Raw genomic sequence first — 288,358 nt, 5'->3', positions numbered from 1 at the left:
CTAGCCACTGTGGCTCTGTGACAGCCCCTGGTGTAATTAGCACAGCACTAATTACTACAGACACCAAACAGCCAGAGCTGTGTGTAAAATCCCAAGGGTGTCAGGTGGAGCTCTGAGGAAGCAGGGCCCGGGTGCGCTCGCAGGTTTGCCAGGCCCTGGGGACATGTCAGTGTTTCCACACTCAAACCTGTGCCCTGGTCCCAGTTCTGGCCCCACACTCTCGTTGGGTGTTACCTGGTCCACGTGGCCCAGGTGATTTTCTCTATGACTGCAGGGTCTGTGATTTGCTTTCCCAGTGGCACCTCATGAACTTGACGCTTGTAGGCTCCTGTGGATACCTGAGAGTGGAAAAGGAAAAGCCTGGAAACTCTGCTATAAATAACATATTTTTCTTTAAGATTTCCAGCAGTCTCACCAGGTTTTATGACGAATTAAACATCTAGGGATAACATTTCTCTTTTTTCCTCATTAGCTGGAATTCAACATGTGCCATATGAAGGAATAACAATGTCACAGGATGATGATGGAAGGAGGGGTTCAGAGCTGACAGATTTTCTTTCACTTCTATACTTTACTTTATCTCAACCCAATTTTACTAAATTGGAAACATTTCTAAAGGAAACCCCCCAAATTAACCCAGCTCTCACACACATCCCAGGCTCAGGGAGGAAGAGAACTGCTTTTGCATGGTTATAATCCACAATTTCCTTTTCAGTGTTGTACCTGTTCCATTAACCTGGGATAATGCTTTGCTCTTAGCACAGCTCATGCCTCCATCTCCTTATGGTGACACAATAAATCCGAGCACTCCAGGGGCTATCCCAGACATACCTGGATATACCTGCTGTCTGCAGAGAAGTCCATCTGTATGACAAAACTGGCAATGTCCTTGCAGTAGCCAATTCGGTTTAGGGTTGTGCCTTGAGTGAGATCATAAAAATCCACAGTATGTTCTTGTGAGCCCACTGCCAAAAACCTGTTATCTGGGCTGATTCTAGACAATGAAACATGGAGAGGGGATGTCACTGCCTGTTTTGGTGCAAGATTTGATGTTGTTTCTCATGCTAACAGTAACTTTGTTTACTGGAAAACATGAAAAGTCTTCTATTGACAGCAAGACAGAACTCAAATGAAACCTTGTTGCTTAACAGCAGAGGAAGACTAAAGATATCTCTGACAGTGGGCAGGGTTAGACGGGATATTGTGAAGGAATATTGTGAGGGTGGGGAGGCCCTGACACAGGGTGCCCAGAGAAGCTGTGGCTGCCCCTGGATCCCTGGAAGTGTCCAAGGCCAGGTTGAATGGTGCTTGGTGCAACCTGGGATAGTGGGAGGTGTCCCTGCCATGGCAGGGGGTGGCACTGATGAGCTTTAAGGCCCCTTCCAACCTAGACCATTCCATGGCTCTCTTCTATATTGTTTGTAGTTAAGTGATGTTAATATTGCACTCACATAAAGCCACAGCACAGTGTGCAGAGTGACACTAATCCTCTGGGAGTCAGCGACAGAAACTGCAATTTGGAAAATTAATTCCCATAATCACAGCTGTGCAGTGTGGATGTAACTGAATTCATGCACCACCACAATGCCCCTTTCCAGCTCACACAGGTTTCAACAAACATGGACTAAGAAAACCTCTGCAAATGCACCTGGGACTCGATGGCCATTTCCTTGAGCCAGAGCCATGTATTTTGAGCGCTTCCTACCTGATGTCCTGAATTGCAGACTTCCTGTCCCGCTTCTTGCCCCACACCTTGAGGCTGTTGACCAGCAGGACGACGAACTCTCCGTTCCTCATGCCGATGGCCACCATCTCGCCGTCGGGGCTGTATGCGGCGCAGCGCGCGGGGTGCCCCAGGCTCACCTTGTTCACCAGCTTCTGCGGGGACACACGCAACAGGCTCACACCTCCCCAGCACACGGAAAGCTTCCAAACACAAAGTATAAAACTCACTTAATTCAAAACAAATCATCTCTGTTTCCCTCTAAACATAAACCTGAAATGTCACACCGAGACTCGCATCCCACCAGGCATCTGTCACTAAGCAGACTTCAAAATCGAGATGTGATTCAGATGGGGGCTTCATGTTTGCATTATTTTGTAGGGTGACATCCAGTTTCACACCAGACGAAGGTCTGTTTAGCAGAAAGAGCTGAAAAACCAATTTCCTACTTTGTTTCAAAGGTGACTTTGACAGCTGCAACAACTGCTGACTGGCACAGAGCTTTCCCATTTCATTGGATATGTGAAAACATCCTAGAAAGCTCTTACATTTTCACCTAGCTGGTTGTATTTATAATGTATTAATTTTCCTCATTAAAAATTATCCTTGTCACCTCAGGTAGCAACCTTGTGAAAAGGTTTATGGCTGGCTAAAATGAGCAGAAACCTTTCTGGTAGGTTTTTTTTTTTTTTTTTTTAATGTTTTATTTGTTATTTTTTAAAATGGTTGTTGTTAGTCAATCTGACTTGGAAAAACCCCTGAGGCAACATGCTGAGCTCCAAAGGAAGGCTCTGAAGAGGAGGGATCCATGCCTGCCAGGAAGGTGGAATGATGGGCAGGGGCTCTGTGTGTGACAGCACAATTTGTGTCACCCAGACTGGCAACATGGAATTAAAATGCTTCCTTGATCCCCCAGCCTGCAGATTTAGATTAAAATAAGCAATGCCCAACAAGAGGCACTCCAAGGGTAGGTGTGCTGGTGAATCCCTGCATTCCTCTGGGAGTGCTGGCTGTGGGACAGCCCAGCACCTCTCCCACAGCAAGGATTCACCTTTGCACTCACAGCAAGGCAAGAACTGGGGCAAAACAGGACCAAACCCTGCTCAGGACAGAGGCAAAATCCTGCTCTCATTCCAGGGCTGCTCAAAGGCACAGGTGGAAAATGGATGCTTGGATAAAATGTTCACTTTTAATCACACACCTTTACGTTCACAGTACTCACTTTGTCCGACAGGTCCCAGATCCTGGCTGTTCCGTCGTTGCTTGCAGAGATAAATATGTCTTTGGAGGGGTGAGTTGCCAAGCCCCAGATTTCCCCTTCCATGTGACAGTCAATTAACAAGTTTGAGGCAGCATTTTTTTCTCCTACTTCAAGGATTTCTCCATCTTTTGTTCCCACTAAGATTTTCCCCTGTTTGTAGCCAAAGAAAAAGAGTGGAGACAGATGGTCAGTGTAACAATAACTGCCATGGTTTAAACTTCCAGGGCTTCCTTAGCAAATACTTGGAAAAAGCATAAACAGATGAAGTTTGGAATTGGTTAATGGCTACTTGGATTGGAAATACAAAACAACATTCTTCAGTGGTGCTGTTATCAAGGAATGTGTCAGATTCCCAGGCAAAGTGAAACAGAGACCATCCCTGGAGCAGTCGGCTGGACGGGTCCATCCTGTGCAGCATCACGTGCTCCTTTCTCATTTCCAGTTCAAACACTTGCTCAGGAGTGACTGTAGCAAGTCAAATTACTCCATTATTTCTCCTGTGTTCCACTTTACCAAAGCTCAAGGTCTCTCAGTAACTCCCAGCGGGGGTTTTGTGACTTTGAAAGAACCAGCGGAAGCTGTGCTCCGCTGTGCCTGGGGAAGCAGCTGAGCTGTGCCCTCTGCCCCCGTGGCCCCGGCTGCCCCGGCGGAACGGCCGCTGCTCACCTTGCCCCGGCACACGGAGCGCACGCACTCGATGAGCTGCCCGGTCTCCAGCTGGAAGGCTCGGCACCGCTTCATCTCCTGGTCCCACAGCTTCACTGCTCCCCCCTCCTTCGTGCTGCAAAGGAGGCCTGGTGTCACATGGGTGGCTCCTTTGCACATGGAAATCCCACCAATCCCACCAGTACTTTTCTGCTTCAAGCACAAAACATACATTGATCCACCCTCCACTCTATATAAGGACACTTCTCTATGATGCAATGAGAAGTAAATAATAAAAAACTAAATGCTTTCACACTTCATGTTTTAAACAGCACCATAATTTGTACAAACCAAACTGTTCTCTTGTCACTTATCTCAAATCTCTGTTTCTTGGCAAACATGTTACTTGTGGTAACCCCAAGACATGCAGCATCTCCACTGGGAGAGGCTGTCTGTAGTTTGACAGAACTAACAAACGAAGAAAACTCCACTTATGGCAGGAGCTCAGGCAACAAGGACCTTATCCAGGTGTTTGGACCAATCCCTAAGAGGTTCAGAGTGTCCTTTGGCATGGAACATGCGTGTGTGGAACCCTCAAGTGTCCTCCTTTAGTCCTTCACTTACTGAGCCATCTGGGCAGGTTGTGCAAAATTGAGAGTGGAACTGCTACAGCACAGAGACCGTTTATCTCTGGGGTGCTGGATAAATAATGAAAACAAAAACCACACAAGAGAGACAGAAGTTGGGCACTTTAGGAAGATTCTGTGTCTTACGGCCTCTCCTTCCCTCCGGTGACAATGAGCCCGTCCCGCAGAGTCGTGTACATGGTGAACACTGGTCCTGTGTGAGCTTTGGCCACCAGCCTGACCAGGAAATGATCCTTCCACACGTAGACATCTCCATTTATGGCACCAGTGAAGGTGAGGTTATTCTGCAACAGACAGCAGCAACCTCTGCTACAACAGACACCTCGGCGTTTTTGTTCAGCTTCAAGTAAAATTCTTTAAATTAAATTTACAAGCCCTTAACAACCACACTGGACTGTCACCATTGGTGGCACCACTGGCATGTGTCACACCACATACTACTAGCAGAAAAAATGATACACAAAGTAACAGATCGTGGTTTAAGTTAAACAGCTAAATAACCAGCAAATAAAAAAAAAAATAAAAGCCAGGGCAGTAGGTGTGCACAAAACTTAACAGAAGACATTCAGCCACTTGTGCTCAGGAAATTTAGGGAAGGATCTCAAGGTGCACCGGTTTTAAATCCACATTTCAGTAACAAGTGCTGGGTTGGATTTCAGCAAAGAAAACTGACCCTTGCAGGTTTAATACAAAGGTAACCTAAAATCCCACAGCAGGTAATTTGAACTCACTGCTCCAAAGGCAACAGAAAGCATGGTCTGCATTTTGGCATCTTCCATGGAACCAATGACTCCTTTCTTGTAGAGCAAAGCACTGCCAGCCAAGGTCCAGAACTTCATGTGTTTGACCCCCACGGACACGAACTGAGTGTCGGAGTCTGGGCGGAACTCCACAACGAAGATCCTCTCCAGGTGTCCACCCCTGCTGGCAACTTTAGCCCCTGGTTTAATTAGGAAATCATAAAAATAAAGCTGAATTTACCTGAGAAATTAAAATCTGATATGATTTTATCAAATAAGTCGAGCTGGTATTGGATTAGAGATTTGGATCCCAGATGCTGAAAGCTGCAAATCCCAACACTATTTAGTGTATCAAACATCTTAATGCAACCCCCAAGGTCCCTGGTTATTCCATTGTATCCCACAGATTTAGGAAATGCAGATTTAAGGCCTTCATTACACAATTTGTCTCCTGGGTCAGTGAGAACACAAGAGAAATGTTGGATATCATCTGGTGAAAAATGCACAGGGACACACTAATAGGCTGAGGCACTTTTTCTCTCCCCTCTACCATTTCCAAAGATAATTATTTTCTGGAAATTACTTCCCAAAGGCCTATCTCCATCATAGTATTTCAAGTGTTTTAGGAAAGAAAAGCAGTAATTCTCCTTAATTTCATGTAATTTTACGTTAAGCATCATTCTTTCCTTAATTTCCACTTACCATAAATGTTTAAAACTTACCTTCTTGCCCATGTTTTCTAGCCCTTTGCCATTTTTACCTGATTAGCTGGGATACTCAGAGTGAGGACACAGAAGTCCAAAGACTTGAAAGGCAAAGCAAATCATTGTGCACAGCTCTGCTGGGCTGAAGGAACACGATTTCCCCCTGGGTTTTACCTTCTTGCCACCTCCACACGGTGATGGTGTGTTCTGGGTCGACTCCCACTGACACCAGCAGTTTGCCAGTGGCACTGAAGTTGACGTAATTGACCCCTTTGGTGTGGAAGCAGCGCAGCATGGAAAGGGTTTGCTTGCTCATGGCATCCCATATATGAATTGTGGGGGTTGTACCTGTGGGCAGAGAGAGGCATTAAAAGTGAATTAATTCTGGAAAGCTTCAGTGCAAACCAGGCATTTTGCAAGAACATTTAACCTCAACAGACATTAGTTGGGGGGTTGGATTTGTTTGAGGATTAGCACTACTGGAAAACAAAGAGAAATCAAAATAGCTTGCAAAACACGGGGGGGGGGAAATCATTGTAGTCCGTGAAGTCAGACAACTTCTAAAAGAACAACATAACATTCATGAAGAGCCTCATGCAAAAGAAATTGCCTGCAGATGTTTCACTTGTATCCATGGTTCACACAGATACAACGAGGCAACATGGAACTCGTACAGGACTGCTAAATTCACAAACAAATCAGCCTTACCTGGGAATTCTGTCATGTCACCTGCATTGTGAGAGCAATGGCAAATGAGGAAGCACCAAGGGAAAACAATAGGTGAAATAAGTCATGTGTCTCGTGCTGAAGTGCCAGCATCAGCACCAGAAGGAAAACAAAATTAAAAACTTGGAAATGGATATGGATTAAATCAACAAAACAAATAAGCAGGAATATTGTTGAAGTTTTTTGGGTATATTGGCTTTTATACACAAATATTGCAACAATATTTAGTACTTCTAAGTTTTAAAAATGGTATCTAAAAGAAATGCTAAAGGCATGCAGGTTTTAAAAATTATTAGATTCAAAAGTGGAGTGAATCTGTAGGTACACAAAGTATCAACCAAACTCAGAAGCACTGATCTCCTGGGGCCCAGGAAAAGGGCTTTGAGCATTTTCATGTCACAGAAATCAGCACTTTGCACAGCTCTGGCACCACGTGTGGGTTTGGGTGCTCCCTTCACATTCCAGCTGAAGTGACCGTGCTCAGTACAGGCAGCAGAGGGTTTGTGTTTGTCACTGTGTTCATCACTACCGTTCCCTGCCCCCTGTTAAGTGACTCCTGTCCTCCAGTTATGGATTCCATTCTCCTTCCGGAATGGTCTGAGGAGACGTTCTGACCCCGTTCTCCTCCATAAAGTTAATTATTCCAGCATTAAGCTGAAAGGCAGCAGATCCTTCTCAAGGCTTGGGACAACTCATCCTGCATCCCCCATGCAACGTTTACTCCTGCAGAAGGTCCCAGGGAATCTAGCAGGACTCTCCATGTAAATAATAAACATACAAAATATATATGGATTCCCAACTGTCCCTTGATACATGTCCTAACTTCTGCTGAGATCTCACTGTTTCTGGCCTTTTCTGTACAGCTCCTGTATTCCTGCAGAGAAAATGATGCTCAGTGTATTCTCACTGCTAAACAGTGCCTTGGATACAGGAAGGAAAGAAGGAATTCTATAAATCAGACGATTGAGATGATTAGGCAGTTTATCAAATCTTGCCTTGTGAAATACGATTACACAACAATGAACTCTGAAATCCATTCACTCACAATCAGAGATGGAATTGAAATCCTAAGTAAACCCTGGAGCTTGATTACTTATTCAAAATCAAACAAAAAGTAAAAGTCCTCCGCAGAAAAGCCCCAAATAAGTCAGGGTCCTGATAACTGTGAGTAAAGCTTTGCTGTGGGGGTCACGTACCGATCTGGCTGGTGGCCACCACGTTCTTGTACTTGGGGTGCTGGTTCACTGTCAGGCACAGGATGTCGTCAGTGTGCTCCAGGTAGAAACTCTGGCTGCCTAATGACATCCAAACAGGACTTGAGTCACCACAGGACCAAGGAAGGAGCCCACACAGAAGCACAGACTACTGGGCAGCTTGTTACTACTCTCCAGGGGGTGTGGGGGGCACCAATGCTGCCCATGGCTGCTCTGCTCTCATTCCCAGGCACTCTTCCCAAAATGCACCATGGACACAAGCATCAACACACAGAGGTGGATACAATACTTGGGAAATTTTCTGTATGTCCAGGGAATCAGCCCCAGAACAGCCTGTAGCCACCATAACTGCAAGAAACACCAAAACTGCCAATGCAAAGCCCAGCCTTCCCAGTGAAATCCCAGTGAATTGAGGCAGTGAGTGGGAAGCCAAGTGGAGGCAAAGCCCTCCCAAGGGAACAAGCCCGGAAAGGACAGATGGGGCCATGCTTGTTTCCCAGCCCACAGGTCAGAGGCTGCACTAGGACTGGAGTCCCCAAAGGCCACCAGATCTGACAGCTTTTCCCCCTGGGCCCCACCTCAGCAGCAGAGCTGCTGAGTGCATAGCTGGGACCATATGGGAAAAAATCAAGTCAAAATTCCTTTAACTCCTCTCTTTTCCTGAGAGACGTGAAGGACACAGACATGCTGGTGCCACAACTTAGGGCCAGATACATTTTTGGTGGTTTTTCTCCTTTGCATTACCCAAAAGGCAGGGAATATTTCTGTCCCTTCCAAAGAGCAACTTGCTCAGGCTGCATTGCACCAGAACGCGCCCTTCCCTGGAGCATGGCTTTGCTAAAACAACTCAAAATGAAATTATGGATGTTACAGCTTCTCACATTTTTGGGGGTACTGGTCACTTCACCAGCCAGGCTCTCTCCTGCTGGGAGAGAAAGCCATTCCCATACCTTCAGCCACAGGATGAGAACCTGCCAGTGACACACTAGCCACCTATAGTGGGTTTGTGCTATTGTATCAAGATGCAAAATGTGGGAAAGTCACAGGAATATTAAAAAGTTCAGACTTTCAATTAAAAATATTTTCCTTGTAAAGCATTTTCTTATCTCCAAGTAGTGTTTCAGGTGGAATTACCAGTAGAGAGGTTTTGGACAATGCCTGCTGCAGCTGTGTGGAAAATAATGTCAGCACCATCGTTCAGGTAATGGAGGTTGTTGCGACAGTCAAATCCTCTGTATCCAAACACATGGTCTAAAGCCAGCTCCTGCTCCAGGAATACAAACAGATTAAGAGTGAAATGAAAGAAGAAACAAGGAGATTTCCGAGTCTGGACCACTTAAGAACGATTCTAAATTACACAACTACAAATATCTTGTAGGGGCAATAGAATAATAAAACAATAATTAGTTATCCCCATTCTGCTCATTTATTGAGGTATTACTTTATCATAGGCTATCAACAGCCTTTAATTGGTCAACTAAAGCACTGCACTATTTTTTTTTTTTTTTTTAAATAATTATGGGGGCTATAAATGCGCTCTGGTTCTGTAAATTTTCATTCCAAACAGATACAACTCACAGAACAGGCTTGGTTTTATTACTCTTCCCATCACAGTTTAGTATTTCTATAGGGTATCAGATATTTTAAAGGACATACTTGCAGAGTTTTCAAAAATCATTCTCATAAACTACCAAATTTTCACAGACCAAATTCTGATCTTAAAGTCCTTAAAGGAAGCCAGGGCAGGCCGTAAGTAACTCTGTAATTAAGACATTAATCAGAGGTGTAACTGCAGCTTACAACGAGCAGTTGCCAAGGAAATTTCCTCCAGGAACCCAGGATGGTTAATGGATTGTTGTTACTGCCTTGGAGCCCTGAAGCCAGATTTAATGACTGTCCCAAACACAATCACAGCTCGCTGGGAACAATCCCAATTAGCCACAGACCAAGTATTGCAAACTGCCCACAGGTCACAGAATATTCCTTGTTCTGCATATTAGGTAGGAATTCAAACAAGTTGTCTGGGGAGAAAGGGAAGTTCCAAAGTCAATGAGCAAATTCCATAATTCAAAATCCCACACAGGACTTTTCCTGGGCCAAAGTGCTGGCCCTGGCTGTACCTCCCTTGGGACTGAGCAGTGAGCACAGGAATGAACACACTCTGTGATTGTACCTGCCCTTCACTAAGCCACAAAATGGATTTCACCCAGCCATGTTACTTTTAAAGAAATTAAAAAGGTATTAATCCTGACCTCAACCAGTTTCTTTTTTTTGTTGACATTGTTCTTTCGCAGTTTCTCAGGCTGAGGAGCAGCTCTGCTCACTGGTGGCCTGAAAAGAACATTTTAAAAAAAGAGACAATCAATATGTTTGAAAGTAAAATACAAGCTTCAAAACCACAGCATGTGTGAGCAGCAAATGGACAGTAGCCCCTTGTATGAGCTTTTCCCAGAGTTGTAAAATAAACTGATTAAAATCCTGCACTTTTTGATAGAAAGAGCAGTAACATTGATGTAGACTTTGCAGATGAGTGGCAGAACAAACAACCTTACACCATTCAAAAGACCCCAAAACATAATGATTTAAATCCATGGAAAAATCCTTGACATGAAATAATGGTAAACTGGTGCTTTTAGAAATGATCTACAGTAATTTCTGCAGCTGGCAGTTGACCTCTGCCCAGCCCTGCTTCTTCTGACAAGGCCCATCCCAAAACCTTGACATGGCTTCAATAAAATCTTCTCAAAATCATATTAAAAATAAAATGGTTGCATTTAAATGCACAAGTCATTCATCCAAGGGAATTTAGGAGACTAAGGCCAGCAAAGCTTTTTTATATAATTACAGTTGCTAAAAGTAGCTAAAGAGACAAATGCAGAACACAGGCTGAGATGAAATCTGATGTGTGCAAACGGTCTGTAAGGCCAGATAACCTCTGCTGCTGCTATTGATCTTGCTGGGAAAAGAGGGACAGAGCTAAGGGGAGCACTTGGAAAGCATTCCCAGGGCGTATGATTCCAGAAAAATGTGACCTTGCTATTACATTCCATACGCTGTGAAAGTTGTTCCTGTCCTGAGACTGTAACTACCAGTAATTCCCATTTTGCAAAAAATTAATTGGAGAAGAATGAAATCCCTTTTGTGTATAGGGAGCTGCTTTTTCTGGAGCTGGATTTTTCATGGAAGGTATTAAAGGCACAGTGGGGACTGAGCACTGTGGGAATGAGCAGCAGGAAAACCTGAGCTCTGAGACAGAGCACAGCTGGAGATAACCAATCCAACCCACTTCTCAGGCACACCAAGGACCAACAAGCACATCAGCTGGTGACCCGTGACACGAAGAGAGTGAAAGAGTTACCTTGATCCCCTTGTAAGCAGCAAATAAAGCCAAGCAAGAAACTTAATAGAGTTTAGGTGTCACTTCTGAGCACAAGACTCATGCACAAGCACTTTCAGAGCGCAGCAGTCATTCCTTGGGCACAACACGTGCTATCCAAGCATGCCAGCAAGAACTAAAACAGAAACCAAAGAGCGCACCAGTCCACAGACCCGGAAACATCGCACCTGGCATCCCTGGGCAGACTCGGAGCTAAAGATCCTATGGGATGGAGGGGAAAGGGAAGCTACATCCGAGCTTCCTGTACACTTTGCACCGGAGCAGAACGGGACTCCACAGCTCGTTTACTTTCAGGAGCCACACAGAGAGGGAACTGGTAGGAAGCTGACAGTCTCCTAAGCACTGCTGAGATTGCACACAATGGATGATTGTTCTCTATCCCAGTTCAGATGCAATTTAGCCCACGATTGCTGTGGGGAGGCCAAGTCACTCCCAGGACAGCCTGTCCTGCCTTGTCCACAGGAACAAGTACCTTTATTTCCTCAGAAAGTGGTCACTCGAGTCCCCTGGGGTGACCCTGGGTGGAGCAGGACTGAGCAGCGGTGCTGTTACCGGCAGGGAAGGGACAGGGGAAGTTATTACAAAACAAAATAAATTATTTCATTTCAGCCCAGATTTATGAGGGCCTCTGAATTGGCACTTAGGAAAAGAATTGTTTTCTTGTATGCTTTTTTCTGTTTTAGTATCATTTCAAACTGGATCATTTCCACATTTCTTTACCTAGGAATATCAAAGTTTATGACAAGAGCAAGCCAAAATACTTCACGAAAGCAAGAGAGCACTACCACTGTGACATGCTTGATAGTCACTAGATTGTAAGCATGAGGCTTAATTTGGAGACACACACACACAGATACTTTTATAGATATTTACTCACAGCACACACAAGCACAGGTGTTGTGTGCATTGATATATACATAGCCATGTATATATACACACGTGTGCATTCACTGCCTCATCACTATCTCAATAAAACAAACAAAGCAGCACATTTTTCACATTTTAAAAGTCATTTCACTTTTAACAAGCCTGTGACTACACCTAATTTGTTTTGATACAGAAGGTGACACTGCCAAGACAAGAAATTTGCACTGCAGCAAACGACATCCCTTTGCCCTGTTGGACCTGTGCAACCTGCATGGCACATTCCCAGCAATCCAGGCCTTTGCTGGGCTCCCCATCAGTACTTACTTGACAATTCCCTGCCTCCAAAGGACAGCAAGTTAAAACATAACACAAGCATTAACGGTTTCTTTGCAGCAGTTTAAAACAAACGCGCTTAGATTACGTTACGGGATGGAGCAGTTCCGGGAAAGATAAGACACAGTCAGACATTAGAGGGTCTCACGTTCTTTGGGTACTGTGAATACAGCAGAGAAGATTTCTGTTACTCATGGCAACCTCGAGGATGTTCTCACACGAGTACACACAGGTGTCAGACAGGGATAGAACTCCAGACCCACAGCGACAAAACCTCAGCACCACCTTCATGCAGAAACGTGAAAAGGTGTGAGTGAACATTCCCTCCAGCCATGGAGGGAGAGGAGCCCAGTCAGGGGTGGGGTGGACAGGCAGCACCAGGATGGAGAACAACAGGTGGACACTACAAGAGCTGGGCTGAGGGAATGGGGTTTTGGAAGTGTGAGGCACCTTGAAGGAGAAAAGAGATGGGATCTCTTTTCCAAACTATGGGGGGGGGAGGGGGGGAGAAGAAGCTACATTTGTTTAGATGGAAAATAAAGGAGAGAAAAAGCAGATCAAAAACTGTTATGATAAATTCTCTGAGGGAGGGGATATAACCAACTCCTGTTTCCAGGGCACAGGCCATCACTGCTGTCTGGTTGAAGGTGCTGCCTGCAGCAGGAATAAACTGGGGAGAACACAAGCATTCTGCTCTAAGGCCAGTGGGAACAGCAAGGGAACTCCAGAAGCAGCAGCACGTGAAAGGGGCCAACAAGGTCTGGAGCAGGGACAGATGGACAGGAGTGTCCTGCCACCCAGAAGGTGACAGGCTGAGCCAGCAGGAATGGGTAGGGAAAAGCTTAGAGCACAAAAGGGAGACTGATATGGATTTACATGGCTGCAAACTGGAGAGGGAACACACTTGGATCTACACAAACATGAGCAGGACTGCTCCTGAGAAGAGAAAGCAAGGTTCAAGGAGAGGTAGGGTAGTAGGGTTGGGTAATATAACAAAAATCCAAGATTTAAAAAAATATACTTTTCATTTCAGAAAATATGCAAAAGCAGCTTTAAAAAGTGCCCTTTTTAAAAAGTCCTGCCCAGTGACAGGAGAGGACTCCCAAGTGCCCCCAAACTGCTGCGAAATTCCCTGAGCTTTTTTTAATCCCTTCCTAGAGAAGGGATTAAAAGATTTTGTAAATTCTAAAGCCTTGGATTTTCCCATTCCAACATACATAGGAGTTTTACATACAAGTTTTCCTGCTGTTACTTTTTCTTAACACTTTGTAGCTATCATAAGACAACAAAAAGAATAGGATTCAACATGAAAATATCTCACTCTCAAATACAGCAGATCAGAGCAAAGCTCAAACAGAACCAGAGAGAAACATCAGTGACAAACTGAATTATTTTTTTAAAGCACTGAAAAAGCCTTACATGGTTACAATACTTATAACTTCACGTGTATGCTGATGCACTCTTTAAAAAAAGAAAAAAAAAAAATCAAAAACTACTGCAGGACTTTGATAGGGCCAGCCATTGTCACAGCCTGTCAGGGCAGCTGGTCACTGCATTCCCAGGTCATTCCAGCCCAGTGTCCAGTGAAAGGAGCACTACAGCAATTAGTAACGAGGGCAATCACTTTGGAATGAAACCTGAGGGCGTTTGCTCTGGACACCCTGGGAAGTTGTTCCCTAAACAACTCCTGTACCACAGACCGGCCCTCCTGCACGAGGACCTGCTTTCCCTCACACTCTGGACTCTCTGGACATGCTGTCCCTCACACACTGGAGGAACAGTCTTTTCTAGTTGTTTTGTTATTCCCTGCATAAGCTCCAGTACGTTTTGCAGCTGTATTGTGTAAATAAAAACATTGAACCAATCGTATATGGCAGATGCCCCCTCTGCATGACAAAGCACAAGAAACATGGCTTTTTCCATCAGCCCTGGACTACCTCTCAAACAACAGCCCTCAGAAAAGCTGAATATTTCACATCACCCTCAGTGCAGAGAGCACTCAGGTTCGGAGACAGAAATGTTGGAAACACATGGCAACGTTGGCATCCCTCAGTTCCACCCCCCCGAGTGTCACACAAACAGAGAAGACCTTTGGGCCAGCTCTGTGCTGACCTGTGGGAGCAGTGAGATTGACTCTGAGTTCAGCTGCTTGGCAGGGACTGACAAATACCAGTCACAATGTGTACAAGCCTTGGGGACAACTGGGATGAAAGCAGCAGGCTGTCAAATGCATTCAGGGTGCATTAACTTGACATAATGCTGCTGAGAAAGTAAAAGTGAATATTCCAAAGGATGCACCTCATGCTCAAAGAGTGGCTTTCTGCCGGAATAAGCCCAAAGTTATTTTCTCCACTCCAAGGATGTGTTTTTCCAGATACATTTTGAATAGTCCCCACCTACACATAAATACAACACAGATTCACACTCAAAACTTTTGCACTGCACCCACAGACGTGTGTGTGTAAAGGTACAGGAACCAAGGCTGTAACCATATGTCTAATCATTCACTTTATGGTGCAAAGGCTTGTGGGGGCTATTTTGAAAACTTAAATAAGTCAGTTCATATTGTTTTAGAGAAATCAATAATCTAAAGAGTAACATTTGAACAGAAAAATCCAAGATATTTAACTTCTCATCTTTATCAGGACACATGATTATACATGAGGCAAACACCATGATGGAGACCAGGCTCTGAGGTGGGTAATTCATGGACAGCGAGACAAGCCAGGATGCTGAGAAAACAGAAAACCAGACAAACATGCTAATGCTGCTTTTCGTTTTTCTACACATTCCACCTGCTTTGAAGGAGTTCCCATCACCAGGGCTCATGTGGAGTCATGCAAATTGAGCTAAAGGAGAGCTGCAGACGCAGGGGGTGTGTTAGGGGTTAGTAGGAGGCCAAATGCAAACACATCTTTGCCTTTAGGATTAGTAACGTCAGTACAATCATCAGCAAGCTCATGTTACTTCTCATCATATCAACTCTTGGTTAAAACGGTCCCAATTCAAAACCAGGCCCTTTTCTGAAATAGCACAATTCCTCTGTGACACAGCAGAGCTTACAATTGTCCTGGATTGTCTGGGACAGTCCCACCAGTGGCCAGGGGGTCCCGAGGAGTGGGAGCGCCGCGCTGGGAGCTCCCACCCCGCGAGACTGGTCCTGCAGCCCCTCTCGAGGGCACCCCGCTCCTGCACCACGGGCACGGCAAGGGGTGCCAGCCAAAGAGGCAGAGAGGGAGAGAAGGGGGGAGCAGAGGAGGGAAGACATAGAAAGGGAGAAGAAAAACAACAAGGTCGGGGAGAGGAGAGAGAAACAACAATCGATTAATGATCTTAACCAAACGCACCAATACAACTGCAAGACATTTTAGAACTGTCCCTCAGCCTCAAGTCTCCTGCCACTTTGCCATCCTAAAGCTGTAGCTGCTGACGGAGACAGGAAATGTTGGATTCCCCCAAAAATACCAGGCCATGATTTGATTCAAATCCTGCAAGTAAAATCTATCATGTAACTTCTACACTCCTCCAAGATACTTGCAGAATCATGATTATTTTAATTACGTTCAAGTTAGGAAAAATAAATTTCATCAAGGGCTCTCCTTTTCTAAGGGAAAACCTTTTTATTACTCCTGAGTTTGTATAAATCATTGTACAGTTCAGCTCCCAACCCTACACTTGCAATCTTCTCAGGAGTCCCATCACAGTTCCCAAGACCAAACTCCTCCTGAATCAAACAATGATTTGTTCTTTCTAGAGAAATAAGTTACCCGGAGTTTTTCAGATTCACCACTTTCTATTAGAGAAACACAGAGTCCTGCAAGCTTATTCCAGCAAACAGAAAGATTAAACAGATGGACCTGTCTCAGAGGTGCCACATGGCACCTTTGAAGCGTGTTTGATTATGTAAGATGGAAAATAACTTCAGCAACAGTTTACCCTCTAAGCATTACTATTAAAAGAAAAAACCCCAGTGAGCTCCAAGCCTTTGCCCCCAAGGAGCAGCTCAGAGCAGCAGCCCCAGCTATTCCTACTTCTTGCTTAAACCCAAAGCTTGCTTTTTTCTCTTTTTTTTTTTCCTTTCCTTAATTTAAACTTGCTTAATTCCAAGTTTCTTCTCACTACACCTTCACAGTTTTTCCTTTCTCAGACTCATGATGAAAATACAGCAAGGGGGACACTTCCAAGATCCTCATTGCATGTTGCAGTGAAGGGAGCCAGCAGTTTTCCAGGCCTTGGGATTAACTCACAGTTTCTGTCCTAAGGGGCCTGCCAGCTTGTCCCATAGTTTTCAGCATGTGCACAGTAAGTTACAGTAAGTTACCAACACCAGAGTATTCCGTGCACAAAAGCCATTAAGTGCACAGTCACTGGGTCTTCAGACAGACATATGGCAATCACAAAGGGAAAAATTTGGAATACTTCCTCCAGAAAATCTTCCTCCTCAAAAGCCTAAAAAGTTTCCCCACATGCCTGCCTGAAAGAGAATGCGACACATGCTCTGGGTTCCCCTCTTCAAACCTGGAGGGACCGGGAGAGCTACTTCAGCTGTGCCTTGGCAGAAAATTTAAAGCTTTGGGAGCTGCCTCCAAGATTCCTTGTTGCCACTTCGCTCAGCCCTGTGCACAGAGATTTCAAGACTCCACAGCCTCAAGACCTGCTGACTTGGGCCTAGATTTCCCTGAACATTTAGGATTTCTCTGAACACCAACAGTTGAGTACTTGCAGACTTTCCATTTCACCTGGCTTGATCGACTGTCACTTCGGACCCTTGGAGGTGCAAAGAAAAGCCAGCCCAAGGATTCCAGAACTCTGTCATGGGCAGACAAACCCTTTCCCAGCTGCTGTTCTTTTGTGTTCTCAGAAGAGATGGAATCTGGCACAGGTATGAAGCTTCCCTCACACTTAATATGTCTTGTGAGAGAAAACAGCTTTAGCCTGAGGCACTCACAACTGGCAGTGCCAAGATTCTGCAGGAATTGTGCACACATTGTACCATTGACCAAGAATCACAGTCTTGCAGTAGCCAACACATCAATCCCATCTTACTGCACCCAAAACACAGCGCCTTTCACAGCTTAAGGCCCTATCCAAGCACAACATCCTCAGAAAGCACAGTTTTGCTGGCACTTCACCATAAAGTTGCTGCTTCTGATTATCTCCCTATAAAGTCTCACTATTTATATTTATCCCCTGAAGAAAGGGAAGTCAATTTATCTTTGCCTAATGATTGACATATGAAAATTATGGGGTTTGTTGTCAGATTTATCAAAACAGCAAATTCCAAATACCAAAGGTGTGATTGTACTGAAGCAGCTGTAATTTAAAAAGAATATAAAAATGTGCACAAAAGCTGTGACCCTCAAGCAGAAAAGACGGCAAGGACAGCAATAAGGGTTTATTTTTAACCTAGTTTAGAATGAAGCACAAAACTGTTGATGACAGAGAGACAGCAAGAACAAAGATAGGGAAAATTTTAAGACCTTGCTTTTTACTCTCCTCAGTCCAGAACTTGGGGATATAAAATGGGATAGGTTATTCCCTTGGAATGCTATTTTAATGTGCAGCCATTATGAAGGGACTATTCTGGAAGTCAGGGGCAACCTCACTGCAGAGGAGGTGCCTCCCCATTTCACCAGCCACCAGCAGAGTGGGAGGTGTGGAAACACTGGAGCAACTTCCAGCTTCTACAGGGCTTTGTGGTGCTGGACAAACACGGCCTGCTCTCCCTGAGAGGGGCTGAGGACGAGGACAGGCTCCAGAGCCTGTGGCACCACACAGCACAGGCATGGATGCAGAGAAGGGAGGTTTCCCAGAGACCTGAAGGGTGATTTTCACTCCTGGACTGGAAATGGTGCTGAAAAGCTGCACAAGACACTGATGCTCTTGCTCAAATTGTTGGTAATTCATGAGCACAAGGCATTTTAAAGACCAGCTTAATCTGTCAATTAAACTCATTCGACAGTTGCTTTTGCATCATCAAAGCAGAATAAAACAGCTGGAGGGTACAAGGGTTTCTGGTGTGAAGCATCTGGGCATTGTGTGCCACTGGCACTTATTATTCCTATAACAATTTAGCAATTCACCCAAAATAAAATAATAATTTTCCTTTTTTTAAACTCAACTTGCAAACATTTATGTTTACCAGATGATACATGATGCCTTTTTATAGAAAAATGGAGGAACAAATTCTTTATTTGAGGAAAAGAGATTTCTTAAAAGAAAGGGAAAAGCAAAGGTTATGGTCCAACATTTTATTGTAAAAAACACCAATCCTCCTCCTGCATGGTATCGTTAAGACACTGTGATTAAAAAAATGGGTGCAACATTTTTCTTATAGTTCATATCCCACATTTCACACCCAATTCTCCTATTTTGCACATTTACTGAGCAAAATGATTAATTACTTTCTGTCCAAGAGGTTCAGCACTGCATTCCTTGAGAGCTTTAAAGACAGAAACTTATTTTTCCAAGGCTTGCATAAGATCAGGAAGTATTATTAACTGCATTTTGTTTCTTGCAATAACAGAACAACTTAGCTGAAATCCTTTCTGTGGGCTAACCCCCAGCAGCCCTTTGTGCCAGTGCCCAGTGTGGGGGCAAGAGGAAGGAAAGTCCTGACAGAAGAATGATCACTTCTAAGAAAATGCTCCAGCAAAAGAGAATGGATTCACAGCTGAGTCACCAGCTGGATTCACAGGTAAGGATTTACTGCTCCAGATTTTGAGGGGGAATATACTTCACCAGTTACAGATGCTCCTGTTCTGTCCCATCAGATTTTACCACCCCCTCCTTTAGGTCTGTGTTTCACTGGACTCATCCTCTGTTCTTAGCTCTTACCTCTTTTCTTTGCTGCCCTTTCCAACACTGTTCCCCTTCCAGCTAATTTTTTTTAGAGTATTTCAGCCTAAGGCCAGCATGTGCCCTGGGAAATTCCAGATTTAACGGTGACAACCCAACACAGTTACATGTGACTGAAAACCTTCCAATAAAAGGACCACCCAAAGCCTTAACCACAAAATATTTACAAGCTTACCACTATCACAAGTGCTCTGCTGCAGACATACACTAGTTAGGAGAGAATATAAATGCTCATGTGAACTGCAGAAAAGAACGCAACACTCCCAGATGCATTATATACATGTGTTTTTCTCCATGGTATTATCATTTTGTACTCTGTGAACACCATTTTAAATGTCTGGTGAATTTCAAAATCCCTGTCTTACTTCTAAGGACTAATTTTTGTTGCACGAAAAGAGATGCAAAAGGGCACAACATACACTTGAAAGCAAAAGCCTTTGTGGGACATACCTCTCTTCCGCTGACACTTCCTTCTGCTGCTGGTGGGGTTTTGTGCCTTCCATTTCTCGAATGCTCACTGCATAGATCTTAGTGGTGTAGTCAATTGCTTTTTCTCTTGCAACATCACTATCATAACCTTAGAAAAATAAAACATAGAATAAAACAAACTATCCTTGTTTCATAGCAGGAAAGTAGAGAACAAGAAGATCTGCACCAATAAAAGGAAGGAAACAAATCCTACCAAGCTCTCCTTACACTGAAATTTAGTACAGCAAAGCTTCAAGTTAAATGCCTGTATGAATCTCTGATTCAGGCAAGGAAGACTGAAACAAATCCTCTTTACCTCCATCTTCTTCTGCATCAGTGTCTGACTCTTCACTGTCCACCAGCTTGCTCTCCTGGATGCCCAGGAACTCCCTGGTCCAGATCATGAGCGCGGTGTCGGCACCGCCAACGGTGAGCAGCACGGAGTCATTGTGCAGCCACTGCACGTTGGTCACCTGGGCACTGTGCCCCACGTACTTCTTGAACTTGGCATGTTGGCCCTGCAGCACAGAGAATCCCCCAGCTGGCAGCCTGACACCCCAGGAACAGCGTCTTCCTTACTTTTCTTTCCAGTTACTGAAATAAATACACTTCTTACCTTCACTGGGTAGGAAAAGAGCTTCACAAACCCAAAATCGTCTCCCGTGGCCAGGAGGGTTCTGTCCTTTGTGAGACTGGCTGCATTGACAACGGTGACATCGCTGTGCATGGGCCAGATTCCCTCACAGGTGGGACCAAGCACACATGTCCAGGTGTCCCATTCAATCTTCTCTATCTGCAAGCAAAATTCCCCCAAAAGAAGGCTTCGTACTTCAAACATATCAAATACACACTAGTGTCATATGCATAGTTTCCTATGTTTGATATTAATTTTTATTTTAATTTTTTTAGTTCTTAAGAAACTGTGCTCGTTCCAGCTTGTTAACACAAACTGTGTATCTTCATCCAAAGGCTTAACACTTTGAACAGTCCTGTGTTCCCAAGGCAGAGCACGATTTGAATACAAATCTCCCTAAAGATTTTCTGAGGTGCTAAACATCGGCAGTTTTGTAGCAGAAGTACAGGCCACAAATAATCAAGTTGATGAAAAGCCAGGTCCTGCTGTTTGAAGGTGGTTTATAGCCTGTATGTGACTGGTTACACAGAAAACAGGTGACTTTGGGAAAGGGGATTATGGCAAATGGCTGCTAATAAAGAAACAATAATAAATTTAGAGATACAAGCAGAAAGCTGCACATTCTGCCATTTACAAATGCTAGGAAAAACACTGTAGAATGAGTAAATAATTCTAATTCTAACCACTGCAAATATAGCATTATAAAAGGAAAAAAATACACCATTTGAAGACAATTCTTAAAGATAACTTTCATAATAAAAATAGTCCAGTAAACATAATTCATACCTCAGCAATTCTTATAATATGCCTTTTCCCCCTCGGTGCTTCAAAAAATAGTTGTTCTTTGGCACCAGAATTGACTTGCAATAACTTTCCTGGACACAAAAGGGGAGTTCATTATGAATCTTATTAATTATTATGACTACTAAAGACTTTCTTTTGATTGAGTGAAAAGATTTCTGGGGGTAAATTAAGAAATTATTCTCCAGAAAGTTACTCATAGCAAAAGAACACAGATGCTTAGAATCACTTGTAAGGGTCCTATCCTCTGGTTCAATGAATAAGTAATATTTTAAATACCATCCAATATCCTTAAGAAGTTGCTGTCTCGCAGCATATCAGTTTCTGCTGACGGAATATTTTGCTTGTGTTTCATCATCACACTAATGGAAGTCAAAAATAAATCCATGTTCTACTGATTTTCCTAACAATTTTACAAGGCAGCTTTGCCAAAAGTGGAACATTTGCCAGCTCCTATCCCTTCTGCACTGCCCCTCTGGCAGAGTCGGCTCCACTCCAAGCTGTCCTGGGATGGGAAGTTTGCTGTGCCCATGGAGGTGCTGTGGTGTTGCTGCCAGTGGGTCACACCATATTTTGGGACTGGCACACAGCAGGGACAGGGCTCAGGCACACAGGTGGCCCCACACAGAATCACATCCACTCTGGGAAGGCTCACTGGCATGAGCTCATTACGGATCCTGCTGGACTTAATTAGCTGTGACAATCAGGCTCTAGCTTCTTGCAGGGGTTGCCATGCAGAGCTCAGCAAGGAAAGGAAATTGGATACCAACAAATGCAATTGCACTGGATCCATACAGTGCTCCATGGGGAAAAAGCATTTGCATCAGTGGCTGATCTCAATAACTGGAGAGGAACAGTTTCCTGATATTCCATTTTACGGGTATTTCCAGTCTGTATCTCTGGCCAACACTTTACCTCTGGAGTCCCAGTCGATGTGGGTGATGTAGCTGGAGGCACCTTTGCAAATGCCGACTCTTTTGCTGGTAAGGACATTGTAAATATCTACAAAGTTATCGTGGGAAGCCACAGCCAGGTACTTTCCTGATTCTGTAAGGAGGAGACACTGAGGTTATTAAAGGGCACAGCTTCTAACTAATATTGGTGTGATTTTCACCACTGTAGTGAATTCACCAGTCAGGGGTGGGCCTGCTGTAGCGCAGCACACAGCTACATGGAATTGTAAAGTATTCGAGGCAGTAGAACACACACAAAGCCAGCCTTCCTGCACAACATTCAACCTTGTCTAGACAAGAGAAACGAACTCCAAGATAAACACTCCCACCTTAACATCTGGTTGTACCTCGTGAAAACTTTATATCTGAGATCATCTCCTTCCTGTGATGAAAAGAGACCATGTCCTCCACAGTGTCAGCATTCACCACCAGAAAACTGCCGTCGTTCAACCCGACTGCCAGGGCTTTCCCGTCGGGAGAAAAGGCACAGCAGCGCCCGCCTATGGAGGAACAGGGGAATGAGTCTCTCAAGGTTTAAAAACTGCGGCTGAGAAAACCAACGATGAACTGCAACTGAAAGGTTTTTATATCAAGTCTATCGTTTTAAAATAGACTTGCTATTTATTAAAACCTGTATGTTACAGAGGGCCATGATCAGTGCTTTGTAACATGGGAATGTTCCCTCTGTACAGGGTGCTCTGGAGTTGACAATGCTGATCTGATCCCTCTTGAAACAGGTTTATGAGAAAATATCACCTTCCAGCTACATTTTAAACACTCCAGTGACAGAAATAAAACAAATCCTAAAACATGTACAGAAAGGAAATCCAGATGGAAGATTCAAAGACTCACTAAGGGCAGTGTAATTCTGCCTCAGCATTATTCCCAACCATACTCTTCCCTACAGCTATCCTCATCCCTCCCCAAATTCACCTCTCCAAAACATTTAACTCTGTTTTACCCCAGCCAGTTAAGGGCTCCTGTGCTCCTGATCTGTCACTGAAAATGAACAATGTAAAATTTCCTGAAGGATATCCATAAGCTAATAAAATAGGAGTAATTTTGAGAAGGCAACATTTCAACATAGCTCATCTAATTTTATACAGAGGAGAGGGCAGGAAAAGTGTTCATTTTAGAGAAGTTGGTTTAACAGGTAAAGCTCATATTGGCACCGAAGGCTGATAGTGCTCAACATGCAGGAAATTGTACACTTGTTTTTATAACGAAAATCTTTTAGGTCAGCAACAAACATACCGGCCTTAAGTATTCCTAGGAAGGAAAGTGATTCTGAGGTCAATTCATTCCCCTTGAACCTGGGGGAAGTTCATTTTATTATTACTCATTACAATAGATTACAGTCCTTTTTCTTCCTTCCCTTTGCACTGACTTGACACATACCAAAGATAATTTATTTCCTGTGCTCCCAATTTCTTAATGACTGTGTCCTTTGCCTCCCCAATTAATGCCCGTGATGTGCACTGAAAGCAAAGAGGGAGCTGTTAGAGGAACAGAGGGATCCACAGCTGCCCCAGGGCCTGGCCAGAGCAGAATTACCTTTTTTGAGCTTCCTCACTGCCAGCATGCGGTGCTGCGACGAGAGCTCCCAGATCCGCAGTGTTTTGTCGTCGCTCACGGTGGCGCACACAGGCAGGAGAGGATGAGCTGCCAAGCCCCACACTTCTCCTTCCATATGGCCCTGCAGGAGAGCATTCCACACAAGAGAAAATAATGCATTTGGGGCTGTGTAACGTGTTCTAACCTTGCCCTGCCTCATTTCACAAGTCCCAGGCAATAAACCCTTCACCATCTCCTCCCTCCAAAGCTTTCCACATTCAAAAGACCTGAACATCGTCTGTCTCCCCTGACAGCTGTCTAAAATACTCTTCCATAGTCCCCTCCACTGCTACTGGCTGTAATTCCTGTTCTTCCAATATTCTCTTTTCCAAGCTTGAGATGAATAGGGAACAGTTACACCCCAAACAGGACCTTATCCAGACATCCTAATATTGGCTAATCCTCAAAGTTTATGTCCTTTTTTAGATCCTTGTTTGCACAACGTACACTACTTCGTTTTATTCTTGCCTCAGATTCTCAGTTTTCCAACTTGTTAATCACTCTTCCTGCTTTTTTCCAGCTTTCCTTCAGCTTGCATACAGTTTGCTGGCACTGCATATCAAGGTTAAATAATTTCTTACTACTCTCAATCTGCATTAGTGAATGAGTTCAGTATTTTATAAAACACAACCTCACACATCTTGGTTAGTAAGGCAGTCATGCAGGCAAGACAAATTTGAAGGATTACTTCACGTGACCAAAATTTACTGAAAAAAGAATACCAGAGAACCAGCATTTTAAAAAAAACCAGGAAATAGTTTGCTATGGAAGATCCACACAGTACCTGAACAAGCAGAGTCATAGGCCCACTTTTATCAATTTCAAGTATTTCTCCATTTTTAGTTCCTACCAGGATGTGCCCATGTCCCAGGCTGATGGCTCGGATGGAGGGGTTGTCTTCTAAAAGTAAACCTGAAGAACACAAGATACTAAATTTTTTTTTTTTTTTTACATTTTATATCATTTGCAGTTTATATATAATTCAAATCTGTTTAAAATCATGAACATGAGATACAATTGCCTGATCAAACTTCCAGATAATTCATGGATTCCTTACTGTTGAGGGAGGGGAGATTGTCTGTACTAGTGGCAACATAAAGACGGCTATTTTATTGCTTTAACAATGACAGGGTCTAAGGGGCTCAGGAGTTCCAGCACCTTGGACTAATTCTGTAATTACAAGTGAATATCCCTTCCCAGACTTCCACACTCAGGTCTGGGGAATTTAACAGGTCTTTCCAAATCACAGGGCCCTTGCTCTCACCACAGGGAATGTGGCCAGCCAAGGAAACTGGATTGACTTTGGAACCACCAAACTCAAGGCTGGGGACATTTCTCCTTAAAATCATTTCACCAATGAAAACAAAGCTCAACATCATGAAATAGAGAAGGGAATAGCAGAACAAACAATAAATGACAAGGAGTACAAGAAATACATCTTACATGGATCAAACCAGAAAATCCCAGCACAGAGTAAGTGGTGTGTTGCTGTTCCCTTTGCGTTCTGGTAAGATTTGACACCCAGCACTACCCTTTTACTACCATTGTACTGCCCTCCATGCACACAGTCCTTATTAAAACACACTGAAAAACAATACCTTTAGAACTAGCAGAGAGTGCTGCTCTTTTAATAGCATATGTCTTCAGACATCTCTCAAACATATCATCCCAAAGGGCCACGATTCCATCTTTTCCACCCGTTACAAAGCCCTGCACAATCACAGCAGGAAAACACACACAGATGTCAGCACTCATAGGGGGAGATTCAAAAGGACATGTCCAAAGGCACAGTAAAGTCTCCCCTGCACTTTATTCATGTGTCAAACTAAAAACACTGGAGCCTTTACCTATGAGGGAAAAATTCAAGTGGACAAGATTTAGAGCTGCTTCTCTAAGGTTATAAAGATTTACAACCATATGGAGCACACACTGTAGTAAACAGGAATGCTGGACCAGGACACTTGCCTGCATGTAGAAATGAGCTTTGGAAAAACGTGTTTTGCCCTTAGAAGAGGCAATAACAGCTTCTCAAGTTATTCCAAATTCAATTGACTTAACAGATGCTTCAACCCGAGTTCTAATAATGCATCAGGGACCAATTCTCTCATTAATTCCCTGGGTAGATTATCTGGGCCAAGTGAATGCAAAAGAGCATAAATAACTAACCAACAAAAATCTAAGTGAAGAGGATGTTCAGTGCCAAGATCAAATAGAAAAATTGATGGGAAAGCTGGGAACAATCAATTAGGGCCAGAAAGGATTGAGCCACAGGGATCTTAATTGACCTTGATATATAAAAATGTTAATAGCTAACATTCTTCTCATCCTTTACTTCTACAGTTGAAAGCATAACCTCAAAAGGGATATTCCATTATCAACATTATCTTCAAACTGCCAAGGGCAAAACTTTGTCCTCAGCTCATTAACATGATGCAAATAATGTATTTTGCCATAATTTCTTTTATAGATGTATTGATGCAACCGAGGGAGAATTCTTTTGATATCTGGAATAGTTAACTCGAAACCCAAAACCTTTGGATATCTAAAGTCTTGACTAAGAGACAGTGATAATACTATTAAAAGATCATGTTTCATATTTTGGAAACTGCTAATGCCCAATAATTTTTGGGATCGGGTTGAAGAGGCAATGAATGTTACCTGTTACTCTTCTGCAATTTACACAAACATGAAAATGACACTCCTGAGCAGAGTGAGAAGTAAGTCTCCATTTTTAGAGGGCAGAAAGCTGTTGGTCAGGTACCAGCACATGGAACAGCGTGTTTACAAATCCAGGTCTATCAAATAACAGAACTCATTCCTATTGTCTTAGTGATTTTAATCACAAACCCCTCTAAAATCCATAAATGTAACAAAAATCAACATGAAGGAAGGTGGTAAATACCTTGTCCAGTGCATGCATGGCAAACACAGGTCCATCATGGGCCTTCACTGTCCTCAGCAGCAGGGTCTCCTTCCAGATGTAGATGTCCCCAGTGGCAGCCCCAGAGAACACCAGCTCTTCCATGCGCCCGTACGAGACGCTCATCATCGTCTCCAGCTTCCCTGCACTCCCAAACGTGCCCCGTTTGGAGGTGAAGCCTCCACCTGCAACACCAGCACAAGGCTTTTTCTATGTGGGATTGTAGCCACAGTGCTGTAAAGGACAAATGTTTGACCCCGAGATCTCCTGTGGCTGCCTACGGTGCAGCAGATAATGGAAATCCAGAATTCACTGCACTATCAAAGGAAGTGAACCCAGCAAGGACAGCTCTGAAGCAGCTCAGATTTTCAGACTGTCTTTCCAAGCAAGTGATAAATTCAGTGAGGAATTGTGCAGAAAGAACTATTGCAATGGCTGGCAGAATGTTTTTTGCCCACAACAGCTTCTGCCATGCTGCTTCTCTGTAGTGGTGACCACAACTGGAGGATTGGTTTAGTTGTCCCTGGCACCCTGAGCACTGGGCAGCAGTTTGGCAGAATAAATGGCAGGGTTTGCTCCTCCTCTGCTTGTCAGAGAACCAAATCACCACAGCCTTGCTTTGGTTCAGAAAGCAGAAGCAGCCATAAGGCCCAAGAACCAATGCTTAGAGACAAAAATACACAATTACAAAATATCACCTGCAGTGGTGGCCTTGTGTCACGGCACTGTGGGCTTCACAGCCGACACCACACTGAGTTTTCACTCTGCTGAGCAAATCTGAATTCAAAATACACCACTTTCATTGCAAAGAGGCTATTCTTGGAATAAGATGCTGCTTAATGCACATTCCCATCATGGAATTTGGCAAACAGCAATGCAAGTCTATTTAATCACTGCAAAAATAACTTAAAGATTAAAATAAAAAGCAGAAAAATTTTTTTTTAATCTGAGAGCACCTGAACCACTCAAACACTTCAAGTATGGTACGAAGTGTAGGAAGCTCTTAAAAATTACCTAATTTTGAATAGTCTTGAGTACTTGTGTCATGTGTACACAACTAAAAAGTCATGAAGAGCGAGAAATCCAGTCCTGAATAAAAAATATCCTCAAACAGAACCTGATTTTCTGGGAACCAAGGGTGCTTACTCAGGAGAACTCCTTAATAGTATGACTAGAGTTTAAACACAGTTAGCTGGAAATTCTTTCCGAGGAGGAAGGAATATTGTGACATTTGCTGATTCAGAGGTGGGTTTTCACTCCTTCAATATTTTGGTTACTGGAAAATTGCTTAACAAATAAAACAAATTCTTAAACTGAGAACATGATGTTCCTCTTTTAAAAATATTCACAAATTCTCAAGTAAATTAAAGATAAAATATTCAATACAGTACCTGTTTGCTGCCAAAATTTGATATGCTTCATCCCAACTGTGACTAGTCTGTCCACATGATGTGGATTACACTTCACTACAAATATTTTATCTTTATGGCCCCTGCAATAAAGGTAGAAATTTTAAAAGCTTGGCAAGAGATGACTTAACATTTCAAACTAATTGAATCATTGATATAAATCATTTCCCTGTCTAACAAAAATTAGAGAGCCATATTTCTAATCTGCAAGGGTTTAGTCCTGGGAGTTTGCCCCATGGAGCTGGCAGAAGAAATCTGAGCATACACCATGTGGGGAGCACAGAAATGTGGGAATAAAAGTTCTCTCCCACTGAATTTCAGTTCATTTAAGTCATAACAAAGGAGCAGACAATAAAGGTCAAGGCAATTAAGAGAAGACATAAAGGTCAATGTAAGTATTTAAATGGATGAGACCTCAATAAATATTAAAAGATACTCTGACAGGAAAAATGAGGAAGTATTTAATCTATGTGCTTCAAGATGGAAAATAAAATCACAAATTCTAAAATTATAGTGTAGGAAGCAGTATGCTCAGCAGCACACGCACCTCCAGGTTTAGTTCTTGGGTAATTAAAGTTATCCTTGTTGATGTATTTATGGGAATTTACAAGCTTGGGTTTTATCATAGCAAAAAATATTCCCAGGTGTAAAGCATTAATTACATCCATGTCAGTGTTTTATAAAGCCCCCAGAGCAGGAACCATGAGCTTTTCAATATGCATCTGCAGGTTTTGTGCTAGGATTAAGTCACTTTTTCCTGACAGGCTCAGCAGACCTGGAAAATCACGTGGTTCTGGAACCCTTCTCAGGCTCAGGATTTCCTTTTGGTGGATCAGCCTGGATGCAAACCAGTCCTGACCACTTTTGACATCTGCAGCACATCATCCTGCAGTGCAGAGGTGTTTGATTCCAATTTACTCAACAAGGATTTTAATGAGACCAGACAGGAGGCTGGAGAGCCAGGACAGGGAACCAAGCTGTATAATTTAGCTCTGAAATAATTAAAGCAAGTAAATAAGTGTGTTCTGATGTTGCAACAAAAACCTGAGAAGTCATGCTGAGATAAAGCAGCCTAGAAAAATTAAGCAAAAAAACCCATTCACAAAAACGACATCTCACTGCAGAATAAACATAGTGGGTGTCTGTATATGGTGAATGGACACCTCATTTTCCAGGTTTATATGGGTCCATGTGATTGCAAGGAAATGTCCTTTTATTCTCGTGTGAAAGGCCACATGAGGGCTTTTGTCTCTCTCTCTCTGTCCTCCTGTGCTCACCAGAACAGGGGACTTGCCTTTAGGTGCTGCTAAAATCTAAACAACAGATTAAACTGCAGCATTTTAGAAGATTAATTTTTTCTGCTCTCTGTGAGGACCCTGCATATTTTCAAGATAACAGATTAGCAATAATAGATCCACTACGTACATGCAGCATTACATGGTGAAAAGAATCCGAATGCTCCATGTTTTACCTATCCTGTGAGCACCAGCTGCCAGGTAGTGACACAGCTCATTGTTATCTTGTTTTTAAAAGCTTAAAGGTCAGCATGGGAATATATAAAGTATTTCTTTGCTTGCAAGTCAAGCACAATCTGTCTGGGGACAGCAGAACCAGGACTGCAAAGCCCAGGAAAATGTCACGTGTTACAACACACACGGGGCTGTTGCTACGCAAAGCCTCCAGCACAGATTTTAAACAGGATTTAAAACCTCGCTGCCTAATAAACTGCATGTTTGAGATGGAACTGTGTAGCTAACAGATTGTGGTACACACACACAGAGTAAAACACTGATTTCTTCAGTAATGGTACACTGCCACCAGAAATTCTCATTTCTTCTGCAACATGTCACCATGGAGCCATTAAAGTAAATTAACCTTTCACCGGCACTTTTTTCTACTGGGCAATGCTACATTACATGGTTGCAGAATATGGACTTCTCTCCTTGCCCTTCTGGTACATGCATCCACACTCACAGGAGTTCTGCTCAATCCCAGTGACCAGGAGCACATTTGCTTTGTCCGAGGCTGAGACAGAAACCAGGTTCTCAAATAGTTTGATTCTCCTACACTGAACAACTATTATTACAATCAATACTTGAGTATAAAGTAGCAAACATGTAACTTTAATCCAATTCTCTTCCCAGCACTGGTCCCTTCATGCAAAGGACTCTTCACTGTCAGGTTATTGGCTGAGCTGTCAGTTGGCAACTGAAAAAGCAAATAGCTCAGAAAAAGCAGGCTCAGAAGAAAGGCAGGATCAGCAGTGCTTGAAATATATATATATATAGATAGATAGATAGATAGATAGATAGGTAGGTTGGTTAGAGGGAACTCTTTTCTTTTTAGAAAGTGATGGAACCCAGCACGCCATTGAATGCATAAAGGAAGTGACACCTCTGATGACTTCTGCCCTGAGCCAGGACATGAAATTGGAAGAAAAAACTTCACTTGAAAAGTCCAAAACAAGCTACAGTGCCCACGGGGCTCTCCCAACAGAAAGGCTGAGGAACTCCTGACAGAAATAGTTCACAGGATTTCCAAACACTGGGCTCTGCATCCCCAGGTTTTTAATCTGGGAATATTGCTCTGAAACACCATCCTGTTTTCAAGAGGGGAGTTCTGCTTTACTTCCTTGTTCATAGGAAAAATGTGGATGATGCTATTCAGGAAAATGTAATCAGAGGGGACATTTTAAACTGTGGGTATTCTTACCTGGTTGTTGCCAGCTTTTCTCCCTTTTTCCAGTCCCAGAACACAATGGCATGATTATCATCCAGCCCAACAGATGCCAAACATTTCCCATCAGCTGTACAGAAGCAATACTGAGCATTAAAGGTGCTAAAGCTTTAGCTGAAAATGTAACAGGCAATGAACACAACAATTACATTGCAAACTGAGTTTCTAATGATGTATTATAAATGAAACAAAAAAACCGCCCCCAAACTAATAGTTTGAGAGATTGGAGTTCAGATCTTTCCCAAAGGCAGACACAAAACATTCCTATGTGTAAGTACAAGGAAAATAGGGACAATCAAACAAGGCAACGAAAGTCAACTTCATAAAGCCCAAGCACTCTAAATTCACATTGCATTTTATTTGAAATATTTCTGATCAGATGATGCTTCTTTTCTTTTGCTTGAAATGGTACAGAGAATTATTGGTGTATGAAACATTCATAGGCAGGGTGATGAAACTATAAATATGATATGAAATTTTAAGGCCAAAAATAACTGCTGGCTATCTTCTCTTTCACTGCAGGAAAGACACAGCAGTACTGATAATGAGAGGAAGGAAAGCCAGAACAGAATATCATCCATAATTCAACAGTGCCCAGGCACTACTGCCACGTGCATGAAATAATGATAAACACAACCATCTCTAACAAACCTACTGAGACAAACTTCTGTCCTGAAATTCTAAAAAGTTTATAAAACTAAGCCATAATTATTGCAGCTTCTGATAAGACAATTGACCCTTATACGGTGCAGGAGGAGCTGATCACCTGCTTGTTTTTTTTTAAGTGAAGGAAAGTTAAAGCTGGAAGAGCAGAGCTGGGCAGAGACTGAACAGGAGCACTAGTGATGTGGGAATGTGCTTCTTGTAGAAGTGAATGGTGTGAAGGACTCGGGGCTTGGGCATATTTGACTTGAAGAAGAAAAAGAGAGTAACTGCTATAAATTATTCCGTCAGAACTACTCCAGAGCTCATAGAGCTAAGTTCTCACAGACTTCAATGACTGAGTTCTGTTAGAAGCAAGTCAAGAAGGAGAAGGGGAATTTCAGAACGAGGAAGAGAATTCATGGCTGAACAAAACAGGACCAGATGGAAGAAGCAGCACTAGGCAGGAAGGAATGAAGTTAAAATACAGGACAGGAAACCAAAACTGAGTTTATTTTAAAAACCCCAAACAACACCACAATTTAAGCTTTATTCACTTGAAAGAGGAGGGTTTATGCACTAATATGGACTATACCCTCCAAACAATATCCCAAGGTGTCACAGATGTTAAATTAGCCACCAGAGGGCACAACCAAACATTGCAGGAATAAAATGGAATCACAGTGTCATGAGAAGGGTCGTAGCAGAGGGATCCAGCTTTCATAAATGCGCAGCAACAGATGTTTTAGAGAGGGAGTAAGGGCAGAGAGAAATGGGGGAATAGAATCAGCTGCTGCATCAACTACAGCCAGAAAAATCTGGGAGTTTTGGGTTTCTTTCTTTAAGCTCCAAATAGTGCGACCTGAACCTAATTCTGAAATCTCTGTTTTTAAGACAACGCAAACCCCCTACATAGGGCAGCCTCTGACCCTGCACAGACGTGCACATTTGCTCAGCTCTCTCTCCCTGCTGTGCCAAGAATCCCAACCAAAGCCAGTTAGGAATGCAGTGTGTGCATTATTCTTGGGATCAGGTCCTAAAGCAACACTGTAATGTTGAGGGGTTGCTACTTTTTAAAAGACATTCAATATTCTTTTACAGATTTATGCCCACAGAATATTTGGCCAGCTTATTCTTTACAGGTACATGGGTTCCAACACCCAGAATATTCCTACTTGGACAGGAATTTACTTGGTGTTAAGAATGCAAACCACAAACTATTTTCAAATATAGGAACATTTGTTCAACTAAGGATTAACAAGAAGTTTTTTGACATCTATGAACACAATGTCAGTTAAATCATCCTTATCCATTTTCCCTCCTTCTGGCACTTTATCTTGAAGAGAGTGAGCTTACACACCACAGTGGGTCAGCAATTTCATATTTGAATTCCAGCTCTTGGATGAACACCTGGGCTCCTGTCCTGATAATGGAACACTACTGAGTTCCACAGATTTATCTAGTCTTTCATATAGTCTTGTCTTATAAATGTGATCTACATCCTAATGAATTCTTACCACATTTCTGGAGAGCATAATATGAAATAAGTTACATTTAATTGAAAAAAAAAAAAATCAGATCAAATAGAGGATAGTTCAGATAATCTTTTTTTTTTTTTTAACAGAAGAAGGGAGAATGAATTTTCAAGCCCTTTTATAAAGATGTAGAAGTATTTAAGTCCCCACCACATGGATGATATTCTTCAGTGTTGCACACAGGAATTATCCCTTAAAAACTGAGACAGCTTAGGGCAGCCACCTTGGAAAGACAAGTGGGAAACACAGCAGACAACTGTTTGTCATATTTACTTCTTCTGTAAACTCACTGAAAAATGTGGCAATTGTTAGCAAATGTGAAGCACTGGATGAGCCCAGAGGTGACATTTCCAATTCATTTATATGCTTTGAGTCACCATCCTGCCTGCTTTAAAATTCTCACACCACCATGTAGACAGTGACCAGAATTCCAGCTGCACACTTGGTATTATCTATCAGACACCACCAAAATCAATCATTGACTGAGTGACCAAAGGCCCATGACTGACTTTACTACACACACTATTTTTATCCCAACAGTCAGCAGCCTTCCACGTAAAACTGGTACTAGCTGTAATCTTACACCTTTTTGAATTAAAATTTCATCACAAGGACTGCCTTTTAATTAATCATTTAGATAAACATAGGCTGTGGCTGACCTGAAAAATCCAGTGCACACACTCCTCTCTGGTGCTGGCCTTTGAGCAATGACAAACATTTCAGGGTCTGGGTGTCCCAAACATGGATAGCAGCATCTCTTCCAACCTGAATCAGAAGGTTAATTGGGATCTCTGCCCACAGAAGTTCGAAGCACACCAATAACAGTAATTAGCAGCATCATGTCTTTAGAACACTACAGAGGTAACTACTTTGTCATGTTTTTATCTTTTTCAAGATTTATTTTCTTTTTATCTTTTTCAAGATTTATTTTCTCTTTCAGAGAAATATCAGTGGATAGTCTCTAAAACGATCACTGTTCAGCAGAATATTCATGGTATCATTTATCCTGATGTCTGAATGTGTATGTACACACCGAAGACATCATACTCAGTACCAAATATCAGAAAGAGCCCAACAGCTTTTATCTGAGCAAGGCTGTTGAAAGCTCCTACAGTACAAAAATACTGCAACTGCGTAATGGAAGCCCATAACTTTCTAGAAAGTAGATAAAATACAGCTCCTGCATTTCACAGCAGGGGTTCAAAGCGAATGTAAGATTTTTGAAGGCCACAGCACAAGACTGGCAGTGTTTATGCTATATAGGAACGGTTTCATCATCACCTCCAACAGTTTTGGCAGGAAAATAGGAAACAACACTCAGCTTGCCTGGATTTAGGAGGAAACGCTACATTTAAGTGTAAATTAAATTTACATTACTTAAATTACATTTAAGAGTAAAGGAAAAAATTGAAGAGAACGGCGTTTTCCCTAATTTTATACGTAAATATGATTGCTATCCCTTTGAACTCCCCACCTGCCCAGTAGCCACATAGTCCTTGACAGGGTGGATGCTGAGGCTGAGGATGTCGTCGTCGTGGCCGAGGTAGAGCCGCTGTGAGTGCTGCTGCCGGTTGTAGACGACGGCCACGGCGGCGATGTGATAAACCACCTCTCCTGCCTGCGTGTAGAACAGGTTGTTCCTGCAGTCATAGCCCCTGTACCTGCAGCAAACACCAGACACCTCGTGGCTGCCCCAGAACTGCTCAGGAAATCTGTGTTACACATCATTTGGGCATTAGAGGAAAGGAGTCCTTTGGTGACAGCTTGAGCTCAGAAGTATCAGAGACTGCTCCCACCAAGAGCAGGAATTCAGGAATCATCTCAAGGGTTACTTTGCACTCAATTCCTAAATCAGCACTGATTTCACAAAAAGGCTGAATCATTTACATAAAACTGTGTCCAGGTAGGCTTCACAGGGAATTGGATTGGAGCATAAATCTACCAGGCATTTTAACAAATCACAACTGTCACAAGCAATTAACAGAGAATCTTTGCTCCAGGAAACATCAGGGGTAGTGAGCAACAAGTACAAAATGTAATTTCATAAAATTCAACACTGGTGTATTATTTATCAGTGCTATAAGCTTCCCTTGTTCCTTAACAAAGAGAATCATGGAATGATCTGGGCTGGAAGGGACCTTATGGAGCATCCAGTTCCACCCCCTGCAACAGGCAGAGACATCTTCCACTGGACCTGGTTGCTCAGAGCTCCACCCAGCCTGAAATACAACTGAAAATAGAAAAGCTACATCTGATGTTCTAAGAATTACCACAGTAATAACAACAAATCAGTTGTGGGTAAGCACCAAAAACTCCTTTGCCTATGCTCTGATATGAATTGTTAGAACAGCCCAGCAACATTAATCAGTCAGAAAAAGCAAATCTTATCTGATATTACTCTACCCATGTATAAACTGCAACTTCAAGCTGTCCTCGGGCGCTCGCTCTCTCTTAAGGAAGGGCACAGAATGGTTTTTCTCTTTACTTTGCTGTTTCAGCTGAGGTAGGTCTTCTTTGTAAACCTACAGAAGAAGTGTTAAAGTTAACTGCATGTCTCTGGTTTTCTAAATACTCGTATATGTGAGTGAAAGTGACTTTAAGCATGAAATTTAATATATGCTAATGTGATGTTCAGTGGTTCCAATGCAGAGTCAGGCACTGTTGTTCCCAGCCTTTAGATGATAATAAATGTTTTCTGGACAATGAATTCCCTGACCTGAGTGGCCCAGAACAGCAATCTGGAATAGCAGCAGCAGGGTCTGTTTTTTCTAGAAGATTCCAGTGTCGCTTAGTGAAAAGGAATGTAAATGTTGACTGGAAGTTTCTAGGTGTTGTGCTTCAGTGTTCATGCTCAAAGCTGAGCATGAAGAGCTGATTCTGCCTAGGGATTATGGTGACATACACAGGAATCAAAACCACTTCAGTAATCTGCCAACATGCCCAGCATCCCAAAGTACAATTACAGCTCTATAAATACACAAAATACTTTCCATTTAAACATTTTAGGCATGTTAAAACTGTGGAGCCACTAAAGGTGTTTGAAGCATCCTCAGAGCTGTGGCCCCAAACAAAATCCGTTACTATGCTGAAATGTAGCTTTAGCATTTGTTTTCTGTGCCTACATCTCTTGGACAAATGGACAATGAAATTGCCACTCCCACAGAAGTCTACCTGACTTCCAAGATGCAACACTGGATTTTTGGAAGAAAGGAAAAGAAAGAAACAAACGCAGTGAAACAGAATACTGGGGCATCATGGTCCAATGCATCTCAAAATGTAGAATCTTCTCTGCTGCTTCAGACATAACATTAAAAAGGAAAAAAAAAAAAAAAAAGAACCCCAATCCTCAAAATAAGGTTAATGGTTTTATTTCCCTGTGCCTTTGTCAATTATTTCCTTTAACAAAATGCCAAGTGCAGCTCTTGCTTGGGGCCGTCTCACACTTCCTATATGAGATGCTATTTAAAGTTGCTTCTGGTTTTCCATGCATTAACCTGCCTGGAATACTGCTGTTTAACTGCCTACAACGATATTGTCACTTGTAATTTTTAAACCCAGACGTCCTTTTTGACACACAGGCAGCGTGGAGGAGGATGATGATGACTGATTTGAATACAGATGGAAAATCAGGAGGAGGAGGAGGGGAGGAGGAGCATGGGACCAGCATTCTGGTGAAACTCGGAGTAAAAGAGAGGGGAGGGAGAGAATTTGACAAAATCTCTGTTTCATTTGCCAATCACGACTGATCTCTGTAATAAACAGGTGAAAGAAGCTGTTGGCAGAAGGACCTATGCAATTCATTGCTGTCTGGAAAGTGAGGTGAAAAGATAAAGGATGCCTTTGGCTAAAGCCTGGAATGTTAGAGGTGAACTTCCCACATTCCAGAAAGCAGCCCCATGTCAGCCATTAAATCTCTTAAATAAACATGAACCAACTTATTCTGTGATTTTCCCCCTTAGTACAAGACCCCAGTCCTGCTCTAAGGAATTTCTGACCTTTCCCCATTGCAGCTACAGGTCATTGGAAAGGGGCCAGGCAATACTCAATTTATAATGACAACACCCCTGGAATCAGGTTCAAGTGACTTGTAAATAGAATCAAGATCACAGAGTGGTATGGGTTGGAAGGGACCTTAAAGATCACCTAGTTCCAACTCCCCAAAAAACCACTTTTAAATTATTTTCTCCGAACTCTTTCAAATTCTCATCTCCAGCTCAAGGGTTTATGTATATTGGTTGCATAATCAGCTGAATACCACCAAAGTAACTGAGAGCAGTCTATGAGTCAGCAGTAAACTTCTTCTCTTTGCTGAATAGTGATGGGAACTTGCCAGGTAATTGGCAGTGTGTGTTATTTCACACTCACCTGGCGGTCATAGTTGATTTGAGCTTCCTGCTCAATGTCAGAATCTAACTCTGGCACATCGGATAAATCTGAATCCGATTCCTCGCTGTAGGAATCAACACCACCCTCTGCTTTAAAAAAAAAAATCAATATATTGGAACACATGAAATTGCAAGAAAATAGTTAGTGACGTTTTCATATCATTTGGACTATGGGCAAAGCACTATTCAAGAAGTTTCAAAGCTCAAGCAGCTTGTAAAAGTCACGGGGGCTGACTGAATGTGTCAGACTTCATTTCTGTCTCTCCTGTTTCCCTGCCCGGGGCAGGAGGGTGGCAGAGAGAAGCAAAATCACTGAACAGTTACTGGTACAGTCCCAGCATCAGAGAATTCTGCTTTCTTAACAGGCTCTGGAGTGCAGACACACAGAAATGGCAAATGAAAGCTTCCACTGATCACTTTTTGTGCTTAAAATATTTGCTGTAGATATTTTACCAAATTGTGTGTGTACAGAGTGAAGTTTTGCCCTTTTGCTGCAGGGAATCTAGATTTTAGCAACCACCATGACACAGTGCATATGGCTGTGTTAGGATATTGTAAGGATCACAAATAGAACAAGAAGAATATCCGAAGCACAGCTATTGCATAAATATGAGATATTTGTTGTGAGATATGTGAGATTGCATTGAAAAATAAAACTAAACAATTAAACGCGTGTAGTGTGACTTCTGAATGCAAGTTAGATGGCTAAGGTTGAAAATTTAACTATCCAGTCCCTCGAAATTTCTTCTTCCAGACACTTAGAAGAACGCTGCTCATGTATTCCCAAACACAAATATTGCAGGCTGCAGCAGCTTTTAATGTGCCCCAAACCAAGGCTTGTCTTCGAGAACTCCAATGTCCCCAAAATGTTGAACATATGCAATTCCAAAGAACTATAATTTTTTTTCCTGTTAATTCAATGAAAGCTCTTCCAGCAGTGCTGCATTCTCTGTTGATTTAATTTAATAAATACTAGAGCAGAGACGATGTTTACCTTGCAGAGAGGCTTCCAGGATGCCATTGGTTATCCCTTCTGGAACAAATCTCCACTGAAAAACAGAGTGATCAGCACCTCCTGTGCTCAAAACCCACTGGAAATCATGGGACCAGCGCACATTGGTGACATGGGCTGAGTGGCCAACATATTTCCTGAATTTAGCTCCTGAAAACAAGAAGAGAACTGCTGGTATGTAAGGGGGCAAAAAAAAACCAAAACCTTGTAACTAATGTAACTAATGAAGTTAGGCTCCTAACAGAAACACACACTTGTGAAATCTGAAAACCAAAAAATACTCAAATGCCTCATTTGATATTCTAATACAAAAGTAATTCTAATATAAGGATAAGTGGCATAAAAAAATATGGACAGTATCTTCAGTTGTCAGAAGATACTTCTCTTGGCAGGGAGTACCAGACACACACAAGGTTTAATTTTCACCTTTCTGGCCATGAGTGCCAGTGTGAACTCGACCCATGCATTACATATTTCCTAAGAACACCAATTTTGAAAATACACTGAGATGTGATATCAAATTAAACACTGAAGCTCATAGAAGGGCAAAAGGTTGTTTGATTTGGATTGCTGGCTTTATGCTAGGTAGAGTTCAAATCCTGAGGAAGCAGCCACACATGCTCTACACTTCTGAAAACAACTACACAGAGAGGGTTAAAGTCTGGTCTCTATATCCATTAATACTCACAGGAATTGTGCACACTAATTTGAATTATACACCAAAATGAAAAGCCACCATTAGAAAACACACTGACACAGTGTTGAGATAAATATTGCATTTTTCAGCCATACAAAATTCCATCTTACCTTTCTTTAGGCATGGAAACCTGAATAATTTCACCAGCCCGAAGTCATCGCCAGTCACCAGCACGGAGCTGTTGTAATTCCCATCCACAGAGTTGACATCTGTAATGTTTGTGTATTTTGGCCAAATTCCACTCACTTCAGATCCTATCACACAAGTCCACGAGGCCCAGTGAATTCCTTTGATCTCATCTTTGCTCGTTAGATGCTTCCCAGCTGAAAATGTGCAGGTGAATAACCAATTTCATAATTTGCTTTTAAGAAACTGTTTCTTTTCATCATATTTATCTGTATTCTAGTTGTGATTAATTTTTAACCTCAATTAAGAAGAGTCACAATCTTCTTTAAATTACTATAATCTCTCATTTGTGGTGTTTGAGGACATCACACATCTGAGGAGTTCTAATGCAGCTGCATTCGAAATAATTAGAATACTAATGAGAATTAGCATGCTAATTAGAATTAAACATACAAAAGTGGAAAAGCTTCGTAATTCCAAATCACTTCTACCAAAGAAATGCCTTCAGTAGAAAGTACTGCAAATAGCATGAGTTCCTAGAACACTTTCAAGTACTGGGTTAATAATACAAATTTCTAAATCATGCTCATGTGCTACTAGGAGTTTTTTGTCCACATTGTCTTATGTCCCTGAAATGTGAGTACTTGGTCAGTCAGCCATTCTGTGGTACTTTTTACTTACAGGGCTGTTTTAGAGTTGATTGAAGGCTGCCAAACTAGCTCAAAAGAACTCAAAATTTTCTTTCTAAAGCTCTCTTCTGCAACAGTTTCCTCTAAATATTTTAAAGCATTCTCAAGTAAAAGTGAGAGTAAGTCAATTAGTTATCAGTGCTGTTTCTACTAACAAGCTTTAACACTGAGAACCTCAGCAATTTGAGCTGACCCAAACAGTTCTCCTATTTTTAGTTACATTTTAAAAAACATTCTGATCACTAACAGGAATCATTTACATTTGAAGGAAGCACAACAGGGTCAAAGGGGCTTTGGTGGTTACCTGAGAGTGAGTCAACCTGGAAAAGCTGCTATGAAAAAAATGTATGATTTACACAGCAGAGACAGCTTTTCCTTAAAGCTGAGGCTATTCAGTGAGTACTGATTTGAAAACAAGCAGTGGGTATTTCTCTAAGTTCCAGCCAGAAAACTCCACTTGCAGCTGTAATATTTATATCTTATTTGTGGTGTTTTCTTCAAACCAAAACCAACATTTAATCGCTCATAACACGAGCCCCTTGTAAACTCACAGGGCATCTTGTAGAAGAGCCTCTCTCCAGCACCATCGTTGGTCTGCAGGAACTTGCTGTCCACAGACCAGTCAATGTGAGTGATGAAACTGGAGGATTTGTTGCATTCCCCGATTTTTTTGTATCGCTGGGCGACGGCGTAGATGTCCACAGGCCCGTCGTTGGAGCCCACGGCCAGGTAGGAGCCATCCGGGGAAAACTTCATCTCATGGATCACCTCCTTGCGGTCCTTGATGTGAACCACCTCAGTCATGTCCCTGCAGGAGCCAGAGGTGAGAATGGCAACTGGGAACCCAGGAACTTGAATCCACAGATAAGACGACAAATGCGCTGAATAATGTGTACAATAAAAATCAGATTTCACTTTAAAACCCCTTTTTTTTTGTGGATAACTTCCCATTGCTTCCTTCTTTTTTTGTGGATAACTTCCTATTGCTTTCATTGGTTCTAAGCATCTTCTAAAGCAACAAATAGAAACCACACTGTCTGTCCACAATGCTCTTCATACTCTCCACTTGCTCTAATGAAGTACTGCTAGTATCATCCAACCCAAATTTATTTAGGTACATTTTGTAGGTGTATCTTTTAAATCCTGACACACAGTACTTTTAAAAGCAAAGTCCTGAAAGGAGAAGCATTCCTAACCCAAGACAGAGATTTCTAGGAGGCATCAGACAAATTAGCAGGACAAGATTACTGGGAGACAAAGAAGATTAACTTCTTTAGAAAAATAGTAATCATTGGGAAGACTTTTAAATTAATATGAACAGCTCACTTAAGTTTTGTTAAAGTCATTGAAGCAGAGCATTACAGGGGTTTTCCCAGGCTTTTCCCTCCTATCAGCTAGGAGTTCCAAGTATTTTAAGTATATGCTTGGCAAACATATGGAGTAATGGCCAAGAGGGGGGTAAACTCTTCCAGGTATCAATTAAAACATGTTTTGTGTTTTGAAATCACCCTGGGGATCTGCCTATTTCACTCATTGGCAAATTTCACGTTTTACCTGCTTTTGTGCGCCCTCCATAACAGCATTCCAGACAGAAAATGCCTAAGAGGCAGCTGTGCAAAAAAAAGCTTTCCTCTAACAGAAAAAGGAGAATTCAGGTATACCCTGAAAGTACTTAAAAATGTGTTTTGATCACCAATTATTTTGCCTGGTATGTGTATGACAGGAAATGAATCATGCAGTCAAGGAGATCCCTCTCAAAACTATGCTCTCTCTGTTATGCACATTTCTTCTCGCTAAATACCTGTATAATTTCAGACTACAGGAAAAGAGCCAAACTTGAAAACCTTAAGTTTTATCAATATTATTACTAAGAGCTAACATTTTGAAATTAAATAAAGCATAGATTTTCTCCTTGTTGCCGAACTACCACCTCTTAGAAGTGATATGGATGCATCTGCAATTATTATTTCTTTTTTCTGATAAAATACCATCTTACCTTACTCTGAGGACAATGAAGGAGCCATCCTTCATCCCAAGTGCCAGCTGGGATCCATCAGGACTGAAGGACACGCTCCGCACGGCCTCTTCCATATTACAGCGAGCGATCAAGGCATGGTCAGCAAGGCTCCACAGCCTGCCCCAAAGGGAAGGGAGAGCAGGAGGGGGCTCTTCCTGACTGCCCAGGATTTGGGTGTCAAGAGGAACCCCAAAGGTCTAACTCAGTAAAATCAATTGCACACACCCCTTGCATTAATATTGTGTAAAGGACTGAGTCTCTTTTAACCTGAACACGTAATGTGGGAGAAGAAAACAGAGTGAAGCTCAATTACACCATCACTTGGTGCCATTTCCAGACTTATCTGATAGAATTCCCCAAAATGAATAAGAAAAAGTGCAGCTTCTGCAGACAGGAAGGGTCAAGGCAGCTCTGAGTTAAATTTTCACTGAAAGCAACACTCAGGGAATATGAACATTCCAACCACAGGGAAGATCTTCTTGTCCTAACTCTGAACGAGCTAGGAGACAAAACTGCATATTGATTCCCTCATTTACAGCAGTGCAGTTAAAAAGAATCAACCAGTAAATTATGTCCTAAGATAAAGGCAAATAATGGCCCTATATTTTTCTGAAGGAATGGAGGGAGCTTCCCAGATCACTATAGGCTGGTTAGTCAGATCTCAGTAGCCTGCAAAACCCAGAAATTTAAAGAACAGTTAAAAGAATGGGGAAAATGCATAAAACACCTCTCTCATCATAGAGAATTTAAGCCAACAATACACAGCTATTTTTATTTTGAGGACAGTCATAAATGCAATATATTGGTAAAATCTTCGGTAAAATATGAGAATTACGAATCAGCAGGTGAGATTATGTGCCAAACTGGACAAAAGAACAATTTGTGCAGGAACTGTAACGTGACACTGGACCAAGTTGTAGAGCAAAGCTGGACAGGAAGGAACGCTCAGGCCGGATGGGAGCTACTACTGAGAGTTGTAGCACAAACTTTGGAACAGTAACAATTCCCGTTTCCACTGAAGACACGGGCACCAAGAGTGTGGGTGCTACTGAGCTCTGCTCTGCACAGGAAGCTTGGAGGCACTGGGAGCACAGGAGGCTCCAAAGGAGAAAAAGTTACGTTGTTGGCACTAGAACAAACAGCATAAACACAACTTGGATGGAGCTTGAAAAGAAGGTGGAAAACAAACAGATTTGGTTTCGATGACAAACCAGAAGCAGGATCAAGAATCTTGCAGCCTCACGAGACAGAAGCTGTGAGATCAATACAAAAAGGAATGAACCAGGAAGGCTTTGAAAAGATTTTGGAGGAAACACCAGGATACAATTGTTGCTCCAAAATATTACTTCCACATAAATCAGTTTGTCCCATACTCTAGAAGCCTAATTGCAATACATGACAGTCTGTTTAGTAAATGTAATAAATAATTCCCTGTGCCCTCAGAGAATGATAATTTCTCCCGGTTCCTGTGGTAAGAGACAGGGAGCAGGCAGTTTTCCTAGCTGAGATGCTTTGCTTTGGAAATGTAAAATGTAAGAAACCTATATTTGGGTAGAGCCTTCTCTCAGCTGGGCTAGGGAAAAATACAGTAACTCCTCTTCTCATTTAGACATCGCAGACACAAGAATATCATCTGACTCACTAAATACTTTTATTTCTAAACCAATTTAGATTTATATTATATACTCACTCTTTGCAAAATAGTGTGATAATCAAATAGTAAGAAAAATTACCCGTGAAGGGCAATACAGAAACATCCCTGTTGATGCAATTTCAGTGTTACAGAAAAATTGTAGGAAAATCCTTTTGCGTACTTTTTTATCTTAAAGGAAGTATTTATACATTTCACTGGAATTCCTCACATGAAGCCATAATCTATTAAAAAATCCACTAGGATTCAAATCCCCCACTCTTCTAGTGCCCAAACAGCTCAAAGATGTGCGATGTAGGGCAGTAAAATCCCTGCACACTTGAGAGATGGCATGTCCAAAGGCATCAGGGATATCATAACTGCTCCAACAGTGATAAGAATGATAAGAGCAGAACTAATCAAGGCTTGATGAGCACACAGATCCTGCCGTGCTTCCTGGAGGGGCACGAACTGCATCAGGCTCTGAGTCAGCAGCACCCTCCCCAGCTCCAGGAGCTGAATTACTCTGCTCACCGAGAGATAAGCCCAAGACAAGAAATCCCATCTTAGTGGGGTTTATTGGCTTGAGGGCAGTGCAATGCTAATCCCAGCTTTGCAGCCCTTCCTCCAGAGCTAACCTGCATCCTGACAGGACACTTGTGCCTGTCTGTAACACTGGACAGGCAAACCCCAGCAGAAGAGACCATTCATGCACTGCATAAACTGAAATAAAAAATCCTCCTGCAGGAAGCAGGGAGAAAACAGGACTGTAGAGAACAACTGGCAGTTCTGTTGGTTTCACACGCAGATTTTAATTGGGGTTAGAAACAGATGAGGGATAGTATGGATAGGAAACCAGCACAAGTGAAAAGATTGAAAGGGAAAAAAGAAATTCCAGCTGAGCAGCAAGCCTCAAGGCAGAGGTGAATCATAATGTGCAATCTGAAGGAGCATTAATCAGAAGATGGGTGTACGGTAGGAGATGGATTTTTCCCATTGAAATAGGGCCAAAGGGTAAAATCCACATCTATGTTTCCAAAATAGATTGTCTAGTAGTCCCTAAAAACTGTAAATCTCTTTGGTAACTGCCTGGGGTTGATTTATAAATATGCAATCAAATCATCTGTAGAAGACAAAAAGCAGTGAAATGGGTTTGGAAAAAAACTGATGGAGGAGTTAGAAATCAGGATAGCAGAGTGAGGAGAAACCACCGAGCAGGCCATCAGGGGACAACCAACCCGGGCCTGTGCTGTGCTGCAAGGGTGGAACCACCACTGAAGGTAGGACATGGGAGACTGCCAAAACAAAGCCAGGTCTCCCCAAAACGTCTCCAGTAGCTTTGGCACTCAGGAAAATCTCCATCTCTTTAATCACAGGTAAATAATAAGTTCCACTGGGCAGAGTTCGTGCTTAGGTGAGAACACACAGCAGCTCTGTGGTTGTGGACTCAGGGAGAGTGTGAGCTGGACCTCCAAACTCTACAGTCAAGTCTCACAAAGCACAATAAAATGCCTTTTTTCCCCCAGAGGCTTATCAATTTGCCAAATTTTCATAGGGACAAGAAAAAGGAACACCCTTCACTTTGTGACAATGTCCACAAATATGTGGACAAAATTTAAAATCTCTGCTACAAAGCCTCAAGGCACAAGTGCTACAACTAAACATAGAATCACAGAATATCCTGAGTTGGAAGGGACCCATCAGGTTCGAGTCCAGCTCGTGGCCCTGCACAGACACCCCGACAATCCCACCCTGTGCATCCCTGGGAGCGTTGTCCAGGCTCTCTGCTGGAGCTCTGGCAGCCTTGGGGCTGTGACCATTCCCTGGGAAGCCTGTTCAGTGCCTGACCACCCTCTGGGGGAAGAACCTTTCCCTGATACCCATCCCAAACCTCCCCTGACTCAGCTGCAGCCGTTCCCTTGGGTCTTGTCACCGGTCACAGAGAGAAGTGATCAGTGTCTGCCCCTCTGCTGCCCCTGGTGACACAGGTGCATTTCATTAATCCCATTTTCTGGCATTTTAACTGAATTGGTTTTAGATCAGATTTCCTAAACACTCAAGGCTGAGGCAGACACCTTCTGAGTAAAACACTGGATGAAGGTATTTAGGCTTGTTGCTTGTTTTACCAAAAGAGAAGTACAAGGTGGCCACTCTCTATTTAGGTCACTTTTACACAACAGGAATAAATCAGTACTTCAAGCAGAACACATAAATCCAGCACATTTTGAACATAAATTCTGATTACTTTTACACGATGTGTGGCACCCAAATATGAAAACTGAAGAGAAAAAGCAAAGCTGCTAAGAAAAACACAGGGGAAAAATGTTGTCTTAACAGAGTCTTAACGTAAAGCCAGCAAGTCAATCCATTACAAATTAATGGGCACGTGAAGTGATAAAATCACCAAACCAGATGCAGCCTTACCGCACGGATCGATCGTCGCTGCCCGTGACTGCCAAAGGCTTCTTGGGATGCACGGCCAGGGCCCAGAGCTCCCCCTCACAGTGGCCCTGCATGATCAGCATGGGCTTGTCCCTCTCCCTCACAAGCACCTCGAAGATCTCGCTGTCCTGTGTCCCCGCCAGCAGTCTGTCGGCTTTCCAGCACACGCTGCGGATGGACAGGCCTGGGGGGCACACCGGGAGCTGCCCTTAGCGCCAGCCGTGCCAGGGGATGGCACAGCCAGCACTGCTGAGAATTCCAGAGGTCATTCCCAGCTGGCATGTTTGGCACCGGGGTCACACAGAACATCCCAGCTGATTCGAAGCTCAAAGCAGTTCTGTCAGATTTTGCCCATTTGACACACAAAGAGAAAGCCCAATCCTGAGAAAACATGCTTCCTGCACACCTTGGGAATTTAAAAACCAGCTCCATTTCACAGGATTTAAAGATCTACATTTTTTATCAGCCAAGGGGTTGCTGTGACCAAAGCTGGTTCATTCCATTTTTCAGTACTTTACTTTCTTGCACATTCAAATAAAATTTTAATGGTGAATTTTAATGGTTTGTGCCCACGTTATCACCCTTACCCACTTCAATCAAAATGGATTATTGAAACAAAAAATAAAAAAAGAAAAGGCATCCCTCCTCCCAAAAGCCAAACCAACAGACTTTTGCTTTGCGTAACTTTTAGAGAGCTTGATCTTATTCCACAAATCTGAGCCTAGCTTTGGAGCTGGAGTTTTACTGATCATGAGCTTAAAAACACTCTCTCAGCAGTCTGAGCAATTTGGTAGCACTCTCTGGTCAGCTGCTTGCAGGATTTGTATTTTCTCTTCCAGTTCATGCAAAAAAAGTTTGGATATTGGGTCTAGATGCTGTGAGATGTGAATGAATAAAAAAATCCATTTGTCATGTAGTCAAGGTCATCCACACCATCATTTTCTTTTTTTTTTGGAATCAAATACATAATGCAATGAACTACTGGTCACATAAATAAAATATTCTCATCACCTGAGAAGGTTAAATTAATCTTCATTTATTTTCTTGTCCAGTTCCAGCAGCTTTTAATTTTTATAATGCTATGTTATGACTTAGCTAAATTCATACTGAAGTTCTGACTGCCATCTTCTTCTTGATAGACACCTATGACCACACAAGGAATGGAATTCCAATTGGAATTCAGTGGAAGATGGGCATTGTTACATTTTGGATTACAAAGCACATCTTTGGACGTGGGAAAGGCAATGTTCTCTGTGAACATACTGCACACAAAGAAAGATTTCTCAGGGTTTGTTTGACAGCCAGTGACTTTGCATGCTTTGGAAAAAGAACTGGAAAGCAGGGACAGAAGGTCCCAGGTAAGCATTAAGGCTCCACCACTGCTCGAGGCTACAGATGTGCTTATATTAATCAGTGCCACTGACAACTGAAAACGAAACCCCACTTCCAGAGGTTGGGATTAGCCTCCAAGGCAGTTTTCACTTGCCCAGATCTTTGCTTTTTGGTTATTTGCTGCTACTGTTTTCTAGAAATTCATGTTAATGAATTCATTATGATTCAAGCTGCAAAACCTACGTAACGCCAGGAGTGCAGAGCACAGGGACTGCTGCTTGGATGTCTTGGACAACTTTTTGAGGGCTAAATTCCATGAGGGAACACTACACCCTTGATAACGCATGCATTGTGATCTGTGAGATTGTAAGTGCTTCAAATTATAAAATAAAGTGATGACTGAGCTCACAGGAAGCAGGATTAGATTCAACAAATGTAATTATCACCAATTTAATAACATTCTCTCTAACAAATCTGCCAAGTGCTACCATTCCAAATGCATGAGTGGAGTGTTCAGATGGTCAGCACCTGGGAGTATCGGGTTCCAGAAATCTCAATTAGTTAAATGAATTGCAAGTAATTAATTAATTAAGGTCTGGCTAACTTCATTCTCCCATCTTAAGGTGTTTAATTAGTTCTCACTTATCTTCTTGCATGTGCATGGTGGGGAGCAGTGATTGGATCCCTGTGTTTATACCATGAATCAAGGAACACTCCACAGGTTACAGAATTGTCAGAGAGGGAAGGGAACACAGATCCAAAAATAAGTACAGTCATTAAGTAAAAAAATCAGCAGTATACAGAGACATTTATACTTCACATTAAATACTGTCACAATCCATTATCCAGATGTGTGAAAAACCATTAAAGGAACAGCTCATTACCTTTGTATCCTTGTTCAGTCTCCCTGAGATCAATTTTAGTAATTGGTTTGAACTCGGTGTCCCACAACCGAATGCAGCCATCTCTCCCTCCAGTGGCAAAGCCTTCCTCACAAGCATACATACTAAAAATTCCAGCCTGTCAACCAACAGCATCCCAAGTTTTAAAGGTCTTCACAACAAATTTAAACACACAAAGCAAACGTTTTCAAACAGACTCTTGTTAAAGGCCAGAAACTGCTGGGCACAAAAGTGTTGCCCATCCAGAAAGCAAACCAGCAAACACAGCTTTTATTTCAAGTGCTCCACTTGAGTGGTTTATGTAAAAACCTTTGTGCAAATAGCAGTGATACAGCCTATCTGCAGAACTTCAAATTTGGGTTTGTTAATATTATGACAAGGACAATTGAATAACTAATGGAGCACTTAAAATAAAGAGTTACCCGGGATAAACAAAACCAAGCAAACAAGCAATACAAATATTCTTACAGGAGCAGAGGTGACTGAGACATTCTTTCATGAATTCAGCTCAGACATCGTTTGGAATCTGACAGGAACTGAAAGAGTGTCAATTCATTCTCTTTGTTGAAAACAAGGTTTTATTACAGTTTGAGTTTCTCCTTTGTTTTGAAAATGCCTCATGATTAGTGACTGTGCTGAACCACCTTGGAATAGCTCAAGGAATGCCTGCTGAGTCAGTATTTTATCAGGAAAACCTTGGTTAAGAGATAGGTTGAACTGCATGGAGATAAATACAATGGAGAGAAGACCTCCATTTCCAAAGTGGCCTTGTGCAATGTCTTAATAGATTAATATTTCTAATTATTAATTACACAGAGATTAGAAATTGGGCAAGAGATTGCATATCAGCCATGGCAAACTCCATAATTTATCACATTGTATACAGAGTGACTGTATTTAATTATTCTAATGAATCTAAATAAATTTCTGCTAATATACTGCAGGGCGTTATTGCTTGCCAAAGGCATTCCTGTGTTATTGCAGCTGCAGTTTCACAGTAGTTCCTCAGGTAAGATGTGTCACTGACTCCACTCTCTTTGCTTTCATAAATTAGGGGCTACTTCTACAAATAACCAGAACTCTGCTAAACACTTAGATCTCCTTTGAATCCTAATGAACTGTCACCATAACCAGTCTGGGGAGGTCAGAAAAAACATGCTATTTTTGCAGTGCTCTTCCTAGAACAAAACTATAGTGACAAGTGTTAGAAGTCGTATCACTCTGCTTAAGAAAATTGTCTTGCTTCCTTTTTTTTCCAAAAACCCCGCACTGGGATGCCATTACGCATAGTCATATTCCAAATAGGAGCAGTTCTCAAATACATCTGAAGTAAGACAAGGAAGTCCTACTGTGTCTTTATTGTAGCAACAACAGAGGCAAATTAATTACATTGGAGTGGTTAGTAATCTAACACAACCCTGTACATCCCCCTTTCACTCTGTAATTATGAGAGCTCCAGACTGGGGGTGGTGGTTTGTGGGTGTGTGTTACGAAAGCAATTGGAGTAAACTGTCTTGGAGTATGGCTGGAATGCAAACTCACAGATTCAACAGGTTTGCTCCACACTGAAGCTCTTCTGAAGAGTCAGACTCCAGTGTTGGGAATTTTAGTAATTCTATAATAATAGTAAAATTCTATTTAAGCCCAGATAATCTGCTTCCCAATTATTTTTAAGTAAACCGATAATAACCGAAGCTACTCAATCTGTGAAACTTTAGATTTAGAGACTTCATCTGACATTTGGTTTATTTGGTTAGATGGAGGCTATAAATATCAACAGTTCTGGCACTATCAGCTCAGCATCTGTTGGCAACACATACAACATTGCATCTAAGTTCTTAATTGCTGAATAGCCTCAGACATCCTTCTAACCCGAAATGGAAGGAAATCTTTGTAGCTAAGCCTTCAGGAAGTTTTTCAATTCAATGAACAGTTCCTTATCAAACAGACATGAAAGCACCACTTACACTGTGTGCTCCTTGAATTGTGCGGACCAAGTTGAGCCCTTTCCAAACATAGATGTCTCCATTTAAAGCCCCGGAGTAGGTGATGTCTTCTTTAGCGCAGGCTAAACACAGGATTGTTTGGAGATCTCCTGTTTTACCAAATATTCCTCTCTTTGCTGTCAGGGCATTTCCACACAATGTCCAAAACTGTGAAATGTAAATGGCAGATCAAGAGAAGTTTCTGCAGAATTTCTGGTTTTTCACATTAATGTGCAGATCTCAGACACACATCCTGACAGAGCAGTGCCTGGGCAGGCACTGAAGTGATTCCTTTGGTGCTATCAGAACACCCACCACTCCAAAGCCTGCCCATTTACCAAGGAAATATCCAGGCAAATGTAGTACATCTAAACCCAAACCAAATGATCAAACTGCTTAAGAGGGTGAGGTTCAATGCTGCCTCACTATAGCCACACTGCCTCTTCTCATTCTCTCACTGTCCTTCATCAGGTTTTGCTGGGAAATGCTGTCCAGACAAGTGCATGTTTTTAAACCCAAGAAAATCCCATTTTTCTTTTCTGCAAAACACAGCTACAGCACTGAAGCGATAAAATGCTTTATCTTACACCACCTGTGTGCTGGAGCAGACATTTCTGCCCTTCCCCAGTGCACTGAAAGAGTTCTGTCCCTCAAATATAGTCACAGTTACAGAGAAACCATCTGTTCCACGGGGACTGCAAACACTCGTACATGAGACAGCTCCCTGACTCCCAGAGTAACAGGTTCCCAAGGGTGGAATGGGGACTTGCTCAGCTGCCACACAGAAGTCATTAACATTCTGCAAAGAGGAATCTAAGACTGACTGGGGAGGAGGAAAAAAGTGAAGAAAACAGTTTGTCTCAGAAGGTTGTCTTTGGAGGAGAGCTAGAAATATCAGATGTTTGTTTCTGAATAAGAGAGCTTTTTTTGATTTAAATAAACAAGCAGAGAGGACAGTTTGTGTACTCAGTTGTCCCTCAAGGACCAGACCTTCTGGGGAAGGCAGAATAAAGAGACTATCAATGAGAGATAGCAAGAGAATTACTGAAATCTCCAGTCCTGTCAGCACCAGGACATTCTAGACACGTGCAGATACAGAACAGCAAATCCCTGGGGTGCGGCACAGCACAGTCTGTCAGTGGAGCCATCCCTGCTCTTCCATCCAGTGGACACTGGACAGACACAGGCAGAGACTGGACAGGAATAATGATGTGTCTGACATAGATTTATCACATCCATCTATTCCCATTTCTATTCATTTGCCTACAGCCAGATTTTTAGGTATTTTTCTAAAATTCTTTATTCCAGAAAATCCTTGGATCAAAGTTTTTTATTTCAGCTCCTTCTCTATTGTTAATTCAATTAAATTTTCCCTTTGCCTCTTAACATCAGCCAATTTAGAAGGCAGAGGGAATACTGCCCCCAGGGCTCTCATTCTGTGAGTAAAACAAACTCTCCTCCCTTCTGGTCAGCTGACGAAGGGTGGGAGAGCAGGCAGCAGTGTTAGAAGGGTGGAGGGAGGATCCTGAGCTCAGTGTGAGATTCCTTTGCTCCTGGGCTTTACCTCAGCTTCTAATCCCTGCTCAGCCAAATGAGCCAGCAGAACTGGATTGCTAAAGGCATAAACAGCACAATTCCTAAGCATTAGTCCCAATTCTCACAGTGATACTATTCCTTCAGAGCTGTTATTATCACATTCCCGCCGCTTTGTACTGAACAGCAAGTTCAGGCCTCTGCTGGAGCACCACTGGAGGGAAACAAGGAGTCACTTCCCCTCCATGCTGCATTTTTCCTATTTTTTGGCATTCCTTTATCTCTGTGTATCTACAGTGCCTGGTATTCTCTGTGTTCAGGGTGATTATGGCCATTTTAAACAGAAGACAGGTGCCAAAGACAGGTTTTGGAAAACAGCTTGTGGAACACAACAGATGGTATCAGTGCTGCCAAAACCACCCACAGTTGAAAGCAGTGGTGGTTTAAGGGCACGAGCTTCTCAGGAACCAGAACTAGAGATATTAACTGGTTTCCTAAACTTCTAGTTAAAGCTCTTCCCACCCCAGTCATGTGAAATAATTGCCATCTGTTAGGAATGTTTTTGAGGAGACTGGAGAAAAATAGAAACCTGAAGGGGATATTGGCAAACAAGGATTTGTTTCTAAGCTTTCCACAGGCATGAGAATGTTTTACCCTAAACATCTGATACATATTAGGTTTACATTTAAAACACTGCCATAAAGGGTGACTTAGAGGGAGCAAATAGTGGGGCACCAGAGTTTTCTCTCTGCAGGCCCTGCACACTTCTCAGTGGTGTTCCATGAGAAGCCCAAGAGCAGGTCATTCTGTTCACACTTTGTATCCTTGTTCCTCCTACAGCTGCTCAGTGACCCTTTGTGATGCTGGAAGAGGGAAACCACTAAAGGCTGAGACCATTAGGGTGGAATGGAGAGGGCAGAAGACCCAAAATTGTAAGTATATAATGAATGAAAATTACACCAAAGGATCTTCCCGACTTTCTTGTTCAGGGAATCTGCAGCTCAGGCACTGCTGAATGTCTCAACTGGCTTCAAACAAAACATTTTGCAAAATGTTCACAGCGTAAAGAAAGAAAAATATAAACTGTCCTATATTTCAAGTCCTCATCAGGTAAGAACCCAGATTTTTTTGTGCAAGTACTTTTTCCAAGTAAATAATGAAAGCTCTTTACCTTTATGTGTTTTACTCCACAGCTGACAATCCTGTTTGGCTGATATTGATCCCAGGAAATATCAAATATCTGTTAAGAAATACATTAAGCTGATATTTTAACCTATACAGTAATGGCATCTAGGTTCAGCTTGCTTTTACCAGTGCTTAGCCATAATTTCTGTTGAAACGTATTACTACAAGTGAAAGAGCACTCTTCAGGTAAATTTGGAACTCTCTGTAATCAAAGGTCAAGGCAAATATGGAGGGTTCCTCACAGAGTTCTGTCAACACACTTCATCCCTGACTCCACACTGCCAATCCATTCCAGCTCCAAGATGTTAATGAATAAACAATACTTACATAGGCATTCTTTCCACTCCCTCTTCTGTGCAAAAGCTCCTTTCTCTGGGTGGGAAAGTCAACTGGGACTAAGACTTTAGTACTTCTTGCCTGTCCTGGAGAATTCTGCTAATTCAGAACCTGATCTTGTACCTACTGAGGCCAGCAGCAAAACTTCCACACATGCAAAACTGGGAAGTGAATCAGTTCCGGAAGAGAAAATCTGAACAAGGACTAAGATGCTTTTTGTGTTGGGAACATGGCAATGTACTTTAATGTATGCATCCATGTGCTTTTAAATATGTCAGGCAGGTATTTTGCTTATGCTAAACCCGGTACAACATTCCCTAATCCTGAATAACATTCTAAATTCAAACCTGGTCAGTTCTCATCTTTATTTAAGTTATGATCCTTTACCTGAAGCTAACAGATATAAAAGAAATATTTATCCCAATTAAGTTTCTTCTACAGGCAACTGTCTTAAGGAAAAGTGAAAGGGATATAAGTAAATTTTCCCTCAGAATAAATTGTCTTTTTGACATACTCAGAGACAAGATGATCTTTAGCCATTGAGCTCCCATTTCACATCTCATATGAAGAGCTACAGATCACCCTACTCAGTGTGTAGGTACAACATATTTTCTCTCTAGGCTTACTAATAGTGCCTTGTGCTGGGTCTGGCACAATGAGAAGGAATAAATATCTTGTCCAGTATTTTACAAGCCAGGTAGAATGACCAAAATTACCTTTGCATTAACCTAACACAATCAAAAACTTATTTTTAAAACACCCATGCAGCTCCCAGACAAAATCCAGGAATGCTTCCATACAATTACCCTGTCAGAATGGCCTGTAGCTGTCGCCAGGAGCTTTCCCCTCTTCCAGTCCCAAATACACACTGTGTTTTTGGCATCCAGTCCCACGGAAGCCAAACGCTGAGGAAAAACAACAACAATCCAGTTAACAGGAAATCAACCCCAAATCACTTTGCTGTAGATCCCAGGATTATGTGCACAAATGGATTTTCCCACACATGACCTGGGTTTGAACCACATTCCAAAGGCAAAGACATTCACACTCAACATTTACTCACTGGAGAAAGCACTGAAATGTCTCATCTCTAAAAGGTCAGGTTATTGATTTCAGGCTACCAATGTTCCAAGCGAAATTCTTACCCTGAAATATCTGAGGTGCTTGGTTCAGGTGCGCACCTCTCTGGCACTTTGATTTATTAATCTGATAATAAAAGTGAAAGGGAAATAAAAGCTTTCACTATTTCCAACTCCTGCTTTGTTCATTATGCTCATTTTGTTGAGCTTTAGAACCAGAACTGGATGTACTTTTAATAATTACCTTTTATATAGCTTGGTGTATCAAATCACCAGTTAAAATAACTAATTCATTAACAACCAAGCTAAATTCAAGTTTTCTTGGTCATCAATTAAAAGAACTTAACTTTAACACTTTTCAATCTCAATAATGCAAGAAATAAAAAGAACAGAATAAAATGGAGGGGGAAATCTGGAAGGGAAAAAGCAGAGTGCATCCATCTCTGACATACCCAGAAGATCAGCAATTACTATGGAAGTTGTAGGTCTTTTCCCTTCCAGTGACTGTCCTCATTTTGTCCAACTTAACGTGAATTCCATTAAAAATGGGCTCAAACTTTCAGTAAGCAAATTGTTTAAAATCTGGAGCTGTCTGTGATAACACAAAAGGACTGAGCCACCAAAGAAAACAAGTGTCATTACCAGAAACTCCTCTGACATGCTGTATTAGAAAAAACATTGAATGCAATAAAACTCTTAACAACCATATAACAGAGAGAGAAAATAACTGTTCAGGCAGAACAGAAGGCTCCAGTTTTCATCCTGTAGCAATAATTCAGAGAGCAGGTACTCAAGGCCTTTTCATCCCATTCCTGAGTGTAAATCCACAGTGCACATTTTCCCTTTTGGGAGAGCCCCTCAACAGCCTCCGCATCAAGTGCAGTAGGTTCACACACCCTCTGCTGTCTTAACAGTTACAGTTTCCTGATTTAGAGGAATGAAAAGATGTTTTGGGACTTGGGTTTAATGGGAGCTGACAACAGGCATTATGCCAATGTAATACCTGCCTAGTGAATAATGCAGAACTTAACCACCGTCCCACCAGAAAACGCACTAAGCAATGTGGTGCTAATGAAAACAACAAAACAAAAACCATCCAAAATACCCTACTCGAGACCCCTCACCACCAGAAAAAACTATTTACAGACTTATACCACAAATTCCTCTGAGTCCAGTCTCCTTCCACTGGAATCAAAATACAGAGAGAGGAAATGAGCTGCTCCTAGAGGAACAGAATGTTTCCATGAGGCAGTCTGGATATGTTCTCAAATATTGTTGGGAGGAACAAGGTTCCCTTGGAGGGTTCACCTTGGGGGGGGGAGGGTAGAACTCTGTCAATGGGCTCTGACTCATAACAGAGTTGTGAAGGGAGAGTTAAAGAAGTTTGTACAGTGGAACAAAGAAATAAAATGATAGTTTTTGCAGGATTTAATAATATTTCCCCTTAAGAAACATAACCCTGTTATAGCTAGAACTCACAATGTGGATGGAGTTCTGTGCTTTAACATTACTCAAAATGTCCATAGAACTTAGAGTGCTGGAGCTGGTCAGTGTCACACCACTCCCAGCTGCAGGGCCACTGAGAAACTCCACTGGCCCAATGGCACTGAGGACACAGAAGAATCACACATCTGAGCCCTGCATCGATCAGCAGGCCAACAGTGGGAAATAGGAAATCAGACCTTCGGTACTGGTAATGGGACCTATTTTATATGTGGAGACAATGCCTATAAGTGGCTTCCTAAAGGTTCCTATTTCCAAGCACTATTAATGTCTCCCCGCAGGGCACTTTGGCAACAACCACAAAGAGGAGTTAGGGCCAAGAGAACATTTTCCATCTAAGGAGTGCAGGACAATCTCCAATTATACTCCTTTGATTTTGAAAGCAATTTAATTCAATGCTACAGTTGTTGCAACACTTTGTGCTGGAACATGAAGTATTGAGACTTGTCTGAAAGAGACAGTCTCAAGAGAAGGGGGGACTTGACAGACAACATGGAGGATAGAAATGCTCCATTCCCTTGAAACTGCAAAATAGAGTGTAACAACTAACTAGCCAACTAGATAAAAGCATATAAAAGACCCACAGGATAATAAAGGTAGCTGGAACCAGTGGATAAACAGAAAATGAGGAACCTGAGCGGGTTTTGTGGCAGTTGTGAAACAAGAAACACCAGTGCACACCCTAAGAGATGTTCAAGGCAAGGTCCTTACAATATTGGGGGCTCTCAGTGAGTACAAGCACCAGAGACCCCTTTAGACAAAGCTCTAGGACCACAAACGGAGCTCCAGTAAGGGGCAGAGGCATGGAAATTAGTTCTGGGGAAAATGGTGTTTATGTATTAGCTGGGAAATACATTGTAATATGTCTGATCAGGATGGAATAAATGACCTGTTGTAAAGTTCCATGACAGAGAGTCATGATTAGAGAAAAAAATCACTCCTCCAACTGTGTCCAGTGCTGGAATACAGAATGGCTGCTTTTTAAAACTTCAAATTGTGTTAGAAAGTTTATTCCCTTGCTGACTTTGGTATCAGCAGTGAAAACACTATGGGAAACTAAGAAGTATTTTGTATTTTCTTTTAACACAGGCCTGCTGAGGAAGGTCTCCTGCCGGCAGAAAAGTGATAAATGCTGAATTTCCTTTTTGGTAGAAACACACTTTTAGTTCTCCTTCTGGAAGGGAATTTGAATTCTATTCAGAGAATTCACAGAACTACCAGAAGAAAACAGCTGCCAAGTAGTTTAGGCACATCATTAAACAATTATTTAAAAATCTATACGGATTTGGAAGATCTGGCTAAAGAAGCCTAATGTTGCATTTCTAAATTTTTCATTAGGTGTGTATCAACTATGGCAGTGCCCTTCCCACTCCAGTAAAAAATATTTTTAAAAGCACATAAAAAGGGTTAATCTGAAATAACTCAGAGTAGAAATTGAACTGTGTAGTACTGATAAAATACTTCAGTATGAGGCACCTGATTTGTAGGTAATTCTGTGAAGGGGAGATGTTAATACTTTTAAGGACAAACTTCAGTTAACTCCTGATTGAAGACATTTTAATTGCAGGCAAAATGACAACTCCTCATTAAACATTTGAACAAAGTGCAGTTTCCCTCCTGCTAAATGGCAGCTCCTGCTCAGACAGAAAAAGCCCAGACTAAACGATGTATTTTTAAATAGCAACACTTTGCAAGAAATTCAGCTCCCATCAGGACTGCATTAAACACAGGTAAAACAAAATAGGAAGTTCACTCTGACCCTACTTGTCTCCAAAAGCTGTACTGAAGGTCTATAAAACAAAGGTAGCATTCAAGCACTCCCATGTGTATTGATCATCTCCATTTATTAGAAACAATAATGAAGCCTGTGCACACCGATCTGCGTTCTCCACCCCTTGGAACACGATGCCAGGGAAGCACTGCAGGAACGACTGTGCTGTCTCCGTGCAGGGTCAGCTCAAGTCTGGCCAGGAGGAATATTTCCCCACTAATTCATCCAAAAGGAACAGATATCCCAGAGTTTCTAGTTCAATAAGGGTAAATTAACTTGGCTCAGAGAGAGGTAGGGTGGCCCTGTGTTTGAGACCTGCACATGGCGCGGCAGTCGCACAGGAACGCACAAGGAGCCAAGCTGAATCCGTGGAGATCCCCTCTGGGAATGCAGCAGACTCACCCGGGCTTTGCTTCTGCGTACTTTTATTTAGGAAATGGACAGCTGGCGGAGTTAGCAGTGAAAAGAGTACAGCTCTTATTGCATCTACACCATACCTGACTGTTGCATTTATTTGTTTTTTGAGGCTGAAATGCAAATCTTCCCTGGCTTTTAACAGTCTTTGCATATAAAAGAAGGAAAGCTTTGCACTGGGAGGTGCAAGCAGTGTCTGCACAACCTGTTTTGCCCTGTCACAGACACCAGCTCCCTTGGGAATGCTGCATAACAAACCAGAACTGCCAGCAGCTCTGAGTTCCAAATACTCACAGACTTCCTACCGTGCCCTTTAATTCTGGCTCAGTGCAGCAGCTTCTCCTGCAAAGCCAGGAAGAGCAGCAAAAGCCAAGATGCATTATCCATATTCATGTTCTCCAGCACTGGTTGTTCTCCAGATAGAAGAGTGTTCAATGCAGTTTTTTATTTCCAGAATAAACTGCAACTTCCCAAGCACTTCCAGAAAGGGAATTGTCACTGTTCTGCAAGGTCAACCCGGGAGTGAGTTTGGGTTTTAATTACAGCAAGCACCCAGCAGGATCTTCAGGAAGGCCTCCACCTCAAACACCCTCTGGGCTCCTGACTCTTCATTCACATGAGGTGCTTAAATAGCTTTAAGAAAAAGTTTAACCACCAGTCTCACGAAGTTAAAAATGAGGGGAAAAATGAAAAGCATTTATTTCTGAATGAACAGTATCTTAAAAAAAATATTACACCATTAGAAATTTTGTTCTGTTGATCTGAGGGTTTTCTTGTCTGAGGTTTTTGGTATCAGCTAATCTAAGCATTCCTAAAAATACTTTAGCAAGTATTACATCAAGAAACTCACCAGGACAAAATTGTCATCAATAATGACAAAATTGCACAGCCAGATATTTATTTATAAAGCTCTGTGAAGTATTTCTCAGGTATATGTGAATTTTAGGTCTGTTTGCCTCCTACTTCACTCAAAACTGAAAGCTTTTAATACTGCCAGGGAGAAAAAAATCCTTGTGTTTAGCTGGGAACAGCCCACCATTTAGTTATACTTTAAATTTTGTCTCAAGGTATCATCTAGACTAATCCCATTGTACAATGCAACACTGTGTGTCCTAATGCCATTATTCAATTAAATTGCCTGTGCACCCCAGCCAAGGAGACTCTCCCAGCAGTGAAATTAGTGCAGCTCTTCTGCCAGAAAAGCTGCAGGGTTGTGAGGGCTTTGCCAGGAACTGATTTCTTGGGACAGCAGGTAACAAGTATATGGTGAAGCCACTGCAGTTAAGCCACAGAGGGGCGTTTCTGCTCTGGATACCTGTCCAACACCTGATGCCTCCACTCCACTCAGAGGCCAAGCTGTGATTTCATCCCAAAAGCACCCCCTGTGCACGAGCTGCATTTGCAGTCCTCCTACCGCAATTACAATACAAACCTAGGCCTTGAACTGCAATCACAATTAAATCGGAACAGCAGTTCCAGCACTGCAGCTACTGAAACACAAAACACGGAACGTGCATCTTTCTGAGAACCAGAAATCCAGCTCAGTTCAGAACCCAGAGAAGGAGCTGTACTGACCTGGCCGTCCGAGTCGAAGGCCAGGCAGGCGACTCCGTGCGTGTGCGCATCCTTCAGGACAGACACGGTCTGCACACGGTAGGAATCCCAGATGCAAATGTAGGGGTCCTTCCCAACCTGCCCTGTGGCTACCAGCGTTTTATCCGGGTGAACTGCAAGGCTGCAAACAATACACTTCAAGTTATAACACACCTTGGGAATGATCACAGCACTTTTCTTCAAAACTCAGTCTCTTCCAGTATTTACTTAGAACGTTTTGCATTGAGTGACATGGTGAGTGCAGAGTACAATTTATCATGTAATAATATTTTAACTAGAAAAAGGAAAAGCATAACCAGAGAATTTTTAAATACTTTTTGTTGATAAGCTGATTGAAAACACAAACTTAGATATTAGTCTTTCACAGGTTTATAATGGATGATTTCCTACTATTTATTCCTCTTTTTCACATCAGCTCAAATATTCTGAAATATGGACCAGAGGCTCAATAATGAATATTGTTCACTATGAGAAATACACACAAGAAATCCTTTCATCTTTATATGTTTAAACATAGCAATCTCAAGGTGACACAGAAATAAATTGTTTCACCAGCATCAAACCATATTTCTGTTCACAACCCTTCAAATATGAAAATAATAATAAACCCCCCTCTGCAAAGTCATATGAATACAAAGGCAGATTTACACAGTTGCCCAGGAAACAAATTTGAATAATGGCTGAGCATGGGAGCTACACATAGAAAAACATCCTATTAATAAACTGGCACTCAACAGGTCACTGAGGGGAGCTGAGTACTTCTGCTATCCCAGGAGCAGATAAAACTAATTATTAAGAAAAATTAATCAAAAAGCTTAAGAAAGTTTTGTAAACATACGCATTTAAAGGAAAAAGAACAATATTAGCACAATTTACCTGTTTTATCTCCCCTGCCCATTCCTCCTTTCCTCCCCAGGCTTGGGTTGTACATTATATAGAGTACCAGTTTACCTCAGTTCTAAACCTATACAGGCAATAAAAGGTGACACCACAAACTTAAGGTGTGATAGCTGTAATTAAGTTAGGATACTTTTCTTCAAGAACCAGAAGGAAAAGATTAATTGGGCTGATCTCTTCTCACTGCTAGAGGAGAACTTAATCACACGTGCCACCATTTAGCTCAGAGCAGTTCTCACACACCAGAGCCTCCTCTTGGGTTCAGAGCAGGAACATATTTCCTAAACATCAGCACATCTGTACTGAATGTCTCTGGCATTTGTTTTATCCTTTCTGATGCATGAAGTCAGCCAGTGGGGGAACTAAAATTAGGGAATAATATCAATTTTTGGCACCTAAATTAGCAATCTGATTTCCCACCCCTGCTGAGGACATCATCTCCCGCCACCAGCCTTTCCGATGCACACCCCCTGCCCACGTTCAGTCTGGCTCTTAGATAATCAAGGGCTTATTTCTGGCAGATAGAACAGTGGGTTAGAGGAAGGAAATGAAGCCAAATTTCAAGAACAACTCTTGGTGACTGTTTGATACCTGTATATGACTTACACGTTCGATGTGTGTTCAGCTATAAAAACTGTAAGTGTACCTATACAATATCTCTGTTGCAGAGATCCCATGCTGTCTTCAGGGTGTAAGATTTCCATGCCCTTCTCTGCCTCCTTAAATGGGTGTCAACTTCATTGCCTGTGTTTTGAACTGTTAAGGTGCATTTATTCAACTTTTCTAAGCAAACATCCCACAACTAGACCATTCGTAATGAAACCGCATCACTATTTGCACCACTGGAAAACACTGAAATACTGTTATATTTTTATGAAAATATGATTAGAAGAGACAAGGCATTCAAATGACAGCAATTTATGGTATAGAAAACAAATTATTACAGGGTCAATTCCTATTCCTTCTACAGGGAGGATGAGATTTAAGGGGAGGGGGGGCGGGGGGGAATGTGAGCAGAAGAAATTTCCCAAGAAAATGTCTCTGTTTTCCAGGTTTGAGGGAAAAGGACACAAACTCCTTCGTGCTAAGGAGCTGGGATGGAAACAAGGGATCAAAGCAGCAGCAGTTGCTGCTGGTGCTGCCCACTGTCCCTGGCAGACACTTCCCCACACAAGAACTTCTTTCTGTGGGAACAGCAACAGGAGCAGGTGCACACAGAGGGAAAGAGGCAGAGATCAACTCTTTGGGAGTGCCCATTCCTTTCCTTCCAGGGAAGGCAAAGAAAGCAATGGGATTCCTGGCTGAATGTGCCTGTGTAAATTCCAAAAGCACTCTAATGTGTCTGCAAAAAAGCTCTTTAAGTGCATCCACAGGCACTTCTTTTACGCAAATGATCCATTCAGGATGAGCCAAGAAAGCTCAGGTAATATTTTAACATTATACCTCATTAATAAAAACATCTGCTAGGAAGATGATCTTTCAGGGAACATTTCCTTTTCCTTCCCTTCCAAGATCAACAAGCCTGAATCTAAGCATCCAAGGCTGGAACCGTGTTAATTTAGGATAATTAAAGATGCCGCACTCGTGTTCCAGCAGGGTCTGATGAAATGCTCTATAAAAGTCATTAGTGGATCCATCTGGTCTGGGGGCCTTGCCAGATGGGAAACTCATACTACTTCCGCAATTTCTGTTGCAATAATATCCCGCTCCAAGATTATTTTTTTTTAAAATAATACATTAGAATTCCAGTGGACTAAAAGTATTTGCTTCTTGTCTACACTGTATTTGTCTATATTGGCTTTCTCTAACAGGTTCCATACACTTGTAAGCAGAGTACAAATCTGAAGTTCCAAGACAGAATTAAGTAGAAAAGTTTAGAGGTGGCTCAAGCCTCAAAAGCAGTTACAGAAAAGGTGGAGATGCTCATTTCACATGGATGCACAGGGAGAGGACAAAGGAAAGAGACACCAGCTGTTTTGAGGGAAACATTGTCTGGGTACAAGGAAAACATATCTTCACTAGAAATAGGATAGTTGCCTAGAAAAGTGGTAGAATTCTCTCACTGGAAATGGTTCAGGACTTAATTGGCTTGACAGGACCCCAAACAACCAAATCTAAGGCCATGCTCTCAAGAGAAAGTTGGATTGGATGATGTCTGAAGGCCCCTTCCAAACTAGACTTTTCTATGGCTCCAAATACTGAAATACATCAAGAAAGCCTAAAGTAATCAAAGTAAAAATGCATTTTGGCTCACAGCAGTTAACTTGCATTAGATAATTGCTCCCTGATGCTGCAAAAAGTAAGCACTCCTGTTATCTTTAATACAGGCACAGGGAATTGATGGAGACCTTGAAATGGGTGTATCAGATGAGAGATAGAGGTTTAAATCTCACTACTCTGGGTCTTTTAAATCTATCACTGCACTATCCTATTTATCAGAGAGGCAAAACACTTTTTCACTGCAGCAGCCAAAAACTGAACATTTGCTTTTGTAGTTTTGGTGCATAATTTTTTAAGTTATGTTTTTTATTTCAAATGTCATATTCATTTGAATCTTTTAATAACCATCCTATCAATGATTCTTTGTTCATACAAACCAAAGCTGGTTTCCAGAGCATCCCACCTGACAAAAAAGAAAGTGCTTTTTGAAAAGGAAACAAACACCTGCAGTTCTGAACAAAATCACTAGACTGGTTGAAATCACCTGCTCTTGACAATATAATTCATCCTCCATGCTGGGATGTTTTGCACTTTAAAGCAGCATGTAAATTTGATGTTAATCTAAACTAACTCGAGATAGTTAGACACTGATCAATTAATCTCTATTTCAAATCCATCCAGTTTTAAATTTGGAATAACCTTTCCTGTTTAGACAAACCTTCACAGAATTCTGCAGTTTTCTGTAACAGCACTAGATCATGTTAATGGAGACTTTGGGAGAGGCAGATAGTGTCTGCACTCTATCAACTCTCCTCAGGAAGTCTCTTTTCACAATGAAAGAATTGATGGTTCTTGTTAAAAACCACCTACAAACCCCACAGTTTAGCAGAACAGAGAACACAGCAGGTCTTTCCTCAGAATTTAGGTGAAACTTGTGAAGTACTCAGGGCACTGACTCTGCTATGTTTGAACAATGGACATATTAGACAACAACAATTTTTCTGAGGCTTTTTTTCTCTGCAGCAAAAATATCTCTGAAGAAACATCGTTTCCAAGAAGCTCCAAGCCTGTCCCAAAATAGCCACTATGTGCCAGCAGGTATTTTCTCCTTTGTTGCCTCCTCTTGCTCCTGGCAGGACACTTCCAGGCCAGCCGCACATAGGAAAACCAGGGATTTTACTGTTTACATAGTGCTAAGGAACAGAGCTGTCCTCACATGGCAGCGAAGAACACACTCACTCAGCAATTCCCCATTTCACAGAGCAAAATGAGTTTCTTTCCTCAGTTGTGGGGTCAAAAGGGAACTCGCTGTACAGACAGAGCTATTTCAGCAGCAAAATAAAGCAAGATGCAGCCTGATCCCTGTTTCTGAATACAACACAAAACATCACCAAGCCCCATTGAAAGGAATAATGGAACAAAGACCAGCAGTTAAATGGAAGCAAATGCAGGGGCCTTCAGGAGCAAGGGAACACCAGAAAAGGAAGAGGAGCCAGAAAAAAGGGAAGAGTAACAAGGTAACAACAAAACAACCCGCACAAACCCCACGAGATCTGTAAAAATTGAGAGAGCATTGAGACGAAAACTGCAGCAATCGGACAGGCTAATGCTACATCTTATCTCCCCCCCCAAATAACTTCTGCAACACCAACACCACAACCATCTTTTGAGGAAAATCCAGCTCTTAACAACACAGGAGATTGTTGCACGTGCACAATCACAGCTCCCAACCTTTGGCTCCTCCAGCACAAGCCCGAGACCCGCAGAGCAGCACAGAGCTGGCAGGCAGATCACATGCCACGATAACCAATTTTAATCGGCATGTACCATTGGGCAGGTGATGGAGGCTTTGGGAGGGCACTGCAAGCATGTGGAACCAGTGGGAGAACAGAGAGAACAGATCTGTCAGCCCTGAGACACAGAGACTCTCTGTGTGCACATATAATACAGTTAATGCACACACTCATACAAGTGAATTTACACATCTGAACATAAAGGTCTAATGATACTTTTAAATATACTAAATATTGCCACATGCTTCTTGCAAGCAACTCAAGTACAGAGCATATTTATCCTGACAAAATAAAAACAAATGCTGATGGAAATACTGCAATGGCAATGTTTTAATTTACTGGCTTGATTTCTATATGGCAATATCTTGTTTATATATAACAGAGAACAGGATATGTGTACAGAGTGATAGGCTTTTATTAAGATCACTTAGGCATGTTTTAGTTCCAAGCTCTTACTAGCTGTTCCACTGCTGGTTTTCCCCTCCATGCTCCCTGTGTAGGAAGAAGAGCCACACAGCCACAGGTTCTAGCATTTACTCATCACTCTGCACCAGCTTCCTATTTCCAAGAAGCCAGGCTGACTCTGCACTGCAATTCCGGAATTCAGTGACCTGTCCCAGACAGATCCCATCTGCTCCTCCAAGGAAGCAAACACCCCCAGATCCAAATGAAGTCAGAGCAAACTGTGACTGGAATCACTGCATTGGGCTGGGCCGCAAACCGAGCCCAAATGGAATCATTTATGAAGTGGATGTGCAGCTCAGACCTAATAAAGGTCCTGGAAACACACACATTAACAGCTTGCTGTTCCGCTCGAGCACACTTAAAGTGCCCTGGGAATCCAAGGGGCATCTTGACAAGGGTTTGATTTCTGACTATTTTGCAGAACTCACCTAGGTAGAACGTGACAGAAGCAAAGTTATAAGCATTCCTGCCACTCTCTATCCTGGGAAAATTCCTACTGACCTGCTCCTTGTGCCAGTGTTTGTTATTCAAGCCCACAGAGTTATTCCACCACATTTCAATAAGGTTTGTTCAGCTGCCCAGGGCGTATTAGAACTCTTGACAGATCAGGTCCAAAACGCCTGAGCATGGCAGAACACGGAATTTCTCATGGCACCATGGAACTACAGAGGGATCAGAGTCAAGTCAGATTTAAAAAATAAATAGCTATTAAACAAGTGATTAAAATTTCCCCAATAACAGAAGGTGAAAGAAGCAAGAGAAAAAAAGCTCTTAAAATGCAATGCTTTGAGCAAAAGCATTCTGCACTTTAAGATCAGCTCAGATTTACATTCATATGCATCTGCACACACAGAAATATTGGGCAGATTCCCAAATAAAAAGGGAACAGCACAGTCCTGAAGTACTGGGGCTCCTCTTCACACACAGCTGCAATTCTCTAATTATTTATTTCCTCATACACGTTATTTCATGGATAACTCAGGGATATTTTGCAACTCTGAGCTTCTCCCAGTGAAAAGTAATCCTAGGAGATTTTATCCAAAGCCCACTTTATGACACTGAAAACTAAGCAACAACAACCGCTGATGTCCTCATGAATTGTGGGTTTTGAGCAACAAGTGATCAGGAGAAAATGTGCAGCCACACTACCCCAAAGAGACCCCACTGTGTAACTCTGAAATTCAACCACCATATTCCAGTTTTCCCATGCATGCTCAGAGTTTCTATTTGAGTCTAATGATATTTGAATTCATGATGATGAACCAAACACTCGTTTTGATGGCCAAAGCAGTTGTTAATAAATACCGAAGACAGACACACATGACACCTTCCTTGATAAAAGCATTGTGATTTGATGCAATCAGTAAAATGGACCTGAAACTATCAGTTGTAAAGAAAAACCTGCTAGAATTGGAGACCAGAAAGAGAGGGTCAGGAAAGAGCAAGAACTGTACTCAGTTCAGCATTGTATTTGCCCCTGCCCTATTCTATGCTTATGATACTTTTATGGACAATGTAACACATTCTGTAATAAAATACACAATGAACCAGCAAAAAGATACTGGTTTTTGATGCTGAGATAAAAACAGCAACTTAAATGCTATCAGCGATTTCTCAATACATGGAAAGCTAATGAAACACTGCTGTAAATCTAGTACTGCTCACCAGGAACCAGCAAAACTTTAATGGTCATCTGGTATAAGGAATTTGAAGGCCAGTCTGAACACTGTGATCAAAAATATAAAATTCATACATCAGATGAAGTCTGGAAGTGAAGAAATCACTGTCACATGTTGGAGCCTCCTTCATTTCCTGTGTTCACCTTATTCCAGCCTGACTGCGGAAACACCCGAACCAAATGCAACCCAAACCAGACACACAAACCACGCCCAGCTGCCGGGAATCAAACCCTTTATTTTTCCCATGTCACCACACTCCAGGGCTGAAGCAACTGAAAACAGCCTGGATGTAGCTGTGCCTTTCCCCCAAAGGCTGAGATGTGATGATCATTCAGGCAAAGCCTAAGCAGACAGGCCTACAACTGGTGGTCACAGTGAACAGCAAATCTGAGCACTAATTAATTGCCCACAGGCACTAATTAATTAACTGCCCGAAGCACAGTGATGGGTGCAGATGGCCCCCCGTGCTTGGCAGCACAGCAGGAGGGATTCCCAGGGGGATTCTCCTGTTCTCTCCAGAGGCTGACTCAGGCACAACTGCTTTGGCATTTCCTGGATCTACTCTGCTTTTTGTATAGCCAACAGTCAGCACTGAATATGGGTATAACTATGCAGATCACAGTCTGAATCAAAACATTTGCAGGAACAGCTGAAAAAAGAGGAGAGGGAAAATAGGAAGAAAATTTTGGAAACAGGACAGACAAAAGATAGAGCTGACAAAAAGAGGAATCATGGGGGAGCTGCAAAATGAATACAATATAGAAGATGTGATAAAAATAACCAAAAAACCCGGAGAACAGCCAAGGAGAAATGGGAAATACTGCAGAGAACAAGGGAAAAAACCCAGCCACTGTCACAACTTTCCCGGATCACTCCTACTTTCATTTTTAGTTTAAGAGATTTCATCTTATCTCATCATATCCCCAGGTATATTCACATCTGTGACAAATTGTGTGGTCTGACAAAACTCTCAGGCTGTTGTTAAAAATTCACACTGGGATAATAATACTGTTTGCATAGGTTTGCCCTCATCTGATTATCAGGAATAAGGATTTTAAGCCTTTTTACTTCAAGTGCAACAAAGACACAGCTGCCTCCTATTTGGGCCTTCTTCTCATGGCTATCCTGCCCTACAACATTTAAAGTTTAGGCACTTTAGTGCCTAAGAAGAGAAGAGGAAGGATTTAATTCCATAATATATCAAACCAACACACCGCATTTCATGGGTCAGAAGCAGATGATTCTTTGTACACTGAATGTCTACAGGAATGATAAATGTGGCAATATTAGATGTGGCTGGTAAAAAACGTTCATTTTTACACCCCTCAGGGTAGGGGGAGTTTTCAGTGCTACGAAGAATGCTTTTTTCGCTCATTATCTCACAGGAATGTGAAGCCAAGACCAACAATTGTTCTCAAGGAAAATATCTTTCTTTCTATTTTAGAGGTTGAAAATCAGCAGAAACAGCAAAGAAATAGAAAGTTCTTATACAATCATATGGAAATCCTGCTCCCTGTTTGGCCATGCTGAAGTGAGTAACAACAAACATCAACTGGGGCAGAAACCACTGCAGAGCAAATAGGAACCATATGTAACATCAGAATGGGTCTGTTCTCTGAACCTCCAGTCACAATGGATCAGCAGCAAAGTCATGAGTTATCAGTTCTACGAGCACTCTTGCCAGGCTGCTGAAATTCTGCTTCATCAGTTAATTGTACAGAACACAAATACAAACACCACTCCTAAAAATTCAAACACTGTTTATAACAAATACTAAATATAAATCCATTTTCCTTTTTTCTAACAATTCAGACAAGAAAGATTTCTATACAGTTAGCCACAAAACAATCTTATTTTTTTGAGAAGTGCACTTACTAAAGTTAAGTGTGACTGTTTTTGTCTTGCTTTACATTGTCTGACACAGCCTGAAGATTCTAAGTATCAAGTGTCTCTTTTGTGTGGGACAGATTAAACAAAACCTCTGTTAAACTTCTCAGATAACAGAATTTACCTGGTTTCCCAGAGCCTGTTTTAGCTGCAAAAGACCTTACCCAGCTATAGCCTGGTATTAAACAAAAAGCAGCTAAGTACCATTGCTTTTAGAGCCAACACACAGAACAACTAAAGATTAAAACCAACACCTTGATTTCACCGTACCCTGCTGTCCTGCTGATGACAGAATTATGCAGCACCACAGTAAAACCAACAAATGATTCACCAACAGCATACCAATACTCTGCACATAGAGTCCAGAAAGATAAGCATGAAAACACCAAAATAAGACACTCAGAAATTAATGCTGATTAGAATTTTCCACCGCTTCCCTTTTAGCCTTCTCTCCTTTCTACCACAGGCTTTGTGGGTTTGGTTTTTTTTGGCTGTTTGGTTGTTTTAAAAGGCATAAATAAATAAAAGAGGCACTCACCAAAACTCCAGAGCAGCTTCTAAGAGGGCAGTTTTACCGGAACCCTTTATATAACCTCCTACTCCCGCCCCCCCTCCCAGCTGACCCATGTTTGTTACAAACGAGGGCCTGGCAACTCAGGTGCAGGGACTTTCATTGCTCATTGCTTGATTAGTTCTGTTACTTCCAAATTCTGCAGATGAAATTCAGGTGAAATGCTCACCTGAGAGCAATCTGTGCTTAACAGGTGGCAGACAATAGAAAGTCCTCAGAGGACAGAGCTGCTTTTTATCAGAACAAAAGCTAAGACTCAAGTTCACATCAATTTGATACCACAAAATTCACTCTCTAGCCAAGGTCTTTTTCTCAGTGGAATCTCTGATGTCTAAGGCAGGGATGTTACACTAAACATCTCATGGATCTGAGGTGTTTGCTTGGCTGAGTGGAGGTTTCTAAATGTCTAGAGAAAGGAAGCTCATTTTGAAGCTTTTTACTGAAATAAAATCCTTATTAGGTACAAGTAAGCAAAGGACACAATTTTAATGGGAGTCTGGCTTATGGACTGCCTGCAGATATTTGAAATGTGTCCAAAACTCAGCTGTTCACACTGAAGGATGGTGTGTATTTTGCTCCACTTGTGAAAATACACCTCAATATGCTCAATTCACATGTCTCAATTCACAAGACACATCTCCCTTCACTCAGCACTTACAAATATTGTTGAGTTTATCTTTACAGAAATTACTAAAATAGTAGGAAACTGCTACTGTTTGTGTAAAGCCCAAAAGATCTGTGAATTAAACAAGTTGCACCTGTATCTACTGAAAGGCAGAAATTCACTTTGGTCATTTTTAGAAGTTAACTGTATATAGAAACTATAATAAAGAAAAAGGTTTGTTTTAACTTTTTTGTGTGTTTCTTGGTTTATTGGTCATTTTAATGTGTAAAACAATAATTCTATTATGTTTAATAGTCAAATCAACTTTGTATAGTCACTTAAAAATGTTTTAGTTGTTCCACTTTTAATTTCTTTTTAATCCATAGTATTTTCCTGTGACGTTATGGAATATTTCCTCTAATTAATGTACTGCCATGTTATGTAAGTATTTTATCTGCTTTTATTAAAAAAAAAAAAAAATTAAACTAAGGAGAAAAGAAAGGAATGGCTTCATTAGTTACTTAGAAAATCAAGTTCACCCCAGTCTGGAGGGCCATACAAAAGCAGGCTTCCTGAGGAGTTAGAAAGCCCATTTTATTATTCCATCAATCCACTGTCTAAGGAAGTAAAAGAAAGAAGCAGCTTCAAATGTAAACATTAATAATAATTACAAAAGCCAAAGTAAAATATTCCTTTGCCTTCTGGAATCTCACAAGGGCTGTGCAAGCTCTAAAAACCTATTTTTTCAGACTCACGTGGGTATGAGCAGTGCTTTCAGATGAGAAGCTGTAATTCATCAGAACTAGAAAACTGATTTACTTCTTAGACTTCTACAATAGCAAATCTTACTCTAGAGAGTCCAAAAACCAGGAGTTAATACCAACGTGCCGAGAGCATCAGACATCCCGTCTCTGCTACAACTACTGAAGTAAAATAAATCAAAATGCTGTTTTCCCAAGAGTCGCCTCCACAATCGTAATGTTTTAAGTGCATATTAAAATGTAGGATTTGAACACAATAAATTCACCTAATTCAAGTTACTCTCTCCCCAGGGTCTGTGGGACATACGTCAGGGGTATTGTTATCAGAATTCTGTCCTGCAAACCAGCTTCTGAGCTGATTTGGGGATTCAGATCTTTTGTTGTGCTCCCAGTATAGGCAAACAGATCAAATGGGAGGCAGACTTAATTTAGGTAACGGTGCACTGGAGGAATTCCCAGATTTGCCATAGAAGGAAGAATAAAACTGAGGAGACTTCCATGCCAGTGTACCTAAGTTTGTTGGCTAAAAATATCTATATTACAGACTGCAGTACTGATACACTTGCAGCTCAGCTGAAAATACAGCTGTCAGTATTTTCTGATCAGGTTTGTATTTCTGAAAGCAAAAGATTAATAGAGATGACTGATGTGTGACACATTATCCACATTCTGCTCTCTCTTGCAAAAATACCAGACGAGTTGAGAAACAACCAGAATTTTAATGCATGTTAATTTGAGCAATGTATTTTGCATACATTTGCTTTTATTTTTGTATTCTGCAGGCAGCTGGAATAAGTAAAAAAAAATCTGTAATCATATCAGGATTAGAAAAAAAAATTGAAAGCAAAATCTTTATTCCATATTTATTATTTAAATATTAAAATAGTAAAATTATATACTTTGGCTTTCATGATCTTACAACGAAGCCATAAACAGATCTAGAAATGTTTGCATTTTTACTTTGGAAATGAGCTTCATAACTTGACTGGAACCCACCTGAAAAAAATTTGTTTTGTTTAACATGGTATTAGATAATAATAATTTTTTTTATTTAACTAGAAAACGACTGAACTGATTGCACTTCAGTTTAATAACATTCAGGTTATCTAATTTGGCTGAAAATAGGGCTTACTAGATGGGGTTTTTAACTTTTTTCAAATTATCCGAACCAGGTCCAACAGTATATCACCCCTTATCAGTGTCTTAAAACCTCCAGGTGCAGTTCAAAAAACCCCCCCATAAACCCTGAGGATTGCAATCCATTTTTACAATTATTATTTTACAATTATATCTATTATTACAATTACTCATTTTAAAACCACCTTCACACTGAGATGTAGGTTTAGGAAGAGGAGCCTTTGTAGGGTTTCATTTAATATCTTTACAGGTAATACACACATTTGAGTCACAGTTCCTCCCTGGCAGATGGAAATAGCTTGTTCCATAGAAAGTTGGTCTCAGTTTTTAGGTGAGTGTTTTGGGAACAATCCAGACCCTTCTTCAGAACAAATACCTCTACTGATGAATTTAATTGCCCTCAACCACTCAGGGGAGGAGCCACAATATAAATATGGATTTTTACGAAGAAGGGTGAGAGTGGAACAAGCAAACAAACAAAAAAAGGATGCAAGAGCAGAATGAAGAGGAAATAAGACATCAAGGAAACTTCCCACATTAGTCCAAGAATGTCTTGGAGTTAGAGAGACTGAGGCAGCCTTTAGGGGGGTGACTGTGGGGTCATGATGCAGAGCAGATTCCAGCAGCTGAGTGGGAGTTTAATTGATAACTCTGAAGTCATCTCCCCGAAGGCTGGTGAGAAGCACTCATCTTTATTCACTCTGTCAGCTGCGCCTTCTTGTTACAAGAAAGTAAGAAATAGAAATAAAATAAATTTGAGAAAAAAGGAAAAAATAATCAATCAAAGCATACTCTAACATATAAACGAGGATTCTAATTAAGAAAAATAAAGATTATGTTCAAAATATATGATATGCTGCCAGATTTGTCTATGAACCAAATTCCTCAGGGTTTTTTGCTGGTTTCTGAAATAGCTGATCAAAGACACGTGCTAACGTTTTCAACAGAAGACAGGTGAAATGTGTTGGCATGCTGTATGAACAACCAAGTCTGGGAAGCCCCACATCCATAAGCAATCCAAGAATGAAACAGGAGACCAACCTACTCTAGTTGTCGTTCCATTGGAATTTTCCCATTTGGGGTGGTGGATGCCAGGGGTACCAGTAAAGCAGTTCTACCTCACTGACTCAAGGGAGCCAGGAGAAAAACTGAAATCCAACATGTTACAAACAGTATGCTAACATTCCTACAGGAATAACCAGTGCAGGACATAACTGGAAATGACATCTGAAACGCCACAGTCTGTCTTCAGAAGAGAGAAATGAAGAGCTAAAAATCCCCAGGACCTCCTGAGCAGAATGCAATGTCTTATGCCTTAAATTCATGCTGACATACAGCAAAGCTCTTCTGTTTTAACATATTTGGGCATGTTGTCCTAAAGCCTCAGCCCAAGCCCCAAAGAACAAACCATGGTTGTGGCAATTGCTTTGTTTTGGCGACTCTCACCTTTTCTTTTTTTTTTTTTTTTTTTTTTTTAATTTCTATCACATACTAGGGGAAAAAACCCTCCTGTCACAATGCAAGAGATTTGTTTTTACTGGAAACATTTCCTAGGAGCCTAAATTCTGCCACCACTCAGAAAAAGCTTAGATTTGCCAATATTGAACATCTCTACATAGTCCCAACTGCTTAGCAATTCCAGGTTTAAGTGCAGTGCATTCATAAATGGAATGAAGGGACATCATCACTCCCCACTGCTTCCTCCAGCACAGAAAAGAGAGAAGTGAAAGGGGTAATCGAGTGATGACATTTAGTCAACAACTTATCTGAAAGTCAAAAATATCAAATTCTTATATTTATGCATTATATAATACTGCAGAATTATATAATAATATTGTGTATGTATATATATACACTATATATATTTATACTTCTGTGTATATATATGTTTAAAAACCCAGAACACAATCCTGACAATGGCTAAGGTGGATCACAGAAACTCCAGCTCTGTTGATAGCAGCCTGTGACAGCTGCAGCAGATGTTCAGTTTTGAGGGGCTCAGGCTGATAAAATTGTTATATCTGATAGGGAGGAAGAAAGCAGAAGAAAATGTGTGCAGTGCACTGAACTGTCATCATGTATAAAATAACTTCTACCAAACTAAATGACAAGGTAAAAGAACATTTACCCCTAGGCAGTGGGGAGTCCCATGGATTGAAAATGAAAAATAACAGATACCACGGGGGAAATGGGAATTGCAGTACACGTTCAGAATATTCCATCAAACAAGTATTTAATACAGCAAGAAACAGGGCATTCTGAAGACCTGACTTATTTAATGGCAGTGTATCCATACTTCATTTAGCCTGGCTTCTGTTGAAACACAGAATACATGGTTATTCTTAATTTAAATTATCTTATGACCCTTCACCAGGTCTAACAGTTAACCAAAATACCATTGTGAAGTTATACTGATATAGACACAAGTGCCAAAATACTCCTTGCTCAGACAAATGCATGCTGCTTTCTCAGCTCCCTTACAGGAAAATTATGTTTTATCTCACATAAGGCCAGCTGTCAGAGAACAAGACTCTCTGTTCAGATTTACAATATTCTTAAAATACGCATTTACAAAAATAAATAGCTCTCACCCATCTCCCATGCAGATCTAAGATTTCCTCACATGCCTAGTCACACTCGTGTATCCACCAGGCTCTGGAAAGCTAAAGATCAATATCCCGGTTCCCATCAAAACACACAACCAAGCCCTGGAAATTCAAGTATTTTCTAGAAATTTTAGGCATGGAAGATTAATTTACTTCCAAGCTTTTAAAATGATCCATCTGTGTAACAGAGCAATTCATATGTTCACACATAAGGCAGTGCCCACAGAGCCATCACCATGGCTGAAAAGCAAATTACGTCTGTGGCAACTCCACAGAAAGGGAAGAGAAATAGCAAAAAAGTGAGGACAGAGTCTGGGAATTTAGCAAGTTCTCTGAACCAGATAACTTCCCTTCTGTGCTGGCTACAAAACGGATAGTTGGGGAAAAACATGAAGGGAAATGGTTCAGAACTTCTATTTCGTGTTATTTTAGGCAACAAACTTGGTAGAGGTTTGAGGAAAGCTGCCCTTGCACACGGAATAAGCTCAGGTCCTGACTTTAGGGTCTCACGGAGCACCACAGCCAGACAATGGAAAGAAACCACACAAATACCTGACACACTGTTCAAAGCCACAAGCCACATCCAAATCCAACTCAACAGTAACTTAAGTCATGTTTATGGGACTGCTTTACAGTCACTTCAAAATGAACTCTCATCAAGATAACATAAATACAGCAAGTTTCAAACAGAAAGTTATGCCATGTTGTTATATTAATATTTTCCATAAGTAAAACATTCCGTATTACATTTCTGAGGAAGCAGAGTGTCACTGGAAGTGTTCACCAATCTTCCTGCTCTACTGAAAGACTGATCAGACATTTTGAAAAGATATTTGCAAACCACTTCAGCTTATCTCTCCTTCCATAGAACCAGCTGCACTAGGCACCCTCAGAATATAGGACCCTCCCTATTATTCAAAACATGTCTTCTAATGCAATATACAGTAATTAATTATCCAATTAGTAATTCATTTTATCTGGGTTTTAATGGATGTGCAGCCAGTCACAAACAGGAAAGAGCAGGTGTGAAGTTAGGACACCACCAAAATCCATGACATGCTGTATTTAAGGGAGATTACCATGATCCAAAGAACGCCTTTCAAACTTCTGTTTTGTGAGACTAATACCAGGAGTTATATAAACAAACATGGAATTATGATTTTCTGTGTTTTTATGTAAGCACTGTGACTCACTTTCTTGCCTATCACTATTTTTTCTCTTTTTCTCTTGATTTCTTAGCCAACTCTTCAGAGCAGAGATTGGGAACCTGGAGTTGTGCTTTCAGTGAAACCTCGGAGAACCGGACTCGTGGGAGCCCTTTTTGCTGTATTTTAGTCTCAGTGCTGCAGTGGAGGCTGAAGAGTTTTGTGCCATTATGTAACTGCCTGGCAGCATGTAGCTTCAGGCGGTTATAATCTGGTTTACTGCTTGTCATTTGCTAATACTTCGGGTTTTTCTCTAGCTTATGGTATCAGGGATGTTACAGGGGGGGTTGCCTTCCCCTTCCCAGTAGGAGAGAAAGCAGGCTTCAGCCACAGCTGCCAGGTTCATGTGGAGAATAAACCACATCTCCCTACTCGTCCCATCCCCTGTGCTTCCTTCTGCCTCAGCACACAGAGCGGTGCACTCTGCCCTGCCACACAGGGGGTGGGCTCTGCTGATGGCTCCTACGGCACAGGAGGCTGAAGCTGAGCAGAATCTTGGAGCACAAGCCCAGGGTAAGATGCGGGTGGTGCTGTTCCAATAAAATCTGCTAATCAAGTGCATTCAGCAGGGTTGGGCAGACTTCCAGATTTAACCATACCATGGCAGACAGCCAGGAGCGGGAAATAGCAACACACTTGGTTGTGTGCAGGGACAGACAAACAGGTCTCTGCATCACTGATTGAAGATCCTCATTTCTTTCAGAGCTTCAAAAATTACAGGCTATTAAAGAAGGCTTCACATGTCCTTGAAAACAGTTCAGATATCTACTTGCTCTTCTATTCTCTTATAGTTTTCTTGAGCAAAATATCCTTTTTCCTTCATTCTTTTCATCCATGCCAGGTAAGATAAAAAGATATAGCACACCGAATTCTTCAGTATACCTAAGGTAAGAATTACAATGGACAAGCTCTCTCTGGGAAGGGAGCAGCCAAGAGCCAGTGTGAGGTCTCATTAGGCGTCTGCACCCTGCTCATATTGCAAACAAAACTAAAATGGTATTTTTCGTGCTGTATTTTATTTCTCTCTCCATGAAATCAGTCTCCTTACAAGGAGAGAAAAAAAAAATTAAATCTGAAAATCTGATAGAAGCCCAGAATAAACTAAATATGAAAATAAAAAGAACAGAAAATGCAGAGCCCTCAAAACTCTAAGTTCTTGGCTATGTTCTGTAAGGGAGAAATTACTTTATATCTATTTTCTAAAATATAAAATCACTATGTGTTCTTCCAGGGAGGTCCTGAATTTATGAAAAGTGATTTTTAAAAGGACATAAGGATAATTTAAAAGGATAAAAGAAGAATTTTTAATAATCTGAACGGTTCTTGCCAGAGAGGAGATAAGATGGAAGAGAGATGAGCCTAAAATGGATGTGCAGATTCCTTTCAAAAGGTGCTCTTGCTCCACTTAATGGAAGAGAAATAATGGGAATTAGCTCTCTTAATGTATTCTTTGTCAAAATTTTCTGTCACAATACGAAATGTCAAATTTTCATTTGAAATTAATTTGAAATATTTATTTGGAGATGTGATACAATTATATCACAAATTCTATACTGCAAAGAGTGACATATCCAAAAGAAAGCCCCCAAAATTTTGACTGCATTCTGAATGGTATGACCTGTAATATAGAAACCAACTGATTAAAGGATGCAGTGTGGGAAATAAAAAGAGGAGGAAAATACCACACACAAAAGAAAAGAAAAGGAAAATATCATTTCTTTAACACCATTATTTAACAACATTAAACAATCAAAAATATCACCAAGTTTCAAAGAGGAGGAGATTTTCTTGTGTGAGCCCATGTCCAATAATCTCCATCTTCTGAAAGTATCCAAGCTTTTGGACAAGCAACTTTTCTACCACAATAAATGTCACATCTGGTTCTTGCAGGTGCATCCAGCAGGTTCCCTGGAATAAGTTCTGGTAAAATCTACTGTGAAGACATCCTAGTGCAGCAATGGGAGTGCCTGTGAAAGGTGATAGATTTCTCTTTTGTGCATCTTTTGCAAATGCCTAATGAATTATTACTTACTGACCCAAGTAATGAAACCTGCCAGACCCACGTCAACCCAGTGCACAGCTAAGAAGGTAAAGCAATATTCCTGTCTGGGATTTGAGTGGGCTCCTTGCTCTAAGGATCTTTTGTAAAATGCTCTTTTCTGCAACCCCATAGCATAGGTGCAATTCTTCAAAATTTAGTTCCAGTATTAAGACATAAAAGGGCCACTCCAGGCAGAACCTGGGGCATGTCTGGAATCAGTAACTCTGGGTGAGACCCTCAGCTGTACCAAGCCTCACGTTTACACAGCCAGCCCAAGCAGGGGAGGTGACAGCAGAGGGACAGTTCACTGCAAGGCCTCTGCCACACACCCAACCAAAGCACGAAGAGAACTCCCAGGGAAAGGCATTCACATTATTCCCCTCTTGGGAACGAGGGACTGCATTATAAGGAATACAGCACTGAGCTGCCCATCCTAAAGCAGCTTGAGATGGTTCCACTAACTTAATCCCAGACAGAACCACACAAACTTCTTCAGTCTGACAAGCAAAAGCTTTAAAATAGCTCTTTCAACTAAAGACAGCTTTCATACAGACTCAATATAATATCCTTTTAGATACTTGTGGCCACCTCCAGATGCCACATATTTAAAAAAAACCAAACTAACCCTCTGTGGAAGTAGAAGGCCAGCACACGTGCAAAGATCACTGTATCTGCACAAGACCTTGAATCAGGAACATAATTGTATATTATAAACTTGTTTTACAGCCACTAAGAGACAGAGCAGTTTCACTGAACAGCATTTCTTTTTCTTTTTTTTTTTTTAATAATTTCTAAACAGATTAAAATCTCTCAGAATCCTAGAGGGATCAGGAACCTGCTGTAGACCTACTGCTAAAATCTCATTTAGGTGCAGTCACAGTCATACATGTTCAGCACCGGTGTGACCAGGGCCAGAGAGCAGCTCCCAGTAGTGTCATCTCTGATCTGCTGTCAGAGAGAAGCCACAGAGAAAGCTCAACTTTTACCTAATCATAGATTCCAGCAGTGGGAGAAGCCAAAAGGTCCTTTAAGTACCTTGCAAATAGTACTCAAACACTAGAGAGATGAAAGAAAAAGTTTAGGAAATTTACATTTAACACTTTTTCTGGTCAGACAGCAACTGACTGTGACTAACCTCCAGTTAAAGAGCTCTTAGGATACAGAGAAGGAATCATGGTCTGCCTAGTCAGGGTGAAAGAAAAAGGAATCCAGCCTTAACTGCAGGTAGAGCTGTGAAAAACTGAGGGCGCACTTTATTGTCTTTTTTACTACAGTTAATTTCTAAAATAAACAACATCTCTTTAAAAAAGAATCAGAAAATTCTTCTTCAAAAGTATGGCTCATCTTGCCCAAAACTGTTATTTTGCAGTTAATATTTGCAAGTAGTAGGTTACTACCACAGTAAATGACACTTGCAATATTTGTCTCTGCATATGGAAGACATATGAGGACGAGGAAGCAGATGTTTGGCATGAAGGGATGCCCAATGTCCATGTGGAGGCATCAATATTAGTATGACTACATATAAACTGCAGTGCCAGGCAGCAATTTTCATGTAGGGTTATGCCTTTAACATTCAAGTCTGCTAAAATAATGGAGGCACTCAAAATTCCCTATAAAAAATCCGGTAAAATCTTTTGTAACAAGGAGTGTTAGGCAGCCAAAATAACGGGGTTGCTGTATCACTCTGAGAGTAGCCTTTATTTTATGTTCTGTTCTAATTACCATCATTTCAGTGTATTTCCATCCATCTGTCACAGAAGAAAGAACAGACTTCACCGCCAGCACCCACAGAAGTTCCAGCAATCAGACGCAGTGTACCAAGGTTCATCGTGCTGCTGGAATGCTTAAAGGAGCTTGACATAAACATGCACTTGGCCTTAAGATCAGGCCCCACTAAAGCTTTGGAGGTCTGTTCCCAGGCCTTTATATAGATACCAGCTCCAAAGGAGAATTTAAATTCAACATGTCTCTTGGACAGCCATTGCAGACAGCTAAAAGTTCCTGAGGCAGAAACACACCTCATGAAAAACAAGGTGCTGTTCCTGAGAACAGTCTTTAGGTGGGAAGAAAAGGAGGCATTTTTGCTCTTTACCAAGGTTCCCACAAACCTGAGCAGTTGGCAACTCAGCAGAAGACCCTTTTACAGACCACAAACCCCCTCCCACTTTCACAGAAAAGCATTCAAATACTTGGAGCTGTAGAATTTTTTTGTTTTAAATTTGAAATGAAGTTAACTCATATGAAAACATTTTCTATGTAGGTTTTCTTCCTAGTAAAGAATGATTACACACAACTGCGTGACCATCATGACTCCTGGCCATCTGAAATCAAGTTGAAATAAAACAAGTTAAAACATTGCAGAGTCTTAACACATAGAAAATGTTTAAAAATGTGCTTAAAAATTAGGGTTATACTGCTCTGGTTAAAGGGGGTGGTTAAATGATGACCATTCTCATTGACATATTGTGACAAATGCTTGCTGAGTTTCTCTCCACTTTTAACTAATTCAAGTATTTCTAAATCACTTTCAATAAGAAACTGTAGCTGTATATTCCAACACAGCTGATGCATTAATACAGATATTTAAGAAGCCAATGTATAGCAGCTCATGGGCCAGTAAAGACTTCAAATCTAAATGCAGCACAGCACTCAAGCAGAGGCAAAAGAGGCCACTGGAACTTCACAGAATAAACAGCATTTTCCCCAGGTTTTCCAAAACTGAAAGCAAAGGAAGCAACAAGCTGATTAAAGGATTTTTTTATGGGGAATTAATTTCTTTCACATGAAACTCATTTAACAACTTGCTGCCTCAAAACAGTTCCCAAAACCCTGCCTCACTCGAACCATGCCATGTCTGTCAAGTTTGGATGGCTTGGTGCAGGAACTGGTGTAGCATCCACATAAGAAACGGGGCTGGAACTTGTGCTGTTGAAAATCTCAGATGGTGCCATGGCTCCTTTGCTGCCTTTTAGGGCACTGAATCTCAGCGGTCCTGTGTGTTCACCTTGGGTGTCTGAAGTCCGGGGTTACCCCAAGCTGCAGACAGTGCTGCTACCGTGCACTGATGATAAACAACAACCACAGTGACCCGAACACCAGTCTACATCAAACAGCTGCTGTGGCAACTGAACAGAAATTTAAAGTATTTTAGATCCCTTCAAATAAGCATCACCCCATAAACAGAAATAGGATAACACGTAATTTTAAATAAAAATATTAAAGTACAATTTAGATCTTCTCTCTCTGAGGCTTTGATTTGCATACCTCTGTCATCAATTCACTAATTCCAAAATTCTACTCGCTGTGGCCAGCAATACACAACACTGCTTTAAACATACTACTCCTTTTTTTCCTAACTGCAGCAAGACAAGAAAACATGTTCTGACACATATCCTGTCTCCTGAAACAACCCTTGTGGAGAACAAGCCAGGCCTCCAGTGGCTCCCGCAGCCCAGTAAATCCCATCCCCGCTGGCACAGCCACGGTTTTAATCTCAATCTGTCAGCACAGTGGCACCCCCCAGCACACTTAGAGCAATATTCTGATAAATCCGACACTGCTGGTACACTGTGAGCAGCCTTACATAAACAACAGCTCTGGAATCCATGGATAACAGGATGGCTTTGCAGGTAGTACAGAGACCTGGGAGAGGGAGCAGGCTTGCTGCCTCATGAGAGACTGGCATGGAGGCAGACGGGATGCAAAGCTGCTTTTGTGAATGCATAACATACAAAGTATCAGACTCCACAAGAAACCAGGGTGTGTAAAAACTGCAGGTGAAGTCTTCAGTATGCTGCCAGAGGTGCTGTGTCAGAAAGTTTTGACATATTCAGGGCAACGGTTCAATACTGCAAAAACTCTCAGAACTCAAAAAGAGAGAGACATAACTTCGTCACTACACCAGAGGAAGAATTTCTCGGGGTTAGGAATCTCTGTTAACAAATGACTTCTGCAGATACAGATAAAATCAATTGTATTTTAAGGGATAATGAGAAGTATCTCAACTGGTTATATTTTTATTTTTGCTGTTTGTTGTGGCTTTTACATACAAATGCTGATAAGTTATAGGGAAGAACTGCCTGCATTCAACACTTAATTGAGAAAAAAATGAGGATTGATCTAATTGATCGGTGTTCTACAAGTAACACACAATATAAAAGTAAAAAAACCCGTTCTTTTGAAAGTTTTCCATTACTGTCAAAGCTACTGCTGTGGAGGTTACCCACAAACCCTTCTGCAAAACAGGGCTCACTTGACGGTTCAGGACCTCCTCTCCTCCTGAAGTTAAAGGAGGAAGAGCTGGAAGCACAGCACCTGGTGGTGGCTTTGCACAGAAAACAGGGCAATTCCGAGCTCCCTTGTTCCTTCTCAGAACATCGACCTTATTAGCTGAGTGCAGAACATTCAGTTCTTATACATGCAGAACTCACCTTTCAAATGTGAATCTTGGAAAAAATGGCATTTCTCCAATACAACACAATTTAATCCAATACACACTGGTCTGCTTTAGCCCAAACTAAATTATGTCCAGCTGCATTATTTTGATGCAAAACAAGAGACAGAACTATTAATCTTGGAGAACATATACACCTGCCCTTTCCACCAAGGACAAATATCCCCTTTAAGGACTTCAATAAACACTTCCAGGTAATACATGGTATTATCCCTGAGAATCATGGGTTTATCATCTTTTTTTTCAACAAAACAGCATTCACAAAACCACAAAAAAAGCCACAGAAGGAGATAACAGCAGTCCTTGGAAGCAGAAGATCTTCCCTCTTGAAGGTCTCCCAGTCTCAATGATTCACAGTATTTTCCAAAATTCAATTTTTCTTTTCTAAACAGTGTTTCAAACCTCTTTAGAGATTACAACCTGTTGGACTGCAAATGCATACCCTGCTGTTTAGAAGCTGGTCTCAAGTAAGTAAATCCCAGAAAACCCAGAAAAATTAGGTAAGTACATTCATCCCATTCATCTCAAATGGATAAGGGCTGTGAAGCTTAAAATGTGAGATTTTAAATTCCTGCATTTATTAGTCATATCAGCGATGACCACACAAGGCATCATCTACTTAAAAGTATTTTCAGTGATGGGATATTACGTCCGTAGGGACTGCACAGTGCACCAGTGGCAAAGGAGGCAACCACCCATGCCCCGGTGCAAACAACAGAATATTCCAGCAGCCTTCTGGATAGTCTGTCCTTCCTTAAACCCCACATGGTGACAGCAACAGTTCTTGGCCACTAAGAGCTGCTTGGGTTCTGCTGATGCCTTCTGGATCCAAATGTTTCATCCTTAGTGGAAACTACAGTTTTCCACCAGAATTCTGATGGTGCTGCAGGTCAGAAACAAAACCCATCTTTCCAAAGCATGCGTTGGACATTCAGCAAGTCCCCCAAGACACAGCTAGTTTGAACACATGGTTCTAGTTTCCTTTAAAGAGCACAATAGGCAGAAGCAGTGTCAAAGTACAAATATGAGACATTCATTCTTTCCATCCCAGCTGTACCTTCTAAACACGACACTGCCAAAAGCACACTCCTAATGTGACAGATCTCAAAGTAAAGGGTACTGAAGCTGTACAATACATTTGGTTTGGGGAGGGAGGTGCTGTCAGGTATAATAATAACAATTCAAACATAAGCACGGAAATACACAACTCTCTACATGGATTACACTTCCTATTGCAAAGAGTATCAAAATGTATGTCCGTACAACATACAAAGGAAAACATTTTAATGTCATGATCCTGCAGATGCCTCTAAAATACTGACTCTTCTCTGAGCAGCCCAGTGTCTATTTCGGCAGCCTTTTGGAGCTGATAATACCTTTGGAACCAAAATAAACTTTGATGCACATGCACTGTACTTGATGAAATGCTGCTGCTTTAACACACCCTAGAGAGGAGGAGAAGGATGCTATGAGGATACACAGCAGCCAAAAGCTCTTCCTGGGAAAAGTGAATGGCTTTCTGCAAACAAGGATTGTGTGACAATTGTGTGGTTTGGTTATGGAGTGTCAAAACTCTGGCTTCAGCAGATGCTTCCATAGCACTCCCACACCATGAGTCACCTGGGACTGTTCTGGTTTCACATCATCCAGAAATCGCTTCATTCATGCTGAATTGGGTGAACAGGGAGGGCAGCAGATAGCTGTGCTCAGAGGAGTGGCATCACCAGGCAACATCCTTCATGAGGATATTCTAGGCTCAGATTTATCTCCTCAAGTAGTAGCTACATTAATTTTCTATTTTACTGATGTAAATTTCCACATTCTGGAGAGATTTTTTTAAAGGGCTACCTTGAACACTGTAACTGTGTCTTTATTTTGTGAGGTGCAGTAAAAAATCAGCATTTCTGTAGGACAAAAATGCCAATTAAATCCACTTCTCAGGCAGAATTTGAGAGAAAGAGACAATAAACTGGACAGATGAGGAGCAAGACCTGTCCTTCTGTAGCCATCTTGCACCAGCACACTTGGGATATTTTGTCTGTAGTGCAAACAGCTGAACTTGATTTTGATTTAGATTTTCTGGATATTAAAACAAGATTAGTTTGAGCTACGTGTCAGATTTATGGCACTCTCGTGCTGGGATTTGCTGAGGGCAAGGAGAGCTACACCTGCCTTCTGTACGAGGTCAGAATTGATGAGCTGGGGTCCCAGCTCTGGAAACATCAAGGTGCCGGAGCCACGATTTTGCAGCACTGTTGAACTGAGATCTTCCCAGTGCTGAAATGAAGTGCTTTGCTTTTGGTGCAGTGCAATAGAAAAACTTACCTTCCCTCCCCTATTATTGCAACATTTTGAAGCTTTGCTACAAAATAATGATAATCAACAGAATCTAGACATTCAGCTTTCACAGCGACTGCTGCTAACAAATCTAAGCTGCTCTGAAACGGCAGGTACAAGCCGAGCTGTAAGAGGCGAGGAGGGGGTATTTTGCCAGCACTACATTCTCCTCCCTTCCCTTTAAACCCCACCCCACCCCACCACCAGAGAAGTCAGCCCCCTTACCTGATAATATCATCGTTGTGCCCGAGGAAGAATTTCTGGCTGTGCTCCCTGGTGTTGTAAACCACGCCGACTCCAGCCACGAAGTACACCACCTCTTTCCCTGCCGTGTAGTACAGGTTGTTGCGGCACTGGTGGCCCCGGTAGCCGTACACCCACTCCAGCCGGAGCTGGCAGCGCGGAGCCGTCCGATCCGCCATGATAACCAGCCCCCTGCCCACCGGCACACACAGCCGGGCGCCGGCCCGCCTTCCCCCGGCACGCTCTCCCCTTCCGAGCGGTGGCGATCCCCGCCCGCCTGCCGAAGCCTCAGGTGTCCCTTCCGCGCGGGGATGGGGATGGGCAGCGCATCCGCGGATCCGGGATGCCGCCGCCGCCGCCGCCGCCGCGCTACCGCCGCGCCGCCACCATCATCTGCTGCCGCCGCTGCCCAGGACGAGCCGCCGCCGCTCCGCCGCCGCTGCGCGACCCGGGCAACTTCTCGGGGGCACAAAAACACACCTACATAAGCAGCAGACCGGGCTTTTTTCCTTTCCGAAGGCAAAGTTACTTCTGTGCGTCACCAGCACCACCTGCCAAAGACTCCCCGCTGCGTCTCCCGGGTTGCACCTTCTTGGTTTCCTGCACAAAGCTTCCTGGGCGCTCTTCTTTTTAACATATCTACCCTCGGGGCTAGAGCTGGAAGAGAAGAAAACACAAAACCCGTGCTCTTGAACCGCAGAGCGCACCGTGTGTTTAAAATGCAAAGGGACTGCCTGGATAGGAGAGCTCTCCTTGGATGGGGGAGCTCTCGTTCGGTGAGGGGAGCTCTGCTTGGATGGGGGGAGCTCTCGTTCGATGAGGGGAGCTCTGCTTGGATGGTGGGAGCTCTGCTTGGATGGGGGGAGCTCTGCTTGGATGGGTGCTGTGGCCGCTCTGGGGGCTTCTGAGGCTTTTCAGCAGGATCCAGTGCTCCGAGTTCTCATACAAACCCTCTCCTTCAATATCATCTCATATATAACATCCAGCATAAATATGGGAATATTACCCCACCTTTCCTCACGCCCCAGCAACCAAAAACTTTCTCCTTTTGGAGTCTATAGCAACTATGTAATTAAGACAATATTATTTTCCCGTTTTCAGTCACAAAATACTCCAAGTCACCATGAGATAGTGGGGGCTGTGGCCTTTTTTTTTTTTTTTTTTGGCTTTTTTTTTCACTGTCATCCTTTGGAATGATATTATAGGGAATATATTTCCTCTCTTGCCTTCTGCTTTTCCTAAAGCAGAATTCATACTACCATTGTCAGTCGAGCGTGGTTGCTGCATGTTGTTGGTGATAAGACTTTATAGTATCACTGCACAGGAACCCAAACCCAGCCCTCCAGACACTCGGCCACAACCGCAGGGAAGAGGATGCTGGAATTAGAGGAGCAGAACCAAACACCCATTCACAGAGCACAGCGCCAGACGGACGGCAAGAGGGAATTCCAAGGCTGACAACCCCTGTACCTTTTCCCACACAACACGCCTCACACCGACCGAGCTGAAGAGCGGCGTGCCGCCACCGCTCGCACACGGGGTCACAGCACCAGCAGCACTCCAGGACACGGCACAGGGACACCCGCCCTCGGGGAATGCGAGCCCCGGAGCCTCGGGAGCCGCCTCCGACGGGAGCGCCGGCCCCGGGCGGGCGGGGCGACGGGCGGAGCCCTCACGGCGCCGGCCCTGAGGCGGAGCTTCCTTCCCGCCTCACGGGGCGCGCGCGGGCGGCGGCGCGCGCCTTTCCCGCCCTGCTGGGGGCGCGCGGCGCTTCGCGCCCCTCCTCCTGAGGGGGCCCGCGGAACCCTCAGCGGCCGCCGGCACAGCCCAGCCCAGCCCAGGCCGGGCCAGCCCTGCCGCGCAAGGCACACGCAGATTTAGGCAAAAAAACCCCATCTTTCTGCTTTCCCCGTGTGCAGTAGTCTCCAAAAGCCTCACAAAATGCAGCCAAATTCGCACTCACCATTTTTAATTCCTTCCCCAACAGCCGCTCACCACAGCCACCTTGTTTTATCATAGAATCGTGGAATACGCTGAGTTGGAAGGGATCCACAAGGATCATCCAGTACAGCTCGTGGCCCTGCACAGACACCCCGACAATCCCACCCTGGGCATCCCTGGGAGCGTTGTCCAGGTTCTCTGTGCTGGAGCTTTGGCAGCCTTGGGGCCGTGACCACTCCCTGAGGAGCCTGTTCAGTGCTCCAGCACCCTCTGGGGGAAGAGCCTTTCCCTGATCTCCATCCCAACGCCCTGACTCAGCTCCAGCCGTTCCCTCAGGTCCTGTCCTGCTCGTGGGAGTGGAGAGATCGATACCGGCCCTTCCACTGCCCCTCACGAATTCTTTGATCCTTTCCCACCCTGGTATTATTCAAAGGAATAACTTCCATGTGATCATAGCTTTCTTTTTATGATTTTTTTTGTTACATTATGTAATTTACATTAAAAAATTAATCGATGTGACAGATAGGCTCTTCACCTACCCAACTAGGACAAACAAAAAATAGTTTCAAGCCTCTGCTGGCATGGCTGACACTTCTCTATGAACAACAGTGGTCAAGCTGAACTTTGTATTTAATCATTTGGGAAAACTTACATCCTCAGTTTAAAAAAAAAAAAAAATAAATCATTATCATTATTTTAGCAATTAAGTACACTAGTCATGAACGAACACCCCATAAAAACCTCAAAGAAAAATCTTAAAATAAACATGTGGAGCAATACAAGTTCAGTTTCATTCATTTTTCTATAATCTGTACTCTCAAGAATTTGGTACATTTTCAATAGTGATTGAATTAATTCAATTTAAGCATGAGGTTTTGTGTATTTTTTTTCCAATTAAAAAAAAGGCATTATTACTTTCCTGTTAGGAGCTGTCGTGTTGCTGAAAATGTTCCTCAATGCTGCAGCCTGCTGTTCACTGTCAGCACAACGTAAATATCCTGGATGCTCTCATGGGGGTTTTTTTGGGTGTTAATTCTGGGTTCTGAAGTCCTCAGCATCACAAAAAGAATGGAAGGAGCAACACAAACCAAGACAAAGTGTGAACCTAAGTAAAAAAAGGGGCATTTCTGTTAAAAAAAGAGTAGTCTGGATGTACTTCCTATTTCACATAACTGTAAAAATGAACACTTTAAAATAGACTGAAGAACTTAATTAAAAGAGACATAAAAATTGGCAATAGCGGCAGCATTTTTCCTCCTTGTTGTGGCAAGGAGCCCATATCCTGTGACTTTACTACCTGTGGTTTTTTTATATGAAATGTAAAAACCAACTAATGTAGCATCCTGGATGAGTAGTACCTGAATGACAGCCACCTCTCTGCTGAAGGGACCATTTGCTGCTGCTGTTGGGTTTTTTGAGGGCTTTGGGGTTGGTTTTTGGTTGGTTGGTTGGTTGGGTTTTTTTGTTTGGTTTGCTTCTTTAAAGCAAGCCTTGTATAGAAGATGCCAGAAAGCACCACATCTCGAACTCCAATCCTCTGTGATACATCCTGCCCACTCTGTACATATCCAAGAGCTGTGATTAACAATGAACACTGAGGTTTCCCTCCCAGAAACATCTGTGTTATGTCCTAGATCTCTGCTCCACAAAATAGGCTTTATAACTCTTATTTTTATGGATGAATGTACAGCAGATGCACAGAGATGACATTAATTGGTATTTCAAAATTGGTACCTCTTATTTGAGCTGCAAATGCTTTTTAAAATTATACAAAATCCCTAAGAACTCAGGGGAGGGATCAGAAGCAGGAGGTGTGATCTACTTCTGTTTATTTGTTGCCTGGCACTACATTTATCCAATCCTGACTGATGCCTCTCAGTGTTTTTACCATTTAACTACAAAATCTTAACAGGGGAATTGGCTCTAAGCTCTTATTCCTTGTGGGCAGAAATACTGATTTGCATTAATGAAACACTTGGATCCAGCCAGAAACAGCAATAGGAAAAAAGGAGAAAAGAAAAACTGGAGACTTTTCCATCCTCACACCCATTTTGGAGAGACCTGGCAGACCGGACTCTTTCCAGAACCAGCCTGGAGGGAAAGCCCTTCTGACCAACGATGACAGATTGGTTCTGCTGCCATCCCAGAGCTGTGCAGGACAGCCAGGAACAGCAGATGGATCAAGGCTCCCCATCCCACCTCTGCACTCAGGACACAGAGGCCCGAGGTCTCCCAGACCCCCTCTCTCATGGGATACTTCCTGCCTTCATCCAGCCTGGGGGGTGCCTTTCTGCCATCTCTTCATGGAACCTCAGTGACCAATTTAAAATCACTGCAGAAAGCTTGATCTTCCCACAAAACCTCCTTTTTTTCCTGCCACAGCAAGGATGGTGGTGTTCCTCGCCTTTCTGTATCCTGTCTGCCATACTTGACTCAACTTCCCTCCTACGATGATTCAGCTGAGACGTGTTTAAATCTTGCCACGAGTTTACATAACTCCTTAGAAATCTGGCTTTCGGCGTGAAGAGAACTTTGATCCGACCTCTTCATTCTCTCGAGTGCACCGATAACCCCCGGCGTGCAGTCCCGGGAGCAGCGGCTCTGCCGCAGCTCAGCATCTCCCTGGATACAGTGACCTCTCATGGACGATGCCGGCACTCGGTGAGCAGGGGACAGTTTTGTCTCAGCTGGGCGTGGGAGGAGAACAGTAGCAATAAGAGACTTGTAACAAAATTCATGGTGGGGCCAGATAATTTTTGCCGTTACAACGAAATGAGCCACCCCAGCGTCTCATCTAGCAGAGAAGGAGTGTTGTGTGACATTCCTTACTTTGGAATACAAAGTAAATGCTATTTCAGACACAGAGAAATGTGTATTCACGCTGCACCGTAGCTGTGGTGTTCACCAGCACCGGGCTGATCAGCTGGGGGGTGGTGCTGAACAGGGGAGGATCCGGCGGGCACCGACGCACGAAATGCTTTCCCCTCGTTCCATTAGGTGTTCCAAAGCCAAGCCGCCCGTTCGATGTCCGTGGCCGTGCGTCCTGGGGCTGCCCCGCAGCTGAGGGCCCCGGCAGCCCGGCCCGGCCGCTCGGCTGTGCTGCATTATGACACACTGCGGATGCGCCCACGTGGGGCTCGGGCGGCTCCGCGGCGCCCGGGCACGGCAGCCGAGGCGCCCGCCACCCTGCACCCCCTTCCGCAGCACCTGCTCCAGGCTCCCGGACACACCGCGGGGACCTGCTCAGGGGTGGCCTCGACTGGGCAGTCCACGGACACGGCTGAGGTGTCCACTTTTCCCAGTAATTTTATTCTTAATATTGATCAGGGATTTAGCGGACCCTGATATTCTGGTTATGTTTTTTAAATGAAAAGGACTAATGTTTGTTCCGACTCACTGTGATTCAAGTTTCTGTATTTCTTCAGCCACTACATTAGCAAAGGTAGAAAAAAAAAAACAAAAAAAAACCCAAACCAAAAAAACCCAACCAAACAACAACCCAGACACCAAAAGTAGCAAAACTATCATACCTGCAAGTTATTTATTGCAAAGTTGGATTCTTGAAGACCCTACCCATTTAAAGTCTGTGAACTCAAGCATAAGAAAGGAGACCATGGTGAAGGGAAAAAAACATCTAAACCAATATTTCACCAGGACACAGATTTCACCAGGACAGAGATTAAGGATTCCTTTCTTTTCCTTTACCATTACCATTAATCTTCCTCATACAGAGTACAGCCCTAGCACAGAGCATGTTCCCTGTGCAGAACAGATGGATTAACAGATTATTTGCATTAATCTAAAAGAAAACCCTTCCACCAACACATACTAAATTCTGATGGCTAAGGAATTCTGGGTTTTTTCCCCACATTGTACTCAATTCCCATACTCCCCAGGATATGGGAAGGACCCTCTGACACCTTCCCTTAGCTTAGAATGCAATGTGAGGGTCCCTCCAAGATGGAAAAAGGGAGACTGGCCTGACTACAGGACAACTCCTCTTCTTACCAATGACAAGCAACACAGCTGGGAAGTGGTTTGCCTTAATTAATTTTCTTTGAAAATTTTAAGGTTCAGGTTCTGTATGACTTTTGTATCTCCAGCAGAAATATCCCAACTTAGGTACAAAACAGCTGAAGTAACGTGTTACACTGTGCTAGAAATCCTTACCTTTCAGTGAGGCTCCAGGAGGAACAGAACATTCCAATCTGTCAGCAGTCCAGCCAAGGCCACTGGTGCAATTGAGAAAGTGTCATGGCCACTTCTGAGCGGGTGACACTGGTGGCAGTGACAGCCTGCTCCTGTTTCAGCCCCATTTCCATCACCCACCTTTGCAGTTTCCTCTTCCCCTGGTGTTTTCCAGCAGCAGTCCCTCCCTTCACGTGACCCAAGAGATTCCCACACTCCTCTCCCCCCTGCCCTGGCACACGGATGTGTGCACTGACCTGACTTCTCTGACCTGGCTCTGTCCGGGGAGGCTGCTCCTGACCTCTCTCTGCAGGGAACTGCTCCCTGAGGCTCCAAGGCTTACTGGGATTCACTCCTGCTCCTCAGCAACTTCTAATCAGTCCCTAAACAGAAGGGATTTTTATTCGAGTCATTCTTGGGAACAACTTCCAGTAGGGAGTGAGACAAACAAGAAAACAACTCTAAAGGCAATGTTCAACTGAATCACTACAGAACCACACACTACAGTCAGTCAAGATCCATCTACCTGACTGCTCATTGCACCAGTTCATTTGAAGTGACACATATGTAAGGCATCAACATCTCTGTGCACATTAATCAACTCACCAAATTGTTTCACAGCCTCTAAGAAGGTTAAAGCTCAGCATTTTCTACTGTATTAAATTTTACATTTAGGATACTTGCAGTGATAGCCCACATTTTACTAATAATTTGACTGAACAATATAACATTACAGAGTAAAAACTTGTGTGCATGAATACTCCATTGTTTAATAACCAAAAACTTTGGAAAACAAGAAAAACCCAGAGAACACTGTACACTCCATGAAAATAATTTAAGACACCGTATAGGTCACAGGTTCAGGAAACTGTCAGTTGGAAACACATGATTTTGCAGTTTATCTGCTTTCCATCAAAATTAATATTTGAGCATATTTTAATAATCACAATACATTAAAACCCAGATTCCTTACATTTCATTGATTTTAAAACATATTGGAGCTTCTTAGAGCTATTCCTATTAGAAGGTTCCCTAGGTGGCATCCAAAGCAAGGAAAGGATGCAAGCACTTGAGCAAAAAGTGGGTAAAAAGTTGGAGACTGGTGCTTACTCAAAATGATGTCCTTTTGCTGCCAGCTGGAACATGGAGCTTTACCTCCATCGGGTAAATGTTCAGGGAACTCCATCACCCCAGCCTCTGATGTGCTTACTCCCATCTACTCTGCTGGTTTCACTTCCCACAAAAAGTATCTATATCAGAATATTTTGCAAAATATTCATTAATTCCTTTTCTCTTTATTTTTGGCACTTAATTTGGGAGGCAGGGTAAAAGGAAGGGCAGGTGGGAAGTGAAGGGAAAGAAAAGTGGGAAGAGAGAAAACAACTATTGCAGAATGAACTTTCGCACAAAAGAATGGAATTACATTTGAAGACATCAGTTTCAGTGCACAGGAGAGATGACATTTTAAAATAACTTTATTTTTGATCCTCTTTCAAAATTATGATTTAACATCGTCAGAAATGAAATAAGAAACTTACCCAGCATATTTAGTTTTAAAAGCATTTAATGACATCGCATATATTTAACAGATAGGGTAAAAGTCTAGAGGTACAGTTCGATACAACTGAAAGCCAGTTCCAGTACTACTCTTGACTACAGGCCCAGTCATTGAAAGTTCATTCCTATTAAATGTAATTTTTGATTGTGCAGTAAGATGAAAATTTTTCATTACAATAGTTACAGTGACAGAAATGCACACTATGTATCAAAGAGCAAGGTAATGTAGCAAAATTATAACACACAGTGCTGCAGCTGACAAGCAAGTAACCATTTGAGTAACATTACTTTTCCAGTAAATGCTTCAGTTCCACTTTTACACTTATCGATGATTTTAAAGGGTTTATTATACATCTAGTCTTATTATACTTTGTACTAGAATTATCTGAAACATACAATATAATGTATTTTGGAGAAAAAAAAAAAAAAAAAGAAATTTGAAATTACAGCTTATTTAAAACTGTACCAGCCTGTTAATCCATCTTGAACACCAACATTCTTATCTGTCGTACTCGATGCGGGGACGCTTCAGGTGGTGTTAATACCAACGTTGGGCTGTGAGTCAACGCATACCTGCACTCTGTTACAGCAAAGAGAACACACTACCACTTTAATTCCTGTTAGAATTGCAAGGGGAGGCTCTACTAGTCAGGACTCAGCATAACAACCTTAACTGGAAGTGAACACCTTTGAGAATTTGTACATTGGTTTCTCATGTGCACAGTAGATTCGAAAGCACCGCTGCCTTGCATACCAATAGCATTAGGAGTGGGTTATTTTCCAAGACAGCCTCACAAAATTGAGGAACAGTTTAAATATTAAGATCTAATCTACATTAACTTCATTTAAAAAAAAAACAAAAACAAAAACAAAAACAAAACCCCAAAACCTGGTCCTCCCTCTCCTACAGAAGCTGCCCAATGCACCTCATACATTTGTAACTTTAGGTTCTTTTTTTTTTTGTTGGCTTTTTTTATTTTAAAACGCTCTATAAATAAAAAAATGTCAATCACATTGAGGAACATGAGGCACAGAGAGTAACGTATTGGTTCTGAGCTCGCATGCTGGAATTCCACTGGAACGGTCAGAGAAGTGCAGTGTGTGGAGATGGAATTCACTTCTTTTTACCAAAAAGGCTGAATCTTTTCTCTTTGTCTTTCTCTTTGTCTTTCTCCCGCTTGCCAGGGCTGGACTCGCTGGTTATTGTGACGCTGGCAGGCAGGGTCTGGGCACGGCTGGAGGCTGGAGTGCTCTGGGTGGTCGGGGACACTTCGATTTTGTCCGAAGAGATCGCTGATGTGATGGCCTGAATCCACGTGTTCATCTCCTCCTTCAAGAAGCCCCAAAGGCACAAAACTGTTACAACCAGCACGCCCCTCTGACTCCCGCCACAGTGCGGAGGGGGAACAGACACAGGTGGGAAATGCAAGGAAAAACAGCCCCAACCATCCCCTCTGGCTGTGCACCTCCAGAGACACCTCCTGAGCAGCCCTGGGCCTACACATCACCCACACACAGAGTGCACACCAGCCCTTAGCAGCTGCTTCTCCCCGTGGTACAACAGCACAGACAGCACAGTAATAAACTGTAAGAAAACCACACTTACATCGTCTTTGGCTTGGAAGAGGTATTCGTTGCCATCGGTCAATCTGGAAAGAAAACACCATCACAAATTTAGTTCAGTTGTGGTCACACTGCTTCAAGTCCTGCTTGTTTGGCATCAGCACATGAGCAGCCAGAGGCACACAGGACTGCACAGGACAGTGCCCACGTGCCAAATGCCCCCAACAACCCCCATTGCAGCCACACACATGGTAGCTCTGGGCTCTGGACATTCTCAGGGTGGTGCTCATGTTCTCGTGTGGCTGCTGGCTCAGTATTTGCTCTTTCAGGTGCATCTTTTCTCCTTTGCAAAACACATTATCAAAGTTGACTCAACACTTTAAAAAGAAAAAAGTCACAGGCAGCACCCAGAGTTTTCATGGCTCCTGTGAAAACCCAGCAAAGTTCTGCAGCAGCTTTGCTCTTGTAGCTATGGTGGTGCTGGCTTGAGGTCCTGCAGAGTATTAGTGATGAGCAGCTACCTCTCCTCACAGTGAAGGCCAAAGCCTCCCTTCTGCTTGATTCTTGTGCTGATTTTACTCAGGTGGTTTAACTAGGATACATTTAACGATGTATGCGATGATATATATAATTTAAAAACCAACTGAATAACACCGCAACAAGCAGGAGGCAGGGGCAGCAGGAGCTCTGCTGCAGGCTTCCCCATCTTTCCCAACAAAAAGTAAGCATTTTAACAACTTTTTATGAAATGAAATGAAGGTTTAAACAGTAAAATAACAGTGCCTGAGTAAAGGAAATATCTACATGCAAGTAACCGAAGGGCCTGATGCAGGTGATGGAGCACTGGGAAAAAAGGGCAGTTGGTTTTTTTGCCTAACTTTGCATTTGGAACAGCACATCCTTCCATTAGCAATTCAGAGAAGTTTAAAATAGTCTAAAGGATGAATCACATAGCTGCAGGCCTGTCTTCAAGAAAGGTACATTTCCCTAAATATTTGCTATATATTTTCTATAAAGCAAATTTTCCCTGTGTAGGGATTCTATGATCTTTAGAGGATTCCTGTACCAATATAAAATTATGCCACCACCACCCCTGCTCTGCCAAAAAAACCCCAAAACACCTGTCTTGGAATACATGACCCAATCAGTTCTTAAAGTGAGTCTTCTTTGACAGGATTACCTCGCAGCTGTGTAATGATAAATATTTCTTAACTGTTTGCACTAGAAAATTTTTCAGTAAAACAAAGAGTTTCCCAAGGAAAAGCCTTTTTTTTTAACCTTTGAACAACAGGTCCTTCACATATTTAGAGTGAAATGGTCTGTAACTGTATGTTCTAGACCTGAATATGTGAGAGATGTCTCCAGTAGTCTCCTAAGTTCATAGTGAAAAAATTAAACAAGAGGCTTGATTTGGAAAAGAGCAGAGCCACGACCACTGTTGTCAATCAGTTCCAGAGGGAGTGGTTGAAAAGCCCAGCACTGTGAAATACAGGCCCCTAACTCCAGGCACACACATCTGGTCTTGTCCCAGGTGAAAGTGCTCTGATTACTGTGACACTGTTCTGTGCTTGCTCACTCTGATGAACAGACCACGACTCAGAAGAGCTTGCTCAGAAAAGCAGGGATGCTGCAGTTAACATTCGTGGTCAGTTCCTGGGCTGGGTTTCCCAGTGAACACACCCACCATGGCTTTCCCAAGGGCAGAACACTGCCCCAGGTTTACCTGAGCTTGAACACATGCTTCTTCTTTTTGTAATCGACCGCTACTTCGCAGACTGCGTCCTTCAAGCTGACGGGGATCTCGTTGTGGTAGGGGATGCCAGAAGCAGCAGCTTTTGAGTCCTTGTAGAAGCCCATCTCTTGGTTGTTTATGACACAGTACACGTTATGCCATGACCTTTGAGACATGGGAAACAACAAGAACATTTATAAATCCAATGCTCTCGCCTGCAGAACTGGAGAAATCAAACATAATTATTTCTGTAAGTTAACGGAGATTGGTTCAGTGTGAGGATGTGAATACAGCCTACGTTTCCCATAAAGTGCAGACAGGGAATTATTTCATGGAAGAACAGCTTGAAGACAAAAGCCAAAGGGAACAGAGATTCCCAGAGCTCCCTGTGATAGCACATCAGCCTGTCCTCACAGTGGGAGGACTGTTTGGCAGACTGGGCACTTTGCATTCTTGAGACAGAAAATGATTGACCTTTTAATGGCAGTGCTCTGTTGTAGAAGGAATTCTCACTGTGCTGCAAACCGATGAATGGAACGGACTGTGTGTGAAATCCTTGACTGACACAAATACTCTTAGTGGCATCAACTGCCTCATTCTCTAATTGAGCTGGAATTACTGGAAATAAGAGTACCCAGACACTAGTACTCGTGGCTGTCACTGCCTCAAAGGCGTTGTCTGGTGTGAATAACTCCAGTGGAACAAAAATCCTGGTACTGCTGTACTCACTTGTGATCTCAGCTCTGCCAAGTGCTTTGGCTCCTACCAAATCCCACAGATGTTGCTGCAGCTCAGCACTTACTGTGAACATTCCCCTTGTCAGCCAAGTCATAAATCTGGTTTCAAGAGTTCTCTCAGGTCACGAAGGACTCCAGTCTGCTTTTTCAGTGTGGACAAATCTTAGTCCTGCCTGTTTGAAACCTGCAGGACATTCCTTGGGAATGGAATTGACTATGGCACACCGATCGTCCTCTGTTCATGCTGAACAGATTACGGAGTAGGTGGAAAGTGGTAATGTGCAAACAGAAAATGTCAGAAGAATACGAACATTTCTAATCTCACACCTACGTGGTTTTCTTTTCTTGTAGTAATGTATGACTTGAGAGATCTGGAATCAAATCCCACTACTGCCACAAATCCATCGTGTGGAGTGGGAAAGTCGTGGTATCTCTCTGCTTCGGTTTTCCACCTGACAAATGTGCCTAACGCTGCCTTTTGTACCAAATATCTTTAAACTGCAGTTCCCCACATGCAATGCTCAGCACTGCAGCCTCTGCCCCTACAGCAACAGGAGCCTGGGAGGTCTCTGGCAGCTGGGAGAAGGCTGGAGATGGTTGTGTGCCATCCTGGGCAGAGCCCCGGGGTGCCCTGCCCTGTGTTATGCATCAAGCACTTTACCTGCTGGAGGCTTTCTTGCTGTGTGTCTCCCACTCGTGCTTGCGGTGTAAGAAGCCCTCCATCTGGGCTGAGGGGATCTCCTGGGTTTTGGCTGGGAGGGTAGCAGCAGTCTGGGCCTGAACGCCGCTCTTGGCTTTGCGGTCTGATGTCGGGGAAGGAACGGGACTGGACTCTTTGGAACTCGTCCTCTGTTCTGCAGCTCCATTGACCATTTCATTGGTTTCTGCGGTTTCTGCCACCTGGGAACAGTGGAGAACACGTTCAGCCAGAAGCCCCCAGCACTGAGGCATCCTGAGTTAATCTGTCTCCCTGCACAACGTGGCTGTGTATAAACTTTGCCTGAACAATGACACAGGCCAGTAAGTTCTTTCTCGCACTCCATGGAGACACAGGAGGCCAAGGAAATTAGAAGGTAGGAACGGATTAGTACCCATTTTATAGGTGGAGAGACGGGAAAATAAGAGCAGCTGAACATCAGTGTGAATTTTACTGTGCTTTGCTCTGCTGGTCAATTCTTTTAGGTATTGTTATTCCTAGAATGAGAGCATTCAATTCTGTTGCTAAGTACTCAAATATTTGGAACAGTAACAATCACACTTTCTGCAAACCTAGAGGAACAGTAGAAGTTATACACATCAGCCACCTTAAATACATTTATGGCATTACTGGGGCATTAAAGGTCCATAAAAGGTACTAACTATGAGTCAGCAGAGAAAGATGTCACAATCTCCCAGGAGCATTTACAAAAATGTGGGCAATTGATTTGTTTCTGTAAAAGCTCCTTTCCCGCTTTCCCCGTTCCCCTAGTGACACAACAAAATCAAAACATGCAGAAATTAGAAAGATTACACCATGCATTTCATCTCCACCATCCCAGTTAGGATATTGGATTGTAAAGACAAGGGGAATGAGGTCATGTGTCAATTGATCGAGGTCTGGTTCAGACTGGCGTTATTAGGTGGATTGGATTTTGGTTAAAGGAACTGAAAACCACCACAGTCACACAGCATCACACAGCTATTTACCCCCAAACAAAGACAGAACCAAGGCCTTGCCCATCACTTGCTTTGTTGATCGCGTTGCCTGGCGCACTGGGATCGATAGCCTAGAGAGCAGCCGTGTTTCCAGCAGCTCTCACTGGTCAAGCTGGCGACGTCTTCAGGAGCCATTCATCCAAAAATCATTTAAATTGGAATCCTAATGGCTATAAGCTTTTGAAATGCAGCTTGGTCCCAGTTTTTTTTTCTCGTACCATTACTTTGACGTGTAGAGCCGTTGGTAGCAGCTCAGGAGTTACACAACCAGTGTGTAGTATTATTATTAGCAAGTTACTAAAGCTCAGTGCTGCTAATGCTCTAGTAGATTACAAACATTCTGGACTGGTTTTATGCAGACAAGCAGGTTTTTGTGAATGGCACAATAATTAGACATTCCCACTTCTGCACATGGCCTGGACAAATCAAAAGCAGCCGAATTATTATGCAACAAACTCAATTTTGCCACCTTTTGCTAGAAATTCTTATACCTGCCCAATAACCATTATTGTGCCTCACACCTTGTACCTCACCATTGGCCTAGGAAGATCTGAGTGTTAGCTTGCTCTGAACATGGGAAGGATTGGTTAACTGCCTTTAGCAACCTAAACCTCCAGAGTACAGACACTACACCCTCAAACAGGGAGAGAATCACAGTTCACATTGCACTTCAGTCAGATCTGGTTTACCCTGTCCCTACAAACACATAGCCTTACGCTGCTCCTTCACAATTAGGATCAATCTAAGCCATCAACCCTCACTACTTGTATCCAAATCTCAAAGTAGAACAAAAATATTGCATTAAAGAGGGGGAGAGGGTAAATAGATGAGGCTGAAGATTATGCAAACACTGCCAAAACACAGGTAGTGGAATGAACAACCCCTGAGTCACCATTCATCACCCATGTCAACCACCCATGGCCAACAGATCCCTTCAAGAACAAGGAGAGCCCTTTGCACACCTTTGTGTCCTGTGACAGCTTCTGAACCTGGAACTCTGCTTTGCCACTGGCTGGAGCCCTGTCTGAGGGACCTGAAACCTCTGAGCAGCACTGAGGAATCACACAGCCCACAGGAACTTGTCTCCACAACTTAAATAAATTCCCCAGATGCACCTGGCCCCTGCCCTGACACAGAAAGCAGCATATTTGCTGGAATGGTGCCAGCCAGAGGTGAAAATAGGGCTGATTTGGGGGTACCTAGAACCCCTAATCTGAGGTAAACCAGACCAGTTTCAAACCAGCAGCCACTGCACAGCTACTCAATGTGTTTTATGGGAAATAATATAGAATTCAGTGCTGCAATCTGCAACCCTATGGCTTTGAACAGTAACTGCTAACTTCAATCACAACACCAGACCTGCACCATCTACATCAAATTCTACTGGTTGTAAAAGGCCTATGAAAAGCTTTTCTGATGCTCTTTCAGGTTTTATTTCCTTTCACGTGTTATCTACAATTAACAGAAAACAAGCAAAATAAATCATGAACAGCTCTGCAAAGGACGTGTCATGAAAACGGAGAAAAAACAGGAGCTGAACACACTTCAATGGAAACATGCATGGAGCATGCGGCGACAACGCCACGGAGGACAAACAGCAACAGCAAACTCCTGTTACAACACAAGGTCTCGTGTACATGATACAGTTCTCTCAGTGGTGCCTGAGGGGTTAGTTGGAAGTGCTTTAGTGGCAACAGGCTACTCTGGAAATCTTTAAAGCAGGACTGAGACATGCAACAAGACAGGTGGTGACAATGACAGAGGCGCCCCTTTGGATTTCACAGTGCTTGAAGCAGCATCTGCTCAGTTCATCGACTCAAGGCTCTGCCCCACAGCTGAAGAACCAGATGATTTGCCTGGTTCAGATGCCAACCTCTAGGCTGTTCTAGCAAAAGGACCTTCCTAACACCTTTAGCAAGATGCACAGGCTGCAATAAATAGGTGAAATCCTACTCTTCTAGTGCCTGTAATGATGACCTTAATCAATGACTTACTTTTTCTTCATCGTCATAAAAGTGGAATTTTTATATAAGTGTACTAATACAAATAAAAAAAGTCGATCTCTGTAAATTCCTCTATAGACTACTTTTTCACCAGAATACATGTGAAGGCTCTGCAGATGGTAGAGTCTGAAGCTACAGCTATCCTGACCTGAGAACTGGCACACTTTCGAGGCACATGGCAGCCACCAGAGCATCCCCATAAATTCATATGGAATTTTAAAAAGCATTAAGAAGCTATATGTTGTTATCCTGACAAAAGAAAAAAAAAACAAAAAACATGCATCATGAAGTGGAAAGACAAAAGTACAGTTACTGAAGCACATCCTTTCAATCACCGCTCTCAGTTCACAAGCTCAGCCCACACAGAACAATTCAGCTGCACTGCTCAGCCAGTTGTCAGAAGCCAAAATTCTGACCAACAGCAGCACACCTTGTGCCTCACAGCAGAACTGACACAGCTCTGTACACCCGAGATATTGCAACACAGGACTCAACAAACTGAGCTCGAAAGTTCTCATGGAAGACTAAAGTGCAGATAGCAAAGATGAACATGGAAATGCATTATGTAGCATGGCAATAAAATAAAATTTCAAAAGAAGCAAACGTGATGTATAAGGCTGTGCTAACCAACAAGGCGATGATCTGGGATGTGCTTGAAGATCACCTCACATTCCCTGCCTCAACTGTACGGAATTTATAAACACTGTAATACTAGAAACAGCTCGCTCCAGGACTGAATGCTAAAGAAGAACCAAAAGGTTTCATTTCCAGAAAGAGAAAGGTGGAACTGCCATGTACTGTGGCACATTGGCAGAGTCTGTGTGCAGATTCAGACCTAACTGGGATGGGCTTCTTAAAGCCAAACTTGTGCTGAAAGACATCTCCTGCTAGAGCCCTCGGCTAGGACCCATGTTTGATCTGCAGCACTGTAAGAGCCCTGATATCCATGGGTCCCAGCCTGCCAGGAGCCTTTCCTGCACTGAATGTGACCCCAGAGAGCCGGGTTCCGTAACTAAGAGAAGTGTCCTTTCACTCAAAGCATTAACTGCAACAAGGAGGCTCTGCAGGAAGGGGATGGGGACGGGAGCCAGATTCAGCTCCTGTGTTGCATTAACTCCAGAGACATTTACTGGCACTGTCACGGCTGCACGTGAGGATTCTTGGCATGCACCCTGACTCCACTGGGACACCCCCTATCAAGAAGGAGCAAGTAAGGCATGGAGCATTCAGCCTGCACCTATGTAAAATAAAGAGCTGGGATCTTAGACAATGTATTTTATTTAGTTTTTAAAGGAAAGTATCACAACCTTTCCCCAAGAGGCTACACCCTACTCCTGTCTCTCTGGTGCCCAGAAATCAAATTGCTGTAGTGCCAACTGGACAGGACTGAGGCCAAGGGGGCCCCAACACAGCAAGTTCACAACTCTGCATGAGGTCTAAACCCCCAGATAAATCTAGATACTGGTTTTGAATGGTTTATTTCATGTTTATTTGTCTCTGCAGTCAATGAGTCCATTCTGCATGGAATGTTATACAAACTAACCTTAAGGCTTTTATTTGTCCAGTCACACTCCCCCCTCCCAGCCCTTCCTGCCCAGCTCACTCATGTGGATTATCTTTGGCCTGGTACATAACTCTTGCTAATGCAGCTGATTTAATAAAGTTGCCGTGCTGAGACCTGTTAGTATAACTCGATGCGTCATACCTGTCAGGTCCTAGTGCTCTTCTTCATTAGGATGTAATCTCATTACATCTCAATTACTCATATAAAGGACGCTTTCGCTGGAAAATCTTAATACTATTAGCAACATGAAAAACTCACAGTAAATAACATGAAATAAATGTGTCACCTTAAAGCAACTGAGTGTCAGCGGGGAGATTCAAATAAACAAAGATTAAAGTGAAGCAAATATATGTCCAAGGGGCTGCTAATTAAATAAAAGTCAACTGATGGGAAGGAAGAGAAAAGCAGCAGGGAAATCTGAAGCCAAAAGATTAAACCAGTACCAGTAAACCATACTGAAAAAAGGTTTCTGTTGCTGCAAGTGATTCTGTGGGTCACAGTCCAGACCACGAGCGGTCATTGGCTGTCCGTCTGCTAATAAAGTTTTTGTAGTTTTGGTAGGTTTGGGAGCGGTAACTAACCCGTGGAGATTCCTGGTCTGAGGGCAAACCGTTTTGGGAAACCTGTTCTCCTTTTGTCCCATCCCTGTTGGAGAGAGGAAAAAGAAAAGAAATTGTATAAGGTTCTTGGAAGTCACCCATCTTGTCCAACAAAATGAGATTTTCTTACTGAATATTAATTTAAGAAATTTAAGCATGTTCCTAAAATCCTCAGGCCCAACTGAATAAACCCAGTGTGAAGTGAGATTTAACCAGGCTTTACTGACGGTTACCCTACAAATAAACCTCCTCCTATCACATAAGCAATTTCATAAATGTCAGTGTTCCATGGACACAGCTTAAAATCTGTAACTGATGCTCATCAAAGAAAAAAGCAAAGATTGTTCAGAAATTGCAATTCATGGCCCAGGGGATATAAAACCAGCATTCCTACTTTTGGGCCAGGGCTGCCTCAGCAGTGACAACTGGAAAATGGGAACTTAGCAGGGAATTCAGGGGTTTGGGAGGGGTCCTGTCCCTATAAACCACCAAGTCTTCTAACAAGGGTCATGTTACAAACCCATACAACCTCCTCTCCTTTTACAGACCATTGCCAGCCCAAGGGTTCCTCGAGGGAAGTGCAGAGTCTGGCTCACCATTGCTGCTGGGAGTCTCCATCCTCTTCAACCTTGGTCTCCGGAGTGGGCGGCTGCCTCTTCCGCTCCTCCTCTTCTTGCTGCCGACGGACTTCCAGCAGTTCCAGCTGGGAGAGGAAACATTTTTTATTTAAAAACACTGCTCGTTTTTCATGGGGTGTTCTAGAAACTAACAATAACTCTGTATGTTTTTCTAAATCATTACTGAAATTAAAGTGAACGGGGATAAAATTGGAAGGCATCAGTCTTTAAAAGCATCATTCATGCTAAATTTGTGGCACTGAATTTGTCAGGGAGGGCAACTGCATCAGACCCTCTGACAGCAGCCCACCACCGGCCATGTCTATTTTCCAATTCATTCTATGAGAACAAAACCCAGACAAACAAGGAAACAGACCAAGTTATTAAAATATCCAAAAGCAACACCTTCTTGTGTGCTTGCCAAACACAGAATTAAAATGTTCCATGTCTGAATCCCTGAAATTACCCATCTCCATAAAACCAGCCTGATTTGTGAAGAAGCTGAGAAACTCCAGTTCCTTTTGTCTGCAGCTGTGACGCTCAGTCTGTGTGAAAACCCAGGCCACTTCAACTGTAGTGTCTAAAGCCAAATTGTTCTCCAAAGATGGTAAAATGCTCTCCAAGCATTAATGACTGACATCGCAGCTGTGTTTAAAATGGGGCTTGGGGTTCTTTTTGCTTACTGTGTCTTCCTAGGGGACAATACAGCCTTGCAGTGGACCAGTCACAAGACAACAAACATCATTATCACTGCCCCCTTCCCACCACTGTCATCTTTAACCAAAACAAATTTAAAGTGTTTGGATCTGGGTCTCTTCACTCAGATTCACCCTTCCTTTTTAGGGCACAACCAGTACAGCAGAAGGCTGGAGCAAACTGCTCAGCTCTAAAATTTCCTTCTGGGTCATCATTCCCAGGCCCAAGACAGCTCCTGTTGACTCTTGAGGTCAATTATCATTTAAGCTTTTTCCTTGCAGGTTGTTGAGTTCAAATTAACCGGACAGGGTTTTTTAGTATGGCTGGAAACATGAAGCCTCAGGCTCTGGGTAGTTGGCTGAGGTCGACCAACAACCAACCAACAAATGGAGATCAGGCTCGTGATGCTGGCAGCTATTCCAAGCCATCAGCCAAGAGGAATGGCCAGGGAGGTTCCGACACTCACCGTGGTCAGTCTTTCCAGCGCTGCAAACCTCTCGTCCCAGGTAGCTGCAGATTTCTCAAACGCTTCGTGCCGCTTGATTAATTTTTCCACCTCATCGACGCTCTGCCCTATTTCACGGCTGGACAGGTAGGGCTCCTGGCCCAGCAGCCAGGCCTCAGCCACGCTTGCATCTCTGGAGAACTGGTGCACCTCCAAAACTGAGCAAAGAGAGCACAGGAGTCAGTGCCATTAATGTCACAAAGAAGAGCATCATGGAGTCATCAGGCAGCTTTGGCATTTACTTAAACACAGCCCAGGGAACAAAGTACATGCACTTGGCTAAGTGTTCCCCTTAGCTAAGTTCAGTGAAACTGATCATTGAAAAGACAGAAACTTCTCCTGTTGGCTTTGTTTTAAGGAAAAATGCAGGATTCATTTTGCAAGTTTAATGTGCTATTTTTGTTCTAATCTGCTGTAACCTACTAACTTCAGCAAAGAAGTTGGAATGTGACACCTGCAAAATACAGCAGAGCTACTGCACTGAGCTCCAAATTTGATCACATAGAGCAAGACCTTTGGTGCAGGTTTCTTAGTTTCAAATTCTCCATTATTTAACAACCAACAGGTGTGAACCTTGCAGCTATTCCAGCATAAACACACTTCCAAGCACTGTAACAGAAAAGTGAGGAGCTGCAGGGTTTTTTCAATGCCCAGAAAGGCACAAAGAAGAGAGTTAGATACGGCCCAGCCCAAAAGAAATCCAAGGGTGTCCTTACTCAGTCTCAGCCACTCCCATCTGTCTTCCCATTTGTCAATCATTTCTTTTCTCTTTTCGGTCAGCTGCAGGAGCTTTTCCTTGATCTGGATGGAGAGCAGAGAGCAGGGCTGTTACACAAGCACCAGGCAGCAGCTCCCCCCCACCCTGCACTGACAGACACTGCACGAGTTCCTCAGGAAGTGACTTCACCGTGCAAACAACAGCTGCTTTTCTCTTCCAAGTATAAATAAATGTGACATTTTCATTAAAATATCACATTTGCATAAGTATTCAGTGTCTGTGAAAAGCTACAGCACCCAGAGTATTTGATAAAAGGATGTAATGGGCAAACAAATGTAAATAGTACAATCAGGCACTGAATCTTCTGCCCTTTTACAGCAAATAATGCAAAATGTGCTGCTCAGGATTGTTGCAGAAGCTCTCCCCTTCCTGAGAGGGAAGTGCCTCTCAATGTTTGGTTATCCTCCCTTCCCCAAAGGGAGGCAGGAGAACCAAGGGCTAAGCCTCTATCCTCTGGCCTATACATATTGGATAATAAATCAAGGCTTTAAGCAGTTGGATATGCTTCTCTTAATATTCCTTGAATTTACTCCCTACACAACAAACATTTTCTTGCTCATTCCCCCAGAAGGCCTCTCCACAGCATTCCATTTTCTCTGTAGGAAGTTCAGGCTGTCTCACAGCTGCCTTTCCCTTGCTCAAGGAAGACACCTTTCCATCCCAGAGCCATTCCCTACAGAATGGAGTGCAGCAGCTTCTTTGCACTTTTTGAGATGAAAAGGACACTTTAAATCTCGATGCCACCTCTGCTACCCACCATGAATTCCCAGAGTGAAGTTATACCCTGATTTCCCAGCAGCACATAAGTGCACCAGTCCCTGAGGTGACACTTGTCTTTGTTCCTCTGTGGGTGACACAGGGCAGGTTTCTCCCATGGAAAGGAGCCCCAGGAGCCCATGGCTGTATGCAGGGAGCACGGTACCTCCTCAGATGCGTAGTGTTTCCTGGCCAGCAGAGACTTGCCAAGCTCAATGCACGTAGTGAAGCTGTCATTTCGGGCATCAATTTCCGCTTTGATCCCCTGGTGATTGTTCATGAGGAGTTCCACGGATGAAACGTCCCTAAAATGACCAGAAACACAGATTTCAAGTTTAACAGCTGTTACATTTTCAAACTGACCCACAACTCAATGAGGAAAAATTGAATCCTAGATTGTCTTCGTAGTTCAGGAAGCCTTTCCTTAAGAACAGCACCACTCTGGCCTGAATCAGAGATCAAATAACCCCAGTGTGAGACCGAATCTCTTCGGCTACTATTTTCCAAGGCTATTATTCCAGCAGCCACCCACAAGCTGCTGCAGCAGCAGGCTCTGAAAGCCACTCTCAGTGATACTGAGCCCTACAGATGTTCCTCAGCCTTATCTTCTGATGGAGAAGAGATGCCTCACATTACCTTGGCTTTTCCTGGGCTTCTATCTGCCGGATAACGTCTTCCATCCAGAGCATGAGATCCCGAACCATGCTGAAGAAGCGGAATTTGTCTCCTGTGTCCACCAGCCTCACCCTGCGGCCCTCACAGGCATCCAGCAGTGCCTTCCATGCCTCCAGGACCTCGTTTTCCCTCTTCTGGATGTCATCGGCCTTGTCCCCAGCGTAGGCAGCCTGGAGGCGCGCTGCATCCTCCTGCAGCTGTCGCACCTGTGGTGATTTGGGAGACACAAAGCCAGTCAGTGGGTTTGTGACTCCTGAGTCACAGACACAGGGACACTTATCTGCTAATTCATCACCTGAGGGGCTTTCTAAAGTCACTGCAAATGCATTTGGTCTGTTGACAGTAGAAAGGTCTGTGCTGTTATTAAGCCAGCATTATCCCTCAGAGAACACTGTAGGGGCAAGGGACCCCCAAAATAGCAAAGATTTGCCACTGCCTGAACTCGCTGCAAGACATGGTGCCAAAACAAACTGACTGTTACATGTCAGGGCAAATGGGGACCATTTTCATCATCAAACTCCCTTCCTCTCACACAAGTGACAATGGCACTTGGGAACTCTGTATCCAAACCACTACTCCAGCTGACAGAGGTCATTTTTCAAAAACGTAGATAATGACTTCACAGAGAAGAAAATTTGGAAATGTTAAGAACCTTCTACTATTAGAAATCTTTTCCTTTCAAACACTGTCTTGGGATGGCAAATGCTAATTCCTGACTGTTTTCCATATTTTTCAAGCCAGGAAACATTCCAATAGCTCTTGTCTAATTATGTTTTTAGCATCAAATCAAACAGCCTTCTAGCTACAGGCACAGAGACCATGCCTCTCTCATAATGATCCATCTCAGTGCTCTGGCTGCTTCACCCAGAAATTACCCTAAGTGCTTTCCCCACAGCTCTGTACTGTGATTACATATTCCTTCATTTAGGTCTTGATTATAATTACCTTTTTGAGAGACTGGGATTGATGTTTTGTGAATGTCTCCCATTTTCTGTATAAAATCTATAGCTTCTGAAAGTAAAACACCTGGAAAAGCAAATGCTTGCTCTGTCTCCTTTGTTTTAGTGTAAATTGCTACATAACTGAGAATTGGCTGGCAGCTGGGCCATAAAAGCTCTTTCCTGACCTACTGGGATAAATACAGTCAGTTGTAAATTCCTCCATTCCTTAAGCAACTTGCTCCCTTCCCAAATTCTCCTTGTGGCAGCTGAATGTTGTATTTTGATTTAGAATCCCCCCTGTGCTGTATGAGCAGCTGCCACCTTCTACTTGACACACCCTGGCTTCAAAAGATTCAGAATTAGATCAAGTTTGGATGCTTTTAAAAATCTTAGTCTGAACTGTGGATTTTAAATCTCTTTTGCTCTTAGGAAGCACCAAGAAAGGCCATATTCAATTCAGAATGCCCAGGTTCATAACCAAGTCAGAAAGCCTCTGTGTGGGTCTTTGCCTCTCAGAAAGGAAAAATAAACAGTACCTGGCACAAAGGGTTTGACCGGGGCTTTTTGTTGTTTTTAAAACCCAAAAAAACCCAAACTGACCAACCAAAATAAAACCAAACCTCAAAAAGCCAACCAGGCTTATACATTCCTTCATATTTTGTACTTTAAATCAATACAGAAGCTCTCTGCCTTTCTCATTTCTTCTTCAGCAAAGGACAGGAAATGGAATAACATCCAACAATTGCCAACATGTTCAGAAGCCCGTGTACTTACAGATTGCTACTTTAGATAATCAACTGAATGCAATGGTAGAGCAGCAGACAGACAGATAAGAAAAGGATGCAGGTGAGGTTATTCCCACAGCACAACACGTGGGAAGCAGCTGGCAGCACTCTGTCTCCCAGCCACGGAGCAGCCAAGGGCAGCAGCAAACTCTGCAGCTCAGGCTCCCACACCCACAGTTCACCTGCCACACACCTGGGTGCCCAGGGCCTGGATATCGTGCTCAAATGTCGTGTGCATTCTCTGTAGTGTTTCCACTGTGTTTTGGTCTCTACCAAGCTCCTCGGGCAGTTTCTTATGTTTGTCTTGGATACGTCCTAAGACCTCCTTGGCATCGTGGTAAAATTTGTGCAGTTCATAAGAGGCTGCAAGGATCTGTGTTCTCGTGTCAATGAGCTCCAGGAGATCTGCCCAGGCCTCATTGAGTCCGTCCTTCCACTCGGCGATCGTGGCAGCGTCCGAATGGCCGGAGTTGATGAGTTCATCCGCCATGTGGTTGACAGTATCCACCCGCTCCTGCCCGATGTTCCCGGTGTCCCGGGCGAATTCCCGGAACCGCTCCTGCAGCATCTGGAGGGCACAGAAAGAGCCTCATGCAGCGCTGTGACTACAGAGAGACCTGAGCGAGCCCAGCCACCCTCTGTGAGCAGCACCCAGAGAGGGCTTCCCCAAGGACTCACTGTGACGTGTTCGTAGTCCTGGCCCAGCTCGTGGGACCCTGCCACCACCTCCCTCTCGGCGATCCACTGCTCCAGGTCGTCCACCTCGCGGTTGAGCTGGAACAGCCGGTGCCTCTCGTCCAGCTTGCCCCTCCTCTCCTCAGCGAGGTCCTTCAGGCCCGCATAGAGCTTGTCCACCTTGGACTGGCGCATGCTGATGCGCTCGCTGGAAAACCAAACAGCACTGAGTCTGCGCTGCCTTTGCAAGCAAAACCAAATGGGGAAAACTGCAAGGAATAAAAGTCATTCGGGGCATTTAATCCACAGAACGCACGTCTGCTGCAGGCAGGAATTCAACTTGGACACGCTGGGCAGATCCTCTGCTGGCAGAGGTGACAGCAATAGCTGGGAAACTTGTCCGCCCTGTACTGTAGCCCCCTGGCTTTAGAGAGGGGAGCTGGAATCCAGCTCTCCATTTGTCTGGCCACAGATCACACCAGAGTGTTCTCCCAAAGCTACAGGCAGGATCTGAGCTGCTGAGCCAGGGAGCAGTTCCTTTTCAGTCAAACTCTGCTTCAGAGTTCAGCAGCACTCATGGGTTTCTTACCCCCTAAAGCTCAGCATTTGCACAAGGGATGAATATTTCTACTTGCTGTATCTTTTGCCTCTATTTTGTCTGAGCCATACAGTGCTGTCAAAGTGCCTTCCCTCTGCCTTGTAAAGCTGATGATGTTATTCCGGTACTCAGACAGCTCAGCCAGGAAATCTGCTCCCATCAGAAGCAATCATGACCACAAGAGAGTGCTTTAGAGTTAAATAACAACCTTCCACCGGAGGCAGAGTGTGTCTGTCCTAGGCCAGTGCCACCTTCCAGCCTGTGCAGGCTGAGCAGTTAAATACATCAGCCTCAGAGTGGAATCAGCCTTCCAGCTGAAGCCAGTGGAGAATTGTGTCTGCTGAGCTGCAGCTCTTACAGCAAAATGTTTCTTAAGCTTCCTAAATTGTCCCCCAGGGAAAGCCATTTATGAAAGATGAGCTAAATTTGCCAAAAGTAAGATGTTAATGTGCCCATGTTTAAAGCATCTGATTCCAGGTTCTGCTTCTGCTGGAACCTCAAAGAGAAGAGGCAGATCTTGGGGAGCACTGCAGAAGGATTAACAACTGTGACCTTCCGTGCTGGACGTAAAAGTTGGTTGGAGGAGCAGATCTGGACCGTGTCCCTGAGGACTGCCCCACCTCTGTGAGGTTCAGCAGTGCTGGCAGACCTGACACTGCAGCCTGCACAGGGGACACAACAGACAGGTACTCCAGGTGTCCAGAACCACCAGAAATCAGCAGCTGCACATACTGACCCTGTCTCTGGCCAAATCAGGGTGGTCCAACACACACCCTGAATTGAGTGAGGCTGAACTCCTCTCCTCTGTACGAGCTTCTGAGCTACTTACTCTTTGCTGTGGTCTTTGTGTGTCAGAACCACCCAAGGAAGGGACTGAATTGATAAAAGAACTCACGATCCAATTAAAAATGGCAGTTAATACCTTTCTGGGTGATTATCTGCCACCAAAGTTCTGCTGGTCTTTGAAAGCTGGTGCACAGTTTCAGCATAATCTTCTACAGCTTGTTCCAAAATCTGGTGTTTCTTCAGCATGGACACTGCACTCTGTTCATCCTGTAAGGGTGACAGAAAATGATCGGAAGAATTATAAGGAGCTGCTCCCAAGTACAGCCTGAAGACAAGCCCTTCTGCCAGCAGTACAGAACAGTTGATGTCACAGCAAATGGTACCCCCAAAAAGCAAAATAATGAGTGAAAGAGATAATGCATCAACCCCTCTGGGGTACAGAACAAAATTACATCAGCTGGGCATTGAGCATGTCGAGTTTCCTCTTCTATGAAGCTTTTTGTGTGTTTCCACAACACTGGTGCAGGGCTCAGAAACATGGAACAGATTAAGACACACCACTCGTCAGGTATCTCAACAACAGCATGGGGCAAAGAAAAGAAATCCTACACAGCCCATGCCAATGGATTCTCCACCAAAGTGCCTGGAGAAGTTCCAATCAAAACTTTTTATGCACTGCTATAGCTAAGAAAAATAGCCCCCACTCTCAGTGCTAACTGATATTGTCCATAAATCTTTTCAATACAGTATTTTGCACAGTGAGCTATTTGCAATAGACAAAAAAGAAAACGAGCCATTTTTAACTGGAGACTGAATTGAGAACCTTTGGAATGTGTTCTCCTGATACAAAGCTGTGCTTTATTTTCTCAGGGCAGTGAACATGATGCATTTATGTTGATAACAAACAAGCTCCAACACTAACATCTCCTTGGAAAACAGGAGTTTACTTTCTCTTTGGTATGGTCTGAAGCTGGGATTCAAAGCTGATGGTGGCTGGGAGTCAAGGCTGGTGACAGTGGTAGCAGCTGACTGACTGTCAGGCCCTGTTTCACAGCCAGGTGAATTGTGCTGTCATTCAAAACTAACAGAAAACTGGACCTAACTGGACCGCACTGGCAATCCTAACCTTGAAGTGAAGGCAGGCACAGAGTTGCCCTCTGCAGTGTGAGGATGCTTACCTGGCTCCACACAGCACAGCCTATCCTGCACACTATCAGAGATGTCAGAACAGATAGAAGCCATGATCACTTGAGGCTTCACCAGGAAGCTAAATTTGTTTATGTTACCATTCCATAGTGCCACATTAAACTATGTCACCTGCCTCCCTCCAGCAAAGCAATTAAGCCCACAGCAGTGTCACTGTGGAGCTGCTCACCTTGGCTTTCTCTTCTGACATCATGTAGAGCTCCTGCTCACTCATCCAGGCCTCAGCCTCAGCTGCATCGAAGTAATACTGCTGAGCCCTGTGAGACTCCTCCAGGCGCTTGTGGCGCTTCTCCGTCTCCTCGATGAGGAGGTTCCACAGCTGCTTCAAGTCTGCAAGTCTCTGCTGAATGACTTCAGCATTGGGGCTGCTCTCTGTGATAATGTTCTGACTCCTCTCGAAGATGTCATCGATACGAGGCTGGTGGCCCTGGATTTCTTTCTGAAGGGTCTACATGGGAGAAAATTGACTGATGAGACAATGCACAAATGAATAGGAAATGCAAGTCAGGGGTCTTAATTCCAGAGGGGCAGCCAAACACATGCCATGAGCTCATGTGGGCAACCTGGTGCTGTGCCACCACCTGTGGTCACACCACAGCACCCACTGTTTTAGCCCAAACCTTTCCTTGCCAAATTAGTCAGCACTAAGGGGAGAAATAGCAGATATGGAGCTCTAACAGCACCTACTTACCTGATTTTTCTTTATTAGTAGCTGCACAGTCTGGAGGTTGTGTCCATGATCAGTAGATGTAGCTATGGGCATCCTCTCTCCAACCCACAACTGAAAGAGAGAAAACACATGATTTCAACCAACTCCAGATACAGTTGGGGCAGCAGAGAGAGGCTGGTGCACACAAGCTGCAGAAAGCAGCAGTATTCCAAAATTGTCCTACTGGCGCGGGAGCGGGATTCCTTTAATACTCACAATTTCATCTTCCACATCCCGGTTGAACTGGTGGATCTCTTTGGAGGCCAGCAGGTTGGCCTTTCTCTCATTCAAAGGCTCTAGCAGCTCCAAGAATTTCTTTTCTACAGTAAGGCGTTTGCCATCAACTTCATCTGTGCTCTTGCCCTCTTGGCTCAAAGCCCTTGCCTGGCTTTGCAGCTCCTCTATCTCCTTCTTACGGACATCCATTTGATTCTCCAGCATCTAAACAGAAACATGGCAAAAAGGTCCTGAAAACTTGAGATGAAAGTTGTTGATATGATTAGGGCACATCAACAGCTTCCTCAGAAGGGAGAACAGATGCTGGTCACTGAGGATTTACCGTGTTAATAATTAGTGTCTGATTTGTTGCTGGATATATTTCTTCTTCTTCTTAAAGATACATGAAAGAATAGGAAGAAAGAAAAGCAATTCTTTCTTTCCAAAACTGAAAGCCTGCCCTGCCTGTTCCTTTGAGTGCAGGTATCTGCTGTCTGCCCACTGCACCCCATGCTCTGTTTACCTGCTGCTTCTTCAACAGGATGTTGACACTGGTGAGATCTTTTCCGTAGTCATCTGACTGGATTTGGCTCTCCAAACCATTCAGCCACTTATCCAGGTCTGCACAGCTCTGGGTAAAAAGCTCTGCCTTGTTTGCATCAAAGAGACGCTGAGCCTTGGTCTGGGTGGTGGATTCAAGCTCGTCCCACATTTGGTGGAGACCCGTCAGCTTCTCCTTCACCACGGCCTCGGTCTCTGGTTTCTCTGCAATGAGCTGCATTCCCTCCTGCAAAGCAAAGAGCAACCAAATGGTACCTCCTCGGGAGCACTCACAGCCCGTTAGGGCAATTATCCTGATTAATAAGCACTCAGGATTCCTCATCTGCTGACAGCATCAACCACTCATTTTCTGTCTCCAATTATCCAGTGACTCCTTCCAGAAAATCAGCTCCCAGGTCCCTCTGCTGCCTGGAAGACGGGTTTTTAGCAATGGGAAGGTCAAGCAATGCTTCCTTTCTCTTCTCCATTCCACACGTTCCCTGAAGGGATCTCCTGGGGCTATGGCTCCGGCACAATGGAGCAGGGAGCTGGAGCTGCACACACTGAGTCTCCTGAGGCCCCAGCTTCCAGGGGCCACATCACCAGAGAACCATGAACACCCAGCATAATGCTGGGAGAGTTTGGGAAATACTGTCTTTATTCTAATTATCCTTCTATCTCTGCACCCGGGTGCAGATGGGAATGCTGCCCCCAACCCAGCACATTCCATATGAATGTTAATCCAGGGACTGTCACAACTCTGTACACAACCCTGGTCCTTTGCTGCAATCTGATTTTCCAGAGGCAAAGGAGGAGGATTATTAGCATCACTAAAAAGGAACTTCCAGTACTAAGAGCAGCCTTCTAATTACACCATTAAAGGGTATTGCTATTTGCAGATCACAGAAAAGCCTCTAATGGGATATGGAGTGCCAAAGTGGGAGAGGAAATGAGCAATTAAGCTAACTTACACTGAACAGAAACCCACTGTCAGAGCTAAAGAGGAGACTCCTCAGTGCTCCAGAGCTGCACAGGAGAAATGGGGGGGGAAGCACAGCTCACCACAGCGTATTAAGGCTTCAAAGTAACTTGATACAGAGCTGTGAATCTTAATTAATCACAAAACTGGATGTTCTTTACCTCATGCCCTAATTTTGCATGGGGAAAGGCAACTTGGTTATAGTCCTAAATGAATGAACACCAGCTTAGCAGCACAGGAGAATAAACTCAGCTATTCCCTATATTCCGTTATTTCCTGGGAAGTGCCTCTACTTCACTGGCTCCAATCCCAACATTTGCCCCACTTACCCTTCGGGTATGAAATTTAGGCTATGCCTTCCTTCTGAAAGACTAGACAAAACTAAACTGGCACCTCAGCCAATGTCTGAGTGAATGTCTTGGATAAAAGCCTTTTAACATCAGTGAGGAATACAATGGGTTGGATGGAGATACAGTGCACCAGAAATCTCCTTTAGCCTCAGCTGTGGGATGATTTAAGGACCAGTTCTGCAGAGCAGCAGATCCCATCTTGGTGCACAACCACCCTGGACAAAGATAAGGGCATTTTTTGAATGTTCTTCACTTACCTTTTCAATCTTCTCCAGCCACTCTTTGTTGGATGCAAGCTCTGCCATGAATGCCTGATGCTTCAGCCACTTGCTGTGCAGGTTCCTTGCCTCATCATAGGACATATCCTGGGCTGTGAGCATCTTCTCATTGATCCAGAGGGAGAGCTGGAAAGGAAAATACATGGGGGTGTGAGGAAACATTTCTAGTGTGAAATAATGCAAAATGCCTCCAGATCAAGGGTAAAGAGATGCCTCTACAGAATAGTTGTGTGAGACTCAGAGACAGCTCTTACTCAGGGTTCAGTCAAGGATTTGCCTCTTTAACAGTTCAATTCAAGCATCCATCTCCAATACATAAATAAGACATGATTCAAGCAGAAAGGAATCACCTCTGTGATAAGCAAAATCAAACACACAGGTCTCACCCACTTCAACAGCAAGAGAAAGGCATCACAGGGACACCTGTCCTACTTATTGGCCAGATGGTTTTGTAGAGATTGGTAGAGACGGTTTTGTACCATTAACTCACAGCACATTTGTACCTTTTCCCCTCAGCCTTTTCTCTGTATATGATTACATAAGTATTTTGTTTATTTGTCCAGTCTCCAAGAGTGTTTCGGTGTTGGAGACTTTCCTTTTCCCATTATATAAAATCCAAGACTGTTTTCTTTCTGATTTTCAGCAAATGCAAAGGCACTGGGTACAATTTTCATAGCACTACTAGAGAAAACCAATACTTTAAGAGACAGTTGATTTGCCAAGGGCAAATGGAATGTGAAAATGATCCTAGCAGCCAACATCACATTTCCTCCTAGGGTGAGTCTGAGTGCCTCATCTATCCCTGAGGTGTGGATAAAAACCACATTCACATGAATGTTTATAGAATTTGAAAAGGTTCATTTTTTGCATAGAGCAGAAAATGTCAAAACAAATCTTAGTTTGGTTTCTAGAACAGCACTTGGGTGAGCAAGCAGCCCAAAAAGGGGAGGAACAGAGGCCTCTGCTGTGTGCTCAGGACACAGGGCAACAAATTCCATTGAGCACTCATAGACCTCTTTTCAATTGCTCTTTAAAATTTCAATTGTCCCTTAAATGCACCCTTCCACAAAAAGGGAAAACTTAGAGCAATCAGAGAAACTCCTCATTGGATCTTCCCATCAAGTCTAAACAGAAAAATGCTCATGTTGGTGAAGAGCTTTGTAGGCAGAAGTTTACATTAGAACAGGCTACTGTGCTGCTGAACAGTCAAAGGCTACATGGGGATTAGGATATAACCCAGAATTAGTGGTTTTACTCCTGCCTTTCTGGGGAGGAGACAGCTGCTCTGCTCTGCAAATTGCACTGCTTGGCTTTCACTGTTTGCTTTTACTCAGCCACAGCATTAAGGCTTCTGGGGATTTAAAAGTGCTTCCCAAGGAGAGGCTGGATCATTCCTGTTACCAGCTGGGGGGAGGCAAGACAGGGACAACATGTGTCTCACAGGCAGGGCCTGTCAGGATAAACCCCTCGGAACACAGAAAAACAGAGAAAGTAATTAAGGGCTCACTGCTAAAATCTGGGGTTTGCAGCCACTACAAGGCACTAAAAGCCAGTACCTTGAGTGTTAAAAGTAGATTTTCAGAAAACATTTCCCTAAACTGCCTCAGAATGACACTTAGAGTATTTATTTCTCCAGAAGTTGTTAAGGCCAGGAGAGGATGAGGCTTCCTCCCATCCTTTGCACCTGTACACAAGATCCTGCTCCCACTCCTGGCTCCCATTCTGCAGTGCCAACCCGGCATGAAGGAAGGGAAATGCAGAGACAGCAGCAAGGCAAGGGGAGAGGGCTCCGAGTGCTGCTGCACTTCCCAGACTGTGCCAGGAGCCAAGCTGACACAGCCCATCCTGCAGGGAGGCTCACATGGCAAATCCTGCCAGCACACTCCAGGAGAGAAACTTTGGAGTGCAGAGTCTTGCCAAGAGCTTTCACCATGTCCCTGGAGAAATGAGCCCAGACAGTGCTGGGACTTCGAAGCACTCAGAGAGAAGGTCAGCTGTAAACTCCTTAAAGGTGAGCTGAGAAAGAGCAGGAAGTCAAAGAAAACTAAATTTTAACATTTATCACATCTCATCCACTCAGGATTTTTTGCTGTCACTGTTTCATTCACTCAGCAAATTTATTTAACACATTCACATCGATGAGTGGAAGAAATAGCCAGAAAAGCAGCGCCCCAGGACTAACCCGTGACAGTGTTTCTGACTCCTCACAACAACAAAATCTGCTGTTTTCCCTCACCTGTGACCCCGCAGGGAAGGTTTATCACTGCTGAGCTGCTGTGAGGAGCATTATCCTGCTGCTCCCTGCTCTGCAGGAAGGAGCAAGGGGCAGGAGGCCACAAGCACAACACCACCTCAGCACAGGGTGACAGTGACAATGTGGCTGCCCTGGGAAGGGCAGGGCTGCAGAAAACACTCTGCCTTTCCTCAAGTTACACACAGATGGGAAACTCTCCCTACGGCAGCAGCGGGCAGGAAGGCCAAAGGGTCACTGCCAGGTGAAATGGGGACTGGCTCAAAGCTGTTCCCTAACAATCCCCAACTTCACAGGCAGAGCTAAGGAAAAAGCCAAGGGGGAGGTGCTGCCTTGACTCCATTCCACCCTGCAGGACCGTGCTGCTCCATCACAAACCCTCCAGGCCAACGGAGGTGTCAGCAGGCCCCACACTGATGTAAATTCTAAGTTTTCTCAGGAAACAGCCCTTCAATTATCACCAAGGTTAATGTGCTCTCCAAGAGGATTGGAGGAATCCCTGACATTTGGGTAATTGTAAGTTTGTCTTTGAACCATGTGGTCGAGACATCCACGTTTTAGTGTCTGGAGGGAAACAAGGGAGAGGAAAGGCATTCAGGCAGCCAACACTAGAGCTTTTATGCTTTCCTATTTCTTCCAGTGATATAGGAGAAAAAACAGTTCCTAAGGAACGCACCCACACTGACACTGAGGCCAGGAGAGCCCCGAGACCCAGGGGATCTTTGTACCAGAGCTGTCACAGAGGAAGGAAGAAGCTGCTGCTAATAACAGCAGAATTTTTGCTAATCTGTCATGTTTTAACTACTAAGGAAGGAGCATTTGAAGGGAAGCTCATAGACAGCTTATGCAATGCTGAGAAACAGATTGAATCCAGGCAACCAAGCAGCAAACACCACTTGCCCAGCTTATGATCAAAACCTCACAGGCAAAGCTCTTTATTATCTGCCAGTACTCCATGAAATAACCTGAAAATTACTTGATTAATTCCTTGTGCTAGGAACAAGACTGTTCCAAACTTTCAAATGTTTTCTTCAGTGTAAACAGTCCATGTAAGTGATTAGAAAATCTGGAAAAATGTTCTCTTTTCAAATGTTATAATACTTAACAATTTTAAACACATGTAAACTATCAGGTAAATCACACATAAATGACCCAGCCTAATCTTGCTCCTTTTTTATTCTTAACCTCCTAGTCTTCTAATGTTTGCTAGACATCACTGAAATCCCTTGCACCAGGCCACGTACATCTGTACAGCTGTAGACAAAACTCTTAGAAAGTGCACTGCTAATCCCACCACATTCCACATGGTCATAATTTATATCACAGCAAAAAATCTTCACTGCTTTCAACAGTTTTCTATGTCTTTAGCTTATATGACAAAAGAAAATTTGGCTCATGGGAAAAGAAAAGAAACATTCTTTTTTGCAGCGGTATGGTCAGGGGGTTTTTTATGTTTATTCCACACTAAATACTACTGGATGACTGAGCATTTCAGTCCTCATAAAATGTGGAGTAAGAATGCTCTTCTGCAGGATGCAGCTTTCAGCAATAAAAGTGAAAGGGCATGATTTACCTCCTGGCAATCCTGAAGAAACTTTTGGAGATCCCTGTTATCTTTCAGTCTCATCAGAAGTTCACTGGCTGCTTCACGGTTCTTCCTATGTCTGGTCAGAAAAAAAAAACAATAGAGAAAGGAAATGAAATAGGCATTTCATGAAAAGCTGTCACTGTTGGTTTCTGGAGCCTCTTTGGACTACAGGTGCTGATAAGTTTGTGGTGTGTGTCCTTAGCTGCCTTTCAAAGGACATTTTGGAGTGTGTTATTTAATGGACTCCCTGAAGTTCAGCATCTCCTTGTTTTTGTGACCCGTTAAATACACAGAGAAAATTCTGAAGTCAGCAGGGCTTCACAACATGTTATGGACAGAATTTGGCCCACTCATTTCAAGCCCACAGGAGAGTTCAGGCTGTTTGCCAAAAACCATAAGAGAACTGCAAATTGCAACAATAAGATGACGTTGTGTGGCCCTTGCAGGGTGCACCTGCTGTAATGCTCTTTGTAAAACTCCTTCAGCACCTCCTTGTCCTGCACAAAGCTGAGCTGGGCCACAGAACCTTCCCAAGGCTGTGTTTAACCACATGCAGCACCCTGTGCAGTTCTGCACACAGAAGCTTTATGCACTTGGAACATATTTTTCAGAGTGTTTAAGAGCAGTCAGAAGAGAAGGAAAGGTTAATCCAGAAGCCCTAATTTGATTTATCACTGTTTGCCCCTTGAAGGATGAGTCATGCTGGCAGTCCCAAAGGTTGTGGTGGGTCCTTCAAATGGAATGGGGCTGATTCCCAAGGTACCTCTGGGCATGTTTTTAAAAATGCTTATTTGGAGTAGCTATCCCTCACCTTCCATTCTTTCATTATTTATGAGGCAATTTACAAGGAAGAGACAGAGTAAAGAAGACAATTTTTATTTACTGCTCATTGTGCTAGGCTTGTTCCTATTGCACTGTACAGGGGTTTAAAGTGAAATATTGCTGCCATTTGTAGTAAGATAAATATGGATTGAGAGTTGGAAATTATTTTAAAGGGTGGCAGTTTATAAGATGAGCTCAGCACATGCTGGCAAAAGCTAAATAAATCCATGTTAGTGGAGATCTCCAGAGACTCATGATACTCCAGATGATCATAAATTACATTTTGATGACAACTGGATTATGACACCACTTTTCCTGATCTGCAGTAAGTTACCACAGCAAGCTCTCTGGCACCAATTTAGTGACTTCAGAAACATAAGAAATACTTAGAGATACAATTTCTATAAAAGCAAAAAGTCTGTAGGCAGAGGAATAGGAGAAAACCCTCTACAGGACAACAATTTGCTTCTCTTTGGCCTCAACAGCTGCCTTCAAATAACCAGGCAAGCAACATCTCTATAGGTGTAGTCAAGAAAATGATTTATAGATTGGATGGCACAGAAGACACATGGAACCATCAAAGCAAGAGCCTGGAGTCCAAGCCCAGGTGATCCTGAAGTTCTGACAGAGGGAACACAAAGGAAAAGACAAACTGTGCCTTAGGAAAAACCTCTCTAACGAAGCAAACATCCCCGGGTTTGATTCCACTCTTTCTTGGCTGGCTTTTATATGCCTGGGCAAACACACTACATTACTCAGGTTGTTAAAATGAAGCAAAGAACTCTCTGGGTGATTATATCAGGCCAATTTCAGAGATTTAAGGCTAGATTACATTACAGACTCATGTACTCTGGAGAGGACAGGAGTTATGCAGTTAAAAGCAGAACTTTCACAGCACTGGAATAGATTTAAGACTAAGTACAGAAGTTCTTCTGTTGAGAAAACCTGAATTTTAAAAAACTAATACAAATATCTCCCATGGAGTGTTGGAAATACTAACTTGAAGGACTTTGAAGGAAACCATGCGGGGATATCAAACAGATGATGCCATAATATAACAAATACGATCTTCGGTGCTTAGAGCTATGTAACTGTAAAAGGTGGCTTTGTTCAAGATGACCTGGAGTGAGACTCGACAACGAGTTTTCTCTGAAGAACAGGGCTGAACTGTAACAGGGGAGAAGCATTTTGAGGATGGGCACTGCTCGAACAGACAGGAATTCCTGTGTTTTCATCACTGACTTTTTTTTTATGGGAATAAAGGACTTTAAGAAGTTATTTAGTCTGTTCTCCTGCTCCAGACTGGCTGTACCTAAATATTATTAACTCCTTGTTCAAATATCCTTAAATCCTTTAAAAGAATTCACACTTAAGCTTGTCAATGACTGCTTCTTACTAATTTGCTAAAATAGTTTGTGGAAGAAGAATAGTTTGCTCTGCAGACTCCAGTTATTTGGAATGACTTCGGATTCTGTATCACACATGTGACTTCCACCGTAAGTGTAAGATCTGTTCAGCACAAGGAGATGTCTGACACAAATTAATCCAGAATTTGCCCAGTGTCCCCAAGCTGACTCCCAGTGCCCCCTGAAAATGCTGACAGTGCTGAAAACTGACAAAACCACTTGTGGTTTAACTGTAAGCCTGTGGGTTTCAAAGCCTGTGCAGAAATAATAAATCTTACACATGGTGTGAATGCAGCTCCCTGCTAGGAATCCTGAGATATATGAAAGGCAGTTTTAGCTTCTTTCATTGCTCCACAAAACGAGGCACTCTCCCTTCTGAATGGACAAGAACAAAACTTACTTCTGTTCTCTGTTGAGCAGAAGGTTGCACAAATACAAAAGTTGATGTAAAACAGGCTCAGATCACAACTTGTGCCAGATCTGCCACTGTCTTTAGACTAAATCTCCCTTGCAGAATTGGAGGCCATGTGCAAGTACACAGACTGGAGCAGTTCCCCAACACTTTTCCAAGAGAAAATGGAGGAGAAAATGCTCCAGAGCAGCAGAAGTCACCCAAGCAGAGACAGCTGCACAGGGAGAATAGCTTCTTGCCCAGCTGGAGAAGCTAGTTAGTGATAGCTGGATGCAAACCCACCTTCTCCTTTCCTCACCCTTACTCCATTGTCCTTATTCCCATTGACTCTTGCCTGTGAGCTGCTCTAAAAGGTTGTGCTGAAGTATTTCTTTCCTATTGCACTTTCCTCCCCCTTGTGAGGGAGTCAGTCTCCTGACTGAGACGGGAACCATTCCAGGGCAGAGCCTGTCTGCTACACCAGGGCCAGTAGGGTCTCCTCAGGAACAGCTCAAAAGCACAGCTCCAAAACCTACTCTGAACAATACCAGAAACTACAAAGAGCTCCCTATGGGAAGTACGGAGCCACTGCACATAGTTGTGCTTGTTTGTTTTGGTCCTTTGTTAGACATGCAGGTGGAGCTCAGCTGGGACAGCCACTTTTTGTGAAAGCAAAGAGGCTTCCTTTGCTACCCCTCCCAGTGCATGAAGCCCCAGGGCTTTGTTCTGGAGGCTTATCAGCCCCGCAGACTCAGGGAGCAATCACACAGATTTCCTGGATAGCAGCACACCGGATGCTTTTTGCAGCGCTGGGCATAAATAGCTTTGGAATTGAGGAAATGCTCCGTTCCAGTAGGAACTCCAGCACACGTCCCCCAGGCAGGACAGCAGGGACAACGGAGCACAGAGGAGCAGCTGCACTGGGGTGACAGTCCCCAGAGCCTCTGCAGAGCACACAACACAGGCTGAAGCTGTCTCTCCAGCCACCTCAGACAGGGCTGCAAGATGCTGCTGGCCATTTGCTATGATATCCTTGGATGCTTTCTTTTAATATTCCAAAAGCTGCAAAAAGAGGACACCTGACCAGAAGGCCAGGATCAAGCTCTCCTGCTTTCCTAAGCGGATGGGAAAACTTAGAGCAGAGGACCCTCAGAGAAGGTACCTAAGGAAAATCACTGTCCTAGTTGTCCCCTTGATTGCTTTCATATATCTCCTCTTCCTGGCCTTGCAGATTCTCACTGGGATCTAGAGCCAAGCTGGTGAGAGAGAGAATGGAAACATGGGGTATCCTGGGGGTTCAGTTGTCAGTGGGCTCAGCAGATCTCAGCAAGCTCTGGGAACAGAAAGAGCTGCCTTTCCTGAAGCCATGAGGCACGGCTAAAGTGGTTCCACAGACAGTGGGACATCTCTGCCCAAACCGGAAAGGTCCAACATTTTCTGAACTACTTCAGTTTCTCCTTGGAGATGAAGGCACCTGGAGAACTCTGAGCTTCAGAACCAGCTGGGGGGGGATGCAAGTCTGATGGGAGGGTCATCAGTGACATTTCACAGCTCGCTGCTGTGTTCTGACACTCACAGTGCCTTGAAAGACTCCACTGTAATCCAAACCAAAAGCAGAAAGAACAACAGCCATCAAAACTGAACATTTAGGTTTCAAAGAAAAAGAAACTTTTAATGTTCTATAGCATCCCTGCCACAGCCAGAGAGAGAAAGCAAAGGACTTGTTCTGGGATGAAAGACACACTTGTACCAGTGCTTCCTAATCTGATCTCAAAGGGGCCAGACAAGCTGGAAGAGGCGATCAAAGGCGAGCAGATGGGGTGGATGCAATGCCAATTACACCCTTGAAGAGCCACATTCCTTCTCCAGAGGAAGGACAGGAATACGTTATTGTAATTACACCAGCTCAGGGGCACCAGAAGAAACTGAGACTTGTGGAACCAGACACAGCCAACTGCTACAGCTCCCACCAGAGCATCAAGTCTCTTCATACTCCAAGAACTACATGACAACACTCACACAGCCAAATTCTGGGTAGGGAGCTCATTACCTACCAAGCCTCTAGAAAGTGGGAGAGGTATTATTTAACTAAGATTAGCTTCGTGCATTCTTGAAACATGACAGTTCCTATTTTTCCACGAGACAAAACAGTCAGGAACAGACATTTTCTAAGCTGTTACTTTGCCTTTGAATCCTTGTAAAAGGTCATCTCTCAGAGAACAGAATTAAAGCAGGAACAGCTACATTGTGCCACTGTTCTGCCCTTACCTGTCATCAATAGAGTCCACTTTCTCCTGGATTTTATCAGAGTTAATGTTCCCATCACTAACGAGCCTCCTGCCTGTCTCCACAACTGCATTGATCTTTTCTTCATTGGCATCCATGGTGGTCATGAAGTCCTCCTGCTTTTTAATAGCAGCTTCTGCTCCTTCCAAGGTAGTTGGCATCTCCGTGTGCGCCAGAACATACTCCTGGGATTAAAGAAATCAGAGAGAAAATTGTTACACCCAGGCTATGCTGCTGCTCCAACAACAAACATCTCCCAAGAACAGTTTGAAGCAAAATACAGTTAGAAAAGGGCAATTTGTCTGTTTGTGGCTCTCCTGCCAATAGATTTTGTCTGTTAATTGCTTGCAGTGCACAGTGCCAACCTGTAGAAACGAAGTCAGGTATATCTTGACCACTTGCCTGGTTATTAAGGAAAGCTTCTGCTTGCTTGGTATCTCTGAGAAACAGCTGGTAGGCATGAGACTGGGAAAGGAGATTTTGCCTGTTCTCCCACATTTTGTGCAGCTCATTCCATCCCGTGTCCAAAGCTTGGAGGCGCTGGCGTAGGAACATGTACTGAGCATCAGTTTGCCCTTGCGTCACCATCTCACCCATGTCCCTCATCTTCTGATAATCTTCCTCATAGTTGTTGATTTCATTCTTGATATTCTCGTGCTGAGTGAGCAGCTTCTCAGCCTCTGTCAGGGTGTTGGGCATATCTTCGGAGGCAATTGCAGTCTGTGTTCTGGAGAGCCAGGACTGGAAGTCATCCAGATCTCTCAGGAACTGCTGCAGCTTGCTGGCCTCTCCCAGGGACTCTTCCCGGTTCTTCAGGGTGGTCTTCATTTCTTCCCACACATCATTGATCTCTGCAAGCCGTGAAAGGATGGCTTGTGCCTGGTCAGGATGCTCTGATTCCAGCTTCTCCGCCTCCTTTTGCAGGTCACTGAGCTTGGCTTCAATAGCCACCAGGTCCCGTTCCATGCCCGTCAGCTTCCTCTGCAGGGCCATCACTCCAGCCAGGTCGTTACCCAGGTCTTGTGTGGATTCGATCACTTTGGTCTTTTCCCTGATCCAGGATTTGGTTTCATTACATTCAAGATGGTAGTTCTGGATACTCAGAGCAGAGAGCAGAGCATCCTTCTTCCTATCTACCAGTTCTCTGAACTGGCTCCACCTGAAATGTGTGAGGAGAGGAGAGCAGAGAAATTGAGGTTTGTGGGAAAAGGATATGGCAGCATTGCTGAGTGAGCAGCTGCTCCCACCAGCTTGGTAAGCCCTGCTGTAACCCAGCTACTCACGGTTTCCTCAGTCCTTCCCACACCATCAGTATTTCTAGCAAAGCAACCATTAACCCAGATATGGTGTGTATTAGAAAGTGACAAGTACCAGCACACCGGGTATAATTTTTCCTCAAGTGAAAAATTGGCAGTTACACCAACTTTTCACACTCCCTTGGTTCATTCTGAAGCTAAAAAATGAGGGAGTTTACATAAAACTATATTGATTTCTTTTTCATCATAATAATTGTTACAGTCAATTTCCAGCTCTCAGATCAAGGTACTGACACACTCAGGGCCTGATTAAGTCAAGAGCAAAACTCCATCTGATAATCAAATATTTGAAAGGCACTACTCTTTCCTTTTGAAACTTTAAAGGCCTACCTTGAAGATACTCCAGGTAACAGCATCAGAATATCTTAAAAAAGCATACCTAAGATACACAAATGACCCCACCATACTTGTTCCAGCTGGTGTGATGTTCCTGAGCACGAGGCTTGCACTTACCTTGTGTTGAGTTTATCTTGCTGTGCTTTGATCTTCTCACCGGGGTGGCCACTGTGCATCAGCTGCCTGGCAATCTGGTTCACCACGGCCACGCGGGACGCCTGGTTGTTCATTTCTGGCTCCAAGCTTTCAAACCTGGAGTGGGGGAAAACAAACAAACAGAAGATCCCCCAAGCATTAGAGAATCTGTGCCACAGGCAAGCTGGGAAAGGCAGCTGGGGTAAAAAAACTTCCACCCAGTATTCCCCAAACTTCCTGGTAAAGGCATTCTCACCTGTGCTGGATCACTTCCAGGTCCTCCAGCTTCTCTGGAATCTGCATATTATTCAGCCACTTCTCCTTTTCGTCGATCCAAAGCTCGCAAGCATCTGCCTCACTGAACATCTTATAGAGAGCGAGGGTATCCTGCAGGGCCTGTTTACGCAGCCGGGTCAGCTCAGCAACCTCTTTGTATCTCTCCTCAATTCCGGACAACCTGCCTTGCACATCTGGGGACCCCGCGTGCTCCTGTGGCAGGGCCTTGGCCTGCTCGTGAAGAGAGTCGATGGTCGGCCGGTAGCTCGCAATCTCCTCAGCCACATCTTTGTGTTTCTTGACCAAGGACTGAGTGGAATATTCATCGTGGCCAACATCGTTGCTGGAGACAATCTTGAGGATGTCCAACATCCATGCATCAATATCGTCAGCATCAGCCTGGAACTGGTGAAGGAGAGAGGCTTCCTCCAGCCGCTTCTTCCTAATGGCAGATAACTGCTCCAGGTTAGCCCACTGCTCCCGGATATCCTTAATTCTTTCTCTGATCTTCTCAGACCCAAAATGCTCTTCCGCAATCATGTCTTCACCTTCTTTTATCGCCTGCTGAAAGTGGCCGCTGCGGCCACTCATCTCGTCCTCAAATGCCTTGTGTTTACTCAAGAGTCGGACGACACTGGTTAGGTCCTTCCCATAGTCATCAGATGACAGGATCTGTTCCTTCTCCCTGATCCAGCCCTCCTCTTCAGCCATTTCCCAGAAGAATTTCCAGAGGCGCCGGGACTCCTCGAGGCGTGCGCGGCGCTCGGCTGCGAGCTGGCAGAGCTCCTGGTAGCAGAACTCCATGTGAGCCACGCGGTCCCTGATCACCTGCGGGTCGCAGGGCTTGTAACCTGCTCGGACAGAGAACACGCGTTACCACCTGGGCTCACTCACTCCCATCCCCACAGCTGGGGCCTACACAGAGCTCTGAATTCCTGTGTGTTCCAGCTACAAGCTCTACATGAAAGAATCCATAGTTAGTCTCATGAAAGTGAGTGGGAAGTGCTCAAGCTCCACCACAATAACACAGATCAGAAAATACTATTCTTTCCAAAAGACAAAAAAACCCCAAAAGGAAAGATATTCATGACTGTTTCCAGTGAGGCGAAATTCACTGAATTCAGATTTATACACAACTGCACAAAATGGACGTCATTTACTCTGGTTAACGACACTGGGTTGTAGGGAATTGCTTCCTTTTAGGATAAATTGGGACACCATCAGACTGGGTCACACCATCTGTGTTGTTCGCATTAGGAACACAGCTATGGGGAACCGTGGCGACCTCTACAAAGCCATGGCAGCTGCTGCTGAGGAGTGTGACATCCCATGCAAGGCACAATGCCACACTCAATTCCTGAGCAGCTTCCTGGACAAGTGAATCATTGACACGCCGAGTACAGAAGACACAAATGGATCTGGATTCTCTCATTCTGGTGGGGAGTTTAGCTAACCTATCTTGCAGAACTAATGAGTCTCACAGATAACCTCACAGGTAATTAAGACAAAAGGGGTATGTTGGGTGCTGGTTACCTTCTCCATCGGTGGCAAACTTCTGAGCAGAGGCATTGACCCCTCTCACTCTCTCAGCCTGAATAGCAATGTCAGCTTCCACCAGAGCATGTTTCTGCAGCAGGTCTTCAACTCCCAACAAATGCTTGCCGTAGTCTTGGGACAGCAGAAGCACCTGAACAAAGTGAGAAAGACAAGTAAAACAGGCTGAAGGCCATAAACTGTTTACTTCTTTGGGACTCCAGGCATGGCACTGTTATCTGTTGATTCATTAGGTCAGAGAAATTCCAGGCCCCTAAGGACAGCAATTCCAAATGTAGAGACACGGCTGATACAAATTTGAGCCAGTATTTTTGAAATCACTGGCAACCACGAAGAACTTGACTGCCCTTTAATGAGTTCTCAGTCTAGGATGCTGAGAGGCTGAGTTAGCTCAGCAGGGCCAAGGAGCAGCACTCAGCCCAGATGCTGTGAGCTCCTGCTGAGTTACACACAGCTTTCTTTCCTCCAACGGCTTCCAAGTTCTGCTGGCTGATGGACAAGTCGTGGTCCTTTCCCTTCCCAGATCCCAGGAGAACAGACAGGAAGAAATTCAAGCTTTTTAAAGCAGAGAGGTGAAGAGGTGACTTGTTCCCCATGTAAATCATGATGGAGAGAGATTATTTAATTCACTTTCACCAAATCTGTCATCTTTACCCAAGCACTGTGACCAAAACCTCAAAGGCCTCTGGGCCTTATGAGACAGACATGAAGCTGGAAAATAGCTTTTTATAGGAGTAAACTCCTTCTTTTTCTTTGCTTGTTTTTAATCTTTATTGTTAACAAATCATCATAAGGAATTTGTTCACTGCTCTTGAATGTGTATCATCTGGGTCTGTCTACTAAATCAGAGGGGCAAAATGAATCTTAAAACTTGACAGAAGAGGACACCTCTGAGGAATATTTGGTCTGCGCTCTCAAAGGGCTTCCACCCACCTTCATCTCATCCATCCAGTCCATAATGTACAGCATTTCCTGGAAAATCTTCTGCAGCCCAAGGTTCATCTCGAGCCGCTGTCTCCGTGCCCGGAGCAGCTCCAGGAGATACTCCCACAGGCGGATAACATTGTCCTTCCTCGCAGTGATGCGTTTGATGTCGTGGTAGTTTTCAGTCTCGAGCTCCTTGGCCACCGCCACCACGGCCTGGACCCGCTCCTCGTACGCCGCAATGTCCGTCTCGATGGCCTCGTGCTTCTTCGTGGCAGCCTCCACTGCTGGGAGGTCAAAGCCAAAATTGTCCTGCAAAGACAGAGGCACTTCTTCAGGAACAGCTGCTGAGGACAGAAGTCCCACTGCTCAACCTCTGTCATCAGTTCTGACTCAGCAAAACACACTTGTTAGCAAATCTGGGATCTCAAAACGCTCCCAGGAGTCTTCTTCAATAAAATAAGAGATACCACTGATAATAAAGAACCACCGATAAAATCAGAGATATTATTCACCGCCTTTGGGGGAAGAATCATGTGGCCATCAGGATTAGGTTGGGGCTAATCTAATATTATCATCTCTAATATTAAACAATAAAATTAATTCCTGGGCTAATTTCACTGAACTCACCAAAATATTCAGATAAAGAAAATGTTGACTGTGGGTAGCTATTTCCTCATCAAATCTCCCGACCACAGGCTGGTAGGTTCGAGGAAGGGAATCCCAAATGTATAAAAGAGAGGATGTACAGTACATAGACATACAGAGTAACTAAATACAATAAATAAATACACACATACATAGATGCAGTAAAATACGAGGCACAGGGAAGAAAATGTTCTCCTTGCAAGAACTGCATCCTGTAATTACTCATGGGAACCATTTTAGTCACCCAGACAATTTCTGAGAACAGCACCTGAGAAACGAGACGTTGATTTTCACTCAGCCAAGTTTCTCTCATAGCTGCCTTGCGATCGAATCTCCGTGCAAGTTGTTCCAGTTTCTCTTGTCTGATGAGCTCATTTCGCAGTGCCAGTTCTCTTTCATGTTCAGCTTTTTCCAGTCTTTCCCAGGCCTGAAGATGTGGAGGAAAAACACACGGCTTCTAAACATACATTCTTACAAGATTATGACAAATCCTATCTCCTTTGCATGAAATCAGGGCTGAAGTCACTACAGGCAACTTTCACCAAACTGGCTCAATTATTTATAAGCCAATAAATCCAGTTCGCACTGGCTGGCCTTACACTTTGTTTGCTAATATAAGCACATGATTTAAAATCTGGTCTCAATTTAGTCAGTCGTTTCGTGAGCAAGTCGTTTACCTCACATGCATTTTCTCTGGTCCTTTCTTACACCTCTTCCCAATGAAGCCTAAGGAAACCACCTGGCTTGAATGTGTAAGAAAGTGTTTATTTAAAAAAATAAAATCTCCTGAGTGCTACTCCCAAACAAGCAGATTCTATCTTCCTCCTTTAGGAAATGGGAATTAGAAATTCATGGCCTCTCACCTCTAAAATCAACATACAATTGTTGTTCTTTATTATACCTTGGAAAAGAAAACAACTGCAGAATTTGGTTACTTCTGGTGCTTACAAGTCCTTTCTTCCCCCAAGCCAGAAGTTATTCACATGCCCGACACTAATATTACAAAAATCAGAAGTCTTAGCAGCATGTTGAAAGTCAGCTAATCACCCTTCAGATCTTGCAGACAAAAAAAATACCCTCAATTAAACACAAACTAAATCTAAATATGAACAGATGTGAAACTGCATGAAACATGACTATTTTGGGCATTCCTCCTGCAACCAGGAGAGCTGAGCAGTTTGCTGCTCCCTGGGATGAGGCCACAGACACCCACAACAGCTGGTCTGGGAATGCCAAGCATGATCAAACACAAAGAAGGAAGCTGCCAGGCTGAAGCTGTTTGTTACCCTTGAGAGAGCCTGTCAGCTCTGCCTACCTCTGCCCTGCCCTGCCAGCTGCAGCAGCAGAGAACAGGCTGCAGGACCCCAGAGGGATCCACTATGCCCAGGCAGGGCACTGGGAGGTGAAGGGGAGGGCACAGCACCTACTGCTGCTGCCTTCTGCCACTTCTCTCCAACAGCCAGGACCATAAGGGGCAAGGCAGAGCTGGCAGCCCCAGGAGCAGAAGCTCCTACAGATGCTGAGGACACCCAGGGCCTGGCCCAGGGCAGTGAGTCCGAGCTATAGGAAAAGGTCACCCCACCTCACCCATCCCTTACAGCCCCCACATCAAGGCTGGAGATCACAAATGTTTTTCTGCCCAGTTTTCTGAGAGAGAATAGCAATATTTCGAGTCACAGGGGAGGAGCTGCTCAGTTTACCTTATTAATGTCAGAGATGAGTTTGCCCTCCCTCGGCATGTACACTTTCTGATTGTTGGCTCTCATTTTGCTTTGGATGGTAAAAAGCAGCACTTCCAGGTTCCCTTTTTCTGTAAATCTAAACAAAATTTTTCAGGATAATTGAGTTACAATCAAACTTTCATTACTGCTAAGGTATAATCATAGAATCATGTACTGACAGAATGGTTTGGGTTGGAAAGGACTTTAAAGCCCATCCAGTTCCAACCCCTGCCAGGGCAAGGTCACCTTCCACTGTCCCAGGTTGCTCCCAGCCCTGCCCCACCCAGACTGGAACTCTTCCAGGAATGGGGCAGCCACAGTTTCTCTGGGCAACTTGTGCCAGGGCATCCTCACCCTCATAAGGAAGCACTTCTATGAAATATTGAATATAGTTGACTACAATAAACTATAATAAAGCACTTGTTTAAAATGCTGACATGATGAACGGAGCATTCACATAAACACCTCCATCTTGTGTGGAAGCTGGGAGCAATGAAAATAGCCCACACTTCCCCTGGAGCCAGTTGGGGCAGACAGCAAAATCAACTTCACAGAAGTCAGCTGTCTGAGTGTTTGAATTTAAACCCCTTGGGGGTCAAGAAAAGGCATTTTTTTTATTCTAGTACATGCACTGTCCTAGTTTACTCCATCAGCACAAGAAATGGAAATTTTATTTAAAGCCCACTGCAGTCAATAAACTCTTCCCACTGTTTTCCCTGTGTCGTACGCCTGGGAAATAAACTCCATGGGCATTAGGGAATAGTCTGCAATTTTAGAAGATGTCTGCATCCTGTGTAATGCTTTGGGTTGTGATTATTATCCATTAGAACTCATATTAGACAAAAATAATAAACAGATTTGATATCACGATGTTAAAAGAGGCTTTGCAGAAATAAGTTGCCCAGTTTTGCTTGTATCAGTTTGAGTAAGCAGAGCTGTTTGACAAAGCCAGACATACTTCCTCTTCATGTTGGATAAGCAGTAGGGATCTTTTAATAGCAGCGTTTTGGTATTATCCACTGCTATTAAAAGCACGAGTGGTGACATTACTGTACTACCACAGTATGCTATTACCACTCATATGATAAGACAGGCATCCCAGGGCAGGGACAGCTTCCACGACTCCGAGATCCTTTTCTCATTGCTGCTGTTATTATCTGCACATTGAGCAGCACAAAGCGAACGGGCCCCGAGTAATATCGACAAGTGCCAATCAGGAATATGAGAATTGGGCTTGTTGAGGAAAATAAATTCTTAAGTCACAATTAAAATTACTTGGATGTGTTAGTTTTTAAAAAAATCAATGAGTGACTGAGCCAAACAAGAGCACTGACTGTTGCATTAAGCTGAGATTAAACTCACTTGGGTGGTTTCTCCACTGTGCGGTAAGTGTTGAACGCCTGCAGCTGCTGCTGCACCCCAACCAGGGAGTTGGCAAATTTGCGATTGTTGAGGATGATAATGGTTTGCTCAATCCACTCCAGCAGGTCAGAAGCCAGGGACTCGTATTTTTCTATCATTTTCTCTGTTTCAATGGCATTGTCAAGCACCTGCAACAGCAGCACAACACACATGAGTCACAAGGGCAGTACTCTTCAGTCATTTAAATCCAACAGGCCACATAAAAGGAACTGCTGGGAGACTTGAGTTGTGAATCAGAGCACTCACTGCCGGGATCCCTGAGGAATGAGAGCTCAGCATTTTCAGCGCTGAATTCCCAAGATCCCACAGCAATAGGGGGGCAGAGATGAGGCTCACACAAAGATTCATAATCAGCCTGCCCAGCTGTAAGGATGGGGGCAATGTCGCCAAAGGACAGAGAATGACTGCACATGTTTTAAATGAGAGACTTTTCCAGAGGAGACAGAGGGCCCAGAGGGTGAGGAGCAGTTAATGAGAAAGGAAAAGTAGCCATGACGCAAAATTAACAAGGAAAAATAAAACACCAGCCAAGTGTTCTCTAATGTGAGGCAGCTGGAAATTAACTACTTCTCAGAGTCACATGGGAATATTTAACATTCAAAACATGTTCAAAAGCAAAAAGATAAAAATTACTCTTAAAAAACTAACAACCAAGAGGAAAAAGAAAATCAGAAATATTTCACCTGCTTTATAAAAATTTATAATTTAAACTTGCAAACCTTTCCAATACGTTTTCCTTCAACAGCCAAAGCTTTCATCTTGGAGAAGTAGTGGTAATACGTCACCACATAGGTGATGATTGACTTTTCATCAGGGTGATCAACACTGATATCTGCAAACCAGAGAAGAGTTACCTCAGCATGCTGAGGGTGCAGGGGTTACACCAACAGAGCCCAGAGTGCACCAAGGATGTGTTTGGGAGTCAGAGACGGGTTCAGTGGTAATTCAGCCCCTAAGGTTTGTATCCAAAGCAGAAGCAAATTGAGCAGCTTTGCACTGGTTCTGGCAGTAGTGTGGGCTGGGGCTAAAGCGTGGGGCCTTTGGGCTTTACAGTCAAGTTCCAGACTTTGCTACAGCTTGTGCACAGCCAAAATAACTCCTCTGGTGTCTGTGTGAGATGACACAACTACTGTTAATTGACAACTTCAGTGCTGTGTCAGCATTTGGAGAGAGGAATCCAAACCTATGTCTGTCCAGGCGAATCTGAGAGATACAGGTGGAAAACAAGATATTTCCTCTCCTGCAGCAATTCTGAGGCACTGGAAAACAAGCAAGATGAAACTTGCCCAAACACATCACTCCTGCCCTGTGACACAAAAGGCTCTTGCACTAGCACTGGGAGCACACACACTCCCACAGAAGCACGGGCTGAAGCTTTTCTGCTTCTCAGAGCACATCAGAAGGAAGCCTCTGACTGGAATGACTTTATGAATATGTGGCTAGGCCAACAAACTTGTCAGATGGCAGTAAATAAACACAGGATTAAGGGCTCTTGTGCTACTGCTTCTCAGTCTGCTGCTGGAGACATCTCACATTCTCTCCCTCCCTCTCTGCCTGTATCACCAGGTGAGTCAGCAGCATCCAGCTGCTCTTGGACACAAAAAGCTGTCACAGAGATGTTCTCTGACATGGAGGGGTGGGAGGAAAGAGCCCTTAAGTGCTGAAACTGCTGGAATTCTTACCCTCAGGGTCCAGGAGCTTGGTAAGACCAAGGTGCTGCTCTGCAAGGTTAAAAGCATTCTGCAGATTGTAGTGTGCATTTGATTTCTTCAGCTTGTCAAAATCAATCAGATCAGGCCTAGACAGGATGGAAAATTCTTTAGATTTCCCAAAGCACAGTGCAGCCACCCTTAAATGAACTAAGATCTCCAACCCTCAGAAAACCCAGCCAAGGTTTCATGTGCCCCATGCATTTCCCAGCAGTGTTAAAGGAATGAAGCAATGCCCAGCATATGGTACAGCAGGACCTGGCCATGGGAGAGAACAGGGGAGAGCTTAACAGCAGTGAAGGTGACCCTGGAGAAGAGAAGAACAAAGTTGTGGTCACGAGTCTCTCCTCACACCCATGGAAGTGTGCAATCCATCCGGATAACTCTGCCTGAGCTTGCCATGAGCAGCATCCCCAGCCATGGCAGCCTGGCACCACATTTGGCCATCCTTGGGCACGGATTTCCTTCCCCTCCAGGCTGCTCTGGGTGTGCTTCCCGACTCCTGCCCCCAGATTCCAGACCTGGGCATGGGTTACTCACTGAGGTACAACAACCAAACCAAACCCAAATAATCACGAGTGTAATTTATTCCCTTGAAACCAAACACAACCTGTTTTGACTTGTGGTGTGAGAAGCCGCTGCCCAGCTGAGCTCACAATGACCACAAGAGCTGTAAAGCTCAAAACAAGGCAAGTTGCTATAAAACTCTCAGCAACTCCTCAACTTCCTGCTCTTCACAGATTTTTAAATCAAGCTCCAAGGTAGCTGCAAAACCAGGGCAGACCTTGAGCCACACATACCTGTGCTTATGGATCAGTGCATTGAACGCCATCCCATCCCTCCAGCTTGTTGTAAAGTTGTGGATATTGACGTTGGGGTACCTGCAGAACAAAAATCAAGGAGAGCGCAATCAATACAGCGCCCCCAGTGCAGCTCTGCACACTCTGGCACCAAAACCCAGAGCAGGCAGACATTAAGTTTCCCTTGAAATTGTCATTATTTCTTCAGAATAGGGTGAAAAGAGTCAGCATATTGCTACATATATTCATGGATTATCAGATTGCTGTGTTTATCACCCAGCATTAATATCACAAATTCAGACTTTTCTGACTTGTAAACATCAGCTCACGTCTCTTGAATTCCTTCTCTCTGAGTCCACTTAAGAAGAGATGTGCTTGCCCATTTAAAATTATTTCAACAAAAACTCAAAATGTGTAAGAGCTTTAAAGATAATCACTTTAATCCACACTCACCCAGCTGTTTTCATCTGGCACCACAAAAGCAAAGCATCTTTAGCAGATTTCTTCTCTTTATTGTCCTCAGTTTCAACGCTGATATCTTGGATCTAAAATTAACATAGAAGATCTCAATATTTCTCTGGGAATACACATGGCTTTTTTTGAAAAGATGAAAGGAATGCTGGGAAACACCAAAATTAAAGCTACTAAATGTTTATTACTATGCTATTTATTATGAGTTATGTATTCATTATATGGATTTATTATTCTTTCTGCAAAAGGACTTCCCAGCCTTTTCTATCTGAGGGCAAAGACCAATATGCAACTTGCTGGAAAACAAGAAATCTCAAGCCTTAGCTGGGACACTGAAATAATTCCTATGTGCACCCTTAACCCATGTCAGTGCCAAGTCAGCCAGGTTATGGATAACCTGCATGGAGATGGAGAGCAGCCAAGGACAGCATTTCCTCCTGGGTCTAGTGTAGAGACTGGAGCTTCACATTTATTTTTGATTTAGAAATAAAGCCATATGAATTTCCCCACAGGAAACTCCCACCACAGGTCAGCAGCACCATGGAGACTGATTTATCCTGAGAGGTTCCCAAGCACTTCTCCCTCCCATCTGCTGGGAGCACGTGGGAGCACTCTGCTCCTAAAATGCACAGTGAAGTATGTTACACACAGGCATGGAAAGCTCATCCGTGTATCTGTGTGTGCAACAACCCTACCTGGAATCTCAGGATAATAGTCCAAATAAGGCCAAGTGTCAGCCTGTGATTCCCATCCACAATATCATGAGATCCCATGTTTTCTAGGTGCACTCGTTGCTCTTTCAGGAACTGGAGGGCTTTATCCACGTTCTCCAGGCAATGGATGCGCATCCTTCCTTTGGTTGGTTTAGGCTAGAAGGTAAAAGGAAGAATAAAATCATTTATTACTGTAGATGGGAGGGGAAAAGCCAAACAGCTTTAAACTCTTCAGTTCTGGCTGGCGCATCACCTCTCCCAGGCAGCAACGTCACATTTGTTCCTCACATTCCAGGGACAAAACCACCTCTTGCATCTTCCAGCCCATTTTCACCAGGGTAGCAGTAGCACGTGTCAAAACCATGGTAAAAAACCAATATCCTGCACCTGAGCTGGACACAGAGGCCCAATTTCATTTGCCTTTCAAAGGATTTTTCCGGCTTCCTTCCCTCATGTTTCCTCTCTAGGATATTCGCTCACAAGATTTGAACCGCGAGCTAGTCAGTAAAACTCCTCAAGAAGGAAGCGGCATTGCTTTTCTTTGGTCAGTAAATCAGATAAATAGTAAGAAAATAACAGAGATTGATTACAAAGATTTCTTCATAGGAAAAATATACTAATTACAAAATCAGCCACACCAATGTAACACAGTTATATGAAAGCCCAGTGCAACTGCAAAAAAGCAATGAATGTGTTATCAGCATGCAGAATTCTGCTGTAAAACTGAATAAAGGAACTTTGTTGTGCAGATAAGGATTACAGCTGAATAGCCCGTTGAGTGTTCACTGGGATGTCACCAAAGGTACTCAGCCAAACAACTAATTGCCATAATTTCCTTGTTTTCTACAATGATTGTAATTAACTGGCCATGGAAATAGCTCAGGCAGTATCCTTGCCCCAGCCTGCATTCAAGGGGAAGAGTTTCAGCCAGTTCCACAGTACAGTCCCTGGAAACACAGCCTGTGCCACAGGGGATGGTGGAGAGGGAAGCCATGCAGGAAGATGCCCTTTGGGACACATGAACCCTGAGTCCAGCAGCTTTAGCCTCAGTCAGCCTGGGTCTGTTCTCCTCCTGAGGCTGGGGAATGATGGAGAGTTAACCCACAATTCTCAGCAAAAGGGAGATTTTCCAGGAGCCTCCCCCTGATTCAGGGCATAGAAGTCCCTTCAAAGAGGCCCAAATTGCATGTCCAGCCTGTGCACACCCCATCCATCCCAAACGCTGCCAGTGCAAACAGCCACAGCCAGAGCAGGAACAGGAGGGCGCTGCATGTTTGGCTGAAGCCAGCCAGAGATCCCTCACCCAGCAGGGACAATCTGGGATCCAGCCTTTAGCTGGCACCATCAGTTACCAAGAGTGTGGAAAGCTGGACCTAAGGCTTGACTGAACCTTGCAAAACACAGGTAGGAGGCTGTTCCAGGGCAGGAGGGAAGGCGGAGGCCCAGCTGCACCCTCAGCTCCAGCCCACAGCTTGTCCCAGCCACGGCCACACCTGGAGCCCTGGAGCAGCTTCCCAGGCCTGCTCACCTGCACAAGGATGATCCCAAGGCTCAGGAATGACTGTGACTGTGGCCATTTCTCAGCAGCAGTGGCAGAGCCCAAACTGTCCCCTCTGCCTTAACACAGCCTTTTCCACTACCCAAAGCAGTACCTGCACTGCCTCTATTGCCTCAAACTACTGAGCAGAAAAGGATTTGTAAAAGCTCTTTTTGTGCTCTCAGAACCTCCAGTACCATGGTGACGGAGCCAAAACCACTCACCAGAGATGTTTTATGTAGAGGAAGAGGCATCTGAGTCTGGTTTGTGCAAGGTGTGGCTGTGCTTGCCACACTCCCCTGCATAGCCTCGGGATGAGGCATAGTGAGACATATCTTGCACATTTTTTGGGCTAACACAGATCCAGACACTGAGTGGAGGGAAAGCAAGTACCAAACCTAGAGTCTTCACATGCACATTACAGGAAAACTGGTTCTACATCAAAACCGTTCCTCTTTTCCAAGAGAAAATGTGACAGAACTCACTACAGAGAACGTGCTTAAGTGATTTGACCTTTGAGCATCCAGGAATTGTAAGGAATTTACTAATCCTTAATTTAGTTATGGGAGAAACTGAGCTAAATGCTTAATCTTAGGCCGAAAACAATTCCCAGCTTTATTTTTCTGTTAGGCACAAGCTGGTTACCAGTGTGTGCAAACCAAATTACAAGTGTCCTTTCATGCTGGCTGGATTCTTTCCCACTGTTCTCAGTGACAGCATTGCATGCTATCAGTTTCCTTCCAAACACTGCTGTGCAGAGGACATGATGCTGTAAGGCCTGGACTAAGCACTAGGATTAGGAATCAAGCTGAGCAAGGTCAAGAAGATGTAGGTGTTGCCCTTATTGGATGCTCTCATTTTGAGTTTCTCCAACACACCTCCAAGGACTGTGGGTTTTCATCAACAAAAATCACAACAGGTATCAGAAAATGCAGGGTTTGTGCAATTGAAGTGAGAGAGCAAAGAGCAGCCCTGCTTCCCTGATTGGCATCCAAAATCCTGGACTCTGCTCCCCAGGCTCCAGCTCCAGAATCTGAATCCCAGTTTCAAAAGAGAGGAAACAACTCCTGTTTGTTCCACTGCACCAGTAAACACACCACGTTTATGGGATATTTATCTACGCTAGTTTCTGCTTTCTTACCATTTGATGTTTCCTGCCTTATTTTAAGCCTTCTGCGTAAGGCCTGCCTTTAGATTTCCCTGGCAGGGGGCACGGAGTTGTCAGAACCTACCTAATATTGACTAAAATAAATTCCAAAAAACTGAAGAGCAACAGCAAGTAGATGCTGTGTGGCAATCCTCCTGGAATATTTTTGGTGTGTGTAAGATCCTCCTAGAATACTTTCGGTGTGTGTAGTTGTCTCAAGGTTTAGTGCATTACGTTTACTCTTGTTTGCAGAGGAAGGTGTGGTGGAATGCACTGCTCAAACAGAGCCTGCTGTCCTCCAGCCTGAGATAAGGAAGCTACAAAAAGAATGTGTGGTGGTGCAGGCAGCTGCCAATGCCAGACACAAGCGATGATGCAAGTGCAGCTCCACGGAGTCTCCTGCCCTCTCCCCACCCTGCAGCTGCCTCAGCCCTGTTTGCGTTTTCCAAAACCTGGAGTGAAAAATGTAAATGAATGGCGCAGCCAGAGTCATGGGACTGCTCTGAGCTTCCTATTTGCTGCTGAAAATCTTGGCAGGCAGACAGGCAGACTTAACCAGAGGTGACACAGTTGGTGTCTCAACCCTCAGATAATGGGGCATGTTGGTCTCAACTATCCCTGTGTGAGGAACACCTGCTACCCGCAGTGAGCACGTCAAACCCAACACGTCGCTGAGGTGAGCAGTCTGGCAGACACAGAGAGGGGCTCTGAGCAAACGGCAGCTGATGAACACCAGGATCTGTTACCCCATCCACACAGGCACTTCTGTGCACGTCACAGCTCCCTCGCCCTCCCAGACGCACACAGAAAGCTCCTCTCCTGCCTCCCGCACACACACACTACACTGGGCCATATGTTCCACTCATTAACCAGAGTCTTAAGCCATGGAGCTCCACTAATAGGAGAGCTTGATGACAAGTGATTACCCAGCCCCCTGGAGCCTTGGGTCTTAGCTAAAGACCCGTATTTCTTTGAAAAGATTTCTCTAAATTAGGCAGTTAAGAGCATCGCTATCATTTAAGGAACCGAAGGAGAAGCTGATACCCAGCCATTTCCTGGCACCCAGTTTTCCTGTTGTGCAGCAGCATTTTTCACTACAAGGACTTTCTTACTCACCACTCCTTGTGCTGGTACCAAGGGGGTGCCTCAGCACACCCAAAGAAAGAATTTCACCCATTTATTTAAATTGATTTTAGATATTCCCCCAATCAAAGAAAGCCCAAGCCTTATCTATCTGAGTAAAATCAAGTACACTCAGGAACATTCCTGAGCGGTTGGGTGCAATGAACACCACAGTTCCAGCTACTCCCAGGGTGGCGTGGCCCTCTCCAATTTTTGTCCTGCACACCCCTGGCACCCTCCAGGAAGGGAGTAGGGATGTGCCAGGCCTGCACACCTGCATCAGTGCAGGGCTTGTTAGCAGAAAAATGGGCCACTGCCCACAGGGCCCAGGAACGTCCCCCAGCACACCTAACTCACCACCACCGAGGGATCTAAGGGGCTCAGGAACATTTTGTGCTCTGTGCCTGTCAGATTTGGGAGCAGGGAACATGCTGCTAGAAGCACTCAGCATGTTACCAGCAAGGAACCTTTGAAGAAGGCATCCTTTGATTCTCACTGAAGCCGGTAGGAAGGCATTTTAATGGTGTCTGGATCCAGCTGAAGCAATAGAGCCCTTTTTTTTTTCCTTTAATATATAAAAAGACATTTTCAGTGCTGAACCCTCAGCACTCAGATTTCCTGTACTGCAGTTGGGCCAAGGATTCACAAAACCCCACCCAAACCCAAACCAACCCCCCCCCCCAATGGATATCAATAAGCACTTACAAGTCTCTCTCCTGAAAGCACTTCCAGGAGTTTGATGAGCATCCTCCCATCTCGAAGGTCAGTGTACAGGTCTGTAATTCGGCAGGACACACGAGCCAAGTGGGAATTCACCCACTTTGTGAAGGTCTTCTTCTGAACTGCCTCACGTTCATCTGTGGGGAAAACAACACAACCTTACTCGAAATGAATCACAGCTCATGTTTCTATGTGCAAATGGGATGTTCAAACACCTAAGATTAAATCAAAGGTATGGCTTGTCTTTTTCAGAGAATCATTGATGGAATTAGGACTTTTCATTGAAAACCCACCGTTTTTCACCTGCTGAGTTCACCTGCTCTGGAACACACACACAAATCCGCAACAGATCCCCCAAAATACCACAAGTCATTTTGGATTAAGACAGGTATGACAGAGAGCAGAGACCAAAGCTTACCACTGACTTTTTCCCTTCTCATGACAATATTTATTTGCAGATTCAACATTTATAACTGTATTTACACAATGTCAAGATGAATTTTTCCATAACTGCATGCCTGAGGTAGACAAGCATTTATATCAAGCCATAGAAAAATAGATTCTTTCCACCTTCCCAGAGTCTTTCACAACTGTTTACAGAGGAAAACATTGGCTGTGGGAGCTCTCTTACTGCACAGGCTCACTGCAGTCCACATTAATTCCCAAACTCCTACCCAGCTATCTGCCAAGCCTAGAGCTCTCAGACAGAAAACATTATACATCTCTGTGGTTACATTCTCTTGCCAAGGGCTTTGGATGAAGCCCTTCCTTGTTAGCCAAAAGTCATTTCACTGAGCTGGGAAATACTGCAGACCAAATCTGTCAAAACACAGGTGCTCTGACTCGGACTCTGAAAGCTACAGTTAGACAGCTGAATGGAAGTGCTCTGCTTTCCCAGGCAGACAAGATTCCAAGCCTCCCATCAGTCACTATAAAGTTGTTGTCATGTGCAGGAACAGGACATGAAGACAGGTTAATCCTAAACTACAGCATCCCCAGCTCTGAAAGCTCCAAGAATGTTGCTTGAAACACAGAGAACATTCCAGATATGACTGCCCAGGGGTTTGGTGGATGCTGTCCTTCCAAAGGAAGGATGTGCTCCCTTCCTGGCAGTGCAGCATGGTAGAGGCATGGTCCCAGCACATTCATAACCAGTCACTGACCCCAGGACCTTGGAGACAGCAGCAAAAATCCAGTCTTGGTGATGTGGGATGACAAAGATGCTGAGTGTAAAGAGGACAGAAAGATGGGGAAGAAGTAAAAGAGGAAAAGACAGTAAGAAGAGAAATCAGATAACAGAACAGTGGTGAGTGGGAGGGAAAGCAGACCTGAACTGTGTGGTGGTTTGCCCAACTGCACAAACCCCACCCTAAGATTTCCGTTCCTCCCACTTATTTCTGAACTTGTCCTTCCTACCCATGTGGTTGGTCATGACCAAAGCTACAGCACTGAAACTGCCCCGTTTTGACAGCTTTTACCTACCTGTAAGGTGTGAAATTACAAATGTGGCTTGGAAAGCTGTCAAAGGTGGGGTTAGTGACAAAACAACATGCTTTGGGTGAACTGACAGTTTGCATTACTTGTGTTTGCCCTCACTCTGTGTGGAGCAGAGGATCCCTGTGATAGAGGAAAAGCACAGGAAATCAGCAGGAACTGCAACTAGTGTCTACCAGCTTTAAATATATATTTTATGAACTATTTATAGCAAGTGCCTGGGAATGCTGTTCTTGCATATCTGCTTGTCTAGTAATCCATGCCTTTATTTTAAGGGTTTTTTTTTGAAATTAGTCACAGAAGAGAAACCTTGCAATAGTTGGTGCTTTTAAAAGAAAATTCCAACAGAAATTATGTCTCCCTTCACCAGCTTGAACAAGCCCCAAAACAGCTCAGGAAGTTTGTTTATTTAATCACTGTAGTCTCTACACAGAAACACAACATTCAGTGATCCCTATGCTTACATTCATTCCAAAGAAAAATGCCACTGTACAGGATCATGAAAATAGAGCTGGATATACAAAATATGATGTAAAACAAGGAAGCTATCAAATACCATCTTAAAGCCAACCATTAAAAAAATCTTTGGCCAAAAATTATGGCTATCAATAATCCTCCCAATCCGGGGTCACAGTGAAAGTAAAGAGTGGGAAAAGAACATCCATGTGTGTTTAGTAAAAGGAGAAGAAGAGTCAGGGCCTAATTTTGAACAGATGAAAGACATGATGTGGGAAATGCAGTGACACAACAAGTCACGTTGTGAAACCTTTGGAGCCGTGGTATTAACTGACACCAGCTTGGGACCTTCTAGTGTTGAAAGCAAGTCAAGGAAGCCAACAGAGCAAGCGGCCCTTCCAGGACAGGGAAGATGGGTCCCTCCTGGGGACAGTGTCCATGTGGCTCAGGAGCTGCTTTCCCAAAAAGTTTTACGACCCCAGCACTTTCAGCAGCCCCAAAGAAGGACAAAGTGCATTCTTCAGGCAGTGGGGACTCAGGGAAAAAACCCAAGAAAGCTTGACTGACTCCTTGTCTGGAGTAGTGCCTCAGCATCCTCAAGCACAGTGAACTATCAGGGAGGGAGAAGATGGGAGCCCAGGCTGGCTGGAGGCCCTCTGTGCTGGGGGAGCTGATGGTGGTGCCGTTAGGAAGTGCTTTCTTTACTCTAGAGTTCAAAGCCAGTCGCTGCCTCTCCCCTTCTGCCTTCCCGTTTCCTCAGCCTTGCTCTCGGTGGCCTCGATTTCCTGTTTACAGCGAGAGGCTGCAGGGCCCGGTTGGTTTCTCTGCCTCCCCCCCTCTGCCCCCACCCCAGCTCGCTCTTGCCTGAGCTCCTCTCACCTGATCCCCACCCATCTGTGGCACCGGCCTCCTCCCTGCTGGTCCCACCATTTAAAAATAGTGTGAAAGTCTCTACTGGGACCACAGCTGTGTTCCAGCGCTAACTCCTCATACTGAGCCTACAGTCGTCTTTTCACATGAGCTCCAGCAAGTTCAGTGCTGGAGCTATTGATGGCTTTTCACTTTCTTTCCATCTCTCCTCTGATTTATGGCCAGCAGGGCCCAAAGCAGGGAGATCCTCACGGGTGCAGCCCTGTGGGAAAACCCTGTGGCACCACACAAGGGCCAGGCCCCACATGCCACTGCCAAGTTTTGGGGACAACCAGCAACTTATGTCAGAAAAATGCCACTGGAGAGACACAGCAGCTCTTTCAGGCTCCTAATGGGGCAGTCACCCAGGAAGGCCGGGCTTTATCCCGCACTTGGCACAGGCGGAGCACAGCTCTAATTCCCCCTGATATTCTCAGCCAGAGAAGCCCCTGGAGGGAGAAGGCACAGCCCTTCTTACCCTGCATCACTTCACTCCTCTTGCACTCCCACAACGTGGGAAAGCAAACCAAGCCCATTTGGAAAGTGGCGTGACTGGAGTTGGTCATGTTAAAACCTCTCCTGATTATTTCTACATGGTGTTTCACAATGACAGCAGGTTTTTGCAATGCTTTTATCAACCCTTTCTAACTGATAAACTATTTTTCTGCTCTGGGGTTTCAGGTTAAAACACACACAGAATTAAAACCAAGAAATTTTGGTTGTAAAGAAGAAAAGAAAGATACGTACAGAAATGGGCTTAGAGCCCTGACAATTCGGTTAAGCAAACAACACAACTGTGACTCTCCTAATGTGCAAAAACCTCCACAGTAAGGACTAGGTACATCCATGAGTGATGACTCCAGGGATTTAACATCAGCCATGGGCCCTGAGTGCTATTTACGAACGTCATGTGATGGTTTTGACAAATGTCCTTCATACTTTCAAAAACACAGTTATGGATTTTGAAGATTAATTAAAACGAGAGGATATGGGTGGAGCTCCAAGTGTCCTACAGCTTGTGAAAACATTTGTTTCCCAAGGGTAAAGAGAAATGAGCAACATGCAAAACATGAACAGCAGGAAAACGGAAGCCACTCTCAGAGCAGTATCGATAATAGAGAATCCAACTTATCTTGAAGCAACACTGGGAAGGAAATTTCCTTTATGCGGAAGGCCCCATGACAATGCTGCCACCAGACAGGCTTGCAAACTCTGATGCTGTGATTGTGACGCATCAAGGACTGACTTTGTTTAGGAGTTTAATAAATAAACCAGAATTTGTACACTGAAAGCATAAACTGAGCTGGACAGGATCACAAACAGGCACCAAACCCTTTCCTCGCTTGGGGGGAAACACTTCTTCCTCCACTAATTTGATAAGAAAAAATCCTGACAAAAATGCAGTCAACTTTCTGAAAGCCCAGAGCTCAGTCACTGAGTCCCCATTGTGGGACAGTGGTACCAGGGTCACATACACCTCCCCCTTGTCACACACTCAGCTCTGCTGGGTGAACTCAATAGGGCTGTGCCAGAATAATGGTGAACTTGTTTTAATAACTGCCCTGGGAAAGGCAGGGCTGCAGGAGCAGACCGAGACCAACGTGGGCCCCGTGACCCCGTGCACTCCCACATGCCAGGAGGCGTTACGGGCCCCAGGGCCTTCGCGCGCAGCAGCACTGACCGCAGCTGTGGCAAAGGTTACCTGTGCCACCACCTGCCTGCTAAACACCGCTTCCAGACACCCTGCTCGCTTCCATACCAGTCAAACCACATTTCCAACAAACTGACCTTGAATCCCTTTCAAACAGAATGGTAAATCTGCTTGGGCCACGCTGCTGCCAGCCCTGCAATGACTTTGGGTGTGGGACAGCTCCCACCAGCCCCTGGGCAGGGGCAAAGGCCTCCACACAGCAAAGGGGATGCTCCCAAAAGAGCCCAAACAGGGAAAGTGGAGCACAAAAAGAAGAGCTGAAAGGAGCAGTCTAGGACTGCTGCTGGGGTCTCAGCCCCTCAGGACAGCCCAGCCATCAGTGGCACTGACAGCCTCCCTGCTGAGTCCAGCCCGAGGGCAGCTGCTCTAGGCACTGTCCATGGATCCCTGCAATACCTCAAGCAAGACAAATTACAGATAACTTTTAATCCCTGACTCCAAAAGCTCTGTCTCTTGCAGGTTTACATCTTATATTTCCATGCTGGAAGTAATCTTTCCAGCTTAAAATGATTATTTTTTTCACTATAGCATCCAGTGTGTGTCCTACATGAAGCACTGCTGCACCCACTAACTCAGAGATCAGCTGAGTGCTGCTCTAGGCACACCACTTCTGCTAATATCCACTATCCACAGCTTCCCAGAATTTCCCAGATCATATTCTCATTTAACAGAGCACAGAGAAAACAGAGCTTCCTTTCACAGGACAACGTTCCCATTGCTGTTGGTTTTCAGGGTGCAGGATATCACCCAAAGCTTTCTCACAGATGCAAGGATGCGGAGTGAAATAACCAGTAATATCCACAGCTTCACAAATTCCAGCTGTGCTTAGAGGTTTTTCAGTTGAGAAAGAAGCCTGAGAGAAGGGCAGATCAGCTACTGGGACAAGAATGTGGTGATCAAACAAGATTTTATCAGGAAACAACATGAATGGATGTGCTGTGATAACCTTCACTGTTTATTGGAATAAGAAAAGAGCGACAGTGAACATGAAATAACTAACATGGGTCCAGCCTCTGGTGTTCCAGGCAGGCTTGAATGGAGTGACCTGGCCCTGAGGCACACAGAGTCCTCAGTGGGTCTGACACAGCTCCTTTGGCCACCACTCCAGCAGCATCTTGACAAACAAAACAGTGTTGGTGGCTCTTGCTCCTTAAATTCCCTGTCCAAACCGAGGGCTGTGTGCTCAGAGAAGGCTGGGGACTGACAGCAGCCCTGGGCTGTGCCCCAGGCTGGGGAAGGAGGCTGAGGCTGGGTTTGTTCACACCTCAGCCCAGCAGAACCCCACCCTGGGGGAGACCCACTGTGGGACTGCGGCTTGTGGGGTGTGTAGCTATGCAAAGCACACAACTGATGCACCACTAAATATAGCCCAGAGGGGAAAACGCACCTCAGTGTATCCACTGAGGATCAGCTGAGGAGAGAAACATCTGCTTGGGTAAACACTCCCAAAATGATGGCCTTTCCACATGGTCCCACACATGCTGGATTAGTCCTTACGGCATCAGGAAGCCCAGAGAACAATGCATAAGCACGCACAGCCAGGCACTGAGAGTCTAAATGGAAATATATTGGAATTGATCTATAGGGAGGAAAATGAAGGAACAAGGAAAGATCACTACTAGCTATCAGTAGAGAAAAGGAAATTTTCTCTTAACATTCAAGTGTCCTACAGCAATAAACTGAGCAGTGGACGCTGCTTTTCTCCAGCTGCAGATGACAGGTTAGGAAAACTGGGATTGATAAAAATGGAAAAAACAGAGCTTAATGTAGAAAACACAAGTCCATAGTGCACACATACAGGGACAAGGAAAAAACTAGAACCAAACCTGCAGGGAGTCAAATTTACACGACATACAGAGAAAATGATACACGTGGAACCAGTGCTTAGAGAAAGGCATCTCCTTCACTTTAATCTTGCCAACAGTTTACCACGGAGGAATGGGAGTGGAGCAGCTGATCATTCTGATGCAAATAGGATGCATTTGTTAATGGTTATTTTATGGCACAAAGTAATCTGTGGAGTGACTTCCCATCCAAACTGGTGAGATCACACCAAAGCTTTTACATGCTCCAGCATGACTTAAACAAGAACTTGAATGCAAATGTTAAAGATGACAAAGAAATGAGGGGATTTTGTTTGTGCTGTGTTTAGCTGGTGATTTCATTAGGAGCAAAATCCTTGCTGCTTTCCCAACTCTGCTACATGGAGACAATTGTGGAGAAACCAGGGGTGTGTTCAGCAATCCTTTTGCTTTTACTAGGAAGCACCAGCCAGCTACTAAATCCTATTAAATATCTACCCTTCCCTAACAAACATTACAGCATGTGACCACTTTCACTGCTGAAAATGCTTTGGAAAATAAAAAAGGGAAAGCTACATAATGGAGCAGCAGGTGGAACAAACAATTCTGCTGCTTTCTGTCTTTGATGGCACTAAACCTCCCTCACATAAACATGATGCACAGAACAATGTCCAGGAGCCAGCCAAGCATTACGGGGTGTGGAAGGGCAGGTCATTCCATTGTCTTCGTTTTTACACAGAGTTTATGACATTTTGGTGTCAGCAACACAAAAATAAACCTTCCACAAGCCAGATGCAGATTCATGTACAGGAATGATTATGTTCATCTGCAAAAAGTCATTGTAAAGCCTCCCACAGCAAATAAATATAAAAGTCATCTGGGTTTAACAGATTAAACTGGTGGAAGAACTCAGCTTGTGATTTTTAACTTTTGTTTCCATTCAGAAGATGAAGATGACACATTTAAGCAGATTTAGAGGAGCAGGTGCTCAACTCTCCCTGCATTGGTGGTGGATGTTTGAACTGCTTGTTTAACTTGGGGGGGCTGGAATACAAACCTGTGTAACCATCTCCCACAACATGTCCAGCTCCCTGTGTGGAGAACACCCATCACAGAGCCCATTACAGCAACAGTAACCAGTCAGCTGCTCTTCTGGTTCCCCAGGAACCCCCACCAACTGCTTGTTCTTCTGTATGAAATGCAAAGCAGCTATAGAAACACAACCTTTCTAGTGGGTGATTCAAATGGTTTAAGACTTCTGCGTGCTGCTCTTGGAAACACCTACGCCCACCTTCAGCCTCAACCACCAGCACCTGCCCTGGGTTGCACAAGTCCACTGAACAAAATGGTCACAAAGATCAAGGCCTGGACCCCAAACTGCATCACAGAATCACAGACTACTTTGGGTTGGACAGGACCTTAAATATAACCCAGTTCCACCTCTCTGCCATGGGCCAGGACACCTTCCACTAGGTCAGATTGCCCAGAGCTCCACCTAGCCCAGTCTTAAACATTTCCAGGGATGGGGCATCCACAGCTGCTCTGGGCAATCTATGCCATGGCCTCACCACCCTCATAGGGAAGAATTTCCTTCCCATGTCCCATCTAACCCTTCTCTCTGTCAGTGTAAAGCCATTCCCCCCCTTGCCCTGTTACTCCAGACCCTTGTAAATAGTCTCTCTCCACCTTTCCTGTACCTTCTTCAGGCATTGTCATGCCACAGTCAGGTCACCCTGAAGCTTCTCTTCCCCAGGCTGAACAATCCCAATTCTCTCAGACTTTCCCAAAGGAGAGGTGCTCCATCTCTCTAACCATCTTGGTGGCCTCCTCTGGGCCTCTCTTCCTCCTTTCTGAAGAAAGATGTTACAAAACCATATTTACAGCAAAATAGCATAAGAATGGATGAATAAAGGAGTAACTTTCTGGCCTCATGGCGTGCAGTGTTCAAATGGGCCTCCTCTAAAAAGCAACATGGAAAATGTCTCAGTGCTGTTGGCATTTTACACGAAAGGACACAAACCCCTCGCGGCTATTTGATGTCAGTGCTTGTTGCCACTTTTCCCTCTTATGTAAGGAACAAATCACTTCATCAAAAGGAGCATGGAAAAAGCATCTGCCTGTCCCAGGACACTGACTCTGAAATTTCCACAGAAGAACAATGAAAACCTGAGGTCACTGCACTGTTTCAAGTACACACAATCTGGGGGGTCTTGGCAGTTTCCTTTGAAACACATTATATGTATAATGCAGGGAAGTGCCAGGGGATTTTTGAGGGGGACAAAACCATTTTTCTATACTTGTCCAAACCACTCTTTGACTGACAGTGTTGAATGAGGATGAGAGCAAGGCTTGGCACAGGCAGGGAACATGCCAGGTACTTCCCTACATCAGATTCATCTTATTTCTTCCCATGTTCAGCAAACCCAGCAGAATGAGAATTTTTACAGTGGACTCCCACTCGTCTGTGGGAAGGAAAACAAGGGTAGGAGGAAGGAGCTGGGGGGTTTTATTATTTCTGTTGTTCTCTTTTCCTTTCAGTGTTCCTCCCTGTTCTCAGAACTGCAGGGAATGCAGCTGCTCTCACATAAGACTACTGGCACTGCTATTCCCACAGTGCAATTCCTACTGGTCCTGTGTGCCCAGCCTGGGACCCTCCTTAGCTAGGGATTTGGAAATACAGAATTGTAACTGACATTAACCAGAGAGGAGCCACAGAGAGATGGGCATCAGGAGTCAGCATTCCCTGTGAAGACAGCAAAATGCATGGTGAATCCCATCTTTTCCAGAGCAAACCCTGGCCCTGTGGGCAACCACCTCCAGTGGCACACACCACCCTGGAGAGAGGAGACCTGCCAGGATGCAAGGCTGGGGGGAGCCAAGCAAGGGCAATCCTGATGGGATATCCAGAAGAAATCTGTCACTGTGAGGGTGTTGAGACACTACCTCCCCCACAGGCTGTGGGGACTTCATCGTTAGGGAGATTCAGATCTCAGGAGGACAAATCCCTAAGCAACCTGATCTATCACGGGAGTACCCCTGCTCTGAGCAGGTGTGCTGGACCAAATAAACTCCTCTCCCAACCTGAACTATTCTGTGATTCTATGAATTCCAGCAAGCTTAAACAAGAATAGGCCAGAAGACTGCACTGCCAGTATTCTTATGGAATCCCACTGAGGGATTTCAGAGAGCTGTGGGATCTCTTCTTTCATCTGAGGCACAAGTTGAGACATTATATGGAAAGCAAAGTCAAAGCTGTGGTATATTTTGACCATGCTTCTGTAAAAACTCACTGCAAACAGAATGAAGAATAGATGAAAGAAATGCCAAACCTTTGTTGGTTTCATGTTTAAATCTAATTTCACCTTAATGACAGAGAAGCATGAATAGAAAATAAAGAAATCTATGATGATTGCATTTAATCCTTTCAAAATATTAAATCTCTGTGCTAAGAGATGTTATCATTATAATTAATTGCTGCTAAATTATAATTTTCATTATCACAGAAATATTTTAAATGGAAGAACATGTATTTAAACAACCACTGTGCTGATCAGGGATTAATAAGAGCTGAATTCATAGCCTTGCTGAACAATGTGTTTAGTTCCTGCAGTTTCCATGGCCACACAATAATTTACTATTGTTAATTGCGTGCCATAATGTAGAGTCAGATGCACTACACTGTGCTGACAGGATGCTGAATAAAAGCAGCACTACATAAAAGCAGCACCACCACAGGTAGGACAGACCATAGCCCAGCAAACTAAATCCCAAAGGTGAAAACTGAATGAGTAACAGCAATAAAAATACTGTAGGTTACAATAAAAATCACTTGTATAACTGAAGGAACGTTGATATTTATAAAATGCCATTATTTCTAAAAAGGGAGTTTTAAAAATGCATTAATTTTAATGAGATTTGAGACAAACTGCTAATAAGAAGCATTAGAGGAAAAATCCCTAATCTTCTCTGACTCTAATCTGCAAACCCATCATGCAGAGCTCCCAAGAAAGTCCTGGAGTTGGTGTCTTTTGAGACTGGCAGAACTGACACCTTCACCTGTTTGCTTGCTTAAAAAAAGCTCCAGAAAACTGAACCATGATCTCGACTTGAACACACATTCCAACCAGTCACTCTGTATAGTAAAGGAGTTCTTTAAGAAATCCATGTGGCAATTTAAAAAAATAACAATTAATAATAAGAAATCTTTCTTTTCATGCCACATCTGCTTTATTGCGAATTCTGAGGCACAAACTAGTTGCACATGCATTCTAGCTCCTCACCTCAACATTTTCGTACTTGCCTGTTTGATTCCAATCCAAAGGTCATTTACTGATCTGCTTTTGTGGGACAATGTGGCATGTTTAAGCAAAATCATTTTAGCCTTTGGAATTATGCAAGAGTGGGGAAAAGAGATCCCTTTCCACCACAGTATTTCCTGCCCAGGTAATAACTTTCAAAGCAGTACCAGAAAAAAACCCTTTGTTTGAAACCCTCAAAGGTCTCTCTGAGATTTAAAAGGTGATGCAAATTTGAAGAAATTAGGGTAAAATTATACTTTGAATACCTTACATGTGTATCTTCATCCAGAAACATCACTTGTTTCTTGTTTTTCTAGTCTTAAAAGTGGACTTGTGAGTTGTACTGATTGTGCAAGGCCTTGACTGCAACAATTGAAAGGCCCTACACAGGGACAAAGGTGTGGCTCCTACAGAAGGGATCCAGGAGAGCTCCCAAGAACTTACCTTCACTTACTTTCTTTCATTTTTAGCACAATGAGGAAATTATGAAAGCACTCAAAGACTCCTGATAACAGTCATTTCACTGATGCCTCTTTAGCCATGTTGCACATGGGCTCCATATTCTGGGCTTTTCCCCCTCAAAATGTGAATTGGTGATGTGGTGTTTCTTTTAAAAGCCCCAAAATACAGAATAAAGCCCCAAACAGACTATGGGGTAATGGCAATTAATAAAGGAAAACAACTTCTGAAAGTTCAGTGTCTAATTAATGCTCCCAGTTGTCTGTTAGTGCAACAGCAATGTCACTAGAACAGAGTTCAGGTATTGGTTAAGCACAGAACTACTGCACATTTGCACAGACTATGTGTGCTTGCACCCATCTTACACACCTCCAAATCACACAGATACAGGGGTACACAGGCACAAGAATGGCATCTTACACTCATTTGTATGTTCCTGAAGCCTCAATCACAACTCACTGACTTTCAGGTCTCCAAACTTACACACATTTCACACATTTCAGCGTAACTCAGATACACCAGATGTTTATGCAAAAGGAAAAGCCCCATGAATACACTTCTGAATGTGAAGGCCACGGTGACCTGCAGCTGATGCCAGAGAAATGTTTCTAAACTTGGCAACAGGAGCGAAACCAGAAGGGAAAGCTGAGTTGTGCAGCACAGAAAACAAAAGGTGTTCTGGCATTAGGTGGCTCACGCAAGTACACCTGAAACCTGCCAGGAACTGGCTGGGATGGGCCATGCTCATGAGGCTGGAGGAGAGGGAAAGGACAGCCCCACACCCAGCACCCTGAAATGGGCACTGCAGAGATCACACCACCCTGCCCAGCCATTTCAGTCATTTGGGAAAACCAGGGGGAAGTCCCCTTGGAGCTGCTGTTTCATTCCATGCTTGTCCCAGCCCTGCCATACCCAGCCTGGGGAGCAGCTCTGCTGGCGCCAGGGCAGAGCTCCAATCCATCCCTGCGGGGGATGGCACTGCCAGGACATGCTGCATGGTAAGAGATTTTACATACTAGGTGTCCTTAAGTGTTGTCTCCTCTCCAGGACAACTTGTGACTGCTTTTATTTAGGAAAAAAGTATGTGCAGTGAGGAATTGGCTGGAACATGGCCGGCGCCAGGCGCTGAGGACACGGGAGCATCTTTCAAGTGGCACAGAGCATCATTAGCATCAGTGTGCTGGCAAACACCAGTGCGAGCCAACTGTTAAGAGCGAAGGCTCCAGTAAATAAGGTTTGTATCATGGGAATTTTATTATATACCCTATCAGACATATTTACTTTGGAGGAGAAGCAGAGAGAGAAGCATTTAATAATATATCAGCAGCAGGGGATTTATGGAAAAAATGTTCCACAACTTCCATGCCTCGCCCTGTGAGCTCCTTCCGTAAGGACTTAGGCCACAGCTAAGAGCAACCAGGTCCAGATGCAACCAGCCCTTAATCTGCTATTAAAAGCTGACAGATTATCAGTGCACCTGCACAAGTGACAGTGGCCAGGACATCACCCAGGGAACAGTCAGGAAACCGTCTGCGGGCAATGCCAGTTTTCTGAAGAGACTTCCTTGAGCTAGAAGTGACACACTCACTGTTTCTGATCCCAGGGGAGGCTGTGAGGATGAAACTCAACTCGCACCCCACAGGGTGAACAAAGGCACAGGGAGGGAGAACATGAGACACTCAGCACTCAAAAGTAAAGATAACCCAAATTATTGAACTTCCCGTGACGAGGATAACAGAAAGGTCAGAAGTTCAGAACACCACCAATATTTGATGTTTCCAGACACCTCCCCTATTTACTCAGAGCCTGCCTTAAGTGCCATTCTGTAATGGCTCTTACTCATGTCAGCCTGCAATCACAGTACAGTCACATCTGTGATTTCACAGCAGTCTCTCCCATTATATTGCCAGGCAATCTGAGTTGACAGAGGAACACACCCTGAAAAAAGCAGCCGTTGCACTATCAAAGTCTAGCTTCCCTCCAAATAACCGTGGAAAGATACTAAACTAGATGTAGAATTAATTATTACCCAAAGCAAACCGTAGTTAGTTGACTGCAGATGGGATGGTCAGGTTTTCAATTATCTTTTTTCCTGGAACCAAATCATAATCAGATCATATTTTCAAAAACTGGAAACACTTCCTGGACAAAATGAGCATTAAGAATTGGACTTCAGAGGTTTTTTGAAAGGAGAAGGCAGAACCAGTATTTGGTGTTAGCACAGAGAAGCTGAAACCAAGGGGAAACTGTTATTTGAGAAAAATGTAGGTACAGGACTGGATTTGAGAGACAAAACCCCTCAGCACGGTGTTGTTTGTGCAGCTCCTTTTAACGGGACTGCATTGGTTTAGACTATCTGAGAAGTGGGTGCTGCATACTGGCTGATTTTCTGCTGAGGTTGCCAAGCCATTAAGTGAAATTTAGGTATCTTTATTAAACCATAGGGGTTTCATTCCAAGAAAAATCTGGGCAGCCAGCGTTTATTCTTTTCAGATAAACTCTTAAATCTCTTTGTAACCACATGTTGTTTTGTTTAATCTTTGAAGGCATAAGGTCACCCTTTGCTTGTGATTAGAGTACTGTGGTCACACAGATCATGTTTGTACCTTGCCACTGCGCTTTTTCCACTGACCCTTTGGTGAGCAATTCTCCAGCTACTCTGCCTGAAAACTCAGTCCCAACAGAACTAAAACAGGCAAGAGAACTTAAAACCACTAATCTCAAAACCAAACCAATCCTCGGAAGCACATGCCTGGCCATTTTGGCAATATTGTAGGCAGAGATGTTTGAAGTCTCTGCTAGGGATACCAAATATGCCTTCTGTACAATGCCATTTGGGATGACACTGCTCATTTTTGCTAATAGAAATAATGCATAAAAATCATATTTATGACCTCCTCCTCAATACAGTTTAGCCAAAATCAGTGCAGGACTGTGCATGCTACTGATTCCCACCAAAGAGCAAACTGACCCTGTTCAGTGTCACTTTGTCACATATGTGAAACTGGGCTTGCACTTTCCAGTTCCAGCTTATATTTTATGAACAAACCAAACTTGACTGAACACAGAATTATCAGAACTTCCAGTTATCCCATGAAAAGGCCACTTGGTAATGCCAGCTCTTTCACAAGCCCTTTGAAAAGGCAAGAGCGTGGCCCCCAGACCATGGCCCAGTGGCTGCCTGCGTGTCTGCCGGGCTGTGCTGTTCCCTGCACACTGAAGGGCCTTTCTCTGTAAGCTCCTTTCTCGGGAACAGTGGGGCATTGAGCAGGGCTACGAGCCTGGTTAATATTAGTTTGGCTACAGCAGTGCTCTCCAACAAAGGAGGCTCTCAGCCCGGGATACCCTCGCTCCAGCAGCAAGTGCACAAGGGCTTTTGTGTGAGCATGGGCTCTCCCGGCCACCGCGACCTCGGGCTCCGCATCACAAGTCACAAGCATGAGTGCTCCCCATCCCTCTGGGCCTCTCTCCTGTGGCACAAATGTGAGGACTCAGCTCGATGCATTTTCAGGAGCAGTGAGCAATTTTGGGCTCACGTGCTCCCCTTAATTGCACGAGGCTCTCCATGAAGACAGGAGGGCCACAGTGACTCTGGGTGCCAACAGGGACATGAAGTGTTCGAGGCGCAGCTGGGACTGAGGCCCTGCTCCCCACAGCACCTCTGTGCTCATCAGGTTCCCCTCTGCTTCTGCAGGCCAGGCCATCACCTCATTCCTGTTGCACTGAATTTCAGCTGGTGGAATGCAGAGTAATCCAAGAGTTTCTTACTCTCTCCACAAATGACCCTTTACTTTGAAAGGACTCATTTTGAGTTGGGAGGGGAGTTGTTTACTAATACTTGTTAAACAACTTTAATCGTTGATGAAGTGTCACTTCACTTGGACAATCACACTGGGATAAAGGCCGTTACCTGCCAGGCCCAGATATAAACTTCCAAATGGAATTTCAGATTTGATTTCTTGTGGGAAGAGCAAAGCAGATTCTCAACCACCTTATTTATGATATTCTATCTTCTTCACCACAGCTTTGAAAGTCAACAGAGACTAATTCCCAAGCTTTGGTGTAAGAGTTTTCCCAAAACCATCTATTTAATGAAGATTATTCATTTTCACATGAGGAAAAAATGTCATTGTCATACCCTGCTACTTAATAACTGATACTTAATACTTCTCAATTCAACTTAAACAGGAACAAAAAGACCTTCAGAGCTGTTAGTAATCAAATACTCATGAAATTATTTGAAATTCAGACTCTGAGCAGAAGGGGTGCAGTTACCAAAGCCCACACCCTGTGCTGGGATCTCACAGGAGAGGAGTTTAGTACAGGGAGAGGGAACGGGGATTTTGTCAATCACGTTGTAATTTGATTTTCTTCACCATTTCTACTAAGCTTAGGTAGCAGCTCGCCCACTTTAATAGTCAAGGCATGCACCCAACAGAAAACAGAGAGATGAAAGAAACTAAGGAAAAAGAGGAAATCACAAACCCAAATTGGGAAAGAGCTCAGGAATGGAAGACAACCATTGTTCTGTTGTTTTATCACCACTTTCATCTCTGTCCGTAGGCTTGTTTTATAGCCCTACTTTCCACACAAGTTAATGGCAAAACCCACAATCCATTTGAATAGGGCTCTTGGATAGGAAAAATATTTGGAATAGGAGCCTGCACTCCCAGGTGATTACAACATGCCCATGAAACACTGGGATGGTCTGTGACACGGAACTTCTTGGAGACATGGAATGCAGAAACACCCAAGGGCTGATTCATGTGCTGCATTCCCAGATCCATGAGCTGTGGAGATTTACACCAGCTGAGCACCACACAAATAATTTTACTGTTTTAACTCTGGCTACATATCTCCCGCAGGGTATTCAAAATACCCCACTGTCCCATGTGAAAATATCTGCTGACAAGCTCTGTTTACTTCATTTCAGAGCCACAAAAAGTGCTCCAGAATTGCCCTTTTTAAAAAAAAAAAAAAAATTAGGCTAGAGCACCTAGAGATTTCTGTTTGTTTTTAAATTAAGTTCCTTACACACACAGTTAAGAAACCAAATGTTACAAACATATTCTAAATGAAAACTGAAGAGAACAGACGACAAAAGACCTGAGCCAACAGTTTGAAGTTGTAAATGTTCACAGTTACTTCAGCGAAGAGCCAAATCCAATTTAAATGTTTGCTTTTCGACCTGTATCAACACTGATCACATAAGCAGAAATACCTTACCCTGAGATCCTTTAACGTGCCTTCTCTATCTCCACAAGTACCAAAATCCATGACCAGAAAAAGTAAATTTTTGCCCAAAAATTGAGTCAGGATTTGGATATGTTTGCAGGAATCTTTGCATTGGAAAGAATAAGAGCGCAGCTATCAGAGAAATGCACATACAAGTCAGTGTGAGACCCCTTTAAAACTCTTTGCAAATCTGACAGGGCTTCCAACCGTGCAGCTTGTGCTCAGGTGTTCACCCAAACCAGAAGACTGAAGTTTGCTGTGATACATGCAGGCTTTGGAATATTGCAGACACCAGAAAATCGAGCAAAATTTGCTACAGGGACAGGAATTTGCACCTTTGGTGGATCTGAGAACATGGAGGGGAAAAAGCCAAAAATCGGTGTAACCCAGACACATTTCATCCAGAATGAAATTCAGCCTCCCTGCATTTCAGCTTTAACAGAAATTACCATGACAAGAAATGCCAGTGACCCATTTGGTAGACAAAGTAGGGTGTCCCAGGTCAGTAATCAGCGCCTGGAGCTATGCAGGTCACTGCTCCCAGGAGACTCAAAGCCTTAGCAAGGTAAATCTCCCAACCAGGAAGGCGGCTGCTGAAACTGGCTGCTCAAAGGGCACCCACGGGAGGAACTCCAAGGATCCTGGTGTCACAGAGGGCATCTCTGCCCTAGTGCAGGACAGCGCTGCAACTCCTGCAAACTGCTCTGTTGGCAGCAGAAGCTCCCTGTTTAACCTTGAGCATAGACGGGGATTTGGGGGGAAGGTTTTCTTGCAGGAAAAGCTGTGGGAAAACACCCTGCTTGTGAACAGAAAACCAGGAAAATTCTTCTGCTGTCCTGCAGCCTGGATGGGAACCAATCAATACCTATATTCATATATTACCAAGCTGATTACCAGTGACCACTGAAAAATAGAAGTGGTGTGTGTCTCCTTTTATGCCAAACCTCCTTGGGTCATTGCAGATCAAAGGATTCCAAGCCAAGGAGCTTCCCTGCTGAAAGGCTCTGCTATCAGAGAGAGGGGCTTTGCCCAAACACCTGAAATACAGTTGCATTGCCTTTCCTGGTGCAGGTAGTGCTGTGCAACCACAGTCAGCCTCGTAGTCCCATGAACCAGAGCTTAGAACTGATCTTAAACACCTGTGATGGGAAAGGCAGCTCACCTTTCCTACAGCTTATTCCAGCGTCCAGTTTTTCAAACATATATTTCTAACACAGCTCAAAATAAAGGCGCTTCCTCCCAGGCAGCCTGGGCTCCCACTAAAATGCCAATGCCCAGCCTAAAAGGCAGCATTACAAAAATGCCCAAATCTGAAATGTCCCACACAGCAGGACACACGGCAGAGCTCCTTTAAAAGCTGGCTTTCCGCCGCGATTTATCAGGAGTGCCGATCTAGCTCACCCCCATCCCCCAAGATTCCACATTTGTAATTACCACTGGAAATCTCACACCTCGGGCACAGCCCCAGAGCTGAGACCCAACTTTCCAATGACGGGGCAGGAGCTGATAGAGTCACCACGCTACCGAATGCCAAAGATGTTAATAAATACCACTGTCCTGCTAAGCAGGTGGGAAAGAGCCCCCGGAGCAGTGATGATAGCTGCTTCCCTGTGCACCCTTCTCGCTGGAAGGTGATACAGCTGCAGGGATCTCCTTCCAAATTCTTGACTTGCATTAACCTCTTCTTGCCAGCTCCTACACACGTGCCCAGCCAATCCACAGGATCCTGCCACATTAACATACCACGGGTGACAGCCTTCGTTTTGTAACAACAGCAACATATCTGGTTTGATTTGCAATTAATTCCTCATTGTAGCACGCCAAATTTTCTCCACTGACAGAACCTGCACAAGCTCCATGGCAACGTGTTTCCCACAAACAAGTTTTGGGGTTCTGTCTTTACTTGCAGCAAGCAACTGCAGCCATGCAACCTGATCCCTTTCTACTGCACAAGTGGCCATGAGAACCAAAACTCCACACCTAGGTTTAAGAGGATAGTAACCACTGATAATATCGCTCACTTATCATTCCAGGACCGGGTGAACTAACCATAACAGGAACTTACTGAAACTTAATAAAGGAAACACAACTTGCTAAAGCATTTTTCTCCCCACACCTGTGCTGACATTCTCACGAGCACAAGGACTGGGTATGCTAAACTCTTGGATTATCATACAAAGGACTTCAGGGCTTCTTTTGACACAAAGACAGTCTTGATTCACTCCTAGCAATGGCTTCTGCCACATCCTGCTTCTCTTTGGCCCATCAAGGCAAATGGGAGCTGGGATCCCCTGCCGGGTGACCCTTCCAGGTGCTGAAGGAGCCGGTCTGGTTCCTTCAGTGCAATCCCACAACCTGCACTGGCTTCATGCCCCAGTGGGATTGGGCTGGAAAATCTGCTTTAATCACCCCACAACCATCATCAAGTTGAATGAGAGTTTCCTTACGCTCATCACTTCAAGGCGTTTAAAAGAGGTGGAATGTAGGAGTGCCTAGGGAATCATGTATGTTGTGAACTTGCTCTGTCCATACTGTTTTGGGGCAGAATTAGGCTGGCTCCTCTCCTCATGTGAAGCTGGCTGGCAATGCCAAACCTCATGTACTGTCTATTTTAGGAATTAGGAGATCAGAGAGAGTTGTCTCCTACTCATTGCTGATTCAGACTTCTCTTTGTACAGGGCCTGAGCACTTGCTCTGCGTTATTTTAGACAAAACAGTATACTCCCAAGTGCTTTCTTTGAGGAAAACTCAACATTCACTAGATCTAAACAGTACCTTGCTATAACCTAGTGCAAAGCTGAGGATTCACATGATAATTGTAGGAACTGTGAAGAAAAGAGGGGTAAATTCAGTGTGTGAAGGAGCAGAAGTTAGAGAAATCTGTGTGGTGCCAACACCTGTTCTGCTCTAGAGAGCCCTCCTACCAGATGTAGGAGGGATGAAACAGTTATCAATGAGTATTTGATTATTTGAAATGCATCTGCTCTTACTTGTTTTTACACCTCCATAGTGAAAGAGGTAAAACTGGTGATAAATCCATAATTTTAAAACATTACATATATTTAGTTCATCTTTGCTGGGCTTGAGCCTTGCCCAGTGCCACAGAACACTCCCTGTTCCCACCAGAGCCTTCCAGCAAGAATCCCCTCAAGATCTTACAACCCCAAAACAATGGCTTTGTAGACATTCTTTAAGCAAAGAGCCATTAATCCAAGGAAAGACGTCTTCTGTGTCAGCAGAGTTAAGCCACTCCCTTTCCAGCACACACGATATTTTGTATGGTTATTTAGCATTTTATGGAGTATCTGGTGCATAATTTACAACATTGTCTGCACCTAAGCTCCACCCTGAACAAGATCACTGGCAGCACTCATTTCAAGCCTGTGATGTGAGTAAACAGCCATAGGATGGTCTGCTGCAAAACTGCACAGAATTTACTGCATTTTATCTCTTTTGCTGGAGGAAATTGCAGTACTTTAGGGAGAGCACTACATCTTTTTCTAACCTTTTTTTTTAAAGTCAACTCAGTGCATTCCACTGAAGGGAAAACTCACTTTCTGTGCTTTCAACAATGCGGTCTGCTTTCCTCTTTCAGTGTGATGTAAACACACAGATAATGGATTCCTGAAGCAGTGACCCTGAAAATGATAAAATCTGCCTTCTTTATACTGCTAACTAAACCAGCAAAGAAAGAGGCATGAGCCAGGTTTTTCTTCATGCCACAAACTTAGTTCTTTCCAACACAAGTACCACAGCCTAAGATCTGACAGATGTCCAAGATAAAGCCTGTAACGTATTCCCTCATGTGCAAGTTTGGAGCCGGGATTTTCCATGCTTTGCCCCAGGAATTTCCATGTTCCCAGTGTTTAGGATGCTGTCATTTTGTCTCACTACATGCAGTATGCAGCCATTGCTGTGCGCCAGTTTACAAGATAAACAAAGTGCTATGAATGATTTTTTTCCCCCTGTCCCTTCTTAAACCAACAAATGGGAACATTCTTAGCACTAACCAGGCTCTTCCCCTCTGACATGAACCACAGACCACACTTGCAGCACAGAGCAGAGTAAATTAAGAAACGTGCACAGAAGGGCAGCACTTCGCTGTACTCAGGCTGGTCTGGGACTATCTCCGGAGTCACATGGATCTAGAGGAGGAGGAGGTTTGGTTTCAGTGAAGAATTCCTTTTTCTTTTCCAACTGCAATCCCAGAATTCATTCATTGCTGGGACGCGTCTTCCACAGAGAAACAGCAGAGCTTGTTTTGCCCTGCCTGAGGCAGGGAGCTGCTGGGCACCATCCTCCCCCTTGCACTGGGGGTTTGCGGCCCGGGCCGAGGCCTACCCTCCCTGCCGAGAGCATACGGCACCCCCAAAAGAACCGTCTGGTCCTCACACAGACAGGGAGTTTGATGGGAAAATATTAAAGAACATTCCACCTGTCTAAAAGCAAAGAAAACTGGGAACGTTGAAGTACACGAGTGCTTTCTCAGAGATCTATGGTGTGAGCAAACTAATTCGTTAGGGAATTATGCAACAGTTCCTCATTTGAAGAGGTGAAGCCACCCGCCTTTGCAGGAGGTGTGCAGGGGTTGGAAAGGGCCCTTGCACTGCAAACTGCACCCAAACACAGCTAGGATTTGTGATTGATGGCCAGTTTTACTTGTATTTTATTTAAGGATAAAATAAATGGAAAACTGCTTCCTCACTCTCCCCCTTATTGTTCTAAGTGACATGGTCTGGCTTAGTCCTCATCTGCAAGGCTGAGGGGCTCAGAGGCTGGACACACAGCTTAACCCTGTGTAAGGCTCGGGACACCTTCGGAGCGTGAAGAGCCACACAATATCCCTCTTCCCACAGCACCACTTTCATCCTAACACCTTGGTGCAATGAGAACACGCCTGGACTAACATGTTTACAAGGATCAGAGCATGGCAACACCTCCAAAAAACCCGCACAGACTTACCTTGTAACTGCTTGAATCGTCCTTCTAACTGGTTATAGTTATACGGCACCTGAGCTGCATATCCTGGGGACAACGGCCCGGGCATACTGGTTGATTTTTGTAATTCCATTTACAAGTAACGCAGGGATACGATGAACTGCAGCATAAAGGAACCACAAGTTTCTTTACCACACATCCAGGTAAATCCCAGCTTCCTCAGTAGTTTGGCGTCAGTCCCTAGCGAAAACGCTCCCCCCTGAGCCCTAAGTAAATAACAGCTTCGGTTCAAAATCCAGCAGTGTGGCTTGGCGGTAAGCTCTCTGTAATGGATTCAAACTTAAAGCACCAGGAGGGTAGTTTCTGGTTTGGATTTTTTTTTTTTTCCCCCCAGTTCCACAACAGTCAACTCTCAAGTGCTTGAATCTGGTTCAAATGCTCTGGCAAAACCAAGTAAAATAAAAGCAAGCGTGCGATTCAGCCCGAAGTAAAGTCAGCATGGAGCCACGCGCTGCCGCCCTGGCCGGCGCTCCCAGGAGCCGCGCACACCTCAGACCTTTCTGCTGGTTTGTAATATAATCAGCAGCCGCCCGGGCGCGGGCTGATGTCACTCGATTACCATACGGCTCGGTATGGAGGCAAGGAAGGCTGTACCAAGGGCGAAGGGGCGGCGGAGCAGGGGAAGAGCGGCCCGGCTCATGCAACGCCCCAGTGAGTCCTTCCGCCGCGCGCCCGAGAGCGGCTGCCCGCAGGGTCCCGGCCCCGCGCTGCCGGCACCGCCGCCGCGCACGGTGGTACCTTCCCGAGCGAAGCTGCTGGAATTACAACCTTTTGTTAGGAGCCTCATGTAACGGAAAAGTCTCAGATTACTATCACTTGAAAAGGAGGGCACTTCTCTTTACTTATCTGCCAGGCTGCCGGCTTGCAGAAGCACCGCACGCACACAGAAGCGCTCATTCAGTATTTAGCACCAGCCGAGGAGGGGACGCGGGGAGATGTACGCTCCAGCACACCGGGAACAAACGAAAGCTTTGTCGAAAGGTTCTTAAAACCGCCAATTCCTGTCACTTCGGTTTATGTTACTTGACGATATTGAGGATTTTGACATGCCCTGTGCATGTGGCTCCTTGCCCAGTTATCAGTGTGCTGGGTATTACTGCAAGATTAATGGGCTGTGCACTGGAGGGGGAGGGCTCTAACGTAAATAAGGATGCCTCGACGAGCTCTGACTGGCACCTCAATACCCTGCCGAAATACAAACGTGCACAGCAGCAGCAGCAGCAGCTGGGCTCGGCCCTGGAAATCAGCTCCTGCAGATGGTATTAGATACAGGATGTCAGTTTTCCCTCAGGGACAAGAGCTTCCAGCCCTCCCTTATTTGTAAGTGAAATTAAAAGGTCAATTCCACATTCACAGTCTCAGTATATAACATTTGCCTGTTCATTTTTAAAACTGCTGATAATGTTCACACAAATGTTTTCTCTTTTCTTCTTCTCTCGCATTTCCAAATTCCTTTCCACTGGAATCCATGTTCTCTCCTCCTCCCACTCCATCCCCTCATTAAACATTTCAAAATGTTGCCTTTGTTTTGATACCATCATTTCACAAGGTTTAAGTCTCATAGTAATTTCTGTGAGGACAATTTCTGTGGGAGAAGCTCAGCCCACTCCCCCGACTCACTGCAGCCCAAGGTCCTGCTTGGTGCAAGGTGGAAATTCAACCAGCCTTTACCAGCACACCAGGGAACAAATGTGCACGAAGTCCAAGCATGAACACCACCAATTTAGGGAGAAGTGATGGAAGTGGACACTTCTCAGCTGAAGCTGGGGTCTCCAAAAACACACGGACTATTGAAAATGCCTGGCATACTGCTCCTGAGGTCATAAATGCATTTAAAATATTTCTGGCTTTTAACTATACTGTTTTCCTTAAAACACCACCATAGCCCTAGTCCAGAGTTACTTATATTGATGCAGAAGGGCTTTTACTGGGGTATTGCAGTGCACCCCTTTATTTCAGCTTAGTTGCATTTACGCAAGACTCCTGGTACTACAGCACACCTCTATCAGAGCCTAAATGTTTCTGAAAGCTGGCCTTCAATCCTTTCAGTGCTACCCACACTTGGCCACAAAGGACTCCTCAGCTGCCCCAGCCAGGTTTTACAGTATCAGGGAGGACAGTGGCTGCAGACAGGGACAGCCCAATCAGGGCTGTGTAGGGGACCAGGCCCTGAAGGTTCACCCCCTAAAAACATGTCTGGAAGGCGTCAGGGGGACCTGAGGAAGCACCTGCAGCTGCAGCCCCAGCAGGCAGGATGCTGCTCTCCAGACAACAACAGCCTGATGTGGCAGGCTCCTGCTAAACCCTCCCCTGATAATCTTTGTGCAGCCAGCTGTCCCCTCCAGCACACAGGCACCCATGCACCAGCCCTGGCCATGGGATTTCCAGGGAAGAAGGGCAACACAGAATACCAAAGGCTCCCAAATTCCCAGGAGCAGAGCTGGGTTAGCTGAGCTGTTAACATACCAAGGTTAACTCCACCAAGCTGGAGGAGCACGTTTTACCCAGCACACAAGTACAGACTTATTTCCGTCACAGATATTTCTCCTGCAGCTTCCTACCAACAACAGCTCTTGCCTGCCATGCCTGACCTACGTTATAATTAAACACAAACCCTTCCCCTCAAGAGCAGGCAGGCAGCCAGGCCCTACCTGCAGGCATATCAGCTCATTCTGTCCCACCTTGAGCAAACAGGTGTTGCTATGGGAGCTCAGAAGGTAAAACTAAAGTCCAAGTGACTGACGGGGAAACTGGAGCATTTTTAACACCATGAAGGCCATAAGTCAGGAACTTTTCCCCAGCTGAAAGTGTTCCCAAAACCTTTGGCAGGCGACGCACTAATGCACGTGGTCATTATCAAAAATATTAAAAAGTAAACTATTACAAAAGGAAAATATTAAAAACTAAAAATAATTATTTGGCTTAGGCCCATAAAAAACACAGACTGGCCTTACCCACCCCATCATGAAACATTAACATCACACACAAGAATTTACATTTCAGCTTGTCCCCTGTGGGACAACTGAAGCTGGCAAGCTTCAGGAAATACTGAACAAAATTTGGGGTTTGATAATCTTTTTTGTCCCTGTCCCTTCTCTGTCCCTCCCAACTCTGGCCTGCCCAGTAGCACTAAACACTACATTAAAGGGAAGGAATTGGAGCAGGAATGGAGCAGTGCAGGCTACACAGCGAGTAGGGTGGAAAGCTAAAGGAAAAGGGAAGAACCTGTGTTTGAACTGAGCTTATTTTGTTCAAGGTTTGACAAACAGAGACACTAGAACCTGACACGATATCAGCAGCACTCGCTGCAAAAATCTGACCTCATTTGAGCTGCCATCCAGGTTGGCATTTGGGCTGAACAATGTGCCCCCCCAGCAGCAGATGTGACAGACTTTGCTGCTGATGGTTCAGCTCCTTGGGGCTGGCCCTGATGCCAGGCTCAACTGCCAGGGCCTTCCTGCCACTTTGCTGGGCACTGCCGTACATCTTGAAGGCTCTGCTGAACAGGTTGGTGGGAATTCAGTGGAAAGAGCAAAGCAAAATGGGGACATGTCTGTGTTTGTGAAATGCTACACCATATGTAGCAAGGCTGCTTCCAAACAGGCACACTGCCAGCTCCCCGTTTTGTGAGTCACACCAAGCCTAATCCATTGGTCTGCTGTTGACTGCAAACGAGTGAACCTGAGCCCTGTTTTCTGCTGCCGTGTGGCGATGCACCGGATCGATCACAAGGCTCTGCATGCACAAAGCCCTTTGTGACACTCCAGTTCTACTCATTTTCCCTGTTTATCTTTAATTGACTAAGCCCTTGACAACACTAATTAGATAAAATGTTATGGAGGGGATTGAACGCTTTAAAGCCATAGATAGCTTTGGAGTACTGGGCCAAGTGCACCTTATCAACACAGCTGGAAATTGTCTGTGGTGTAATTCATTACTGATTACAGCACTGGAGGAAAAGAAAGGCCAGAGCATATATTAAGTTTAACATATTGAGGAGGGATGGGTGTGCTGGGGTTTTTTTTCACCCTCTAAATTTTGTTCTCAATTTTTTGCCCATAACTGCGAAATAACTTTTGCTGGCAGAGTCTGAATTGTCCCTGTCCCATAGCACCTGCCAGGTGATGGTTTACTTGTACAGAGTAAATAAAACACAAATGATTATCCACTTAGCCATAATGCAGAGTGTCCTAGCTGACATGATCAGAGCTTTGCAAAGCCTCAAGGAGAATGAGAGGTTGATTACAGTAATATTATGAATGTACAAGTGACATTTAGAAACAGCTGCTTACCCCAGAACACAAACAGGTCTCTCCTGGGCACTGTCTTTACGTGGTTCTGAAAATTGCTGCTGAAGTGAAAGGGTTCTGACACAAAGGAAAAAACTTAAGTTTCTAAGGAAGAAACTAATGCTAGATCTAGCAAAATTACCTTCCAAATTCCTAATTATCAATGTTTCTAAGACAGAGCTTCCAATAATTTTGAGCCTGGTTAATCATCACCCTTGTCTTTACTCTTTCTTGCTCCTGTAAATTCTCTAGTTGGTGGGTAACTAGAAAAAAAATTACAAGATAAAAAGGATGATTTATTAAACTAAAATGCCAGAGAAATCACGTAACATTTTGCTCCTCTCCTGAAGGAGGGTAAAGTTCCTACACATCCACTAAGTGCTACAATTAGGAACTGAAAACTCATTATCACACTTGCCTCCATCCTCACAGTAAAAACAGAACCTTTCCTTATATATTGAACCAAGGAGAGATAGGTTTTGCTGTGGATTGTTCTAGAATGTAATAGGAAATAATTATTTTTACCCTGTTTGACAATTTGCATAACATGAATCCTGAAGAGTTAGCTGGTTTCCCTCCAGTTTTTATCTAAGATGCTGGAACCAGGCAGCAGCAGCAGCCCACACACCAAGCACAAACGAGCTGCCAAGCTCATTACCTCTGCTGCAGGTATTGGAGGGAACAGAACCCTTCAGCTCCTAGCCTGGCATGTGCTGCAACACTTGGTAACTGTCTCACAAGGAGGTGAAATGAATACAGCAAACCAAGAGATCTCTCCCGTAACATTTCCATTGCAGAAAGTATCTCAATGTTTCTGTTTAAAGGGGATTTTAGGTCAATGGCAACTACCCTGCGGTTGGGTCCTCCCAGTCCCTTCCAGACACATTCTCTGTGATTCACGTGGGCTTTGGGGAGCCAACGCAATCCAAAGGCAAGGAAAAGAGGCACATTAAAAAGCAGGAGACAAGGATTTTTATTACAGAAGGGTCTGTTTACATGTTTCCTTTTTGCCATGTCCAGGCTGGCCTTCCAGCACCTCCATTCGGAGGCCCAGGTACAAACCAGCTTTGGGCTCCAGGTGAATCTCTAGGTTGTGACACTTGAGGCCAAAACCTTCGGGAATTTTCTCACAAACCAGGCCAGAATATCAATTTATTACTGAAACTGGGTCGGTTCCACCTGGTTTCAGGTTTCAGTTTACACAAGTCCCAGATTAACAGGAAAGTTGACATGACTTTTGTAACAGCATGTCCTTGCTAACTGCAGGAGTCGAACACCTGCCAGGAGGGCCAGCAGGGAAGAGCTACAGGAGGCATTTGCGGAACATTTCAGAAGAAATGATGGTTTCTGTTGGTTTGCATTCCAACCTGTACTGCTTCCCATACTCCATGAACTCACCCACACAGGGGAGTCAGCCCTGCAAAGCTCTAACTACATTCCCAGGTTTTATTTGTTGCCCATGAAATGCACTTGGCTTGCTCCCTGACATAGATGGATAACCCTTACAAAACCTGTTCAAATCAAACACACTGCACGGGTACACACTTAAAATACTCACTGGTTGTGAAATTTTGTCATGAAAACACTTCTTCATTTTCATGCAGAAAATTCTTTTTTATGGGTTTTGATGTGCTTTTTCAGAAACTGGGATTATTGTTGTTGCCTCTCCCTCCTTTCTCTTCCACCTGAATTGCACCTATGTTTATATGTATGAGAGAGAGACAGAGAAATTCCCACCCTCCTTTTTCTCTTCTTCCTTTTGCACCATTTTCTCTTTTTCTTTTCAGTCTGACCAGGAACACAGAAGATACACTGTTGCTACACCATAATCACTCAGGCATGACAATTCAATGTCCTGCTACTCTTGAGCAAAATGAAAATTGGGTGAAAACAAGCAGCAGAATACACAGATCTTTACAAATCTCCATAAGCCAGAGTATGTCCCCATCTGGAAACTGCCTGTCCCCACAAAAAAGCTTAGTGATCAATTGACAAGTATTAATCGTGTCCAATTCACAAAGTTATTGTTCCAGAGCAAACAACTTCGTTTTTATAGGATGTATTGAAAAAGTAATACATTATCCAAATGGATGTACAAACACTGTCACTTGACACCCCTCTGCCTTCAAGGCTTAATAAAGGAAGAAAAACTTGAAAAAATCCTCATACAACATATACATACAAAGTGGTTGGCAAAAAAAAAAAAAAAAGTAGTGATTGCCTTGCTCACTAGAAGAGCTCAAAACTCTTAGGGAGAATGCTGGAAACTAAATAAGTGGAACTTAGAAATAGATTTTCATCTCCCTCTCTACGTGGCTGGTCCTCATCCCTATTCCTGTTCTTTTTGCCTCTTCCCCATCAAGGAAATTCGTCTCCAGGCAATCTGGGTTTATATCTCTCCAGGATATTACCTCAAGATAAGAATCAAAGCTCTGATCTGAGGGAATGATTTCATCACTAATCTTTCCCCATTAGAAGAGCTCCAAGGTTAACAGAAATTAGTAAACATGTTTGAATCCTGCACTGAATTTCACTTTGCAGTGTGCTCTGTTAGACATTATTTATACTTCAGGGAGTGCTTTCAGGCAGTATCCCAGCAACAAATAGAAGGGAAAAATGCAAGGCACATGGCAGATTTGGCTGAATAAATAACATAAATACGGAAACATTGCTAGTTAGATGCTAAAGACATGAGACGAGAACATTCTCTTCTGCATACGCATTTTTTGTGGAAAGACTTCTTTTGAATTACAGACTCATGACTAGGTTTTGAAATTCATCCACAGCTAAGCTCACCCCTGTGAGAAGTCATAATTTTAAAAATATATACATATTGCCAATATTGGCATGTAGTTTCTATATAGAATAAATCCTTCCCATTAAGATTATTCAGCATATTATTTTTTAAAAATTTGATTATCTCAGTGAAGGGTCTCATGGTTTCTCTGTATTAAATATCCCTAAAACATTGACTCCAATAGCAAAGAACATTTGTAGTCTTTTCAGTCTTCAGGTTCCCCACAAAAGGCCACTCCGGTCAGGTTCCCAGCTGCTGTAAGACAGCATGGCCTCAGAGAAGCCACGGGAGAATGCAGTTTATACCAGGTGACAATCTGGCTGGGAGGTCTCCTCTAAATCATCAACTTCAGCATGATATTATCCCAGGCTTAAGTCAGTGCCTGGCTCAGCTCTCACTGACTCCATGGAGGGTGTCTCCCAGGGAGCATTTTTCCTTTCCCTGAGCAGCTGCTGCAGCCAGAGCTCTTTACTCCCATTCACGACTCCTGCCCTGCTGATGCTGAACCCTGCCTCCCACTCAGCTCAGTGTTTTGGGGCAGCCAAAGGTACGTCGCCTGGTACTCTTACTCTTCACTGATGCCATGGGGATGAATGGATGAGGAAAACCGGAGTAGACAGGAGAGCAGTGTGCTGTGCTGCTCTGGGAATGAAGGCATAGCTCCCACCTAAAATCAGTGTAAGGAAGCTCACTCTGGAAGTCAGTGCAGTGCCACGGTATCGAAAGGCCCAGGTATGACCATGCAGATTGACCTGCTGCAGGATTATCCCCGTGCACATTTCACGGGTAATATCCCAAAGGCAAATACACCTATGCACACAGAGTCAGCACACGTACATCAGCTTTCCATTGGCTTCCTCTGGGTATTTAAGCTTAACTAGAGCACGGAATTCTCTTGTACCTTATTTTGTTAAATTACTGAATTGCTGTCCAAGCACAGAGTCCTCTGTGCATAGGGACTGGCGTATGCCTGGAGCTCTCCGCAAGGAACTGTGAGAAGCAGATATGGCCCTGTATTCCAGCCCAGGAGCTTAATGCACAGGAATCCAAAGATCCAGGGATCAATCAACACAGGCTCATGCTGGCAAGATGCTGGGCTCTCCTGCATACGTGTCCAACTCGACAGTGTTTAGTCCTGAAGGGATTTCAGCAAAGACGTAAAATGACGGCAGCACTCAGACTTTCCAGAGTGGGGCTGCCAGAACTGCTCCTATCCTGCTCCGTCCCCAAAGAAACAAAAAGCCTGTTTTTCCAGCCCCAGCTCATCCTGCCTGAACAATGTGTGCCACATTACAGCCCCTTCACCAGGATGCAACCACTGTCATGCACCACTCTGTTACTAAGTACTCATAAATCCTGTCCATGGAGCAGAAAAGCACGTGTGATTCCAGACAAGTCCTAAGGTACATGCGGCAGGACTTCTTTTCAGCAGCTTGGCTCTGTACTCAAGAGGCTACACAGGACCACGGATCTAATCAGACTACCAAGATTCTGACTTACACCTCCATGTAGTTTTCAACACCACTTCTCTGATTCTAAAGAGAGAGAGAGGGCAAACCGCCAAACCATGCCCAGCTGATACCAAAAATCCTGTTGTTACAGCAGTAAGATACAAATGACCTGTGTACCAAGTTACATTTTCGATCACGGAATACATTGTTTGCTTCTGCTTGGGAGTTATTTTATGTTTCACAGACACACTGGCTCTTCTTTTTGGGTCAGTCTACTGATAATCTTTAAAAATAAACACACTAAGAAGAAAGTATTATTTATCATCTGGTTTTTGCTATCTGCTTTAGAAACAGTTCTCCAGAGCAACTTTAAAAGCCAACGCCTTAATGCACAGTGACAGATGGGCTGAGCTTTTCCTCGCTCTCTGGTAAGAGTACAGTGTGCATCAGCAGTCCCAGCCAGCACCACAGGTGACATGTGACAATACAGCAGCCTCTCTGCTGCCCTGCTCCTTCTCTTCATGCCTGCATGACACACAACACACCAAATGACACTGCTGCTCCTAACACCCACCCCTATGGATTCTGGGAAGGTTAGAACAACAGGAGAAATTGTTCCAGAAGTAAAATCCAGAAGGAAAGCATTGGATGAGCTCAACATTTGGAAAAGCTTTTGTTGAAATAATTCCATCAACTTTTATCTGAGCAAAACAAGATTTTTCAAAATAAGCTCTTTCATGCTCATCTGGGTACGCCTGCATTAAGCCTGTGGCTGCTAAACAAACCCACGGGCTGATAACCATCTCTGCCACACCAGTGCAGAGCAGATTCCACTGCTCTAAGGTTTTTATTTCTGTTTAGTCTCAAGTGAATCTTCCACATGCCCTTCCAAGTTGATTTGTGAGCACCACTATACTCTTTCCTTAACGCTTGCTGCTATTAAAATTAGTGACTGATTTTTAAGCGCTGGATAGCTCAGGTGCAGGATACTCAGGAAACACCCTGCAAGAGCTTATTCTCAGTATGCTCTTTCAAAGCCAAGAATAAATCCAAAGTGTATTCTCTCAAGCTCTGAATCACTGTAGTTTGCCCTTTTTTATTGGTTTGAGACCTGAAACTTCATTCTGTATGCTCAAAGTGAAACAGAAATTTTGCTATGAGAAAGATGCTTGACAGCAGGGCCAGGCAGGTGTGTGATATCTGGAGAGTACTAGAAGCAGAATCTTCCTTTTCACATCTTTGTGGGGTTGTTCTGCTGACTTTTTGCCCTGGAGCTGTGGGGCGAATGGCTCAAATATCAGGACCACAAGGGGCTAATTAGCCCCACGTAAGGAACCCAGAACTTTCCCAGTGGAAGTTTTCTCTGCTTTTTTCAACCTTATGAAATGGCTATTGCACTACATTACAAAGAAAAATTTTTCAATAGCGTAACTTCAGGAACAATTTCAATGCTTTTCCCCCTCTTGCTGCTGGGAGCATGTAAGTTACTGGCATGAATGACAAGCCTATTTTGGGCAACTAAGGAAAGCTGTATGACAAATGCAGCCTCCTGGCTTGCCCAGTAAGGCTCATGAACACCACATCATTCAACACCAGTGAGTGCCCCAACCTAGGCATGGCCACTTGGGTGAAGCTGGAAAAGGAATGCACAGCTCCTCCTGCCCACACTAGGAAACTCCTCTCATTTCATAAACTTTGAAACTGGTTTTAATTCATGGGCCAGACAGCTGAGTCACAGACCTTCTGGTCACTTGCATGAACCCAGAGGATAAAAGGGCGAAATACAAATGAGCAGAAAAGCAAGTAACTGTAGCCAAGATTAATATTGAATTAGCTAACTGAAGAAATGGAAAGTTTTGGAGGTGACAACTCTCACACTACCTGAAAACAGCACCTAAGCTGGCAAGCATGGCACACTTGAATGTCACAGCCCAAAGGCTGAGTGTGAAAAATTTTGCTGAACAACTGAACTGTTTCTTAAGGTTTTTGCAAGAGCTTCATGCACCAAGCAGCTGCACAACAAATCTTGTTAGCTAATGGTCCTAGATAGATGAAATCCAACCCTTGAGGATTTGTGAACGAAGAATCTTGCCCAAACACGATATCTTTTTGGCTCCTACAGAGCAGGTAGAATTACCTGGTCTTCCAGCAAGACCTTCCAAAGAACCACAGAGAACAAGGACGGGTGAAAGATGATTTCCTACAGTGGGATACCTTACTTGGCGAAGAACAGATCAGTTACCTTCTTCTCATATCAGTTGCAGAGTGAGTTAGTTCAACATGATTGGCAACCAATCTGGCTGCATATCCCTTCAAATCTGGATTCTGATTGAAAGTTGTGTTCCCAGATGATTTCTTGGTTTTAAACTGAAACAACCCTTCACATTCTGGTTTTCATGGTACACAGACCACTTTAATAACATCAGCTATCAGCTGCTATGCTAACAGTGATTTTCTACTATTATTATATCATACCTGCTTTACTTGAGCTTTTCTCCAGGACATTGTTCCAACCACAGATTATTCTGACCACCACCTCCTGCCTTTGCTGTTTAAATATTTCAATATCCTGATGGAATGTGGGGCCATCAGGATTCTTACTACAGTGGAGTATCAGACTCTACCTACCAACCTCACTCATTTCCTCACTCTTTACCTTACTTTACCTTAAAGGAAGTAAGTTTCGCTTCAATTACAGTTAAGTAGAATGAACACGAGATAGAAGCTCTGCCAAAGAGGAACTTCACAGCTTGTGGAAGAGGATGGAAAGAAGATGCCTGCACCAGCAGAGTACACAGCCATTAGTCATGCAGTGTAACATGCCCACAGCTGTTCTACTTTGGAGTACAGCAGCTTGCATCTTGGAGATGAAAAATAAGGAATCAGTGCCTGGTGTATTCATTTGAAACCTTTCTCGTTAGGACAAGGGGATAATGAAGCACGAACGTTTCATAGACTGAAAGACATTGACAGTCTTGTTCTATCGTGTCACTGACACACTGCCAGTGTGGGACAGCCACAGGCAGTCTTTAGATACAAACCCATCCATGACCTCTGGAGAGAGAAATGCTATTGTCAGAAGGTGGCCAGTCTTGGAGATGCGGGAAGGTGCTCGTGCCCCACAAAGAGCCAGTGCTCACCCAAGTCACGCTGGAGTGTTACTCAGTAAACCCAGACCCCAAAGGTGGCACGCAACTACTTCTGCTTCAGAGAGCAGTGAAGTTCACGCAGAGGAAGGTGGTGGTGCAACAGCCGGTCCAATGCAGGGGTTGCAGGGCCCAGAAGGACCTCCTGACATCCCCCAGCTGACTGTGTGAGCACCAGACTTTCACCCAGTGGTCATTGTGCCCGGTCCCGTGACACGCAGCTGAATCAGAGAACACCTTTCCAGAAAGGGCCTGTCTCCACAGAAAGAGGACAATGACAGAGATTGTTGCCAGCCCAGCTCCAGGCTGCAGCTGTTAAAAACCTGCCAGTGCCTTTCTGGGGAGATGCAAGGGAAGATTATCCACCAGGCAGCATATCTGAAAACATATGTTGAACAGTGCCAGGAGTACCACAGCTCAGCCTTTAACCATAACCTTGGATTCGAAATACAAACCTCTCCTCACTCCTCTCTCCCTGCACCATGATTAAGCTTTCAAGCAGTGCTGCAGCAATGCAGGATGCTAAGCCAAGTTTTGGCAGCACACAGCATTCTCAGCACCAACCATAGAGAATTACAGGTATGGAAATGTATCAAATTAAAATAACTACAAGTAATGCTTATTCAGAAGAAAAATAAATACACCATACTGTGGGAAAATGTTTAAATAGCTGAATCCAATCTTCAGCAAAATTATTTGCTTTGACATTGGTATGTGTTTTAGGCCAGCTAAATAATTTAAGTACTTTCCTTACATTACTTCTCCTTGAAATAAGAGTTTCATGTTTATTATTCATTACTCAGGTGGGGAGCTCTGCTTGCTATAAAAGTAAGTGGAACAAGCAGTTGCAGTAAGGTGAGATCTGGGACCCAAACACGGCTCATGAGCTTTGTACTAAAAGCATTTCCCACCCAAGGAACAGGATACAACCTACAACCACTAATGTGGCAGGAGTAAAACACAGTTTCTTCCTCAAACAAGAGTAAACTATTAAAATAAAGCAACCCAAGCTGAGATTCATTCTGTCTATCACCACAGGTACCAGCAGGCTCTTTCTGACCCCACTCAGCACAGCCCCGCCCAGGTAAGGCATTTTCCCTGTCATTCCAAATGCACACTGTGATGGGAACTGCTGTAATTAAAGGCAGCAAAATTTAACACACATCCCCTCTCTGTGAGCAGTTCCACTAAGTCAATAGCATTACTATCCCCAGGAAGAGTTATGTGATCTGCTCTCTGCCCACCTGCATGAACCACTTCATTTCCCTGTTGCTGAGCTCCGCACCTGATCCTGCCCTATACCTGAGATGTAGCAGTGTTCTGCATCTAATGCATCCCCGTGGCCGGAGCGGAGAGGAGAAAGGGCACGGTGCACTCTGGACCCAGCCCCATTGGAATCACAAATGGAACAGGTGATACTTTTGTCTCAGTGCAGCTGATTTAATAAACCTGTCCCAACACCTTATGAAATGTCGGGTTTAAAACCATCCCTGCAGCTCAGATTTCACCAGCAGAGTGCTCAGCATATTTTTGAGCTATTTTCTATGTCTGTCCCATACTGCCAAGGCATTTTGCTCAGAGGTCAGAAATGTGGGCATGCTACCATAAAAGTCAGGAAATCATTTACAGAATGCATAAAAATTGCTTTGCAGGGCAGTGACTCAGAGCAGAGAGGACATGACATAATCTCTTTGCTCTATAAACAAACGTGGTTAATGCATAGCCTTTAATACGCAATAATCAAACGTTTCAAACAAGAAAAGATCCAACCCAGTTTCATTTCTCTGCTGATGATAGTGGAATTCAGCAGAAGACAGCAAGTATTCAGAAAGAATGTATAGTCCCATCATTCATTACTACATGACAACTACCTCCACCTGCCACACTCCTCCTTTCCAGGACAAGTGAGATGGTTTACACACATCCAGATACAGGTATTTTGAAGAAGAGTTCAGTTATCCATCTATATTTTTTTCCAGATCTGAGGTCAGTGCTTACCAGCCAAAGCCTTGATGCGGGAGCGCTCAAAGAGCCGAGCAGAACTGTTCTCATTGTCCCAGTCGTCGACATCCCAGCGGTTGTTGACGTCGCTGTACTGCTGTTGGATTTCGATGTTGTCGTAATCTGTCGCTACCGTTGTCGTCATCCTGAGTCTTCTCCTTAGCCTCTCCTCACCATCAGATTCTTCTTAAAACCCTCTGCCACAGAAAAACGCATAAAAATAATCATTTAGATGATATGTATATACCGGAAGAAAGCCAGAAAGGTCAAGCTCAGGAGTTCTGGTTTCAAAAATCAGCGACTTTTACTTGAAGCATAAGCTCAAGAACAGGTGAGATACCAACCACTCCCTCAGAGAACAAATATTCTTAAAAAATTAAGTGCTTTAGCAAAGGCAGCAGCTTTGCTGCATGCACACATCCAAAATTGTCATGTTCAGCTCCACAAAGAGGAACATGGATGGAATGGCACAGTAAAACAGTTTCACAATTGTCATTTTCAAAAGCAAACCATTGGCTTTAGAATTCTGTAAGTGTTGGCTATAGCATATGGAGCTGTGCATAACCCATCTAAGAAAAACCTCAAGCACAAAGATGACCTCAATACCTTTACAAAATGGTGCAAATACTGATGGAAAAAAAAATGCAGATTCTTAAAAAGCCACATAAGCATTTGACAAGAAAAAGCCTTTTAACATGAGTCTGAAGAAATACTTCTGTCTCCACATGCAAATACTGACTTTGTGACTGATCCTGGAAATTTATTTATGAACTAATCCAGATAAAACCAACTAAATGATGCATTACTTTGAACTCTCCGCAGGAACAACATGGCACCCACCAACGCAACCCTTGGGGTGAGGCTCTCCTCTTTCAGGGTGCTGTTTGCATATTTATTCTGTTTTCTGATTAGGATTTGCATGTATTTATCAGTACTAGACATAAGAGAGGCAGACACCTCTGGAGGAGGAGGAGGAGGGAGGTTATGCACGGCTGTGAGCTCAGCTGGAATAGCACTGAGCATCCTCTTTACCAGCCAGTGCTCAGAGAGACCTTGAGGAGCACAGGGTGCTCCTCAGAAACACCAAAACACACAGTTCACCTTTGCAAAACGCAATAATTACCAGAAACGCAGTTAAATACATGGGCAACGGGGGAGCCAGGGGGCCGCCCTTTTACCTGGGCGGGGCGCGCGCTCCCCTCACGGCGCCCCGTCCGCGGCCTCTCTCGTCTTTTCTCTCTTTTAGCTCACTTTCTTATTTGAAATTTTCTTAAAAAAAAACAAAAAAAAAACAAAAAAAAAACCCAAAAAAACAGCCACAAAACCGCCCTCCCGGGCAGCCCGGAGAGCAGGGCGGGGCCACGGCCGCCCCTCAGGGTGGGGCCGAGCCCGCCCTCCCCACGGCGGGGCCGGGGCCGCCCCTCACGGCCCTCCCCGCCCGCCGCGCTGGCGCCACCTGCCGGCCCGACCCCCTTCGGCGCCCGCATGTCGCGACATCAGTCCGCCTCGCGGGCGACAGACGGCGTGGCTGCCGCGGCTCACCAGCGGCCTTAATTCACCGTCCGGGCCCGGGATATCAGAGCCGGCTGGTTGTCCCCCGTCCCCACCCCACGACAGGTCCGTCCCGTGTTTCCGCGCGGACAAATCCCGGCGTTTGGCGCAGAAATGGGAACGGAGCCGCGCTGGGGCGGCTGTTACATAAGGAGCTGTCACCGAAGGCTGAGTGCGAGTATTCAACCTTCACGAAAGGTGGGAAGGAATCGCTTTAGTCATGGGAAGCTGCCAACAGAACGAGGGAACGCGGGGAGAGCTGGCTCTGGGGAAGGTCGTGGGGACGACGCTCCCGCGGCGCATCCCGCAGGAGCCGGGCCATGGATCAGCCGCTGCGGCCGGATCCTGCCACTAGGAACAAGCAAAAGCATGGAGCAAAGACAGGGGCAAGGATTAAATCCCACTCGGAGCGTTTCTGCACAGCACTCCCCAGCTGATCCTCACTGAGCATCAGGCCTAGACAAAAACCTCCCATTGATCCCTGCACACAGGCTGAAATCAGGGTTAATTCCAATTAAATCCACGGAGCAACCAGGGTATAAACAACGAGTGGGAACAGGCTGATAGACAGCATCATTTCCCATCTTTTCTATATTCACCAGTGCTCAAGGAAGAGAAGATGTGCCACTGGAAAAGCTGCAGCTCCAACTGTAAAAATAAAAGCAGTGACCGCAAAATCGGGATGAAGTGACATGTAATTTAATATAGATGGAACAAGCCATGGGATTTAATTTATTTCTGTGTCACTGCTGTTTAGAAACACACACAACTCGATCCAGAATAAATTCAACTCTAACTTGTGCTTTATCACTTCTCCCACTCTGAGCAACATACAAGCAAAATCTATCCCAGATAAAGCTAAATTGAGCATGAAATGGCCTGTTATCCTACACCTATAGGGCTGGAAAACCTGCATCCTTGTTCTGATTCTAATAAAAGCAGTGCCTCGCTCCCTGACATCAGGCTCCCTTTTCTGGGATGCGGCTCCCCGCCACAGGGAAGGTGGAGTGGGGGAGCAGGAAAACGCTGCAGGGATAAAAATAAGCACCTTGCAGCAAAGCGAGGTGAGGAGAACACAACGGAATTCTGATTCCAGAGACAGCTAGAGTGTGCAGCCACCGCCTCCAGGCCCTGCTGGAAAACAGCTTTTCTTGAGTCCTGTTGCAGCTCTGATCCAGCACAACCTGCTGGTGCCTCCGGGAACAGGGAGGGAAGATAAACACGAGCCCCGGCAGAAAACTCCAGGCTCCTGACTGCAGGGGTGGAGGTCCAGCAGCTGGGACGAGCTACAGCAGCACATCTTGTGTCTGCGTTAAGGGTGTCCCGATCTGACATGAATAACACCAACAACTGCCCAGGGAGTAACAGGGGAAATGGTTTGGAATTTTCCTGGAGCCCTTAATGTAGCCAAGTTCATTGTTAATGACCTTGAATGTAATCCACCCGTGAAATCAGCACTGCACTTGAAGGACCACGCTGAAAACCCTCTGTGTGTGTGTGTGTAGCACACGCATACACGTAACACACGTATATTTACAGATTTATTTTAAGCCTCTGCACAAAGCACCCACCAACACCCACAGAGAGATCACCATGGAGCACAGGGACAGAGGGAAGCCCACTTTCCAGCAGGAACAAGAACAACCTTTGTCACTTAAACATCCTGGCCTGGCTTTAAGCTGAAATACCCCTCTAATAAAGGAATGATGTTTTCTGCAGAGAGCCAGCAGTAACAGGAATTTCAGCTGCCAACATCCCGAGCAGCATCCTGCAAGCCAACCACTCTTAGGATTGGATAAACACAAGGCATTTCAGAAATGGCAGGTCACAGTTTCATTACCATCCACAATACAGACTCACTCTAGGATGTCATACAGGACTTAAAACCAGAGAAAGCAGGCACTCGGGTTTCTCAGTTAGTCCACGCCCTCTTAAACTCATCTGCCAGTGCTGTGTGCACCTGGCTTGGAGATGTTAGCAGGCAATTCCAGGGATAAGAAGGCACAGGAGTGAATTAATAAATAGCATGGAACTACTCCAGGCCCTGATTCTGCAGGCCCACCACAATAGGTCAAGAAAGATCTGAAAATTCCCAAACTTCTTCCTCAATGATAAAATATAGCTCTGTTGCCTTCTGCGGTGGGTACCATGCTAGACAACCTCATGAGACAAAAGAGATCAAACCACTTCATTTCAAAGCATTCCTTAAAACCTATTGCATAATCTGAGGGTGGGGGGTTGGCATTATCTTCAAAAAGAAGAAATCGCTTGAAGAAAAAAATCAGCTACCAGGAAGAGCGTTTTCTCAGACAGTTTTCAAAGGCCACATCCAGGGGTCAGACCTTTCGCATTTACTTTCATAAATAGCCCAGATTCTGCTCTGTTTGTTTCTCAGATAATAGAAAATAAACAGTTTTATTCGGCCCATCTGAAGAATGAATTCATTTTAAAAAAATTCATTGGCTACTCTTAAATGCAATAATGTAATTCACTAAACAGGCTATGACTACAATCCCTGAAATTCTGCCATAACCACACATCTGGAATTACTTCCTAATAGTTACATTTATCTTTAAAGTAAACATTGCTTTTTCAAGAGTTACTATTCTTCCAGGAAACATGCTAAGCTGCAGTTAGATTCTTGTTACTCTTACTAAGGATTGTCAAGAGGTTTTTATGGTGTTGTGATTGAAGAAAATATAGTTTGAACAGCAATCCCCAAATGGTCTCATGGCTTATGTAAATAGACTGTTCCTTGGCTAACTCACAGCTCAACCTATTGCAGCCCTCCTGACGTTAAAAATAAATTGTAAATTCATCTTTAACTCCCACTGAATGTGCAACAGGACTGAAAAGGGGACACAGACACTCTCATCTCCAGGTCACCAGAGCACATGGGTCTGGTGACAAGCATGGACACAACCACTGTGACAAAGAGAATAGTGTCCTGATCCCACAGATCAGAAATGTACCTCCAAGAAACCAAAATTACACACTGCCTCCTTTCTGGTAGCCCTCTGAAACCAAGGCTGGACGAGCACAGAAAGCGATTCCATTACCCTCTTTGCAGGATACTTTCCCTCCCAGTCGGTCCTTCTCCCGTACTGATGGCTCAGACCATCTCACCAGTCCAGCTCTTCACTTTAGAGCAATGATTATTACTAAAAAGAGGGAAATTCAGATAAAATGTAACCAAACTTTGCATTTATTCTGAGCAACATTCAGCTTCCTCCTAACAGCAGAACAACAGACATTTAATGATTTTTAAAATGTCATTTTAAGCCAATATTTAAACTGGAAAATGGAAATTCCTCTGAACTCTCGGGGTCCACTCACATCTTGTCATCCCAACAGAGTGAGATTCTCACCCTAAGCTTCAACAGAGAGGAAAGTGGCCTGGTCAGAGGTCAATAGGGGCACCTTGGGAGAGGCTCAGGGCTGGATGCCAAATGAACATACACATCAAACACCCCCACAGGCCAAACTCTGCAAGTATTTACAAAACACTATAGAAACTCAAGAGTTGTACAGAACCCTTGGATTGAGAAGCTGAAGTCCTGAGCATAAAGCTTAGAAAGACTGGAAAGTGCATGTCCCAATCCCAGCCATTTCTCAGCCTGAAGCCCAAGGAGGTGTTTCCAGCCTCTCTCCCTGCTCAGCCCCTGTGTTGCTGAACTGCAGCACATTCCAGGGACAGGAGCTCCCCTGTCCTGACAGGGCAGCGAGGGCAGCACACTCACTTGTGTTCTGGCTTGTTGTTTCAGCTGCTGAACCAATCCCAAAATAATAAAGGCGGTAACTCAGCAAGGCTGTAACTCCCCTGACCTCCAATATCCCCTCTCCCAATCCCATCTTTCCTTCCACAAACAGAACCACACTGTTTCTGCATCTTCCAACCCAAGAGTGCTCCATGCGTTTGTCTTTGCTTCCCAAACCAACCCACTTTGTGGTGCTGACTCCTCTGGCTGTCCATGCTCCAGGACGTGGAGCCTGACAGCCCAAAGCACCCTGAAATGTCACAGCAAAGGGGGACAGGCTGTGCTACCAAATGCCACAATCAGCGTGTGGGGCACTTCAGGAATGCACAAACAAGGCAAGACTGAAGCCTCTTTATCCCCAATATAGGCTGGGAAAGCGTGCAAAGGTCACCAAAATGAGGCAGCCCATCCTTCACGAGGGAGGTCTGCTTCCCACATCTCAGATAACCCATCACTCCAAAAACCAGGCAGTTAAGAGTGGATTCCAGGCTCTTGTTTTCCTTCTGAGGACCCCAGGAAATCACACTCTAGCTGGGAGATGGGTACATAAATAAATAAGCAGTGAAACAACTTCAGAAAGTGTTTGTGCTGCTCCCTGAAAACAGACACAGCCTCACTGTACTGGAGCCCCCAGTGCTGTCAGCAGGGGTGACTGGTGCACACCCAGCACCACATGCCCCACACAGGACAAGCATTCCAACAACCAAGCACAGTCAAGGGCACCAAGGGCACGGAGAAACTCAAAACGACTGAAAATAGGTTATTTAAAAACATAAATCTCTAATTTCAAATCTTTCAGTTCCAGCACAGACCATTAAAACCTTCTGGTCTGATTATCTCTACTCTTAGAGCAACAAAGTCTCACCCAGTTTCTCATCCATCACCCAGCAGATCTGGACTCCAATATTTTATCCTGAAGACTCCAGAATAATTTAATTTATATATATGTGGTCCAAATTTGCCCTCTGTAATCTGAGATAGCTCCATCCAGCTGAGGGTACAGGCCAAGATGTGCCAACATTATGTGAAGAGCCTCCTAAAAACACAGAGGGGGCAGAGGAAGGCTTCATATGGATTTCATCCAGGGTCAGACACATAACAGGAGTTGTGGGGTGAGACTCTCCAGGCTTCTGTATTTCCCTGTGGAACATCCCAGAATAGACCCATCCCAGAATTGCCTCTGAACCATCCTCTAAAGAAGGCCATGCCCTGCCACCAACTATATACAAACCACGAATAGACTAAATCAGAAAAAATCTGAGACATTTTAGGTAGAAAGTGGCTAATTTTGGAAAGAAGTTAATAAAGAAGAGTACAAAGATCAAGCAGAACTGAACTTACCACACAAAACACTTCAGGGTGGAGCGAGCACCGAATTCCTTCTGGGACTGCCCTTCCTTTTCCCCTCATCACTTGAAGAATGTAAAACACATTTTGCCAAGCTGCTGAGGGGAGGGCTTTGTCTCAGCCATCAGCAGCTCCGAGGGAGTGGCATTCCTGCATCCCTACCAAAAGGGAAAGTCTACGGGGATCCAGCAGGGCCTGGAGTCACACACAGAGCATGAACACCCACGAGGCCTGTGAGAATAAAACTCCACTTACTGCAAGCGCTGGGCACAGCTCATAGAGTGCAACCTCCTTATTTAGCTTTTAAGCAAAACACAGAGTACTCGACCTCTTTGCTCGTGTGTTTGTGGTTTTCCCTAAACAAGCACTGCTGGGCAAAGTTCGTAGTATTGAAGCAGTAGGAGCTCAGTTCAACTCCAATAAGTGCACCACGAGATAGCCCATGGCTGCTCCTGTGAGATCTGTGGGTTAAATACGGCTTCACTCCAAGTTACAAACCACCTTTGAATCCAACATAGCCAAAAGAGATGTAACTCAGGACCCAAAAAATCTTACGAAACATCAGCTGGGCAGTTTCTAAACCCTCCATCCTGTTTTCTGCTTCTAAGTAAGTCAGTAAAGAAATTCCCATAGATTTAAATTCATGCACCTCTTGGTCATTTGCTTCTAAAAAACACTTTCATCATCCTCTTAGTCTTTCCTGTGCCAGTGGAAGACAGACCCTGAAATTATTAGGATATCTGGGAATGTCCTGCCATGCAAATGGCTTAGCTGGAAAAAACCCGGGGAACCAGCTCAGCTCAGCAGTTTCTCTTTCCGCCTCCATTCTTGCATTATTTATAACTTCTATATCCCAATTATTAGATTTCCCACCCGTTCTAAGAAAGAGCTGCATTTCTGAGAAGGGTAACCCATCCAGAAGGTGCCTTTTCCAAAGCTTAGGCCAAGGGAGGATGTTCCCATGGAGGAAAATTCATGTGCCAGTTCATGAGTTTTAATTGAACCTGCTCTTCAGACTTTGCAGACTTGTTCTGGTGCAAACGCAGCTGGTCACTTTGAAAAGTGAGAAATGAGCAGCAAACCCAGGGATTATGTTCTGGTCAGGACTGGAATAGCATCCTGAATGTTGTGAGGGCTTTACAAGACAACCAATATGTGCTGGGGCACCTGTGTGCTCTGATCTGTGGGGCCAGCAGCTGGCATGCCACTCCTTTTTCTGAGGAATACGACTGTCACCAGGCCAAGAGCCCTTTAGCTCTTGCAGCCCACACCCTTATCTCACTATAAATTTTTAGAGAGGAAATTTTGACCATGGAATTGCCTGAACTTTTTGATAAATAAAAGAAAGTAATAGAAAAACATTCTGATGCTGGTGAATTAACATAAAGTGATCAAAAATCTGAGTAGGATTAACAATATGTTGTCTGTATCTACCCCTAAGGGTGCTCTGGGTTGTAACCCAAATGAAATCCACAAGAGGAAACGAACTGGAGCTGGAATCAAAAAGGCTCCAGGCCAGCTGCATCCCTTCTGGAACTACAGGAAGGACTTTTCTGACGTAGGCTCTCACTCAAGATAACCTTTACTCTGATCCACCCCTCAGCTTTAGCACGACTCAGCTGTTTCACACCTACCACGGAGGACACCAGGAGTCTTCACAGAGACCTGCCATGGAGATGGGACCCTGTTTCACCAAACCAGCTTGTGAAGTTGTTAGAAGCCTCTGCATTTCACCTTCGCCATCCTGATCACGGAGCAAGGCAAAGATCCACTTTCCAAACACCTCTAAGTACTCGTGGATGGACTGGTGGAGGAACCAGGGATAACTGGTCTGGCAGGAAGGAAAACTGATGTATTCCACTACTTGTTAACACATTTCCAAAGAAAATACCCAAAAAATTCCTTCCACAGTCACGGAGCATTTAAAGGGCAGTATTTAGTATCACCCTGTGTTCTAGAAGCTATCTGTGGGTTGACCTTCACCAAAAAAAAAGTGAAAATACAGGGCAATTGTCTACAGTGGTATTTACCTTTTTCTTCAGGAACAAAACAAAAAACTCTTTTTTAGTATTTTTCAAGTGCTCACAGAGAGCAGAGCTCCAGTAAAAACCAGGTGCCCTCGGAAAGGAGTTTCCCATTTTCTGGTCTCCACTCTCTCATGACCCAGCTTACAAGAAACAGAGCTCTGAGCTTTGGGAACCCGCTGTGTGTCAGGGAAGGACTGAAAGCGGAGACGCTCCCACTGCCTCCGGCCTGCCAGACAGTTGGCCCTCCTTGGGATGAGGGCACCGCTGTCGGTGCAGGAAAAGCTTCACATCTTGACTCTGGCCATGACCCTCACTTGGCAGGAAGTCCCAGGCGACCTGAATGCCCTCGGTGACATCACTGTTTACTTGGACAGCAAACTGGCAGCGCCAGGTGGCACCCGGCTGAGGGGCATCATGGAGACAGTGCCTCAGTTTGCAACTTACAAGGAAACTTTCCTCAGGAAAAAAATTGATAACTCTGACATCACCAGGGCATTCAAGAAATGCTGTGATTGCTTCTGTGTGACCAGATAATTTATCAATATCCGTTTACATCTGTTGTATTAATTGGAATGAAAAGAGCCACAGTCAGGTTTCTGGGGGTGGGAGAGGGACCGGAGGTGCTGTGCCATGGGTCTGGGACTGAAGTTCCTGCCCCACTTTCCACCCCTACCCCGAGGGTCTCACACAGAAGCGATGGTCCTGGATTACATTTAGAAGGAGAACATCTCCAAGCCCGCCCTTGCTACAGAGCTGACTCCAGGCACTGACACACTTCCATCCGGAGCACATTCCTGCTCCCGTGGTCCGTCTCCGGAGCCGAGATGCGATAGCTCTGACCTCCTTACAGGAGGAGGGCTGCCAAGTAAACAGGCCCGGCTTACCAGGCAGCCAGCTGCTGTCTCCCCTGCCCTTCCATTTTCCCTCTCCACTCCCACACCCCACCCTTCCAAAAGGTCCAACCCATGGATGAGTGGGAGTGAGCCAGAGCCTCTGCCCATCTTCCCTTCCCGGCATCCCTGCGAGCTCCCGTTTCCTTCCCACAGGGAGGAGGCTGCGACGCCCACCTGGGTCATGCCGCAGTGCTGAGCACAGCCAGAACAAGATGCGGCCGTGGGAGGCTGAGCACACTCACGGCTTAGCAATCCTGGAGTGTCCCTGAGGGGCAGGGCACAAAACCAGGGAGTAATGTCAAGCTACGCGGATCTACGCCTAGGCAAACCTCCTCCGTGTTGGAGGGTTTTATGTCAAGGCAGGGAAAGGCTCCATCACGCCCAGCCAAGGAGGAGAGATCGAGGACGGACTGTGCCCAGGCACCTCCTCCCTCCTCGGAGCTGCTGGTCGGGGTAGGCTGCCTGGTGACAATTTCCAGGGAGGAAGAATGAGACTGAGCTGCTTTGGCTCTGCCCCCAAACTGCAGAGCAGCGGTGGGAAACCGCACCCAGGGAGACGCCCAGGGAGAAAAGGATGTTTTGTTGTGGAGGCTTTTGTTCTGGACTCTGTTTATTAGCGATATTTCACAGGCAGATGGAGCAGGGAAGCAATTTAAAGGGCCAGCCTGGAAGAAATAACCTGCTACGCAGTCGGCAGGTTTGGAATTAGCAACCAAACAAACAACAAAAACCAGATTCTGGGGCAGGAATGGGGAAGGATTTGCTGGCAACCTCCATAAGGCAGGCAACAGAGCTGAAGCAACAGCTGGTTTCAGCAGCTCCAGCACCAACCCAGCAAGGAGCAGCTCCGAGTCCAGACACCCAGAGACTCATTAAGAGGAAACACAAGACAGCACTAATTACCCCACAGCAGTGCCGAGATGATCCACCTGCTCCCACACAGGTACTGGCTCCAGGTACCAGAGATTCCCGAGACCTCCCTTGCTGAGCAAGCTCTGCTATAGCCAGAGATGCTCAACCAACTCATGAGGTCTGGACAAAGAGCGGGCCTAGGAAAGAAGAATTTTAAAAAAACCTCGGATTTGGACAGTGCGGTGGTCCCACAGGAGGCACACCAAATCCTGCTCCAGAACAACCACCTCCTTCAGATGCCAGAGCCCAAGACACAGCCGGGATCATGAAAAGTTTTGTCTCTTGCACTGGAATATGTTACAGGTACCATACGGGTTCTAACTGTTCTCTCTTGAATGAAAATAAACCCAGAATAACCAACAGAATGGGACAACTTTTGTTTTGGGGAGATGAAGACAGTACTTGACTGTGGGTGAGTGAATGCCAGCATTTCTCTGGATTAGGAAGTGAACTGATTGGTAGAACTCTGGTTGGGAAGTGAACTGAGAAATGGAGCAGTTTAATAGTAAATATCCCCTTGAAACAGGGATGCTAAGAATTGTTCTGCAAATCAGCACAGCCTGCAGCAGCAGCAGTGCACATCTTTGGCTAGGCTAAACCAGAAACATGGCTGAAGGCTGAAAAGGATCCTTCCCCAGGAAGAGGGAAATGTCAGATGTCACCAAGTCAATCACCAAGTCAGACAGTGTAAGGCACAATTCTACTGGGCCAACAAGATTCCTGGTTCAAGTAACCAAGCACAGCTTGAGCTACTGGTTCCCAAAGAGCAGGAAACGTGTCCCATCCTCCCCAGGGGACACACAACACACATCATCCGCTTCTTGGCAGGGGAATCAAGAGCACCACATCCAAACTGGTCTCCTGGCTTCTAAACTAAACCTTTAGTGGGCCAGTGGGTGCTGACCAGAGGAAGACAACAGGTAAAACTAAGCAGGCTGCCTGCATTTGCCCACATGGAAGTTTTAAATGGACACCAGCTGTTAATTCCTTTCTACATTCTTCACATTTTTTTTGGCCAACTCTAGACAAGACTAACAGAAACCTTTTCCCTCCAACTTTCATCTGATGCATAGATAAAATAGTCAGGCAAGGAGAAGAAATCTGTGGCATTATTGCCTTCATTTAAATGCATGCCTGTAGGTCCTCAGTGCATCCCTGCCCTTTGAGATGGGTTAAAGAGCCTTAATGCCGCCTAAATTAAGTCAATTTGTTATTCAGAGCATTTGCGAGCAAACAATTTGAGATGCATCCTGGGAGGAGAAAGCACATGGGCCAGAATGTAAAATCTTGGGAAATAAGATGATAGATGGGAAGCAAAAGCCCAAAAAAAGCTACATCTTAAATAACTCGGGTCAGTATTTTGGTTCTTTGATGTTTCCACTATGGTTGAGTCTTTTTTTTTTTGTATAAATATTTTAGTGCACATCCTTGTGTGGTAATTCATGTGAGATAAGGGATATTTATCATTTTATATATGATATAGTGATGACTCTTTCCAGGTTTTCTATGTCACCTTGCTACTCTTTGGAGTGCTGTCTCGTCCACCATCCCCAAGAGGTTACTCCCAGTGAGTCCAGCCAGGACACAAGCCCTGGCCAGCCCTGATCCCTCCAGCCTGGACCTTGGCTACACAGCCAGCCAAAGGCCTTTTCCAGGAGCCAGGGCTGGGAGAAGGGCTCCTCAGCTTCCTGGGGACACAAGAGGAGCCCAGAGCACGAGGTGCCGTCCTCTGAAGCACGTGTTATTCACAGCTCTGGATTCTCCAAGTAAAACAGACAAATAAACACACCAATGACATTGGCTCCTTCAAAGCCTCCAACTATTGGATCCAAACAGCTTCTGGCCACATGTAAACAGGGCCTGGCTTGCACAGAACCTGCCCTGCTCACCCCGGGAAGGGGAACAGGAACAGGGACTAAACAACAGCCACAGGGTCTAAAAGCTTTATGGTCCCTTGCATTGACCTCCCAGGGAAATGGTACCAAGCATTGTCACACCAAGAGCTCCAACCTTTCTCTTGGAACAGGAAGAGCCACTAGGAAATGCAGTGCAGCTGTGTGATGACTGCAGGTGCGAAGCCCAAAACCTGCCCACAAACCTCACCATCGCAGCACCGAGGAAAAACCTGCATAAGGCAGTGATATGTGAAATATCTGATTCTTGTTTCATTCTGATCTGAGGTTTTTGTCTGGGAAATGGATCCTCAGCTGGCACAGCCCCAGCCCAACAGCTGCATTGCTTTTCTACTTCCACAAACACTCGGAAAGTTCGCCAAAGCCCTGTTTGTGCTGGCAGACAGCCAGCACTTTATTATTATGTACTATTAGTTCATAGTGAGAAACGTGCACTACAGGAAAAAAAAAAGCCCCAAGAAGCTCAGTAATTTGGTACAGATGTTGAAGATTTATGGAGCTCTCCCCGCTGGACAGGATCTTACAGATTGTTTCTATCACCTGTTTGCTTTTGGAGTTTTTAATAAGATAGCTATGTGTGCTATCCTGGAAGAATCTTCCAGAATTCCTCCTTCAAAAACCAATAACATTTGATCTCCACTTGTCTCCTCTCAGTAACGATCTCTCCTCAGAGTTCCATAAATGCCACTTGATATTAATTTCATATTTAAATACAATCTTGGCTGTTGTTTTCATTACCCAGCAACTTTCAAATGCAGTCAGTCAATTTCATTCTTACTTCATGGCCCAGAAAATATACCTGACACATCAAGTCAAGTCCCCACCAGTCAGAATCCATGATTAAATCTCTCAGCATTCAAAATACCTGATAATTTTCACCTTTTTTCCTATTTTCTGGCAAACAACATCTGCTCAGAATTTTTGGGGACTGCTGCTTGCCCAGTGCACAGAGCCCAAACCTCACTCGGGTTAAGCTGCCTGCAAAACTACCCCTGTCCCATCCACATTTCTGAACCTTGGTCCATTAAATTAATTCTGCAAAATATTTGAAATGTGCAAAGCTCTGCAGCTGACAGCAAACACCGTGAAAGTGCAAACACGAAGAAGTCACTGGCATTTTTCATAACTGACCTGTAATGGTTTTGCCATTTCAAATTACATCAGGAATTATTTCTCTCCACCAGCACAAAATGGCAAAACAAGGTGCATTTCACTCAGAAATTGTTTTTCCAAGCATTTATAAAGGAGGATAAATCACCAAAAAAGATTGTATCTCTGCAAACCAGCATGTGGGACCACTGAGTTTCTGCTCTGGCACCCATCAAGAAGCACCCAGGCTCCCTCCCTCCTCACCCAAGGCACACCTCAATTTGGCTGGATAACCTGACATTGCCCTTCACCTTTCCCACAAGCCACAGCTGCTGATAAATTCTTCCTGAAAAATGATTTCATCCTTCCCGACTATGTGACTTACACAGCACAGATCCCATAAAGGTCAGGACCTCATCACGGATTTAGACACTCAGTTACCATCCGAAAAACAGTCAGTCTGGTAAATTTGGAGGGTTGGAAACAAATCTATGGAGATAATGTTTTTCCCACAGCTCTGAAATCGACTTTATCAGTCACAATTGTACTTCCTAGCACAAAAAAAGTTTTCAAATGTTTTACAATTCCTGTTTACATGAGTTCATACAAGATGACTACAGCCTCTACACCAAACATGGGTAAAGAGATATTGAAGAGAGCACACAGGTGGGGTGTGTCCACCTCCCCTTCCTGAAGGGAATTCAGACGGCAAAAAGCACCATTAGGAAAGGACAAGTAGAGAAGTAGAGAAAAGTAGAGAAAAGCTCCATTTCACACCGTGTTCTGTCACAGCCACCAAGCCAACATCTGCCACAAAAAACAACTGCCTGGTGTCTCTGGTTTCTTGAGTCACGCTCCCTGCATTCAGGGCTTCCTATGGAAAACCTCCACCTTTCCCTGAATTACAGAAGACTAAGGTCTGGAATTGTCTTGGGTTATGGAAATACATGAAGTAATTCCCATACAGGAAGAAAGACACATCCTTCACTTGCCATGATCACTTGCCTTGGATCCTGAACAGATTTGGCCTAATGTCAATATTATCTTATTTCATGTTCCTAAATGATTCTTTAATTTAATAAGAATTAAAACATTACTTAGGGAGAATTAGTACAACAGGGGTGATATGGTCATGAAGGAATACTTGCAAACAAGTGGAAGAACCTTCTTTAGCTTTTACTTTTAAAAAGCTCAGATTCTCACAAATTTCAGGTTTACACCTGCAGATTTACAGAAAAAAAAAAAAAAAAAAAAAAAAAAAAAAAAACAACAAAATCCAGAGCAGCCCTGGAGCCATTTAGAAAGCGCTAATCCTGATCATTTTCCACCTAATGACTGTTTACTACACAGCCCTTTTAAATGCTTGGCAGCTCTCCAGATCTTCCTGCTTTTCCTTTCTCCCACACATCCCTCCTGACAGCCATCTTGGGCGAGGACAAACCTCCGGAGGAGAAAGCTCTCCACCGCCTTTTCAGCCTCTAAAAGCTCTGCTTCCCCGGGGAAATCCTGAGCCTTGTTTCACTTTCAAGGCAAAAACAAACTCTCCAAGCTCTCAAAGCCTCGCCAAATGAGAGCACAGAGCAGAAAAATTAAAACCAACCAGAAAAGTTGGGTTTTTTCAAGGTTTTAAAAACCAACACTGGTTTTAAATGAAGTGGGACCAGTTCTGTAATTCTCTGACCCCTACCAGGAACAGATTTGAGCAGACCCACCCCAGCACTTGTTCCAAATGCCATTCACTGTCACTTGGCATTTCAAGCTGGAACAATTATTTGTGGTTGGATGCTCTCCCCGCTCCCAACCAGCTGTGCTTTGATCTCCCCCTCGTAGCTCCCATGGATCTGGAGGAAGCCCAGCTCCCCTCCTTACCAAAAATGCAGCGTAACAGTTCCTTGGGGAAAGTGCAGCCCCACTGCAGCTCCCAGACCTCACACACGCCTGGGATGGGACCAGATGTCTCCTGGAGCCCCGACCACCATCCTCTTCCATGTCTTCCACCCACACACCAGACTCCAGAACCCCCGGTGAAAGTGAGGAATGAGATGTAAAAGCACAATGGAACTTTTAACTGAAAGGATCAGGTCAGTGCTGAGTCCCTTTGTGATGGGAATTGGGATAAGACAGGACCTCAACACACAGATTTGAGCGAGGATGGTGGCTGCTCCAGGAACAAAGCAAAGGCATAACCAGTCCAATGTGCTACAATCAATATTTTAAATTAAATCAGTCCAGCCCATATTCAAATCAGGTCATCAGTAATTAAAGCATCCTTATTTGGAATGGTAAACCCAGAGAATGCCTGGATCAGAGCATTTCTCAAAGAGAATATATTAATGGGAGTGTTTGGAAATGCATGATGCACTCGTAAGAGGTTTTAATATAAACCTCAGGATTACACTATGCCAGCTTTTCAATTATGATATTCTCCATGAAAAGCCAGGCGCTGGCAGCAAGAGGTTAAAGCAGACCTTGGAGCACGCCTTTGCCCTTTCTCTTCCAGAGGATCCCGCTGTTGGTTCCTACTCCAGCACCACGTGCAGCTGAACAGAAGCACTGAAGGTAGGATTTTAAATAAAACATCTCTATTAGTGATGCCATCAATGCCAACACAACACACAGGGGGAAGCCTCATAACTTCACCAGGGACAGCAAAATCACCTCCTGTAATTTCTAGAACGATCTGCTTGGCTGACTCCATCTTAACACTCACCACACTCCGATTCAGCCATTTTAATTCCTGAATGGCTGGAGTTGGCTTTCCCTTCACATGGCACTGCACAGCAGGCTCGGCTCTCTGGAGACCAGGGATCTCTCCCTGTAAAAGCACATGCAAGTGAAGGTTGGAGACAAGAAAAACCTGAGTGAGGCTGAGGGGAGGTGGTGAGCAGCAGAGCGAGGTAATGCGACTGAATAAGTAAAAATGCAGAATTTTTAGATTGTTCTCGTTCCAAACAGGCATCTCAGGAAAAGCTCTGCGCTCTGGTTCTCTCCAGAGGGTAATGATGAATGCAGGCTGTGTCTGTGCTGCTTTAACAGCAGCCCCAGAGAGAAATCTCCCATTCCCAAGCCGTAGCAGTGGGCTAGCACCCACTGGAGGCTGGTGTGCAGACACACTCAGAGGCAGTGCAGGAGCAGCAGAGTTGAGCCTTTTCCAACAGAACCTGGGAACCACAAGGATGCACAAGTCCCACTCCCCCCGAGCATCCCTCCTGCAGGCCCACCTGCCCTGGAGCCCCTCAAGGATCTCTGGACCCTGCAAATGGCCCTATTCTCCAAAACCAGGCATCCCCTGTGCAGAAGAGGGAGTAAAACCCAAGTGGCCACAACGCAAGTTACACATCCATGCCCACAGCCCCCAGCTCTGCTCCAAAAGGAGATTCCTTCTCTCCAACAGCAGCTCCCAGTGCAGCAACCTCTGTAATCCACAAGGACACAGGGCACTGCACCAGCTTTGGAAAAGCATCAAAAGAAAAGGTTACCTGCAAATCCCAGGGTTTATTTTTGCCCCACTGTGATGCTGTTCCTTGCACTCCTCCAGCACTTCCAGCTCACACAGACTGGCACAACGGAGCAGAAAGGAAACCAAGTCCTTTTCAATATTCCTTTCTGACATTCCACCATCCTAATGCAAGTTCCAGGCAAACAGAGCCTTCTCAGAGTAGCAGAGAACAAACAGAAAACAAGCTCTGGCCAATAGATCAATCTACAGGACCCACTTTGGTGCTTGTCACCCTACAAGTGCCTGAAGGATGATCCCTTCCCTCAGCTCTTCCACAGGAACTGCTGGAAAGGTGCTGGACCTGTAAAATCCCTCTGGTCAACCATGACAAAAAGATATTTGTGCTGACTACCACATACTTTTTACCAAATACATTACGAAATCTAGCACCAAACCCACGTTTGTTACCTGAGCTAGAAACATCAAGAGAAAAGTATTTCCCTGACCAGAAATTTTAATTTAATCTGCCAGAACAGCCTGTGGAAGGACAGACCCAAACAAGCCATATTTGACACAAATAGATTAGACAGATGGTACAGTGTGGTATAAAGGGGATTTGCGCTTGCTTGACTTTGGCATGGCTGAATTACTTATTAATTGCAGATACACAAGAGTTGTACTGGGTATTTTACAAAGATTTAATGCCTATTAAAACTTCATACCATTCGAAGTTACCATAGGTTCTGTACAACAACACAGGGTTTGTTTTGCAACTTAATTCTGCTGTCCATTTCAGAGCCTATTGTGATGTATTTTGCTATAAAGTGGGTATAAGCAGCAAAATTACCAGTGCTACACTGTTCCAGAAGCTTTGAGCTACCTGTGAACTTAGTGAAATTAGATGAAAGATGAATAGAAACCCTGATTTAAAATAAAACCTCTGAATTCCTGAAGGCTGCTGCAAATCTCAAGCATCACAAGGAAAGCACCTTCCTCTGTATACCTCTGCTCCCTTCCCCAGCGGCTGCTATTGGATTATTGCAGGATCCTGGTGAAGCACAAGATTTAAAGACATTGTTGCAGGGATATACAGGGGGGGGTGAAACTCAAAACTGCGGACCATTGAAGCCCAAGTTAATGCCAGGAGCCCACACATATGGCAGGAACAGCAACACTGAGCACTGATTGAAACAAGGCCATTTTCCCTGGAGCTTCGTGTCCCTCAGGATCGGTGTTTCAGGCGCCTACTGACACCACCCCAGCCCCATCCAGCACTGGAATTCCACAGTCTGGAGCACGCTGAGACTTGGTGGGTTTGTTGTCCTGAGAGTGGCAGCACAGCAAGGCACCTCTCCAAGCTGGCCAAACCCAGAACAAAGCCGGGTGTGGGTTCCAGGCAGGAGGGGGATCTGGAGAGCAGGAAATTACGGAGAGCCTCAGACATTCTGTGCAGAGCAAGGGCTGCCAGCTCCCGCCTCCCCTCCGAGACGGACCCAGCCAGGCACCAGGGCTGGCATTTCACAGGACAAAAATGACTCCTTACTCACAGCCTCCTCCCAGGCCAAAGCAGGCATCCATGACCTCATCTCCCACCAGCACAAGGGGAGGGTCTGGGCTCCTGTGTGGAAGTGTCAGTCAGGATAACCCAACCACAGACAAATTATCAGCTAAAATAGAACAGCCACTCTCCAGTGTCCGACAGGAGAGTCGGTTGTGTAGGGGAATAAATAAACCAGCAAGGGGACAGACTGTGGGTTTGGGGAAATGGATACTCACATTTTCACTTTACCTCTCATGTTAAATCTCCCTACTGATTTGTGGCTCTGAGTGAGCACAAACAACACATTAATTAACCACTTCTACTGAGGGGTTCAAATTTAGCCTCACCATCACTCCCTCTAGCAACAAAACTGGCAGAAAATATCAAAAGCAACGTTTTACTCCCAAAGTAACAATTCCTGTAACTTTCTAGGTCTCATTTGAGACAAAACAGCACGGAGATCCCAACCCAGAGCTACTTCCTTACCTGCAGCATAATGCTGGAAGCTTCATTTTCACAAGTGTTGGACACCAACAACTCCCATCAAAATTAATTGGGTCTCCAGTGCTCCAAGCCTGAGGCAAAACTCTGATCTCCTTCCTTTCATTATCCCAAACAGTCAGCCTACAGCAGCTGTGTCTCTAGCACAGGGATTTTGGGATGCCTCACCCTGTCCAGGCTTTGGGAAGGCTCAAAGGGTCGGAGCAGGGAACACAGAGTCATCATCTGCTCTGCAAGTCCAGGGAATATCCACAAAAAATTCAACCAAGAAAGAAAGCACACCCATCAGTCCATTTAATTCAGTGCAAGCGAAACAGGAAAGTGGACACACCACAAAACATCCTGGGAGGAGCCCTGAGAGCAGCAGGCAGTCACAGGGCTATGCAGGAATTCTCTAGCCCCGGGAATGCTGCTGTAGGGCTTTGTCTGGCCTCTTTTTTTCCCCCTTTTAGGGTTTTTTCCCCAGGTCACAGGGCACCTGAGCACACCTGAGCCCACACCCTACTCCCAGGAAAGCTCTCCCAGCCTGTGTCCTGGGAATTCTGGTCCCTACCTCAGCCCTCACTGCTGTACTCTGACAAATGAAGACATGGACAAATTTGCCTGCAGGTACCCATGCCAAGATTAGGAGAAAAGAGGTTCTGAATCAGCAAAATTAGGGCCATGTTTGAAGCTCTGCAGGAATTACAGCTTGGATTTGCCTGCTCCTCAGGCAGATTTTCTTTCATCAAGACTAACGCAGCTCCCTCTCCTTCCTCCCACTTGGATCTGCTACTAAATTAATCAAGGATGGTTTACGAGCAAGCTGAGGACAACGGATCTGCAACTCAGCCCTCCTGAGAACAGCCAGCCGTAAGTCTAAACAACTTCTTTTTCTTTCTCTTCCAGAGCAACATTCAGCACTCTTCTTGACATAACTTTCAATTTTGCTCACCTTTCCAAAGCTGGTCTGGATTTTGTCAATGAAAAATAAGCACTGAAGCCAAGGTCCCTTAAGCTATTCCAGATACTTTTACTGTCATACCCTCCAAAAGTCATCTGAGAAAACTCAAGACATGGCTGCAGCAACCTGGGCATGGACTGGCAGGTTCATGAGGACACTGTGACTTGAAAATGAAAATAACTGAATAAAACTGAAGGAGACAAAAGATGTGGGGATGCCAGACAGAAAGGTGAAGGTGGTACCTGGCAGAAAGCATCAGGATCACTGACACTGGCAGTACCATTACAGCCATGGAAACGCACAACCTGCACACCTGGACTATCCAGAGCTGACACCGCTCACCCATGTTCTTCATCCAAAGCTCAAATGTAACAGAGAAGAATAAAAATTAACTTACTTGGGAGGCCTGGTAGCCTCTGTTATCTCCTGTGAGCAGGCTCTGGCCAGGAAACAATGCCAGTGTGCAGAATTTAATCCCTCCAGGATGCTACTGAATTCAATAATGTACTTAACTGCTCACCCAAGCACCAACATGGTGTGAGAAGTGCATCAACACCTCTGTATGTGAAGTGGTTAATAGGACTCAGGTAAAGACATTTGGGGGACACTGGAGGCCTGCAGGGCAGCTCCCTGCACAGCACACATGGACATTTCATCACGTCAGTGTTGCCTTCCAAAGACAAGCCACTCAATTCTCCCTGGATTGCTAAAGGAAGGGGAACTAATAAACTCATTTCTTGCAGATCTTAGCTAAGACAGCTGCCTTTGGTGTGACAACAGGCACAAGCACCACACCTGAGGGACCTGATACAAATATAAAGCCAGGAATCCTGGCTCCACTTACAGCAAAAGATGGCCTGGACAAGGGAAAAATCACTGGCTAATTGAGAGACCCTGACCAGCAGCCAGAGGCCACTGCAAACCAGAACTGAATCCTGGTGTGTGACCAGCCATGCCGTGCCCTCTCTGTAGCATGGGTTTTTTTTCTGGGTGTTTCATTTGTGACTGAAATTTGTGCCATTTTGGGTTTCCAAGATTTGGGCTTTGTGACCAGAGGAGGGTGGCTGGGTGCTAGGAGAGATAGAAGAACACACAGGGACCTTCCCTATCTCGGAGCACCTCCTCAAGGAGGGAAGACCTCCAAAGGCAGCTGCCAGGGCACAGAGAGGGAGCATTAGGGCGTTGAAATGCTGCAATCCCAAAGTGATTCCAGACACAGCGACGACACAGAGATTTATCAAGCTCTTCCCTCACTGCCAGCCCTCTGGCAGTACACATGCCCACAGCCAAAATGGCATTCCTGCTGGGGGAAATCCAGGACAAGCCTGGTAGGCCATGGAAAATACTGTCAGAGACAAAAAGCATTCTGGTTTTGCCTTGTGGGATCCACCTGCTCCAGGATTCTCTCCCAAGAAGACTCCAGCAGTGATGGATGATCATTAGAGGGGTTTCCAGCTGAACACAACTGGTTGAACCCAGCTTAAGCTGATAAATGTTAGTGCTGGTCTCCTCCCCACAGAAAGGGAAAAAGGATCTCCTTTCCCTTGGAACTTCAAAGGCAAAGAGAGCAGTCCTGCCATCACTCACCTGGACCAACAGGATTATATGGTCAAATTAGATTTTCCTTCACCCTTATTTTTGGCTAAACAGTGTTTGCTGAAAGCCTTTCTGGCCTTCATTTCCATGATAAAAGGTGGGCATTGTTTGGTTCCTTCCTTGCCTCATAATATCATTAAGATGACTTTCAAGCCACATGACAAATCCATTTTTTCCCCATTAAATCTACAATGGTCATTTCTGTTTGCTTGTCCTTTATTTCACCCTAGAGGAAATTCTCTTTTCCAATACATCTTTTGTTGATGGCAAATGGAAGGAAATTATTTTGCTGAAATGGTATTTTATTATTAAATTTTGCATTAGTTAATGCCCAAGAGCATTGGAAGGGGGAGAAAAATAAACACCTGCCTTTCAATTTGTGCATTCTTGGAGTGTGTAGGCTGAGGATATCAGCACTTGGAGCACACACCCCAACTTGCCAAGCCCTTGATCTTCCCACCGAGCTCAATCCTCGGGATGCTCCCACCCTTGTAAGTGGCCTCCCAAAGGCAATTAGTGGCTTGCTGCAATTTTCAGTGCTCCTGCCACAGACACGGAGGGTTGAACCCACAGCCCTGGGAGAGAGGTAGGTCTGCCTCACACCCTCTGCCAGCTGCTCCCCAAATCCCTGTCTGGCAGCCATCGGGATTGGAGCCTTGTTCTGATGAAACATTCTCAATGCAGTTTTCTACCTTAAATCTGGATTTTTCTTCTCGCTTTGCTTCCACTCTTATTTCCTCCATTTCATTTTGGCTACTCCTCACTCTCTTTTGATCCACTTCCTGCTCATTTCTCTCTCCCACCCACTCGTCCTCTGTGTTCAACAACAACAACAGCAGATGAGGGGTGAAGAAGCCTCGGCTCGACTCTCACACAGCTCCAGCCTCAGGAGCAAACCTTTGACTCGCTCAATATTCAGCTTCTCAGCTAAGAATAAGGAAAGGATTTCTCGGTTCACAGCTATTTTTAACACTGCAGAGAAGGTTTAATATTTGAATATCAGAATTGTAATAGCATTTGCAAGAGGAATGGCTTATTTTTAGCAAAGCACTGGCTTTATGGATGCCTCACAATCATGGCACTGTAATAGGGAGAGGCGACCAAAGAGGAGATTGTGACACAGCCCTGTGCAAAGGCTTCTGCTTCCCATGTCATTTTGAATTCTGCATGGAAACAGAGCTGAGGAGACTTACCATAGCCTCCAATAGAAACCACTGTGCACAAAAGCATTAAAATACTAATTACGAAAGCTTTCCAACATCCAGCTGCTAAACCCAGCCAGGTGGCACAGCTAAAACCAAGTCTGGGAGGTCCACATACACACACAACATCCTTTCTTCCCCATCCCTCAGCAGACCTTGAAATGAAAAGCCATTAAAAATACCTACATCCCAAACTCCCAGCTAAAATTAACCATAGGCTTGTAAAAAAAATCCCTCTGCTGCATTTCTTTTGGCCTTTGCCAGGTTTCTGTTTGCTGCAACACTCAAATTACAAAGCCTCTTCCCCCTCGTTGTTGACATCACCAGACAGCTCTTGGCCTTCCTTCTGAACCCAGCAACTCGGGAAGAAGCCCATAAAGTTTGGGTTGTTTGGATTCCCCCACCACAAAATGCAACTTTTAAACAACACAAACTTCCAAACACGAAGCTAATCCCATGCCAATCCATCCCATCTGACCCTGCGGAGGATCCCCTGGCTCCCACGGCTACCACCTGCCAACATCAGGAACAGGTCAGAGTAAAATAACTCCATACCAACAGAGCCAGGAAAATGCCTCATTGTCCCTGAGGAGACCTGGGTTCCCTAGCAATAAATCTAGGAAAACGTGCCAGTCACCAAACAGTGGCACATCATTTCACCAAACATGTCACTTCTGGGAATCGCCTCATCAGTCCTTGTGGGATAAACCCAAACCCCAGGCAAGGCTGACATGGCCATTCCACTGATGGAGGAGCTGTTAACAGTACTTCACAGCATTATCATTATTATTATTATTAAGAAAATAGGTTGCAGTTAATTTGGAACCTCCCATCATAACACCCTGATTCCCAAACCACCACCCCAGGGAACAGGGAGCTCTCTATGGCAAGTCACATCCAGGAATTCTCCAAGGAGTAGCAAAGGGTTTTCCAAGTGATTCTTGGGGAACAGATCCCCGAGGTACAATATTCAAGGACCAGGTATCTGCACAAAACCCACGAGCACTTAGAGGCAGAACCCAGCATCCACCCAGCCTCTGATTCCTGATCCACTCTGAGGTCCAACCATTAACCCAACAAGGCCACCACTGACCATGTCCCCAAGTGCCACATCCACACAGCTTTTACATCCCTCCAGGGCAGTTGTGCCAGGGCTGGACAACCCCTTTCATGGGGAAATTTTCCCTAATATCCAACCTACACTTCTCCTGGTGCAAACTGAGACAATTTCCTCTCCGCAGAGACATATCCAGGCAGCAGGTGATGTCAGTCACAACCAGAATGGACAGATTTTTAAAAGGAACAAAGATTTATTGCTCCTGATGACAGCCCAAATGGGAAATCTTCTTAAATTTTAACTTCATCAAGGAAGGAAATTATGTACCAAACATTCCAGTCTGCTCCTGTATGCTGAAGCCAGTTCAGAGAAAGAGGAATTGAGTGGTATATTCCAATTACTACACAGGTAATTTCAGTGCTTTGTGTTTGGGGAAAACAAGATTATCATTTGGAACACGGGGACAAGTGACTTGGCCATTTGCAAGGCATAAAGCAAATTCAAAACCTGCCTTGTTGCTCCAGTAATATTTGCATAATAGTTATTTGTATGTATGATGAGCGCAAGCACAGTTTCAGGACAGTTAGCCAAGGTGAGTCGCCCAGCTCTTTAATCCTCTAATAACAAGCTTGGGATGCAATTTGGGAATTCATTCCCCTCTGATGGAGCAGCTGAGCTGCTGCATAGTGACCATTTCTCAACACTCATCCCCATCAAATTGCACTGTTTTGATCAAGCCACAAAGCAGAGCATTAAAAATGCATACAAGGACACTTTTGCCCCTTGTTTTATGTATCTGCACACCCTCCTAGCTCTCCTTTAGATACGATGGCCAAGCTACTAAATACCAGCAAGGAGCTGCATTTATCCCAAAATACACATAAAATTGTAGTGGTAAGTCTGCTACAGGCACCGATCTAATCGAGTTGGCTGAAAATTAATTTCAGGCCCAGGGCTCTTCCATGGCTCCCTGGATTCCTGCCACATCTTATGACAACCAGAAGTTAAAACTGCAAACAGCTGTCCCACTGTTAGAGGCACCCCGGAATAATGTGGATGCTCTGCTCGGAAAACTGCCCTAAAGGTGACGCGGGGGTTCATCACCCCATGCCAGGAATCCAAGGAACTTTGGGACTCTCTGAACTCTGCAGCAGCTCTGCTGTGCCACTGCAACCCCAAGTGATTCATGTTATTTTCTGCTGGTCAGCAGCAGCTGTAGAAACATCCCTCAGCACTCCGCCTCGCCCTGGAATGCCCATGTGCTCCTCACCTGTCAGCCCTGCTGCAGCCAACACATCATTTGTCTTCACTGAGCTTCTTCCCCACTCCTTCAGAGGAAGATCCTACAAAGCCTCCAAAGTTCTGGTTTGCCTCCTTGAATATCCAAGCAGGCATCTCCAGATCCCCCTCTAGCCCTGCAGCTGATCTTTGCTGCACTCGCTGCAACAGCATAATCTCACTCGGGATTTACTACCTGATTAGGATTACTCAGACTAAAAACACAGCTACATAAGAGCTGTGGGCTCCCTGCCCACGGAGAGGGATCACCATCCCTGACTCCAACATTTTGGGATCTTGTCATGTTTTTTAACAATCTTTACATTTCTAACATGGTTCTGAAACATAACTGAGCAACACAAAATTATCTCCGATATAGGTTGGACTCAATGATCTCAAAGATCTTTTCCAACCTAGTTAATTCTGTGATTCTGAGATGTTCTTGTGCATATTTCTCTATGAAGAGGATTTAAACCTCAAGCCCCAGACTGTGATGATGTAAATGGACACGACATCCCATGCTGGGATGTAGTTGTATAACTTGGCACAAGTGGGGATTCAGATCCTTCATTCTCAAGCTTCACAGAGCGAGAAGAATCACAGTACTGCAATGAAAATGAGCATGGAAGGTCCCTCTTTTCTTACTAAACAGTGAAGAAGCAGTTTTGAGTCTGATTCCTAAGCTGGCAGATAGTACAGACCATTACTGCACCATGGGGATTGGTCTGGGGAAAATATCTTCACTTCTTTGTGGTACATGTTTAATGCAAAGTCACCTTATTCTTGTTTGTCTAGCATACAATGAGAATAGGTCTCTAAAAATAACCTACTTCCCCCCTCTTCCCGTTCCTCATGGCAGTTTCACTTATTATTAGCCATTATTCACATCTCTTACATAAACTGCAATTTCTGGAAATTTTTATGCCTCCTAATACAAAACCTGAAAGTGAGCAAGACTGGAGAAGGCAGAGCTCAGTGAAACTCCATTGAATTGCAGGCTTTCACCTCTTTTTCCCTTTTACCTGGGTTTGATGTCATCATGTCCCTCCTTGGAGCAGCAATAAAGCTCCTTTACACACCCGGGTGCTGGGAAGCTGCAAAGCTGGATCAATGGGGCACCTGGGGTCAGGGAATCCCCCCGGGGCCACAGGGGTGGGGCTGCTGCGCCACATCCTCCTCCCCAGCCAACCTCGGAGCACAACCACAATGCCCCACTTCATCCTGGGTGCCACAGCTTTCCCTTCCCGAGGGACTGTGGAGCAGGATAACAGAGAGCCTGGCAGCTGCTGCTGAGTGAGTGTCCTCCCCATGGAGAACCTCAGAAGCACAGGGGATGTGACACCACTCTGCTCCAAGCACAATCCATGTGGATCTAATTGCCGGGGCCAGGGATGTCAGACCTGGTCCAGGCTTGTTGGGAGTCACATCTCGTGGGGCTCAGGAGCTGAGCTGACACCAGGCTGGCATTGCACACCAGAAGCTGAGGGATATTTTCCACAAATGACCTCTAATCCATTTGCCTTTCCAAGAGCGCAGCTCGTCCTCAAATCTGCAGGCACTAAAAGGTCATGACTTAGGGCACTCCAGGCTTTTTGTACTCAATCTTATGATTCCCTGACAAGCCCACTTTTGTTTTCCCTTTCACTGAGCTGCAGTGCAAACACACATCCAGGGAATGGTTATTTGGATCCATACTTTCCTCACACAGCCTCTCACCGGGGCAAAACAAGCACCTGCTGACTCAGGATCTCCCAACCTTGCTCCCAACCCGGCCGCCCCCGCACTTTCCTCACACTATCCCATTTAGCAGCCAACTCATCCTCTTTCCTAAGAAACTAATTCAGGCACCCCAGGTTTTAAGTTTAACTGGCTTATGCCAACCACTGAAGCTGCACAATCAGATTCTTCCCTCAGCAAACTTGACACAGGGCCGAAAATCAAATTTCCTTCTTTTTCCCCTTAAACAAAACCATCTACGGCCTGCAGTGGTAAACCACTGCTCATTTGAATATCCAAACACTGGCTGTTTGCATCCAGGGGCTGGTGCCAAAATGCTGTCACCCACAGCCAGCCCAGGCACGTCTGAGGCCGCTGAACTGATTCATCTCTGCCTTGATACTTCCAGATAGTTCAAGATGAATTTGAAGAGGCTCCTACTGACCTACACTGAGGTAAAACCCATCTCATTTCTCATTCAGGTGATGATGAGGATGATACAAGTGGTTTTTCCTGGGCTGGGACTTGTGTGGTTTCACCACAGCTTTTTCCCTCTTACCTGCAGCATAAGACTTAAGAGGGACATGACTGCTCTCAAAATGCAAATGGAATGTATTACCGAAAAAACCCGCCTGAACCCTCAGTCAATAATCCATTTTTAGGAAAGAATTTGTGCGAAAATGAGGTAAGTGATAACTTTGCAGATCTCCTGTTATCCACAGTGCTATTTTAGGGAGAGTGTGACTGCATCGGGCTTGTCGCAGAGTCCTGCTTCCAATCTCCTGGCACATCCCCAGCACATTCCAGTATTTAACGCACAAGGCTCGTTGGGATGCAGTCCCACTTATCTCCCAGACACATTGACTAAGACTTTCCCACATAAACTGACCCACCCTTTAGTAGCAAGAGGTCACTCAGTACAATCAGCCTTCAAATGAGGAAAACAATCAGGAAAAGCTTCTCTGATGCCAAAAACACCAACAGAATAAAACACAACAGGCTCCAGTGTTTGTTTTATGAAAACTTGAAGACTGCAAGGCAGATTTTTAAACTTGTGATAATCAGTGTAGCTCCACCAAAATCAACCAGATTTCTTTCAGGCTCAGGACCTGGCCTCCTAAAAGCATCTAAAATTGCTATAAGAATACATTACTCTAAAAAAGTGTTAAAAATAAAAAGGTAGCAATTAATCCATTCATCTTGTACTATGATGAAATTGTAGAGAGTTATTCATGGCATTATGGTCCAAAAAAGGTCACAGTATTCCACATTATAAAAGCAAATGTTAAGCTAACCAGGTTATCCTTACCCCATATGAATCCTACATGACAAGGAATTCCTGTTAAGTCATGGAGAACTGTCCTGACTTCCTCACTAGACTCCTGCCTGATCCAGGCTCTAGCAAAGGGTGCTCTACTGTATGATCCTCCTTTACGAAATACCAGACTTCCATAAGGCAGGTCTAGGCCCAAAGTCCCTTTCCAAAAATTAGCTCCAAGCTGCATTCCAGTGTTGTTGTAAATGTGTGTGCCTCTGGCACCCCAGACCCACGAGCCATCCACCCCATCTGCAGGGACCGGCGCAGATCACTCCGAAATATTTTCATTAAATATTTGTTTACTTAGAGAAAAGTCAGTGAAAGCCCTTGGCAAGAAAATCTCACCATTGGTTTAGCTCCTGAAAAAAGCCAACATCTGGAATGCCCAAACCCAAAATCTGTGGGTGTTCAAATAAATGTATTTATGTTAAATCAGTTTACATACAGCAGGCAGCACCTTTTCCCTTCTAAGCCAAAAAAACAGAGGAGCTACTTGCTATAATTAGTTAGAGCATTTGTAGTGTCTAGGCACTAAGCAAAATTGATTTTATGAGTGGCAAAAATCAGCTTTTGGTCCTGGTGCACAACCCCAGAGTGATCAGTCCCACCGTACCCCAGGCTCTGCTCACGCTGCCAGAGCTCACCATGCCCTGAAGAACAGGATCCATTCATAGCTTCCTTGCCCTTCCAAACACAAGGCTCCCTTTTATCATGTAAGAACCAAAAGAAGACACCCCATGTCATTCTGTAATAAATCAATCCATAGAGCAATAGGATTAATTCAGAACAAAAGGCAGGAACTTACAAAACCAAAAGCTGCAGATCTGGATTACTGCTGGATGGCAGAAAATCCCCACAACTCCTTGTAGAAGACCTTGACCACGTTCTTGGGACACTACTGGAGCTGAATCCCACAGCGAAAATAAAAGACTTCCCAAAGATGCCTGTAGGTCTGGCTTGGGAAAAATGTCTGCCTGGGATAAACTGGGTAATCAGTATAACCTTAAAATGTCAGGGCCAGGCTTGGAGAGGAACCTCTGCGTCACCTCGGAGCACCTCCCACCCAGCCCCGGCCACTGACGCCTCCAAGGAAGGGGGAAAATGGAAAATCCAACTCCACCATTTCAGGGTGGGGCATGATCCTCCCTGATCTCTGCAGGCACCACTGCAGCCCTGGCCAGGAAATTTTAGCACAGGCATGACCTCAATGTGATGCTGTTTTACAAAACCTCTGGGCAAACTGAAAAAACAAAAGCTACAACTAAAGGTGTGCAAGTCCCCATGGACTGAGGGCAGGAAGGATCACAACAACCACTCCAGCACTTCCTACAGGGAGACTGAACACATGAAGCATAAATGCTTTATTCATTAAGTTGGCTACTTCAAACCCGTTAACCCCGTGCCAGTCGCTCACGTGGGCAGTGGGGCACGGCTGGGCGGCTCCAGGTCTGCATCTCCTCTTCTCTGATCACATCCTAGATCTGTGTCTGCAACTACGTCTCTTCCCAGACCCCACATCTCATGCAGAGTAGCAGCTGCCCATTCCAGGAATCATTCCATGCTGTATTGAGACATGATTAACGAGACTAAACCCAGTGGTCACACCAATCAAACTGAGCTGTCAGCCAATCCCTATTCCTGTCTTAAAAATAAAATACAAATACTTTGCTTTTCAAGGCAAGCCCACAGCTTCTCTGATGACTTGCAGAAGCATCTGTGTTTCCTGTTCTCACAAACAGAGAAGGAAAACTGCTTTCCTCTTGTGCACAGCTCTGGACATGTGAACAAAACCCGGGAGATCAAATCCAAGAGCATCACTCCTGAACATGTTTCACAGATTACAGGCTAATTGCTCAGCAGGTGGAACTTCAGGTCTGGCTACTTCTCCCAAAAAGGGAACAGCCTATGTTTGGAATCCCAGTAAACAGAAAAACTGCTAAATTTGGAACATTTACCTGTGAACAGTTCGGTGGCAGAGTATTTTTAGCTCTCAGGACAGAGTGTTAATGGCACACCTCTCCTGTTCCAAGGGCACGGCTGGTATGACCAGCGAGGCTATTCCCAGTATCCAACAGGTGTGGGTCAGCACCTGCTGCCACAAGGGCTTCACACGCAGTGCCTCTTTTGTTCACTCCCCACTGCCCTCTTGACATGAGGGGCTGCTGAACAAATCAAACCAACTTTCCAGCTCTTTTTAAAGTTCTAACACTCAGCACATTGTGGAATAAAAGTGGCTGCACAGCGGCATAAACGTGTTTCTCCGGTGGCAGTGGTGACACACCAAAGGAATTTCTGGTAGGCTAAAACACATGCAGCTTAAAAACAAATATGAGTTTGTGCAATGTAATAGGAGAGTAAATATATTAAACAACCAAATAATATATTAAGAGAATAGCAGGAAAGTGATGAGACATGACAAAGTAAGAACACCCTGAAATGATCACCATTCAACGAGAAAAAACCTCGCAGAGAAGATGATGAGAAAAACGTTAATAGTGATGAAAAACAATAGCTCAATATAATCCTCAACCTTAATCTGTCCTAGGCCACAGAAAGATGTATACAATCCCTGAGTACAACCTTTATACATTGGTGCATATCTTTTGATAATCACATACATTTCACTGCAAGCAGAAATAACACCTCCAGACACAGCCCCCCCAGCCATAAAATCTGTTATGAACTCAACCCTCACCTAACAATACACATCAAAGCTTTTTCCATGCAAAACTGGCCTTTTTTAATGAGGAATGGACAGTAAAAAATGTGTCTGGGATTAACAACACAGGAAAAAGAAATAAAGTGGGACAAAATAGAAAAAAAAGCTGCCTGCTTATATATATATATATATATATAGAATTGATTTATGTCACTCTGATCAAGCTCTTGAATAAATTGGGGTCTACTGGGCGTAAGAAGAATTTTTTCTTATGTCTTTCTGTTTTTTTAAAAAAAACCACGTAATCTCTCTGAAACCCTTTTTTCATTACAGGAAAAGCCTCCAAAGGTCCAGCTGTAACTGCTGCAACGTTGTATTCATGTTCATTAGAAAAACAAATTCACAACAGATCATTTTAAGAGTAATAATAAAAGGCTGACAAACGAAAACCACATGTGGGTGGGGGGAAATGAACCCAGCAGCGGGGGAAGCAGGCTCCAAACCAGGCTCTGCAGGACACAGATCCTAATGGATCACACTCCCCTCGGTGTGGAGCTGCAGCTCCAACACTTGCTTCTCCACACAAGTGGTATCTGGTCAGAGCAGCCAACACGAGATGGTTTCTCAGGTTTAAAGCAAGAGGAGGCAACTGGATTTCCACATTTCACACCTCTAGGCCAGATTCCTGCTGGTTGCACTTGGGAAAGCTGCCATGAGCCTCAGCAAAGGTAAGGGTCCAACACGCTGGCAAACTCCCCAGCTCCATCAGCTGGAAACGGGAGCAGCCCACGGCAGGAGCTGATATGCCAGGAGAGCCCTTATGGCTCCACACAGCTCCTGCCATGGAGCACAGGCCTGGTCTCATCAGGAGTTTCCAGGCACCACAGGAAAGAGCCTGCACTGCTCTCCTGCACAACCTCAGATGAGCCAGAGAGATCCGAGGGGGGCTGGTGGCTCCTTGCCCTGACGTCAGGTCACCTGTCCGGCCCCTGAGGCTCCAACACTTCCAAAGGTATTCCTAGACCCGGGAAAGGGCAATCAGGAAGCCTGTGGCCACAGACACCAGCCTGGGCAGGATTTACGAGCTGACTCATGGCTAATGGGCAATGATAAACTAATGTACTGGTTGTTCACTTGTGCCCAGATCAGATGACTAAGGAATTTAGGTGCCTATAGAGATTAACAGTCTAAATAACTTTTGCAGTCTGACCCTTAAACATCTGCATAAACAGACTTTCTCCTCTGTGCTCCACAAAAGATGTCCATGCACTCCTCGCTAATGAAATACAATTATTTTGCAGGCAATCCAACTACAAATATTAAATCCTGTAGCTGACCCACATGAAAAATAAATCCTTACTCAGGTGACGTAATGCAAACGAGCAATCCAGGCCCATCCAATAAAGGGGGTTTAACTCATTCCATTTTCTAGATGATGAAGGAAAAAGAAAACATCTTTCATAAAATGGTTTGTACTCCTGCTCCCCAGGGGCTCTTGGAGCTGCACACAGCAGTATCCTGGTCTCCATACATGCAGCAGGAGGGTTTTGCCCCTCTCTGTCCCACTCCTGTGTGCAGGGTTCAGTGACACACAGCAATTCCAAAGGCTGCAGCATCCATGCCACCACAGAGATGAAACAGCATCTCTAACGCTTTTTGCCACATGGCTGCTGCAAGCTCCTATTTTATCCCAAAATGCTGCATCCTGCTTTAGTGAGTGTCATTTGCTGCACTTAACCTGCATTACAGAAAAACCTAAAGCGGGTTCTGGAACAGAACCCAACCTCCAGATTCCACATTCATAATTCCATGCTAATGCTACTGCATGAAGTAACAAAATATTCCCTGTTTTCCTGCCTTTCCAGCACTGGTTGTGACACATGAGCCAGCCCCTCGTCCCTCCCCACAGCCCTACAACCATTGCTAAGTCATGGAGGCATCACTACAGCCATTTCTGTTCTCCCCAGAAACACGGGGGGAAAAAAAAAAAACGCTAAAGGATAAGAACGATTCTTTAGAAATCACATCCCACTGCCATCACCCACCTTCCCAGCCCTTTATCCCATTCCATTTTCACTCCTGTCTCTCGCCCCAGAGCCTTCTGAGCATATGCAAGTCCTTCCTCCAGCGGAGTTTTCCTGCAATGGCCTGAGGAGTCACAGCCTCCCCTGACATTTTCACACGGCTGCTATCTCTCAGAATAAATTCCTCTCTGTGCCCTGCCTCTCTAACCCCGGCTCCGGGGAGCATTGTTCCCCAAGATGCCTGTCAGCACGATGCCGGGCTGCGGGAATTCCAGCCCTTTTCCTGAACTGTTCAATAAGCAGGTTTCATAATGCTGGTATCCTGTCAATAAAGGTCGAAGGATGAGCCAAACGCTCCGGATCTTGACAGTTTGTGTTTACTCCCTCTCCCTGCAATCTTGATCTTGAACATTTAGCATTTATACCTACGGACAATGCGGAGCACAACGTAGAAACACAGATCACTACTCACCTTTAAACAAGAATGCAATTTCACTCACAATTAAGACATCAACATCACAAATTCAATGCTCATTCTGGATCATCACTCCAAAAGGAAAAACATCAGCTACTGAATGAAACGTCAGCCCCTGTGCCATGAACGAGGGTTTTTCAGAGCTGCTGCAGTCTCACAGACTCTAGCACAAGTCTGCCATATTTTTTTTTTTGTTAAATCAGGCCTGTACCCACCTAACAGCCAGAGCCATCCCCGAGACAACCGAACCAAGCCCAGGCATTGTGCCGCTCACTGCGGGCACCGCGGCACCCGCGGCGGCGGGCGATGGCCGCGCCCGGACCGCAGCCCCACACCCGGAGCGCGGCGGGGTCAGCGCGGCGCTCCCGCACACAAAGCCCCGCAGCGGGCCCGGCTGACAGCGCGCCGCGACCCCCGCGCCGCCCCCCGCGCACCGCCCCGACGAAGAAAAATAAAGAAGGAATTACATCCGTCTAGCAAGGAATACCGCAGGAGCAGCAGCCGAACCGGGCTCTCCGCACCGCACCGCGCGGGGCGTGCGGCTGCGCGGCGGAGGCGGCACCGCGGGCGGGGAGGGAGGGAAGGGGAGGGAGGGAAAGGGGCGGCGGCCGCGGTCCCCGGGGACGGGCCGGGGCCGCCGCAGGGCAGGGCAGGGCGGGGCGGGGCAGGGCGGCTCTGACAGCGCCGGGCCCGCTCCGCGCCGATCGGGGCTGCGGAGAGGCTGCGGGAGCCGCCCGCGCTCCGCGCTGCGCACACGCTCCCGGGAAGGGGGGGCCGCCCCCCATTCCCGCTCCCGGCTCCCCGCTCCCGGCCCTACCTCGGCTGCCCGGGCGGCGGCTCCGCGCTGTGCGGGAGGAGCGGCGGTGCCCGCAGCCCCGCGCGGCGCTGCGTGAGCTCCGTGTGCCCCGCCCGGCGCGGAGCGGAGCGGGGGGCGCGGGGGGCGGGGACAGCGCGGGAGGAGCCCCCGCCCCGCGCCCCTGCCCTGCGGCGGCCCTGCGGCGCGGGGGCTCGGCACGGCTCGCAGCCCGCACCGCCCGGGGCGCATCCTCACCTGCTCCTGCTGCTCCGCCTGCTGCTGCTCGGGCCTGCTCTGTGCTCACTCCAGGTCTTCCCCCTCCGCCGGCCCTCGCTCCCAGCCTCCCGTGGGTGTTATCCAGCCGCTCCCGGCTCCCCTTCCCTTCTCTTACATTTATTTGGTTATTGGGTCTCTCCAGCCTCCTCGCTCCTCCTCCTCTGACACCCTCTCCTATCGCAAAGACAATGTTGGCTCGCCCCCAGCATCCATTTCCTCTAGTGCTACTCTCCCTCCCGCTGCTCTGTCATTCCTAGTGGAAACCCCATCCCGGGTTTGACTTCCTCCACTGCAGCCATCCTCTCCTGCTCCAGTCCTGCCACCTTCCCACGTAAACAGCCTCCCTTTGCCAGTGCAACCGAATCCTAGAACCCAAGCCCAGCTGTCCTTCTGCCACACTTTCCCTTTTCCTCTTTTCCTGGGCAGGATTTTACCTGTCTTTCCAGAGAAAACTGCTGCCCCACAGCCAGTGTGCCTTTCCTTCCTTCCCCTCTTCTACAGCCAAGGTCAGAGGCAGACACTGCTTCTTCAGGTTTCCTTTGCTAATCCTGGCCCCCTGCCTGCCTCCCTGTCCTGACCCTCCTCATGGTCATGCTCCTTCCCTCCTATTAACTCCCCCTCACCTCTCACTTGCTATGGACCAGTGCTATCCATGTCTTTTATTAAAAAATCAGCAAACCACTCTTGGATTCATTTGGCTCCTTGGTTATCTCTCCCTTTTCTCCTGCTCTTCATCGCTGCACTCACTCCTATTTAACTGCTGTCTGGAGTTCCTGTCCTCTGCCTATCTTAAACTCCCTCTTATCTGGCTCCTGCCCCTTCACACTCAGCCACTTTGCCAAAATTTCCAATATCCACTTCCTGGCGTAATCTCTGGAATATTGCTTCATTTCCAGCCTGTCATATTTATCAGCCTGACTCTTTTGGATATTTTGTTCTCCTTTGATTTCCAAGACTGCCCTGCCAGAGCCACCTCCTTACTGCTCCCACAGTGTGTCCTCCTCCCAATTTCCAGTGAGAGCCCAAAGGGACTAAGTCACTTAAACTTGGGAAAAGCTCCTCTGGCATTCAGAAAGTCTCTTTAAAATGTTCTGTCACATGAAGCCTACAAGATTCTTGATAAGATCTAAGAACATACTTTCATGTTTGTCACTTGTGCTGGTTCATATCCAGACTTTGGGATGCAGTAAAAATGTGTGTATATGGATAGAAATTTTTAAAAATATATTCAAATGCTAGGATGTTAAGAAACATCTTAAAAAATCACCCTTCACTCAATTATTAATATCCATCAAGCAAGCTGGCAGGGACAAAAGTCTGCAATGCCTGGGAGTGAGCAAGAGCATGCAGCATATTTTAGGATTCCCTAACCCCCATAGCTCAAAGATGGGTGGGCCATGGATTCCCATGGAAATAACTGGGTAGGAATGAATGCCTGGAGAAGCAAGAACCAGAATAGCAGGGGACACTGTGGGCTCCAACCAGTTATCCCAGTTACTGACAGTCCTTTTCTTCTTTTTAAAGAGCCAGCATTTGGTAAAGAACAGGGCAGATACAAAGGTTTTGCTGCTGATACTTCACAGCAGCATCTCCAATTTGACAGAGAGCATGCTCAGTTAATTTTAAAAACTATGGCACCAATTTGTTTGTATTTTCAGCACGAACAAAGCCTACAGCCTGGTGACAATTCAGCAGGGAATACTCACAAGGTAAACTAGCAGCACTTCCTAATGTCAGCGAGTAAAGCCAGTCAGACAAACAGGTTGTTCCCACTGACGTCCACATTCCTGCTCCTTTAACCAAATGAAAGGACTGGGATGAATGGCCATGACAGAAACTGTTATTAAATGAAGTGGAAAGGGGCAGCAACAATGTTGGGCAAAGTCACTCCCCTTCAGCCCCGTTACTTTGTAGTTAGTTTGACTCTGAAGCCCAACGCATTTTGCCCAGGCAAACATAGGATTTCTTCACCATTGAAGCAACATTTAATCTTCGGGTTTTTTCCTTTTGAAAATCTACCAGGCATCACACTCAATATTATTGTTTGAGGTTCATCCCACAGAAACAGATCCATGTGCATATTGACACCTTCAGCAAGGGGAAAACACGGCACAGGTGTGTACAGGTAATCACATTCCAACCTCTCTGAAAGATAATTTAAAAATAAATCCTAGTTCAAATAACTGAATGCATTGTTCAAAATAAAATGAATCAAAATTGGAATCATAGAATGGTTTAGGTCAGAAAAATCCTGTAAGATCCTTGAGTCCAACCATTAACCCAGCACTGCCAAGGCCACCACTAAACCATGTCCTCAAGGCCCACATTTGAATTTGTATAAGGGTACTTCCAAGCAGATACAAAAGCAACACATCTAGATGAGATATTAAGAGCCACAATTGTTAAGGCAGTACTAAAACTCAAAAAAATCTACTGAAGGATGGTGGCAATTTCCAAGAACACAATAAAAATGCACACCAAGAAACTCACACTATAATAAAAAACGCCCTCACTGTTCCATTAGACTGGAAGAGCCTCCTGTTATCAGACAGTTCCAGTTCCGCAGGTTCCCAGCGTGACTGAGATCCATTCCCCTCACCAGACACACCTTTCCTCCAACTGCAACTCCCGGTTGCAGACACACAGTGGGGCTCCAAGGCACAAATCCAGACTGGAGCTTTGTCTTTTGTCTCGTGGCAGACTTGGCCAAGCTCTTGAGAAGAAAATCAAAGATGGGCAAGAATCTGCCCAGAGGGAAACTCAGCTCCCTCATTGTGTGCACAGTGTGTCTGGAAGCAGGATGGCTCCTCTTCACAAACATTTCCTCACAGAACCCTCTTTCTCCTCCTCTTCACAAATATTTCCCCACAGAACCCTCTTTCTCCTCAGCACCTTGGTTACACCCAGCTCAGGGTTACACCCTTACCTTCAGGAACACTTTGTAGCAATGCATTTCCCGGGATGGATGTACTGGGATATTTCTGTTTCCCAACAGTCACTGAAAACATAGATGTGTCTGATCCTCAATCCTAAATTTGCCTTCTCTCTACAACCAGCTCAGGAGGCTGACCAACCCAAAATTCTGCATCAGGGAGTAAACACTCATCCAGGTATGCCCATGCAGTAGCCACAGGGAAAGGTGCGTGTGACACAGGAGGGGGCTCTACTGGGAGAAACAAGCAGCAAGGACATGCAGATCACTGTAACTCTACGCTCAGGTTGCACCTCAGAGGTCTGGCAATACTCTTTTGTTGAGGAAGTCTTATTTTTGTAAGTGCTCCCCAACTCTCTGTGCCTACCCTGTTCCCAGAGTATCCATTCTCAGCTGTTTACTCTGCACCATCAGTTCCCGTGAGCTCCAGGCCTATTTCTCCACGTGCCCAACATCCCCAACCCTGGAAAATGACTCAAGCACAGGGCACTTACAAAAGTTTGGCCTTGGCCTCAGCCAGCTGCTGTCTCCTTCCCACGCCACCGGAGTCAGCAGTGGAAATGCTGACAGTGTGAAGACAAGATGGCTTTCCTGCTCTCCCTGCCAGCATCACGGCAATCTCCAGTGGCCGGGAGGAGTCCTGGCAGGAATCCCTGTGGAAGGACAGGAAGCATTAGTGAGAGCTGGCAGGGGCTTGGGGCCAGAGTACCACAACATCCCCTGCAGACGTTTCCATTGTGTCCAAGGCAGTACATTAAAAAACTAAATAAATGGCTTGGGACCTGCTCTCATGTCCTGTGGGCTCCATACGGAAGAAATCCAATCACAACTGCAAAGGAAGCTTCTTGGCCCTTCAAAGCCCCTTTCGTGGTGCAGCAGTTTGAAGCTCAATGCCTCAGAGGTGTTGATGCAGCAAGGTTTCCTCACCCAAAGAGAAATGGGGACAAAAGCAGACCAAAATCCTCAGCATTTATCTGTCCCACAAAAACCTGCGTAATTCTCTGCAAAAACCTTTGCCCCTTATTGCCAAACATTATTCTCTTTCCTTGTGTTTCACCATAGTTTTAGTCCTCCATTTCCTCTGGATGCATCAGAAATGCACCTGATCAGAAATTTAATGGCTTTAAACTGAAAGTGAATAGGTTTAGATTAGATATTAGGGAGAAATTCTGTGAGGGTGGTGAGGCCCTGGCACAGGTTGCCCAGAGAAGCTGTGGCTGCCTCATCCCTAGAAATGTCCAAGGCCAGGCTGGATGGGGCATGGAGCACCCTGGGATGGTGGAAGGTGTCCCTGCCATGGCAGGGGGTGGGACTGGATGGGTTTTAAGGTCCCTTCCAACCCAAACCATTCCATGATTCTATGAAAAACACACATCAGCCCGAGTAATTCGACAAAATAAAGTTGCCAGTTGCAGCTGGTCCATTAACAGGGAAAACAAGTTAAATTCTTAGCCCTCTCCTAGATTTTATTCATTTTTCTGACAACCTGCTTACTTTTCCTACAGGAACTGAAGCTTTCAGGTCAGCTTAAGACATCAGCACATACTCCAAGAACCCATCAGCATAAACAAATTTTTAAATGCTTTCTGTGGTGATTACCTTGCTCTGGTAATGCTGGGCTTTAACTGCTGAGGCTGTGATTCCTTGTTCAGTTCCATGCAGCTGGACCATGTACAGGGATATGTCTGACATCAGTGGAGCCTCATCCAGGTGCAGTCATCTGCTCTCCCTGCCTTAATGCTGCCACACAGATGGATGAAATGATCCTCAGAGAGACACATTAACAGGAATTATTTACCAGAAGAAAGAGGCTGCTCTATCATTCGGAGCTCCAGGCTGGAGTTGCTCCCTCCCATGCTCACAACTTCCACGTTGGATCCTGGACACTCTCCACACAGGGGCTGTTGCTCAGGTGCAGGTCTGCAAGCACAAGCTGGCAACTTTTAATTCTGTGGGAAGCTTTAAGAAGATTCCCCTTTCCTCATTTAGCAGAGATCTCTCACCTGCCTCCATGCAGGACTGCTTATTCTAAAAATGTCCTGGCCCTTACCAGTCACCGCCTTAGTGAGGAACTCTCCACATGAATCCCAGTAATGAGGAATTTGAGTGTGACTCTCCCATGCTCTGGTGGGCAAAAAGCCCCCAGTGCCATGATTCTGCCTTACAAAGGATTTGGCCAAATTTTAAGAAGTCAAAAGCAGCCAAGCACAGTGGATTTTAAGGGCTTAAGTCAAGGCCTGCAGGATTTCCTCAGAATCCCACACAGTAACACACCTTTTCCCAAAATCTGACTTTCATACTGCAGACGGATGTTCTGGAGTGACTTTGAAGTACCAAGCTTCATCTTTGAGTGTCATCAGAGCGTGCAGGCAACAGAACCCACATTCCCACATCACTCCCAAAGCAGGATTAGATCCATGCAGGATTTGCTAACAAGGAAGCTGGCGAATCCAATTTTATCAGCCCCCACCGCTGCCCAGCCACGTGTCCACAAACCACCAGCAACGTTCAGCATGACAAGGGAAGCATGAAACTGCAGTTGGGAAAATTCTGGCAGAGAAGGGAAATGTAGGCTCAGCTATTAATAAGTGAAGTCTGGAGTCAGCTTCAGTGATCGCCCTATAAATAGTGGCTTGCCTGAAACCCAAGGCAGAGGATCTGGTATTCCATACACTCCTGCTCCTTGTTCTAGAGCAGCAGGTTTCTGCAGAATGCTGCTTTCCCCCTCTTGCTGTGGTGCTATTTAAATGCTTCGCGAAGTTTACTCCTACACACTTCAATTCAAGGTCCAAACATCGTTATTCCACAAGGAGAAAAAAATCAAGAGCATTATTTAGACCTTTGCAGAAAGGATATGAAGGGAAATCTTCTTCCAAGGCCGTACCTACAACATTTCCTTCAGCATTTTCACTTCTTCCTTGAAAAGTCCCTTTTGCGGGATAAAACCCTGCAGCAAACCCTGGAGGGGAGATGGGAGCCTCATTAGCACAGCAGCTAAGGTAGGAGGAAGGTTTAAAAGCCTGCTAATATTCCGATAATAACAGTTTCTCCACGCCTCGAGGATCCCAGCCATCTGTTGGAAATTTCATCACAAAGCAGCATTAGTGGATGGCTGAGGGGGGAATGGCGAATTGCAGGATTAAATCTTAATTGTGGGCTAGTTTTCTTGGAAAACTCTCAACTTTCATCTGTATTATAGTTAGCCAGAGGTCACAATGTCTAAATTCCTGTCTTTCAGCGTGTATGTTATTCCCAAAACTGCCAAAGCCTAGAACAAGTCAGAAGGCTATTGTTTAACACACTCTCCCTCTAGGAACAAAAACAAAGTGAGAAAAAAGCAGCAAAACTCACACAGCAGGTGATGCTTCTTGCATCCTTCCTCTCCAGGAGCCCTGTCTCCTGGAAGGCAGCTTTGTTTCCAGTTAACCAAGTGGTCACCTCATCTTCAGAGGTTATGACTTCTTATCCAGGGTACTTTCATGAGGAAAAATGTAAAATTTTCAGAGCCAAACAAACTGATCTTTCCCTGTGAGCCATAGGGATGAACTCAGCACACTTATTCCTACCTGGATAACACCAGGCAAATATCGTGCTCTGGTCCTGGGGAAGCAGCAGTTCCAAACCCACACGGGATCCTTTGCCACTAAAATTGGGGTTTGGATTTCACAAAAAAAAATATCCAGAGGTTTCTGCATTTGCAGGGAACCCAGTTTTGTATAAAAGACTGTTACTTGTGGAAAAAGCTCCAAAATAGCTATTAGGAAAGTCTGAAAAGCGGGAAGCTGATGGGAGAAGAGGCCCGGTAAAATCAGACTGCCTTTGCTGCTTTGCCCAATTCCCAAGTGCTTTTAGAGCCTCTGTGCTACCCATGGAAAATGGCACAAACCCAGGGGACAGATCACTGATTTTCTCAGATGAACATTTATAAGCACCTGACAGAGCAGAATTTGATTTTTTTTTTCCTTCAGTCCCATTCAAGGTACCACAAAGCACTTTCCAACTCAATGCTTTGATCTTCTCTAAAATGGAAATCTTTCCATTTTCTAGAATGGAAAAGTGGCCTTTAATACATGACAAGAGAGTCTGATGCCAGAATTTCACGATGAAATAAATGTGTAATGGTAAAGATTTGTGACACACCTTTCCTCTCAAGTGCCTGGAACTCACTGTTTTATTTATATAATTATTCAAAATCCATAGGTATAATGTTGAATAAAAACAAATGTGGGTTACATAAAGCAGGTGTTGTGATACAAGGAACCAGAACCTGTGAAACCCACACAAGAAGAATGTCCACAAAGTTTGTAAAGAAAATAAAGGGGAGGATTTTTGGGACAGCACACCCCACACTAGTTGTGGTCCTTCCCCAACCTTATAAACACAGCTCCACACTACAGAAACAAACTGGAGCTGTGTTTATCCGGGAGGAAGTCGTAGCTTGTCAGGATACAGTTGTATAAATAATTTAAAAAATAACCCAGTACATACTGCATGTCCTTTTAAAAAGGAAAATAATAGAATGGAAAATTCTATTTTCCCACCATGCAGAGAAAGTCATTCAAGTGTCTTTGACACACAGGCCAACGCCTGCTGGAAGTTTCCTTCCTTGAGCTTTGGATCAGGTCCATGGTGAAAACAGGGAAAGTCATCGACATCTTTCCAATTAAGGTGGAAGAACTCAGCGTGCACTTATCACTTGGAATAAAAGTTTCGTGTTTATAATGCAAAATAGGGAAGGGAAGCAAGGGTTAAATGTAACAGCAAAGCAATACAGCATGAAAATGCAGATTTTTTGGTGACCTTCAGGTGCTTTTGTTGCATTTTAGAATGAGAGATTCACAGGGAGCTATAAAAAACACCCAATGGTGATAGGGGTAACTTTGGATATCCCTGTTCACCCTTGGCAGTCTGGTCTCATCTCACCTATTTTTCTCCCATGTTTTGCCACTTCCACAGTGGCTAATATTCCCTGACTTAGAACCCTGAGCTGCTGGGCACAGGGAACCAGCCTGGAGCCTTCCCTTCTCGGAACAGTTGTTCCCAAAGAGGCCAAGATGGAAATGAGATCCAGATTCAGATCCAGCAATTTTTTCTAAATTCCTTTGTCCAGATGAATCCATATGGGCAAACTGCTCTCTGCAGAGTGTTCCCATGGAGCAGGGAGTGCCCAGGGACAGCAGCCTGGAGGGTGCCAAGGCTGCAGCTGTGCAAGGGAAGGGTCATTCCATGAGCCCGAGCTCCCGGAGCTGCTGTCCTCACATTGCTCCACAGGTCACCACAAGGCACTGCCGGCCCTGCCCATCCCAATCCACACTCCAAACATTGCCAGGTCTTTGGGAGCAGGGTTCCAGTGTGATTTCAAGGGACCCACTCAAAACCAGGCTGGCACCTTCTGTGCTGGCTGAGGGGAAAGCTGCACACTGCAGGAACGTGCCAAGGACATCCCGCATCTCCCAGAACAGGGAGAACACCCGGGACTGGGATTTGTCATTATTTATTTATTTCACAACATTTCTAGTGTTTATTGTGACTGATGGGTGTTGGGTCAGGGGAGCAGAGAATGATGCCTGAGGTTTTTTCACATTCCAAGGAGCAGCACGCTGAAAAGTGTGGAATTAGCTTTGTGTTTTTACTCAGAAGGCTTTTCTACAAATCGTTTCTGTCCTAGGATAGACTAAAATATTTTATCACAGGAGGCCCAACTCACTACTAGCATAAAGGTCACTGAAATGTGTTTTATCAGGGCTTGCCTTATAGATTTTAGAAGAGTAATTTAAAATTTTACATGTTCAGATATCTTCATAACTGACTTTGACATTATGACAAGGGGAGAATCTGGGTCAACTCCCAGTCCCACTCCCCCCATTCTCCAGAAGAAAAAGATGCCATTACTTCTGTTGTTACTGGGAATGCTGCTGGAATGTTGCACCTGTTCTTGAGGACTACGCTTGGAAAAAAAAGTTTAGTACAGGAAAAGGATCAGACAGAAGTATAAAACAAGTTTCATTTTAGGAAACATGTAAAAAGTTAATTATTTATAAAAATTCAGACGTTGACTTCAGCCACAGCTCCAAAAGATACTGGGGAAGAGGGAGACATAGGTGTGTAATTCCATGTGAAACCAGGCTAAAAATGACAGTAAAATAGTCCAGGTTTGTTATTGCTCTTATTCCCTCTGTTTCAGTGGAGTCAACAGCTGAAGGAAGGGAGCTGGAGAAGCCTTCTCTGCCTCTATGTACCCCTGGATAGTTGTCCAAGTCCTTCCCTGGACGAAAAGGCCTCTTTGCTTCCCTTAGTCCAGCACATCAGTGCTGCCTCTTTAACTCACAGCTGGAAGTTTGTGATAAGGAAAAGCAGGAAACAATCTCAAAAATAAACAAAGACCTGTTCAGGGTGGATCCACATCCCCCTAAAAAGGGAGACTTTCCATTATGGAATTTACCTAGCAGTAATCCATATCTGCTTTTCACAATAAAGCCATATTCACTCAATGTATTTTTGCACTAAAGTTCATCAAAACTCCCAATCAGATCTTTGCTACAGCCCAGAAAAGCAAAGCATAATCTCAGTTTCCATTCCAGGGCTGTTGTTTGGAAATATCTTATTATCTCTCCATTAATTAAACTAAAATAAAGGTATGACTAATATACTTTAATTGTTCACATCATGACAAAAAAGGAAAAGTAAGTTTATTTTCTTTTTTAGCCATTGAAAAATGCTTGAAGATGCACCTGAAACCTCTGAAAGGCAAATCTAGAAATTCACCCACTTTCCTTTTTTTCTTTGGTCTTGCGAGATTCCAATCTACCTCCTCTACAGGAGGATCTGGTCTGGGATGGGGTGGAAGTGCAATGAGGGAGCGGTGCAAGACAAGAGGAGGACGTTCACCTTCTCCCCTAATTCCAGAAATCAACAGCACTTCGGGAAGCCAAGGAGAAATCCACTAGTCTATGTTGCAAAATGCCCGGTGCTATCTGGCCACTTAGGCTTTTGGAATTCAGATCTTCACACAAAGTGGAAAACAAAACAACGTGCCAAAGAGGAAGTTCTTGTTAGGAGATGGGACATAGGAATGGAGCTCTTCACCTCTGCGATGAACCCTTCAGGCCGTGGGTTGAAGCACAGCAGCACAGGAGGGTGGAGAATCCTGCAAAGCCAGGCCTGGGGTTGTATCGGCACTCTGTATATATAAACACAAAGCTTCACTTTGCCTCCATACTTAGGATTTTCCATAAGGCATCAATTCCATTCTAAAATATGACTTTTACAGAAGCAGTACGTTCTGTGCAAAACTGGTTAACTCCGTGCCCTCAAACTATCGTGCGCTTTCCAGCATATAAATCCCAGACCTTGACATCTAAAGAATGCTTGGCAGATCCAGCAAGAAGCACAGCCAAGGGAGAAGTCAAAGGTATTTGTTAGGTTTCCAGCCAGCCAAGAATATTAACACCTTGCCCAAACTTAAAAGGAATAAAATTGTTGTGGTGCACGTGAAGAAGGGATTTTAAGACAGTTTTTATGTGTTCTGCAAAAGATTTGTGTGCTGGGTTGGCTTTGAATGCACTGTCATGGGGAGAACCCTCCAAGAGCTGCAAATATTCATTCAGAGTCCTGGCTGGACTTGGTAACCTCATCTCAGGACAGAACCATTTTTCATGTGTGCACATAATGGAATTATCTGGAAGCCAGGAGAGCTGAAAGGGAGAGGGATGCCCCCAGGTGACAGCCTGCCTTATCTCAGCTGCATTTCACTGAAATGCACTCTTCAGAAAACTGTCACTGGTCCAGTGCCTTGGACCAGAGGAAAATGGGAGTGAAAGGGATCCCAGAGGACTGCTATTCCTAGGGCACACCCAGATCTGTGTTTGAGATCCTTCTTTTGACAGGCCTTCAGTCACAGCCTCCACAGTGCTCCCTCCCTTCTCTATGCACCTCTTCAGCTTTTCCAATGCTAAAAGTTTGCCCTAAAATCCAGTCCAAATGACGGCACATCCTAAAGCAGGACAGTGGGATTTTCATACTGGATTGGCACCCCCCAGATTTTTACTGCCATTACTTCAGAGTGGTTTTGCACCAGCTGAGGGTCCCAGCCGTGGGCAAGCAGGGCCCTGCAGAATATTCCCCCAGATTTGGCAGAAACCAGTATATCTTTTCCTACAAGTTCAGTAGGGATCTCGCAAAATCCAGGCGAGATTTGAGTGGATTTTGCAGACAAACACCCTGGGAGCAGCGAGGGAGCCGCGCGTCGGCTGCAGGGCTGGGAGGAGCGGAGCCCTCCGTGCCAGGAGATAGCAGAGGCCACGGGGCTGGCCTCAGCCCACTGGCCTCCTTCCCACTCCTCAGAGCCAACAGGTCTCCACCCAGGACACAGCCTGGGACTTCTCACTCTTTTCCAAGAGGCCAGCAGGCTCCGGGGTTTGTAGTGAAGCTCCAGAAAAGATCTTTGTTTCATCTGCGCCACTGCTCAGAGCCAACAGGACAGCACTGCCTCCATAGCAGGTATTCCAGTGGTTTCCCAAATGATTTCATCGATTTCAGCATATTTCAAGGCATCGATATAATTCTCACATTTGGAGGAAAAATGAGATTTCCTTCTCTTCGCCCTGCCTCCCTTCCTGTGTCACATCATTGCTGCCTATGTCCGGGCTGCAGGAAAAATCCCTTGTCTCCAGGGACAAGCAGAGGTCTGAAGATCAGGAACAGCTTCCTCTCAGCAGCCAGTTCCCACAGGGAAGGCTGGAAGTGGGAGCAAGCAGGCAGAGAATAAAAAGCACCTTCTAGAATCATCTGGTCCCTGATGACCTTGGAACTCCAGGAGAGATTTGGGGCCTCCAAAGATGATTCCTCCTCCAGCTTTTCCAATGATGCTCACGCTGCTAGGCCAGGCTTGTGCAGCAGAGAGGAGCCAATGGAACTGATTCAGCTGCCACCAAATCAGGGAAAGCCTTTCTGTTCCTTCCTGCAGTTCCACGTGCTCATGGAAAGTTGACTCTCTAAGGAACAGCATTCAAGTGGTGGCCAAGCAGAGCAGATGTAGAAATGTCAGGATTGAAGGAACAGGGACTTCACAACTAGGAGTAATTGCCTGAATGCCACTCTTCCACAGGCCACAACATCCCCCACCATCATTTCCTTCCCCAGCAACAAATCCTGGGCAAACTGGATTACATCTTTGTTAGGTTTGTCTTCCTTAGAGATTTGGAGGTTCCAAGGGGAAGAGAATTCATTACTCATTAATTATGCAGCCTATTACATTTTTTGCAGTGATTACTTACCCTCCTTGTTGAAAACAAAAAAAACCCCTCAGAACAAATAAAAAACACCAAACCACTCCTCTGACTAATGCAACTTTCCAGCGCTCTCCCACCTCCGCAGATGAAGAGTTGCTTGTGCAATTTTAATTCAGCCCTCCCTGTGTTATGAACTATTACACACTATTTTTCCCACTGGGCCCCAGCCTTCTTTCTGTCTCCAGGAAAAATGATCCCTAACAGCAACGAGTAGACACTTGGTTTTCTCCTCATTTTTCTACATGTTACTTGATGCCTGGCTTTCTGCTCTTAACTTGATTTCTCATCTCTGTGCTGGTTTTTGGGTTGGTTTTGTTTTTCCTGGTGCTCATGACTAATACCCTGCTGCTTCCTAGCCCTCCCTGTCAATCCTCATTATTTGGCTTCCAATCTTTACCTCTGTTTATCTTGTCAGACTCAGGTTCCATGAAACCTGTTTCATTCATGCTGATCTACTAAATTCCACTCCACCAGACCTCATCCTTGCACCGATACATCCCTGAAAGTGCTGTCTCCTCCCTCCTATGGCAGAGTCAGGCTGCCTTGCCTTGCTGGCTGCCTTCAGGAACATCTTTCAGCAGCCTGTGGAGCAGCAGCCCCATGGAAATGCCCCTGTGGCCTCAGTTTGGCTTCCCAGCCATCTGTCACCCCTGGACCAGGCCATTCCTTGCTCAGTGTTCAACCCAGTTTCACTCAGAGACTCTTATCCAAGGCCTGTTTCACCACACAGACTCTTCCCTGACAAACTCCAACAAGCCTCTCCCTGGTAGAAGGTGGTGTTACTGAGGTTTTATAATGACTAAATTTGGGTTACTTTCACAGATGTGGCAAATCACATATCTGTGGCAATCACCTTCCTAAAGAGCAAGTCAATAAAGTTTAACCAACCTATAAAAAAACCAAATCATGTAACGTGGGACACACCTGGTTATGAGGAGAAGCTGAAGTTCTTTTGTTGAAAGTTAAAAACCCACGGCAAAAGCAAGTTCAACCTGAGCCTGACACTGAGGGCAGGATACTTTGGTTGGAAAAGTTCAAATCTGACACTCACAAGCTACTGGAAAAGGGGAATTGGAACTCTCAGACACTGGGAGTGTGTCATTTATTGGCACAGGCACCTGAACTTTCTATAATACATTTTTTCAGCAGTTGAATTTCTTGGGATATGTCAGTATGTTAAAACAGTCTCTGCATGTGGCTTTTCCTTTTGAGATATTCTATCAGATATAATTTTTGTGAAAAAACAGAACCTGTTCCCACCCTTCTGATCTCAGCTGAGTGGGAATGGCTGCAGCAGAGCAATCACCTCCAGAAAATTACAGGCAATTAATTCCACCAGCTGCTCCCCTCTCCTGCAGCTCTGTTTAGGAAACACTCAGCCATGTCAAGCTCTTTTGGGTACTTTTACACTGCTCAGAGCCAGGCCCTGTGGTTCTCACACCAACCTGCTCTTCTGCCCACATCCAGTGATGCTAGAAAGGATTTTCCTAAACCAAAACCAAAAGCCCAGCCTTTCCTCTTCTGGAGAGAAGCAATGTAAATGGATTGCTAAGCCTGAAAGTCCATCACTGATATTCCTAGGATGGGAACATTTATTTATCTTCTCCTGAGGTCACAGCTCAGCTGTGCAAACCAGGAACACTTCTGAGCAAGCTAATAAACCTGCAGTTAATACCCAGGGATTGTCTATGGAAGCAGGCTGAGTTATTCTTACAGTCATAACAGAAAGACAGGAGTTCAAATTATATTTAACCCCCAGGCAGCCCATTGAGCAAAAAGTAGCTCTGGCTATGCTAAGGAACAGCAAAGTTGGGAGAAGAGCAGCCTAGCAATTGAAAACAGGCTTTGTGATTCCAAATTAATGTCGGAACAAGGCCTGGGCTCACACAATGTGGATGTCCTCTGTGGTCCCGGATGTATCTGTGACTCTGACCTGGCATGCAAAGCTCTGAGATCTTCCACCTTCCACTTCAGTTCAGGCACAATAAATCAGCCACAGTCACGCACCAAACACTGAGAAAATGGTTAAGAGGTCTCCACACCCTATTTTCTCTGTCATTTTCCTGACTGCTTGGAGCCTCCCAAGTCCCCCTTAGTCCCTTCAAACTAATTGCACTAAGATGCCCTGTCATCACAGAGAAATCTGCAGGTTAAGCATCTGCAGGGTTTCTGCTCTGAGTTCTAGAGGGAGTCCCACGGCAGCACAGGCTCTGCAGCACATCCAGGGATGAAATGAGCCCTCACTCATCAGAGAGAGCACCACTGCTCCTTAGGCTTCGAGGGTTATGGATGTTGGGACATCATAACACACAGCTCCTTTAAGCCTGGCAAAGGCCTAGCCAAGTGTTGAAAATAATTTGCTTTAAGTTAGCAGCAATCCCTAGTGATCAATTTATCATCTCAATTCCATAAAATTTTGCCAGTCTTAGCATTTCCACTCCTTCCATGGGAATCTCTGCTCATTACTAACTGATATTATATGTATCTATATATGTGTTCTGATATTATTAAGACTGAGATTCAGCACAAATCTACCAGACTATTCACACTCTGGTCAAGTCAGCCTCCTCTGCAGTAGCACCAGAGGCTGGACCACGGAGACACTGCACACACATGTTTTATTCCAAGGAATAAAGTGTACATGGAAATTGGAGAGCAGGGCAAGGCAGCAGGACTGGCGGTGCTGAGCTCCTCTGAAGTTTCACAGCTCTGAAGAGAAGGTTTTCAAGGGTCCCATGTCATTCAAAGTGATGTGATTTCTTAATTGCTGCAGAAAGAGCTCAGCACACAGACCTACGCCTTCAGATCCCTGCTTTGTTCCCGGTCTCCAGATATCATCAACACTGCCACGGAAGAGCTGTGAACTGGAAGAGCAGTGCAGACATTGAAATGGAAATGAGGATACAATCATCTCGCCTGGCTCCAGGAGCTATTACTTACCCCCAGTGACTCTGAACCAGTGGAGGGCTTAACAGAGCAGGGCAGAAGCACTCGATTCTTATGGACATGTGTTTACCCTGCAGATGTATCGGGATGGCTCCAACCGGTATGGTAGGAAGGATGTAGGATAATTTATAATAACAAAGTCAAGTGTGTGTTGTTCCTCTAAACTCTGCTCATCGGCCTCAGATCCTGTTCTCCACGATGCTCAAGAGCCCTGCCTTACCCTCACGGATGCTGGAGTGCCTCGAACTCGGGCTGGCATTGTGGGAATCTCAAGAGAGGGAACAACCCCTTCCTGCAATGAAAAGCACTCCTTGGGCAAGCAGAGATGCTCTCACTGGTGTCCTGGAAAATGGCTCATGCTAAATTGGACCAACTCTGCACACGTCCAAACAGCTTCAGCTGTTCCATGTGTTCCACAAATTCCACGTGAGTCACTCCCACCTGTTCCAGGTTTGGGTTTTCTCAGTGTCTCTGCCCCAGCACTTCAAGGAATGTGCTGTCATCCCCTGCACGTGTCACTCCCACTTGACGTGGCTCCATGGCTGCCCAGAGTTCCCGATTCACCACCGGCTGTGCCTGCCCCTGCCCTTCCAGCATTCCCCTCCCGGGCTTGCCTCCCTGCTGCACTGTGCCAGGAGCATCCAGAGGTTCTCCTGCCTGGCTCAGACACACATCCTGGGGACACAACTCCACCCCAGTGTCACTTGCTGTGAACAAAAAGACTCTCACTGACACTGACGGTCATTTCCTTTCAGGTCCAGGACAGCTACCTCCCCATTTCACTGGTGACAGTCTGGTTCAGCTTTTATGTTGAATTCAAACCAGAAGTGCACTCTGCCCAAAACAGTTAAATCCCAGCCATATTCACCTTTGCTTTGACTGATAAGGCTTCACATCATTCTAATCCATAAGAAGCTGCTCCAGAGATGGATCCATTCCATACAGGCTTTTCTTTTCACTTACCCAGGTGCCCTTTGATCCTGTGGATCTTTGTATTTAATTACGGGAGCTGAACGACGTTCATTTCGTATCTCCTGGTGCACTTTGCTCGGGTCTGGCTTTTCTTTTTCTGTTTGGGGAAGGAGAGTGCAGTTCTTGGAAGCACAGCTCTTTAATTTTAATATACTACAAGTGCAAGAGTAAGCTCACCTTCAAGTGCTCCTCATTGTCGATGCATGAATAAACAACTGGCAGGGGAGGGAGAACATTGCAAAAAGGTGCTTCTAGATGAATATGCTCAGCAGCCATAAAGGACCTCAGTGATTTCCTGGGGCACAAAGGCCTTGGTGGTACTGCTCTGCCACTTCCAATCAGCATAAATGTAGTACTTGACAATTCTCCTTGACTGCTGAAAAATAATAATAAAAAGATTAAAACCAAAACAGAACTAGGAGAAAGAGAAGTTTATGTTAGACCCCAAATTGGCAGTACAGAGCATGGAAGAAGAACTGTCACTTTGCAGTGAGTAGAACAGGTAAAGAAGTGGGATACAACAGAAAATGAAGCTGGGAAAAATTCCTCTTATTGCATTTCTGCCTCTCTGTCTGCTCTGACTGAGAGTTTGACCTCTTCTAATTGTAGCCCAGATCATTGTGGGGTGCACTGACAGCAATGGGATCATGGCAGACTTAGATTATTGCACAGGCAGGTCAGGACTTGGGTCACAGATCTTCAGTGAAATGGACCCCATGCCAGCTTCATGCAAGCTTTCTACCACCAGAACACTAAGGATTGAGGATTTGGCCAAAGAGCTTGGATCCCAAGCTGGAGAGCTTCTCATTTCAGCACAGCAGCTGCACTCTGGAGTTCACCTTTGGGCAGAATCTTCCCAACCCTTGTGGGCAGTGCCAGGCACTGGAACCAGGCAGCCAGACACTGTTATCAGTGCAGCAGTGAGTACTCTGCTCCTTGGCTAATTAGCTGAGCTAGTACCCCTCTCAGATGATTTATTTTTAGACCTTGCCTACAGGGAACTGAGCCTTTAAGAGGCTCTGGAATGGGTCAGCTGGAACAGATTGTTACATTATGTATGTACCAGCTGTGCTTGGCAATATCCACGGGCTGGGACTGAGGCACCTGCAGGACCACCTTCACCTGTGCCTCTTACCTGGTGGTTCCAAGGCACCACTGAACAGCGCCCTCCTTTGTGTCACCCTAACTCACTACAGAGGTTTACAATGTTCCCTAACAGATAAAACCAAAATCTGTGTCTAAAATTAAGCTTCTGCATTAGCTATGCATGGTGTAGCTCATTAAAAATGGATCCTCCTTTTGAGCTCTGACACATATGTAGGAAAATATATTGCTCCATATGCACAAAGTACTGGAATAAAATATCCATTACCTGCATGTCCCTGTTTCAGCACAGGACTACGGAATGTGGTGGTGGTTACAACAGCAGATTTGGCTGTCCTGCCACAGATTGTCCCTGCTGCTGGGTTATGCTTATAAAACCCCTGGGAAGGTGGAGGAAGTGAGGTCAGTGAGAGGCTGAGTGTCCCATGGACACCAAGTCCCGGGCCATGGGAACAAGCCTTTGTCCCAGAACAATTCAACTTGGACTGCTGCTCCTTTGAAGGTCACTCAGAACAGGAGAGCAGCAGTGCTGGAGAGCAGCCAACTTCTGCAAGCAGAAAACAGTCACAGGTACTAAGGAGAGTTTTGCTATGGAATAATGAGCTCACAAACTTGTTCCTCCAGAGCCAACAAGCAGGACTGCGAGGTCATTCACAGCAGAGCCCTGTGCCACAACCCTAAAGGCAGAGGGCTTCTCACTCGAAAAATTCTCCATGCCCAGACATTTCTTGAAAGGCCAGCTGCTTCGTTATAATTGTTATTATTGCTACTGCTATTATGTTAACATAGTAATACTACTACTACTACTAATATTACTACTAATAATAGTTCTGCCTCATTAACCAAATGAGGGCTGCTGCTCTCTTTCTGAACACATTGTCTCACACGGAGAAGACAATGCACTGGTTTATTGGTACCTGCTGCTTCTAATCCAGGTGTTTGCTACAAGTTAAGTGTATGAGGGAAAATCACACCCAAATATTTTAGCAAACTATCTGCATGATGGTCTGTGAAAACGGTGATGAACCAAGGCACAGGTGAAGAGAATTGGGAGTCCCAGGGACAAGGACTGCAGAATGTAATGCTTGTGTATCTGTTGTGGGTCCACGCCTTATTTAGAGGAGACAGACTTCTTACAACGTGTTTCTTAATATCTGGGAGTAGTGCATGAACCAGCATTATTGAAAGAAAAACAAAAAAAGGCAGTGTCTTATGTGCTGTAATAGGATTAAACTGTTTTTCAAGCTCAATTATCTGACTCACAATTATAACTTGCTACCAAGACAGCAGCAAAGCAATTCGCGGGATAGATGGCAAATACCTCCTCAAAAGGATGCATTCTCCAGCATGTAAAGTTGCAGGCATGTGTGAGCAAGCTGCACACAAACTAAGCAGTTTGGGCTTCACCAAAACATTTGTTTTGTACCTGTGATTTGGTCACAGAAAAGACATCATTTACCCGGTGTGGTTCTTACATTAATCCTGCAGCCTGAGGCTCCTCTTCGGAGTAACTCGCTAGACAACAGGTCTGCGTGAACAAACACACATTAAATTCCTTGTGTACACGCCCAACATTCGTTCTCACCAATTTCTCTACCAAATCCCTTCAGCTGTAATTGCTGTGCTCCAGCCCCATCGCGTCATCCCGGGTGCCGCAGGCTCAGGGACCAATTAGTGACACAAGCCCCTGTCACCTAGGAGATGGGAAGGCAGTGTCTTAGCGTTCCCATCTTCAGAGACTCTCCCTGAGACTGGATTTGGGCTCTGCATGACATTTCACCACACCGGCAGACTCCCAGGACAGCTAATTAAATATTATGGCTGGCCATAATATTGCCACAGTTATCGTGGTGCCTTAAATTCATGAGAAGCTTTAAGGATTCCTACAAAGGAGGAAAGCAGCGTCCTTACAGAGGAAGTGCTGATGCTCCTAAAAACTGCCTGGCTCCCTGTCACCCTGTGGCTGGGGAGCTGAGAGGCAGGGATCAGCGATCTCCCCAGTCCCACCTGAATGCCTAAAGCCCATCATTCTGTTCTAGCAAATTCCTTCCTCTCTTTCTGATAAGGAGAACCAAATCTTGAAAAGCCTCTGCCTAGAGACAGAGATCATGGTGACGCTGCCAGGATATGTTGCCTTTGCAATGCTTATATGAAAGGTTACTATAAAATCATGTAAACCTACGGTGTATTGACCCATTTCAGTGACAGGAGTAGCAATTGCTCCATGAAAAAGGTTTATAGCTCAGCAAAGCACCCCAAGCATGTAAAAAGCATTAGAAAATCATTCACTATTAATTATTTAAACAAAGGTCTTTTTCTGTAATTTTGTACGGCTGAGATTACTCCAATTCTTAGGTTTAAAAATGAACAAGTCCACAAGTTCCCAATAAAACAGTGTGGGAGAAAGTTCTTTTTTAGATTGATTTGGATACTCAACAGCAGAATAAACACTGCTCGGATTGCCCACGTTCTACCTTGGCATTTTATTAATGTTTAATTGACATTTGCCGTGAATAAATGTTTTAGTGTTTTCTCTGTATTGTTCTCTCACAAGAATAATTCTCGAGCAGCTGAGCCCAGTCTGTTGCACTCCCCATCTTCAGAGACATTCCACTGTCCAGAGCTGTTTCCAGGCAGTCTGCTCCAGGGAGGAAGGAGCAGGGAAAGAGATCAGTGCCAAACCTGTGTGCAATGCTCACCTTCCCCATGTACCTTCACTGCTTCTTGGCATCTACAAATTCAGATTAGGACTTTTTAATGATCCCATTGCTCTCACATCTCCTCTGAAATACTGGCAAATAGGTTTCACACTGAAAAATGTTCTTTTTGAGGAGAGTTGGAGGGAGATTGGAGGCAGAGAGAAGACTTCAGGCACAATTGCCCTGAGCTGTGCTATGAAGGGGTTCTAGACCACCTGTCGAGCTCCCAGTGAATCTCTGCTTACTTACTGTTACATTTAAATAAAATCTTGGTCAGGACAGTGATCAGGACACCAGCACTTACTCTACAGGATGATTCCCTAGAGCAAATTTCAATCCTTTTGGTCACTGTGTCTGGGGTTTACTCACTTCATATCAGATATTCCTCACTTTCAGCCCTGGTCTGACCACAGTGTTTCACAGACACTCTGTGGTTGCACAAACCACTTCCCCTGTCATGTGCAGTGACAGCAGTTGTATTCACAGAGGAGTTCTAGTAGGAACTTCCATGGGTCACAGCTTAATCCCTGCTGATCTGTGCCAAAGAAACGCAACGGCGGGGCTGGGGCCTTTTCCAAAGACTGCAGTTTTGTCCTGCCCCCATTACTTACTGCAGAGGGGGAATGTGTGTTCAACTGGGGCTCCACTCCTTTTGTTAGGCTCGAGCCACTGACACTGCAGTTTCATTAACTTGGGACTCGCTGAAAGCCACGGCCCTCGGAGACAATTGGAACACAAAGTGCCGCCACCCGGCCGGATCCAACTGCTGCTGGCAGCACTTTCATTCACTCCAGCCCCACCCTGGAACTAAAGATTGACTGGAAAAGACTTCGTAGTACCTTACAAGTTATTTTGATTTTCAAGTGTGTTCTGTTCCCCACAGTGGCTGCTGCTTTACTAGAGGGACTGAGCATCAGCTACCACCATGCACATAGATCATGGCACATGCCACGGGAATGTGAGGCTATTCCTGCTCCAGTTGCCATGGAAAATGACAGCACGGTGTGATGTTCCAGTGGGGCCATCTCAGGCTGCTTCACTGCCCTTCATGAGCAGTCCTGCAGAGAGGAGATGTGAAATTCCTCTGTGGGATGCAAGGAACGACTCCCACACCTTGCAATTGCAGCCTCAGCACTGCAGTTTGGTGACCCAAAGCCTGGGCAGGACACCATTTCCAGCCTGGGACTGGCTCTGGAAGCTGGTGATAAGCCATAATATCACGTATTGCAGCTATTTTGGCTGAATTCCTGCATTATGGAAGGATGGAATTTATGAACTTGCCACTGGACTGGAAGCAGACACATCCCTGTGTCTCAGTCAGCTGAGAGCAACACAAAGTCTTAGGCTGCACATTGCAATTACAGCTGCTGATTAATTGTGAAGGGTTCCTAAAATTCACCAGCTCACCCAGACAGATTAAATCTCACAAGTTCTGTTAAATCAGTGCTATGGAGATAATAACAAGGCTAATCACTTGCTGTCTTCATTCCACAGCAGAAATGCAGCAGCCTTGAATAATGAACCACCTTCAGCTTGTCTAGACTGGGGTTTCCTGCACACTGTGGAATCTCCCAGCTTTCTTTTCACATAACTCTGCCTGTCCAGGTGTGCAAACAGATTGGTAACTCACATCACAGAATGACAGACACACGACCCAGACACACTGAGCAGCACAGATCCCAAAGGAATTCCTGGTGACTGAGCTCTGGACAACAGGCACACGTGTCTGTCCAGCTGATCTCTACCCACCATCCCGAATCACCTCTCTAAGGACAGAAAAATAAATAAATCTATGTTCCCTGAAGTTCCTCTCATATTTATATTCAAAAAACATGGACACTCCATTGACAAGAGCTGCCTGGGAAGAATGAGTGTGTTACAGAGCAAACAATGCAGCCAGGAGCTGCCAGAAGCCTCAGCCACAAGTTTTGCCATTTTATGATCAGCTGAAGCAGCAGTAAACTGAGTTCAATGCAAGATCCTTCCCTGTGGGAGTGGTGAGGCCCTGGCACAGGTTACCCAGAGAAGCTGTGGCTGCCCCTGGATCCCTGGAAGCGTCCAAGGCCAGGCTGGACAGGGCTTGGAGCAACCTGGCATAGTGGAAGGTGCCCATGGCAAGGGGTTGGTCTCTGCCAAGCCAAATCATTCTGTGATTCTGCTGTTCCCATCACCTAAACCAGGACAGAGATTCCTAGCCGGTGCAAGGATGCTTCCAGGGCAGGATTGTGGAGTCCGCTCCAGTGAAACACCCTCTCAGGGCTGCAAGTTGAGGCACAGCCCGCTCTGGGCAGCTGCTCTGCTCTGATCCACATCAGCAGCCAAGGGCAGCAGGGTCTGTCTTGTTGGCACCTCTCCACTGTGCCTGTTTGGGCGGCTGTAGGCCGGGCTGCTGACCTGTGACAACGTAACCAGTGCTTTCATCCTCCTGTTGCTGCCTCACAGGATTTTTTAGCTGGCAGATGAATGAGCCAGACACGGCTGGTAGCACAGCTCCTGAGGAAACTCCTCGTGCCTGAGCTCCTAACAATGCATCTAAATGTCACAAAAAGTCAGTGAACACTCTGAAGACTCAACTGCACATACTGGGAACTTCTGAGTTTAGTATCCGCTATCAGAAGTCCTAAAATGTTGCCACATTTCAAAGATCTTACCACATGATTTTTAGCCTTGGGCTCACAAAATCTCTGATTAAAAAAGAGATGTAAAACAAGACCCATCTCTTTTATATTACACTTATTTCCTAAAACTCCTCAGGATACAGAAATGTATTATATAACAGGTTCACACTAAATGGCACTAATTTCTCACTAAACACAATAACTAATCAATTGATTTTACTGACACTCAATGAAAATAAAAAGATCTGACAGAGAGAAGTCATCAAACAGCTCTGAGTACAGGGAATCCTGGTGTGGTGCCTCAGAGTTGGTTGGTGAAGATGATCCAGGCGCTCATGACACTGAAAAGGCACTACATGTGATGGCAACACCCTCTCCATCCTGTGAACTTGGTCTCCCATCGATTTTAATTTAGGCATTTTGTTCTTTTGAGGCATCTTGTCTAAAACTGGACTTTGCAAAACTTCCCAGTAAATTAATGCACTTCGGGGATCTGTGTGGGTTATGTAAGTATCTGATTAAATATAATGCTGAGCTGCTGCCACTTTATGTTAAAAAACCTACCCAGAGAAAGTGTGCAAGAGGAAATGAACAATTATCACAGCATGTTGTACAGGGGGGTGCTTCTGAGTTAAAAAAACAAGAATACGGGAGACAATCTATTGGGAAGACCAGTGGACAGTACAGGGAAATATACTGGAGATGTATTAATAGAACTTGTCCTTCAGCCTCTTGAACAACTATTTTCTCTTAGTCTGGGGGGGAAACCCTGAGTAAATTTGCTGTTTTCTTACTTAACGTACCCCAATATGAGAAAAAAAAAAAGTAGACTTAAATCTTAGGCAAAAGCATTCTCTTCTCCCTCAAAAGAGCTTGCTCAGAGGGTTTGTCTTCATTAGCTGTGGAGAGCAGTGACATATTATTTTTGCATTCCTGTGGACTGCAGCAAATTGTCCCTCTTGGCTGTCATTGTTTCCTACGGAAGCGACAATGGCTCTCATTTATCATGAGCTGACACCACCGGGCATACGGAATTACTGTTCACACTGCAGCACCCAAAGGGATGGGGTAAATAAAACCCCCAGAACACCTAGCAACCAGCAAAAACATGAAAGGAAAAGTACAACTGGTTCGGAAAACGAAGTACCTTTGCATGAATCACAGTGGCTTCCACTTCTAAGCAGCAGCTCTGAAAGCACTGACGAACTTAAAAATCGTCTCACGGGATGCAGGGAAGGAATCAAGGGGCTGATGGTACCAGGGAGGCAGTAAAATTTCACCATTAGAGAAGGTTCTGATAAACACAGAGTTTTGTGGAGACATCAAAGCATGGTGCAGCTGCTGGTACGTCAAAGGAGGATTGTGCTGCCTCCAACAACTCCCTGGTGTCAGCTCGTGTTTGGCGTCACTGACACACTGGAATAAGCGAAGAGAGCGACTCCAGGCTCTTTTTGTGTCACTTGCTGCTGGTGGGATCAGTCTCCATGTTTTCCTGTGCAGGAGGTAAAACCCCCCTCCCGTATGGATGGAAGGTGTTTCACTGCAGGACGTGAAGGGCTCCTCCCCAGCAGGGCAGCCGACATCCACCTCAGCTGTCTGAGAAATGCCTGAACTTTTGTGTCCTCCCGCAGGAATTCTGGGGTATGCCTTGGCTATTTCTCTGACGTCTGGTTTTGATAAGTGATTTTCAGAGCCTACTGTCTCCCAGGAATTCTGCAGGAAGAAAGTGGGTGAGGTCATTCAGCTTTTCACTAAGTTTCCTTTCTCTGTTTTTGGCCGTTCTGGTGAACATGACCCTCCAGCGCTCGGGAATATTTCTGTCCCCTTAGGAGCTATCGACCACTCACTGGTTTTATCTGTGCACACACAAAAGTTCCATGCTGCTGGAAGGGGAAACAAGGTTGACATTAAGCAGGGGAACATAAGCAGCTCGGAGATGCAGCTGTGAGCTGAGTTCATTTATGAGCTCAAGTGCTGGCAGAGCCCGCGCTTGTTTCTCGGCCGCTCCACTGGCCCCTGGCCTGGCTCCGAGTAGCTGAAGGCCATGGAATAATGGCTGGTTTGTCAGCCCCTTTTATTCATAGCAGGAATACTCAGAATGAAGCAACAAGTAAAAGAAAATGCATCTTATTTTCTCTGCTTCACCAGCCCTCTGCCTCGGCAAATGTGTGACTCGCATACGGCTCTCCTCAGCGAGACTCTTCATATCAGATTTCATTTCTTGCTCCATGGGTTGCCATGGAGACGATGCTGAACCGCTGCTTTTGTAGGCCAGGAGATTTATGACTGCATCCCCAACCATTCTGCTCATCAGAGCCACACAGGATTCACTTCAGCATTATGGTTTTTTACATAAACAAAAGAGAAAACAAGCATGGCCTGCATTTCTCAAAATATTTTTCACAGTCAAATCCTGTATTTTGGATTTCTTGAAGCCTATCAGAGTCTGTTTATATATATTACAGCCTATTTATGCTAAGTTACTGATTTATAAGGAATGTATAATTACATGTACAAGCTCCTGAGAGCCAAGGCCTGGCAAGAGTTAAGTGCCTGTATCAAAACAGACCCTTCTGCATTAGCCTTGTTCTTATCTTACTCATTCCAGCTTTTTCGCAGGCAGAGACAGTGGGATTCAGTGAAGTCACAGCATAAACACCCTCTTTAGAAATCCAAATCATGTGATTTATGATTAGGTTATTGTTTATCAAGCCCACAGGAAGCCTGGGTGCTACAGCACACACAAATACAAAGGGGAGCATGTCCCAGCAGCACAAAAGAGCATGTCGTTAATATTAATTGCTAGCAAATCTAAAGCATCTGACAACAAATCTTCCTATTGCCCAGACAGTCGGAAGCTCTGGGATAAACGTTCTCCTCCACCTTCCTGGATGCCATTAATCACACCGGATGCACATTGTCCCACCTTCCCTCAGATGGGCTCGTTACCAGACTCCCTGGCATTGCACCAATGGCTAAAGGAGGTCTGTTCCTGGAGCAGCTCCAGGAGACCTTCGGATGCTCTGGGAGCTGCAAGCAGAACTGAAAAATATGTTGTTATAATATTGTCAGGGAGCACTTGCAGGACATGGCCAAGGAAGCCCACGGGGAACAAACACAAGTGGCAGCTGTTTCTCTTGAGCTGCTCGAGTGCCTTTGCCAGACAGGGAGACCACAGCACTTCCCACAAGGGGAAGTGGGCGCCAGGAGTGGGATACTGGGCTGGGCTCACACGTGTCACAGTAACACAAGGGTTTGCTGAGGGACAGTGCTCTGAGGTGGCTTCAGGGCAGCCCTTGGGCTGGGCTCAGCATGAAAACCACGTCAGAGGGATCATTTGTACTCTGCAGAGCAGAAAAGGCCTGTCAGATCACTTGGCATGTACCTGAATATTCCTTAGAGTATCTTTCTTCTTGTTTTGCAGTAAGTGTTTTACCTCTTCATGTGTCCTGTCCTCCTGGCAGGGCAGTTCAGAACAAGGGTTCAGCACCAGTTGCCACTACACCTTCACCAGCAGCTTTCCAGGCAATTTTCCATCCATTAGCACAGCAGTATTACCCTCTAAACGAGCACAAATCATTTTCCCTGTTAATATTTAATGAAACACAGACTGACCCATTACACTGAACCATGACACATCCAGGCACAAGGGGAAGAAAACAAGCACCAAGCACAACTTAAATTATCTGTATCAAATCCTCCAAAACCGCCAGAAATTCTGAATTTTCAGCTTGAGGCATGGCATCAGCCCAGGTCCAGTGGTGGACAAGTGCTCCCAGCTGTCTGGAGGCAGGGCTGGTTAACATGTTTCAAGTGGGTCAGGCTGTCTCACTGATCACCAGGGAAATGTAGGCCACTGCACTTCCATTTGCACAGCAGCAACACGGCAGAGTTGTCAGAGTCACTAGGAAACAAACTCCTCAAATAAACCCTGAATGTGGAAGCAGAGCTGAAAGAGAGTAAATCTGTAGTTGGCATCCCTGTGATACAACCAGCAGCCCTTGAACAGATGCTAATTTATTGCTACGACATTGCTGGACTAAGGCTTGCATCTGCTAAAGGGTCTGGTCCTTTTGAAAATTATATGACGTCCCATTAATATGTTGAGAGGCATCTATTATTAACAAAGTAATTAGATAATTATTAACCTCAAAAGAGCACAGTTTCTCAAAAAAAAAAAAAAAAAAAAAAAAAAAAAAGGTCCAAATTGCCCTAAATCAAGTTCTCTGCTGCTTCAGCCAGACTGCTCCCTGTAACTGAACCTGCTAATTTAAGGACATTTATTTTGGGAACATGCACCATCACACAGAAATAGTGGTCTGTGGGCCCCTAATAGCAGCAAAGCCAGATCAGGTCCAGGAGTCTGAGTGTGATGACCTGGAGTCCTTTGTTAGAGCAACAGCCAGGGAATCAGGATACGCTGCAGAGAGGATTGGGAATCTGAGGTCGGCAGCTCCTCAAGGTCACTGTGGCTGCCAGGCAGAGAGGCTGGGAGGGAAGGAGCCCACAGAGGGAAATGGATCTCCTGCTCTTCCCAAACTGGTTGGCTCAATGAAGTCATAATTAACACGGAGCAGCTCGTTAGATTAGCGTCCATCCAGTATTGACACATATAGCCAAGGCTGTTAATATGCTGGAAGTAGTTAATTAGTGCTAACATGGCTCTGAAGATAGGGCAGACCTACATTCCAGCAGGGTGGGATGGAGCAGTTTTGTAGGAGAATGCAGCAGTTTTAGGTCAGTCATTGCAGAGCAATCCTGAGCTCATCCCTGGCTTTCACCAGCTGCAGGAGGGGAATGGCAATCCCTGCAGCTCGGGAATGCAAACATAACTTCTGGAGTTCCTACAAAAGTGCACACACATGGATTTGTAGCTGTTCAGGAAGCCCTACAAGCTTGAGGCATCCCCAGAGCTACAACTTTCTGAGCAGGAACAAGGCACATTTAAAATGAGCACTTTTCTTTTATATAGAGAATTGTTTGCTGTGGTAGAACTATAAATTGCCTGATGCCTGATGTTTAACAGCCAAGTCTATGCAACTGAGGAGGACCTTATAAGTGAAAAATAAAAAATTAGATGGAAATTTGAGCTCCCAATTTATATATATATATAAATATATTCACACCAACCATGGCAGTAGCTGCGTGAACAACATTGTTATCAGTTCTAGACTCTGGCATCTTTCGGGCACCAAAAGCATTATTTAGAGACAAGGTAGAATCCACATTGCTCAAAACCACATGTGAATAATGCCATTGTTGACATTTTGAGTGTGCATGTAGCTCCCATAAAAGCACTGAGCATTTTTTCCTCAATATCCAAACACCTGCAAGGAAGATCAAAACTATTTTCTTAATAAATTACTCAAAAAGTTGAATACCTTATGTATCCTCATACACCTGAGTTTTTCAAATGAATCTTCTATTAGAAGACATTAGTTCATTCCTCTGAGTGGAACTTTAGGCATCAAAAAACTCTTCAGGTCATGTAATATATAAATGTAAATATTCCAGTCGGGAGTTCTAATAAGTTAATGTTTCCAATAAATAAAAAAACCCCCAAGCACATGACTGAAAAGGAACACAAATTTGTGTCTCTGTTTTCCTTTCACAAGAATCCAAGTCTTCCTACATCTTTGGCTTTCAGCACTCCAACATCTCACTCCATACCTGTCCAAGCAGTGCACAGAGAAGATCATCCCACGGTCAATACACAACCCTGAGAGGCTCAAAGATATCACTGCAAACATTTCCAGAGTTAAAATGCCAATCCAGCCTATTTCCCTAAATGAAATGCATGTGTGGCAGACTGATTTGATGTGTTCTTTATTGTCAGCTGGAAGAAGGAGCATTGCTGCAGTGATTTGAGTGGTTCTGCCCACTGTGTCTCACAGTTGCAAAGGCTTTTGGCTGCAGAATTAAAAGCCTGATGATTGCTCACCATTTAGGGAGGGGAAAAATGCATTTTTTATAGTTACAGACCAATTTTATCCAGAAGGACTGGCCTGGATATGACACAGAATGAAGTCTCTGATGACCTGTCTGTCCTTTTCAAACGGGGTCATGCACACACAACTTTACTGCAGGTTTTGTTGGCAGAGTACAGACTCCTCAGGAAGGATGTGGTGATCCCTCAATGGCTGCATCACCATCAGGGAGCTTTGCTCCAGTGGTGGTGGTTCAGAGAATCATGGATAACTTGGGAACTCACAGAATATTTTAAATTGGTGGCTTCTTGCTATGCCAAAAATACCCTCTTCCAGCAGCTTTTAACTTACCCCCCTCCCTGGGGTTTGTACCTGGGCTTGATGCAGGGCCTTGGCATGGAGACATCTTACTGATGAAGTTTGAAAATTACATTAATTTGTTTGTGCAGCAATATGCAACCAGTTTGACACTTTACAAAGGAAATCCAAACCATCCCAAAATCCCGGGTTTGGTAGGTGCAGGGCATCTCTAAAATCTGCTTTAAGAGCCCGGTTTCCAGCTGAGCAACAAAAGCTAGATCTGGTTAACAAAACTAGATGTAGCTGTTAACATACCTCTAAGGAATTGGGTTAATAAGAGGGGGAATCCTTCTGAGCCTCAGCAGGCAGCAGCCCATGCAGCCAAGTTAGCAACATAACCCAGCCTCAGCTATTGTTTTATTGGATTCCTTTGGGGGGGAGAGTGGGCCATGGAGCAGGATGGAATTTTTATGCATATATGCATACAGAAAAGTCCTGTTTTTTCATCTATGTAAAGTCAAAACATACTGGAACCATAAATTACATCCTGGAGAAGTGTTCGGAGTTTGTACCCTTTTAAGGAATACAGCCTAAAGTTAGCACCCCTCTTCCAAGGTATAATCTTCCATCACTGTGAGATGCTGCTGCCTGATCGCAGCCAGACAACTGGCTCGGCACCAAGAGCCCCAGCGTGCCAACATATGGAAACAATTGCTTCCCTTCAGATTGGAAATGACATACCCTGGGTGTGTGCACAACATCCTCCATCAATCACCCCAAATGGCTCGCTATTTGGACTTTAGCTTGTTATCCAGTGGAGATCCCCAGAGCCTGGTGGGAAGGGCAGCAAAGGTATTTACACAGAGCAGAATGCAAAAGAGCTGCTGCCCCGGTCTGAGCCTGTCTGGACAAGGCTGGGTCTCACACAACAGCACAGATCTTGCTCCAGCTTCATAAAAAAGCAGCTAAATCTAGAAGTTAGACCTCCTTTAGCCTTTTTTCTCCCCCCTTTATCTTGAAATAGAGCCACATTTGCCATTTAAAAGTACCTGCAACCCAAAAAGTTAATGAGAAAAAAAAATCTCTGAAACAAAATCCCAGCTACTCTAAATAGAAGCAGCCTAGTGAAGTCAAAAACCAGCCTCAGGACTCCAGGAAATTCCCACACCTTGGCAGCCTCAGCAAGAGAAGTGAGAGGAGAGGTTTAAAGGTGAGTATCTGTCCATAGGTTACATGCTTTGACACCAGTGACAGCCTCTCTGTCTCAACGAAGCTGCCATGGGCCTGCAACACAGGGGAAATATCAAGAGGATTTTTGTTGAATGATCCAGAGATAGAGAGAGCAAGAATGCAAATTCTTGCTGAGAATACAAGGAAAGCCTGGTTCAAGGAGTTTTCTGGGCTCATACAGCAAAGGATGGTGAAGGAAAGAGAGGCAACTTCCTAAAGAACTGCTGCAACAAGTGAAAAGCCAGGAGGGGTCTGTGTTTTAAATCAGTAAACACCAGTGATGGTGGCACTTTTGGAGCCACTCCTTAAGTATCTCAGGAGACTGGAACTGTGACTCAGTAGAGGTGAACATATATTTTCCCATTGCTTTCACCAGAGCCAGGGGTTCACCAGAATGCTGGAATTCTATGGGTGATGCGACTGATTATCTCATGCTAACGTGACCTCTGGAATTAGTTCTTCTACGGATTATAGGAAAAGCAAGGTTTTCACACAGAGGACAAGAGGCAGAAGAACTGTACTGTACAGGACACTGTACTGTACAGGAGACAAACCAGCACCTGGGCTTTTTGCACGAGAGAGGCTGTTCTGATGGTTAATGTCCTGTCTGGGCAACCAAGATAAACAGACTGAACCCCCATCTCTGTTCTGCAGCAACTCCAAGTTCTCTCCAAGCCTCTCCAAGGCAGATTTTCCAAAAGCACGTGAAGATGCAGACAAGCACCATGGAGGATCTACAAACACCTCTCTGCAGGCTGGATGCTTATCAGCACCTGTTGGTGTCCTTTGGGTCCTGTCTGAGGGAACATTACAGATGTCATTACTCAGATCCAGCCAAATTCTGCCTTCGGGTGCAGAACATTTCCATGCAAGTGAAAGAGAGCAGTGAGCTCATATCCAAGGATGGGACTGAACCCCAAGTAGAGTAGGAAAAAGGATTTGCTGTGTGACAAAAATAGGCCAAGTGCCTTGTCACATCTGACAAATGCCTCAGATGGCAGCAGGGCACGGCTTTGGGGGACTATTAAAAGAGTTCCTATGTCCATGGATCAACTGATTCCTTGTCACAGGTAGGTTGGTGGCATCTTTCTCACTGGCACTAAAAATGGGTCTCAGCATCAGTGGGCAGCAGGGAATTAACCATTATTATTTCCTCTTTCCTAATGTTTCCATCACTGTCATTTGTTGATGAGCAATTCCAGGCTGGATTCTGCAGGTCACAGAGCTTTTCATCCTCACTTACTCACAGGAGATGCTCAAATCCAAGGAAAAAATTTGCAGCCATTTACAACAGAGGTTGCCAAATCAGGCGCTTTCTTGCTGAAAGTGGGATGTGATGATCTGCCTGGGTTTAGATGTTTCCAAACATAAAATTAGGTCAGACCTGATTCCTAAAGTCAAGGGCCCTACCGCAGACAAGGATTTAGGTAACAGCCGTGATCTGCTGCTAACGAGCAGTTAATTTGTGTTCCTTTCTTGCATTTATCATTTGTAAACAGAAAGGCCATATTAACAACTAACACTCGAGAAACCCCTTCAGTTGTGGGTTTTGTGTGACTCATCACAGTTTATGTTCACAAAACAGCTGAGGAGAAACCAGCTTGGCTTTGCTGCAAGGAAAGCAGAGTGCCCAGATGAAAAGACCACGGTCTCTAACTCATTTCAGTTTGAAAAACCAGAAGTGGGCAGTTACATTTCCCAGCAGATACTGCTCTGGTGCAGGAGAAATATTTGTTGGTCTGCCCCCGGCTGGCAGACAGGCAGTTGTTGGGTGTGTACCACACAAAGAATACTTTCATTTTTTGGCACGGTGCAGCATTGCTGAAATACCAAAGACCATGGCTAATTAAGTAGAGTGATGGAACAGAATGATTTGATGATAAGATTTAATTGGTATGAACGTTCACATAGAGGAGTTACTGTGTCTGTCTAGGAGGAGCAGACACTCAGCTCAGAGGGGCATTGCTCAACTGGAGCTGAGGGGTAAAGGGCACAGGGGTGCCCTGTGCTTGCTCCCAGTCCTGGCACTCCAGCAGCGATTCAGGGAACACTGGACCAGTCTCCTGTTGTCACAGTGGTTGAGAATCACCAGGATCAATCATAGTCCCTTTCCCCCACACTGACTGCTGGGGAATGGAGTCACAAGGGAGCTCCTACAGAACCTGAGTAGGGATGGGACTGCTCCAGATGCTTCACAGGAGCACAGACCAGGAGCCAGCCATTAACTCCCTAAATGCTGGTGCTTTCAGCTGATTGTTCTGATTTTTCAGTAATAAAAGATGATTATCTTAACTTTCTAAACAGCCTTGGATAAGCTACTCATTAGACTGATCCTTACTCCACAGCTTGGCTGACATCACTGAAACAGGTTCCCCCAGTATTCCCACCTGTACCTGCATGGAAGTTTTCCACAAGTCTTCAGTTTGGGGCTCCAGACTAGACTCTGCAGTCTCTAGGGATACAAAGTTCCATGAGGCAAAAAATCACTGCTCAAAGCACAGGCAGTAACCATAGCCATATTAGGAGCAGTAAATTGGTATTGCCAAGGGGAAGAGTTGGCCCTTCAGACCATTCTCCTTCCTTGGACATGGACAGATGATCCAGCATTCTGTTACAGGCCACTTCCATTTGCCTTGACACAATGCCAACACCAAACAGCCAGGAGAACAGAGCCAAGATCTTTCCTAGAAGAGCCCAAAAGATTTCCCGCAAAGAAAGAAGAGATTTGTCACAAGGGAACAAAGATTTTGTGCTCAGCATATGTTTAGGTCACTAAGTCAGCAACACCACCCATGGAAGAGTCACAGGCTTCAGGATCCTCCAGATAAAGGTAAATACAGAGTATTCACGCTCCAGATTTCACTATTACCTCTGCAATGACTTTTGCTGCAGAAAGAATCAGAGAAACAAAAATAATTCCTTGATTATATCTCTCACCCTTCTCAGTGTTCAGCAAAATCTGTCATGGTTCTAAATGCGGCCTTTTATTTTCTACTATGCAAGCTTGACTATACAGAGTAAATCTTAAAGCATGGTTTCATAACTCCCATTTGGCTGTGAATTCAGTGCAAGAGGGTCTGCACAACTAAAACCTTGCAGCAGTTGGGCTGTAACAGCAGCCACCTGACCCCTGAGCACCAGGTGACACTGGATATAAGAGAATATACACCTATGAGTTAAGATTGTCTCTGATTTTCACTCCTTTCTGCTAACACTTGGCAGGGATCCCCTGATGAGCCAAGAGCACTGATTTACAGAGATTTGTGCCTGTCTGTATCATGACATTACTGTCTGTGCTCCTTTCCTTCACCAGCAGGGAAAAAAGAGCCAACAACTGCTATTCTCTTTCCCCTCCCACCCTGGAGGAAAGAAAGCCAGCACATGATAGTTCTTGCTGCCACATAAATGATTTTCTTCTGATGCTGTTTCCTCCCTTTGCTGCCAGAGACCTGGGGAGCTCCAAGATCTGCCCAGTCAGCATCACCTTGGCTTCTGTGTCTTGCAGAATGAATCTGCTTCATCAATTACTCAAGAGCCATGAGCAAACAGCTCTTCCCCTCCTTAAACCAGGGCAGACAAGAAACTGTCCCTCTGTTGAAGGAAACATCTCCCCTTCTTCCTCCTCTCTCTCAATTTCCATAATTGTCAAAGGCTTTTCCCTCCACATCTGAGATTGCTCAGAAGTTGCCAAGTAGGGAGCCCCTCTCTCCCAAGTTGAAACTCTCAGTTTCTATCAGCGCACAGAAACTGAGCAGCTCAGAGCATTGGAGGAAAATTATACTTATTTCAAATGTATCAGACTCGGGTAGTTGGGAAAATACGTTGAGTTGTTAGAGTATAATCTGCTGTGCTTCCAAGTGGTGCTTGGCATTAAAACAGTGACCCATAGGACAGGAGTTTTTTAGCTGAAGACAATGCAGTTCAGCCATAACACTGGCCTCCAAGGCTGCTGCCGCCACCCTGCTCTCCTGGAACACCCTTTGGTGACAGCAGCAGGCTCAGCTGATCCTCTTGGCATAGTCAGCAAGGGTGTTGGCTCCCAAACCAGTTGCCTCAGAATAAGTACACACGGAGTGAAGAAATGCAGGATTGCAGCTGCTCTCCAGCAAATTCTTCTTGCAGAAACAAGCTGCAAGTGATGAAAGTCACAGCAGCAGCAGTTGAGGGTGAGTGGCTGATCAGACAGTGCTCCCAGGCCCCCTTCGCTACTCTGCCAGCCAGGCAGCTCACCTGCCACAGACATGCTTTTAGATGAGGCTTTCCTGCTCACCTAAGTCTGATTTTATGGAGCACTTAGCTCCCCAAATGCCCTACCTGCAGGGAATAAAAGGCCAGTCAGTCATTATGCTGACAAAACACCCACAAGAGGGAGAGAGCCTGTCTGAGCAGTTGGTTAAAAATTGGTCTAGACTTGGTCTCATTCATTTGCTTTAGAGATGGCTGGGAAAAAGGACAGGAGACTGAATTTTACCTGCCCTGAGACAGCCCTTGTGGCTCAGTGCTACCTGTGCTGTTCAGCCAGGGGACACTGCAAACACTTGGCCTCCCGTGGCCCAACTCAGTCAAACTCTCTCAAAACCAACAACTGTACCTTCAAATAGCCGAAGGGAGGCTCTTCCAACCTCACAGCCTCCAGACGTGGAGCTTTTAAGTAGAAGTATTTCCTTATGTGGTAACTCCCAAATGTTTGGTTTATCCATGCCAGAGGAAGGGTTGTTACTGATATAGGCTTATACAGCAGGTGAACTCTCAGTTTTTATAGCTGTTTACTCAGGATGAGGGACAGAGCCAGGAGGAAATACCTCAAGTGACATCAGCAGGGTAATTTTTAACATGTACTGTTACAAGGAGTCAAAAATCATCTCTCACACAGGTGCTCCCCATAAAGTATAGTTTGAAAAATGTACCTTTTTTCCATTGCTGAATATAGGCAAAAATGAACAACAGAACTGCTAAACCTGTTGGCAGAGAGCAACTGATTGACAGTGTCCACAGTGCAATCGAGTCAGGTAACATCCAGTACTGGAGAAAACTTTGAGGGTTTTCACGTGCTGCTGACTGAACTCGGCTGGCAAAGCCAACTCAGGCCGGTGTCTGGATCGGTTCTTTGGGGCTCTACGATTCAGTGCAGTTTAATGACACACGTGGGACCTTAAAGCTCATCCAGCCCCACCCCCTGCCATGGCAGGGACACCTCCCCCATCCCAGGTTGCTCCAAGCCCTGTCCACCCTGGCCTTGGACACTTCCAGGGATGGGGCAGCCACAGCTGCTCTGGGCAACCTGTGCCAGGGCCTCATCACCCTCACAGGGAAGAATTTTCCCTAATATCCAATCTAACCCTGCTCTCTCTCAGTTGAAGCCATTCCCTCTTGTAATACTGAAAAAGGATGTGCAAATTGTTCATACCTGGTTTGTTTTGGTGTCTTTTGCTCCCCAATAGTATAGCTGCTCATTTAGCAGCCTTACATTGGAGCTAATTAATCCTGCACAATGTAATTGGAATTATCGTGCCACTGGTGAACATGAGCAGCATTTACTTGGGAGAGATACAAAGTCTCTGTTGGCAATCCTTGTGCCAATATTAAACATTCCATCACTATTTGGGTTGGAAGAAAAAGAAGACAAGGAAGGAATTTTTACACCAATATATGAACTCTACTCACTGATAATATTAAAATATGTTCATACCATTATGTACTGGTTCAGAAGTCAGCGTGCCCTCGATATTATTGCTTGCTATAAAAGCAGAACAAGGAATAATCTAGGTTTAAGTTTCTGCAAATGCCAAAAATTAAATTTTGTTCTCATTCACGATAATTTTCTTCTACTTACTCCTGATTCATATGAGGGAAATGAAGGTCAGGTTGTACAGAAAAACTGCATTGAAAATGACTCCTTGGTTCTCCTAAACTAAGAGTATGACTCATTCACATCTACCAATGGATCCTGAAGGCACAAAATTAATTCCTGGACTGGGCTGCCTATTTTGAGAGTTTGATGTTTTGGTGTTCCTGATTTAGTTCTGTGATTTTTTCCCAGATCAGGCCATGGTGCCAGCTCTCCCAAGTGCTAATGACTTGCTGATTTCAATGGTTTTGACTGCTCTTATCAGCTGCTTTGGACACTGATTAGCTGAGGACTCTATGCCTCATCAAATACTGCTTTCCTGATTTGCTTGCCAGGACTCATCTCTAGCGATCTTTCCCAGAACCCCCCGATCGCCTCTCTGTGAGCATTCCGAGATGCTCCTCAGTCTCCTCCTCCTTGTCCTTTGTCCTGTCCCACCTCTGATCACACCACCGACACCTTAATAATGCGCAGTTACCACGGGCTCCCCCATCCTCTCCTCTGTGCTCTGTCACTTGGATCCGAGGCTCCTTTGCAACAGAAACCGGTTAGAAGCAATTAAGTGCTTAAGTTACAAAAGGAAATGGTTCTCAGTTACAAAACATTCACCAGGCAGTTCGGTCATTTCGAGACAACGGTGAACCGAACTTTTATCACGGTGATAAACCAGAACTGATACTGTGATCTACAGTTAATGTTTAAAAAAGAAATGCTCTCCATCAGGGCCAAAGGCTGTTTTCTGATAATCTTCTCACGGTGGAGACTTCTCCCATTGCCTCCTGGAAGAGGGGGAATCACATCTCTGAAAATTTCCAGTCTGGTTTTATTCTGTGTTCCAATTCCATTTACAAATAAATGTCTTTTATAAAGAGATTTTCTTGGACTTGGCAAAGATGTTTTTCCTGTCTAGAAAATCAGGTATATTAAAATCGTTAGAGAGTTCAGGTTAACTGTTACTCTCCTTTCCATTTGTTCAAGGGTTCTAAATGAAGTCATAATGAAATCTTGTCACTGGGTCAAATGACCTCATTAAATGAGACACTTCTAAGAACATTAGACACTGCCCAGCATTTTTTCAGATAGGGACTGCAAGACAAATGGCCTTTTTCCACTGGAATTCAGACATTTTTATATCAGAAATTTTACACTTTCAGTTGAGGCACAACCCTTTTTTATTTTCCTGTGCATGTTTTGTCACTGCTGAGCATGAGCCCTTGGATCCAAAATGCTAACTTTTGCACCTTTCTCAGGCTGCTAAACCTTATGTATTCCATCTTTTATACATCTCTCTTTTGGCTGGCAGTTAATTATTGTCCATTGTTCTGCACTTCTCCTAAAATCCTGGATGTGCCCAGAAGAACAAACACTTCCATAATGGACGGGTTTTTTTTACAACTTTGATAGCTCAGGAAAGGGAAGCTTTTCCCTGTATGGAGTTACTGGATGCTTGATGCTTTCCAGGATCCCTCCTTGGCCCCACACAGAAAGCCCATAAGAGCATCTCTAGAGGATCCAGGGTTCGCCTGTGGACACCACTTGCCAGATTTGGGGATTTAACAGGGCCTGAGTTTCCCCTACAAAGCTAAATCCCCTTTAAAATACCAGTATTAGAAGTAGGCATGACTTCAGAAAGCCAAAACAGGGTTATTCTGCAAAATCAAGATTGAATTAAAGTTGATGACATCTATCTATTATTTGGCCCTGGATATTTCCAACTACACTTAGAATACAACAGCAAAAAATGCAAAAAGAGGGATTCCTATATTTTTCCTAGCCAAAGTTCCCAAAAGTAGTTGATTAGCGTGAAGTAATTAATGTTATTAACATTTATACTTCTGCCAGAAGAGGCAAGACCTGGGGTACTTAGAAAAAAACATAAAAGGTCTTATGAAAACCTCATTTGTAGAAGAAATAAGGGAGGAAGGAGCTTAGCTTTTAATCCTATAATGAGGGACTCACTAATGAAAAAAATTCCTTTAGAAGGCTTTCCCAGGAAATACCTCACTTCATAAGATTAATCTGTATAACATCCCCATCTTTTGGATTTGGAAAGCTCTTTGAAACTCTATTTATCCAGCCTGGGAGTGGCTAAGTTGAAAAAAAAAAAAGAGAAAAAGGAGAAAAAAAAATACCAAAGAGGCAGTTTGATAGAGGAAGTCCCTTAAGAAAGGTATCTGTACATAGGCTAGAGACATCCCTGCTCCTTCCCTGGCTTGAAACACCTGGAACTGCACACAGCTGGAGCTCAGCTCCACATGGAGCACTGGGCAGAGCCTTCCACCTTGGCTGTGAGGAAACAGCTCCTGAAAGGGTCTGTTCCTGCAGGCAGAGAGGAGGAACAGGCATTGATGGAGATAAATGGCCTGGACAGAGTCTGTTTCTTCCCCTTCAGCAGTGTGGGATGGAGTCTAGGACAATCCACCTTGGGTTGTGTGAGCTCCCCATTCCAGTTTCCAGCTGGTCAGCTGCAATATCACTCCATAAGGAAGTCAGGGAAGTTTTACCTTCCCACACCCTGCTCAGTGTCTCCATCACCAGACACTTCTCAAGCAGCCTGTGCGTGCTCACAGCCTTGGAAAAACAACTGATCCAGAGCATTTTTCCTATAATTCCAGTTTACACCAAAAAACTACTTACTACTGTTTCAGCTCCAAGCAGAAATGAGCTGCAAAGGAAGAACATGACCTCCAGGGTGATGTTTCTGCAGCCAGACCCAGCTTCCAGAGCCTGGGGAGACATTTCACTGTGACAGGAACTAAGACACACACCCATCCCCAGTTTAAATTACCCTTTTGGAGGTTTCTTCTCTTGGGACTGGACAGCTTTAGCCCATATTTCCTTCAGAAACCTCATTTATTCCTAAGAAATAACTTACCTGAAAAGGAGGAGGGTTTGGGGTTTACATTTACAGCCAGCACCTGAAGAAAGTGACCCTTAATGTGTCACTGGAGCCACTTAACCTGATCACAGGTGGATTTAAGTTCCTCAGTGGCAGATTTGCTCCCCCCATGCAGGATCCCAAGTGAAATGTTTCTGCAAATGTAAGAGGGTGCACTGCAGAGACAGAGGAAGGCACAGAGAAAACTGTCTGCTGTACCTATACCAAGAGTTAAAAATAAAGGAACTTGCAAAGTTTGGTACCTTGCAGAAGGATTTAGGCACTCTTGATTCCTGAAAAGAGCAACGAGGTGCCAAACTGGGCTTCTACTTGTTTGCCATAAGCCAATTGCCTCTGAAAGGATTGGGGGATGCAGTCACAGAGGGATTAGTGGGGGCTCCAGGGAAGGAGCTAGAGGTGGTGAGGGAGGGATAAACTAAGTTTCAGGATCCTAATAACACTGTTTACTGTAAAGCAGGATGAAGAAGAAATAAGATTGGTTCACATAATTTTGTTTTCTTGGATTAAACTTACTTGACTCAGGGCTAAACTGATGGGTCAGTCATTGAACTTCCCTAAGCCTGCACACACATGAATTCACTCTTTTAATATTAACATCTTCTTCACGATGAGAGAAGAGCAGATGAAGTTTGAACAGATGAAAGAAAACCCACTGGATACCTGTTGGAAAAAAATCCCACAAGCTTGATGGAAAAGCTTTAAGATTTGAGGGAATCAGAGGGTGTATTACTATACCTGCGCAGGGGAGGGCTTCTGAAGCACACTAGAAACCCCAGCTCTACCCTTGGCTGGCAATTTTTCCCCTTGTGTGTTTATTTTATTACACTAGACAGGCACTTTCTCTTTTCTGCATGCCTGGCTAATGCAATCCCCAGTGGGGTTATGCTGTCAGGAAGGATCACCCCCAAGGATCCAATGGAGTGTGGCTGGTGAGGGAGATGGAGCCCAGCACAAACAGGAGCCATTAGAGATCACTATCAGCTAAAGTGGAATAGCTGGAGGAGAGCAGTGAGCAGGGGCAATACAAGGTTGTTCCTGGCTTAGCTTTAGGCAGGGAGATGAATCAGTGGTGAAAGCCTGAAAGGAAATGGAAAGGCAAAATCCCAAAGGGACACAGCAGAGTGACAGAGGTTTCTGGGAGTTCGTAGGCTATAAAACTCCAGCTGACCTCAGACTCAAGGGGACTAAAAAAGACTGGAGAGAAGGGAGTGCCTTGGGACTGGCCAGTGGGATATGACAACTCGAATCTGATACAAAGGACTGGAAAAAAAAAAATGGAAGCAGCTCAGTGTGGAAAAGCCTGTGGATGGTCCCTACACTCCACGCTGCAGATCTCAAAGGACATTGAGAGCTCTTTAAAGTGCTTTAATTTTTTAGGCTGTTCCACTTGAAATTTTAGGTTGTCAATATCCTGCATCCAAATCTCCAGCTCTTGGGTAAAGGAAAATGGTAACCAGGAAACAAGAGCCTGAGATTCCATCTTGGACTAAGAATAAACATCTCTGTGACAGACAGATGGATTGCAGCTCAGCTGTGCAAAACACGAGAAAAGATGTTTGAGGAAAAATAAATTAGTGGGGAGATGTGAAGTAGGGTATTGGTAGGATTTGTCTCATCAAAAGGAACATTTTTTGTGACAATTGTGATATACAGAAGCAGAACCAAACAGTCCTCACCCATTGAGCAGCAGAGATTACAGGTACTAATCCAGCCAAAAAATACAGGACAAAAAAGGTAAAGATCCCCATTTCCCCCTAATTTTCTAGGTAGCAGATTTATTTTCTTTCCTGAATCCTTATTTCAAGTGCATTAGTTCAGTGGTTGCTTTGGGTCACTGTGAATAGGTTGTCCTCTCAAGTATTCTTCTCATGGCTTTGATTTGTGGTTATTTGGTATGCTGCCTCAATTAGATATTTAAAATTCAGAGGGTATTTTCCCTTGCTTCTCTTATTAGATGCATCAGTTGTTTGATACTAAGTAATGTAGAGCTGCCATCCCATCTTTTATTTCAGGGAATACAAGCATCTAAGGTGAAACCCGCCTCCTACTCTTCTCCAGAAGTGAATTCCTCCTGGCTTGTAGCAGCACAGAGGAAAATCCATTTTTTCCTCTTTTGCTTTGTAGTGAGGGTAGCAAAGCTACGTTGTTGTTAAGCTTCTTCAGCATTGATAATTCTGTGGCATTTTTAGCTGGATGGCTGCAAACAGTCCCCTTTACACCACTTGAAAAACCCAGGGGCTTTCCTATAAAGCAACTTAATATATCCCAGCCTTTCCCCCAGGACCCAGCACCAGGAATTCTGTAGTGATTTGCTTCAAGGCATCGAGCACATCATACCATGTTAATTATCACAGCCATTCCAGCTTTTAGTGGTTTCATTCCCCCACAGACAGGTTTTAAAAAATGCAAGTAAGTCCTGGCTGTGGCTAAAAAAAAAAAACAACAACAAAAAACCCCAAACCAACACTAGAAAACAGACATCAAAAAAATAAATCTCTCAGCTTTCCTGTGTGCTTTCATTCCTTACACTTTCTGAATGCTACCTGAAAATTCAAAAAAAGCAACTAGCAACTGTTACCTCAGTACCTCCAGAACAATTCACTTATTTCATTCAGAACATTGGGGGAGTTTCAAACTTACCTTGACTAAGCCAAAAATCTCAGATGTTGTGGCCATTTCTGTCCCTTCCTCTTACTTTCTTCCCAAAATACAGAATTCCCACTGAAGGGCAGCTCAGAGTACCACACTTTCTACCACCCAATGAGTAAATTTTATGGCTGGGCCAGAACAAAGTTATTTCACACACGATAATTTCTAGAAATAATTGTGTGCACAGCTGTGAGGCTGCTCTCGGGAACCTCGGGGTATTAACACCAGAAAAATGAATTATTACTTATTCTACAGGACAAATAAATCCCAGTCACATAAATAGAAACTGGGAGCACCCACACACTGTCAGCTTTAAACAGGGCTGATTGAAGCATCACCAACACTTCTTATACGTATGGAATGACATCCCCCTGTACCCATCGGATAAATACACCATGATTACCACTTTAAACAGCAAAATGTAAGAATTCAGTGTGTTTAACACTTCACACAAGTGTTACAAATGTTGGTGTGGTACCTTAGAAATAAGACAAAGCACAATCTTGTCAATCACTCTGTGCCTACAGTTCAGTTTAAAACAATGGAAATAGTTTCTTCCTTCTCACAGGCACATTGCTGCCTGCTAGATTATACTGGCTGCATAATGAATTTAAGGAATCAGCATTATGGTATTCAGGCTATGGCTTAACTGTGATAAATAGTGCCTAAATCCTATTCATCTTGGTATATCACTCATTCTTTGGAGCACACACTACTATTTAGTCATCATTTTGTTTCCAAAGTGTCAGCAAACTTAGATAACTGCACAGGGTTTTTTTTCTCCCCGAGTTATATTGTGGGTCGCTAATGAGTTTTAATTCGGTCTGCAAATTTTTTGTCTGCCTGTTTCCTGACAGCAGACAGTTATTTCTGGGAAGAGATGGTACTGTTGGAGCCCCTCACACAATTCAGGGGTGTTTTCCTACCTGGTACTGAGACTTCTCCTCCCAAGTGGGTTGAACTACTCACAGCAGTACAGCAGCTGTAGAGCTCAGGAGTGGATGTTTCAGAAAAGTTTGAGGCTGGTTTGTTTTAAACAGGGAAAAAATACAAAACATCACCAACAGCTGAACAAGATTCACAGTGAGTCTCCAACATCCCCTGCTGTGACCTGCCCAGAGCACCCTGGTGCTGCCATCTAAAGTGAGCATTCCCTTATCAGTTGATAAAAATTGGCCTCTCTTCTCATGCTCCAAATATGTCCCAAGCTTTTCCTTCTGAACACATTTTCAGACCCTCTTCTGCCAAGCCCCTCTTCCCCAGCCACCCCTTTTCTCTATGCTGTTCACACAGAACTGATTTCCAGTGGTGCCCTTGGCTGCAGCTCCAAATAAACAACTGCAGGTAAATTTCTCCACATTAACATCCTTAAAACTCCTGTCCTTCACCCTTCCTGCTCCATTTACCATCCCTATGCCAGCACTAGAATTTTATTTTTAATTTTATTATTACTATAAGGCTTTGAAGGGTTGCATGTATCCACTTCTCTCTGCTCCCACCCTTTGCAGAACAACTCTGTAACTACAAATTGGGAATTAGTGGCTTGCTTGGGATAGTGAGTGCCTGGCATGGCTTCAAGTGTTGAACTTCGTGCAAGAAAGTTCTGGCTTTTCTAATGTTGTTGAAGCTACAGTGATTCCTCTGTAATTAGGAAAAAACAAAACCAGCACCATGAAAGTGACTTAGTCTTTATCTTATCTGCCCCTGCTCAAACACTGTGCCATTAATAATGCATTTCCTTGGTTGCATGACCAATTACTGTTCCCACTAAAGTCCATGGCAGCATTCCAGTGGAACATAAGTCGGTGCCTGCAGCACAGAACTTGTGTCTCTCCATTGTTTGTTTTGTTACCTCCCTGCCAAATCCAAGTGAATGCCAGGTTACCTTCCAGCTAGTGGAGAAACCCTGGGATGCTGGGTATTCCTCTAATTCAGCCTGTCAGACCCAGAAAAGAATTGCTCCCAAAAATCCACAAGGGCATTGCCCCTTTTTTTTTCTGGAATACACACCAAGGTTATGACGGACAAAATTTGCTTCTTGGTGCTGATCGTTTGTCTGTGAAACAAAAACATGGCTTAGAGCTTCTTGGCCACTTTTAGGACAACACAAACACAGGATGAAATGTTACAAGACTTTCCCATTTCCAAACTGCAGGAATCACAGGTGTTAGTTCCTAACACCAAGGAGTTATTACAGCTATGGGGGAGCCCACAGTGCCTTTTATCGGAGACAGAGCTGCTTGTTGGATTTTGGGCAAAAAACTTCTACTCCCCCATTAGTGCTGTTCAGAGTGTAATTCTCCACTTCTGGGGCAAAGACAACTTCATATCACAACTGATTTACAGAGTGATTAATCAGAAACTACTTTTAAATATTTATATCTGCACTTACCTATATTAATATTTACAGTAACATCATCTAATTGTGGAAAACAACTGGTCTCCTCCTAATTACTCAAACTATTCTGGAAATTTGATTGGTAAAACCTTCCAATCCACTCCTGCAGCCCTTTTAACCAAAAGTGAGGTTGTTCCTCCTTTGATCTTCCACGTCAGGATTTTTTATTGAATTATGCCAGTATTAATATCAAATTAATTGAGGCAAGTTTAGTTATTTTAAGTCTCTGTAGTGTTTTGAGGCAGAAATAACCTCTCTTTAATCCTAATACTTCTACCTACTACACAACAGACTGTGAGGAGCCTTGAAGAAAGAATGATACTACAGAAATCCCAATTTATGGGATTGCTGTTGTCTAAACAGACTCTAAAAAATAAAGGATAGCACAGAGCAGTGTTTGCCCTCATCCCTCACTGCAGCATTCCCTTCACATCAGAGTGCTTGCAGCAGCATGGAGCCATGCATTAATCAGGAAGCTCGAGTGACTAATCCAGTTCACTCTGTGTAGTAAGAGGATTCCAAGCAGCAAACATGGCCAGTTTTCTAAGAAGAAAGCAAGCCAAGCAAGGCAGCTCTGGAGGACATCAAGAAAATCAGAAGTGATAGATTGGTGTCACCTAAGAGAAAGTATGGCAGGAGATGCTACCACGCTTTTCTCCACACAGAGACCAAGAAGGAGCAGGTCCAGCAGAACATCCCTGTTGTGCAAGGTTACATCATTCCTGATGAAGCACAAAGCTCTCCTTCTGCCCATGGCTTTGGCAAGGTTTCATTTTCAAATTCTTTAATCAAATACAAACAAATCCATACATTTCTGAAATGCCTGTCATTTTGGAGTTAAACTCTGATTTTAATTGACATGTCTGGCCTCTAGGCTTAATGAGGTAAATTTCCTTAAATCTAGTAGAATACAAGTCAGGCACAACATTTTCCCCTCAGGAAAGTCAGCATTGTCCAAAATTCACAAATGACTTGTGAAAGTCTGTTCCCACTATTTATTTCCAAGTCTCAGCCCTTTTCAGATAGAAACTATTAGGAGAACAGAATAGAAACTACAGATAGAAACCTTTTTTATTTAAATAGAAACACTTTCATGGAAACTCTATTTCCACTTACAGCAAGAATGAAGCTGGCCTACACATCATACATTCTTGCTGCACTGCATTTTGAAAAAATAAAATTCAGGTGTATCTACAGTCATAACTGAGTGATATTAGTAAGGGGTAGAAAAGGATTCCAGTGGAATCTCAACTCAGTTTTGATGTCTAATTATCCAACTGTTCTTGCTTATTTTTCTATCTTACCATTGGGATTCTTTGGCTCCTCAAAATCAATGATGTTCTCATTAAATCTAGAGACACTGCTCTGCTGTTCTGTACACACTGTACTTCCACAAATGGGATGCCTTTGGACTCAGGATACTTTACCAGAATCTGAGGATTAAATAAAATGAGAAGATTAATGCCCACAGCACCAGCCAAGGCTCCATTAGTTGCAGGAACACAGCAACACATGACTTGCAGCACAGAAAAATGCTCTCTTCACATTTCCTCCCCCAAAAAAGTGAGCACTTAAAATGGCTGCTTCCCTCTCCTCAAGCCTTACCTTTCTAGGGGAGTTGGTGTAAAATTTTCAAGTCCTTGTAAGCACCCAGCTCCACCCCTGGAACACATCAAAACAAGTTTTGGCTGCTCTTCCTCTGTATCTTATGTCCCCTGTTTTTTGCCTTCCTCTCTACTTGTTCCTCAAAATATGAGCAGAGCACTTGGCTGGAAAGTCTTTGACTGAAGGGGTATTTTCTGCCAGGTAGCTCCAAGGAAAATGTCAGCTACTTTGTTGGGCAGGATACAGTTTTTCAGGAGGATGGAACAGCTACTGAGCTCCTGCTACACTTGAACTTTGCCATTTACCATGAGCTGAACAAGAGCTATTGACCATGACTTCAACAATGGGGGCTTGTGTTTAATCACAGAACAATTCATAAGCAGCTCCTGCAAATTTAGAAAGGAGATTTTACTGCTTAATGCAAAGGTCCAAAGAAAATCAATCTAGTGGTGAGCAGAAATAACTTTCTAAGCACACCTTACACTGATGGAGAAGTGCAGTACTTAAGTTAGGAAATCTCCTTCCTGAAATTCAAACCATGAGCTGCAGATTTGGTGCAGCTGCCCAAACTGACACCACCCACCCCAGGAAGGGGGACAGAGCAGCCAGTGGGAATACCAGCTTTAGTATCCTCATGAAGTCTCCTGGAATGTTCCAAGCCTGACTCAACTACTGCAGGTGTGAGGGTAGGGGTCTGACCCAGCCCTGACTCCCAGGTGCCTGTGGAGAGAGTGCTGGATACAGGAACTGGATCCACAATGCATCAGACTTTTCCAGGATTTATTGCAAGCCCATGGCTCAGGACTTCAGATGACAGATGAGGGTGCAGGTTCCACCACACAGTCTGAACTCAGGGGCAAACACACATCTATTTTCCATAAGGAAAACCACTGAAATCTTCAATTTCGGTAAGAATGTCAAAAAAGCAAAGACATTAGAACACCCTTTATAGTCAGAATGGATGTAAGCTACAGGTAGACAAGGAAAAAACAGGATGAGAGGCCACACATTTCATCACCTTGGAACAATTTATCTGCATTGTTATAGAGAATTTTAAACCACAGCTGGTTAGATAATCCTAGTTTGAAACAACACATTTATTTTAAATTACCACTATAACTTAATTAATTATCACAAAGAGCCTGGTCTATAACAGAGTTGTTACACAGCACTCTCAGTGCTCTCCAGTTCTGTAGTTATGTATTTTTGGTGAGATTACAAACAGTAGAACATAAATTTATTATTATTTTGCATCTAAAATACAACTCACAGTGTAAAGATTAGGTACCATCTGGTTGTATGTAACAAGTCTCATTGTGCACAAATAACCAGCAGCACTTCTAAGCTTTTATCTGTCTTTCAAAGCTGCAATAAATTAGATATTGGCATTTTAGACACTAAATGTTGACATTCATGGTGTAATATGTCTAACACAGCAACCAGGAATTCTTACTTGGTGGGAACAGGGAGCATTTATGTTTATCCTTAGCACAGAAAAGCATCCAAATGCTCTTGCAACATTTGATGGAGGCACAGAAAATATCATGCAGCAGAAATGTCAGAGTTTTGTGCTTAGTGAGGTTCCCTCCTCTTAGTATCTAGTGTTGAAATCCGAGAAGTCAAGCTTGGAAATCTCCTTTTCGTTGGAAAAATTTGTTTTATCGATGCGGGAACTTGGGCTTCCAACTTTGCTCAGCCAAGATTTCCTGCAGGAAAAGCAAGAGAGTTGGCAGATAAGGAACTGCACATGTGGGGGTTATTCTCTGTCATGCCTTCACTCACTTTTACTTTTTTAAGAGCCATAAAAAAAAGCATCTTTCAATAATGAAATTACCCCAAATCTGTTCTTTTCTGTTTTCCCTCCCTTTCCCCTTTAAAAGCAAACTAAGCTCTTTAAAGGTGTCAGTGTTTCCAGAGGATTTACACAATTATTACATAAAAACACAGCTGACAAAAAGGCTAAAGTAGATTTACTGCAATGATCCCTCCTAAACACTATTAATAGCATTCCAATAGGTATAACTACCTTTGCAGATTCAATACTGTGCTTTTAGCAAGGACCTACAAACCACTGATAACTGAAAAATGATAGGAAAACAGAATCCCAACAGCCAGTTTGCCCCTTGCTGGCAACCAAAAGAATGGGAACCGGAAAAGAATGAGTTCAAAGCCAGCAAAAAGACATCAATTATGTCAGAGCAATACTGATTTGTAATAAATACTGAATGTTACCCTGGATAACTGGATAGCCAAACATGGAAATGCAGCAGGTGAGTGCTTACACAGAGGTTTATTCACAAAAAATACTTGGTCAGTATTTTTGGTTGTACTAAACTCCCAGAAGTAGAAAAGAGAAAGTATTTTGTCATACCTTATTGAAGGAGAAATATATTCCCAGACAAATAATTTTTCTAAGTTAGTATAGACACTTAACTGATTAGTATTAAAAATAAACAAATATTCACTTAAATTTTGATTTGAAAACAATAGAAATTGTCTTATTAAGAGTTATGCTAATTAATCCTTTGCAGAATCACGCTGAGCAATATTCTTGCAGTGAGACCTAATTTTGATGTCTTTATAATGAGATCATGCACAGAAATTACTTACCTTGAGCCAGTAAATCAGTGTATAACATCTGAGATATAGAAAACACACCTTGCTAGAGACCCTACATGCAAGATTTTTTTGAAGAACAGTTCCTGACACCCAAAAACACTGCAAAACATCTCAAGAGGCTTCACTGGTTATCAGAGACAAATAATTTCCCCATAAATCACGTTAGTCCCTCACAGACAGTTTGAAACTTGCATTCAGTGTGACTTGAACACTAAAAACAGAGGCTCTATATGGAAAAACTTCCTACAAAACAGCAACCAGACCCAGATATCTAATGTTCCAAGTGTGACTTGCCTTATTTTAGCATAGAGAAATTAAAATATCTGTCAGGTGTTTCCACTTCTTCACACCTCTTGTTCTTTGCTGCATGTTGTGAACAACCTCCCTTCCTGTCTGTTTTCGATGAAGCCTTTCCAGTAAGGAATATAACACAGGAACAGGAGTCCAGGAGCAAAACAAGAGAACACAACTTTCCAGTTCTGCTGGAAGCCTCAAGGCAGAGGGGATACTTCAACAGAAGGAAACAAGCCTAGGAACAGAGCAGTCCCTCCAGTTTCATATCAAGAAGAATATCTGAAAAAGGCCCTTATTTATTTAGCAGGAAAGTCTCTAATGAAGTTGGATGTCCTTGAGTGAGAAGAACAAACTTGAAATACTGAATTAATCTCCTAAAAATAGTATAAATTGTTTTTTAAGTAATGTGATTGTTTGTTCACTATTTCCTTTTTTCTTCCCATTTTGAAGATGGGCTTATCCTGGACAAAACCAAAATGAACATACTCCTTGTCCAGCCTTCACAACAAAAATTTGTCCCTGGGTGCTTCCAACTCCCAAGTTCTGCTGGGTGAAGAAATAACCACAAACTCTTCTCCAGAGCAAACAATCCATTCTTAACTCCACGGACTCTCACATGAATAAGGATGAAGCACAAATTACAAAAACCCAGTTAGAGCAACCCAGCTCCATGGAAACTCTTTACAGAATGTGCGTGTTTTATTCCTTATTTAATGCAGGAGAGAGGAGAGGAGCTAATACCTGGGAATCTCATAAATTTGGGGCTCAGTTCTTCACTGAGATGCTCCACATTGAGGGGACTTTCCTCAGCCATCTCCCTCTCTCCGTTCAAGTGACAGCCCAGTCACCAGCACTATAAAGAAGCACATTTTTTACAAGCTAAGAAAGCAGAAAATCAGTATTTCCTAGAAGTTAAATGTCATCTCCAACCTCATCACTACCAGGGGTATTTTTAAAAATGGTTTTAGCTTATGAGTATCCAGACCAAGAGTGAAGAAAAGGTTCTGCACCCTCCTCTTGCTTCACTCAGCCTTCTCAATTCCCATTCACCTCAGATCTCTTCACGTGTGCCGAGATAAGCTACAATTACTTGCATTTGCAGTCTTAGCTTGTCACTTATAGCATCCATGTTAAAATTCACTGTTCCTTCCCACTTCTCCTCAGGAGTGCAAAACTTCCTCCCCCTCGCTCGTCTGCAGCAAACAAGGACACTCCTGAGAGGACACCACACTGCTTACTCTTGTTTTAAAGGATTTATCTCCAAAGTGACTCCTCCAATGAGTCCAGAACAAGAGCTAATCTCCAAATAGTCATTTCTGACCACATTTTATTTTACAGAATAGTTTGGGTTGGGAGGGACAACAAAGCTCACCCAGTTCCTGCCCCCCCCTGCAATGGGCAAGGATACCTTCCACTACCCCAGGTTGCTCCAAGCCCCATCCAACCTGGCTGTGGACAATTCAGGGATGAGGCAGCCACAGCTTCTTTGGGCAAGCTGTGCCAGGGCCTCCCCACCCTCCTAGGGAAGAATTCCTTCCCAATATCCCATCCAACCCTGCCTTCTGTCAGTTTGAAGCCATTCCCCCTTGTCCTGTCATTCCATTCCCTTGCAAACATTCCCTGTCCAACTCAAGCCCTGCATGTCCATGAAGTCACTCTGGGCCATGTTCCGATGCCACTGAGTTGTGGATAGCCATGGATTTCTGAGTTACACAACCTCCCTTGTCCAGGGGAGAAGCCAGTGCTCCTGACACAGCTTCCCAACCAAACCACACAGCTTCCTTATCTCCATGTTCACGGGGGATACTCCTAGGAGCTCTAAAACAATTGGATCTGCCACTCTTTCCCTTCTCTCATTTCATTAACGAAAACAAACCTTGCTAAGAGACACTGTCTTGTCACCCAGGCAACAGAGCCCTTCCCACTCCACATGTTCTTGGAAAACAACTCTCGAGAGCTGGGTTTGCACCATTCCAGTTTGGATCTGTGCAGAAACAGCCTAGCTGTGCACAGCATTCCAAGCAGGAAAATACTCCTACCTGTTACCTTGGCAGAATGGAGCCTGGCCAGGTAACTGGAGAGCTCCCTGGAAATGTTACTTAAGGAGCTTCATCTGTGACACAGGATAATCACAGAATCCAAGGCTGGAAAAGACCTCCAAGATCGAGTACAACCTTTGACCAAACACCATCACATCAACTAAACCACAGCACTAAGTGCCATCATTATTAATAAAAATAATTAATAACACTGGCACAGCCCTAAAACCCACTGTGCTAGGAATACTAAAACAACAGAGTGACCTTCTGATTTCCTGAATAATATTTATTTTTTAACTCCAGTCTATGCTATAAAACAGATCTCTCTAAAATAAACAGCTTGCTTGGCATTATTCTCTGAAGTATTTCTTTATAACATGAAAACTACTCCTGCAATAGCTCATTTTTTGTAAGCAAAAAGACATACTTTTATCCTGATATTGGAGAAATTTACAGTCTATGGTGCTAGGAAAGGACCTGGAAACGCCCTCCAGCATTAGTACATGAAGAACTAGGCAAAGTCAGGAATATGTTCCATGTCTCTTCACCTGAAGCACAGTGTCACTGAAATGGAACAGTGTGCTTTGATTTAAAGGGAGAGAAAATAATGGCACTGGCTTGTTTACACTTTAATTTCCCTTTGTTTAGGATAAAACACTGCAGAGAATGTTACTTTTTAAAGATAATATTTACGTCTGTGACAGCATATAGATAAGGCTTGCAAGTACTTATAAAAATCCCTCCAAAAATATTGCTGCCTTCTACAACAGCACTGTCCAATTTTCATAAATCCTCATATTTCCACATTTGCAGAAGTGTGGAATTCTCTCTCATGGCTGTCTGGCTTCTGAGCTTTTGGGAAGAACTTTAGCCACAGTTTTCAAGCTTTGCTCTGTAATCTTTAGGGCCATGAACATTTACTCAAAAACCTTTGTTTTTACAAACCCAAAATTCCTCTAGTAGCCTGTATAAAGGTACCTCCCACCTCTCCTTCCTAAACTTACTGCAGAGCCATTCCCATTGTCCCTACACCTCTGCTACTCCTGCCAGGAAAATAGGTAACTGTAAAGAAAATTTATAGGGTTTCTTGTTGTGAAAAAGTAGCAGGAAGAATAAAAACCCTGGTAAAAAATGTGTGTTGGGAACACTGGGATTTGAGAACAAGGCAAAGCGCAAGGGAGGGGAATTTTAACCCCTTTACTAGGATGGCCCCACCAGAGCCCACCACATTCAAGCCAAATGAGGGGTTACTCCAGAGACTTAAAGCAAGGAAGCAAAAGCAGCAGGATTGAAGGATACAGACCAACCAGTGGGTGGCTGGAAATGAAAGAACCTGCTGAGGCGTGGGCACTGGGGCCCAGAATAGAGCTGCAACCTGGAGGTGTGTGGGAGCCTGGCTGCTCCATGTATCCCAACAGCAGGAATGCCTCAGCCCATCGGGTATTTAACACAAGGTCTGGAAGCATTTTAGGAAGGGGAGAAAGGTAGTTAATCAAAACTGGTGTTTGACTCTGTTTTTAAACACAGATGTCAGATGAATGTTGTTAATTTGTTTGTGTTTCTTCCTTCCCTGCTGCACTCAGGGCCAGCATTTCCCTTGGGAATCCACGATGAGCTTTTCCTCGACTTATATTGGAAAGGATGTCAACAGCAAGGGCAGATTAGCAGGATCTGAGATATTACAGATATTGTGGGACAGGGCCCCAAGTAAGCCTCAAGTACACATTTTGGTGGTGCATTTCTATTTATAAACTTGACAAAAGTGACTTACATGTTAATCATCACCTTCTGCATGGTATTGGCAAGCCTTTTTTAATGTAAAAGTGATCATGGCCAGTTTGCATCAGGAGAGAATTTGGCTCTATGTAACTCAAACTTACTCTGACACTGGTATCTGATCTGTGTTAAATGTCCTCACCTATTACTTTAAAAAGGAGGAATTATCCCACAATGAAAGAAACCAAGCCTGGAGTTGTTTTGTTTTTGTCACATATAATGCCAAGATCTGTTGTGCATTTTCCTGTTAATCATCTTGGTAACCTTCAAGGAGGATTTAATCATTTCAACATGAGATCATAAGTATATTTTTATTAAAACTTATCAGCATACCTCTTTGTTTAGGCCATGTTAGGCAAGTCACTTTTGGCTTCTTTCAGAGATCTTATCAGAAAAATCTCAGCAACACTGTGGTCATCTGTTCCAAAGTAAAGAAGTGAGTGAAAAGTAAACCCAAATTCAGCCATTCCAGTAACTCAAACAAAGCTTTTATGTCCACACTGACCTACAGAAAAGTAGGAGACAAAGGGAATTTCCAGTTAAGCTTGTGTCCTGTCTCCCAGAGCAGTAAACATCCCAGGAAGCCAGCAGCAGCCAAAAGGCCCATTGTGCTTTCTCCCTGGAATCTGTCTGCCCCTACAGGGACACTTGGCTCCTCAGGCTGACTGGGAATTTTGGCTAACCCCACTCACTACACAGAATGCCACTCAAGGTTCTCTCCCATTCCACAGCTACTAAACCCAAGGCCACAGGAAGCTTAAATGAGGAGGAACTGTTGCTGCAGGGGTACCAAGAAAAGAAAAGCTCCTTCTAAAGCTCAGCACCCACAACCCACATAAGATTGAACAAGGACTAAAAGACTTCAGCCTCCAACCAACTTTACCCCCCAAAATGTTAATTAAACCCTTACCTTGGCCATTTCAGAACCATAATGAATCATCACACTTGACCAGTTCACCTTTACTTCAAATCCATGTCCTTACACAGCCTGGCAGAAACCCAAGAACCCTGAGTCCAGCTGACCAACACAGTCAGGAATTTGAAAGACAACACTTCCCTGTTCTCCAGTCGCAAGGCTCAGCCAGACAGAAAAGCCACGAGGAACAACACCCACAGTTCCACCCTCACTGCATCTCCTTGGAGGAGACACTCACACTGAAGAATAATTTATTATGCAAGAACTAAAAATAATGCCAGGCCAAACTAGAGTGAATTCCTTTGAGCACCACTGGGATTCTGCTAATTTCCTCAAAAGTCTCCCTTACTTTACAAATCTCTTTGGATAGTTAAAAGACTGAAAAAAAAATCAAGTTAGAAGGCTCAGTGAGAAGTTGCCATTTCCAATCATAAAAGTCTTAAATAAGAGCATCAACACTTCTAAAGCATCCTCTTGCAGAGCTCTGAGCAAGTCTGAGGGCCAATATTTAACATTTCCAGTGTTGCAGCAACTGTACATAAATTTACCTTTTCCTAGAAGGCCTCTGTTGGAACATTTCACAAGCTAACAAGGTTGGCTTACAAGTAAGAACTTTGGGTTTCTTTTTATCCTTAGCTTGCAAAAGAGTTTTGCATTTTTTTTGTCAAGCATTCCACCAGCTCAGCTCTATTTTTTCCCCTGATTTTACACTATGTGATCTAATTTGTTAATTTAAATTGCACACTTTCCAAGGAAGCAGTTACACCCCTTCTTTTAACCTCCCATCTCCAGCTGCTTTTTTTAAAAGCAACTGTGATATAACATTGTAGACATTTCAGAATATAAGAGCAACAAGAAAATGTTTTAAATATGTAATATTAGAGAGCACAAGTGTTCAGGAAAACACCAAGTGGATTCCACTAGCTAATAGCCTGCTTACATTTTATAAGCTGAGAAAATTTGAGCTTTATCAAGACTTTTCATAATGCTCTATTTTTTTTTTGGTATTACAGATATAGCTCCAACAAGCAGGAAGCAAAAGATTAACAGAAGGATGTAGCAGGGATTCTGTTCTTGATTTGACAAGAGCTCCTTGTGGTTTCCAGCACACCAGAGCACGGAGGTGCATCCAGCAGGGTGTGTTTACAAGGCAGAGAACACTGCACCTGTCATACATGGCATGCACATGCAATATTCCCTGGAAAGCAGGGCCCTTTGTTAGCAAGGACTAGGATATGTATTATTTATTGTTTCCATCATGTACCCCCCAAGACCCTCTGCCTGCTCTGCCTCAAGGTAAAGCTCCAGACACAACAGCCTGAGGCAGGAGGGGCTCCAGGATGGGATGTGCCAGGCTGTCCCCTCAGGGACCTTATGGAAGCAACCACCCCTTTCCACAATCATATCCCAAGGAATTGTATTCCAATTACAGTCAGAAAACAATTTTCATTCTTCAACATATTGCTTCTTTATCATGTTTTTCTTATGACTTCACCTGTATTCAAAATACCATTTCTGGCAGATCTAATCTCAATTTCACTTTTCCCTGGCTTTCCAAGTTCCATGAAGTTATCCTTTCACCCTTTTCAGGCAGGTATTAAACACCTCACCCTAATGAAGCCATTCAAGCCCTGATCCCAAACCACTCCAAAAGGAGGGATGTTGGATAGATCAGCTGAGATACCAAATAAAAGAACCAAATATAACTTAACCAAGGCTACTTGATTTCCCACAAGTTTACATTGCAACATCCGATTGTTGGGCTTTGTATTTTCTATTAATATTAGAAAATTTGACAGAAAATAGACTTTTTCACCACAGCATGCCAAGGGCAAAGCCCATCCTGGGGTCAAAGGACTGTCACTATGGATATTCTCACTGAGGAAGAATATACATACTTAAAGCTCCCAGCTATTTAAGGAAGCCATCAGAGCATGAAGAAGAATCCCAGTTCAATGTTTCTTTGTGTAAAAAAATTGTTAAACAAGGCTTTTAATACATACTGAAATGAGATCTGATACATGTTCTTGCTGTTCAGTGTTGTATTACACCTTGTTTTTATTAAGCCTCATTTTCAGAGGTTTACCTAAAAACATTCTCCTGTTTATTTGCAAGAATGATAAAATTAATTAATCAAGAAATAGATTTCTTTAAATAATGTTTCCTATAGAATAATCCTGGACTGGAAATCCCAAACCACTACCTTCTCAAGGCAGCTCTGGTACTTCCTCCTTGAAGTTAGCACTTACAGAAAACAAACCAGATGGATTTTATTATCATTGAGGGTAATTGGCTTCATCTTTCCACCTAAACTTCCCATGGGTTTGGACATCTTCCTACTCATTCCAAATCTGCCCTTTAACCATACATGACTTCAGTAGTGAGAGCTTCAGACTTCAAAAAATCAGAATAAAAGCAGAATACTGCTAAAGGCAGCATCTTATTTCTACCAAAGTCAACAGTAACACTTTCAATAATGACAGAAGAGATAGACTTGACTTCTGTTTTTACAAAATTTAAACAAAAAACTACAACCACTTGCAAGAAAAATACCCAAATCAAAAGAAACCATCTTTGGAAGACTATTTCATGCTATTTAAGTATTCCCAAATAGGTCTTGTTAATAACTCTTTATAACTACCTTGTCCAGCAGAAATTTTTAATTTTGTTGTTTATGCCTCATAATTCCTTAATATACAGCACGTATTGGTATTCTGTGATACTTGGTAAGAAGAGAATGACTGGCACAGCATAAGTATGTTCCTAAACTCCATCATCCTGGGTTTTTTCCATTTTTCCTTCAAGCTTCAGGGGCTGTCAAGAAATATCAAATCTCTCATTTGTTTTCTGTAATTTATGCCATTTTCCTTCTTTCCCTTCCCCCTTTGTTGAAGTTTCCTTCTGCCTGGACAGACATGTTCCTGATGGCTTTCCCGTGGAGTCTGGCTGCTGCAGGAGTTACATGGGTTGGGATGTGAATTGAGAACTACAAAAAAATCCTGGAAAGCCACAAATCTCACTAGTGGCTCATTTTACTGAAATTTATGTGCAAGTATTTAACAAAAAACCCTCAACTCATTTCAAAATACACCTAAGTTCCTTGGTGCTTTCAGTGACAAAGACTTCCAAAGGCAAGGAGCTGAAGCCCATGGAGGCATTCCTAGAATTAAAGCCTCTCAAAAGGCAAGCTCAGGCTCTTTGATTTTGCTCTTGGTTTGAACATTTCTAAGTGCACAGAGAATAAAAGATGTTTTCAGTTTTTGGCAACACCAACACCTTCGAAGCAAAACAACAGAAGTAATAATTTATAGGAGGAATTATGCAAACTTGCAAACATTAGCAGTGGAGGACTGGTGGAGCCACTCTGAAATTATAATTTCAGAAAATTCATGTCAGAACCGTTCATATCATTGTGCCTTTTATAAAAAAAAAGCTGCCTGGCTGTCCAGAAAAACAGTCCAAGCACTATATAAATTATATCAGTTAAATATGAACTTCACAGCAGCTGCACTGAAATTCAGGACAGAGCACGTGTGGGATGAAGAGAGTGGCTAGACCATAGATCTGCCTCCAGATAAAGGCACTAAAAGCCTCCAGGAATTCCCACTCCAAGATAAGGACCGAGTTTTAAGAGTATTTATGATGATATGACAGATTTTACCACCACACAGATGTAACTGAGATCAGGAAGGAGCTCAAGAGCACATCACCTCTGTGAGTCACATTCCAGGCTGTCAGACTGGGTACCAGTAAAGGGAGGAATCACTGCAAGTCTTTCCAAAGGCACAGGAAGATCATTTCATCCTTTATAATCCCAACAAGCAGGAATAATTGCCATTTCATTCAGCACAGCACTAAGACACAAGTGCAAAGTCAGCCCCATTTCTTACATCATGCTGAATCCTTCTGTCTTTGGAGAAATGAGTGGTTGCTCATTCTGGTGGAATTTTCATTAGCAAACACACATGCAAAAACATCTGAAGTAGCACAACCGCTGCTACTGTGTACATAGATCCTACTGAGGGCAAATCTGCATTTATAACTAGTGTAAAAAAACATATAAAGAGCTATTTTTTACTGTGACAACTCCACACAGAATACATTCTCAACCCCATATAGGCTTCCAATTCCAGACATGCATTCTTAAAACAAGCCATCCCTCAGACTCTTGGATACCAATCACCAGAGCACATTTCCCCTTGGACAGACACACAATTATTTAGGCAAACCAAACTCCTCCAGGAAACTGGAAATCCTGGCACTGGGAAGTCAGCAGATGTCAGAATCCAGTCAGCAAGGACTTCTAGGAATTCATTAGCCAGTGAACACCTGTAATGCTGATCCCAAGCATTAAACACCCACAATGCCTTAACCAACCCAGTACACAGCTGCTGCCTCAGTTTTCTTCACAACCAAGGGCATTTGGCCACAGAACTTGACAGATTATTAAATAATTCAAATTACATCAACCACTTTCCTGCCCTTGTATGAAATTCTAAGAGTGGACTTCAGAGCCCCAATAAAGCCAGAACACACATTACAAGTTCAGAATTCCCACATGGAACTTGGTTCTCTGGCTCCTTTGCTACAGGACAAAGAGCACAAGGGTTATTAGGAAGGTGCTTGCAAGTAAAGAAATGCATCTCTACCAGAGAACAACTTTCCCCCACAATATAAAGCAGCAAAAAGGATTTTTATTTAATTAAAACATGCGTTTTGGCTTTAAACTTAGTACAGGATGTCACAGGCTTGCCTACATATTTGTTTACTGAAACAATGGAAACAAGAGTTCAGAATTCAAATATTGACAGATCTTCTACTATTGTGGTGTGAATCTTCTGTTCCTTCATTCTTCGACTTCATGATAGAAAAAACCTTCTCTCCTCTACGTAATTTTGCTTATTTATCTGTATATTGATCCAGTATGTAGAAAAATACTATGACATCTCCTTAATTTTTAGCCCTCTCAAATAGATAAAACTCCACATTTCAGCTTTAAATAATTATTTCCACCCCATCTTTAATTGTCAGACATTTTTAATGACTTACCTTTCCCAATACTAGAAGACAAAGCCCCAAAATTCATAAACCTCGATGAGTCAATTTCTAAAGGATGCTTCATCTTCAAGGTGTATGTTAAGAATCAGTTCAGTGACCATCTAGGAAACCTAACCACTACAATAATTTTCTATTCTGGATATTAATTTAGCAATATTTTTAAGCCAAGAGTCTGATCTTCTACAAATACACCCAAACAACTGGTAATATAACTAACTCAAGGATTAAGTCTACCAGCTTATGAAATCTGTGCTGAGCTTCTCAGACAAAGAAATCCAGCAGGAACTTCAAGGGGTGACACCTTCAGACAAAAAGCAACACAATTACAGCTGAGATCCAGAATATTTCATTAAATATTAATATCACCTGCTTTGCCTTGCTCCTGCAGCAGCAGCAAAAGGATAAAAACAGAGACAGAAAAACCTGCCCAGCTACTCAAGTTGTAGGTGACTGTTTAATGAAACTTTGACTTCTCCACCTGCATTTGGAGATGGAGAACAAGTGTTCTGAATTGCTGGAGCAGGTTCTCTCCAAACACCACACCACTCACAGACCCAAAATGCTGGATGGCTCCCAAGAACTGGTAAAGGGATGACAGTTCCCTACATTCCACAAAACACAAATCACTGATTTTATTAGGAAAAGACACACGTTTTTGTCAGACAGACAACTGATGCACAACTGGGGTGACCAGCAAACACCAACTGACCAAACCCTGAAGCAACAGAGCAGAAAATAAAACCTCGTTATTCCACCTAAACACATTTACAACCCTTACAAGATTAATTAGAAAACAAACACACAGGACCCTAAGGAGAACAAATTACCAGAACAGAAAACTATGCCTAAACAATTCAGGCCTTTATCTGCATGTATAATTTTAACACAGTTACATTTACCACGAGCACAGGGGACAAAAATGGTTGTGTGGCTGCAGCTTTAACATGAACCATAAGCAGCTCAAAGCTGCCACATTTAAACAGAGCAGCCACACAACTCTGATGGAAACCTGGCTGAACACCAGATCCAAGCAGAGACACTAAAGTGGGTGCAGGGAGCACTTAATTCACAGTAAGGAGTAGCTTTCCCATTCAGTTTTATGTGGATAAATCTGTCTCTCCCATTTTTCTCTTTACCACCCTTACAAATCAAAGCTACCTTGCCATATCTACAATCCATTGCACTCCTTAAGTGAAAGCTGTGTGTTCCCAGCACTCTGCTGGAACAATGTTGACTTAGGAACTCAGCAGAAAGGAGAGATGAAAACCAAGAAATTGTTTTAGAGCAGAGTTTAATGTGGCAAAGAGTAAGTATGAACAAGATCAGTGTGCCTAAATCTGCATAGACCAAGGCAGAGCAGCACCTCTCCATAATACCTCAGCTCCACATCCTCTGGTTTTATGCTCAAAACAGCCAAAATGTGCATCAACATTGGCAGAAGCAGAATCCCAGGACAGGCCAGGTGGGAAGGACAGTGGCTCACTCCCACCATCCCAGAGCACACAGCACAGGATTGGGTCCAGCTGGTTCCGGAATATCTCCAGAGAGGGAAACTCCACAGCCTCTCTGGGCAAACTGTTCCAAGTTGTTCTTCCTCTTGCCCAGTGGAACTTCCTGGGCATCAGTTCCTGCCTGTTCCTCTTGTGCCATGGCTGGGCCCCCCGGAGCAGAGCCTGGGCCCTGCAGACAGGGCTGAGGGCCCCTCTCAGCTGCAGCTGCTCCGGAGGCTGAACAGCCCCCACTTCCTCAGTCTTTCCCGGGCAGGGAGATGCTCCAGGCCCTCCCTCAGCCTCTCCCTCCATAGCCTCTGCTGGCCCCACTCCAGGAGCTCCCTGCCCCTCCTGTGTGGATGATCCCAGCTGTGCCTCACCAGGATTACCCCCCCGACTTGCTGGGAATGCTCTTCCAGTGCATGCCAGATCCCATCAGCCTTCCTGGTCCCCAGGACACTGCTGGTCAGGGACAGCTTGCTGTCTACCAGGACCTCCCAGGTCCTTCTCTGCAGAGCTGATCTCCAGCAGGTCGGCAGGAAAAGTCTATAGAGAATGAGGGTACCACCCCAAACCTCCTGAGGAGGCTCCTTGGTTGCCAGTAAGTCTGTAGGAGGCAGAGACAGAACAGCTCCAGTGTGTGAGGGGACACCAAGTGACAGATGACAAGGACTAAGCTTTCCTTTTGAACTACATATCAAACATGGAAGAGAATCAAAGAACTGGGTACACTTTCCACTCCTGTGCTTCTATAAAAATCACTTTGTAGGCTGCTCCAAAGCAACAGAGCTTAAAGCTGGGGATTTTTATGTAAAATGATAAAGAGGACCCAAATCTGTTCCATGATGTTACTATGCAACATTCAAACTGCACCCTTTTCTGATATGTTTTTAAAGTAAAGCCAGTTTCAAAGAGAATTCCAGGTCCCAAGCAATTACTTATTACTTACAGTTCTTCAGGGCACTTCAGTGAATCCAGGGAGAGATTCTATTTGCTAAGGAATGCAAAACACTTCCCTTATGGCAAAATTCTTTCAGACAATGAAACTGCTGCTGGCTGGAGAATACAAATCATCCCAGCTCATCAAAAGGATTTTTTGTAAAGCAAATTATTCTTCATTAATTATTACTTTATATACATTCACCACTTTTAGCAGCTGTTTCACACAAATTTATGTCTCTTGAACTGATGTGCAGCCCTATGAAATAACACAAAATAAATGAGGCATAACTATGAAGGTCACCTTCTCCCATATACCTTTCAGGAACCTGCAGCCAAAAACCCAGGACTTCAGTAAACCCTTCAAAAATCCCAAATCAGGAACTTTTCATTTTCCAGAAGTTCAAGAGCATTTTGAGCTACCAAGTGGGACTGGGCACCAAAAAAAGCCTTTTAATATTTTAGAGTCAAAAAACCTCCCAATAATTAACAAGTTAAAGTTGATTGAGACAAGGAAATTCAGGCCTGTCTCACTCTTCAACAGCAATTAACTTCATAATAAAGAAGCACAAATTTTTCAAGACTGCATATTTAAAATTCTTATATAACTTTCTTTTAACAAGCCATGATGCTCTGTCTGGCTTCTCTGTTTTACTGCCAATATTGAATATATTCTTTCCCTTTTAAAACTGATTTCTAAATAATAAAGTTCTCCAAACAACTAAAAGTTCCAGACACCATGGTTCTTCAATGATGTTTGGAATTTTTAACCTATTAAAGAAAATCCTGGGAAATTGTATTAATAGGGTAGTGATATACACTCCAAAATTTTTTTAAAAAACTATAGGATTAGAGCATAACACAAGACATCACCTTGGTTCATCTTCCACAAATACAAATTAAAACATGCTTTAAACACTGCTTGACTAGAAAAAAAAAGCTTTTATACTCTGGGGCTTCTCAGAAGAGGCAGAAGAGATTACAAAGGAAGAGGGAAGAGGTTGATTTAATGAGGAAAACAGTTATATATTAAAAAGTAATAATAATTACTAGTTGCTCTGTGACAAGAAACTTCCACTTAACTCACTGAATTCTCCATTCCTAGCAGGAATTAGTTCCATTTACTCCTAAACAGCTCCTTGGAGCACTGGCAAGGTGGGAAATGCTTTCATAAACTCAAAAATCTCATTTCAATCAAACCTGCAAGAATGGTGTTTGAAAAGAGGAAAAGATTAAGAAATAAAAACTGGAACAAGCTTCTCTACATTGGCTAGAAATTTATTTTCCATTAAAACTGTCAACCAGCTTTACCAAAATAAGTGATTTTAATTACACTTGACAATCCCCAAACTGCTGTATTACTTGCAAAAAAGTCCTGTTCAACTTCAGCCACCAAAAGAAAAATCGATATTTCAACTCATCCCTTTTCTCCTGGCATTGATTCCCCTGCAAAGCAGATGGAAACTAGCATTTTAGTAGGGGAGTTGCTGAGAGAAATATCTAGAAGGCATAAAATAGTAACTTCCACATATGCAAGTAGATTGACATCTAGTGTAAAAACACTGAACTACAAAGCCTATTCTACAGATCAACAAGGATTAATTTAAAATATTTTTTTAAATGACAAGAGAATCAAATCCTCCAAATACAAGCACCTTAAATAATTATTTTTTTTTAAATAGCTACACAGAGCCAAAAACATTATACCAGTGACTGAGGAAATGCAGCTTCCAGCAGAGAAGAAATGAGATGTCAGCAGTGAATTAGAACAGCAAATAAGAAAATAATCAGAAATAAAACATGGCAGGAAGGACAGGGAAGAGGAACACAGGCCAGCCAGCTGGTCAAAGAGAAGCCTATTCCAGTTCTGGATAAGGTGAAGTAGAAGAGCTAGAGACAAAGGAAGAGGGTCAATCCCAGGGCCATTCTTGCATGCTTTAATTTTACAATTGTAACCAAAAGATCTTGGATACTCCCATTCCTGTGTTGTAGGCCCAGAGACTGATGAGGAGAGGTGTAAAACTCTCATCGACTGTGTTCTTTAACATAATGAATAGGGAAAGAAAGTTTATATGTTGTAGAAAAGATAAAGTCTTTTCTAAAGGCTTTTCAAAGTCATTCCACTGAAGATTGACCCCTTGTACCAGCATCATTATCCCAGAATTTAGCTTATTAAATATGTTTGGGCAAAGATGTTTTCATTCCTTTCAAAGGAATACATTTCAAAGTAATCTCAAGAGTTTGTCACCTTTTTACTCTTCCCAGTATTGGTGGTACTGGCACAGACTTTAGACCTCACCAAATTTTCCTGGCTGTTTCAGCCCAGTTTTCACATTCCTGCCTGTAGTAATTTCACAAAAGCAATGTCTAAAAAGTAGTATCTTAATAGCTGAGAGAAGAGCATCCAAACAATTCCTGACTCACTCCCAACTCACTTTCCATAACAATATTAGAACATCTCTGTCTGAAACCCAGTGATTCATTGTGTCCTGATACCCTATTGCCCTGAGTGATGGTGAATGCCAAAATTAATTTTTTTTAAGTAAATACAATTCCTCAGCTTGCCATTGACCCAATGTGTTAATCATTACACAACTGACAGTTTGTGCTGTTGTAGATACAGCCCAAGGGTTGCTTTGACTCAGGAAAACTCAGGACTCCAGGGAACCTCTGCACAATGAGTCAGAAGTGAGCCATGACTTTGGGATAAGCTCTTGAAATGGCAAATACAGCTGGAAAAATGAAACAAGGGCTGCTCCCAGGGCCATTCTTGCAAGGGCACAGGAGTGAGCACCACTCTGAACCAAACTTTCCTGACAGTAATGGCACTGTACACGCCAAGTCACCCAGAAAATGGTTCCCTGGCACCACTTAAAGCCTACAGAGTTCTAAAGTGAAAGCTAAGGAGAATTGGCTCAATCCCCAAGACCCTGCCAAACTCAAATGCATCCAGTTTTGTTTCTCAATCTAAGGATTTTCAGAAACTGCAAACAGGCAGAACCCAAGGAAAAAAAAATCCAAATGTTGTCCATTTTTTGTTTTGGGCTTGAAACCAAACAACAAGATTAACTGGAGAAATGCCCAATACAGCTCTGTGACCACCCCCAAGTAACTACTGCAGAAACACACTGAAAACAAGGGAAAGTTACATGGGTTTGGAACAAAATGCTTGTTTTGTTTTCCTTGAGTGTCTGAACTACTTTTTACATCCCTACCTGCTAAGATACAAAACCTCCACAGTCCAGAGACAGACTGCAGGGAATGATCCATCACTGATTCAGGATCTGCTTTTCCTCATTTGTTGTATCACACTGGCTCTGATAAAAAAAATAAGACTTAAATATATCATGGCCTTACTTGAACATAATGGATTTCTTTATATTTACTTTTTTAATTAGGAGAACTAGACACCAGAGCAGCAAAGCGTGCAAGGAACCTGAACAGAGTAAGAAATAGCTGGAAGTTATTCATAATACTCTTACTACCTCCTTTTCACTAAGGATTAGTAATAATCCCTCATGCTCAGATTTATTAATCAACTGCCAAAAAGTCATGAGACCAGTTGAAATCTGAGATCATTAAACCAAAATTCAGATGTTTGCCTGCCTTTAGGTTTTGGCATTATCTCAACAGTGCAATATGGGTGGCTACAAACCTTTCTTTAATACAGAATTTCAATTCCTATAGAGTCGTCTTGTACCAAGCACTGGGGCCTTGAGAAAAAAAACATCAAGTATTGTCACAAATGTTTAATTAGCAATGCAGTCAATCAAGATGCTATCACTGAGTCATTAGTGAATTAAATATCAGTGTGCCTGAAAACAGATTTAAAAACCACATTCTCTATAATTAGCTAAAACTAACCTCCCTTTCTAGACTTTTTTTTATTCAGCATCTAAAACACACCAGAAGTTATTTGCTAGAACAACAGCCCTCTTGGCATAATTTCTTAAGTTAAACACCTTTCTCCAAAAAATTTCATTTTTAACCTTTCTTAAATATACCTTTTCATCAAGACCCATATGTTTTGAAAAACCCCTTCCTGAGGCCTTCTTTATTTTTTATTTATCACTAGACAGATTAAATATCATCAAGGCAGAATTTCTTTGTCATCCAGTCACTCTGCTACACTACAGCAGTATAAAATAACCAAAACTTCAACTTAAATTGCCACCAGAGGATCTTGCTTTCTGTCAAGCTGGAACAGAGCCAGGACAAAAGTGCTCCTGGATTTCAGTGTCTGCTGGCCTCAAAACAGCTGTTCTTCCCTCTCTTGCAGAGGGACAGAATCTCCAACAAAAATAGAAGTACCTGGTTGTCCAGCCCATCTTATTCTCTGCTTTTTGAGCTGGTTACAGAACCAGAACTAATGTTTTCTTTTAAGCCAGCATTTAGAGTACTTCACCTTTTTCCTACCTCTTCAGGAAATCCCAGGATCATTGTATAAAAGCCATGCAGAGGATACTCTGCTCTTGCCTAGACAGGGGGGGAAATGTAGGACAGCCCTTCCCTTTTGTGTTCTCCTGTATTTAGATGTGACCTTGAGATGGATTCCAAAAGCCACTGGCACATTCCCCTGCTGATCCACTCTAAGAGCAGGGAAGCAGGCTGAGAACAGGGTTACCAACCACAGAGCTCCAAACAAGCAGCATCAACACTCCCTGGAAATGGACTCTGTGTTCCACCCACAGCCTGTGGCACCTCTGTGTCCCTTTCATCACCAACCTCCACTGGAGGATTTGCCCAATCTTGTGACCAGCTCAACGTGCCCATTCTGTATTTTGAGAGTGTGGATGAGAGAACTTATTCCTACCTAAAGACAGCTGTTTAAAATTAACACTTGCTACATACCAGGTATAACTTCATTGACATCAACACATTATTGACAGGACTACAGACTCTGTCCTTTCCCACTTTGTCCTCTGAGGTTCCCTCTAACAACAGCCACAGTAAGCAGCTGCCTGCCAGGAAAACCACCATGCAAACAAACACCTGTCTGCCCTGGACACCGCCCCACATAACCCAAGGGGCTGCACTGTCCCTGCATTCAGTGCTCTGGCACATCCATTCCTGCTATTCACTGGAAACACTGGGATAGGCAGCACAGATCACCTGGCCCAGAACAACAGATATTCTATTTCTGTCCAGTCCCCCACATCGCAAAGCACACGCTGTGATTTAAACAGGCCAGAGGAGCAAGGGAGGTGTTTCCTATAACAATCCAGGGAGATATGCACAGGCACAATTCCACTGAAGGCACCTGGGCTCTGCACTCAGCCATCCATCTCAAGGTGAAGGTCATCCCTCTGGAAAGCCACATCAGCTGGAAAAACACTTAGAGCATTTCAGGAAGTACTATTTTCTAACCCCATGGTAACACAGACTTCTTTTAGGCCTTTCTATAGCAGTCACATTCCCAGTGACTTGATCCCCTTGGGAGAAGACAAATTTCCATGTAGGACTCCAGCTAAAGCCATTAAGTTCATTTTTTTATCTCCATTTGGGTGGCTAATTAGGAAGAGGAGAGCTAATAATACAGAGTGGTTTCCTTAGGGCAAAGGCATCGGGCAAGCCTCCAGCAGGAAGGATTTTTAGCACAGGTCCCAGCACCATCCCAGAGTTTCAGCATCCCCTCCCACATCAATCCCACATGGCCAGGGGACATTTTAACTCCCAGGCACCCCCCCACCACCACCACACTGCTTCATGGCTGAGCCCCATGTGCTTCAGCCCTGGCTTCAAACTCCCAGGTCTCCAGCAGCCATGGCTTGCATGTCTGACAACTACAAAACTCAAGATGATTTTTAACTCTACTAAACAACACCAAGCAAAATACTTAGCATTTCTCAGAACATGCAACTCAGTAAATACTGAGGTTGTCAGCCTTCCACATGCTCCTATTATTCCCAACCAGAAACATCCCATTTGATATTAGCTAAAATACTAAACCAGACACCAAGTTGAATAAATTTTTGTTAGCCTGAATAACTGTGACTAAACTCAGGCAAAAGAGCAGCTCTCAAAGATGAGAATAATACATAGCTCTAATAAAATACTGCAGGTCTGGGGGTTTTTTTAATGTTCATCTCTGGATCTATGAGCCCTCCAAAATCTGCTGTAAGTCAGAGAGCATGGGAGAGAAATCCTGCTGCTGTTCTGGTCCTACACCAAGCCCCTCCAAAAGGATAATGAAGACAGCATCACATTTCAGAAGAGATTTCCTGGATGCCTGCTGAGCTGACCTTGTTTACAAGTACTCACAAACAATTAATTGCTCATATGTTCCACTCCACAGTGCATTTTCTGCCCATACTATCCATATGGACATGAGCCAGAACAAAAACTTCTATGTAATTATCCAATTAATTATTATTAATGCTAGCATTTAACAACAACAAAACAGCTGGCATACATAACAATTGCTTCACTTCTGGTGTGAGAAGTACAAAGGGCATGCTTGTATTTTATAGCTACTAACACGGAAAGTTGAACAGTTTTGTTTTTGAACTATAGGACCAGAAGAGCAAAGAATAGAGTGGTGAAAGGAACAGGGAACAACTTGAAACCAGAGTCAGCATTTCTGAATTTCTGAGCAATTGAGCCAATCAGCTCCTCTCAGTACTAATTTACAAATGGAAACCTACAGAACATTCTCATTCTCTGGCTCTAGTCCTTCATTTTACTATCTGTTTTTTGGTAGCAGGAATTTCATGTTGATAAAGCAGAATGAGGTCCTGACTGACTCCAGCCTATCAGGTTTTTTTTTTCTTTGTACTCTTGAACATTTTGCAATTAGAAAGATGGATTTCTTCTGGACCTGGCAGAAAGCAACAGCTCCAGCTGGGCCAGAGGAATCAGCTGATACAATAATGCAGCTGTAGGGCTTGAAGCAGTCCAAAAGCAGTTACTGGAAACTAGATAAGAGCATAATACACCCTGAAATTCTGGGCAGTGCTTCACTGACATTAGTTAACCAATGCACAGAGCCCCAGCAATTTACAGGGAGAAACTCTGTTCAAAGGATTAGCATAGGACCAAATAACACCCACACTCCCTCTAAGCTCCATCACAAATTTGCCATAAGAGACTGTACTGATTCTGCTCTGTGCCCCAGTTCCTCCATGTGCAGCAAGGGAATAATCTGTGTGTAACACTCACCAAAATTATCTCCAACTTTAATTCACATTTGCACTAGGAATTTAAAAAACAAGTGTTTACCAAATTTTGCCTATGCCCTCGTTCCAAATTCAGGTAGTCCCTTCACAGCTCTCAATTTCAGCTCCACCACAATGGCAAAAAGCAATTATGAACTCTGGTTTTGGAAGTTGCACTGCACTGATGATGATTTAGGACATCACAGACTGCAGTAAGAGCATCAATGCCCTCAGGCTGGGTAACAGCAGGTCCTGACAGCTGAACTTGACTCAAAACTGCTCATGTGTTGAGTGAGCTGGACAAGACAAACCTGGAAAACACAGAAATCCATTAGATCTTGACCACATCCCAGGCAGGGCTTTTTTAAAATACACAGACACAAGGAGTGATGTTTGTGATGAACAGCAAAGGTGTTTTCCCATTGCTGAGGTGGAGTGACACTGCTCAAGCAGCTTTCCAGCCAAGCAGGGAGCAGCTCAGGCAATAGAAATCTGCAGCAGCACAATTCCATCTGTGTATGCACTCCCAACCATGGGTAGGTTACAGGTGTTACTCCTTGGAAAACTGATTTGCTGGAGGTTGAACAGACTCATCTCCAAAAGGAACTGAATTCGCAGTTTGCTGGGAGTATTCATTCCAACAAAGTGGAGCCCTGCAGCTCCTTATCAGCCAAAGAAGACTTCAGTTTCCAGGGTCTAGCTCCTGGATCCATAGCCTGGAAAAGCAGGGCAGGTCAGGGAGATCTCACACTGGCAGCAGGCAGCTGCTTTTCTCCACCCCTCCTAGAATACCCACCCAGACCTTCACCTTTTCCTAAACTCTTGAAAACCTCCCCTGCAAACCACCAGCCATGTAAAATTAAGGATTATTTTAACCCTATCCAGACCTACAGGGAGGTAGAGCTGTGCTGCCTGAAAAGTTTCTAGCACAGACCTTAAAATCTAATTTCAAGGAAGGGTTTTTATTATACAGTGAGCAGAGACAGAGGCTCAGGATCAGCATTTATAGCATGTAACAGGATTCCAAGAGAGCTCCTACATGATACACCAGACCTGTTCAGATCCAGAAGTATAGTGAATGAAACCTCATTATACAATCACTGTGGGATTTGCAAACTGGAATAGACTGGGGGGTTGCTCCAGATGGTTTGTTTTGTAGAACATTAAAATTCTACAGTTCTAGAGAGTCAAAAAGGAAAGGAAAACTCCTTGCCCAGGATCCTCTCCCACCAGAATGTCAAGTTCAAGCAGAGTTCAAGCAAACTTTGCCCAAACTGAGTGTCAGCTGCCCAATTTTAAATTGAGCATTAATTAAATTTAATGCCTGTTGAGTTTTTGTTCTGAAGTTAAACACTCTGCCTTTCCCTGCCCCATGAAGTTCTGAACACTTTCCAGACTGATTTTCTTTGTTCCTTTGGCAGCAGGAAGAGCCCAGAGCATCACAAGAGCAGAGCACAAATGTGAACACCAGCGGAAAGCATTGAAGGTACACAAGCAGAGCATTCATTATAGATGAGCCCAGCCAGCTGTTTCACCCCAGCTATGGAAAAAACATCTCCAAGAAAACCAGCTTTGAAAAGAAAGCTTTAATCCAGTCACAGAGTGACTACAATAAATCAGCTGGAGAGCAAAAGACTGGCAGACCAAACCCAGGGACTTCTCCAAGTGATTCTCTCTAGAGAGACTTCAGGATTCCCCTTCAGAAGAGCCACATAAAGACAAAGATACCAAAAGTAATATTAACTCTGCACAATAGCTGGTGACATCTAGCACAGCTCAAGGGAAACATCTCAGGGCACCACCTTAAGCAAATAAACATCGTATTTCCCTGGAGAGACATACCACGGAGAGGAGGGAGGGGCTGGGGAAAAAGAAGGCAAAATTGAGTTACACGATGAAGTTAACCTCTGAAGTTAGCATCTGAAGTAACTTTGATTTTTCTGCTGTTGGCAAGTGGTGTATCTTATGTACAAAAGTGTGAAACATACTCCTTTTTGATAAAAATATGGTAAATAAACTAAACACAGCTTGCCAATGAACCAAACCAGAACTACAGTAATTTAGGGAATAAAACAAAACAGCAACATCAATAGGCTTCAGAGCTCCTTCCCCATAAAAGCTGGAAGTAGCTTCCTCTCCCTTTCTGGTTAACATGGCATAAGGAATAGAGATTTTGCTTCCAGTCCTAGATTCACCTGGCTAAGGAAGGACTGAAATCCCAGAAAAGAGGCTTTTCACCACCACAACATTGATAACATCAGTAGCAGCAAGATCCATGATTTGTTCATAATTACACCAGTAAATTCACATCTAAATCCACCCACTCAGCACAGGGCTCCCAGTTAAGTCTGCCAAACACTGTCCATTTGGGATACACCTTGGTATTCCTGTGGGAGAGCTCCTGCTGTACACACATGTGATGTAAAACACCTGGAAAAAACATTCCCTCCTAATTTCCCACCAGGAGCAGCTTCACCTAAATGTCTACCCAGTTGTGACACTCCTTTTGGGGACAGCAGAAGCATCCTCAGATCTTCTCACCCTCACATTAGCAACTCTAATATTAGTTTAATGTTGCTTTCTCCTATGGATTACAAACAAATCTCCACTTCAAATCTTCATCCCTTCTAAGACAGAAAATTGGTCATAACAGGCTTGTTCCCTGCTCCGTAATTTTCAAATACCAGCACACCAAAAGGAAAGCAAAAAAAAATGCAGTTCAGAAGTTGTTCTTGAAGAGTCACATGAGTTGGTTTGTATTTTCAGAACTTGTTTGAACTATCACATCCAGAATAGGTTTCAAGGAAGCCTACACTTAATACATGCTTTTATTGACAATTACCAGTTTGTTGCCAAAGATCTATTTTTGACTGTGTGCACAGTTACCCACCCTGATAACCTAAATAACAGCCATATAAAAATCCTAGTTTAAGCTGAATTTTACTCAATAGTGTCTAAGTGTTGCGATGGAGCACTAAGGACATGTAAAACACTTCATTCAGCACAAAAAGCCAAATTAATGGCTTTGAACTGCACCACATCTGACTGCATCAGCAATAACAGAACACCTTCACTTTAGAAATATCAAAGCATTACATGTGGCCCAAATAATACCAGCATTAAAGAATGCATAAATACTCAAATGAACAAAAACCTCCCAGTAGAAATCATGCATTACATTGGAAATTCTATTTTGAAATCAGTCTTCCCCAAAGCTCAACCAGTCCTTCATAGAACATAGGTATTGTGGTTCAGTTAAGATTAATTTAGAGTCAAAACAAGTTTGACTTCCCAGTGTGGAAGAAAGGCACATGACTCCTAATTACACAATAAAATGCCTAAATTGAATGTTCAAACAGCTCAACTTGCCTGTGTTTACAGTACAATCCAACACAACCTTGCAATCCTTCCTAACTGTGCAGCAGGGATGTTGGAATTGAGTGTTCCCACAGATACCCAGCAGTGAAGCCAATAAAAGTCTGGAATTCCATAGCAAACTCAGCCTTTGTTACTAACACTGCTAAAGGGCTTGGGAGCATTAATGCAACATCCACCAAGAGACAAGAAAAAAGTAAAGCATCTCACCCAACATCACAAACAGTTTTCCAAGACACTACATACACTAACACTGCTTACTCCAGAGCCAAAATCCCAGAAATTCAAACCTGTTTCAAGGACTATAATCTGGTAAATGCTTTATAAACAAAAACACTTCAGTGATAAGAAATGGAAGCAGATACTTGATAAAGAATTCCAATTGCACAGAGCTACTATTAAAAAAAAATCTACAAGGTCATGCAAGGCAGCTATTTTTATACTCCAGCAGAAGAAACAGGGGTGTGGAAAACATTTTTTTGCATTATTCTATATCCAGAAAGACCTAAGCACAGCTAAAAGCTTTTGTGGTTTAAGGCATTGCAGGGAACAGGCACATCCAGCACAGTGGAGCACAGGAGCCGTGCCAGGAGGCCACTGCTATTTCTGGCTGTCACTGGTGGGTTGGGTGACCTTCAGGGCACAGGGACGCCTCTTCCCTCAGCCCCTGTGGGCATCCAGGGAAAAGTGCCTTTTCCTGGGCCCCAGAGGGACAAAGGACAGGGGAATTCCCTCGGGACACTGCACAAGATGAGCCACTGGGCCTCTGGTTTTGTGCTGGAACCATGCACAGCTCTCTTTCAGCTAAACAGCTCACTCACATTATTCTCAGTCACCAAAAACTCCACGTTCTGACCCACTCCTTGGCTTTTAAGCAAAGTACAGTTGCTACAACAAACTGATTCGTTCATTTGTCTAATTTTACATGGCTAAAAAACCCAAAGAACAAGATTTACTCCCATTTTTCCCAGGCCATCAGTAACAGTTCAGTAAATTTCATTTACACGACCAATAACTACAATAATTCACAATTTAGATTGTCAATTTTAAGCAATAAACAATTATAGAGAAGAAATTAATACCTCTAACATTCAGTATGAAAAGAGAATCACATTTACCATTTTATTACTCAAAGATTATCACTTAATTCAGTTTTCCAGTATACATGTACTGGAAAGGTATAGTCTTACCTTTAAACAAAAAATATAATCAAACCTCAAAAATCTAATCTTGTTATATTTGGAGCCACACTGAATTATAAAATTCCCATCATCTGCTATTGATTCATTGAAACACTGTAAATCACCTTCAGCAGTGATTAATGTAAAAACTGTTCTTCGTTACCATCATAAATGAGAACAAATCTAACACCTTTCACTGGTTTGCATTTTAACAAAGTTAAAAAAAATATTAAAGAATGTGATTTTCATTTCCCTCTGCCCTTTTCTCCAAAATCTATCACTGTCAGCTTCCCAGCAACAGCACATCCCAGGAATATTTCAGCCATACTACTGTGGCACATCTCTGCCCCACTGACAAGATCATGTGCAAATCAACGTTAAGGATTCTTCTCCTAAACAACACTTCCAGTTTGAGCAAAAAACTTGAAAAAATCTTTTTTAAATAGAGAAAAATCTCAAAACATTGACTAAAATCTGTTCATTTTATAACTAGCTATCAATTGGGTATTAAAATCTAGAATTTTTTCCACAGGCATTTTTTAGTAGCATTTAGTTCTATTTAAGGGCTATTCTCTCCAAACAATTAGAAATTATAGAAGAAAAAATATTCAATGTCAGTTGGTACAGACATGAACCTTGGGTACACCTCATTACTGAAACAATGACAAATATGATATTAACTAATACAGAGTTTCCTTTTCCTCTTCTACATGGCAAAAATCTGGACTTTTCTATGCATTTATACACTAAAGTAATTTAAGTCTCGTGCCAGTTAAATCTTAATTAATATTAATTCTTCTTAACTGACATTGATAATAAAAATTACAACATTCAAATGAAATTAGCATTAATTTCCTAATTAAAACCCATTTCCAAGACAAGCCATCTATATTTAGAATCCTGCCTTTCTCCAGAGACAGGAAGAACACTCACTGTGCTGTTACACACTTGTGCCTCAAAAATGTCCTAAGATTTCACATTTTCAAGTGTCAGCCTGATTTGAAACCTTGGATTTTTGGAGCAAGGTCTGAATTTGGCACTCTACAAAGACTCTTATCTTCCTTTTTTAATTGATAACTAAGGAATTTGTCATCAAAGTTCAAAAAATTCTCCCAGGAAAGCAACTTCCAGCCTGTCAATGCAGGTTGCTGTGGCAACAACCACCATGACAACGCAGGCTCCAACATTATTTAATGGGTAAAGTGGAAAAAACAGCACAAGACACTATAATGAAAAGCCCTGTGCTGCGAGTTGTCCTGGGGAAAAAAAAATTAAATAAAACAAAGGACTGTACTCCTCTACCCCATTTTTTTATCAGCAGCTCATACCTGGGCTGGCAAAAAACCACCTCCACTTTTATATAAAACCTTATTAGGTTACAGAAATGGTGCAGCTCTGCTTCTCTTGTGACTTGACAGGTAAAACACTCTGAAAATGAGCTTTTTTTTCCTACAGATAAGAGGTGTGATCAGTGTGGAGCAGAAGCAGCAAAGGGAACAGGAACATAAAATACAGTGAGGAAAAAGATGGATTCTACCATAACAAACTAAAAATAGATTCCCTGCAAACAGAGCATGGATCATTTAGGATCTTCAGAACCAACAGCTCCATCTAGAGTTAAAAACCAAGGGATATTAAAGCAAGCTGGCAGGTAAAACATTCTTCAGATTTCTTAAAAAAACCTTCTAAAAAATTCTCCAAGGTCTCCCAGTTGCAAATTTGGCTTTAAAATATTTTAGGTTCTCAGGGATCTTACATAAGTTTTTCTCATTAAAACCAAACTGAAGGCAAATTTGAAAGGAAAATATCCAAAACCCAAGTGTGGTCATCCATCCTTTGGGCTTCTTGCATCTCAGTGACATTCCCACTGCAATCTGAGGCTTGGGGAGGTTGGTACATTTTGCCAGTTTTCAGTGGGATCAGGATTTTAGCACCACAGAATGTCAGTCAAGGAATCAGCCTCCCAGCACCTCCAAAGAAATTCATACCCACATTCAACACTAAATGAATGGTCCAGTCAGGGATACAACTTCCTGCACATGCAGCATTTCCCAGGTCCCAGTTGTTCACACTTATTTAAAATTTAACACTGATTTCTGCAGAGCCAGGATGCCCCTGCTCAGCTGTTTGCTCCAGAGCAAACTATTTTGCACTACTTCTTTCAAAGTAATTTATCATGATCACATTTTATGTCTGCTAGGCCTCTTGCTCCTCCTAAGTTATACTTTACCTTGCAACCTGCACAAAAAAATAAAATATAAAGCCATTGCTTCTTGATCTTGAGCCTGCACTGGGTACATTGTGGCTGTGCCTCACAATACAATTAGTGATGCAAAAATAGAATAAAAAGGGGCAGAAAATGGGGAGCTGCTGGAAAACCATTGGGTTAGATGTCTGCTGCATTCCTCCTCCAGAACAAAGGCAGGCTTTGTTAGTCACTCCATGCTTCTGGCAACATTGGAGAGCCTCATGGGCTTTTTCCCCACATTTTTTACACTTTCCCTATCTTTATCATCAATCCCTTAGTCATCTCTTTCTCCCTCTTACAATGCTTTGTCTATTTACCTGTAGAACCTCTGTACTTTCCAATGCCATCCCTACTCTTTTTAGTCCATGTGCTGTGCTCAATTCTATTTAGCATCATAAATTGATAAATATTGTTTAGGACAGACCAAAACACCTTTACTACTTCCCCCTAAAATACATTAACATTAAAAACCCAGAACCAACAAAACAACTATCAAATTTGATTACCATCACCATGTGATTTTTAAGAGCACTGCACCTGTGAAAAAATCAGGCTGGTCCATGCTTTATGTTTAATTTAAAAGCTGGGGCAAGTGTGAAAATATTGCTCTAAATGACACTGCACAAACTGTTCTGGAAAGATTCCTGCAGGGGAACAAACATCACCAGGAACCTTTCTTGAAATATCTGACTATTGACTCACTCACTTGTTTCTCTGCAAAGTGTTTGGTTTCCTTGAACATGCAGGAGCTCCAAATTTTTAACAAGTGTCATCACAGTGTCTTTAAGTCCTGAAAATCTAAAACACAAACCAGAACCTGCACAAGCAGATGGTGATGGAATTTCCTCCTGATGATTTATCACATTTGGAGTACAAATTATGTTTAGGGTTCTTGGTTTGTATTAACTTTCCACAGCAGAAGCAAGCCCCATTTTGCTGTTTTGTTTTTTAAATACAGCATTTTAAATAACATTTACATCTGAGAACACAGTATTATGAAATTATAGCATTACAAAAAATGCTGAGAAAACCTTTCAGAACCTCAAAACCATTTTGATCTGTTATTCACTAGTACCAGCAGAGAGAAATAAGGGTCTTTCAAAGGAGCAGCTCAGACACAAGAGTTCACTTTTCACAGGCAGCTTTACCAAGTTAATGCCAAAAATAAACTCATTACCTTTTCCATATATTGGAGAGCACAGAGGGAGCAAGGAAAAGTCTTTCTACTTCAGACTTTTACTCCAGGACCCCAAATTTAATAATCCATGCTTCAAAAACCACACTTGGACTTCAGCATTGCTGCATTATTCCCACATCAGAGGAACACATTGATTTCCAACATGAAATAAAGAAGCAGCAACTAGAAGCAACTTTTTATTTGCTCTGGATGCATATTTTTAAACAAAAAAGCAGGACAATAAATAGAAACAAATCCTGGTTTCTCACAAGGTCAATTTCTGTTCCAAGTTAAATAAAAATACGCCACCAACACAGAAATTCAAAAAACACAGAGAGATCAGGATATTAACAAAATTCTTTGAGAAACTAAGTGTGAACTTGATATAAGAAAAAGCCTGATATTTCTCTGGCTTTGTAAATGCTTTGCAGCCCAAGATAAGCAACCTCATGTTAAGCACAAACCCAAGGAAAATGATTGGAAATCATTTAAAACTCTGACTAGAAAGTGCAACACTTTTCTGTGCACAAATCCAACTTCTCTTCATCCAAGCTCAGTATTGAAGCAATTCCTGTATGGGAGAGTGTTGGCAGAACATGCACTGCTAATTTCCCATCTAGAAAAGGAAAGTTCTGCCCTCACTCATTCTTTGTTGAGAGAACAAACCCCTGAAGGATTTTTTAAAGTTCCCAACAATCTCCCTGTATACCCTCGCAAAAAAATGATAGTTGGAAGCAATTCAGTGGCGCTTTGTGTTTTCTCCAGGCATCATTTCCTCAGTGATAGCTTTAAGCTGGAAACTGGCAATTTCATAATTAAAATTATTACCCATTCTTTGAAAGACACCAAAGTACTTCAAAACTCATTTCCAAAGGCAGAGACTGCAGGCCTTGGTCAAAATGTGTATTTATGTATTATGGGTTTTTTTTAAATCAGGGAAAAAAAATTAATATTTAAACACAGTTTCCTTTAAATTGTTTTAAGCACAGACTGAGAAAGCATCTCAAGAAGTTCTTCAATTTTTTTTAAACAAGAGAAGTTTTGATTAATTAAAAAACAGATTTTTAATCACATGAATAAAGGCTTTCTTTTCATTTCACAAGAACCAGGGATGTTAAGGAAATTCATTAAACTGTGTGGGATTAGAAATGAAAACACAGTATTTTCTAAAGCTTAAAGACTACTATGCAGTTTAAAGAATCCACCTCCTTACCTCCACACTGAATGAAAACACTGTTAACATTACTGAAACATGGATCTACTTGTCACTTTGTATTAAAAACACTTTTGCAAATTAATGACAGTAATAAAAAAAAAGACCACAAAAATACTTACATTTTATTCACTTTCTCTTCTGGGCCCTGAACTTGGCCTGTCACAGTTCCTTGGCTGGTATTTTTAACCCAGCCAACCACTCCTAATTTCTTGGCTTCCTGTTCTGTGTACTGATTTGGGAAATGAGAGAGGACAATCAGTGCCAGCACAGACACCACCAACAGAACACTCAACCCCCAATTGTATTTGCATAGTTGTAAGAGCTACATCTGAAAAATAAAAATCCATGGGTGATACTCATCTTCAGGCACTCAGATGTTCCCAGCAGCTCTGCAGCTGCAAAAGGCACAGCCCATTTCCCAAAAAGAACAAGATTTCGATCACAAAGGACTCCACTTATCCCACACCACTCCCTTCTACCTACTTTATTCCTTTCCATAGCTCCTATCACTGCTTATTTGACCTTTCAGCCACCACAGTTTTTAAACTCATTAAGTCTGCTATGTGTACAAGCTTCCCAGTTCCTTTTCAAGTCCTTTCCACCTGACCTTCACCCTTTAAATTCTACCTCCAGCTACTGCATTTCTACTGACAAACAGCAGCAAAGGTCATAATCTAATTACTAGGAAAAAAAAACAAGCATATTTTTGCAATACCAAAAAGTTATGATTTCCCAGCAACTCATTTGTGATGAAATTCACAAATAGCAAGAGCCAAACTTCAGGTCTATATGAGCCCATTCCAAAAGGCAAAACATGTTTTGGGGTGATTTAGCCAATGAAAAAATGGTGCTAACTATGAAGAGTGTTTTCCAAGGTGATTATGAGCAGCTTCTCCAAACTAATTTGGCCAAAGGCACAAGAATGCAGCTACAAACCTTTTACTCAGTACTGCAGAGCAGCTCAGGACTGGCACTGAGGTGTGTGTTCATGGGGCTCCAGGTCAGCTCAAAATAAGGCACAGCAAGCCTGGACTTACCCTTTCTTCCTGATAGAAGAACTCAATTCAAGGCAAACTCTACTGCAGTCCTCTATTCATTTCCACTTGGCACTATTTCACAATATATAAAAACTATACATAAAAGCTTTCTGATTTAATATTAAGCATGGGCCCCTATTTTGAGACAAAACCAGTGTTCTTACTTTAATTGTGTCCTCTTGTTTCATGGGTTTCTGTGGAATGCAAAGCCACCTGCTGCACGTTCAGAGCTGCTGGAGTCACTTGCTCAGGGTATGAGCCACAGAGTGCTTAATCGCAGCACATTTTTTCCCCACACTAGCCTTCCTTAAATACAGGTACTACGTTGCCATTTGAAAAATTAAACTGAAACACCTTGTTTCAGATTTAACCTTTCTAAAGATTAAGGTGTTACCACATTCTTGTAGCTGTTATATCACAAGTAATCCAAACCACAATCTACACGAGCAACGCATTAGTTAGTAAGCTTTTAAAAACCCATTTTAATATAAAACCGTTTTAAATCTACTCACAGTACTTAACCATCCAACCAAGCACTCAAAGTTCAGGCTGGATATATTTACACTCCACAGACCTGCAGCTGTATTTTTAGCACTGGAAATATTATACCATGAAGTATAGCTAGTAAACCCAGCATTGCCTTACCATCCTGAAACAAACACCTAAAAAAAAGAAAGAAAAAAAGGAAATTAAAATAGCATGTGAGCATATCACCCCCAGGAATTTCAGTCAATATAAAGGGGCAATAGTGTGCATACAAGTCACCCGTGGTGCTTTATTATGGAAACTTCAGGGACCTTAACATTACGGGCACTGAACAGAACTTGAGTTTGAGCTTTCCCTTCGTCACATGATTATTGTCACTTACGTATTTAAGTGTTAATTAAAACGCTGCAGTGTGTGAATGGGAAGGACGGGAGGGGCATTCCCACATACCCGCGCTGACAGAAGCCACAAGTGCAAGTGCGGGAAATGGGAACTACTCTGGACAGAGCAGCCTGTGCTCCCAAGGGAACCCAGCCTTAAGGCGCGGGAATATTTACAACAATCTAAAACAAAACCAAAAAAACTTTGCCGACCCGCTGGGAACGCGGCAGCGGCTCCCGCCTCCCCTCAGGCCGCTCCCACCCCGCGCACGCGCGGTGCCACCGCCGCCGCCTCAGCGCGGCGCCCCTCGCCCTCCAAGCGCCGTCCGCCCGCCATTACCTTGCACCCGCCCGAACACTTCGTAATCCACGGATTTGAGCGCGCCGGAGGCCTTGGCCAGGGTGGACATGGCAGCGGCGGAGGAAGAGCCGCTGTTGCGGCCGCCGGTGCTCCGCGGGCCAGCGGCGCCCGGACGGGAGCGCGAGAGGCTCAAGCTTACCGCGTAAGCGGCCGCCTCACGTGGGGACGGGGCGGGCTACAGCACCCCGAGCAGAGCCCTGAGGGGAAGGGGAGAGGACCTGCGTGTGAGGGAAGAACACCCGATAGCGGCGGGCGGAAACATTGCTCCTCCTGTGAGGGGAAACACACCTGACAGCGAGGGGAGACACAGCTCTTCCCGTAAGGGAAAAACATCGCTTCTCCTGTGAGGGGAGAGCGCCCGACCCCGAGGGCGGGAAACCGCTCCCGCCGTGAGGGACGCGGCCCCGCATCCCTGAGGGGTGGTCCTACAGAGCCCTCATAAGGTGTCATTCCCACATCAGTTTCAGGTTAGAAATACGTTGAGAGAACAATGTCTGAACGGGATCGTCTCCTCCTCCAGGGCTGATGCTGCCACATACACACCTGGAGTCCCC

At 44.1% G+C, this 288,358-nt stretch overlaps 4 protein-coding genes across 9 annotated transcripts in view; all 4 read right to left on the bottom strand.

Annotated features, from left to right (window-relative positions):
* EML6 (EMAP like 6) overlaps positions 1-84,500 on the bottom strand; it is a gene marked incomplete at both ends in the record, with an annotated part of 86,405 nt that extends 1,905 nt beyond the window's left edge. The window contains 39 exons of one of the 2 annotated variants that reach the window (XM_082302609.1): positions 235-338; positions 832-994; positions 1,706-1,878; positions 2,946-3,134; positions 3,651-3,765; positions 4,403-4,560; positions 5,008-5,216; positions 5,895-6,068; positions 6,429-6,449; positions 7,643-7,741; positions 8,795-8,924; positions 9,913-9,991; positions 19,566-19,692; positions 19,900-20,101; positions 20,200-20,376; positions 21,004-21,092; positions 21,934-22,065; positions 22,319-22,471; positions 23,526-23,667; positions 24,370-24,497; positions 25,184-25,295; positions 26,488-26,690; positions 27,897-27,997; positions 30,627-30,720; positions 33,487-33,592; positions 34,302-34,488; positions 35,231-35,349; positions 37,193-37,299; positions 38,207-38,374; positions 39,032-39,244; positions 40,288-40,544; positions 41,733-41,870; positions 45,808-46,009; positions 48,042-48,177; positions 50,027-50,212; positions 52,749-52,817; positions 53,905-54,003; positions 59,441-59,600; positions 84,304-84,500. In XM_082302609.1, coding sequence (XP_082158735.1) covers positions 235-338; positions 832-994; positions 1,706-1,878; positions 2,946-3,134; positions 3,651-3,765; positions 4,403-4,560; positions 5,008-5,216; positions 5,895-6,068; positions 6,429-6,449; positions 7,643-7,741; positions 8,795-8,924; positions 9,913-9,991; positions 19,566-19,692; positions 19,900-20,101; positions 20,200-20,376; positions 21,004-21,092; positions 21,934-22,065; positions 22,319-22,471; positions 23,526-23,667; positions 24,370-24,497; positions 25,184-25,295; positions 26,488-26,690; positions 27,897-27,997; positions 30,627-30,720; positions 33,487-33,592; positions 34,302-34,488; positions 35,231-35,349; positions 37,193-37,299; positions 38,207-38,374; positions 39,032-39,244; positions 40,288-40,544; positions 41,733-41,870; positions 45,808-46,009; positions 48,042-48,177; positions 50,027-50,212; positions 52,749-52,817; positions 53,905-54,003; positions 59,441-59,600; positions 84,304-84,500 — 5,618 coding nt within the window. The remainder of the gene's footprint in view (positions 1-234; positions 339-831; positions 995-1,705; positions 1,879-2,945; positions 3,135-3,650; positions 3,766-4,402; positions 4,561-5,007; positions 5,217-5,894; positions 6,069-6,428; positions 6,450-7,642; positions 7,742-8,794; positions 8,925-9,912; positions 9,992-19,565; positions 19,693-19,899; positions 20,102-20,199; positions 20,377-21,003; positions 21,093-21,933; positions 22,066-22,318; positions 22,472-23,525; positions 23,668-24,369; positions 24,498-25,183; positions 25,296-26,487; positions 26,691-27,896; positions 27,998-30,626; positions 30,721-33,486; positions 33,593-34,301; positions 34,489-35,230; positions 35,350-37,192; positions 37,300-38,206; positions 38,375-39,031; positions 39,245-40,287; positions 40,545-41,732; positions 41,871-45,807; positions 46,010-48,041; positions 48,178-50,026; positions 50,213-52,748; positions 52,818-53,904; positions 54,004-59,440; positions 59,601-84,303) is intronic. The other variant, XM_082302610.1, reaches the window with a different exon arrangement.
* Positions 84,501-91,996: 7,496 nt separating this feature from the next.
* Positions 91,997-213,365, bottom strand: SPTBN1 (spectrin beta, non-erythrocytic 1). 5 transcript variants are annotated; one of them, XM_082276570.1, is made up of 37 exons: positions 213,173-213,365; positions 212,068-212,226; positions 174,329-174,528; positions 139,271-139,422; positions 134,742-134,915; positions 134,029-134,120; positions 133,576-133,656; positions 132,749-132,864; positions 131,786-131,898; positions 131,007-131,194; positions 129,624-129,741; positions 128,192-128,350; positions 127,285-127,587; positions 126,331-126,484; positions 124,778-125,648; positions 124,504-124,638; positions 123,137-123,893; positions 122,717-122,919; positions 117,815-117,905; positions 113,970-114,116; positions 112,367-112,630; positions 111,844-112,068; positions 111,610-111,699; positions 111,088-111,366; positions 109,849-109,979; positions 108,332-108,536; positions 107,847-108,221; positions 105,889-106,133; positions 105,419-105,557; positions 104,435-104,519; positions 103,680-103,876; positions 102,497-102,603; positions 101,883-101,946; positions 96,701-96,939; positions 95,294-95,467; positions 93,614-93,656; positions 91,997-93,337 (listed from the first exon to the last, which is right to left on the bottom strand). In XM_082276570.1, the coding sequence occupies exons 3-37, from the start codon at positions 174,474-174,476 to the stop codon at positions 93,122-93,124; spliced, it is 7,080 nt and encodes a 2,359-aa protein (XP_082132696.1). In that variant the 5' UTR covers positions 174,477-174,528; positions 212,068-212,226; positions 213,173-213,365; the 3' UTR covers positions 91,997-93,121. The 5 variants fall into 5 exon arrangements, with proteins under 5 accessions (XP_082132696.1, XP_082132694.1, XP_082132695.1 ...); XM_082276568.1 differs by lacking the exons at positions 212,068-212,226; positions 213,173-213,365 and adding an exon at positions 208,621-208,747; XM_082276569.1 differs by lacking the exons at positions 212,068-212,226; positions 213,173-213,365 and adding an exon at positions 208,037-208,126.
* A 19,013-nt stretch (positions 213,366-232,378) lies between these two features.
* Positions 232,379-235,948, bottom strand: CIMIP6 (ciliary microtubule inner protein 6; the record flags this gene model as incomplete). Its single annotated transcript, XM_082302832.1, is given in 6 exon segments — positions 232,379-232,942; positions 232,946-233,040; positions 233,043-233,085; positions 234,129-234,134; positions 234,138-234,232; positions 235,888-235,948. Coding segments are annotated over 6 exon segments (864 nt in total).
* Positions 235,949-254,824: 18,876 nt separating this feature from the next.
* ACYP2 (acylphosphatase 2) lies at positions 254,825-287,964 on the bottom strand. Its single transcript, XM_082302654.1, has 4 exons — positions 287,784-287,964; positions 287,223-287,239; positions 285,660-285,769; positions 254,825-255,764 (listed from the first exon to the last, which is right to left on the bottom strand). The coding sequence occupies exons 1-4, from the start codon at positions 287,851-287,853 to the stop codon at positions 255,650-255,652; spliced, it is 312 nt and encodes a 103-aa protein (XP_082158780.1). The 5' UTR covers positions 287,854-287,964; the 3' UTR covers positions 254,825-255,649.
* Positions 287,965-288,358: the final 394 nt, after the last annotated feature.

The sequence above is a fragment of the Coloeus monedula genome (genome assembly GCF_965178545.1).
Source record: "Coloeus monedula genome assembly, chromosome: 2".
NCBI lineage: Eukaryota > Metazoa > Chordata > Aves > Passeriformes > Corvidae > Coloeus > Coloeus monedula.
This window is presented reverse-complemented; position numbering and strand designations above follow the sequence as displayed.

Coding starts and splice junctions, on each gene's coding strand:
- SPTBN1 (XM_082276570.1), bottom strand. CDS start 174,476: ATGACGACAACGGTAGCGACAGATTACGACAACATCGAAATCCAACAG. Junction 139,423..174,328: donor CCGCATCAAGGCTTTGGCTG/GTAAGCACTGAC, acceptor TTTTCCCCACAG/ATGAACGTGAGGCAGTTCAG. Junction 117,906..122,716: donor GTGGACTCTATTGATGACAG/GTAAGGGCAGAA, acceptor TTTTCTGACCAG/ACATAGGAAGAACCGTGAAG.
- ACYP2 (XM_082302654.1), bottom strand. CDS start 287,853: ATGTCCACCCTGGCCAAGGCCTCCGGCGCGCTCAAATCCGTGGATTAC. Junction 255,765..285,659: donor GAAGAGAAAGTGAATAAAAT/GTAAGTATTTTT, acceptor CTTTTCCTGCAG/GAAATCTTGGCTGAGCAAAG.